General features: G+C 55.1%; 5 protein-coding genes, 2 long non-coding RNA genes and 2 pseudogenes across 29 annotated transcripts; 4 read left to right on the forward strand and 5 right to left on the reverse strand.

Annotated features, from left to right (window-relative positions):
• The first annotated feature begins 17873 nt into the window (after positions 1-17873).
• On the forward strand, positions 17874-19084 carry RNF186 (ring finger protein 186). The gene has a single exon (XM_008265780.5). The coding sequence runs from the start codon at positions 18061-18063 to the stop codon at positions 18733-18735; it is 675 nt and encodes a 224-aa protein (XP_008264002.3). The 5' UTR covers positions 17874-18060; the 3' UTR covers positions 18736-19084.
• Positions 19085-37643: 18559 nt separating this feature from the next.
• Positions 37644-144236, forward strand: TMCO4 (transmembrane and coiled-coil domains 4). 14 transcript variants are annotated; one of them, XM_089301407.1, is made up of 17 exons: positions 37644-37734; positions 46233-46380; positions 53261-53438; positions 67256-67430; positions 69222-69249; positions 82396-82528; positions 92488-92585; positions 92825-92968; positions 94364-94483; positions 98006-98170; positions 98918-99054; positions 105503-105587; positions 131546-131663; positions 134576-134759; positions 139841-139958; positions 141599-141773; positions 143156-144236. In XM_089301407.1, exons 3-17 carry the CDS (start codon positions 53269-53271, stop codon positions 143199-143201), a joined length of 1896 nt encoding a protein of 631 aa, XP_089157533.1. In that variant the 5' UTR covers positions 37644-37734; positions 46233-46380; positions 53261-53268; the 3' UTR covers positions 143202-144236. The 14 variants fall into 14 exon arrangements, 13 of the variants coding, with proteins under 13 accessions (XP_089157533.1, XP_089157539.1, XP_089157538.1 ...); XM_089301409.1 differs by lacking the exon at positions 37644-37734 and adding an exon at positions 43304-43605; XM_089301408.1 differs by lacking the exon at positions 37644-37734 and adding an exon at positions 44312-45948.
• LOC149125817 (large ribosomal subunit protein uL1 pseudogene) lies at positions 76389-82171 on the reverse strand (annotated as a pseudogene).
• Positions 135410-135559, forward strand: LOC127493766 (U2 spliceosomal RNA; annotated as a pseudogene).
• HTR6 (5-hydroxytryptamine receptor 6) lies at positions 143569-160663 on the reverse strand. Of its 3 annotated transcripts, none has more exons than XR_011390869.2 (4): positions 159061-159857; positions 146573-146731; positions 145818-146424; positions 143569-145004 (listed from the first exon to the last, which is right to left on the reverse strand). XR_011390869.2 is itself a non-coding variant. In XM_089301418.1 (4 exons), exons 2-4 carry the CDS (start codon positions 159553-159555, stop codon positions 145978-145980), a joined length of 1101 nt encoding a protein of 366 aa, XP_089157544.1. In that variant the 5' UTR covers positions 159556-159612; positions 160418-160663; the 3' UTR covers positions 143569-145977. The 3 variants fall into 3 exon arrangements, 2 of the variants coding, with proteins under 2 accessions (XP_089157544.1, XP_069935306.2); XM_089301418.1 differs by adding an exon at positions 160418-160663 and having other exon boundaries at positions 143569-146424; positions 159061-159612; XM_070079205.2 differs by having other exon boundaries at positions 143569-146424.
• Positions 160664-167505: 6842 nt separating this feature from the next.
• Positions 167506-178920, reverse strand: NBL1 (NBL1, DAN family BMP antagonist). 4 transcript variants are annotated; one of them, XM_070079208.2, is made up of 4 exons: positions 178683-178920; positions 170079-170266; positions 169875-169986; positions 167506-168849 (listed from the first exon to the last, which is right to left on the reverse strand). In XM_070079208.2, the coding sequence occupies exons 2-4, from the start codon at positions 170243-170245 to the stop codon at positions 168622-168624; spliced, it is 507 nt and encodes a 168-aa protein (XP_069935309.1). In that variant the 5' UTR covers positions 170246-170266; positions 178683-178920; the 3' UTR covers positions 167506-168621. The 4 variants fall into 4 exon arrangements, with proteins under 4 accessions (XP_069935309.1, XP_069935307.1, XP_069935310.1 ...); XM_070079206.2 differs by lacking the exon at positions 178683-178920 and adding an exon at positions 177694-177809; XM_070079209.2 differs by lacking the exon at positions 178683-178920 and adding an exon at positions 176228-176354.
• Positions 178921-202959: 24039 nt separating this feature from the next.
• On the reverse strand, positions 202960-241199 carry MICOS10 (mitochondrial contact site and cristae organizing system subunit 10). 2 transcript variants are annotated; one of them, XM_089301419.1, is made up of 5 exons: positions 241088-241199; positions 213963-214016; positions 206168-206215; positions 205112-205221; positions 202960-203187 (listed from the first exon to the last, which is right to left on the reverse strand). In XM_089301419.1, the coding sequence occupies exons 1-5, from the start codon at positions 241170-241172 to the stop codon at positions 203173-203175; spliced, it is 312 nt and encodes a 103-aa protein (XP_089157545.1). In that variant the 5' UTR covers positions 241173-241199; the 3' UTR covers positions 202960-203172. The 2 variants fall into 2 exon arrangements, with proteins under 2 accessions (XP_089157545.1, XP_002716052.1); XM_002716006.6 differs by lacking the exon at positions 213963-214016.
• Positions 241200-246796: 5597 nt separating this feature from the next.
• On the forward strand, positions 246797-249371 carry LOC149125818 (uncharacterized). The gene is made up of 3 exons (XR_016211254.1): positions 246797-248371; positions 248601-248741; positions 249103-249371. It is a non-coding gene; the product is annotated as an uncharacterized LOC149125818 (long non-coding RNA).
• Positions 248586-258203, reverse strand: LOC149125819 (uncharacterized). Of its 4 annotated transcripts, XR_016211253.1 has the most exons (4): positions 257652-258203; positions 255600-255700; positions 248840-248954; positions 248586-248721 (listed from the first exon to the last, which is right to left on the reverse strand). It is a non-coding gene; the product is annotated as an uncharacterized LOC149125819 (long non-coding RNA). The 4 variants fall into 4 exon arrangements; XR_016211250.1 differs by lacking the exon at positions 248586-248721 and having other exon boundaries at positions 248736-248954; positions 257652-258200; XR_016211251.1 differs by lacking the exons at positions 248586-248721; positions 248840-248954 and adding an exon at positions 250024-250188 and having other exon boundaries at positions 257652-258196.
• Positions 258204-279263: the final 21060 nt, after the last annotated feature.

Consider the following 279263-nt stretch of genomic DNA (forward strand, 5'->3'; position numbering starts at 1 on the left):
AGCAAGAGTCTTGGGTGATTGCTGATGTCATAAATAAGAGTGCCAATTGTTAAATCAACAATGGGAGTCACTGGGTACATGCTCCCCACATAGGAAATCTGTCCTTAATGTGTTTTACTATGAAACTTAAAAACAACACTACTAGTCGAACAATACCCTATACTTTGTGCGGTTGTGTGAGTGCAGCCTGTTGAAATCCTTGCTTAGTATATACTAAGTTGATCTTCAGTATATGAAGGTAATTGAAAATGAAACTCGATGAAGGGCGGGATGGGAGAGGTGGGAGAGGGAGTGGGAGAGGGGAGGGCCGCAGGAGGGAGGGAGGTTGGGGGGGGAGCCACAACAATACAAAAGTTGCACTTTGTAAATTCACATTTATTAAATTAAAAAACTATATAAGAAAAAAAGAACTTAATACTTTACCCTTTTAGTATTTTTTATGTTCTACTTAAAACTATTGGTTGAACTCTGTAATTAATACACAATTACTCTTAGGTGTTTAATTAATGCTATAACTAGTACTCAAATAGTATTTTACACTTTGTGTTTCTGTGTGGGTACAAACTGTTGAAATCTTTACTTAACATATGCTAAATTGATCTTCTGTATATAAAGATAATTGAAAATTAATCTTGATGTGAATGGAAGGGGAGAAGGAGTGGGAGAGGGGAGTGTTGTGGGTGGGAGGGAAGTTATGGGGGGGGGAAGCTATTGTAATCCATAAACTGTACTTTGGAAATTTATGTTCATAAAATAAAATAAAATAAAAAGGAAGTGAGGTTTTGACGTCTTCAGCCTTGTTGAATTGTCTATCTCTCCTTTCAGTTCTGACCAGTATTGCTTCCCGCATGTCGGAGCTGTGTTCGTGCACACGTGTTTATAATGATTGTGCTGTCTTGACGAATTGACCACTTTCTATTGCAGCCTCGAGTAACAATCGTTAAGGGATAGTTGGCACGATATTTGCACACCACTCCAGCTCTCTTTTAGCTGCTATGTCATCGTATATCTTTTCCTGTCCTTTTACTTTCAATCACGTATGTCCTTAAATCTAAATTGTTTCTCTTCTACACAACACGTAGTTGGATCATATTTTTAATCCAATCTTCCAATCTCTGCTTTTTAAAAAATTAGATTTATTCATTCATTTATTTATTTATTTGAGAGGCAGATTTATAAACAGAGAGAGGGAGAGACAGAAAGAAAGGTCTTTCATCTGCTGGTTCACTCCCCAAACGGCCACAATGACCAGGAGCCAGGAGCTTCTTCCAGGTCTCCCATGCGGGTGCAGGGGCCCAAGCACTTGGATCATCTTCTGCTTTCCCAGGCCATTAGCAGGGAGTTGGATCAGACGTGGAACAGCCGGGATTTGAACCAGCACCCATATGGATGCCAGCTCTGCAGATGGAGGCTTAACTAGCTACGCTTAACTCGCTATCTCTGCTTTTCTGCTGTTTTAATTACAGTGTTTAACCAACGACGTTTCAGGTAGTTCCTGACGGCGTAGGGTTTACATCTGCCGCCTTGCTGTGAGTTCTGCACAGGTCCCATGCGCAGAACTCTTCTGCTCTTTCCCTCCATCATCATCTTCTGTTCGTGATGCTACTTTAATTCCCTTGTCATTTCTTGCAGTGCTTTAAGCGAATCAATGGTTAATCTGTTGAAGATCCCTTATCCGTGATGAGCAGCTTTTCTCTTGCTGATTTCAAGATTTTATCTTTATCTTTGGCTTTGGGAGATTGATTGTGATATTATCTATATTGCTGTGCAGATATTGGGGACTATGGGAGGACTGCGGAGGGCCCAGGGTGAACCTTAGAGGCACCTTGGAGCTTGGGGACCACTCTGGTGGGGGATGGTCATGATGGGGGAAGCCTTGGGTGTCTGCAGCACAGCGGCATGATGGGGAAACTGAGGCTCAGAGAAAGGCTTGCAGAGCCAAGGATGGGGGCAGGGGGAAGAGTGAAGCTCCGCGGATGACCGAGAATGTCCTGGAGAGCCTTGAATGCCGAGCTGAGGGCCCAACCCGCAGCCCCACCTCGCGGCACAGGGCACACGTCGCTGCCCAGTCACTCACGGAGGCGTTACTCCTTCTCAGAGTTCAGGAGGTCCCTGGATCTGTGGATCACACCGAAGTGGGAAGTTTCCCGTCAGTTTCTTCAAGTACTTCTGCTTCCCTTGTCTCCTCCCCTTCTGGAACTCTCGTACATCTCTAGGCGTCCCTGCAAGTCTGCAGGGTGCTCGTCCCAGGCCCCCTCACCCCTCCAGATACCAAAACCAATGGTTATTTAGGTCCCTTATGTAAAATGTCACAGTGTGTTATTAATAATAAAAAAGGAATGAAATGTCATATTGCTGGCATATAACCTGCACACAGTCTCTTGCATATTTTAAATTGCCCCTAGATTACTTACAATACTTCATACAATGTAAATGCTATATAAATTGTTGTCTTGTTTAGGAAATGACCCAAAAAAGACTGTGCATGTGCAGTGTAGACACAGCCATCATAAGCCCTAACAACATAGTACACGAACGAGACGCAAGGCAATGATGTCAAACAACCAGTTCTGGAAGGAGATTGAGGATCAGTGTAACAGAGAAAAGGCTATAGCAAGGGGTGTCTTTCATTTATGCAGCTTCAGCATAGCACAACATTTTTTTACAATAATGTGTTTGGGGGCTGGTGCTGTGGTGTAGCAGGGAAAGCCCTTCCTTCGGTGCCAGCATCCCATATGAGCATCAGTTCGAGTCCCGGCTGCTCCTCTTCCAATCCAGCTCTCTGCTATGGCCTGGGAGAGCAGTAGAAGATGGCCCAAGTGCTTGGGCCCCTGCACCCACATTGGCTTCAGATCAGCGCAGCTCCAGCCATTGTGGCCAGTTGGGGAGTGAACCATGGAAGGAAGACCTCTCTCTCTGTCTCTTTCTCTCACTGTCTGTAACTCGACCTCTCAAATAAATAAATAAAATATTTTAAAAAAAATCAACCTCAAACACTGCATTCTTATTACATCAATTTATTGACATTAATATGTGCTTTCATTCGCAAATGCAACTACCTTTGAAACATGCTTATTATTCACTGCTGCATTTTATTTCAAGTTTATTTCTGTTAAGGCAATATACAACATTTTTATCTGGTTAGAGGAAGGGAAAAAACCACTGAAGTAGTCTCCTGCCATAATGATATACCTGATTTGCCACCATTTTAGTTAGTAGCTCTAAAGGTCTAACTCACTTCAATAATGTCCTGTGATGGGTACATGGGATGGGTAAACTCAATAATGGGAATTAGCATCAAATACATCATGTGAATCTAGTCAAGTGATTGTGTGTGCAGTTCATGAGTTGGCAATCTATAATAACTAATATCATTATATCTTGATAACTAGAATTTTCTTGCTTATATCTCCACGAAGTCAACATGGTTTTCTTAGCAGTATAGTTAGCTTTAATGTAATGATACCTATGCTTAAATAGATTGAAAATGTTGTTTTCTGTGATTACAAAGTGAAAAGAAATCATTAAAATGAATAATATAAAAAAAAATCAACCTCAAAATGTTCTGGTTGGATTTAAAAAAAAGAAGAAGAAGAAGAAGAAGAAGAAGAAGAAGAAGAAGAAGAAGAAGAAGAAGAAGAAGGTGGTACAGCACCTGGAGTGCACCCCACTGTGAGCTTGGGTGTAGACGGATGAGTCTCAGCATAGGTTCATCTGCAGTAACAAATGGACCCCTCTGGTGGGGGATGGTCATGATGGGGGAAGCCTTGGGTGTCTGCAGCACAGCGGCTGGATGGGAAGTGTCTGTTCCTTCCTCTTCATGTTGCTATGAGCCTGGATTTAAAAAAATTAAGGTTTTTGTTTTTGTTTTCTTTTTACAAAAGAGAGGGTACAAATAGACTGGGTTTTATGGAGATTGGAGGAGTTCAGCTGGGGACACCCTGAGTCTGAGATGAGGGCAGTCGGAAGCACAAAACTTGGGCACATCAGGACCAGAGACGTGAATGTGGGAGCTGCTGGCCTGCAGGTGACCCACGAACCACAGGACAGGTGAGATTCCCAAGGCAGGAGTGCAGCTGGACAGTGAAGGGAGCCAGTCCTGAGTCCTGGGCCCTCCAACCTCAGGGTCCGAGGCGCTGCAAGATCAGCAGAAGTGCCTGAAAGGGGAGGAGAAGACGTGTTCTGGAAGTCCCCGGAAGAAAGGAGACAGCCCTCGGGCAGGTCAAGTGCTGCTTCTGTTAACTAAGTAAATCAGGGACCAAAGACTGGGGCCCAGTGTTGTGGCACAGCAGGTTAAGCTGCCACACAAGAAGTGAGGGTCCCATATCAGAGTGCTGGTTCGAGTCCCAGCTGCTCCACTTCCAACCCGACTCCCTCTAATGCCCCTGGGAGAGCAGCAGAAGATGGCCCAAGTGCCTGGGCCCTTGCTACCCACGTGGGAGAACTGGGTGGAGTTCCTGGCTCCTGGCTTCGGCTTGGACCAACCCTGACTATTGTGGGAATTTGGGAGAGTGAACCAACAGATGGAAGATGGATCTCTTCCTCTCTCTTTCCTCCCCCTCCCTCCCTCTCTCTTTGTCACTCTGCCTTTCAATGAAATCAATAAATCATTTTTTAAAAGGACAAGGGGTTGTCCATTGGATTTGGTCACATGAAGTTCCTTGTAGGATGCTGAGGGAGAAAGCCTGGGTTGCCAGGTTTAAAAGACAAAGAAGGTGTCTATTAGAATGTGAACATTCCATTGCATGCAAATTTTGCCATGAAAGAAAACAAACTGCAGAAATATTATGGGGGCTGGTGCTGTGGCATAGCAGGTAAAGCCGCTGCCTGTAGTGCTGGTATCCCATATGGGCGCTGGTTCGAGTCCCGGCTGCTCCACTTCTGATCCAGCTCTCTGCTAGGGCCTGGGAAAGCAGTGGGAGATGGCCCAAGTCCTCGGGCCCCTGCACGCATGTGGGAGACCTGGAAGAAGCTCCTGGCTTCTGGCTTCGGATCAACACAGCTCCGGCCGTTGCAACCAATTGAGGAGCAAACCAGCAGATTGAAGACCTCTGTCTCTCTCTGCCTCTCCTCTCTCTGTGTAATTTTGACTTTCAAATAAATAAATAAATTTTTTAAAAAATGAAATATCATGGCCTAAGTAATAATGCTCATATTATTTAAAGGGATATGTACTGGTATCTGCAGTTTAATTTGAAATGCACAAAAATAAGATGAGTCAGTGGATGGACAGAAGGATGCACAGTGAGACGCACAACACCACAGGTGCAGTAGCATTTTGGTGGTAGACACTAAGTGGAGGACTTAGTGGTTCTGGTATTGGTATTGACAGCAAAGTACTTGCAACCTTGTGGCTTTTTCTCTCTTCTTTTATTGTGCGAGCAACGTAAACCCCTTTGGAGGGAACAGGTCGCCAATGCTGAGTGCTTCCTAATGTTGCAGTCATCGCATCATCCATCTCCATGAAACTCCACACCCAGTAGACAGTACCTCCCCATCCCCCACCCACAGTCCCTGTCAATCGACACCTCATTTCCTGTCTCTATACATCTGACCACTCCGAGTGTCTGTGTGACGGAGCTCACAGCATCTGCGTCTGCTTCACGTAGCACACTCTCCTCAGGGTTCATCCGTGCTGGCCGACTGCGAGTTTCCTTCTCTTTGAGGCCGAACAGCAGTCCGCTGTAGGGACACACCACGGGTGGCTTCCGCAGCCCTTCCTCGGCGGGCGCCTGTTGCCCCACATTTCAGCTGTTGTGAATGATGCTACGATAAGCTCATGGATGTACAACTATTTCTTCAAGATCCTGCTTTCAAGTCTTTTGAGTGTATTCTCAACATCGGAAGTGCAGGATCCTATGGTAATTGTTTTTTAAAAGATTTATTTATTTACTTACTTATTTGAAACGCAGAGAGAGAGAGAGAGAGAGAGAGATCTTCCGTCTGCTGGTTCACTCCCCAGATGGCTGCAACTGCCCAGGACTGGGCCAAACTGAAGCCAGGAACCAAGAGCTTCAGCCAGGTCTCCCATGTGGGTGCCAGGGGCCCAAACACTTGGGCCATCTTCTGCTGCTTTTCCTAGGCCATTAGCAGGGAGCTAGATCTGAAGCAGAGTAGCTGGGACTCGAACCAGCGGTTTGAGATGGGATGCAGGCATCATGAGCGGTGGCTTAACCCACTGCACCACAACATTGGTCTCCTAAATAGACATTTCTTCAAAGAAGATAAACAAATGGTCAGTAAGCACATGGAAAGAAACACAACATCACTAATCATTAGAGAAATGCAAATCAAAACTATAATGAGGGGCTCGTGCTGTGGCGTAGCGGATAAAGCCGCTGCCTGCAGCACCGGAATCCCATATGGGCGCGGGTTCGAGTCCCTGCTGCTCCACTTTCCATCCAGCTCCCTGATAATGCATCTGGGAAAGCAGTGGGAGATGGCCCAAGTGCTCAGCTCGGCCCAGCTCGGCCCAGCTCCGGCCATTGCAGGCGTTTGGGGAGTGAACCAGCAGATGGAAGCTCTCTCTCTCTCTCTCTCTCTAACTCTGTCTTTCAAACAAATAAATAAATCTTTAAAAGCAAAAAGACTATAATGAGATATCATTTCACATGGGAGACCTGCCATCCATATGAGAGACCAGATGGAGTTCCTGGTTCCTGTTTCAACCTGGCCCGTCCTGGCCATTGTGGCTATTTGGGGAGTGGGCCAAGGGATAGAAGAACTCTCTCTTTTTCTGTCTCTGTTTCTCTCTCCCCATTCCCTGCTCTCTCTCTCTCTCTCCTTCTGTCATTCTTCTTTTCAAATAAATAAAATAAAGCTTTAACCAAAAAAAAAAAAAAAGAAGAACCATTGAAGTTCTTTGCCCAATTTTAAATCAGGCTGTCCAGTTTATCTGTTGTTGCTGAGTTTCTGGAGTCTTCTTTATATTCTGGACGTTAATTCCGTGTCAGATATATGATCCGCAAGTCCTTTCTCCCATTCCGCGGATTGGTTTTTACTCTGTTGGTAGAAAGAGCCTTTCCTTATGTCACCTGTGGCTTTGGTATCTTACCCAAGAGTGCAATGCCAAATCCAGTGACATAAAACTTACCCCTAAGCTTCCTTCTAAGAATCTTACGGTTTTAGGTCGGACACTTAGGTCTCTGATCCATTTTAGGTTAATTCGCACAGGTGGCATTAGGTAAAAGCATCATTCTTTTTCATGCAGATAGCCCCCTTTCCCAGCTAAATCTGTTACAGTGTTTGTTTGTTTGTTTGTTTGTTTTTGTAATTTCATAAAACATATTGGAGGCAAAAGACCACAGGAAGAAGGGGCCAGAGGCTGTTTGTGATCAAAGGAGAATAAAAGAACAGCAGATGGCCGGGAGCAGGGTCTAGGTCAGTCTGTTTGTGGGGAGTTTAGGCTAAGATACGTAGAGAGTGGGCATTTAGCTGGCAGCGAGGACGCCCACACATCACATCAGAATGCCTGGGCTCAAGCCCCAGCTCCAGCGTCTGATTCCAGCTTCCCACGAGTGAAGACCAGGAAGCAGCCGTGATGGCTCAGGAAACTGAGTTCCCGCCTCCCATGTGGGAGACCTGGATTGCATTCCAGGCTCCTGACTTTGGCCTTGGCCCAGTCCCAGCACTGTAGGCTTTTAGGGAGTGAACCAGCGGATGGGACGCTCTCTGTGTATCTATCTTACTCTGACGCTGTCTCTCAAATAAAGATGAGATTTTAATGTTTTCATACCACTGGGAATGATCCAGAAAACAGCAAAAGAATTGGGTTATAGAAAAGAGATAAAATGACCTTCACAACGTCCTTGACCAGACTCAAGGGGAGGGGATCCAATTTAACTGGAAGCACAAATGCCCGTTTATGGGAACAGGAGGGAAGGGGGAGGTGTGGGAGCAGATGGGGGTGGGGATACTGGGCAAGCTCTCTTCTAAGTATCTCAATATCTCAGTGAAATGGACAGCAAAGTCAACAGTGAGAGTAAGCAACCAGGGAGTGTGGGGGTTTGAGGAGAGAACAGAGGAAAGGAAACAGACTTGTTCCATCTAGAGAAGGAAGAATGAATGACCCCGCAACAAAGAGGGCTTTGAAAGGCCCCTGGGGGCAGCGCCGTGGCTCACTAGGCTAATCCTCCACCTTGCCGCGCCGGCACACCGGGTTCTAGTCCTGGTCGGGGTGCCGGATTCTGTCCCGGTTGCCCCTCTTCCAGGCCAGCTCTCTGCTGTGGCCCGGGAGTGCAGTGGAGGATGGCCCAAGTCCTTGGGCCCTGCACCCCATGGGAGACCAGGAGAAGCACCTGGCTCCTGCCTTCGGATAGGCGCGGTGCGCCGGCCGCAGCACGCCAGCCGCAGCGGCCACTGGAGGGTGAACCAATGGCAAAAGGAAGACCTTTCTCTCTGTCTCTCTCTCTCACTGTCCACTCTGCCTGTCAAAAAAATTTTAAAAAAAAATTTTTTTAAGTCAAAATGAAAAAAGGCCCCTGGAAGATCAAGGTTGAGGTGAAGTCGGACTGCCCAGTATGGTTGTGTGTTCTCCTCAGCCTGGTACAGGCACGGAAAACCCACAGGACTGGATCCAGCTGCTTGCTGGTGATTGTGCTAACTGACCATGGACCCGTAGCTGGGGAGGAAGAGGAGGGAGGATATTAGGGACAAGAGCCCATGAACCCCCAATAGGAACACTGAGGTTCCAACGTCCAAGGATTGTCACCATTTGCATACCAAAAAGAATGAGCCAGAAAAACAGGAAGAGGTAGGTCAAGAGTTGGATGCATGACACTGACAGTGTGGCGTATGCTTATGGGTCACAACAAAACATGGGAACTGGCTTTGGGGCACAGCCAATGAAGCTGCAGCTTGCAACGCTGGCAGCCCGTGTTGGAGTGCCAGTTTAAGTCCTGGCCGTTCCACGTCCCATCCAGCTTCACGTGCCCAGGAGGGCAACAGAGGATGGTGTGGGTGCTTGAGCACCTGCTATCCACGTGGGCGACCTGGAGAGAGCTCCTGGCTCCTGGCTTCAGCCTGGCCCAGACCTGGCTATCACAGTGAAACAGGTTCCCTCTCTCTCTCTCTCTCTCCCGCTCTCTCAGGGGTGGGAGACCAGTGTGCACATGGCTATAAGGAGTAAAGGTGCCTCTTGGCCACCTCCAGGCCCCGTGGTACAGAAGCTGTGGGAGGCAGCTGGCCAAGCAGAGCCCTGGGGGGAGCCCAGTTTGTGTGAGCACCAGAGAGCAAGGGAACCCCAGGGAAGAGGGCGAGGCGTGGGGCTTCTGACTGATAATGGCCCGTGAACTGCAGAGGCCACCGTGGAAGGTCTGGGGCGTCAGGGAGAAGGGGGCGGAACAGAGTGCATTGCAGCCGGCTAGAGACCGGCAAGCCCAAGGTGGCCTGGAAGTCGGGAGTCCGAGTGGTCACCTCCCAGCGCTGTGACTAGGGGCCTAAAGAGATGCGTCCTGGGGGCTCCAGGCCGATGGTGGCAATGCTGGCAGTGCCGCGTGTCCGGGGCTCCCTCGTTACCCCGAGGGCATGTGATCACTAACACAGAGCGCTGGGCTCCATGCTGGATCCATGAGCAAACTGTTCCCGCAAGGCAGCGTTGCCTGCTGGCGCCCTCTGCACCCTAGGTAGCAGGGCGGCTGGGCAGCACAGAACTTGGCCGTGCCTGGGAAGGCGGCTGTGCCGAGCCTGGGGGCAGGTGCAGTTCTGTAAAGTACACAAAGAAATTGAGGTCAGAAGAGAAAGCTGCAGTGGGGGTGGGTGGGTGGAGGCTCATCAAGGAGGCAGTGAGGCCGAGTGGTTAGCGCGCCGGCTCGGGATCTGGACTCCCCAGGCGGCACCCTGGCTGCACAGCCTGGCCCTGCACGTCTCCTGTGTGACCCAGTTTCTTGATCTGTAAGGCAGTAATGGTGTTTACTTCTCGGGTGTGTGGTGCGGAGTAAATAAATGAGCAATCCAGGAAAGCACACGACAAATGGTAGCTTCCGTGAGAGCCCCCTGGTCTGAACGCACCAACGCCGGGCCAGCTCTGGACTTCTTGGTCACTTGAGCCAAAAACAAAAATTTTAAAAATTAAAAAACAAAACAAACAAAAAAAAAAAACAGCACCCTTGCTTGGTGGGTTACACCAGCTTGCATCGAATTTTCTGGATTCCTGAGACAAGCACCTTTGCATTCCCCATTAGGCGGCTGAGGGAACAGGAAATCAGAGAAGTCAAGGGGTCACCCCAAGATACCCAGCTGAGATTTAACGCAAACCCGCCGGCCTACTCAAACACAGCCCTCCCGGCCCCTACTCGGGGCCCCTTGCGCTCGGCACCCTCAGCTATTTCCAGCCCAGCGCCTTCCTTCCCGGGCCCTCTGCAAAGGCAAGGACGGACCACCTGGGGAGGAAAGGACCCCTCCGGACCTTGGGCTGATCTCCCTGGAGAGCAGTTTAATGGATCACCGGCCACTGGGAGGTGGGAGGATGAATTTCTGCATGGTTCAGTGGTGCAGAGCCCAACCCGGGGCCTGAGCTCCTGGAGGCGGGAGGGAGGCACATGTCGTCTCCAAGCCTGCGGTACCCAGAATAGCGAGTCCGAGGGGGTGGAAGCCCAGGGGGTTAATCCGAGGACGCCAGAGGGGACAGGTGCGTGCCCACACTCTCCCCACCACCGCCGTCTTCTGTCCCATGTTTGCCGACTCTTCCACTACTTCCCTTCATTTCTTTGCTCTTGCGTTTCTGCTTCTATGTGTTCCACAATCGGAAAAATGTTGGAATTATGTCCCGGAGATGCATATGAGCAGGGCAGGCTTTGGCGTAGCAGTTAAGGCGCCGCCTGGGACGCCCGCGTCCCCCATCGTAGTGGCTGCGTTTGGGTCCAGCTCTGCTTCCAGGTCCAGCTTCCTGCGCAGGTGCACCCTGGGAGGCACCCGGTGATGGTTCAAGCATGTGGTTCCCTGCCCCCAACAGGAGAGAGGCAGATTGATTTCAGGGCTGCTGGCTTCAGCCTGGCCCCGCAGCCATCTGGGGAGAAGACCAGCAAATGGAAGACTTCAGTCTGTCTGTCTGCCTGCCTCTCCTCTGTATATTTTTAAGATATATTTATTGCTTTGATAGGCAGAGTTGTGGAAAGGGAGAGGCAGAGAGAGAGAAAGAGAGAGAGAGAGGTCTTCCCTCCTTTGGTTCACTCCCCCAGATGGCTGCAATGGCCAGAGTTGTGCCAATCCAAAGCCAGGAGCCAGGAGCTTCTTCCAGGTCTCCCACGTGGGTGCAGGAGCCCAAGGACTTGGGCCATCTTCTACTGCTTTCCCAGGCCTCAGCAGAGAGCTGGATTGGATGTGGAGCAGCCGGGTCTTGAACCGGCGGCCATATGGGATGCCTGCACTACAGGCCAGGGCTTTACCCACTACACCACAGCGCTGGTCCCAATAAATAATTTTTTGAAAATGCATGTAAATGGGGCCAGCGCCGCGGCTCACTAGGCTAATCCTCCACCTTGCGGCGCCGGCACACCAGGTTCTAGTCCCAGTCAGGGCGCCAGATTCTGTCCCGGTTGCCCCTCTTCCAGGCCAGCTCTCTGCTGTGGCCAGGGAGTGCAGTGGAGGATGGCCCAAGTGCTTGGGCCCTGTACCCGCTTAGGAGACCAGGAGAAGCACCTGGCTCCTGCCATCGGATCAGCGCGGTGCGCTGGCCGCAGCACGCTGGCCACAGCGGCCATTGGAGGGTGAACCAACGGCAAAGGAAGACCTTTCTCTCTGTCTCTCTCTCTCACTGTCCACTCTGCCTGTCAAAAAAATTTTTTAAAAAAAAGAAAATGCATGTAAATGGAATATCAATGCCAACATCAACCACCAGACAGCAGGACTAGGTACTCCATAAACTAGAAAAGGGGCAGACTGAGAGGATGGGGATGGAATGTAGCACCACCTGTCCAACGTGATATTTCATTGTTTCTATGGTTGAGCTTCCTGGTGGTCAAAGCAAAAACGGAAAACAGTCAATTAGGCAGTTCAGAATCCTGAGCAGTGTGGATGATACAATCTGCCCTCAGAGGAAGCATAAAGCTTCTTCCAGGGCTTCTCCCCAAGACAGAATCTTCCCTGCTGCGTATACGTGACCCTGAGTACAGCCATGGCCGAGGTTCCCGGCCACACGCACGAATACACACAAACTGCATAACTCCGGAGCATCCTTTGAAGAAAGCCAACACAACAGCCTCGAAAGACACATCCGTGGGAGGCTCTAAGAAGCAGAGACAAACGCAGACATTCCCGGGGCTTCGCTTCCCGCTCTGTGCCGCTCAGCCCCTCGGAGCTTTGCTGAGCGTTCTTGCAGGCGTCCACAGGCAGGTGGGGCGGAGAGAGAGGGGACGCCGCGCAGTCACGCAGGCTGTGCGCGGGCGCAGGTCCTGAGGGGCACGGGGGCGTTTGGTGGGGACCCGGCTCTCTGCAGCCGCCTGAGTACTGGGGTTTGGGGGTGGGGGTTCCGACCAGCAACAGAGAGCAGGGGTGGATCAGACACTTGGGTCTCCTGGCATCACCTCCCACCTCCTTGCCCGCCTGTAGGACCTAAAGCTCAGCATCTTCCTCAGGGCCTGGCTCTGCGGTGACCTGCGCGGTGTCTCCTTCACGCCCATTCCCCTGGGCCGCCCCGGCTCCAGCTTCCCCACCTGCAGCTGCGTGTGAAATTCTACCCCCAGGCTGGCGCCTCGGCTCACTAGGCTAATCCTCCGCCTAGCGGCGCCGGCACACCGGGTTCTAGTCCTGGTCGGGGCGCCGGATTCTGTCGGGGTTGCCCCTCTTCCAGGCCAGCTCTCTGCTGTGGCCAGGGAGTGCAGTGCAGGATGGCCCAAATGCTTGGGCCCTGCACCCCATGGGGGACCAGGAGAAGCACCTGGCTCCTGCCATCGGATTAGCGCAGCGCGCCGGCCGCGGCGGCCATTGGAGGGTGAACCAACGGCAAAGGAAGACCTTTCTCTCTGTCTCTATCTCTCTCACTGTCCACTCTGCCTGTCAAAGAAAAAAAAAAGAAAGAAAAAGAAAGAAATTCTACCCCTACCTGGAGGCCCCGGGGCTTCTCCAACTTGAGCCTGGAGAAGCCAGAGATGGAAGACACGGCATTTCAAAGGAGAAAAAAATAATAATAAATAAAATAAAATCTTCCTTCTGAAAACGAGCAAGCTCGTATTTGTACAGCAATTGAAACACGAAACACGCAGAGGTGTTGTCGGGAGATCTGGAAGCACTCATTTCCGGCCGGGGTTCCAATATGAGCACGAGCACACGGAGACCAGGGAGCCCTGTGCGGGCGCCGCAGGAATGGGACATCTCCAATCTGCAGAGACGCGCCGTGCTGGCCCCAGAGATGGGCCCCGCCCAACTTCACTTCTCTTAGAAGTTCTGGCTGAACCGGCCACTTGAGTATCTTTACCAAGAGTCCCTGGGAGGGGATCAAGGACACCCAGGTCAGTTACACCCCAGGGTACATAAACAACCGAGCCTCCCTAACCCCCTCCCCTCCAGTTTTAATGGAGGGAAGAGGCTTAAGTCACCTTCGGTCATTTCCTACCGTCTCTGTTCCCTCAAACCAAAAAGCTAAGCAGCTTCAAGGAGGCTGAAATCCTTGCCAGAGCTCACACCGCTGGCAAAGTGACCGGAGGTGGAGTTCTAACCGTGAGGCCATTGATTGCAGGTGATCCTCAAGTCGAGACAGCTCTCGACACAAGTCCCTAAGGTGGCCACATGACCACGAAGCTGTCAACAGCAAGTCCTTCTCAGGGGTCACAGTGAAAGGATCATGCGCACTTGACTTCATGCATTTCTGTGACGTTTGGATTGTTCCAGACAACAGGTTTTCCAATGCTGGTTGCCCAACAACACCCAATGGCTATTCAGTAGATGTTCACCTCCCATAGCGAGCCTCACCCAGCAACCTGCTCTAACCTGGCTTCCCACTGAGCTGGCTCCTGGAGACGGGGCCACCGACCTAGCCGACCACGCCACTGCGCAAGCCACCTGATTTGTTCTTTCTCGTTATAAATGAATGTGGTTCGACAAGTTGCTTTTCATCGCCCTCCTTAGAATCTGGCAAACAGAAAGGAATGGGAGAGAATGTCAGCGAAAGCATGGCCTAGGAACACGTAGACATGAGGTCATTCTTGGTCACCGACAGTCTCAGTGTCGCATGAGGCTTGACCCTGTAGGAAAGCAAGGGGAGGCTTCTGTCTCTCTCCACACAGAAGGTCACTTGCAAGGCACAGAAATCCAACCCGAGCCAACTCAAGAATGAAAATCAGGGTAGATGTTTTTTAATTATTATTTTTAAATAAGTATTTTTAAAAATTTATTTATTTGAAAAGCAGAGTTACGGGGTAGGGGGTGTGAAGTTCACTCTCCAAATGGCTGCAATGGATGGAGCTGGGCTGATCCGAAGCCAGGAGCCAGGATGGACTTGGGCCGTCCTCCACTGCTCTCCCAGACAGACACATTAGCAGGGTGCTGGATGGAAAGTGGAGCAGCCAGGATACGAACCAGTGTCCATATGGGATCCTGGCACTGCAGATGGCAGCTTTACCCACTATACCACAGTGCGGCCTCATTTACTTATCTGAGAGGCCAAGAGAGAGACAGAGCTCATTTGCCAATTCACTCCCCCAGATGCCCAGAATGGCAGAGCCAGAATGGACCCAAACTAGCCTGGGCCTGGGAACTCCAGCCAGGTCTCCCCACGTGGCTGGCAGGAACCCTATTACTTGAGCCAGCACCACTGCCTTCCAGTCTGCATTAGCCGGAGGTTGGAGTCGGAAGTCAGAGGCATGCATCAAACCCACATACTCTGATAGGGGATGTTGGTGTCTTAACTACTAAATGCCCACCCTGGGGTATGTTTAAGAGGTTACTGTAGTTGAAAATCCCAAAGCTATATCTCTGGCTTCAGGCATAGCTGGATCCAGGTGTCCAATCAAGGTCGTCAGACTTTCTCAGCTCCTTTCTCATCTTCCTGGATGCTGCCCTCACTCTTGGGCAGGTTCTCTGCACACGGTGGTCCCGGCAGCCCCCAGGGCCCCATCCTTTAGCCTTCAAACTCCACAGAAAGAGAAACTTCTCAAGAGCTCTACCTGAAGTCTCAGAGTGGAATCTCCTCGGCTGGGCCTGGATCGCACACCTGTGCCTGAGCCTGCTGCTGCAGTCGGTCCCGAACCACATCGACACCCCCTCCCACAGGGCTGGAGCGACAGAGGGACCCCACAGGCCCGTGCGGAATGGCAGTGGGGTGTGGTGGCTGACTGTCGTGAACGCAGGCCTCTGTTACCCAGAAAGGAGGAAATGGGTTGGGGACATGGGGACAGATGCCCACTGCTCAGGCCAAAGCCCCTTCAGCCTCACCAGGAAGAAACAAGGATGGGCAGAAACAGCCCATAGCTGAGCTGCAGGTGGAGGAGAGTTTATGGGTGGGGGTGGGGGTGGGGGTGAAGAACCTTAAAAATCAAACCAAGATGGAGTGACTTAAGCTAACACTATTAAAAATAAGAAGTCACCTTTGCCCCAAATAAAATTAAGTTTAAAAATTACAGCCCTAAACTTTTTCCCCCAAAGCTAAAATTAGGTGCAGCTATAAAAATAAGGGACCCTATGCTTAGCTAGCTGCGACACTTGTGCCTGGCTGTGCTAAGACCTAACCCAGTTTGTATACCTCCTAATACTCAAATAACGGTGTGGGAAGCGGGACGCTGCTCTCCCTCCAGGGGAACGAGGGGAGCGAGACGTCGTCCCCCTCAGGGCGAACAAGGGAAAGGAACTGCTGAAGAAGTAAACAACAAAATGGCGACGAGGTGCATGCCTCCCATGTGATCCCGTAGCTGATTGGATAGAAGACGCATGCCCTTCACATGAACAGCTCACGGATTGGACTGCTGTGTGCATGGACTCTATAGTGCTTTTGATTGGTCGCTGCGGGTATATAAACCGTGTGGCTCTGTGCTGGGGGCGCTCTCTGGACTCCCGAGTTCAGGAGGCCCGTCTGCACAGATGCCAAATAAATCCTCTTGCTTTTCCATCAGCTGGTCTGGACTCTGAGTCTCTGGGGTGTGCCTCTCGACGTGTTAGCATCCTCACTCGGAGGGTCTAACAGGGGTGGAAGTCCTGGGGCCAGCACCGGCATCCCATATGGGCGTTGGTTCCGGTCCTCACTGCTCTGATCCAGCTCCCTGCTAATGCGCCTGGGAAAGCAGTGGAAGATGGCCCAAGTGCTTGGGCCCCTACACCCGTGTGGGCCTGGAAGAAGCTCCTGGTTCCTGGCTCCTGGTTGGCCCAGGCCCAGCCATTTGGGGAGTGAAGAGCAGATGGAAAAGCTCCCTCTCGGCCGGCGCCGCGGCTCACTAGGCTAATCCTCCGCCTTGCGGCACCGGCACACCGGGTTCTAGTCCTGGTCGGGGCGCCGGATTCTGTCCTGGTTGCCCCTCTTCCAGGCCAGCTCTTTGCTGTGGCCAGGGAGTGCAGTGGAGGATGGCCCAAGTACTTGGGCCCTGCACCCCATGGGAGACCAGGATAAGTACCTGGCTCCTGCCATCGGATCAGCGCGGTGCGCCGGCCACAGTGCGCTGGCCGCGGCGGCCATTGAAGGGTGAACCAACGGCAAAAGGAAGACCTTTCTCTCTGTCTCTCTCTCTCACTGTCCACTCTGCCTGTCAAAAAAAATTAAAAAAAAAAAAAAAAAGCTCCCTCTCTGTCTCTAACTCTGCCTCTCAAATAAATAAATCTTTAAAAAAAAAAAAAAAAAGGCAGAAGCCCTTCTACAAAGGGGAAAGCCTCCGTCAAGGGGTGATGCCAGCACACAGGGTTCGCCCCACAGTGCCTGCCCCTCGGGCTGAGGACAAGGGCTGGACACTGTGTGACCCTTAGCAGGTGCCACAAGCAGCAAAGGAGAGCCGAGCTGAGAGGGGCTTTGGAGGGGGTGAACGCGCCACACCCCTGCGGGCCGGATTTCAGGCACGGTAACAGGCTCACACATCTGTCAGTCGCACCTGGGGCCTGTGAGCATGAGTCAGCTGCCCGCAGGCTGACAGCCTGTGCAAGAGCGAGGAGTCCCGGGAGACCGCGAACCTGACCTTGGGCCCTGGGAGACTGCACAAGCTCCCGACCCTGTGGAAGGCCTCTGGGCAGGCAGCCAGTCGGCCTCCCGGATCACACTTTGCCCTCGTCTCCAGGCCTTCCGGTCAGGGCCAGGCCTCCAGGAGCTCACAGATGAGGACACAGCTTGGCTCAAAATAGGCCCAAATGAACAGTGGCAGCTGTTCCTCCTACTGCTGGGGATACGGTGGCGTCACTCACCCACCCACCCACCCAGACACACACAGACACACACACACACACACACAACAAATGGCACCTGTGACCCGGCACTTAGGCAGAGCAAAGCTCCGGGGAGATGCTCGCGAATCTGCTAACTGTTGGTACAATGCTGAGACCACAAGGGGCTGAAGGCACTAAATGCCCGTGGGCTGTGGGTGGTCTGGTTTGGATCTGGCTGGATGTCCTCCACCCCGGCCCAGTGGGAGAATTCTTTCCTTTCCCTGCTTCACCAGCCCACCTACCTGCAGGCCAGAAGCGACACGGTGTTTACTGTGTAGCTTTTTGCCATCCTATTCAGACCTTGTCTCGGTCTCTGGGGTTGAGGCCTAGGAATCTGCATTTGAGTAGGCTGAGTGGGTGCTGATGCATCCCAAAGCTCAGGGGCCACGTGTTCTGGACACTCATCTGGCATCTGGCCCCAACAGGAAAGTCCCGCCCCCTCAAGCCCGCCTATCTGGCAACTCAAAGTCTCCAGGCTTGCGAGTTACTGATTAACCCTAGGTCTGGAGAAGAGAAATAATAACAACAGATGCCAAGAAACAAGCCGGGCAGCCCTGGAGCGGAGGAGTGCCAGACAGCTGCTGTGAGCAGGCACCGGGGGAGAGCCGGAGGGGAGTTGGAACCTCCAGCGCCGGGTGGGACTTCCTCCAGGCCCCAGCGACACCAGCAGGCGCTCCCGGCGGATGCTCGGGCGCTGAGCAGCTGAGACCTGCCTGCTCCGTGCCCAGAATGGCCTGTGCCGAGGGCTTGCAGCAGCCCCAGGCAGTCTTGGCAGGCGCCACCACCACGGCCGTAGCAGCCGCAGGTCTCAGCCGCGGTCCCCCCGGCTCCGTGGAGTGCGAGCTGGAGTGCCTGGTGTGCCGGGAACCCTACAGCTTCGCCCGGTCGCCCAAGCTGCTGAGCTGCCAGCACACCTTCTGTGCCGTCTGCCTGAAGCTCCTGCTGTGCGTGCAGGAAGACGCCTGGTCCATCACCTGCCCGCTGTGCCGAAAGCTCACGGCCGTCCCTGGGGGCCTCATCGGTAGCCTGCGCAACCAGGAAGAGGTGGTGGGATGGCTGTCCCAGCCGTGCCGCGAGGTGCAGCTCTGTCCTCAGGAGCTGACAGGCCCAGCTGCCTCAGCCACGGCGCTCCCCAGCTCCGTGGGAGAGGACGGGCCGGGCACAGTGAGTGCCAACCGCGTGGCAGCCCGGCGCCTGGCTGCGCACCTGCTCCTACTGGCCCTGCTCATCTTCGTCATCCTGCCCTTCATCTACCCAGGCGTTATCCGGTGGGTGCTGGCACTCATCATCGCCCTGGCCTTGCTGATGTCCCTGCTCTTCTGCTGCCACCCCCACAGCCTGGGCACCCCCAGGACTCTCTTCTGCGGAGAGCAGAAGCACAGCGAGATCGCCTCCATCGCCTGAGTGCCCCGGGCCTGGGCAGCCCCTGCTGCCCGCTCTGGGTCTGTGACTTCCACTGGAACAGGGTAAGGGGCCGCGAGCTAAGACTGGATGCCTCGGGATCGCCCGCCAGCTGCACTTGCACATGGAAGCCCAGACGCCCAAATCAGGTCAACAAGGCCACCCTGGGCTGATGGGCTCGCACCTGCCCTGGGGACAGCGCAGCTAACCTGGCGGGGTGGGAAGGAGGCACCGACCACCGGCACGCTCCAAGGTGGCCTCCTGTTCCTCTTATTCCAATGCTCCTGGCTTTTCTTTATAGAACCTGATGCAAGTATGGAAAATATTGGTCCTGCTGCAGAGCAAAATAGAACCGGGACTCTTTTTATTATTATTTTTTTAACCGATGTGGCCCTTGTTATTTCCTTGCTTTAGTTTGATTTGGTTTGGTTTGATGGCACTTTGTTCCCATTGCTGGCTGTTACACATTTTCCCTCTTGGGAAGCGGGACGCCCACCGGGAGTCGGCTTCTGCTTCCTCCAGTGCTGGCCATTGTGCCCACCCCCTCTCCTCGCTTGAGGTCCTGGTTGTTTGGGTCTCCCACTGAGTCACCCACAGGGTGGGAAGGAGAGAAGCTGATGCCTCCGCTGCTGTGGAGTGGGGGTGGGGGGAGCCCCACCTGCGGCCAGCAAAGTGGGGAGGGCTGGAAGAGGAGGAGGCTCTGGGAATTACTCCCAGCATCCCTGCACCCCCAGATTTCCCCAGCGCTGCACCATGAGACCCTGACTTAACAGAGACCCTTGGGGTTCGGAGGACTGTGCCCAGCCCAGAGCAGGGCCAGCTGCCCATTTTACACACGGCCCACACTACCAATCTTAATCTCTACGGCTGGTGCTGTCTCGGTTACCGCATCCCATCTGAGCTTCGGCCATAAAGATAAGAGGTCCCATAAATGCAACCGTCCTCGTCCTCACCAGGAACCTCTGCCTCTCCCGCCACAGTCATCCGGAAGGTCTTGTGTCTTCTCCTCTTCACCCTTCTGGCTTCCTAACACACGGGAGGCGTCTGCCAGAAAGGTGACGATGTGCCACGGTCAACAGGCACAGGGCTCGGCCAGGGGGCAGAGGGTGAGAGACAATACATTCTTTCCATCCAAAGGCCCTGGATTTGGGACCAGGCCTGGAGGCTCAGAGGGGCCCATGGGGCACAGTGCATCTGCCCTCCCAGCAGGCTGGGCTCCATTCATGGTTACTGTGCCTTTGTCCCACAGGGGGACAGAACTCTGCCACCAGAGCCCTGGGGCCTTAGCCCTGCTCCATGGTTCCCTGTGCAGCAGGGTCTCCCTCTCCGAACTTCCTTTTCCCCAGATGAGCTGGTTGAACCGAATCACCCCCCTAACCCCAGAAGCCAAAGGAACTGAGGGCACGGCTAGGGCCCAGCACTGTGGACATGGCTCACACCCGCTGTGAACTCACACGGAGGAAAACAGAAACATTCGTGTGCACGCCACTGCTCTCAGAATCGGGGGGCTTTTGTCCTGCAAGTCACCCAGGGTGACTCGGACCCCATGCCATCGGCTTTATCCACTCCTGGTGCTGAGAAAGACAGAGAGACAGAGACAGAGACAGAGAGAGTGAGAGTGTGTGAGTCAGTGGGTGAGGAAGAGAGAGAGTGGGTGCATGAGTGAGAGAATGAGCGCGAGAGAGTGAGAGAGAGAGTGAGTGAGAGTGGGCCCATGTGTTTAAGGTGACAAGCGGGCCTGCAGAACACCCTGTCTCCCGAGGAGGGAGGAAAGAGGATGGTTCGCGACTTCCTGCTGGCCTTGGGAATGTGCAGTCTGGGATGCTGCCAGCAGGACGGGTCCCATTCTATTTCCGAAACCCTTCAACAAGAAGAAAAGCTACACGCGGGCGTCAGGTGCAAATGATGACATCACTTCAGCCCGCACAGCAGCAGGTGCACCGCCATCCGACCCCCCACTGCGCGCCACGCGGAGCCCCACTACTTTATGTGCCTGGCCTCAGGGAAGCTTCCTAACCACCCTGGAAAGCAGGGGCCATCACTGTCCTCTCACAGAGAGGAGGAGACCGAGGATCAGGGAGGTGAACCCACTGCCTAGACCTGCACAGCTGGTCAACGCTGGGAGTGAACCCAGGGCCTCTTCCTGCCCCTCATGCTGTCCCCTGTACAGCACCTCCATGACAACCAGGAAGCAGGTCACCACGGGGAACAGGAAATCAACTCCAGGAACCTCAACATTCCGAAGAGGGAGCCGATGTTGTGGTGTAGCGGGTAAAGCCCGTGACACTGGTGCTGGCTCATGTTCCAATGGCTCCATTTTTCTTGTTTTAAATATTGATTGATTGATTTGAAAGGCAGAGTTGCACAAAGAGAGATATCTTCCATCTGCTGGTTCACTCCCTAAATGGCTGCAACAGCCAGAGCCTGGCTGTCTGGGTCTCCCACATGGGTCCAGGGGCCCAAGCCCTTGGGCCACCCTCTGCTGCTTTCCCAGGTGCACTAGCAGGGCCGGCTGCTCCACTTCTGACCCAGCTGCCTGCTAATGGCCTGGGGAAAAGCAGTGGAAGATGGCCCAAGTGCTTGGGCCCCTGCAACCCACATGGAAGACCCAGATGAAACTCCTGGCTCCTGGCTTCAGCCTGGCCCAGCCCTGGCCATTGCAGCCATCTGGGGAGTGAAGGGAGTGAACTGGCTGATGGAGGATCATTCTCTCTCTCTCTCTCTCTCTCTCTCTCTCTCTCTCCATAATAACTTCCAAAATAAATAAATAAATCTTTAAAATTCCCAAGAGGCCAAGAGCCCCAGGACCTTCTCTGCTAAATAAAAGAGTGATAACGAGACGGCCGTCCCCGCCCACCCCCTCTGCTGTGGGAGCCAGAACATTGGAGTTCTGAGTTGGAGACCCCGCCTGGCCCATCCTTGCCCTTACATGGTCACCTTACTTCCCTGAACCTCATCTTGTGGAAATCAGAGAGGTCCTATAGCCATCAGTCTCCTGGCATCATCCCTAGCACGTGGCCTCTGTGCCCTGGGGACACTGCTCTGACCACCCCCCCACCCCCCCGTTGAAGCCCAGCCAGTCCCAACCATCTTCTGGCCCCCAGCAGCAGCGGGACAGAAAGCACCGAAAGCCGGATGGGGCCAGGCTGTACTGGGGGGGATCGGAGAGAACAGGCGGCCCCACCGGAGGATGTGAGGGGAAGAGTCCAGAAAGCCAGCCCAGGGCTGGAGGCCAACTCTGACCCAGCGACAGGAGGAAGCCGCAGGGCTTCTCGGAGCCTGAGTTGGCTCACCCGTGGGGCCGGGGAGGGTGGGGCTGCAGGGGGACTCCAGGGGCTGCGGGTGGGAATCCTGAGGCCTCACACAGGCTCTGCCTTTATCACCAGCTACTGGCCCTGGGGGAGGCACTGCTTGGGGCCTCTCCAGGGTGCTGACGCCATCAGAGAGGCAGCTCGCCAGGCAGGCCAACCTCAGGGAGAAGCCCGCGTTCAGCTCCTAAGGATGGAGAGGAACTGCAGGGGCAGGGGGCGGCCATGCGCCCCCCAGACCCATCTGCCCGGCCTGAAGTCCTGCCTCCCAAACACCGATGATTCGCCGCACCTCTCTGAGTCTCAGGTCCCTCACCCACAAGACAGCGGCTAGGGTCCCAGTCCCCTAGGGTCGCTGGGGGACTCCGAAAACCCCCGGTGGAGGAGCACTTTGGATCCTAAGGAAGTAGAGCAGAGAGGGAGGAGGCGGGAAGAGAGCCAGGGCTGAGGGCCTGCAGCACCAGCACTGCTGTGATAACAGACTGATTACAGCCCAGAGCCCGCTCCTCTGTCAACAGCTCTGCCACAACACTGTGTGCTGACTGCATCTGGCGGTGCTGTGCCAAGTGTGTCACCTCCGTTATCACGTGCGCTGTAGGTAAGGTAGGTGCTAGGGTGGCCCCAGATCTATCAGCGAGGACCCTGGGGCACAGAGAGGCCCAGGGCCGCGCCACAGGAAGACTGCAGGAGTCTGAGTCACTTTGCTGTACCTGATAGAACATTCTGGGCACACCATATATGCTCAAGGCATATGAACCCCTTCCCCTAAGGGTGGAGAATTAAGGGCGGGCATTCCCTCATTTGGTTACAGTTTCCTGGTGGGGCGGGTACCTGGGCCTAAGGCCACCGGAACCCACAGGTCTCCCAAGCCCTGGAGCCACGCCCGTCCCACCCCTTGCAGCCCTGATTCATTGCTGGGGGCCAGGAGATGCTGTTCAGCTCTGGCCAGATAATTCAATTTTTTTAAAGATTTATTTACTTATTTGAAAGGCAGAGTTACAGAGAGGCAGAGGCAGAGATAGGGGAGAGAGAGAGAGAGAGAGAGAGAGAGAGAGAGAGAGAAAGGGTCTTCCATCTCCTGGTTCACTCCCCAGCAGCCAGAGCTGGGCTGATCCGAAGCCAGGACCGGGGGCAGCTCTGGGATTCGTAGGGAATTCGCTGAAGAATTAAAAACACCACCAGGCTGCATCCCGTCACTGACTCCACAGATCTTCACGAGGCCTGCTCTGAGTCATCGTCTCAGCTGGTAGGGGGGGAGCACCTGCTGTGAGGTGGGAGCTGACTTCCCCTGCCCAGCCCCCAGGGAAGAGAAGCTGTAGTTCCTCCCCCCAGGGCCTCAGAACCTGGCCTGATTCAGAAACAGGGTTTTTACAGAATCACCAAATTAAAGTGAGTTCTTTCTGAGCGGGTCCTGACCCCGTACAACTGGTGACATAAAGAGGGGACATTTGGGGGCCGGGTTAAGCCACCACTTGCAATGCCAGCATCCCATATGAGCACCACTTGGAGTCCCAGCTGTTCCACTTCCGATCCAGCTCCCTGCTGTGGTCTGGGAAGGCAGCAGAAGATGGCCCGAGTCCTTGGGCCTCTGTGCTCACATGGGAGACCTGGCGGAAGCTCCAGGCTCCTGGCTGGATTGGAAGAGCGAAGTCGCTGGGACTTGAACTAGCACTCTAACATGGGATACGGGCACCCCCTTGGCAGTTTAACTCCGCTGTACCACAACATCCACCCTGCTGGGCTACTTTTAGTTCAGCTGAGTAACGGGGTCAGACTCTTACAGCAGATCACAGCAACATCAGGTCAAAGTCAAGTCTGACTCACATTGAGTCCGCCTTTCTTCTGTCGATGTAGACGGGAAATCAAGGATCAGAGAAGCCCTGTGCTTCCCCCAAAATGCCTGGTACGTTACAGATGGAACTGCAGTTGGAGTCTATGGTCCCTAAATTATCCTGAGTCGGTGCAACGTGGCCGAGTTGGGGCCAGGGCTGTGGTGTAACAGGTTAAGGCATCGCGTTGGATGCTGGCATCCCAAATGAGTCCCAGCTGCTCCACTTCCAACCCGGCTCCCTGCTAAGGCACCTGGGAAAGCAGCAGAAGATGGCCCAAGTGTTGGGGCCTCTGCACCCACGTGGGACACCTGGAAGAAGCTCCTGGTTCCTGGCTTCAGCCTGGCCCAGCCCTGGCCATCGCAGCCATTTGGGGAGTGAACAAGCAGATCAAAGTTCTCTCTCTCCATCTCTTCCTCTCTCCCTCTCTCTCTACAACTCTGCCTTTAAAATAAATAAAATATGGCCGGCACCGTGGCTCAATAGGCTAACCCTCTGCCTTGCGGTGCCGGCACACCGGGTTCTAGTCCCAGTTGGGGCGCCGGATTCTGTCCCGGTTGCCCCTCTTCCAGGCCAGCTCTTTGCTGTAGCCCAGGAGTGCAGTGGAGGATGGCCCAAGTACTTGGGCCCTGCACCCCATGGGAGACCAGGAGAAGCACCTGGCTCCTGCCTTCGGATCAGCGCGGTACGCTGACCGCGGCGGCCATTGGAGGATGAACCAACGGCAAAGGAAGACCTTTCTCTCTGTCTCTCTCACTGTCCACTCTGCCTGTCAAAAAAATAATTAAATAAAAAAAAAAAAAAAGACAAACCAGAATGGCTGACTTGTTATCCACGGTTCTCAGATGAGAAGGTCAACACCCAGGGGTCCAGGCACTGGCCCAAGGCCACAAAACGGGTGAGGAACTAAGATGTGAAGAGTCCGTTTGACTCCAAGCTCTGGGCACTTCCCACTGCCATCTGCTGAGAGGCAGGCAAGCTTGGCTTCCAGACCCTGGAGGTCCCCACGCCAGGGCTTGTCTGCTTAGAGAGGACGGGGCTGCGGGGTGTGCACGGCGCCCCTCCGTCCCGTGGCCTGCAGCCACACCCCCACCCTCATCTCCCTTTCCGAGGAAGCTGCCCTGTGTCCAGTCTCGCTGAAGGGTGAATTGCACTGGCAGCCGCTGGGGCCTCCTGGTCCTTCCTCTGCCCCCCGCCCCCCTCCCCCATCTCACCAGCACTGTCACGTGATCTGGGTCACCTGATCTAAGTGATGCCAGACACTCTTCCAGAACTTTGGGTCTGGAGCCAGTGACCCCTAGAATCCTCCGGTAGCCCCCCCCCCCCCCGGCCCTGACTCGGTAAAGCCTCAGGTTCCGTCCCAACAAGTAACACGGGTTCCGGTTACCTGCAATCAACACCTGTGACCATGGCGTTGCTGTCCCGGCCCCTGCTGCTGAAACCACTCCCACCCCCCACCCCCGGCCATGCACTGCAGGCCTTGCGTAGCCTAAGGAAGGCCACAGGCCAGGGAGCAGGGACCTCTGACCCCCGCTTCCACACGCTCCCGAGAACCAGCCTAAGCTGGTGCGGGGCCTAGGAGCGGGATGCCCAGGTCAGCTAGGATGTGTGGTCGGTGAAGGGTATTGGATGAGTTTTCTGTTGACAATACTTTCAGCTTGTAACAGTTTTATCAGGACGTACCCGTTGCCAGTCAAGGTGCACCTGTACTAGAAGCTAAGAGCCTGCAGCACCTGGTACTAATCCTGTGTTGGGATACCTGCCCCATCCACGCCAAGGGATTTAGCACTTGGCAGGTGGCTGTGTTTAGTTTGAATCCCACTACTTCCTAGCTGCATGACTAAGCCTCTTAACATCTCCGCACCTCAGTTCCCACATCTGTAAAATGGAGAAATAATCAGAAATTGTGAGCATCCCAGGAGATCCTCTGTGGAAGCCTGGCACATGGACACGTCCATGAAATCCTAGCTGCCTTAGCAGGCAGAGAGGAACAGATTGGCTGGTTCAGCCGAACAACGGCCCAAGGCAGCTTCCCACGGGACCTCGCAGCGCCGATGCGTCTTCGAGACGTTTCTCTCCACTTTGGGCTCCTTTCCCTGTGCCTTTGGGTGGTAGTCTTCTCTGAGCAGCTTTTTCCTCGGGATCAGAAATTGGGCCACTCCTACTCACGTCCTCTTGGCTTTACCTCCACCTCCAGAAGTAAAGCAGCAGGCTTTCTTCCTTTGGTTAAATGATGTAAGACCCCCAGAAAGGTCTCTGATGGGTCCCCTTCCGTCACTGGCCTTCCTTTGTCCCCACAGGGCTGGGACTGGTGGTTCCAACAGAATCTCATAGTTAGGGGAGGAGCAGGTCCTCCAGCGAGGGAGGGTGCTGGGGGCATCGGGAAGACACAGTAACCGATCACCCCACAGAGAGGCTGTGGGAGCGGCCTGAATGCGAGCCCTGTGGGGAGCAACCCGGACTGGACTGAGTTACTGGAATTAAGACTTATTCTATGCATCTGCTCTCCCACAATATGGCGCTGGGAGAGACGAAAACAGCTTCTACACAGCTGCCTCCAGTTCAGCCAATAAACAGCAGGACCTGCTCCTGATTGGAGGAGAGCAGCGTACTCGGCGTGTGGGCAGCCGAGTTGGGATTGGCAGAGGAGGACTATAAAGGAGGAGAGAGACGGCATGCACGAGGAACATCTAAGGGGAACATCTAAGGGAACACCTGTGCAGCCCCCGAGAGAGCCGGCCGGCGGTGTGCCGCTCCCCTACGGAAGTGGGGAATGTGGCAGGGGGAACTGCCCTTCCACGGAGGTGGAAGGGACAGTAGCCAACCCGGGAAGAACCAGCAGCAAACCCGGGGAGGGCCGAGCAGACGAAGGAACAGCGCAGGGTCCTGTGTCGCTCCTCCACGAAGAGGGGGAGCGACAGAGCCCCTCCCCGCCCCTACCACTGCCCATTGCAGGTGCACCTCCCACCTGATCGGGGCTCTCTCTGAGGGGCTGCACCCTCCCACTCAATCTCAGGGCAGGCGGGCTCTCGTGGCAACAATGCCATGTTTGTCTTCGGGGCATGTGTCCCAAGCCTGCCAATCAGAACGTCATGTCTCCCGGCCACAGTGTCTGGTTCAAGGCCGAGCTGGTGGCAGCTCTGCCCGACTCTTGCTGACACTTCCTGCAGGCAGGGCTCTCACCACCAGAGTTGCTGAGCAGGTAGAATGTTCCTCTGGTGACCATCTGCCACCCATCCCCCAGGAGGATTTTTCCTGTGCGTAAAGCCGACCCAGAAGAAAGCTGAGTCCGGTGACATCTCGAGAGGTTCTTCATCTCTTTCTGAACACCTAGATCTGGCCACGCCTGCAACCGACACTCCTCTGGACTTCTCCATAGTTGCAGGAGTCCATAAATTCCCTATCTTTGCTTAAAACCAACCACGGAGCTGGTTTGTCTCAATTGCAAGCAAAGGAGCCCTGACTCATTGTCAGGTGCCTGAGTTACAGGGTCGTGCAGAGTGAAAGTGAGAGCAGCCCCCATGGAGCCGTGTGCATGTCAGAGGGAGGAGGCTGGACATGGGAAAGAGAAACTAATGGCTTTGATAGAGAAGAAGACAGAGTGAGGCCTGAGCGGCACAGTGAGTGGCCCTGGGTCCTGACCTCCAAGTCGTGCGGCCCAGCTGTAGCCACGCACGTCTTCCCTGCCCACAACAATGCCGGTCCTACCCTTCAACATAAAGCTCTCTTTATTTTTGATCTGTGTTATTAGTATATGATGATAGCCCTCTCTTTAAATGAAGTAGCTGTCTCGGGAGTTCCAATAGACACCTGCCCTGCCCTTCCCGACCCTGGTGCACCGTGAGGCCCCCGGGCTCTGCCGAGCATCCAGTGGGAGAGCGCCCGGGGGCAGGCATGTGACTCCCAGGGAAGACAGGAGCAAGGGGTGTGGCAGCAGGGCAAGGCTCTCGAAGGAGCTGGGAACTGGCTTGGCCCTGCAGCTGGGGTTGGGTTTCAAGAGCTAGAAGACGGCCGGCGCCGCGGCTCACTAGGCTAATCCTCCGCCTAGCAGCGCCGGCACACCGGGTTCTAGTCCCGGTCGGGGAACCAGATTCTGTCCCGGTTGCCCCTCTTCCAGGCCAGCTCTCTGCTGTGGCCAGGGAGTGCAGTGGAGGATGGCCCAGGTGCTTGGGCCCTGCACCCCATGGGAGACCAGGAAAAGCACCTGGCTCCTGGCTCCTGCCATCGGATCAGCGCGGTGCGCCGGCCGCAGCGTGCTGGCCGCGGCGGCCATTGGAGGGTGAACCAACGGCAAAGGAAGACCTTTCTCTCTGTCTCTCTCTCTCACTGTCCACTCTGCCTGTCAAAAAATTAAAAAAAAAAAAAAAAAAAAAAAAGAGCCAGAAGACGGTCATGGTGTGAGGGAAGCATGAGCCCGCAAAGGAAGCAGAGGCATTAGGGCCAGAGTGGGTGTCAGCAGGGGTCTTGGGGGGAGAGGCGCAGTGGTGCAGGGTCCTGTGTGCCAGAGGCAGGGGGGCTCCACGGCACGTGTGGAAGGCTTGGTTCAGGTGGGCGCCGAGTTCTCTGGAAACTCCGATATTGCAGACCCTGTAGGGGGCAAGGGGTCTGCAGCAGGGCGCAGGGACGTGTGTCTATCGGGGTCACTTGAGCATAGAGGGGCGCATGGGTCCAACACAGAAAGAGCCTAGAACTTTCCGGGCCGCGGCTCTGCCTTGGACACTGGACTGACCCCCCTGCCCCGGGGTTTCTCGTGCAGACTGTGGTGCCCAGCAGAATCCAGTCCCTGGAGACAGGGGATGCAGGGCATCTACAAATGGCACTAAGAGTGAATTCACTCGCTCATCCATTCCTTCATTAACTAAACAGGCACTGAGTAGCACACACACCAGGCATTGGATCAAGTCCTACAGAGACAAGGATGAAAGTCTCTTGGCCCGACTGAGTCGACGCTGGGGCAGCACAGAGGGCCACCTGCTCAACAGCCATGCCATCTTCTGCCCAAAGAGAAAGCTGGTTTGGCCTTGCAGCCACGTCCCCAACCAATACCCACCAGTGGGCCCGCCTCTAGCCATACCCATCCCAGTGGAGACAGGAGTCCCCAAGGCCAAGAGGATGTCCCACCTACGTCTGCACTCTGCCTCCCTGGCACCCCAACCCCCCGCCCCCGGCCCCCAAGCTGATTCCCACCCTGCAGGAAAGAGCCTGTTCTCTAACCCCTTCTCCCAAGGGACGCACACTGCTGGGGTCAAGGAAGCGCCAAGAGGCAGCCGGTTGTCCATTTCCCGTTACTACAGCAAAATCCCTGAGGAAGGCTGATTTTTATACAGAAAAGAGGTTTATTTAGCTCACACTTCTGGAGATTCAAGGGCATGAGGTGTGCATCAGCTTGGCTTTGGTGAATGGCAGGAGCCCCCGTGGCAGGAAGGGATCACATCTCAAAATAGGAAGCCAATGAGAGGCTAGGATTCCACATCCCTTTTAGGCCACGCCCCCAATGGCCTAAGGACCTCCCACTAGGCTCCACCTCTTAAAGATTGCCACCTCCCAGTACTGACACCCTGGAGAGCAAGCTCTTAGCACACGAACCTTGGGGGGCACAACACCTCCAAACCCCAGCAGGTAGGCAGAGCCTGGATACGTGGCCTGAGTTACCACAGCCCGCATGTGAGATGGAGCCGAGGATGGGAAGAGAAGCAAGATGGGTGATAATCCAGGGGCCAGAACTTGGAAAAGCTGAAGGATTCTCAATTCCAACCTGGTCTTCCAGGTGGTCTGGAAGTCTACCTGTCGGGGCAGGACAAGGTTTCTGTGGTCATTCTGTCCCCCAGCCCCAAACTCCACAAACGTGAGGACTGGTCTCGTCCCTCCACGGGCGTCTGCACCCCTCTCCTCTGCCCAGTCTTTGTTTTCGCAGATCCTAGAGAGCTGGACTGGCTGTGTGATCCAGACCAGTGGGCTTCTGAGACTTCCCGCTGCCCACGAGGGAGAAGCCCACGAGGACGTGCAGGTGAGGAGCAGCCCCTTTTCCCTCTCCCGTCCTGCTCTCAAACACTACTGGACGGGATGACGCTCAGAACCACAGGAGATGCCCTTGGGCCACGTGATGAAGGACAACAGCCAACGTGCTGAGGATGACTAGAGATGTTCAGAGCTTAGGTGTGGGGCCCGTGCTGTGGTGTAGAAGGCTAAGCCTTACCTGCAGCATCGGCATCCCATATGGGAGCCCATTTGAGTCTCGGCTGCTCCACTTTTGATCCAGCTCTCTGCTAAGGTGCCTGGGAAAGCAGTGGAAGGTGGTCCGGGTTGTTGGGCCCCTGCACCCACGTGGGAGACCTGGAAGAAGCTCCTGGCTTCAACCTGGCCCAGCCCTGGTCATTGCAGCCATTTGGGGAGTGAACCAGTGGATGGAAGGTCGATCTCTCTCTCTCTCCTTCTCTCTCTCTCTCTCTCTCTCTCTCTTTCCTTCTTTCTCTGTATCTCTGCCTTTAAAATAAACAAATAAGTCTTAAAAAAAAAAAAAGAGCTTAGATGTTTGCTGGCATCCCTGAGAGACTGCACTGACCCTGGAGCCACTCATCTCCGTCCTGTGGGTCCCATCAGTCATTTGTGTCATTAGGACTTAGGCCTCTCTGTTGGTCAGCAGTTGGTATTTCTAGCAGTGACTGCACATCCTAATCAACTCTTAGCTTCTGATCACTGGTTTGAGACCCCAGACTGGCTGCTCACCCACTTCCGACTTCATGGGAGGATCTTCCTGTGGGTGAATCCAACCCAGAGGAGATGCAGGATTTGTCACTGTATCTGCACACTGCCATGACTGTTACTAACAAGTCCTGCCATTTCGCTTAATGTTTCAAGGGGAGATATATCGCAGGGCGGCGCTGCGTGCAGCGGGTCAAGCTGCCGCCTTGACGCTAGCATCCCGTATCAGAGCGCCAGTTCAAGTCCTGGCTGCTCCACTTCTGATCCAGTTCCCTGCGAATGCACCTTGGAGGCAGCAGATGAGGACCCAAGTACTTGGACCCGACCACCCACGTGGGAGATGAGGACGGAGCTCCTGGCTCCTGCATTCAGCCTGGCCCAGCCCTGGCTATTGTGGCCATTTCTCCATCTCTCCATCTCTCCTTCTCTCTCCATGGCTCTGCCTTTTAAATAAATAAATAGTGTTTATATGCTTAAACAGAGGACCAGGATCATTTGTCCTTACAGAAAGGAATTAAAAACATAATAAATGAAATCAATGCTGAAAATAAAGAATGAACAACACCAAATGCAATGGATTCTGGGACACTGATGACATTAGTGGGAAATCAGATGATGAAGTCTCTATTGTAGTTAACAGTAACATACCCTTACTGATTTCTTAGTCTTTTTTTTTTTTTTTTTTTTTGACAGGTAGAGTTATAGACAGTGAGAAAGAGAGACAGAGAGAAAGGTCTTCCTTCCATTGGTTCATTCCCCAGATGGCTGCTAAGGCCAGTGCTGCGCTGATCCGAAGCCAGGAGCCTTCTTCCTGGTCTCTCATGCAGGTGCAGGGGCCCAAGCACTTGGACCATCTTCCATTGCCCTCCCGGGCCACAGCAGAGAGCTGGACTGGAAGAGGAGCAACCGGGACCAGAACCCGGAGCCCACATGGGATGCTGGCGCCACAGGCAGAAGATTAAACAAGTGAGCCATGGTGCCGGCCCCTGATTTCTTAGTCTTGACAGATGTGTCACGGTTATATTAAGAGGCTAACATTGTGGGGAACTGAAAGAAGGGTTAGATAAGCACTCTGAACCATCTTGCAAAATTTTCCCAAGATAAAGTCCCAAGATTGCTAAATAAATAAATAGCATGCTTAGATCCAAATCAGTGTATGAAATAGCACAGGCTTGAGCTGAAGCCTGCTTTCCCTTCATTAAAAAGGAAGACTCGGGGCCAGCACTGTGGTGCAGTGGATTAAACCACCCCTTGCACCTATATGGGTGCCAGTTTGAGTCCCAGCTGCTCCACTTCCGATCCAGCTCCCTGCTAACACCCCTGGGAGACAGCAGACAGTGGCCCAAGTTCTTGGGCCCCTTGCCACTCACATGGGTGACCCAGGTGGAGTTCCTGGCTCCTGGCTTCTGCCTGACCTAGCCCTGGCTGTTGTAGGCGCTTGAGGAGTGAACCAGTGGATGGAAACTCTCCTCTCTTTCTTCCTCTCTCTGTCATCTGCCTTTCAAATAAATAAATAAGTACTTTAAAAAATAAAAAGGAAGCATTGCAAATGTTGGAGGAGTTTTAAAGAGTCGATAGCATCAAACTGTGTTGTCAGCAGAATAAGGACCGAGGGGAGTAAGGTTCTCACTGTGTGACGAGAGGTGGTGCAATGCACACTCACGTACCAGCTACAGGTATCCTGTGCTGCCCAGGAATACAGGCCTCACTCAGTAGCACTAACAGACCAGGGCCAAGTGCAAAGCTGAGATAAGAAGTAGGGAGAACCCATCCCCCAAGCTTCTGTGTAAGAGATAAGGTTGGGGACCTCAAAATTATTACTTAACATGAGGATGGGGGAAAGGTTAACTCATACGGCTTTGCCCAACCCTCGCCACTTAGCTCTGCCAGTTCCAGCTGATGATCCGATAATCAAAAAGTTGTTCAGTTCTTTGGGTCCAAGAGGCCTGGATACACACACAAGAGATTGCTCAGCAATGCAACACCCATAGTCAACACACACCATCTGCACGCCCTCCACCCCTGCCTTCCCTCGGCGGAGTGGCCAGGCTCTGCCCACGGAGCCCTGTCTGGATCTGAGTGTGGTTAGGAAAGCAATGCTAAGAGGCCTTTTGCATCAAGCTGTCCCAAGTTCAACAACGGCCTCGTGAGGATACGCTGCAGGAAAGGGTATGGGGCTGCCTCCAATGACATCACCCCCAGAATCCGTGTCCTTTCGGCAAGTGCCCGGGCTGGGCCTCGCCTGGGTCTCAGAAGAGCAGACCTCAACGGGACAGAGCAAAGTCGGCTTCTCCCACCGGAGACCCGTTATCTGCACTGATCTGATTATCTTTGACCCTGTGTGGCTATTCAGGCCGAGGAGAAGGCAGGGTAGCAGAACCAGCCTGACCTGGGTTTCAATCCTGCCTCTGCCACCTTGTAGCTCTGTGAGCCCAGCTAAGTTATTAAACATCTCTGAGCCTCAACTCTGTCCTCTGAGAAATGGGGCTAAAGACAGTATATGGCGCATAGGATCCAATGATATAAAAGTACATAGAGGGGCTGGCACTGTGGTATAGTAGACTAGGCCTCCGCCTGCAGTGCTGGCATCCCATATGGGCACTGGTTGAGTCCTGGCTGCTCCTCTTCCAATCCAGCTCTCTGCTATAGCCTGGGAAAGCAGTAGAAGATGGCCCAAGTGCTTGGGCCCCTGCACATGTGTGGAAGAAGCTCCTGGCTCCTGGCTTCAGATCAACTCAGCTCTGGCCATTGCGGCCATCTGGGGAGTGAACCAGTGGATGGAAGATCAATCTCTCTCTCTCCCCTCCCCCTCCCTCTGTCTGTCTGCAACTCTACCCCTCAAGTAAATAAATAAAATCTTACGTACTTACGGAAAGCTCATAGAGCCAGTCACCAGGACAACACTTCCTAAACAGTATTCCTGGTAGTTTCTACAATCTCTGGGAGAAGGGCATCCAATACTCAGTTGTTCCAAATCTGATTGGTCATCAGAATCCGGGGGGGGGGGGGTGTTGTGTAAAATATGAATCCCCCAGCTCCCACACCCCTAAGGAGCTCTAAACTGGGTAGGTCTGGGGCAGGACCCAACAATTCCGCCACCATAATTGTCCTTTTACTGTGCCTTGAAGTCTCGGTGCATTCTGTGTTGCTGTAACAAAATACCTGAGATGGGGTGCTTTATCAAGGAGAGGTTTATCTAACTCACAGCTCTGGCGGTGCAAGAGCATGGCACGGGCACAGATGCCGGCCACAGCCTCAGGGTGGACACATCTCCTGGTGGGAGTGAGCATGGGGGAGAGGCCAAGGTGAGCGAGGAGCAAGAGCAGGGAGCGGCTGGGCTTGCTCTTCCATAACAACTCCCTCTTGCAGAAGGCAGATCTACTCCCACAGGGCCTAGCCCAGCCCAAGGCCAGCATCAGCCCCTTCACAGGGGTAGCCGTGACCCAACACCTCCCACTAGGCCCACCTCCTGGAGCCCCCCACTTCCACTACCACACCCATGGGGACCAGACTTCCAGCACAAGAAACATAGGGTACAAACCATGTGCAAACCGCTGCGCCAGCCCACGGTAGGAACTCAACCAACACAGGGCCCTGCCCTGGGACCTCTGCTCTCGTCCCTTTGTCCTCTCCACGGCAGCCACAAGAATCCCGTCTGTTCACTGCCCTGAACCCTCTCCACCTCTCCACTCTTAGCCCTGACCAGACAGACAAGGCTCAACATCAGCAAATGCCAACTCGGGGCACACATTAGGAACACCTGATGGCCTTGTGACCAATACCCGTGCCTGGCCTGATCCCTGACCAATGGAATCAGAGTCTCTCAGTGCAGGGCCCAAGTAGGATCACCAGGTCAAACAGGAGTCTGCCAATTCCTCTTGCGTTTCACATACACAATGAATAATAGTTTAGTATAAGTAAGTACCATGCAGGACTGGGGCATAATACACTAAAAAAATGTATTCACTGAGTATCTGTAATTCAAATAAAACAATATATCTTTACTTGCTAACCCCAAAGCCCAAGCATCAGCATTTGTAAGTAGCTCGCTAAGATCCGCCCCTTGATGGTAACCCATCTGTTTCTCTCCATCACAGCCTCAGCTGGGTCAGCCTGGGATGCTCTGTCCCCATATCCCTGTGGCTTCCCCCTTGCCTCAGGTCACCAGTAGGTGTCCCCTGGCCCCTCATTGGCAACAGCACTTGTTGCTGTTGATTTCTTCTGAGAGGATTCGTTCTGAGAGGAGGAGTGTGGTGGGGGCAAGAGGCGTGGAGTCACCACACAGACACCAGGAGTCAGATGAAAGCAGGCCTGAGGCCAGCAGCCCGCAGACTCGTTTATTTCAATTGCTACAGCTGCTTATATAGCCAAGGCAGCCAATCCGGACAAGGGGCAGTCTATGCCCTAACCAAGCACAGCCTGCTGCCAGGCAGTTTCCAAAGCCATCCAATCACAGCCTGTTGTGAGTCAGGCTCTGTTGCCAGGCAGTTTCTGAAACCATCCAATCACAGCCTGCTGTCAGTCAGGCTCTGTTGTCCTGTGGTTTCCTCTATTGTCATGTGATTTCCGAAGCCATCCAATCACGGCCTGTTGCCAGGCAGTTTCTGTTGTTAGCGGCCATCTTGGCATGACCTTTTCACCTCAGCGGCCATCTTGATATGACCTTTTCACCTCATTCCACCACAAGCACTGCCCCCTGCTTTGCGTTTTCCTTATGGCTCTGCCTGCTGCTTGCTTATTACCCACCTCTCCTCTCCCGGGCCCCAGCTCGAACCACAGCGCCGTGATTCCGCTGCCAAAAGAACTCTGGCGCTTTCCCTCGATGGGTCTTCGAGGCCTAGAACCCACTCAGTAAATCCTGATGGACCAGTCAATGGCTACTTAAAAGGCTCCCCTTTCCAACACGGCCCCTAAACATTCCTCTGGGGAGAGCTGGTAAGAAAGCATTTTACTGGGAGTGGGTGGGTGTTGTGGCGCAGCTGGTTAAGCTGCCACTCGAGATGCCTGCAACCCATTCTGGAGTGCGTGGGATGGAGTCCCCACCTCCGCTTCCCATCCAGTTTCCCGCTAATGTGCTCTCTGGGATCATCTCGGGGGACATCACCTGGGACCACCCTGCATCGCCTCCGAGGCCTACGCCACAAGCAATAAGCATACTTTCTCCACCTTCCCTACCTGGAGCCTTGATTATCACTGTTATATCTTAATGTCAGCCGTCGCAAAGCACACCGGACACCGGAGTAAGGGAAAGGGTTTATTGGGGAACACCCTACAGACCGGAGTGAAGGGGTGGTGAAGGAAAAAGAGAGAAGGAGACTGTAAGAGAGAGAGACAGAGAGGAGGGAGAAGAGAGATGAGAGGAGGAGAGGAGCCAAGAGAGGCCAAGAGAGAAGGACCAAGAGAGCATGTGTTCAGGAACAGGCCCTTTTAAAACTTTGCCTGAGGGCGGGCAGGGAAGCAGGAGCAGAGAATCCCATTAGGATGGGGGTGGAGCCTGGCTCAGGTAGCTGGGCCATGCGGCCAGCTGGCTACAACTGCGCTGGTTTCCTAACAATCACACCAGCTCCGGTGGGCAGTGGGGGTGCCTGGGCTCAAGGGTAGGTGGTAGGCAACGGCCGTCACTGGGTCCAGTGTCCAGAGGCAGGTGTGTCCACAGGGTGGTGCCTGGTCCCACAACGTGCATGAGCCCCAGGTGCCAAGCCCTGCCCAGGACACCTGCCACTCACAGCGCTGGTGTGGCTTCAGCTCTTTGAGGGCCTCATGCCTCATTGTCCCCACGCTGACTCTGTGGCTTCAGACCCAAGCCTCTCCTTCCTCTCCTGGGTGATGAAAACTCACAGGGTTGCTGGGGGAACGAGACCCATCCTTCCTCCCACCGGGTGATCCTGAACGGAGATCCTGTGTTGGATCCAAGTGCCAGCCACGGGCTCTGGCCATTGCTGCGCAGGCGCACAGCACAAAGCAGCCATGGCCTTCACTCTGCAGGGGCCGGGGAGCGGAGCTGATCTTAAATTCTAGTGGGGGTGGCAGACCAGACCTGGAGAACAGGAAAATGCACAGGATCATTGCAGAGTGGAGAATGCTGCAATTAGATCAGGCCTGGAAGCCTGGTGTGCGAGTCCAAGGCCGTTAGCACGCACCCGGCACACAGCAGCAGGTGCACAGTGGATGTGGTGCAGTGACTGGACGCGCTGTCGCTTCCAGTGGGGACAGGAAGGAAAATCAGGAAACAGTGGTGGATTAAAAGGTGGTCAGGGGGTAGGGTCCCAGGCACGGGACCCTCCAGTCCAGTGAGGCTGGACAGAACACAGCAATAGAGAAATCAAAAAGAAGTCAGGGATAGAACTTCAAAGTGCTGTCTACACAGGCAGAGAGCGGCTTCCGCGGTGGTCCTTTAGCCTGACAAGATATATTTTCCAGGGTATTGTGGCTTAGCAGGTTAAGCAACCCGCAGGTGCTGGTTGGAGACCCACGGCTCCACTTCTGATCCAGCTCCCTGCTAATGCACCTGGGAAAGCAACAAGGATGGCCCGAGTGCTTGGGCCCCTGCACCCAAGTGGGACACCTGGAAGAAGCTCCTGGCTCCTGGCTTCAGCCTGGCCCAGCCCTGGCCATTGTGGTCATTTGTGGAGTGAACCAGCAATAAAGACCTCTTTATCTCTGTCTCTCTCTAACTCTGCCTTTCAAATAAATAACAATAAAAAAAAAAAAAAGATGTATTTTCGCAGATTTCCATCCAAGCTTTGGGGCCCTCCCCTCTCTGCCCGGCCCAGGCCCTGCGTGAGCGCCTCCCGCCGAGACAGAGGCCAGGGCCGAAGGGCGCCGCTCCCGGCCCCATGCAGGTTTCACGCCTTCCCTTCCCCGGCAGCCCTGTCGTGGCAGACGGCGGAGGACGGCGGCGGGCCGAGCCGGACGCTCCGCGGGGCAGCCAGGCCCGGAAGGCCCCGCGCCTCCGCGCCCCGGACGCACGCACACCCGTCCGGCGGCGACCCGGCGCGCTCGGGGCGGGCTGCGCAGGCGGCGGGCCGGGTCGGGCCGGAGCCTGAGCCGGGGCGGGCAGGGCAGCGGCGGGGCGGGGCGCGGCGGGGCGGGCAGGGCCGGGGCGGGCCGGGCGGGAGGAGCTCGCGCCGCCTGCGCTGCAGCCTGTGCGCCGCCGCCTGCAGGTAAGGGGGCCGGGAGCTGCCTGGCCGCGGTGGCCTCGCGCCGCCGGACCCCGGGCCCGTCCCCGCCCCCATGGGCAGCGGACCCACCAGGAAGCGGTGCGCGCTCTCCAGAGCTGCCCTGACTTGGGGCTGCCCCGGGGGTGGCGGGTTCTATTTCAAAGCCGGAAGTGCCCGCAGAGGTCCTGCGGGCAGGCGGCCGACGGGGAAACTGAGGCCGTGAGCCTGTAGAGGACGCCTCCTTGGTCAGTGAGGGCGTCGGACTGGGGAGGAAGAAGCCTTGGCCAAGGTCATGCAGGGTCATGAGGCACTGCACACGGCCTTCCCTGGAGAGGAGCCGGCCTGCGCGGTCCAGTCCTGCTGCCTGTGGCTGCAGCCGGGGAGGGTTGTGCTACTGGGTAAACTGAGGCTCGGAGAGACGTAGTGGTCTCCCCAGGAGCGCACCGGCAGGAAAGGGGCACGGGAACCTGGGTTGCTGCCTGCGGAGCGTGACCCAGTGTGGGGCACAGCGCCCTTGCCCTGCACGACCGTGCCCAGCCGTGCGGGTCAGACCCGGAGGGAGGACGGGGTACACCCCTCCTGCCTAACTCAGAGCAGGACCGCGCGGCTCCGGTCCCTAACTCAGCGTCATTTCGCTGCCGAAAACGGGCAGTCACCCCTTTCCGTTTGGGGGGCCCCATCCGTTCACCACATATGCACGTGCTCCTGTTCAGGCCCGGAGTTTGTCTCAGGTGACAAGGTGACTCTGAAGGTCCCCAGGCCCGCTGAGCGTGGGCGCTCTCGGGCCTCATCCGGATGCCTCAGCTGGCCTGTGCTCCCCCACAACCCCCAATCGTGTGGGGTGGGGGAGGGGCAGGGTAGGTGGGTAGAGTGTCCTTAGGTGGCCCTAATCTAACCTTGGAGCCAGCAGAGCTGGAAGCCTGGACCTGTCCTTTCCTAGCTGTGTGACCTTGAGTGTGTCCCTTCACCTCTCCGATTGTTGGTCATAGGACAGGGACCCCCAGAATGCTTTGCAGGTGGTGAGGTGCAGCCCAGAGCCGGGCCTCCGTGGGGGGCCTTGCCAGATCAGTCATAGGCAAGTGCCTGTTTATTTAGGGGCTGTAGGACTGTGGATAACCTGTTACTGCTCCCAGTGGAGAGAACCAAGAGGCGGGCACGGAGGCCAGGGTCCCCTGCCTGGTCCCCCTAGCGGGATGCTCACATCCCACACTCAGCGTTTCATCGATGTCACATAGAGGCGGGCTCATGTCCCAGCTTTGCAGCTGTGTCACTGACTGCCCTGGGCGAGCTACCTCACCCCCCTGTGCCTCGTTTGTAAAATACCTCTCTCCCAGGTTGTCACAGGATTATGGGACTCCCCCCCGCCCTGCTGAGCCCAGGGGTGGCTGGAAGGGCACAGTTGACTAATTAGTTGCCTGGGGGATTTCTTCTGAGGCTAAAGCTCTCCCTCCTCCTCCCCGGGACTGCAAGGTGGAGCAGCACCTTGGCTTGCAGATGTGGGGCCTGAGAAACCGGTCGGGTGGTTTGTGGTTTGTCACTGTGGTCGTCCTGCCAGTGTTTTTGTAGACACTGCTATTGTGAGTTGCAGCTGCAGGTGAGGGGGCGGCTTCACTTCCTTGAAGATGTTGCAGCCGTCAGAAGGGGGCCGGAGAGGGGCCTTGCAGCCCCCTTTCCACCTAACCGGCCGGTGCTGGGCCCTCTGAGGGTACCACGCTCTGCCTAAAGCGCTGCTGTGGCTTCTCATTTCTGAGGGTAAATAGCAGAGCTTCCGTGTGCCCCGGAAGGCCCTGCGTCTGTGCCTGGTGCTCCCCTCCAGCTCAGACCCTTTCTGAAGAACCCCAGTGCCCCAGGCAGCCCCCCACCCCCAGGGCCTTTGCACCTGCCCTCCTGGACTGCTCCTCCTCCTCCCTGTCTCTTTTCCCAGGTAGGCACCTCCTCATTCTTCAGCTTTTAGCTCAGCCTAGATCTGCATTCCAGATACGCCATGCCATGAATCCCGGGCATGCATCTCCCGGGTTAAACTCGCTGGGCTCGATGTCTGTGTGTACCCGGCACTGGCCTGTACCCGGCACTGCACCCATGACTTCCGGGGCCCGTGGCAGTGTGCTCAGCAGTGACATCTGCCTGCAGGGCGTCCCCCGTGAGCAGATGGGGGCCTTGCTCTCTCTAAAGCGAGTGAGCGCGAGCCTTTCCCAGTTGCCGAGGTGGGTGTTCATTCATTCATTCATGGAGCTCTAGGAATTGAGCGTCTCCTCTGCCAGGCTCTGTCCTGGGACGCGTCAGGGAATACGTCACCAAAGCCTCTGCCCTGCTGGAGCTTCCTCCAATGAGAGACTGAGCGTAGACCGGTAAACCTGCCGTGCATGGTCAGGGCAGGGCGGCTCCATCAGCAAAATCCAGCAGTGCAGGGAGCCGGGGGAGCGGCGGCCCCGCTGGTGTAGCCCTGAATGAATGAATGACCAGCCGGTGTTCTGACGGGGGAACGCCCATGCTTCACCCGCTGTCGCTTGGGCCCTCCTGATTCTCTCCAGCACAGAAGCACACTGGACGTTACGTCCTGGAGGAGGCCACGCCCCCCTTCAGCTGGACAGAGGCAGGAAGGCATGACCCCAAGGCCCCTTAGTAAGAGCACTTGGTGTGTGAGGTCATGCAGGCCTGGGGTGTGTCCTGGGCCTGCCAGTTGTCATCTGTGTGCTTCTGTTTTTTTTTTTTTTTTTTTTTTTTTTTTAATTTTTATTTTTTTTGACAGGCAGAGTGGACAGTGAGAGAGAGAGACAGAGAGAAAGGTCTTCCTTTGCCGTTGGTTCACCCTCCAATGGCCGCCGCGGCCGGCGCGCTGCGGCCGGCGCACCGCGCTGATCCGATGGCAGGAGCCAGGAGCCAGGTGCTTTTCCTGGTCTCCCATGGGGTGCAGGGCCCAAGCACCTGGGCCATCCTCCACTGCACTCCCTGGCCACAGCAGAGAGCTGGCCTGGAAGAGGGGCAACCGGGACAGAATCCGGCGCCCCGACCGGGACTAGAACCCGGTGTGCCGGCGCCGCTAGGCGGAGGATTAGCCTAGTGAGCCGCGGCGCCGGCCGTGTGCTTCTGTTTCTGTGAGCCTCAGTTTTCTCGTGTGTAAAATGGGTGCAGTGGCCGGCTCTTCCTCATGAGGTGGGATTTGAGGACAGGCCTCCAGGAAATCCTAGCAGATTCTAGTATCAAACTGTGCTTTGGGAAAAGGGCACCGCTGGGACATGGGGACCCAGGCCCACAGAGTAGCGTGGAATGAGGACGGGAGAGGGGAGGGGAATGGGGAAGGCAGCTGGGCCCATCCCAGAGGTTCCTGGAGCAGGCTAGGAAGAGGGGCCTGAGCCTGGGAACAGATGGGACCAGCAACCCCACTGGCCTCGTGGTCTTCAAACCCAGTCTGAAATCTTTTGGGCCACTCTGGAGTGTGAACTCCACCAAAGCAGCAAAACAGCGTCACAGCTACAGTGGCCGCCTCGGGCTGAGACCCAGGCACAGGGTTCCCGGGTTTTCCTAGTGTGGTGACCTTGATCTTCGTTTCCCATGGCCTCTCTGTTCCCGTCTATAAAATGGAACCAACAGTACCTGCCTTGAGTTTTGGGAAGAAGCAAGATGATGCATGGCTAACATTCACCAGGCATTACTGTGACAGGTTAAATGTTTAGAAGTTGGATGTTGTGATAAAACGCACATACCGTGGACTTTGCCATCGTAACGATGTTTAAAAAAATTTTAAGGTTTATTTATTTATTTGAAAGTCAGGGCTTTCAAATAAAGGAGAGGCAGAGAGAGAGAGAGAGAGAGAGAGAGAGAGCTCTTCCAATCTTTGGTTCACTCCCCAAATGACTTCAATGGCTAGGACTGGGCCAAGCCAAAGCCAGGAGCCTGGCGTTTCATTCAGGTCTCCCACGTGGGTGCAGAGGCCCAAACACTTGGGCATCTTCTGCTTTCCCAGGCATATTAGGAAGCTAGATCAGAAGTGGAGCATCCAGGACTTGAACCGGCGCCCATACAGGCTGCTGGTGCTTCAGGCTTAACCCACTGCACCACTGCGCCACAGTGCCGGCCCCTGTCTTACCCATTTTTAAGTGTGCAGTTCATTGGTGTTAGGATTTTCCAGTACATAGATCTGAAACTCCACACGCATTAAAGTACAGCTCCCCCAGCCTTGGTCCCTCATAGTCCTGCCTCCTGTCTCCCTAGGTTTGACCGCCATGGACGCCTCACGTTCTTGCGGTCATGCTGTGTTTATCTTTCTGTGGCTGCCTTGGTCCACCATGTCTTCAGGGTTCATTCACCTTATAGCACTCAGCAGAATTCCTTTTTCAAGGCTGCATAGTGTTCCCTCGCGGGCGTGTGCCACACCTGTTTATCCATTCACCCATGGATAGCAGCTGGACGTGAATAGGGCTGCTGGTATGAATGGGGCTGCCATGCACAGGGGTGTCCAGATGTCTCGGACGCTGCTGTCGGTCCCCTGGGCTGGAGCCAGAAGTGATATTGCTGCATCATTTGCTGTTGTGATTTGAAGGAAGGGTGCTAGGTTTGTTCACACCATGTGTTCACACTGTGTGTTCACACTGTGTCTCCCCTTGCCCACCAGGGTAAGAGCAGTGCCTGGAGCTGTGTCCAGCAGTGTGAAAACCTGGGGTCAAGTGCACTGATAGACTTCTCCATCTCCCCTTCTTCCTGTCCAGGCCAATTTGCCTCTTGAGTTATTTTCTCATTCTCCCAGGCAGGTGTTTTTTGATTATCTCCCAAATGTTTATGGGAGCCTGCTCTGTGCACTTGCGGGCAGAGGGAGCTGAGCATCACGGGCCAGTCACCTCACCTGCCAGACGTTGATGGGTGCTGTGGACAAAGCAGAGCCCTAGGGAGAAGGGGCTGGGGGAGGCCCAGGGCAGGGGTTTCTCCGAGGTGTGAGGCTTGTGCGAGGATGAGGAGGAGTGAGGGTGTTTGCCGTGTGTGCCGGCAGAGGGGACAGCCGGTGCAAAGGCCGTGTGGTGGGAGCATGCTGGAGTGGGCAGGGAGCAGCGTGGGGGCGGCAGAGCAGAAGGAGGGAGGGGGAGGGGCCGCCCCATCGCCGTGTCAGGACCTGGATGGCGGGTGGGAAGAGACTGGTCTGACAGTGCTGCCTGGTGAGTGCCCAAGGGTGAGGAGAAAGGGGCAGGAGACTGTGGGGAGACACCTGCCGAGACCCACGTGGAGGACGGGGCAGCAGCCAACGTGGCCCCAAAGTCCCAGAGCCCAGTGTCCACCCGGTGGCAGACTGTCACACCGCCCTCCCGCCCTCCCTCTGGGCTGCTCAAGTGGGTGGGATGGGAGCACCCTTCCGCACCAGCATCTCTCTCTCTCTCTCTCTCTCTCTGTCCTGTAACATGATTGTCCGAAACCTTCTGGGTTCCTCTGTGTTGGGACTGTTGCCATGGAGACCTCCCAAGATGCCTCGCTTAACCTCTGGCTTCCAATTAGACCTCCAGATAGAACAGGCTTCTCTCCTCGAGTATTGTGTGTGTGTGTGTGTGTGTGTGTGTGTGTGTGTGGTGGGGGCTGAACCAAGCCCCCCTAGAATCCTTCCTCCTCGGAGCCTCTCCAGAGTGTGTTACGTAGGGGAGTGTGTGTGTGTCTGTGTGTGTGTGTGTGTCTGTGTGTGTGTGTCTGTGTGTCTGTGTCAGATCATTCAGCCGCTGCCCTCAGTTTCAGGCCCAAGGATGGCACTGTGTGAAGGGTTTCTTCAGCTAAACGCTTCTCTCTGCTTAGCTCCAAGGCGATTAGGCTTCACCTCCCCGACACTGCCGCCGTCTTCCTGTTCATGGTGATTTCATTGCACTGCAGAGCCACTTGAAGCTCAGCTGCCAGGGCCAGGTGTGTGGCACGGGGTTAGGGTGCCCCTTGGGACTCCCACAGCCTACGTGGGAGCAGGATGCCCGAGTCAAGTCCCGGCTCTGGCCTTATTCTGATTCTAGCTTCTTGCTAACGTGTGCACTAGGAGGTCGCAGGTGGCTCAAGTATTTGGATCCTTGCCACGCACGTGGGAGACCTGGATTAAATTCCCAGCTCCTGGCTTCAGTGGGCCCAACCCCAACTGTTGCAGGCACTTGGGGAGTAAACCAGAATAAGAGAGATTCTCATTCTTCCTCCCTCTCTCTCTCTCCCCTCCTCCCCTCCCCCTCTCCTCCCTCCTCCTCCTCTCCCTCTTTCCCCTCCATTCCGTTCCCGCTCCCTCCCCTCCTCCCCCTCCCTCTCCATTCCCTCCTCCTCCCCCTCCCCTCCTGCCCCTCTCCCTCCCATCCTCCTCCTCCCCTCCTCCTCCCCTCCTCCTCCCCCTCCCCCCCTCCCCCCTTCTCTCTGCAGGGCTGTTGGGTATGGGCAACACTTTATGAGAAACGCTGGGTTGCTTCCAAGGCTGTTAGAGTCCTTTTTGAAGAAGCTGTAGTTTGCCTGGGGCCCCATGTGTAACCTCCCCCTCCCCCATCCTACGTGCCCAGCCCCACCCAGCCCCACCCAGCCCCACGGCCTCCCCCTCCCCTTGCTCTAGGCATTTAATCTTGCACAACTAGTGAGGAACTGCAGGAAGGGATCCTGTGTCTTAGGAATAAAAGGAGTTGAGTATCTGAGGGTGGGCCTGCTTCCACCTGCTGGTCACCTCGCTAAGACCTCGCTTTCTGCTTCCTGCATGTTTGAGTCCAGACTTTAGTGGGCAAGTGGTCTCAGGTGAGCTTATTTCCCACAAGATCAACAGACAGAATTGGTCTTAATTCAAGATTTTCTAATGATAAAGGTTCAGTAAGCTCATGATGGAAGTGCCAACAACAGAAAAAGCCAAGCCCAGTCACCTGCAGCCCCCAGCGCCAGCACCCAGCGTCAGCGATTGTTGCTGTCCTGGTGCCTTCCCTGTGCTCCGGAGCCTTTGTTTGCTTCTTTCCCAAAAGGAAGCGGGGGAGGGGAAACGGGAGGTGGGAGCTCTATAAAGCTTTACTTGTTTATTTGACAGTCAGAATTATATATAGAGAGGAAGAGACAGAGAAAGATCTTCCATCCGCTGGTTCACTCCCCAGAGGACCACAGTGGCCAGAGCTGGGCCAGGCCTAAGCCAAGAAGTTTGTCTGGGTCTCCCACATGGGTGGCAGGGCCCATGCCCTTGGGCCCTCTTCCGCTCCTTCCCAGTGCATCTGTAGGGAGCTGGATGGGAGTGGAGCAGCCGGGACACAAGCCAACACCCCTGTGGAATGCAGTGTCCCAGGCGGGGACTTTACCTGTGATGCCACACCGCAGGCCCCATCTGAGAACCATTGTTTAAAGGCAAAACTGGAATTACGTTGTAGTTGCAGTGGGATGCCAGCCCACCACCTCCCTAAGGAAAGAAAACATAAAAATCCCTGATTCGTAGCATTTGTCAATTCCTGCAGCCTAAGTATCCCCACTGTGCTAATTTCAGGAATTCACAGCACTGACGCAGAGCTGGGCAGAGAAACACAGAAATGTTTCTCACCAGCTCGTGTGCGCCAGTCCTAGCAAACCCTGCTGTCTTTTTAATGATGTCTTTTTTCCTGATCTTGATGTTAAAATGTTGAGAATTCCCATAACACAAAGGGAAAAATTTAAATCACCACCCTCCCCTCTGCCTAGCCGGATCCTACTGCACAACCTAACAGTCCTCTGTCTGGGGACAGAAGTACACAGATAGCTCTCTGCAGAGTTCCAGAGCCGTGCGCATTGACGGCCGAGAATTTGGAAGCCACAGAGAAGTCTCAGGCGCCTCATCATTCCCAGATAACGTCGGAGCACGCTCCATTTTCCTGCGTGTGTCTTTCTGACACGATTGGGCCTGTGGTTCGAATATTTCTGATTTTCAGTCATAGCACAAGCATATTCCATGCTCTGGAGAAGGTGACAACCCCGGGGAGAACATTACCACTGGTAACTTACCAACTACGCTGCCGGGGCATCAACAGGTGCAGCATAGGAGTCCTGCTCCCTGGCAGCGCAGGCCTGGCCTAGATGAAGCTCAGGTGGTCTGAAGTCTCGGTTGACCCTGGTCTGGGGCCCTGGGATATCTGTGGGTCTCTTTTCCACCTGCTTTCCCCTCCAGGTCTGCACTGGAAAATGAGCAGGGAGAGACACTGAGCTTGAGCTTAAGCCTGGAAACCAGTTCATTGCTTTGTGCGAACAGCCAGCATTCTCTGAGCACCCACCACCTCGTGGCAGGTGCCCGCCTGGGCACCAGGATACAGAAGTGGGAGAGATGCGGTGGCTGCTCTCTGCCCAGGCAAACCCAGGAGCTGCCTGCACCACAGCTCAGGGAACAAAGAGAGAGACCAGGGGGGTGAGGTGCCGCGGCTGTGCCTGCCAGTGGTGAGTGCCCTTGGCCCTGCTGAGACAGGCATCCCCGGCAGGGGAGCTGGCACAGTCAGGGCCAGGCGGCAGAGAGGGGCAGCCCAGAGCCAGGCGTCCCAGAGCCCCAGGCTAACTGCTCCCTCTTTCTCCTCCAGGTCCCACCCCTGTGGACCCATGGCTGGTTTTTCCAGTTTGCTCCCTAAGCACAATTTACATATTTCTCTGAAGAACCATCCAGAAGCTAAACACACCGTCTTTGGACATAGACGCAGGAGAGGCCCACGGCTGTGTCTCAAAACTCGGGTAAGTGTTATTTAAGTTCTCACTGGACTTCCTCTTTTACTGCCTCTCTCTCAGCAGGGGGCTGACATCTGTCAGCCTGCGTCCCCGCCGAGTCCCCGACAGGTGGCATGGTGCCAGTGCGTTTTGTCAGATTAATAACTGGTGAATTGGTAGTGGAGGTGAATATTTATTTATAATTTGCTTAGGCCTTAAAAAAATCTTTAACATTCTAGATACACCCTGTTGTGGTGGTGTTTTTTTCAACTGTTGTTTTAAAATGATTAGAGATACCCAGGAAGTTGCAGAACTAGTACTGAAAGGTCCCATGAGCCTTCACTCAGCTCCCCAGAAATCTGGGGGAAGGGGGTGGGGCAGCTGGCAGGTGTCACCCGTATTGAAGTTCCAGTTCAAATTCTAGCACCCTGGTGATCAGCTTCCTGCTACTGTGCCTGCAGCACGTGAGGGCCTGAGTACTTTGGTCCCTGCCACCACGTGGGAGGTCCAGATGGAGTTCTGGGCTCATGGCTTCCACCTAACTCACCCTGGGCTGTTGCACTCATTTGGGGAGTAAGCCAGTGTATGTAAGATTTCTCTCTCTCTGTCTCTGCCTTTCAAATAAATAAGTAAATAAATAAATGAAATCTCTTTTTAAAAATTTTATTTATTTGAAAGAGTTACACAGATAGAGAAGAGGCAGAGAGAGAGAGAGAGAGAGAGAGGTCTTCCATCCACTGGTTCACTCCCCAACTGGCCGCAATGGCTGGAGCTGTGCCGATCTGAAGCCAGGAGCCAGAAGCTTCCTCCAGGTCTCCCACGTGGGTGCAGGGGCCCAAGGACTTGGGCCATTTTCTATTGCTTTCCCAGGCCATAGCAGAGAGCTGGATTAGAAAAGGAGCAGCCAGGACTCGAACCGGCGCCCATATGGGATGCCAGCACTGCAGGCGATGGCTTCACCTGCTACACCACAGCACCAGCCCCTATAAATGAAATCTTACAAATCAATGTAGAGCTGGACGTTGGCTTAGCAATTAAGACACCAGTGAAGATGCCCACATCCCCCATCAGAGTGCCTGAGTTCAAGTCCCAACTCTGCTTCTGAGTCCAGCTTCCTGCTGATGCACACGCTGGGAGACAAGGGGTAATGGCTCAGGTACCTGGGTCTCTGCCTCTTGCCTTCAGCCTTGCCTAGCCCTGGCTGTTACAGGCATCTGGGGAGTGAACCAGTGGATGGAAGGTCTGTATGTGTGTGTGTGTGTGTGTGTACATGTTATGCCTTTCAAATAAAACGAAAATAAATTTAAAAACTAAGTCTTTACTCCTTCTCAGGTCAACCTGGCCCTTGGTGCTACAACCCTGGGCAACTTCCTCTGCGTGCACCCTCCACGCCTGCCCACTGCCCCAAGCCTGGCTGCACTGAACACCCTCTGGGTTTCAGAAGCAGCCCCCCTCTTCTGCCTCTGGGACTTGACACATGCTGTCCCCTGTGCCAGGGACGTGCCCCTCCCACCCCACCACACCCCTGCCTGAGCCACTCCCACATAGCATCCAGGCCTGAGCGTCACTGTCACTTCCAGGGAGCCAGTGCCAGTGCCGGGGCCTCAGTCTCCCTCCACCTCTGGTGTCCCCATCACAGTGCTCATTCCCGGGCTTGTCGTCATCTGTCTGCTTGCCAGCATCTGCCCCTGGGCCAGGGTTTCCTCTGCTGGACAGCCCTGTCCTGTCCACCCACAGGACCGTCCCCTGGCTTCCCTCAGCCTCTGCCAGGGCCACCTTTCATTGGCATACACAGTAGGCACCTCCTTCCCCCAACAAGGTCTGTGCTGGTGTAGGATTGCTAATCCCCCCCCCAACACACACTTTTCTTTTTTTTAAGTTTTATTTATTTGTTTGAAAGGTGGAGGTACAGAGACTGATCTTCCATCCGCTGGTTCACTCCCCAAAATGGCCGCAATGGCTGGAGCTGGGCCAGGCTGAAGCCAGGAGCCAGGAGCTTCATCCGGGTCTCTCACATGGAGCAGGGGCCATCTTCCGCTGCTTTCTCAGGCATGTTAGCAGGGAACTGGATTGGAAGTGGCGCAACCAGGACTCGAGCCAGCGCCCCTATGAGATGCTGGCGTTGCAGGCAGTGGCTTAACCCACTGCACCACAGCACCAGCCTTGCCATCCCCCTTCAGAGCAGGAATGGTCAGTTGGGTCCCCTGATCAGCCCCAAGGCCCAGAACATCAGCTGATTTAAGGCCTGAGCTGATTTAAGGGCATCCCATGGCTTGTGCTCTTCTCCATCCAACCAGCAAACGTCTGTTCGTGCCTGCGGTAGTCCAGGGCCTGCACAGCAAGCTAGGGAGACAGCAGTGATGAAGCTGCCTGGGGGGCGGCGCTGCAGCGCTGTGGGTAAAGCTGCCTCCTGCAGTGCCAGCGTCCCATATGGGCGCCTTTTGGAGTCCTGGCTACTCCACTTCTGGTCCAGCTCCCTGCTAATATGCCTGAGAAAGCAGTGGAAAATGGCCAAGTACCTGGGCCCCTGCACCTGCATGGGAGACCCGGAAGCAGTGCCTGGCTCCTGGCTTCATCATGGCCCAGCCCATGCAGCCATTTGGGTAGTGAACCAGTGGATGGAAGACCTCTCTCTCTCTCTCTCTCTCTAACTCTGCTTTTTAAATAAATAAAATAAACCTTAAATTTTTTTAAGTTTGTTTAAAAGAAAGAAACAACATGAGGGTGCCTCAAGATACCTATTGTTGTATCTGAATACTCAGGCAAGCTAACAAGTATTCTCAAAATAGAACAGGGGGCTGAGATAGTGGGCAGAGTTACTCCAGCCTGGGTGGTCAGGGAGGTCCTCTTGGAGGAGGTGACCCTCGGGGAAGGTTAGGGGAAGGATGTTCCAGGCAGGGGGAATGGCAGGTGCCAAAGCTGGTGGGGGCGGGGGGAGACCAGGTGTGTATTTAAGAGCAGAAAGACAGGCAGTGTGGCAGTGTGCATGCACGCAGGAGACAGGGCAGAGGCAGACATGGGCTGGACAGTGTGGGCCGTCATCCGGGGGTTGGGGTCTGTTACACGGGCAAGTGACATGCTGGGGGTATGTGACCGAGAGGCCCCTCGGGCTGCGGTGTAGCAGGTGCGGGACAGGCCCCCAAGAGTGAGTTGTGTGGAATGAGAGAGTGACCATGGCCTGAGCTGAGCTTTCTGGGAGCCAAGTGCACATCCCACCCCCACCCCCCTGGGGGCTAGAAACAGATCGGAGAAGCCTACTTTTTCTTGAGCTAAGAGCTGACGTGGGGCTCCCACGCACGGTGCGTGGAGTGGATGCAGTGTAGGGGGAAGTCACAGCAGGTGCCACCCGGCCTGCTCTCAGTTCTCCCCTTTTCCACCACCAGAGTCCGGGCAGAGCCTCTGAGCGGGGAAACCCACTGCAAACCACAGCCTTGGGTTCCTGGAGCAGCCGTTCTTGCGGGGTGACTTTGGGCCCTGTGTTTCTGCACGGGAGGCGAGGGGAGGAGGACGCCCACGATGGCATAGCCAGGGGACAGCACGGGCACGAGGGGACAGCACGGGCGCGAGCGTCCGGGGCTACCTTGGGTCTCATCCCGTACTGCGTCTCTGGAGACCGCTGGCCTGGCCGAGCTGTCCTCAGCCGCTCACCCTCACCTGGGACTTAGCAGAAGGGAATGGACTAGAAAGAGTTTTGCCAACTGTCACGCGCTGTGAAATCGTTGCTCTGTGGCTTTTAACTAACTCGGGGTTGTTTGCAAGGTTAATGAGTTACAGGGGGATTTTAGAAGGTTCAGGGAAACTAAAGATGAGTTGATTTGGGGGCAAAAATGAAGTTGTTTTGAAATCCATGCCTGAGAAGTATCTTCATGAAAATGTGTATTATATAAAAACTATACATGAATTTCAATTGTTTTTGCCAAAATAAGCTTATCTTTTCATTCCGTTTCCCACAAGTTTTTTGTTTTTGCTTTGTTTTTGTTTTTTTAGCACCCTCTTATTGGTTGTAGGCAGGCTTTCAAATACCCTCTCTAAAGAAGAAACATTTTCAGAACAAAAGACACATTTTTTTAAAGATTTATTTATATATTTGAAAGTCAGAGATACACAGAGATAGAAGGAGAGGCAGAGAGAGAGAGAGAGAGAGAGAGAGGTCTTCCATCCGCTGGTTCACTCCCCAATTGGCCGCAATGGCTGGAGCTTCACCGATCCAAAGCCAGGAGCTCTTTCTGGGTCTCCCATGCGGGTGCAGGGGCCCAAGGACTTGGGTCATCTTCTGCTGCTTTCCCAGGCCATAGCAGAGAGCTGGATTGGAAGTGGAGCAGCTGGGTTTCAAACCGGCGCCCATATGGGATGCCGGCACTGCAGGCAGTGGCTTAACCTGCTACACCACAGTGCCAGCCCCAAAAGACTTATTTTTTTTTTTAATTTATTTTATTTCTTTGAAAGGCAGAATGATCGAGAGAGAGAGAGAGATCATGCATGAACTGGCTCACTCCTCAAATGGCCACAATGGCTGGAGCCAGGCCATGTGGGTGCAGGGGCCCAAGCACCGGGCCATCTTCTGCCACTTTCCCAGGCCATTAGCAGAGAGCAGGATCAGAAGTGGAGCAGCTGGCATTGCAGGCAGCGGCTTAACCCACTGCACTGCAATGGCTTAACCCCCAGGGCAAAAATGTGTATTCCTTAGCTGGATGGGCACCAACTGTGGACCCAGAACAGCATGCCGCGTGGTTATTAGACTAGAAAGCTCTGGCCACCTGAGGAGAAGTAGAACAGAGGTGGTGGCCCGGCACTCTGGCCCCGGCTGTCTCAGTCCTGTGGTTGCCGGCTGTGGGACCTGGGCCCACATCCTCCACTGAGCCCATCTCCTCCCTCACACGCTGGACTCTGGACGTGAAGGGCTGACCCGCCCCAAGAGGCTTGTTGGCTCTCGTTCTTGTTTATTGCACCTGTGTGAGAGGCGGCTCCTGCTAAGCGCTGGTTGATGCTTTTATACGTTGATTTCTTTCACAAGCATTTACACAGCTGTGTCCCAGCGCTTCACAAATGCTGATGCTCATGGCCCGCTGGCTGACACCACACTTCCTGGGGGGGGGGGGGGGTGGTCAGGGAGAAAGCTCAGTGAACAGAGCTTGAGTTGCCCAGGGTCCCCCATCTGTTAAGTGGAGGTGCCCAGACTCCCTCCCAGGACCACCTGGTGCTGAGCCTGTGTTCCTAGCCGCACTGCTCTGCAGTCAAGGCTGGTACCCCTCCCTACACCTCCCCTCCCCTCCCCTCCACCCCTCCCCCCACTTCTCTCCCCTGCCTCCCTCCCTTCCTCCTCCCTTCCTTCCTTCCGTGCTGGGGGTGCAGCAGTCACAGAGCGCACGCATCTCCAGCAGACGGCTCTGAGAGCTGTGCCGTGCACCTGTGTAGCCACAGCCCGGGTGAAGATGAGACAGCCCCATGCCCAGCCTGCCCTGTCCCTCCTGAGTCGGTCCTCACTCCCACAGGTGACCTCTCTCCTGCCTTCCATCACCGCTTCAACTCCACTCAAGCAGGGTAGTGCAGGAGGCACCCTTTCTGTGTTTCCTGTTGTCTGAGACGCATGCGTGTGGTGGCGATTAGCCAAGGTCATTCTCTTTCTCTGCTGTGTGATAGTCCATGGTGTGACTGTGACGCAGCTTTGCACGCTGTGGTGGGTGCACGTGTGGATTGTGTCCCCTTTGGGACTGTGGTCATCCATCGGTATCCTCAGGGGCTTGGTCTCAGGATGCCACCCCCAATGGATATGGAAATCTGTAGGTGCTCAAGTCCCTTAACTAAAATGGTATAGTATTTGCATATAATATATGCGCACACTCCTGTGTACTTTTCTTAAAGATTTTGGGGCCAGCACTGTAGCGCAGTGGGTTAACGCCCTGGCCTGAAGCACCAGCATCCCATATGGGCACTGGTTCAAGACCTGGCTGCTCTGCTTCCTGTCCAGCTATCTGCTACGACCTGGGAAAGCAGTAGAAGATGGCCCAAGTCCTTGAGCCCCTGCACCCATGTGGGAGACCTGGAAGAAGCTCCTGGCTCCTGATCAGTGCAGCTCCGGCCGTTGCAGCCATCTGGGGAGTGAACCATCGGATGGAAGTCTCTCCCTCTCTCTCTCTCTCTCTCTCTCTCTCTCTCTCCATCTGCTGGATAACTCTCCAAGTAGCTGCAACAGTGAGGACTGCGCCAGCCAAAGCCAGGAGCCAGGAACTCCATTTGGGTCTCCCACATGGATGGCAGGAGTCCAGGGACTTGAGCCATCTTCCGCTGCTTTCCCAGGTGCATTAGCAGGGAGCCGGAAGGGAAACTCAACACCCAGGACTTGAACCAGTGCTCTGATATAGGATAGGGATGCACTGTTGCAGGCAGGGACTTAACCGGCTGCGCCACAGCGCCAGCCCCTTTCCTGGATACTATGTATCATCTCTACATTACTTACAAAGCCCAATACAATGTGAATGCCTTGACAGTCACTCCACTGTGTTGCTTAGGGAATAATGACAAGAAGAAAGGCAGCACGTGTTCAGCACAGATGCGGCGTTTGTTCCAAGGTGTTGGATCAGCGGTTGGGAGAACCTGTGGATGTGGAATCCACGGACACAGGGCTGATGTGTGTGATTGGCAGCGCTGTGAGCATCACAGACTCGGGGCTCGGGGGGGCTGTGAACGGTACCAAACACAAACCCTTTGTGGGTAAACGCATTGAAAACATCTCTCCCCACCCCGGTGTCTGAGGTGTGTTTTCACTTTCCTAAAGGTGGTGGTGAGAAGTTCTTTTGTCTTAATGAAGCCTAATTTTCAATCTTTTCTGGTTTCTGATTTTTATGTCTCATGTAAGTAGCATGCGCCCTCCCCTGGACGCATCTCTCACTGGGTTTTTTTCCTGCAGGGCTGGGGATGGCCACAGGGGACAGGCGAAGCCCGAGGCTGCCCCAGGTCACCGAGCCAGCCGCACAGGGGGAGCCCCACGTGCCCACGGGCCGGGAGCTGACCGAGGCCAACCGCTTCGCCTATGCCGCGCTCTGTGGCATCTCCCTGTCTCAGCTCTTTCCAGAACCCGAGCAAAGGTGAGTTCGTGGGTCTCCCGGAGAGAAGGTCATGCTCCTTGGGGGAGCCAAGCCAGGGACCGCGGGAGGCACAGAGGAGCAAGCCAGTGTCCTTGGCTGAAGCAGCTCGCAAGCTGGGAAGGGGAAAAGACAGCCCGCCACCCAGTTAGTCAGCATTTTTTGAGCACCTACTGTGTGCAGGCCTGCTTTGTGGTGCTTGGAGGGCGTCTGCGAATAAGACGAGTGAGACAGGCGCCTTCCCTTCTCAGACAGGACACAGTCCGGTAGGGGGTAAGAGATGGGTGAACGCGTGAAACATGCCCTTGTTGAGCACCTACTATGTGCTGGTGTCGTGCACAGCCCTGTGGAGGAGACAGCGGACAGCAGGACTTGGCTTCTGCCCTCAAAGTGCGCGCGCCCTGCGGGGTCCCCCTGGCTCATCGTAGTGGCAGACAGGGGCAGCTGTACTCACGCGGGTCACTGGACACCTGCACAGGTGTGCCGTGGGAGCAGATGAATGACAGGGTTAATCTCTGTGTCATATGTCATGTCTGTTGTTGGCAGTATCCATGGTAGATGTGTTTAAATCATACAAGGGTACTTCAGAAGGTTCATGGAAAACGGAACTGAAGGTGTCTATTTTAGTGCAGAAAAAATGGAAATCCACGGGCATCAGAGGCCTCCAAAATTTCATGGATACGGGAGGTATTTGACCTGTTGGTTACGATGCCAATTAAGACACCCACGTCGGGTAGGCAGCATCATGGCGTATCGGGTAGTCTCTGCCTGTGGCACTGGCATGCCACGTGGGTGCCAGTTTGAGTCCTGCCTGCTCCACTTCCCATCCAGCTCCCTGTTAATGCCCCGGGAAAAGCAGCAGCAGATGGCCCGAGTGTTTGGGTCCCTGCCATCCACGTGGGAGACCCAGATGGGATTCCAGGGTCCTGGCTTCAGCCTGGCCCGGCCCTGTGCATTGTGGCCATGTGGGGAGTGAACCAGTGAATGGAAGATAGCTCTGTGTGTGCGCATGTGTCCTTTTCTCTGTTACTCTGCTTTTCAAATAGATAAATAAAAAATTTTTTTTTAAATTGAGGGAGGTAAATTGGAGTTGACTTGGGAGCAGGTCAAATGTTGGGTAGGCAAAAGCAGGACCTAGGTGTGGCCCCAGTGGCTTGGGTGGTGGTGCACACAGGACAGAGGTGTCATTGCTAAGGCGGGGGGGAGGGGCAGGTTGGGGGCAGGAAATGAAGAGTTCTTGTACCTGCAGTGCTTCCAAGACCCTTACCCTACCCCCCACATGAATGCTCAGTGGCCCCCTCATGCCTTGGGTCCTAACTGGGGATTTTGCTTCTGATTTTTTTTTTTAAAGATTTATTAATATGGGGGCCAGTGCTGTGACATAGTAGGTTAAGCCTCTGCCTGTGTTGCTGGCATCCCATATGGGCGCTGGTTCTACTCCTGACTTCTTCACTTCCGATCCAGCCCCCTGCTGATGGCCTGGGTAAGCAGTGGAGGATGGCCCAAGTGTTTGGGCCCCTGCACCCACATGGGAGACCCGGAAGAAACTCCTGGCTGCCTTCAGATTGGCCCAGCTCTGGCCATTGCAGATATTTGGGGAGTGAACCAGTGGATGGAAACCTTCCCCTCTTCCTCTCTCTCTGTCTGTCAGTAACTCTGCCTCTCAAATAAATAAATAAATCTTTTAAAAAAGATTTATATGAAAGGCAGAGTTACAGAGAGAGAGAGAAAGAGAGTGAGAGAGATCCTCATCTGCTGATTCACTCCCCAAATGGCTGCAATGACCAGGGCTGACCCAGACTGAAACCAGGAGCCTGGACTCCATCCGGGTCTCCCACATGGGTGCAGGGGTCCAGGCACTTGGGCCATCCTCCACTGCTTCCCAGGCCATCAGCAGGGGGCTGGATCAGAAGTGGAGCAGCAGGGACTTAAAGCAGCACTCATGTGGGATGCCAGTGTCTCAGGCAGTGACTTAACCGTCATGGCCTTCACAATGACAGGCCTTTGCTTTGGCTTTTTATCTTTGTCTCTCCTGCTGGACTGCACGCAGGAACCTACTCATCTCCTTGGGGCAACCTGCACCCCAGGCCAGGGGGTTTCTCCAGCTGCCTCCCAGTCTGCCGCTCTCTGCGGTCGCCCCACTGCGCTGGGATTCATCCCACTCCCACTGCCTGTAGCAAGAGGACGGGAGCTGCCTTGTTGATGTCTGAGTCCCCTGTGCCTGACACACGGCCCCATGTAGCAAGGGCGCTCCGTAAAGGTTGGAGAGAAGAAGGGATGAGTTGGGGCAGGCATTTGTATTGGTTAAGATGCCACTCGCTTGGGACGCCCGCATCCCTTACCAGAGGGCCTGGTTTTAGTCTTGGCTCCTCTGCTTCTGATCCAGCTTCCTGCTCATGTGCACCCCTGGAGGCACATGGGTGGATCCTGCCACCCATGTGGGAGACCCAGTTCAAGTTCCGGCATTTAGAGAGGGAATCAGAGGATGAGAGATCTATCTCTCTCCCCCTCTCCCCCTCTCCCTTTCTCCCTCTCTCTCTCTCCCCATCTCCCTCTTTCCTCCTCTCCCCTCTCCCTTTCTCCCTCTCTCTCCCTCCCCATCTCCCTCTCCCTCTTTCCCCCATCCCTCTCCCTCTCCCCCCTCCCTCTCCCCCTCCCTCTCTCTCTCTCCCTCTTTCCTCCTCTCCCCCTTCCCCCTCTCCCCCTCCCCCTCTCCCTCTCTCCCTCTCTCGCTCTCTCCCTCTCTTGCTCTCTCCCCCATCCCTCTCCCCCCCTTCCTCTCCCTCTCCCCCTTTCCCTCTCTTCCCCTCTCCCTCTCCCTCTCTCTCCCTCTCCTGTTGCTGTGGATTCGTTTTGGGAGGGGAAGCATGGTGGGGGCAAGAGACGCAGAGTCACCACAGACACCGGGAGTCGGGTGAAAGCAGGCCTGAGGCGAGCAGGCTGCAGACTCGTTTATTTCAGTTGGTGCAGCAGCTTATATAGCCAAGGCAGCCAATCCAGCCAAGGGATGGTCTATGCCCTAACCAATCACACCCTGTTGCCAGGCAGTTTCCAAAGCCATCCAATCATAGCCTGTTATCAGTCAGGCTCTGTTGTCATGTGCTTTCTGAAACCATCCAATCACAGCCTGTTGCCAGGCAGTTTCTGTTGCCAGTGGCCATCTTGGCATGGCCTTCTCATTCCACCACATTTCCCCCTTTTTGTTTATTTTTGAGCAACGGGAGGCATGATTCTTGGCCATACCATTGTTGACCCCGTTTCCATGTGGTCTCTGTATGCAGCTGTGCCTGTCTTAGGTTGTCCCCCAGGGGATCTTACCCGTTGTTGACTAACCAGCACTCAAAATGGGAGACCACGGGATTGCTTGCTCAGATGGGGTAGGAATGAGGAACAGTGGTAATCAGGAATGGCATGACCACACACAGACTGTGGGCCATTCGAGTGGCTGACCAGAGCTAGTGGGGTATAAAACAGTAATGGATGTGGCTATGGGCAGTTCCTCAGGGTAGGATGATAGGGCAGGTGCGTCTGCTAACAAGGCAGACTCTCAGTCTTGTTCAGCTGGTTCTGGTTGACTGTCAGTTGCAAGCTTGATGTTTCTGGCTGGTACCCAAATGGGCTGTCCCGCATTCTCTGGAAAGACACAAGCATATCCTCAGCCCTTGGTCAGCAGAGGGTGTGGTCCCTTCCATTCTCCTGCCAGGGGGTCTTCCCACCTAACCATAGAGGCTGGGGTCTGGAATGGAAAGGATCCCCAGTGTATATAAGCTGGGCTGACCCCTTGGGAATCAAAACTAAGAAAATTGATAGTGAAACGGACTTCAGTCAAAGCAAGCTGTGGGTCTGGGGACATATGATTGTTTTTCTGTCTTTGTAAGAGATCTTTAATCATCCTATGAGTTCTTTCAATGATTGCCTGTCCCTGTGGGTTATATGGGATACCTGTGGCAGACCGTATGTTCCAGGATTTCCGGAAGGAATTAAATTCCTGTGATATATACACTGGCCCGTTATCAGTCTTTATGGTCCAGGAGACACCAAGGACCAGCATGGCTGACTTAACTGCCTTTATCACATTATTAGCCTTTTCTCCAGATTGGGCTGTTGCAAATACAGCCTTTGAACAAGTATCTACCACCACATGGACAAACTTGTTTACCAAAGGAGTTAATGTGGGTGATGGCCACTTGCCAGAGCTTATTAGGAGCAAGGCCTCACGGGTTCACTCCTGCTTGTTGCAGTGGGCCTAACAGGGCGAGGGGTGCACAATTCTTGCAGTAGTGAACTAGGTGTTTGCATTGGCTCGTTGTTAGCTCTGGGGAAAGCAATTGTATGTTGCTTGCTGACGTATGAAAATTTTGGTGTAGAATATGGGCTTGTTCTAGGTGTCCAATGGAAGCCGTGTTGCAGGAGATAAGACGGTCGACCTTTTTGTTGTCTTGGAAAATAAAGCCAGGTAACCCAGTATGTGATCTTACGTGTGAGATATACCATGGGTGTTTTCTGTACTCAGTTAGCTCCTTAAGTGTTGTGAACATTTGATCAATTAGATTATTGGTCAGGTTAAAGACTGCAAAAGGGATCGTCTTTGCTACCTGTACTGAGTATTTGCTGTCTGAAAATATATTTACCGGCCCATCCTGGCTAAGGAGTAGAACCTTGACTATTGCCTTTATTTCTCCCACCTGTACTGATCCCCCATGGGGTTCTACATGGATCTTATCTTTTTCTGTTAAAGATTTGATCACTATTCCAAACAGTGACTTGTTGGCGTCCATAAACACACATGGTGCCATGGGTATAGGTTGATTAACAGGGAAAGCATGTTTTGGATAGTCTATTTCTAAGATTTGTAGTGTCTAGAGTAGCCTGTCCGCTGGCAGGTGATTGTCAACCTGTCCTGGGAAATTTATTAGTTAAAGTTTGAAAGAGTGAGCTATTCTGCATCAATGTGGACAGTTCTAATTGTGATAGGGGTAGGACCACTATTTCTGGCTCTGTGTTAAATATCTTATTGGCATAATATCTTAATTTAAGTCCCATCATAAGGATGGCATCTACTTTGTTAACTATTTTACGACACTCGCTCCAGGCTATGTGCACCCAAAAAAGTGGTCCATGTTGTTGCCAAATAACTCCTAAGGGGGCCTTGAGGGTAGATATAGTTATGGCAAATAGAGGCACCTGAGGGTCATATCTAAAGGTTTTGAAATGTGACAACTGGGTGTTGATCTTGTCTATAGTGGATTTGGCTGCTGGTGTCCATGTGATTTTTGAAGAAGGGCTGTTCCCCTTGGTCAGTAAATCGAATGGTGGTCTAAGCTCTGCAGGTGTTAGGGAAGGAAGGGCTTCAGCCAATTGATTTGGCCACATAGTTGCTGAAGTTCATTAAGTGAGTATCTATGCTTGACTTTTAGGTTTGGGCCCATTGGAGATACATGGGAGGAGGTTTGATAACCCAAGAATTGAATGGGAGGAAAATGTTGTACCTTTTCTATGGCAATAGACAAACCCAGGAATTGTAAATTTCTTACTGTCTCACTTAGGCCTTCAGAGTTGCTGCATTCTTGTGAGCAAGTAAGATATCATCCACATAATGTATGACCAAGCACTGATCTTTAAGTGTGCTGGTCGCATGAGAAACGTATCTTTGGCAAATGACAGGGCTGTTTTTCATGCCTTGTGGGAGTACTGTCCGCTGAAATCTTTTTGCAGGGAGCTGAAAATTGGGCTTCCATACTGTAAAGGCGAGGTAGGCCTTGTCCTGCTCCGCGATGGGAATGGAAAAGAAGCAGTCTTTGATATCAGTGGTAACTATGTGGTATCCATTAGCAATGGCCCCTGGATGGGGAATGCCAGCCTGGAATGTTCCCATCTTTTTTATGATTTTGTTGATGGCTCTCAAATCCTGTAATAGCCTATATTTTCCCTGTTTCTTTGGTGTCACAAAAATGGGTGTGTTGTGAGGGCCCGTGGAGGGCTCTCTGTGTCCCTTTTCCAATTGTTCCTGCACCAGTTCTCTAAGGATGCCAAGTTTGGGTTGTACTATTGGCCACTGCTCTACCCAGATGTTTCCTGATTTTTCCCATTCAATGGGGATTGGGCGTGTCTTTTGTATGAGGTGAGCAGTGGCCCCTAGAATTGGGGATGAATCTTACTTGTAGGCTCTCCATTAAAGCTGCTGGCTCGTGGAGATCTGTGATCTGTAGTAAGGACCGCTTGCATGTGTGCGAGCACATCTCTCCCCCATAAGGTTGTGGAAACCTCAGCAATCAGCGGGAAGATGGTTCCCATATCTCCATTGTCATCTCTCCACGTTACAGGTGTGATGACCTGATCAGCCAATTTTAATCCTCCAACACCTTGGAGGTCGGGCCTGGGCGCTGTCTTCCAATGTTGCATTTTTCTTGCATCCCTAGCTTTTAAGACAGTGGCATCTGCCCCCATCTCAGTTAAACCCACAAAGGCAATGTCATCTAAGTATAGGGTCAATTTTGGCCTCAGATTGAAGATGGGCATCGACCAGTTAATGGTGGTGGGACTCCCTCTTACTTGCTGGGCTGAGGGCCGCCCCGCTGGGAGTTTAAAGGTGTGGTCTTTCAACCTTTTGCCCAATGAAAGCCTTTTTTACATCCGGGACACAGCGTTTTGGGCTGGCCCCATCTGTCAGCGTTTGGGCAGTTTTGCCGTAGGTGTCCCGTTTCCTGACATCCCCAACAGACTGGAGGGTCATTAGACTTCCTTGTGTTCAGTTTGTTAATGGCCGCAGTTGGGGCCTGTATGGGTGTATCGGCAGGGTTTACCTCCTTTGTGGCTGCTATCCATTTAGAAATGTCTTCATTACGGACTGGGGCCATTGCAGCTTTTACCTCTTTGGTAGCACCTTCCCAAGCTAATAGTTTGACCAAATTGTCTTGATCGGGGCCAGGCGGTAATCTTTTCTCTACTGCCTCCAAGACTCTGGCAAGGAAATCGGGGAACCATTCGCCGGGGCCTTGAACTAGGTTTCTAAAGAACTGACTATAATTAGGAGGATTTATATTTTTTAAGGCTCTAAGTGCCAAATCTCTGACCTGATCAAAATAGGTAACTATTCCAATGCAGGCCTGTTCATGAGGATATGTGTAGGTGCCACGGCTTGTAAGCGTATCAAAGGTCACTGCTATTCCACAGGCGGCATTATTCCTCGCCACAGTTTCAGCCTCTTCCTGATAGGAGGCTTTCCACTGTAGAACTGTGGTCTCCACAAACATGCTTCGAGCAGTGCAACCCAGTCAAAATGAGTTTGAAGGTTCGCTCCCATGGTGTGAGCACCTGTTCAAAGTAGGGCGAGTCGGGGCCTGACTCCTGAGAAGCCTTTTTCGGCATAGTGAGGTCACTTATGGGCGTTGGAATCCAGGGCCTGAATTCTGCGTCCGCTCCTACATTAACGGCAAACGTGCGGGTGGGATGGGGTCTAGCGGCTGCCCTGAGAGCCTGGGGTGCCTGGGGACTGCCGCAGATGTGGGGATCCTCACTGGGGTGCGGATGGGATGACCTCGCATGGGTTATCGCCTTGAGGTGGTCTAAGTTCATCCCACGGGTATGTGGGGGTTGGCTGACTAGGCATTGCTGCATTGTCTGCTGTCATGTCATTTTCACCGTCAGATCTCTCTCTCTCCCTAAGTCATCAACTGTTGTCTGTGAGGCAGAGGCCTGGAGTGACAGGCTCTTATCACTCACAGATTCATTGTGTTTGGTAATTAATCTGTGTGCGCTTCTGAGAGGGGGCATCTTTCTCGTGTTTGAGTGCTTAAGAGCAGCGCACCACGCCAACTTAGCCAAAGGAAAGACACGCACAGCACTGCTGCCATACAAAGCAAATTCCTAGCACCTCAGCGGCTGATGGCATTCTGCAGGGGGTTCCCTACCTTAGACAGACAGCCAGTGGTGTATCAGATTGTAGTATGTCCTGTGCTTAGTGGGGGACTTCCTGGATTCGTTAGGTCAAGGCCGTATGCCCACACTATGTCTCCGGAGCGTCACCTCTCTCAGTGAGGGAAGATGACTTGGTTCCGAATTCCGGGATGATCAGTCCCTTGTGTGAATTCGCCGGGTGAACCCAAAGTATAAGGAGGAGCTGAGAAGTGGCGTACGCTTCTGGGAGGTGTGTGCCTAACCTGGGGTCACTAAGACCGAGGACAAGGACAAGGAAAGGGGCGTAGGAAGGGGTTCTGTGCTCACCCTCACAGAACCAAACAGCACACAGAACACCGAGGGGCCTCCTTGGCCGAAATCAAGGGCGACCTCGCCGAGTCCGACACGCTCTCTCTCAGTCACGTTGGGTGCCACATGTTGCTGTGGATTCATTCTGAGAGGAGGAGCGTGGTGGGGGCAAGAGGCGCGGAGTCACCACACAGACCCCGGGAGTCGGGTGAAAGCAGGCCAGGGGCGAGCATCCCGCAGACTCGTTTATTTCAGTTGCTACTGCAGCTTATATAGCCAAGGCAGCCAATCCAGCCAAGGGGCGGTCTATGCCCTAACCAATCACACCCTGTTGCCAGGCAGTTTCCGAATCCATCCAATCACAGCCTGTTGCCAGGCAGGTTCTGTTGTCATGTGGTTTCCGAAACCATCCAATCACAGCCTGTTGTCAGGCAGTTTCTGTTGCCAGCAGCCATCTTGGCATGGCCTTCTCATTCCACCACACTCTCCCTTTCTCTCCCTCTCCCTCTCTCCCCCTCCCTCTCCCTCTCCCCCTTCTGCCCTCCCCTCACACACGCAGTCTCTCATTCTCTCTGCCTTTTACGCAGCCTCTCATTCTCTCTGCCTTTTAAATAAACAAGAAATTGTAACAAGACACGATGAATAACCACTGCCTTTATTAGAAAGAGATTCATGACCTCTGGATTCAGATCTGGGTTCAAATCCTAACCCCGCCACCTCAGGTTATTTAACTGCTCTGTGAGGTGGCGTAGGGAAGCCACAGCACGGCGCACGTGCCCACAGCGGTGGTGGCCTGCCAGCTCTGTCCTACTTCCTCTGCCCCAGCTCCCTCATCCAGAAAGTGAGGCTGGTACACAGGAGCTCACACGGTTAGTCAAGGTGTCCTCGGCTGCAAGTAGCAGCGCCCAGGTCTAAAAGGGATTTAAACAGCAGATTTGTTTTTCTCACTTAACAAAAAGCCCAAGGTCGGTAGTCACAGAGTTGATGTAGTGCGTCAGTAGGCCTTTCAGTTGGCTTCCCTACGCTTTGCTTGGCCCTCCCCTGCTGAGCACAGAAGAGCTGCTGCAGCTCCACACATCACACCTTCACAGGGCAGGGGTCCTCCTCCAGCCCCTCACTCATCTTTCCCAGAATACCCCGCGATGCCTTCCTTTTGTGTGCTTGGCTGGATCTGGTCACACGCCCAGGCCTCAGCAGCAAGGGAGCGGGGTGGAGCAGAGCTGGGGCGTGCCCGCTGCAGAGAGGCAGCGGCATTGTCCACGGTGCCCTCAGAGCAGCTGTGCGCAGGGCAGGTGTCGGGCCCTGCAGAGCCTCGCACACAGTCCTTCCCAGGCGGGTGTCCATGTTCTCGTAAGTAGCAAGGAGGCCTCACTCTGTCTGGAGAGAAGAAATACCTCAGATCTCCTTTCCCAAGCAAGCCAGGGCCCTGCTTCCTGCACAGCCCATACCTGTGCGTACCTGCGAAGCTTCGCCTGCCCTGATAAGCCTGTCTGGTTAACAGGTGCACACCCAGGGAAGAGCTCTGTGCACAAGCACTCCTGGAAGTGAGCTACTGCCCTTCGTCCTGCGGGCCCCGCCCCGTGTCAGGTGCAGAGTGTCCCCGCAGTTCCCTGTAGTGCAGTGGCGCAGAAGCCACCGCATCCAGTCGGCACCACACTGCAGGTTTTGAATGTTGGTGTTTTCCTGGGGAGCGCCATGTGACCCGTCCACTCTTGTGATGCCAGGGGGCAGCCGTGAGCACAGCTCCCAGTCGTCCGTGACTAAGTGGGGGCACCACGGATGTGCAGTGTGGGGTGTGGCTGAGCCATGAGGTGTGGTAGGGGCGGTGAGTTCAATGCATTTTTTTAAAAAAAAGATCTATTTATTTGCTTATTTGAAAGGCAGAGCAACTAAGAGAGAGGGAGAGACGGAGAGAGAGATTTCCCATCCACTGGTTCACTCCACAAATGACCACAGGCAGAAGCTGGGGCTGGGCCAGGCCGTAGCCAGGAGCCTGGAACTCCATCTGGGTGTCCCATGCGGGTGCAGGGGCCCACACACTTGGGCCATCTGCTGCTGCTCTCTGAGGGCACCAGCAGGGAGCTGGATCAGAAGCGGAGCAGCCAGGACGCAAACCACGCTTTCCTACGGGTTGCTGGTGCTGCAGGCGGCAGCCTCACCCGCTGTGCCCCAGTGCCGGCCCCACTCTGACCTTGACCTGGATAGACTTCCCTCTAGGAGGGGATAAAACGATACCTTCCCATCTGGTGGGCTGCATGGGGAAATGAACAAGCCAGTGCGTTTGAAGCACTCGGCACACAGGTAACGGGTGCCATCATGGCTTTTGATTTCCATGAATTTCCACCTGAGCGCCACCACGTGCGCAGCACTTCCGTGGCCGGGCTGCCCCCAGCTGCTACTCATTCTCTGACAAAGTGCTGCACGGGCACTCTGCGGGCCTGTTCATTCACTCACCTGGCCGCAGGAGAGACCGATGGTGCCTCGGATCTGCCACGTTTTGGTAAATGCACAGGACAAACATTAACTTGGATAATCCTTCCAACAACCCTGGCAAACAGATTTCGTCACCGTCATCATCCCTGCTTCACAGGGAAACAAACAGGTCCAGGGAGAGGTGCGAGAATCCGTCCAGGGTCACACGGCTACTGGAGGAGCTGCCATTTGAACCTGAGTCCATGCTCTGGACCCCTGTATGCTGTTGTGAGATGCCTCTCCACGGGCAAGCCTTTCCGATGGCCAGCAGGGCCAGCCCCGCTGCTGCCCTGGGCCCTGAGCCCTTGCCACATGTGAATTGGCCCCTTGTAATGTTGGACTCACCTGGCCATCCCCTGCCCCCGTGCACGCCCACTCGCCCACGTGCCGCCCCCGAGTCACCTCAGGGAGTCACCCTGGTGTGATTACACTGATCGTGCGGCAGTAGTTATTAACATTAGTGGCGGTTGCCGATGCCAGTCCCTGTGACCGTGCCGTTTAATCTCCGCACTAACCTGTGATCTGCATTTACAGCAGAGGGAGGTGGAGCTCCGAGAGGTGGGGTGAGGACACAGAGCAGCTTCCTGGGGAGCCAGGATGTAGCCAGGTGCTTGGACGTCGGTCTCACTCTGATTTTATTAATTTGAAGGACATAGTTACAGAGAGAGAGGGAGAGACACAGAGAGAGAGATCTTCCATCCACTGGTTCACTTCCCAGTTTGCTGCAATGGCTGGGGCTAGGCGAGGCTGAAGCCAGCAGCCAGGAGCTTCTTCCGGTCTCCCATGCGGGTGCAGGGGCCCAAGCACTTGGACCATTTTCAGCTGCTTTCCCAGGTATTAGCAGGGAGCTGGATCAGAAGTGGAGCAGCTGGGACATAAACCCGCACCCACATGGGATGCCAGTGTTGCAGGTGGGGGCTTTACCTGCCACACCACAGTGCCGGCCCCCAGTCTGACTCTTGACCCTGGTCCCCATGGCCCCCGGGTCACCTTGTACATGAAAATAGCAGTGCTGGCCTTCAGGCACCTGCTGCACGGCAAGGCCTGCTCTGGGCGCTTCTCTGCATGATCTTCTTCCGGCCCCGGAGTTGGTCTCCTTGGCTGGTTTTGCACATCGGGACGCCGAGGTGTAGAAAGCTCAGGGTACTTGCCCAGCGTGAAGGTGGGTGGCCAGCATGGCTCTGAGCTGTCTGGCCCACTGCGCATCTGCCTTGGCGACAGACAGCCGCCCAGCCTGAGGTTCTGTCCCCTTCCTGACTACCCACATCCAGTGAGCGGCTGATGATGGGAGTATAAAGAGCTGACCCAGGCCAGGTGTTGTGGCACAGTGGCTCAAGCCAACATCCTATATCAGGGCGCCACCGGTTCAAGTCCCAGCTGCTCCACTTTTTTTTTTTTTTTTTTTTGGTAAAGATTTTATTTATTTGAAAGGCAGAGTTATAAAAACAGAGTGGGAGAGACATACAGAGAGACATGCATATGCTGATTCATTCCCTAAATATACACAGCAGCCGGGGCTGGGCCAGGCTGAAGCCAGGAGCAAGAGTTTCATCCCAGTCTCCCATGTGGGTACCAGGAGCCTAAGCACTTGGGCCGCTTTTGCTGCTTTCCAAGGCACATTAGCAGGGAGCTGGATAGGAAGTGGAGCAGCCAGGATTGAACTGGCACTAATGTGGGGTGCTGGTGTTGCAGGTGGTGGCCTAACTTACTTTGCCGCCACACCAGCCCCTGCTCCGTTTCTAATACAGCTTCCTGCTAAGGACCTGGAAAGGCAGCTGAAGATGGCCCAAGAACTTAGGCTCCCACCACCCACGTGGGAGGCCCAGATGAAGCTTCTGGTTCCTGGCTTTGACCTGGCCCAGCCCTGGCTGTTGCAGACATCTGGGGAGCGAACCAGCAGAGGGACGATCTGTGTGTGTGTGTGTGTGTGTGTGTGTGTGTAACTCTGCCTTTCAAGTTAATACATAAATCTTTAAAAATAAGTCAATAGAGACCCGGCCCTCTTGCCATCTTCAGAACTCCCTGCTGGGCCAGCTGAGGCTTCCTTGAGTCCACACCACAGCTCGGCAGCTCCCGCCACCCGGCCTGCCAGCCCCCTTCCCTCCCGCAGGTATCGGTCTCTTGGGACAGCTCGCCAGGCACTGAGCATAAAGGGGTTTGGAGCCAGGAGCTCTTCAGCACTCCTGTCCACGGCTCTGGTCTCCACTCGGCAGGCAGGCGGCAGGTCTGGGGGATGGGATGGGTGGGCTGCATGGTGGGGGTTCCTGAGGTCACTCCTCCCTGCCCTGACCACCAAGTTCTGCTCGTCCCTGCGAGGCCTCAGTCTACCCCTGCTACTACCACAGTCCCCGCAGGGGGCAGAGCCTGGGTCCCAGGGCAGTGTGGCTCGAGGGGGCCCCACCCCAGCGCTGGAGCTGGGTGGGCCTTCCAGCTGCCAGCCTTCTCCCTGGCTGTGGTCCTCTCCCACTTTCCTCCCCTGTTCCACATTCCCTCTGCCCCCGCCCAGCTCCCGCCTGGCTCCGCAGCAGGAGCCTGAGTGGACTCTGCCCAGCCCGCAGGGGCCAGCGCTCCTGGCTGTGTCTCGGCTCCCCCAGAGCAGCCCTCCTCTCCCCCCGGGCTCCCGTGGGGCTCCACTCAAATGTGGCCCTGGGTGACGGAGACCCCTGTGGCAACACACATGGTTGGGGGGGACTCTCTCCACGGCTATCCCCCTGCACAGTGGGCCCTGTTTTTCTAGAAAGCACCTCCTAAGTGACTTCACAGAGCAGCCCTCTGCCTTGCTTGGGGCGCCTTTTTACATCGACAGGTGCCTTGGGCGGCTCCCTCTTTGTTCTGCTCACTGCACTAGATGGTACAGTCACGCCCGGCCGTGAACCTCCGGAGCCCCAGCAGAGCCTGAGCCGGGGCCGGTGGTCAGCACAGCTCCTTGCCCACCTCCCTGTGGCTCATCAGCCTCCTTGGGAAAAGTCATGGTAAGGGAAGGAGCCAAACAAACTTCTGTGTGTTCCAGGGGTCCCGGCCGCCAAGGGCCACGTGTGCCCTGGACTGCCCATGCCCAGGCCCAGGCGTGTCTGAGCCTCCCACGGCCTTGTCCTCAGCACAGTCCAGGCAGCTTCCGGATCTCAGCTGTATCTGTCTTTCAGCTCCTTCTGCACGGAGTTCGTAGCCAGCCTGGTGAAGTGGCTGGAGTTGTCCGAAGCCGTCCTGCCCACCATGACTGCCTTTGCCAGCGGCCTGGGAGGCGAAGGGGCAGACATGTTTGCCCAGACCTTGTCGAAGGACCCCGTCCTGAAGGGCGACCCGTCTCTGATCACCCAGGTACACCTGACACTTGAGTGGCAGCTGCTGGGGAAGTAGTACAAGCCGCTTCTGTTCAAAATTGGGCTGAAAAGCACTTCTCGCAGAGCGGGGACGTTGCAAGATAGCGTGTCGCCGTGGTGTCACGTGATCACAGCCGACGGTGATGATCACTGAGTGTTCACCCTGCACTGAGCACTCCTGTGGTGCTTACTGTGTGCTTGGACCTGCGCAGAGATGAGCTCGGGTCGTGTACAAAGCAGCCTTAAGAGCCAGGAGTAAGGGTTGAGCATTCCTTATCTGTCACTCCCCCTCTTCGTGGAGGAACGACACAGGACCCTGCGCTGTTCTTTTGTCTGCTCAGCCCTCCCCAGGTTTGCTGCTGGTTCTTCCCGGGTTGGCTACCGTCCCTTCCACCTCCGTGGAAGGGCGGTTCCCCCTGCCACATTCCCCACTTCCGCGGGGGAGCGGCACACCGCCGGCCGGCTCTCTCGGGGGCTGCACAGGTGTTCCTCTTAGCTGTTCCCTTAGATGTTCCTAGTGCATGCCGTCTCTCTCCTCCTTTATAGTCCTCTTCCACCAATCCCAACTCTGCTACCCACACGCCGAGTACGCTGCTCTCCTCCAATCAGGAGCAGGTCCTGCTGTTTATTGGTTGAACTGGAGGCAGCTGTGTAGAAGCTGTTTCCCTTCTCAGCGCCATATTGTGGGAAAGCAGATGCATAGAATAAGTCTTAATTCCAGTAACTTAGTCTAGTCCGAGTTGCTCCCCACACTTATCCAAGATGCTGGAGACCAGGAGAGTTAGTTTCAGATTTGGGTTTTTTTTGGATTTTGAAATATTTGCATTTGCATAGTGAGGTCTCTTGGAAATAGGAACCAAGTCTACACACAGAATTCATTTCTGTCTTGAATACATCTTACACTCATAGCCTGAAGATAGTATTTTTTAAAAGATTTATTTTATGTATTTGAAAGGCAGAACAACAGAGAGAGAGGTAGAAAAAGAGAGAGACCTTCACTCCCCAAAGGGCCACAATGGCCAGGACTGGGCCAGGCTGAAGCCTGGAACTCCATCTGGGTCTCCCACGTGGGTGCAGGGGCCCAAGCACTTGGGTCATCTGCTGGCTTCCTAGGCACATTAGCAAGGAGCTGGATCAGAAGTGGAACAGCCGTGACTCCAGCCAGCACGATATGATACTGGCATCTCAGGTTGAGACTTAGCCCACCGTGCCAGGACACCAGCCCCGGTGTGCAATGTTTGTCACCATTTGGTGCATGAAACTGTTTCACCGTCTGGAATTTCCACCTGGGGCATCTGGTTGGCTCTGAGAGTGTCAGGTTTGGGAGCGTTGCAGATTGCAGAGTCTCGGATCAGGGATGATCACCCTTGTGTTACAGTGGAGGCAGGGAGGCACAGAGAGGGTCAGTGACTTGCCCGCAGTCACACAGCTGGTAGGTGGCTGAGCCAGGCTCTGAACCTTGGCGCTCCGGTGCCGCAGCTTGGCTTGTTCCCTGGGACCTGTCACTCACCTGCTCTGTGTGCCATGAAAGCAGCAGAAGCTGTGGCCTGAGCTGTGGCTGGGAAAAAGGAAAACCAAGCAGCCCCTCACCTCCTTTATTCCACTGCCTGAAGCTCTCACGGGTTTGCTTGCTCATCCCCTGGCTCGCTCTTGGAGCGTGGGGGCAGGTGCTCTGCCATGGGGTGGGAGTGGGAGTGGGAGTGGGAGTGGGAGTGGGAGTGGGAGGACCGCCCCGTGAGTGGGCTGCTTGCCTGCCCCCGTCACTGACGCCTGTTTCTCCCGCCCCCAGGACCTCCTGAGCTTCTTCCTCCGGGATGGTAAGTCAATCTTCTGAGCTCTGGCAGTTGTGCGCGTTCCCTTTGACCCCGGGGCCAGGGGAGCTGTGGCCCAGTCCCCAATAGCCTTTTGGCCAAGGATGGAGAGGGAGCGCGCTGTTGCCAGGGAGCTGGGGAGCGCTTCATTCGCGCCAAGCGCCACGCCGGGCTTCCTCCTCCCAGTGGCCCTGGCGGCACGTGCCGTGGGGCTCTTCTCCGCCCCTCCTACACCTCCGCTCACCACCCTGTCCCAGCCACTGTCACCCACACCGCTCACGGGTCTTCCTGCCGCCACTCAGGCCAGTGCTTTGCCGTCCACCTGGCCACATGAACGATCTTTCCGGGGGCCATCTGACCACACTGCCGCCCTGCTCAGTACCCGCCAGTGGCTCCTGCACTGCTCAGGAGAAGGACCAGTGCCTCTGACGTGGCTCTCGAGGGCCCTGTCCCCTCCCGGGCTCATCTCTCAATACGGCCGTGCCCTTCACTATGGCTCCAGCCCCCGGCCCTTGTGGCGCCCTGGAGTGCACTGTGCCCTCTGCACCGTGGCATCTGCATGTGGCCTGTCCTGGCCACGCCCACTCACCTGCTCCCTTTCCCTGGCCCTCCTGGGAAGCCTTCCCAGCCCACTGCTCATGCCAACTGCGATGACAGCTGTGCACCTGCTGCCCGAGTCTTGGGTCAGCAGCCGACTTCCCTGCCAGCAGTGGGCTCTGGGTCTGACCGTGTTTGCTTCCAGAGCCTGACCCCTGGCACCTGATGCATAGCCAACTTGGTAAACAGTCTAGGAATTAATGTTGATCTTAGCACCCCAGTGGGCACAGAGAGGTTAGACACCTCCCCGAGATTGCTCCGTAAGCGGCTGTCAGTTTCCCGTGGCTGCACGGGTTACAGCAGCAGAAACAGTGGAGGCCACAAGTTGGAAACCAAGGTGCCTTAGGACCAGCTCCCTCTGAAGGCTCTAGGGTGGGGGCTGGGAGGTAAAGGGGGGTGGGGAGATGCTCTGTGCCCCTTCAGCCTCTGCCCGCTCCAGGCCTGTGGCTGCTTCTCCCCGCCCCCACTCTCCTCCTCCCATGGCAGTCTTCTTGTCCCTTTCCTGTCAGGACACGCTTTCCAGGGCAGTCTCCCCTCGATCCTTAGCTTGACGACATCTGCAATGACCCTTTTCCAATTAAAGTCACATCCGCAGCTTTGGGGACACAGGTGTATCTTTGAGGGAGGGGCGTCTCCCAGGGAGCCCCACACAGGCTGCCTCTGGAGCGCCTGCCCAGCCCCTCCGCTCTGCCTGGGTGCCCCCGTCCTCCATATGTGGCTTTGCAGAGGCCGGAGCTGGGGAGAGGCTTTGGCACAGAGATCTCTGAGGTTTGTCCGGATGGCCCGGAAGGGAGCAGGAACACTGAACTGGAAGTGAGGTCCCCAGCAGGCCCCACACCGTGCACAGGGCAACTTCGGCCGACTTGCAACTAGGAGGAGGAAGGGCGGGACAGAGGCGGCAAAGAGCCAGGCAGGAGGCCAGGGAGGGCTCTGGGCCCACGGAGGCACCTTGTAGTCCAGCAGGGCGGATTTCACCTGGACAGGCGTGAGAATCACAGGCTTGGTGAGGGCAGTGGGGAGAGGAGTGAGGGTTGGGCCCAGGAACATTCTGGAATGGACAACAGAGTGGCCAACAGACCGGGGACAGAGGAGAGGGGCTCAGAGGTGACATCTAGCTCTAGGACTGTGGTCGCCAGGTATCAGGGTCCCGTCTCAGGAATCCTGGAATTTGTGTCTCATGACCATCTGATGCAAGGCGGTGGCCAGAGACCATGGGGGAGTAGGGAGCCGGGGCTTCCTGCAGCCCACAGCAGTTAGTGCTGTGCAGGTTTGCTGGGAAAAATTGATTTAGCGCAGTCCCCGTCTGCAAGGGGTGCCAAGCACAAGGTTACCCTACCCTGGGACTTCTCCTTCAGAGGATAATGCATTTTCTTTTCTTTGTAAAAGAAAAAAGGGGGGGTGGGGGTGGTCTCTAAGCCCTTGCTACCCCCAGGGTGACTGGCGGCCAGCAGCTTCAGCAGCCCTGGGGCTTTGTTGGAAATGCAGATCCCCAGGCCCTGCCCCAGGATCTGTGCATGAGCAAGAATGCGAGCGATTCTGTGCGTGACAGCCTGGGCAGCGCCGCCGTGAGCGCAGCCCCAGAGCACACGGTCGGCACTGGCCATGGCCCGTGTGGAGCCTCCGTAACCGAGCACCTGGGACTGGGTCACTTGGGAAGCACGCTGATTCGGTTCAGACAGTTCTAGACGCTGGCGAGTCCGAGATTGAGGGACTGGCATCTGGCAAGTGCTGTGTCGTCTCACACTGGAAGGTGGCAGAGCAAGAGAGGAAGCTAGGGAGAGAGCATGAGGGGGCCAAACCCATCTCCCCTCCCCTCTAACCAACGCCTGCCCACCACAGCTACGTTAGCCCCTCATTGTCTGATCACCCCTTACAGCGCCCATCTCTTTTTGTTAATTATTTTATTTATTTTTAAAGATTTAGTTATTTGAAAGGCAGAATTAGAGAGAGGAAGAGACACACAGAGAGATCTTGCATCCTCTGGTTCACTCCCCAAATGGCCACAACAGCTAGGGCTAAGCAGGCTAAAACCAGGAGCTTGGAACTCCATCTGGGTCTCCCATGTGAGTGGCAGGTGCCCAAGCACTTGGGCCATCTCTGCTTTCCCAGGCGCATTATCGGGGAGCTGGATCAGAAGTAGAGCAGCTGGGACTTGAACTGGAGCTCATATGGAATACCAGTGTCACAGGTGGTGGCTTAACTGGCTGCACCACACCACGGGCCCTGTTATTTATTTGAAAGGCAGAGCACAGGAGAGAGAGAGAAACAGAAACACACACACAGAGGCACCCTGCCGCCCCCACAGAGAGAGAGAGAGAGAGAGAGAGAGAGAGAGAGAGCTTCCATCCTCTGCTTCAGTTCCCAAATGTCTGCAACAGCCAGGACTGAGCAAGGCAGAAGCCTGGAGCCTGGAACTCTGTTGTGGACTCACACATGGGGACAGGGACTTGAGCCATCGCCTGCTGCCTCCTGGGAGGTGTCACTGGACTCCCAGTTTGGGGGTGTTTCCTGCCTGTGTGCCCTCACAGCTCACGTGGTCAGGGGCTGTGCAACCTCAGGAGTCGTCACCACGTCAGGCCGGAGGACAGTGACACTTTCTAACTGGAAGAGGGGGAAGAACATCTGACTCCCGGGGACTTTCCTGGAGAGCTTGGGTTTGCCCTGGGGGCAAAGGCCCGGGTTGCTCTGGAGAGCTTTTGGGGGATGACAGAGCCCCCCCAGACCGTCACCTGGTGAGTGTCCGCTCTGCCGGGCCTGGTGCTGAGGCTCCTGCAGGCTTTGACTCTGCACTCCCCAGCGAGGTGGTGTAGGCTGCACTGCTGTGTCGCAGACCTGGGGCTCGCAACTGGAGAGCATCTTGGATGAGCCTCCCCTTTAGACAGGAGCAGGGACCGAGTCTGGGCCGGGCCAGGCAGTGGCGGAGGTGGACTGGGGGTCTGAAGCCTCTGGTCCCAGTGCAGCACCTCCTCCCAGTGCCCTTCACTGAGTAGGGAGCGCCGCCCTCGCCCCGAGCCTGCCCCCCTTCTCCTCAGCCCACTAACCTGAGGCTGTGCGGGCACCCGCGGGCCCTTGGCAGCACACCTCTCTCTGCTGTGAGTGACCGTGTGGCTGGCTCTTGAAGAGTGATTGAGCGGCCTTTATTTTCTTTTAAAGATTTGTTTATTCATTCTAAGAGAGAGAGAGAGAGAGAGAGAGAATGAACATGGATCTTCTATCCACTGGTCACTTCCCAAATGTCCACAACAGCCAGAGCTGGTCCAGGCTGAAGCCAGGAGCCTAGAGCTCCATGTGGGCCTCCCACGTGGGAGGGGCCCATGCACTTAGGCCACCCTTCACTGCTTTCCCAGGGAGCTGGATCGGAAGCAGAGCAGCTGAGACTCTAACCGGTGCCCTGATACGGGGTGGCAGCCCTGCAGGCGGCAGCTTAGCCTGCTGTGCACGACGGGCTTTAAACGGCCTGAGCAGCTGCCTGTGCTTCGTGCTCTCCTGGGGACATCCTTGTCGGCACCGGGCACCTGCAGCGGCACTGCCTCTTAAGTTCTACAGCGCTCCTGCCCCTTGTTAATCACCTGTGAGACACTAGTAACCTTGCCTGCTCCCATCAGTCATTGTTGGATTTCGTCCCCACAGCTCTCCTTTAGTGTAGGCATTCCTGCTTTACAGGTGGGTAAACTGAGGCTCGGAGAGGCGATTTGCCTAAGCTGATGAGTTGCAGAGCTGGACACTTTGAAACTGTTAACTGATTTTACCCACAAGGACAGAGACGTCCCCATAGGGCTATTGTAGCACTCTTGTGGGTTCAACCAATTGCAAATAGGAACTATTCAGGAAAGCGTTGTGTCTGTACTGAACATAGGCAGATTTTTCCATGTCACTGGTCCCTGAAGACTGCGATGTAACAGCTGTTTACATAGCATTGACATTGTAGGGCTGCCGTAAGTCGTCAGAGATGACTGAAAGTGTACAGGAGAGTATGTAGAGGTCATTGCCAGTGCCCTGCTATTTATTGTAAGGGACTCCAGCAGCTGAGGATTTTGCTCCTGGACCCAGGCCCCATACGTACCAGGAACAAAGCCCCACCTCCTACCTAAATTGCCCTAGTCTCTGATGGCAGCTTGGGAGGTGCCCTTGGTTTATCTGCTGCCCCCCCCCACCAGGTGCTGGCAGCTAAGAGCAGCAGCAGCAGCTTGCACAGTGCAGTGGGCACGCCATGGGAGCAGGTGCTGGCGTCTAAAGGTCCCCAGAGGTCATAGAGATGAGCAGACTGAGGCACAGAAGGGCAGTGGCTTGCTAACAGTTGCCCTGTCTGATTCCGCGACCACACCAACAAATAACCAAGGACCCAGAGAATGGGTCCTGGGGGTTAGAATTCAAAGTCACCCATGGTGAGGGACCGAGTGGTGTCTCCCGGCCTTGGTGTCCTCGCCCGTACCTTGTCGGTGGAGGTGTGGAAGTGGGACGATGCAGGTGGACTGCTCAGGACCCTGCGGGGGTGGGGAGCAGCCTGCAGGTGCCGCGCCCTGAGCATGGTCGGGGTGAGATGGCAAAGCCTGGAAATCGGGACATGTGGCTTCTCGCCTTGTCTCTGGGATGCTCGTGCTGTCGCGTCACTGTCCTGGGCTGCGGTCTCTGATACAAATGCAGGGCAGGGGCCACACGTGCCATTTAAAGAAGGTGGATTTTTAAACTGGCTTTGAGTCTAAGAACACGCCCAGGATCTCGGGGGAGCGGGTTGGCGTCTCCGATGTGCCAGTGGTCTCTGCCTCTTCCCTGAGCCGCACAGGGGCAAGACCCTATCTGCTTGTTGACTCCCAGCGTCTACAGCCCCGTGGTGGGCATTGAGCTTTTGCTGGCGAGGGGGAGGGGCCTCCCCCAGAGGACAGCTGGCCCCCGAGCAGGGGCCCGTGCATCTGACCGCCTTCCTCCTGGCTGGCTCTCTCCCAGTGGGGCTGGCGCTCTCTCTCTCTGCCCCCACCCCCACCTGGCTGGCTCTCTCCCAGTGGGGCTGGCGCTCACTCTCTCTGTCCCCCGCCACCTGGGTCAGCGTGGAGTCAGCATGGGAATCTCAGACCCGTGGGTGGCCAGCGGGCTGGAGTCTCCACACGCCTCTGTGTATCTGTGGCTGAGCGCCCGCAGGAAGAAGGTGCTTCTGTGATACGGCCGCACTGAGCCGGGGCCCACGCATCCCTCCAGGCAGCGCCTTCTCAGCCTTCAGCCCCTCCCCGACTCCTGCCCGCCAGGTGCCAGTCACGCATCTCTCGGTGTCCCCAGACCTCACCAGATGCCTTCCAGGCGACAGAACAAGCATCCGGCCGTCTCGGGTGGGGGCTCCGGTTCCTTTGCCTTTGGTGACACAGGGTCCCGCCAGCCGCAGTGCAGGGCCCCTCAGGTAGAGTGGGAATCAGTGCAGAGGGGCGGAGCCCACTTCAGAAGGTCCCTGCAAAATGTGTGTCCTGAAAGCTATGTGTGCTTTTTTTTTTGGCACTCACCTTTTAATTCTGTTCTCCATGAACTTTTTGAAGCACCCGCACCCGCATAGAACCCTCAGATCAGCTACTGGGACTGGTGATCAGGTACTGCTCACCCCACCTCCGGGGATAAGTTCAGGCTTCAGCCCGGACTCCAGCCCCTGGCCCCTGGACCCCAGCCCAGGGCTCCACTGCAAAGCTTCAGAATCCATTTAAGACAAAGTGCGGCCCGCCATGAACTCTGAGTTGGCGCCTGGTCAACTTGAACTGAACGGTGATTTCTGCACTCGGGGTCCTAAAGGGAGGGCCAGTTCCAGGCCACGGGGACACAGGCATGTGGGAGCCACGGCAGCCTTTTCCGCCTCCCCATGAGTCAGCCACCCTGGGGCTGTTTGTCTTGGCCCCGGGGAGATGCCAGTGGTATCACCTGGTTGCTGGCTTCTCTGCCAGCCTCCTTGGGGATCCTGTGCTTATCAGCACCTAGGCAGCCTGGCTCATCCACTCGGCAGATGGGAAATGTGCACCTGCTGTGTACACTCAGCTCTGTGCATAATTCTCTTTCTGTAATTTCTTTTATTTGTTTATTTGGAAGGCAGAGAGGGAGGGAAAGAAGGAGAAAGAGGGATCTTCCATCTGCTGGGTCACTCCTCAAATCCTCCAACAGCAAGGACTGGGCCAGGCTGAAGCCAGGAGCCAGGAACTCCATCTGGGTCATGGGTGGCAGGGACCCCAGTAAAATCCACCACCTGCTGCCTCCCCAGGGGCGGATCAGCAGGAGCTGGACCAGAAGCGAAGTAACCAGGCACTCTGACCACAGATGCAGGTGTCCCAAGTGGCATTTTTAAAATATTTTTCTTTATTTATTTGAAAGACTGAGTTACAGAGGAGAGAGAGATCTTCCATCTACTGGTTCACTCCCCAAATGACTACAATAGCTGGGGCTGGGCCAGGTAGGAGCCAGGAGCTTCTTCCAGGTCTTCCATGAGGGTGCAGAGGCCCAAGCACTTTGTCCATCTTCTGCTGCTTCCCCAGGTGCATTAGCAAGAAGCTGGATCGAAAGTAGAGCAGCTGAGACTTGAACCGGCGCCCATGTGGATGCTGGCGTCACATTACCCACGGCACCACAGCACTGGCCCCAAGAATGGCATCTTAGCATGACTTAGCAGAGAGGATGCAGGAAACACAGCATTTACCTTAAGAAGAGTAGCATCTACTACCCTTGTTGATCACTTCATGTCCCCAGTGCTGGACATATTACATCTCATCAGATTTAAAAGGCTCTGTTCCCATTTTACAGATTTTTTTTTTGGACGGTGGCACCAGGGTTTATTAGGGTGTGCTTTAGTACAGGCGCTGGGGCTTGCCCATGGTGCTCTTGGTGTACAAAGCCCGGACGTTCTGCCAGTTCTTCTTGAGCAGTGACACCAGGAAGTTGACAGCCGGTGGATGGTGTACACAAGCTCATCGTCTGTCGTCTTCACGTGGCCGACTGCCACGGCCAGACACAGCACCTTCTTCATCTGGAACTGGATTGTGGACTTCACCTCATCGACTTTGGCCACCACGTTCTCATTGTGTGTCAGCAGGGAGGGGAACTTGCCGGCTGGGCCCAGGATTCGTGGGATCTGCCTAATCAGAGACTCTGAGGCCAAAAAGGCGTCATGCTTCTTGGCCAGCTTCTTGTTCTTGTTGAGCTTCTGGAGCACCTTGATGTCCACGTGGGGGATGTCCACAGCCTTGGCCTCGTCGCAGTGCTGCTGGTCGCCCAGGACACACACGGAGAACTTGGGGCGGGGGCTGGACTTCAGCCTGACGGTGCCCGAGAAGCGTTTGTCTTCCTGGGGGTCATAACTCTTCAAGCTGATCTGCAGCTCCACCGTCTCCAGAAACTTCCGGCGCTTGCGCTAGTGCCCGTGCGGGACTTTCCGCACCGCCTCGTACAAGGTGTCGCAAGAGACTTTGTTGCTCATGGCTCCTCGCGCTGCGGTAACCGGAAAAAGAGGCTAAGACTTGCCCAAAGCCTTTCAGCTCGTAGACAGCGTCAGCTAGCAGATAGTCTGTGTGATAAAGGCTGACGTTTCTGCCCCTGGTTCCTTTCCTTCGGTCTAGAGGCCAGCCCCCAGTGGGAAGGGACGGGTCACGATGCCATCCCCAAGGGCATGGGCTCCAGCTGGGGCTCTCCTGGCAGGTGCAAGGTCGGCATCAGGCCCGCAGAGGTGGGACTGTTGCTGAGAGCAGAGGCCGGTTCAATGCCTTGCGACAGGAGGCTGTCCTGCCCCACTGAGGCCCACTTGGGAGAGTCGAGGGAGTCGCTGTTGGCAGCTGGCACTTAGTCCCCAGCTCCAGGGTGCAGCTCATCCTCCAGCACACAAGACGTTGCTGGATTAGGAGATAGAAAATGCAGTCGTGTCTGTACTGGGAGATGCTGATGGGGACAGAGCCCAGAGTTGTGGATTCGGGCCCCGGCTCCATGTGAGTGCACAGGCTGACTCCGGGAGTGCCCCCAGCGCTCCCTGAACCAGGGGACCAGCTGGGCTCCAAGGGCTCCTGTAGCGTGTATGTGTGTGGGGTGAATCCTCGGACCTTCCTGTAGTTCTAGGTAACTGGCACACCCCTGCCTCCTGATGGCAGAGCCCAGCTCCCTGGCTGCCGTCTCCCACCCTCGCCCCTACAGGAATTTCCAAAGAACTGCACGCCCAGGGCACAGATCATTTTTAGGTGGCCCTGTGGCTCACGGCCAAGGGCTGTCCCTGAGCTTGTGTATAAGCCCTGTGTGTGCTGAAGTTAAGAGTTCTGAACTGGCCATGTGAGATTGTCCAGGATTCCCCAGACTCACTCAGGAGTAGGACATTTGCCTGTAAAGGAGCCAGCACAGAGAGCAGAACCACTGGCATCATTATCTGGATTATAATCCAAGCTTCCCCCCTCTCCGCTGCGTGGCTTTGAGGACGTGTGTTAGCCTCTGTGTGCCTGTTCTTCCCTCGTCTGCAAAGTGGGGCAGCAGAACACCCACGCCTCGGGCCATGGGGAGGGCTAGCCGTCAGGAGTGGGAGCTCCTCCTGGGGTGCTGGCGCTCGGCCCTAGGATGCAGAGTGAGTTTGGAGCTCGTATTTTAGAGAGGAGACAGACAGTCATTTTGCGGTTTTCGGTGGTGGTAAGTGATTCCTGGTAAGGGACTAGAAAGCGGTGGAGCGAAGTCAGGGAGGGCTTCTCGGAGGTGACATTTGAGGAAGGAACTGTGCGATGGGCAAATCTAGGAGAGAGTTCAGACGTTACCCAGACTCTGACATTTAAGGATAACTCACCACTGTAAGAGGCATCCCCACTCGGAGAGGGAGAGAGGCGTGAACCAGTAATGCCTTCTCCCTTTACCCCTGGAGGGACTGGGACATGGAGGATGGTGGAAAAAGAGTGTCTCGGTAGAAGCAGCAGCAGGGGCAGCAGGCACAGCAGAGAACCCGGGCCAGCAGGGCAGTGCTGCAGTCAGTGAGTTCCCGAGCCAGCGCGTTGGAACCACGCACCTGCTGACTGCCAGCCAGTGTCCCAGGCGCTGGGAGACAGCAAGGAACAAGGCAAAGACCCCCGATGATCCGGCGGGGAGAGCCAGACATGACACAGAGAGAATGACGGTAGAATTCAGGTCCTAGGGACAGGGGACTCGGGGGTGGGCAGCTCTAAATGCAGAGCCACTGGCTTCTCCAGGGAGGTGAGGTGCAAGCTAAGACTCGGCCTGATGGGAAAGGCCAGCCAGGCAGAATTCCGGGGGCAGAGCTTCCCAAGTTGCAGGAGTGGCCAGTGCCAAGGCCCAGAGGCAGGCATGAGCTTGGCTTCTGGACAGGGAAGATGCTGGTGCATGATACAGGGGCGGGGAGAAGGCGCGGTGGGAGAGGGCGACCCGAAGGGGCCGTGCAAGCCCAGTCTTGCAGACCCTCGGAGGAAATGTGGGTTTGATTCGAAGAGCACTAGGGAGCCACTGGAGAGTTCTAAGCCAGCGTGGGAACACGACTGGTGACGTTACAGAACCCTCTGGTTGCTGTGCGGCCAGTGGCGTTCAAGGTCGAGAAGGAACGCTGAGAAGCCAGTGGGGGGCCGGAGAGTGTAGAGTGAGGCGGTCACCGGGGTCAGACCAGGATTTACCTCGGAGGCACCACTTGCCGTGCCAGCTGGTGGGCTGGGCGTCACAGGGGGAGAGAAGAGCCAGGAACAAGGCCCAGGCTTTCAGCCTAAGCTCCAAGGTGGATGGGGCACCTTTCACTGAGCCAGGACAGACAGGCCTTCACTGGGTAAGTTGGCCACCTGCAAATTGGCACAAGAACTGGGACCAGAGAACCCCAGGGTCCTGGGGGAGCCCAGGACTCGTGCCCCGCCCCGCCTCCTTAACGAGTCTCAGCGGCAAGACGAGGTCCTTGGAATGGCCCTTCCCCGAGGCCGGGGTACCAAGCCCGTGCCTGAGGTCACCTCGGGAATGTTAATCACCCGTGCACCTGGCGGCTATCGCCGCAGCCTTGACCGATGGGCGTGCGCTAGCCATGGATCGTGACTGCCCCCCATTAATCATCGCGCCCAGCCTTCGATTGCGCGGCCCCGTTATCACCTGGCCGCAGCAGGCTCTGCGCCTTTGTCTGTGGGTGCTTTAATTAACCTAGTGACTTCGAGACACACCACACGCTGGTCTGTTTCCCAGCACGTACACAGGCTCTGCTCCAGGAAGTCGGTCAGGAGCAGCTGGCAGAAGCCGACCCGCGCACCACAGGCCCTGCACTAAGCCCACGGCCTTTGCAGAAGCCGAGACCTCCGGCTTGAACATGTCAGGGGCCCTGTGACATTGCCCTGAGGTCACAGAAGGGAGGGTCCCACATCGAGGACCTGGGAGACCCAACCAAGGCCGACGGGCAGCTGGATCTGGGAATGGACCCTTGAGATGGCTCGTGTCTCCCAGGCCCCACCCCAACACGGGTGGTTAGTGCAGCCCAGCAGAAGGCCAAGGCCTGGGCGTGTCTCTCTGTGTCCCAGAGGTCCAGTTTAGAAGGCTGGCATGGGGCTTGGGTGGCAGAGACTCTGCCCTCAGAATCAGCAGGATTTGTTTGCTCACTGAATCAACATGTTTTGAGCTGTCGCAGCAAGCCGCATGGTGGGTGGGTGGGGAAGTGCTGGGTGTGAATGAACAGATGAGGAAGTTGAGATCGGGCATGATACAGAGGGCGGGGGGCCGGGAGAGGCCTGTAGGGAACCGCAGACCCCTCCCCCCACCCCAAGGGAAGACGTGATCAGAGAGGTTCAGGGTGGAGGTGACGGCTGAGCCACATCCTGGGAGGAGAGTAAAAGTTCAAGGCCCCTGGCCCCACAGATGTCCACAGATGTGTGTCATGTTCTGAGGTCACCTAGAGGGGACCCGGAAGGGTCCTTGATGCCACGTGGGGGCCCCTGCCAGGCACATGGGGTGGAGTTTGGCAGCCTGGGCTTGGAAATGCAATCAGAGTCTTGGTGGAAAAGAGACACTTCGCATGGGATCATGTTCATCGCTCTGCTACTCAAAGACAGAAACCACTCCACAGGGCAGGGTCTGTTCGTTCTTTCTTTCAAGATTTATTTAGTTATTTGAAAAGCAAAGTTAGAGAGAGAGGAAGAGAGAGAGAGAGAGATCTCCCTTCTGCTGATTCAGCCCTCAGATGGCCTCAATGGCCAGGGCTGGGCCAGGCTGAAGCCGGGAGTCTAGAACTCCATCCAGGTCTCCGACGTGGGTGCCAGGGGTCCAAGGACCTGGGCCATTTCTGCTGCCTCTTCAGGCGCATTAGTAGGGAGCTGGATTGGAAGCAGATTCGAATTGGTGCCCATACGGGATGCCGGCATCACAGAAGGCAGCTTAACCCACTGTGCCACAGCGCCTGCCCAGGGGTGCCTCATTCTGTCGCTTTGAATCCCCACCCCTAACGCGTATTGACTTTAAAAACTGCTGGGCTTTATAATTAGAATGGAGACAGATGCTTTTGGTTAACTTGGCATCGATTAATTTTTCCAATTATAAAAGTAGCCCTTTCATTATGGATGATTTTGAAAAGGAGACAAAATCCTGTGTGGGCCAGTGTGTGGCACAGTGAGCGAAGCTTGCCGCCAGCAATGCCGGCGTCCTCTGTCAGAGCTCTGATTCGGGCCCCGGCTGTTCCATTTCCCACCCAGCTCCTGCTGGTGCACCTGGGAAAGCAGCAGAGGATGGCCCAGCTACCTGGGCCCCTGCCACCTATGGGAGAGACCAGGTAGAGTTCCTGGCTCCTGGCTTTGGCCTGGCCCAGCCCTGGCCATTGCAGTCATTTGAGGAGTGAACCAGCAGATGGAAGATTCTCTCTCTCTCTTTTCCTCTAACTCTGACTTTCAAATTAATAAATAAATATTTTTTAAAAAAAGATTGGAATTCTCAAAGTTAAATTCCTGGGGCAAAAGCAGTACAAGCTTTTTCCATAACTTGGGGGCAGAGAGGTAGAGACAGAGAGTCAGAGACAGCTTCCAGCCATTGGTCCACTCCCTGAGTGTCTGCAATGGCTGGGGTTTGGCCCAGCCAAAGCCAAGAGCTCAGAAGGCAATTCAGGACTCCCATGTGGGTGCAGGGACCCAAGTTCTTCAGCCATCACCACGCATTGGCAGGAAGCAAGACTCAGGAGCCGGAGCTGGGAATCAAAGCCAGGTACTCTGATGTGGGCACGCAGGCATCTGAACCTTGCGCTGCAGGTGCCTCGCCCAGGATGCAGATTTGGTGGTGGTGTTTTTAAGTTTGTGACACTTCCTTGTGTTGTCAGTGACCCTCCAGAAAGTTGACCCCAGTGCACACTGCACACGCCCACCAGAGGCCCCTCTGTGCCCCCATTATTATTATCATCTCCTCTTTGTCACGTGGCTGGTGGAACGCACCGTCCTCATGTTGCCATGTGGCATGTTTGCAGCTGTGTCACGTTCCCCCTGGCCCCCAGACCCGCCCGCAGGCCCGGCCATGGTGGGCAATTCCAGGATGTGGGGTTTGCTGGTGTCTCTGCTGTGAAAGTCGCTGAGCCCAGAGCCTGACCTGACGCTCCGCCGTGTTCTCTCTCTCTTTGAGGGTGCTATGATGCCCGGGCCAGAGTCCTCGTCTGTCACCTGAGCTCCCTGCTGCAGGTGCCCTTGCAGGAGCTGGAGCTCCTTGAAGACACGTTCCTGGAGAGCCTGAAGGACACCGGAGAGGAGGAGTCTGAGTAAGAGAGCCCCAGACCCCGGCCCGGAGCCAGGGTTTCCGCTGGTGACAGGACTCTGCTCCTGCCGCCCAGAGATGAGGCTATGGGGTGGAAGGAGCACTGCACGAGGGGTCCCTGCTGCATCCTGACTTGCTGTGTGGCCTTGGGAAGTCACCTGCCCTCTCTGGGCCTCAGTCCTTACCTGCCAGGGCCCCAGATCTGTGGCTTGAATGCCCTATGACCCTGCTTGACCTCGGGCTCTTCCAACCCTTGTCCACAGTCCCGAGTGGCCTGGGTTCAAATCCCACTTCTGGCATTTATCCGCTGTCTGACCTTGGCCAGGTGGCCCTATCTGGAAAATAGGAATACGGATCACGCCCTTCCAGAGTGGCTGGGGAAGGGGATGCAGAAGCGTCACCGAGTGCTTGGCCTGGGGCTGGCGCACAGGGAGGCTCCCCTGCCTCTCTCCGCCCTGTACCCCCCAGCCGGACAGCAGCCTTGCTCTCTGTGGGTGTGCAGAGGAAGTCACTCTGCAGGAGCTAATCCCAGGGCAATAAATCAGCCCCAGGCACAGGCTGATTGCAGGCACTGGGCACCAGGCACGTCTCCCTGCCTCTGGGTTTTGTTTAGCCATGGTAACCGTTTAAACAGCCCCACTACACCGGATCGGCCCCGTGGGAAGTTCAATCCCAAAGCCGACTTCAGAGCCAGAGCCGCTCTCCGGCCAGAGTCTGTGGGGCAAAGGCAAGGGGTGTTTCCTTGAGAAAGGAGAGAACGTGGTGTGTCGAAATCATCTGAAAACATTTGCTGTGCCTCCCAGAGCTGTGTCAGCAAGAAACCCTGGCTCCGCGCCGTGAGCATCGTCTCGGGGGCTGTCCAGCTTCTTCCCGTGTGCCGGACACGCGTGGGGTCCCACAGGCCTTGAAGCTGCGGGGCCTCGTAGTTGCTGTCTGGAAATCTCAGTGTCAGAAAGAAGCGCGGTGCTCCGCTGAGTGTTCTAGAACGCCAGAAGTGCCAGAGGAGGACAGGCAGGCGGCCAGCGGGAGGTGCAGCACAGCCCAGCCCTGCCGCTGACCGGGGGAGGGGCTGGACTCCCCTCGCCTACGAAAGGGGGGCAGTCACAGCAGCCTCCTCTTAGGGCCCTCGCGGGCCCCATGAGCTCCTACCTGTGCTGGGCTTCGCGTGGGCCGGGACGGAGGGTGTGGCTGCGCCCACGTGCCGGGGGAAGCGAGCTGCCGCACTTGCGTTGTTACCGCCGTGCACAGGAAGGGCTTCCCACGTGTGTTTATTATTTCGGAGACCTCGTGGTGTCCGTCTGTGGTCTGGAAGGATCTGAGACCCGGAGAGGAATCGGAGCAGCCATCCAACCAGCAGAGCCGGTTCTCAGCTGGGCTGCGTGCCCAGCTCTCTGTGTGGCCTTGGGCATCAGCACCAGCTCTTTTTAAGCTATAATATTGGGGGTTTGAATTTTATGTAGATTTCTTGTAATTTGGAGGTTTTGGGTTTCCAGGGGGGGTGAGCGAACCCCTCTGAAGCCGGAGCCTGGGGTGTGCTGTGCTCCCCTCTGCCCCCGCCCACGTGCCCTGGGGCCGCCGACGACTTCACCACCATGGGCCTCACTTCCTTCATGTCTAGCCAGGGGGTGATGGTCGTATCCACGTCTCTTGTTGTTGGGAGGATTAAATCAGTTTTAAAAGATGTGCTAATTTATTTATTTGAAAGGCAGAGTTACAGAGAGAGAGAGAGAGAGAGAGAGAGAGAGAGAGAGAGATGGTCCCTCTGCTGCTTCGCTCCCCAGATGGCCGCAATGGGTCGGGGCTGGGCCAGGCCAAAGTCAAGGAGCCTGGAACTCCATCCAGGTCTCCCACGTGAGTGGCAGGGGCCCAAGCACCTGGGCCATCTTGCGCTGCCTTCTCAGGCTCGTGAGCGAGGAGCTGGATAGGAAGCGGACGGAAGCAGAGCAGCCAGGACTTGAACCGGCACTCACTTGGGATGCTGGCCCGGTGTTAAATTAATTACCTTGTACTGCTCGGCACGCTGCAGGAGGCCGCCGCTGTCCCCTCCCCGTGGCGCTGGCGTGTCTAACTTGCGGTGAGTGCTTGTGCCCCGTGGGTCTCGCAGATGAAGGAACAAACTCAGACAGGTGATACCACTCACCCCAGGTCCCACAGCGGGTGGACGCATCTGTCCAAGCCCTCTCCCCGTCCCAGCCGTCACCTACGGGATCCCTCGAGGCCTGGGTGCCGATCCCAGCTTCCCTGTCAACGCTGAAGAAAGCAGAGAATTCTTCCTGGGCCTCTCCCAGATGCGACCAGGAGGCCGCCAGCACGCCTCTCAGAGACAGCGCCCCCTGCCTGTTAATGCGAGAGGGGATTTCAGATTTGAAGGCCCTGCTGGGAACCGCTCAGACAGGGGAGACGCCATGGCAGCCGGGAGAATTTACTGGGACCCAGGAGATGAGCTGTGTGCCTTTATCACTCTTCTCAAGATGTCTTTAGGGGCCAGCATTGTGGCAAAGTGGGTTAAGCTGCTGCCTGTGATGCCAGCATCCCATATGGGCACCAGTTCAAGTCCCGGATGCTCCACTTACCATGCAGCTCCCTCCTGGTGGCCCCGGGAAAAGCAGTGGAAGATGGCCCAAGTGCTTGGGCTCCTGCACTCACATGGCTCCTGGATTCATGACCCTCACAAAGCTCCTGGCTTCAGCCTTGCCCAGCCCTGGCTAAGGCAGCCATTTGGGAAGTGAACCAGCAAATGGAAGACTCTCTCTCTCTCTCTCTCTCTAACTCTGACTTTCAAATAAATAAAGCTTTAAAACAAAAAAAGTGCTTCAGCCTGGGATCCGGCCTCTGCCTTTGGGAGGCCGGCGTGGAACGCCCAGCCAGGTCCCTCGCTGGGGCTTGAGGACGTGCACGTGGCCAACAGTGGCTCACGATGTGCTGGCTGCCTAACTAGCGGGCAAAGTCCGCACCGGGAGCAGATGCATCAGCTCTGTGAGTCTTCTCTTCCAAGGGAAAGGGAAGCGCATTCCAGACGTGACTCAGCCAGCGCACGTCACCCTGTGCTGGAGATGCTAAAATGCATCCAGTCAGATGAGGCTGAAGTAGTTGCAAGAGTAAAACGCCACGATAGTTCATGAGGACTGGCAAATGGAGTCGCTTTATATACAAAGTAAGTGTTAAGAATGTGCAGGGGCCAGTGCTGTGGCTCAGTAGGCTAAGCCTCCGCCTGTGGCACCAGCATCCCATATGGTTGCGGTTCGTATTCTGGCTGCCCCACTTCCGATCCAGCTCTCTGCTGTGGCCTGGGAAAGCATAGAAGATGGCCCAAGTGCTTGGGCCCCTGCACCCACGTGGGAGACCTGGAAGAAACTCCTGGCTCCTGGCTTTGGATCAGCTCAGTTCTGGTAGCCTAGCAGTTAAGACACTGATTAAATGCTCAGATCCGCGTTAGAGGAACTGGATTCCATTGGTGTCTCCAGCTTCCTGCTAACACAGGCCTTGGGAGGCGGCAGTGGTGACTCAAGTAATTAGGTGGCTGCTGCCCACTTGGGAGACCTGGATTCTGTTACCAGCTCCCAGCTCCTGCCTTTCACCCCAGCCCAGCCCTGGCCATTGCTGGCATTTGGGAAGATCTCCCTCCCTCCCTCCCTCCCTCCCTCCCTCCCTCCTTCTCCTTCTCCTTCTTCTTTTCTCTCTCTCTCTCTCTGCCTTTTAAATAAATTTTTTTTCAAAGAAAGGGTTATATCAGGAAGAAAAGCTTTTGAATCAATCAGTGTTTATAAATGTTCAATACCAAGCAGAATACTAGAGATTACAGCGCATCATCCACCTAATTTTTGTAAAAATGATTTGCTAAATGAACGCTGATGCATTTAAATAACACAGCCCTCAAAGACTGTATTTACATTTAGTTGTTTTATTCTGCTAGGCCACAAGTCTTCCCCTTCCACCAAACTCAACTAAAAGGGAGGACTCCCTGGGATCACAGGTGGGCAGGTGTCACTTTAGGAAGAATCTAGAAGCAGATGATGCCCACAAAGTCCAATGGCACTAACTCAAGTGTTGGACTCCTTTCTTAATAATGAATCTGTCGGCATCATGACAAGTGTCTGGCAACTCAGATTTGTTCTAATATCCACTTCCATTCAGGTGGTAATTGGTTTGTATTCTGGATAGATATGGCTTGGAGTTTTCTTGTTTGTTTGTTTTTAAAGATTTATTTATTTATTGAGAGTCAGAGTTACAGACAGAGAGGAGAGACAGAGAGAGAGGTCTTCCATCTGCTGGTTCACTCCCCAAATGGCCACAGTGGCCAGAGCTGAGACAGTCTGAAGCCAGGAGCCAGGGGTCTTGAGGGTGCAGGGACCCAGGCACTTGAACCATCTTCTGTAGCTTTCCCAGGCCATAGCAGAGATCTGGATTGGAAGTGGAGCAGCCGGGACTTGAACTGGTGCCCCTATGGGATGCCGGTGGTGCAGGTGGAAGCTTAGCCTGCTACAGCACTGCACCAGCCCCCTTTGTTTTTGTTTTTCGTTTTTTTTGTTGTTGTTGTTTGTTTTTTGAGAGGCAGAGAGAGAATTCCCATCTGCTGATTCCCTCCCCAAATGCCTGCATCAGCCAGGGTCTGGGACCACAACACAAATCTCCCACGTGATTGGCAGGGCCCCAGCCACCTGGGCTATCACCCTGCCCCCCGGGGGCGCCTTAGCAGGAAGCCGAAGTCAGCAGCCAGAGCCAGGGCTGGGACCCAGCACTGCAGTGCGGGGCATGGCATCCTAACCACCAGACTGAATGCTTCCCCCAGACTTCCCACTTCCACTGCGCTGGGATGTGCATTCTGTGCCCCGTGACGTTCAGAGATGTGGACAGTGAGCAGGGACACATCTCTGCCATGGGGCAGCACCCCACCACCCCGGCCTTGTTGGCGTAAATGAGATTTTTTTTTTTTTTGACAGGCAGAGTGGACAGTGAGAGAGAGAGACAGAGAAAGGTCTTCCTTTGCCGTTGGTTTGTCCTCCAATGGCTGCCACGGCCAGTGAGCTGCGGCCAGCGCAGCGCACTGATCTGAAGCCAGGAGCCAGGTGCTTCTCCTGGTCTCCCATGGACTTGGGCCATCCTCCACTGCAGTCCCGGGCCACAGCAGAGAGCTGGCCTGGAAGAGGGGCAACTGGGACAGAATCCAGCGCCCCGACCAGGACTAGAACCCGGTGTGGTGCTGGCATAAATGAATTCTACTCAAGAACTTTTCCCAGTGCCCCCAAGTTCCAGGCGCAGGGCAAGCTGCAGAGGGTGGGGAGCCAGAGCCGCGCCCTGGAGGCCTGGCCCAGCCATCTTGCAGCGTGAGCTAGAACAGGACCCTGGAGGAGCTTGTTTCAGATTCCTCCCCTCCTGGCAGAGATTCTGGCCTGGGAAATAGGTTTCTAACAGGTACCTTTGGTGATTCAGAGGCCTGCCATCTGAAAACCACTGATCTAGAATCCTGGAAGAACATGACACAGAGTCAGAGAGGCCAGAGGCAGGGTGGTGCTGGGGGCAGGCTTCCCGGAGGAGGTGTTACTCAGCGGCTCACACACGAAGAGTGAGTAATGTTGAGTCCACAGCAGAGGTGAGAAGATCCTGGCTGGCCAAGACTCCGAGGGAGCCCGGGCACGAGGGAGAGGCGGCATGGCGGCAGTTTTTGTGGTTCTGGAAGGCAACGGTCAAGTTGAGCAGCAATGAGGGATGAAGTTAGAGATGGAAGGGGCCAAGGCATGGCGGCCCTGAGGGTCAGGCTGGGGAGGGGACACGGCCCTGAGGCCCAAAGGTGGCAGGCAGGGAGGAAGAGAGGGAGGGCAGCCAGCCACCGGTAGCACCATCCTACTTGACCTGGCCACGGTGGTGGGGCCATCTCCTTCCTCCAAGGGGTCATTTGACATTTGCAATTCCTCTGTGAGAAAACAGAGCCTCAGAAAAACTGGGTGACCCGAGCAAGGTCACGGCAGAGCCGGGCCCAAGTGCATCTTCCCCGGCACCCAGCTCTTCCGGCCGGTGTTTGCTGCCGACTGACAGCCAAGTGCTTGTCCGGCACGTGTTCCTGGTCTGTGTTGACAGCCACTTGGACTTCTTTCTCAGGTCTTGAACTCTGTCAAAAGCCGGTAGTGTCCCTCTGTCCTCTTTGAACTAAATTAAGGATTATCAGTGGGCCGGCGCCGCGGCTCACTAGGCTAATCCTCCGCCTAGCGGCGCCGGCACACCGGGTTCTAGTCCCGGTCGGGGCGCCGGATTCTGTCCCGGTTGCCCCTCTTCCAGGCCAGCCCTCTGCTGTGGCCAGGGAGTGCAGTGGAGGATGGCCCAGGTGCTTGGGCCCTGCACCCCATGGGAGACCAGAAAAAGCACCTGGCTCCTGGCTCCTGCCATCGGGTCAGCGCGGTGCGCCGGCCGCAGCGCGCCAGCCGCGGCGGCCATTGGAGGGTGAACCAACGGCAAAAGGAAGACCTTTCTCTCTGTCTCTCTCTCTCACTGTCCACTCTGCCTGTCAAAAAAAAAAAAAAAAAAAAAAAAAAAAAAAAAAAAAAAGGATTATCAGTAAAGGCTCAAAGTCTCCCCCAGCCTCCACCAAGGAGGAGATTAGCGCAGTAATGAGAGAAATGATAGCAGCCATGTATTGAACGATCAAGCCTGCCGATCGCTGGCACCAGATGCTTGGAGACCAAGCTCTTATGACCCCTGTTTGTTGGGTGGGAAAAGTCAGACAAGGCAAGGACTTGTACGTAGTCACAGAGTGAGGAAGGGGCTCCTGCGTGGGAGGGTAGGCCAGGGTTTGCTGTTGTCACAGGTGGCTCCAGACCTCAGACCTCCACCCTCCAAGGCGTATTTCTCATTCATCCTGCAAGTGCGTTACGGATTGGCTGTGGCCATCACCCATGTCACCCACGCTGTCTGGGCTCTGGGTCCTGGGTTGATAGAGTGGCCCTCATTGAAAGGATGGTGGCCTTAGTGCAGAGCAGAAGAGACCAATCCAGCCCCCGCTCCTGCTCTTAGATCCGCCCAGAAATGATAGGCACCACTTCTGCTATGCTTCATTGGCTAAAGCTGGTCACATGACCACTGAGTTCATCAGCTCTCTGTAGCTTCCACTTCCTACAACCACAATTGAAAATATTTGGAAAAAATATCATGTCTGCACTAATAAGCACACGCGGACTTTTTGTTCTTGTTGCTCCCTAAATGATACAGTGTAACAAGTACTTTATTTATGTTCTGTTAGGTGGGATGGTTAATCTAGAGGTGATTTAGGGTATATGAGAAGGGGCAGGCAAGTGGTGCAGTCACCACTTGGGACACCCAGGTCACTCCTGCAGTACCTGTTTAAGTCCCAGTCCGTCCACTTCCGATCCAGCTGCCTGCTAACGCGCACCCTGGGAGACAGCAGTGATGGCTCAAGAACCTGGGTCCCCGCCATCCACGTGGGAGCCCCAGATTGAGTTGTGGGTTCCTGGCTTCAGCCTGGCCCAGCCCTACCTGTTGTGGGGATTTGGGGAGTGAACCAGCAGATGGAAGAGGTCTCTCTTTCTGTCTCTCTCTGCCTTTCAATAAACTAAAAATAAATAAGTATGTATTGAAGTATATGGGAGGCTGTGCGTAAGCTGTAGGCGGATACTGTGCTGCTTTGTCTAAGGGACGTGAGCGTCCTCGGATTGTGGTGTCCTGCAGGGTGCTGAGGGGGCCGCATCCGCCTCCCATGGGGAGGGCCAACTGAGTAGTGATGCAGCCTGCACCAGAGCAGGGTGGGAGCCAAGCCCACGTTTGCAGAGTTTGGGCCCCGGCATCAGAACCCGCACTGTCAGTCACCATCCCGCCTTGGTTAGCGAGAAGCACGCGGCTCTGCCTCATCCCACTCCGCTGCTGCCTTGAATTTTAGGTCGTGGAAAACCGGCACCTGTGGTGCACGGGGCTTGGTACCGGGGGTCCTGCCTCTCGCTCAGGAAGCTTCTGAGAAGTGCCGTGCTTTGCACACCCAGGAGGTGCCTAGGAGGACGTTGGTTTGTTGAGCTGAGCCAGCCAGGAGCCGAAAGGCAAAGCAGATGTTCGAATCCCAGCTCAAGTGCCCTTCCTTTTACCTGGCTGGGGAATGAGCTATTTCTCAACAAAAAGGTGCTGTGTGGGGGCGGGGGTGGGGGCGGGGAGGGATCTAGCCTGGCAGTGGAGACGCCGCCCTCCCATACCACAGTGCCTGGGTTCCATGCCCGCCCTTCGCCCTGGCTCCAGCTCTCTGCTGAAGAGGATCCTGGGATGTCTCCGTGCGGAGATAGTGGTGGGATTCCTGACACCCACGCGCCAGAGCTGCTCCCAGCTTCGTCCGCAGCCAGCTGGCACTTGGAGGGTGACCCCGTGGATAGAAGCCCTCTTGATTTCTAGATCTGTCTTACTCTCTCTGTTTTTCTCTGTCTCCCAACTTTTTTTTTTTTTTTTTTTTTTTAAAGAAGATGATGTGGTTTGGGAGTCTTGGCTGAGCCCATGCATTTTTCTGCACGCAGACATGGAGTCCATTCTCAACAAAAGTGCATTGATTGGGTTGGTGCTGGCGTTTGGCACAGCAGCTAAGTCGCAGCTTGGGATGCTCACACTCCATATAGGAGTGCATGGGTTCGAGTCCCGACTTCTCCACTTGCGATGCAGCTTCCTGCTACTGCAGGAGATGGTGGATGATGGTCCACGTACTGGGGTGGAGACCTGATGAAGTTCTGGGCTCCTGGCTTTGACCTGGCCCGGCCTTAGCTGATGCAGCCATTTAAGGAACGATCCAGTGGACAGCAGTGTCTGTCTGTCTGTCTGTCTGTCTCCCTCCCTCCCTCCCTCCCTGCCTCCCTCTCTCTCTCTGCCTTTCAAGTAAAAATTAAATGAATAAATACAGTATTTTTAAAGAGCTTACCGATTACTTAGATAAAGAAGGAGTGAATCTGGTCTCTACAAAACGACCATCTCAGTAGGTAGGTGTTGTTATCCCCATTTTACAAAAGAGCAAACTGAGACCCAGGTGATGCTGTGTCATGGTCACGAGGGCCACACTTCTGCTCCACACGTGCCGCGACCCAGCCCCTACTCTAAATGCTTCACCCATGGCCTTTAGGAACCCCGCCACAGCCATCAGGAAGGCGCTAGTGCGGTCCCTTACTCAGTCTGGGATGCAGGTCAGTAGCCAGGCGGCTCCTTAGGATAAGATAAAGCGGGAGATGTGTGCGCCAGTGGCTGGTGGAGAGGAAGCCCTCACTAAATATTAACCATTTTCTCCAGTTTTATTGTCCTCATTAGCTACCGTTCTGCATTCGTGTTGTCAAAACCCGAGCTGCAGTCCAGAGTTCCCTCTTAATGACCGTGCGTCCCGTCCCCGGCTCCTCTCACGCTCTGGCCCCCCTCCAAGGGGCGGGAGGCTGGGGCTCCATGACTCCTGACCCCAACTCCCTCCAAACGCTTCCCTTTCGCCTGATGTTCACAGTGCTTGCATTTCGAGTCTAGCTGTTGCTTCAAGGTCAAGGTGTCCCATGCAGACATTTCTCGAGCCCATCTTCACAATGATGATTCTGAAAGACACTGGTTGCCACGTGTCCTGGGGGGGGAGGTGGGATCAGGTGGGGGGGTAAGAAGGGAGGGAGGGAAGGAGAGAGGCCCTGGGTCTGGAATTCCGTGTTGTACTTGTTTGGGTTCCATCTGGGCTTTTTTGTCTCTTGCTATTACTATCTTTTTTTGTCTTTTCAATTATTCAAATTGCAACCCTATTAGGATGGACCCATTGGGTAAGTAGCACCACCCACATGCTGAGATCCCTGCCTGGGCTTCAGCCTTTGACAAACCATCCCTGGCCCAGGGTAGCTTTGGTGCCTGACTCTGCATGGCACAGCATCTGCCCGGCCCGGTGCCAGGTTGGGGACTGGTGAGGCGGGGCGGTCTCCAGGGATCCCGGGCGCAGCTGGCCCTAAAGGCCAACGTTTTCTCTCCCAGGACAGCCGAGGCGTCCCGGAAGAAGAAGGAGAACCGGAGGAAGTGGAAGCGCTATCTCCTGATAGGCCTGGCGACCGTCGGTGGCGGGACGGTGATCGGTGAGGCCAGCTGGAGAGGGCGGCCCCGGGCCGGGGCCTGTGGAGCCACGGGCGCTCCAGGCTTGAGGGAGGAGGGGACAGTGAGGGTGGAGCGCAGCTGCCAGGCCGGGAGGCGGCCCGGGCAGGGGCCAGGTGCCCCGTTGGTAGTGACTGTGCCCTCAGCCCGGTTAGGTGCTCCCACAGAAGGCGGTGGCAGTCCTCCTCTGACCCTTACCCGCTGCAAACTGCTCTCCCTGCAGGTGTGACCGGAGGTCTGGCCGCCCCACTTGTTGCTGCCGGAGCTGCGACGATCATCGGCAGTGCCGGGGCTGCGGCGCTGGGCTCGGCGGCTGGCATAGCCATCATGACCTCGCTTTTCGGTGCAGCTGGAGCCGGCCTGACAGGTCAGGGTCAAGGGGTATGGCGGGCTAGGAGGGACTCAGCCTGGGTGGTCCACCCCGAAGATTGTCAGCAGCGATGGCTCCCTGAGGAGCAGAGGACACGTGGCTCTCCCCGCCCCAGGTCCCAGCCCTGCCACAACCTGCAGCCGCTACATGGGGACCTGGGGTTGCCCGCCAGGGGCCTGGCTGAGGGCCGAGTCTGAAAAACCCGCTTCTCCCCGTGTGTACCTCATGCACACTTGCAGAGGAAGACTCCCTGCTGCCACCGTCCGGGAGGTGTCTGATGAGCCGCCTGTGTGCAGGGGACATGCTGCCTCCCTGTGCCCACCTCCCCTGCGTCCACAGTCCCCACACGCACACACTGAAGTCCCAGCTCCACTACCCTGGCGGAGCTCACTCCCCTGTGGAGTCTTGCTGGGTTCCGTCCCCTCTGACTTAGGTGCCCAGGGAAGGGAAGAGATGCAGGGTGGAGCAGCGGTGAAGAGCCTGGGCTCTGAGTTCTGAGTTCAAATCCCAGCTCTGCCCCCAGCGGCTGGCTGGCCTCAGTGGCCATTGCCCTCTCTGTAATCAGGACCCTACTGGCACCTCCTGCGATGAGTTCAGAAACAAAAGACATTTTTCCAGAGGTGGGGCACACCACTGGCACATGCTGCACAAGTGTGAGCACAGCCGTGGTGCAAGTGTGAACAGACAGCTGCTACGAGTGTGAGCACAGCCACTGTGCGAGTGTGAGCACAGACAGCTGCGGTGTGAGTGTGAACACAGTCACAGTGTGAGTGTGAGCACAGACAGCTGCGGTGTGAGTGTGAACACAGTCACAGTGCGAGTGTGAGCACAGACAGCTGCAGGGTGAGTGTGAGCAGACAGCCACAGTGCAAGTGTGAACACAGACAGCCACAGTGTGAGTGTGAGCACAGACAGCCGCAGGGTGTGAGCCCAGACAGCCATGGTGCGAGTGTGAGCACAGTCACAGTGTGAGTGTGAGCACAGACAGCCGTGGTGCGAGTGTGAGCACAGCCACGGTGCGAGTGTGAGCACAGACAGCTGCGGTGTGAGTGTGAGCACAGCTGCTGTGTGGGTGTGAGCAGACAGCCACAGTGCAAGTGTGAACACAGGTAGCTGCAGTGTGAGTGTGGACACAGCCACAGTGCAGATGTGAGCACAGACAGCCGCAGTGTGGGTGTGAAGAGACAGCGGCGGTGCGAGTGTGAACAGACAGCCGCAGTATGCGTGTGAGCAGCTATTGTATGAGTGTGAACAGACAGCTGCTGTGAGTGTGAACAGACAGCTGCAGTGCGGGTGTGAGCACAGCCACCGTGTGTGAGCAGACCGCATGGTGCGAGGGCGGACAGCATGGGCCGGGTCACTTCCGCGCTCACCCCTGCGTCTGGTCCGCAGGATACAAGATGAAGAAGCGTGTCGGGGCCATCGAGGAGTTCACGTTCCTGCCCCTGACAGAGGGCAGGCAGCTGCACATCACCATCGCCATCACCGGGTGGCTCGCGTCCGGCAAATACCGTGAGGACCGGAGCGGGGAGGGCCGGGGCCGGGGCCGGCTCTGCGCTGTGTGTCTCTGGGTGTGGGTGTGGGGCCACCATTTGCCAGAGGAGGCAGCTGAGTCTCAGAGAGGCGAGATGACTATAGCTCACATCCATCTACCCACCCACACGTCCGTGCGTCCACTCACCCCTCACCCGGACACCTGTTTACCCGTCCATACCACAGCCAGCCAGCCAGCAGAGCCGCCTCCCACCTACCCAGCCGTCCACCCGCCCACCCAGCCACAGACTCCCAGAGGGCTGCACTTGTCGTGTGCTGTCCACGGAGCCAGGCCCAGGAGTTCAGTGAGCAGCGCCGCCATGCTCTGTTCCCGATGACAACACAGCACAAGACAGAGGACAGACGACATTGTCATAGGGGCACTTGATGGACACCACAGCAGAGGGTGTTTCTGGGGAGGGTTCCCGGAGGAAGTGGCATTGAGGCTGAGGGCTGGCTGGAGTCAGCCTGAGGAACAAGAAGCAAAAAGTGTTTACTAAGCAAAGGGGAAGTGCAAAGGCCCAGTGGTGCGAAAGAATCCGCAGGAGCCTAGGGTGGCTGCCGCAGGGGAGCAGTGGGGGCAGGGCCGGACCGTGCGTGAGCCTGGGGCTGTGACGAGGGCTTTGAATCTGTCCACAGAGCCAGGGCAAGACTGCGTGTGGGCGAGTGCACTTGGCCAGGTGATCTCAAGCAAGTCACTTACCTTCCCTGTGCCTCAGCCACTTAATTTGTCAAGAACAAACGTGTCCCTGCCTTCGAGGGGCGCTGTGGAGTAGTCTATAATGCGTGGGAGGCACCTGCCACTCATCAGCACTGCGTAGCGTCTGTTCTCCTTGCTGCTGTACTTTGCATGTGCACCTTTGGGGAGACCCTAACCAGGGTGGCTTGGAGGACTCACACCACGGTCCCCAGTGTGAGGTTCACCACCGAGAGACGGAGCAGGCGGGCCACGGGCTCCCCACGGTCCCAGCAGGCACAGGTGCTGAGAGCCCCCTGGGGGCCTGAGCCTCAGATCTGAGAGCGGCGCCACAGCTCCACTAAACGGCGTGGAAGAGAGCAAGTGAGATGCCATGAGAAAGTCTGGGGGGCCAGGCGTGTTGGTGTGTGACCGCCAGGCCCGTCCCCACCCATAGGGTCTCAGCATTCACTGAGCACCCACATGCACGTTCGGGGCATGGCAGGCATCCACCCCTGAGGGCTGGAGCTGTTGTTACCCTGGTGTGCCGCGAGGCAGGGGCAGGATTTGCACCCAGGTCTGCTGACACAGTGCAGGGGTTCTTGTTTGTTTATCCTCACTGCCCCGTGCTCCAGGGAGGAGGGGATTAGAGTCAGGGTCCCAGGAAAGGCATTGCCGATTCTGCCCGGTACAGAAAGCAAATCCCTGGCTTTGCCCTACCTCGGCCTGCTCAGTTTGCCCCAGGACAAAGGTCAAGTTCATTTGGGGGAAGAAAATCGTGTTTATGGTCCTCCAGCAGTCTAACACCGTGGCGTACCCAGGAGAGGGTGGTTCCAAGAAACACAGGTCAGGCATCCTTAATCCAGAAATCTAAAATTCAAAATGCCCCAGAATCTGAGGCAGCCTAGCACCACAGCACTTGCGGATTCGGGAGCATTTCGGATTTGGGATTTCTGGATTAGGGGGCTCACGTGGTAAAATCTATGTAAATATTCCAAAATTTAAAACCGGAAACATTTCTGATTCCAAGCATTTTAGGATAAGGCATGTGCAACCTGTCTAACCAAGACAGAGAAAGTTCCAGAAGGAAAAAGAATCACCTGCTCCTGTGTCTTTAACAGCCAGTAAAGGACCCTGGTGGTCGTCATGGGCTCTCCTGTACAGGTGGTCGACGTACCTGCACTTCTGCGGCCACCTTTAGGATGACCGTGGTTATGTAGAAGAAGAACAGCCTGTGGGCCCTGCCAGGAGCTGGCACCGAGCCGAGCGCCTCGCCTGCGTGGGCTCACTCGCTCCTCACGTCAGGCCCAGGAGGTGGGTGTGATTAGCACCCATTGTGCAGATGCGGAGACTACAGTGCCGAGGCAGGCGTCACCCCCACCAGTCTGGCTCCACGGCCCCTGTTCTAGCCCCAGGGCAAGGCAGTGCCGTGCAGCACCTGACCTCGGTAGAACGCTCCTCGCTGTCTCCTGGCATCCTCAGTACATCGGGAGCCAGATGCTAGGAGCCCACTCGCACAGACGCAAGACCGACGGTCAGAAGGGCAGGGTGCCTCGCGGGTGTCAGACCCCAGCTGACATTACAACAAGCCGTGTCCCCTGCCTGCTGTGCACTGCCGCCTCCCCCAGGGCTGGCTGGCTGTCACCTTACCTTCGTTAGAGACAGGGGATCGCTGAGTTCCTGCTGAGACAGGGTCCCCGTGGGAGGGGCAGCAGGTGCCACAGAGCTGTCCTCGTGTCAGCTACGTGGCTCCGTGCTGGTGAGGATGAGGCCTTGGGGTCAGGCAGCACCAGGTCGCTGCTGCTCGGGACCTGAAGGCTCTGGGAAGCCGACTTCCCTTCGTTTCTCATCGTGCTTACGGGGGTCCCTCCGAGCGTCAGTCGGTCGCATCACAGGCTTGGGCAATACGGTGCTCGGCCAAGCAGGCCGGAGGAGAGGCACTTGTCAAACAGAGGATGCGACAATAAGCATGACCACAGCCTGAGCTGAGAGCCTATAGGGAACAGTGCAAGGCGCCCTGGCCCGCAGAGGGGCCGGGAAGGCTTCCCCTGGGACAGGAGATTGAACCAGAATGGATCCCAGGCAGGGGCGGAAGGAGATGCACGCTTTGAAAAGATCCCACGGGCCATGGGCAGAAAGGGGTCCGTGGGGGCCCTATTGGGAGCCACTCTGCTCCTGACCCGCAGGCAGCAGTGAGGGGAGGGAGGGGGAAGCAGCCACGACTCCTGCCTGACGCTGGCCACAATGGTTCCAAGGAGGCCATTTTCCATTTCCATGTCCTACCTGAGAAAATTGAGCCCCAGAAAAAGGGGTGACCCAGCAAGGTCATGGCAGAGCGGGCCTCAAGTGCATCCTCCCCAGCGTCCAGCTCTTCCCAGTCTGTGTTTGTCGAACCAAGATGCTGCTGACTCCCAGCCACGTGGCTTGTCCCATCACAGGTCCCCACTGCGTGGGCAGCTGCTTCGTGCCGGGGGTGAGAAAATAATTCTTCACCTATAGAATAGTTCAAATACTTAATTCTTACAGCTACCCTAGGAAGGGAGATAAGTGTTCATCTCCCCACTTCACAGATAAGCAAAGTGAGGCTCAAGGTCATATAGGGATGTGCTCAAGGTCACCCAGCTGCTAATGAAGGCAGGTGTTGGGATTCAGACCCCACTCCTGGCACTGGAGCTATAGGGCCGTGCTCCACGTGCTCTGCTAACAGCTGCAACTCACAGGCAGGGGGTGTGCGTTCCCCTGTCACCGCCTGTCTGGGATGGGGGTGGGGTGGGGCATCCTGTGCCACAGACAAGAGCGACGCCACCAACCTGTGTTCTCCCCAGGCACCTTCAGTGCCCCGTGGGCTGCCCTGGCCCACAGCCGCGAGCAGTACTGCCTGGCCTGGGAGGCCAAGTACCTGATGGAGCTTGGCAACGCCCTGGAGACCATCCTCAGTGGCCTCGCCAACGTGGTGGCCCAGGAGGCCCTCAAGTACACCGTGCTGTCTGGTGAGTCTCCCTCCACCACCAACCACGAGCCCCAGGGATACCACGCCTTTGCATACCAGAGCCCACCTCCACCCGGGCAAGACCCTAGGGACGTAGAGAGAGAGCAAGGCTGCCTTCCTGCCAGAGAGGAGTTGAGGGGTCTTTGCGGGGAGAGGCGGCCGGCGGACCATCCACCGAATGAAGTATCTGTTAGCTGTCGTGTTACAAAACACACCAAGTCTTATCCACTTAAAATGGCAATCCTTATTGTGACGGCTCTGGTGCAGTTGGCTGATCTCAGCCGGGCCTGCTCATCTTGCCTCTGTGGGTAGGCCGGCTTTGCCTGGGCTGGCCAGAGCAACTTGGCTCTGTTCTGTCTGCCCCTCCCCCTGCCCCGGGGTCAGCAGGCTAGCCCATACCCCTGGTAGAAATGCAAGAGAGGCTAGCCCCGAGCATGATGGGCTGTGGCAAGGGGCGCTGCAGAGCAGGCGGAACACCTGGGTGGTGACGGATAGGGGCCATCTTTGGATTCTCACACGTGACGAGTGCCTGAGCGGAAGGGGTTTGGTGCACATATCAGAAATGCATGCGTTCCGGTTTCCCCTCTGCTATTTAGTGGTCTGAGAGTACTTGGGAAACGTGCAGGTTCCGGGTTCAAGACGCTGCACAGTCCCTAGAGCATCCGTTAGCCAATCACTTCCCTAGATAGCTGGATAGGTAGTCCCGCCCATGCCCTCCATCACCCTCATTGGTCTCCTGTCTCCCCAGGCATCGTGGCCGCCCTGACCTGGCCAGCCTCACTCCTCAGTGTGGCCAACGTCATTGACAACCCCTGGGGGGTGTGTCTGCATCGGTCAGCGGAAGTTGGCAAGCACCTGGCTCACATCCTGCTCTCCCGACAGCAGGTACCTGGGCAGGGCTGTGAGCAGGGAAGTGAGGGGACGGGTGTGTGCCCAGACATCTGCCTCTTGGAGGTGGCCCAGTGGCGCTGGGGGGCAGGGCGGTGGCTGCCCTGCTCATCTGAGTCCTGACAGCTCCCTGGGGTGAATGCATATGGTATAGACTGTGTGTCTCAAGCAGGGAGTTGGGGGAGGACTGAGTAACAGGGACCCCTGGGCAGGGCAGGGGATGCAGGCGGAAGGGAAGTGGCTCCTGCATGTCGGCTTCCAAAGGCCCCAGTGGTGCTGACCGGGCCCCTCTGGGTCTCTCAACAGAGACCTCTGAGCCGGGTTGCAGCGAGGCCAATGAAGGGACTGAGGGCTCCGCGGGCTGCCAGCTGGACGCCAGGTGCCGGTGGCCCGTGCCATGTGCCTCCCCAGGCCGTGAGGCCACCGCCCAAGGGAGTCTGCCGTGGTCCAACCCCGAGTATGATGGTTAGGACGACAAATCACCGCAGAGCTTTTAAAATCTGAGTGCGAGAAAGATAACCTCCAGAGGAGACGAAGCTCCCTCTTTAATCGGCTTGAGCAGAGGGCAGGCATTTGGCCTGGCAGTTAGGACCCTCGCCTTCCGTATCTGAGAACCTGGGTTCAGGGCCCAGCTCTGTCTCCTGACTCAGCTTCCTGCTGGGGCAGACCTGGGAGGCAGGGGTTATGGCTCAAGTGATTTGAGTCCCTGCCACCCACCTGGGAGACTTGGTTTGAGTGCCCAAGTCCCAGCCATGGTGGGCATTTGGGGATGAACCAGCAGACGGGAGCTTGCTCTGCATCTCTCTCTCTCTCTCTCCCTCCCTCCCTCCCTCTCTCCCTCCCTCCCTCCCTCCCTCCATATACATGTGTATCTCTGCCTCTCAAATAAATAAAAATAAATTTTAAAAGGCTAAGCATGAAGGAAATAGTCCAGAAATTTAAAAATTAGTCACTTTGAGTAAATGGATTCCAACATTTTAGGAACAGCATCAGAGGCAGCTATGACTGGGATTTGTTTTGGCTGCAAGTGGGAGAACCCCCAGAACAGCAGTGGTCTCTTACCCAGGGTGGTTTCTTTGGCCTGCAGAGGCCGGGGAGCACCGTGCCGCTCCCAGATGCCGTGCACGGTATGGAGGCCCTGGCTCCTTTGGTCTCGCTGCTCTGCCTAGGGCGGCCACAGCAGCGTCTCAGCTCTGGGACGCAGGGAAGGAGGAGCCAAGCGTCTGTGCGTGTCAGCCGATGTCTGTCAGCCAGCGCCCAGTGGCCACGGAAGCCGGGGTGCAGTCTTTACTGCAAATGGCAATCAAACCAGCTGACATCCAATTGCTGTAGTCGCCCATTGCCCTCCGGTGGGTGCCCCGCAGCAGCCCCAGCTGGGTGCCTGACTGCAGATAGTGCCGAAGCCCCTGATGCGGGCCCTCCAGAGAGTGGAAGCATGGCATTAAAAGACAGGGTTAGGGAGTGGGTGTTCAACCTGGCAGGGAGGGTGCCTCCCCCCACCCCATGAGTGCCTGCGTTCACTTCCAGCCCTGGCTTCCCACCAGGGCAGACCTGGGAGGCCGTAGTGATGGCTCAGAGAACTGAGCCCTTGCCGCCCGCGCAGGAGGCCTGGATGGAGCTCCTGGCTCCCAGCTTCAGCCTGAACCCGGCCCCAGCTACTGTGGACACATAGGGGTGAACCGGCAGATGGCAGCTCTCTCCACCTGTCTCTCTGCTCTTGGGTAAATAAAAAAATTTTAAGATTTTTTCCATAATACACATTTTCCACGGACTTCTTGAAGACCCCTCATATGCTGGGTGTTTTTCCACGCGTATGGATGCACGTGGATTTCAAGATTTCTTACATCACAATAAACTTAACTTTTAGTTCCATTGTCTGTGAACCTTTTGAATCTCCCCCAATCGTACCCATGATAAAGCTTACATTATCAGTGGGGCACAGTAAGAGATTAACGATAACCAAGAACAAAATAGAACAGCTATAGCAATAGACTGTAATAAGAGGTGAGGTAGGTGCATGTGGTCTCCCTCTCGGAAAACCTTATTGTGCCGTAGTCACCATTCCTGCGGCGATGGGAGGTGACGCAGGTACCTGGGTGATGACCTGAAGTGAGACGATACAGTCCTGACACAGCGCAGGCTGCTACGGGGTGGCTTGACCACCAGCTCCGCAGTACCGCAGCCGTCGATCTGATAACCGAGACGGTTCCTGAGTGCCTAACGGGCGGGTGACATGCACAGTGTGGATACGGCGAGCGAGGCACTCCACGTCCTGGGCGGGATAGAGCGGCGTGACACGAGATGCCATCCTGCCACTCAGAACAGTGCATGATTTAAAACGTGTGCACTACTTCCTTCTGGAGTTTTCCACGGAATGTTTTTGGACTGCAGTTGGCCGTGGGTGACTCAAACCACAGAAAGTGAAAGTGTGGGTAAGAGGGACCCACTGCACTCTGGGAAAAAGGGAAGCCTGACACAAGGTTGACCAGCAACGTCTGCCACCCAACCCCCGTATCTGCTGGGGGGGAAAAAAAAAAAGAGATGGCCTTTGACAGCTTTGGCTGTAAGACAAGGACCAGAGCGGTGTTGGCTGATCAAGCAGGAAGCTCACTCCCTCCCATGTCACAGTGTGAGTGCCAGCGTCCAGGGCTAAGTGACGTGTGTCAGTGTCCTACATGAGCTTGGACGAATGACCCAAATGTGCTGCCTTTAAACAAATTCCAGGGGGGCCGACGCTGTGGCACAGCGAGTTAAAGCCCTGGCTTAAAGCACTAGCATCCCATATGGGCGCCGGTTCTAGTCCCAGCTGCTCCTCTTCTGATCCAGCCCTCTGCTATGGCCTGGGAAAGCAGTAGAAGATGGCCCAAGTCCTGGGGCCCCTGCACCCACATGGGAGACCTGGAAGAAGCTCCTGGCTCCTGGCTTCGGATGGACACAGCTCTGGCCCTTGCGGCCATCTGGGGAGGGAACCAGCAGCTAGAAGACTTCTCTCTCTCTCTCTCTGTCTCTGTCTCTGTCTCTACCTCTGTCTGTAACTCTGTCTTTCAAATAAATAAAATTTAAAAATAAATAAAAAATAAATTCCTGGGGCCAGCGTCTTCCTGCAATGCTGGCATCCCAAGTTGGAGTGCCAGTTTGTCTCCCAACTGCTCCACTTCTGATCCGTCTCCCTGCTCCTGTGTCTGGGAAGGCAGCAGAAGATGGTCCAAGTGCTTGGGCCCCTGCACCCACAAGGGAGACCCAAATGAAGCTCCAGGTTCCTGGCTTCAGCCTGGTCCAGGCCCAGCTGTTGAGGCCATTTGAGGAGTGAAGCAATAAAGGGAAGATTCTCTCTCTCTCTCTCTCTCTCTCTCTCTCTCCCCCCCTCTCCCCCTCTCTCTCTCCCCCTCTCTCTCTCCCCCTCTCCCCCTCTCCCCCTCTCCCTCTCTCTCCCCCTCTCCCCCTCTCCCTCTCTCTCCCCCTCTCCCCCTCTCCCTCTCTCTCCCCCTCTCCCCCTCTCCCTCTCTCTCCCCCTCTCCCTCTCTCTCTTCCTCTTCCTCTCCCTCTCCCCCTCTCTCTTCCTCTTCCTCTCCCTCTCCCCCTCTCTCCTTCTCTCTTCCTCTCTCCATATAACTCTGCCTTTCACATAAGTAATCTAAGTCCTTAAAAAGCAGATCACTTGTCTCACGGGTCTGAAGAAGACCAGATGCATCCGCAGGGCTAACGTTGCGCTTGGGGATTCCAGGAAGCATCCGTGTCCTTGCCTCTTCCAGCTCCCAAGGCCACCTGCGTCCTCTGGTTCATAGCTGCTTCCTTCCGTCTTCAAAACCAGCAGGGCAGCATCTTCACGCCTCTTCCTGTTCCTCTGACCCTGTCATCCTTGGTCTGGGTAACTGGTCCTCCTGCCTCCCTCTTACGAGGCCCCGTGTGATTGTTACCCAGAGAACCATTTCAAAATGATGCTCCCCATTTCAAAATGCTTAACCTGGGGTGGGGGTATTCACACCTCAGATGGCTACAACATCCAGGGCTAGGCCAGGCCAAAGCCCGGAGCCTAAAACTCTGTCCAGGTTTCCTACATGGCAGACAGAGACCCAACTAGTTAAGCCATCATCTGCTACCTCCCAGGGTGCACAGTGGCAGGAAACCAAGTCAGAAGCAGAGTAGCCAGGACTTGAACCAGGCACTGTGATGTGGAATGCAGGCATCCAAAACATCAACTTAATCACTGCACCAGACACCTGCCCCCGAATTCTATTTCTGGAGGATTTTTCCACTGTAGGAAACGGAGTGGGGAAGTGGTCGGACTACCTGTATTGATGAAAAATTAAGGAGACGGAGGCTGGTGTTATGGTGCAATGGGATAAGCCACCACTTGCAACACTGGCATCCCATATTGGAGTGCCAGTTTGCTTCCGATCCAGCTCCCTGCTAATGTGCCTGGGAAAGCAGCAAAAGATGGTCCCAAGTGCTTGGGCCCCTGCCACCCATATGGGAGACCAGGGTGGAGTTCCTGACTCCTGGCTTCCACTGGGGCAGTGGCCATTCGGGGAGTGAACCAGAGGATGAAAGCTCGCTCTCGCTCTCTCTGTCTCTGTCTCTCTCTCTCTCTCTCTTTCCCTCTGTCTGTCACTCTACCTTTCAAATAAACCAGAGTAGGCCTCCAGAGCTCATGTGCCCCTTCCTTCTTTGTCCGCGGAGACTTGTACCCACATACAGTCAGCATCTACATCCACAGGTTCCCATCTGCTGGATCCAACCAACTACAGATGAGAAACATCTGGGGGAAAACAGGTTCCACTGTTGCTGGCGTGTCCTGTGTGGACAGGCCTATGGTGTGGCATCTGTGCACATTTGTTTCCTTGTCACTGTTCCCCCAAGCGATACAATGTAGCAAGTATTTACATGGCGCTTACCTTGCAGTAGGTGTGATAAGTAATCTAGACAGGGTGTAAAGTACAGGGGAGGATTGCACAGGTTGTGTGCAAAATAGGAGGAACGGCACAGATTGGGGTGTCCCTGGGGGTGTGCATCCAGTTCCCCCCAAGGATACTGAGGAACGACTGCTGTGGGGAGCAATCCAGACTGGACTAAGTTACTGGAATTAAGACTTATTCTATGCATCTGCTCTCCCACAATATGGCGCTGGGAGAGAAGTAAACAGCTTCCGCACAGCTGCCTCCAGTTCAGCTAATAAACTGTAGGACTTGCTCCTGATTGGAGGAGAGCGGCGTACTCGGCGTGTGGGCAGCCGAGTTGGGATTGGCGGAGGAGGACTATAAAGGAGGAGAGAGACGGCATGCACCAGGAACATCTAAGGGGAACATCTAGCTGAAGGAACACCTGTGCAGCCCCCGAGAAAGCCGGCCGGCGGTGTGCCGCTCCCCTGCGGAAGTGGGGAATGTGGCAGGGGGAACTGCCCTTCCACGGAGGTGGAAGGGATAGTAGCCAACCCGGGAAGAACCAGCAGCAAACCCGGGGAGGGCCGAGTAGACGAAAGAACAGCGCAGGGTCCTGTGTCGTTCCTCCACGAAGAGGGGGAGCGACAGACTGCACCAGATTCCTTTCATTTATGTTGGAGACTTTCTGTAATAGTTGCCTTTTCTGGAAAATTTTTTATGTTTATTTGTTTATTTTCATCTCTTTGAAGGATAGGATGACAGAGAGAGAGACAGACAGACAGACAGACAGACATAGTCCATCTGCTGGTTCACTCCCCAGATGCCCACAATAGCCAGGGCTGGCCCAGGCTGGGCCAGGAGCCTGGAGCTCCATCCGGGTCTCGCACGGAGGTGACCAGAGCCCCGCACCTGAGCATTGTCTGCTGCCTCCCAGGATGTGTTAGCAGGAAGCTGGGTCAGAAGCAGGGGAGCCGGGACTCGAACCAGGCACTCTGATGTGGGGTGTGGGTGTCCCAGGTGGCTGCCTAACCCTCTGTGGCACAAGACCCACCCCATGCATTTGACGTTCTACCTTAACTTGGCATTTAAAGCCAGCTTCCTGTCTAGAAGCAGAACAGTTGTCTGTCTCGTGTCACCCTTTACCCTGCCACCGTCACACCTGAGGTGCCCCCTGCTAATCTGCCCACATCCAGTGCAGTCTCACAGCACTGCAGGCATGTGCCACCGGCTGGGGAGTCCTGAGAAAGGAGCTCTTGTAACTGCCTGACCCCGTCTCCTGGGGAAGAAGAGACAGTGGCTGTTGATGGCTTGAGATGAAAGGGAATTAACCCAGCCCAGGGCTGCCTGCTGGCCTTGAGAAAGCCCGTTCCGGCAGCAGGTGCACGCCTGCAGAAATGAGGGCGCTGACTCCCCAGTGAAGACTGCGTGGGCTAGGCCAGCGCAGACATGACTCACTGAGTGTGAGGAGGTCCTGGGGGGTGCAGAGGCCACACACATTGCGGCCCACGTCACTAGATCTGGCTGTATTCCTCAGATGCTGTGTCTGTCCCCCTCCCGCCCCCCAGGGCCGACGACCTGTCACCTTGATTGGCTTCAGCCTGGGAGCCAGGGTCATCTACTTCTGTCTGCAAGAGATGGCGCAGGAGAAAGGTAAGTCTGGTTCGTCGTCACAGACCAAAGCCTCTGCCTGCCCCCAGGCGTGTCCCCCCAGGCCAGAGGTTCTGGGCCAGGAGTCGTGAGCCTTGCGAAGTGTGTTCTGAGTTCCTAGAAATAAGAGGGGCAAGATACAAATAGCTTAAATATAGAAAAAAAATCAGTTAAAGCATTTGGAAATCGATTTGTCTGCACCCAGATTAGAGTGGTTGAGACACAGACAGGCCCATCGCCGTGGACCTGTCCCCGTGATCCGATGCACATTCTCCAGTGGGAGGGAGGGGCCTGAGGTGTTCTAACTCAGAGGTGGGCAGGGCCACGCTGCCTCTGGCTGTCCCTCCTGGCTCCCAGGGACTGCCAGCATCTGGCCTCCGTTGGGTCTCCTCACTCCAGTGTCCGCCCCGGTCATCACGGTCATCACGTGGCCTGGTCCTTCGTGTCATCTTCCTTAAGGGCAGTGCCATTGGATTTAGGGTCTGCCCTGATCCAGTAGGATCTCATCTCAAGATCCCTAATTACATCTGCAAAGACCCTTCGTCCAAACAACCTCATTCGCAGGTTCTGGGTGGACCTATATTTGGGGTGGGATGCGGGGGGCACCAACCCACTTTGGACAGCTTTGAGAGTGTGCTGTGCTGAGGCAGCAGAGGGCGTCGGTGGGGAGTGGGGGTCCCAGGGCTGGATGCTGGCTCTGACGCACCTGTCCGCGGAGGTGGCCCGTGGGAGGGGCTGGCTGGGAGAGTCAGATGCAGAGCTGGGGGCGTTTGGGGTGTCCCCTGGTTCCGGGGGTGGGAAACGCCCTCCCTCCTGGCAGAGCAGAGAGGCCACAGGCTGAGAAGCCCAGAGGAGCCCGTGAGCTGGGGCGCAGCAAGGGGAGAGAGTGAGGGGCTGGAGTGTCGGCCCCAGTCTCACTCAGGGCTCAGCGAGTGCCGCTCTGAGCCTCCGTTTCCCCACCTGCGAAGTAGAGCTGGTGCCCACCCCCCACTGCCACATGGGGTTGCTGAGGAGCAGGGGAGGCGGCCCAGTCTCTGTGTACAACTCCAGACCCCACTGAACCGCGCCAGCTGGCGGCTGTCACTTGACAGCTGTCTGTCCGAGGCAGCCTGTCCTCTGGCAGCCAGGCAGATGGTGCAGCAAAGGGGGTGGGGACAGGTGCCACTGATGGGTCCTGAACGCTGCAGTGACACCGCAGCTGGCTGCTCTCATCTCAGCCTGGTGGGCCAGAGGGCACAGACCCTGGAGCTCAGACCCTTGCTAAACTGTCTCCCCACCCTCACCATGGACCAAGGCCAAGGCCAAGGGTAGTTTCCCTGGTTACCAAGCAGGTGGACGTGCGTCCCTGGCACTGGCTGACTGCGGAAGGGCCGTGTTCCTGCCCCCACGCCCCCTGCCACCACCTCCCCACACTCCCTCTTGGCTTTCAGGAGCCTCCCTCTCCCCCTGGCTCTGTCCACATCAGTGAGGCAGTCAGAAAGCACCTCTGTCCCACTCATGGGGACAACCACGCACCAGGACGCGAGGAGCCAGCTCAGGGCCGAGTTCGTCAGGAAAATCCAGGCTGATGTCAGAGGTCAGACTAAAACCACCAGGGAGGTGGCTGTGATTTGGGGACAGGCAAGTTTCTGCCGTGGAGAATAAGGGACCTTCCCTTTGCTTAGACAGTCTCTCCCTTCCCTGTACCTTAGAGGTAGACCAAGTCAGGCAGAAACCCCCTCCTGCCCCAGAAAATCAGCTGGGACCCTCGGGCCCACCAGGGGAAGCCCACGGATGCCACAGGTCTCCTCGGCCCTGCAGGCTGTGGCTCTGCTGCGCACCACGTCCCGGACTCTGCCTGCTCAGTGCCGACGCCTGTGCCCCTGCTGCTCTGTGAGAACAGTACCCACAGCGTGAGGCTGTCTCTCGGGAAACAGCAGGACACGGCATCTCTGTTATAAACGCCTGGGGGCTGTGGAGAGGCGGGCTGGGTGTAGCAGTCAGCCCTGGCTGCAGGGATGCTGCCTAACAAAGTGCCCCAAACTCAGAGGGTCACAGCCACAGACATGCTCGTGGCAGGTGCTGTGGCTGGCTGCAGCCCAGATGACCTGAGCTGGGCTGTTTCTGGCTATACGGTGGGTGGGTGGATGTGGTCCCAGGCTGTGGGTTTCGCTCAGGTCCACTCTGTGTGTGTGTGTGTGTGTGTGTGTTCTGGTACAGTTGAAGGGGCACCAGGTCCTCTGGGGTGCATGCTTAGGTAGCAAACCCAACAGTGCATCTTTTAGAGTTTGGCTTGTGTCACGTTCGCTCACTTTTATCATCGTTATCTTTTTTTTAATATTTTATTTATTTATTTGAGAGATAGAGTTATAGACAGAGAGAGGTAGAGACAGAGAGAAAGATCTTCCATCCACTGGTTCACTCCCCAAATGGCCACAGTGGCCAGAGCTGGGCCTATCTGAACCCAGGAGCCAGGAGCTTCTTCCAGGTCTCCCAGGTGGGTGCAGGGACCCAAGCACTTGGGCCATCCTCTGCTGCTTTCCCAGGTGCATTAGCAGGGAGCTGGATCAGAATCGGAGCAGCTGCAACTCAAACCAGCACCCATATGGGATGTCGGCACCACAGGCGGGAGCTTAGCCTGCAATGCCACAGTACCGGCCCCATCTTCATCATTTATGGCTGCCAAACCACCTCTGCAAACATGGTTTTCTGAACACAACAATGCCCGATTATGTCTCCCAGTTCCGTGGGTTGAGAGGCCGTTCTGTCTCACCCAGGCTCGCTCATGCCACTGCGGCCAGGGCTGGGCCTCCTGGGAGGCCCAGGTTGACCTCACGCGTGTGTCTGGCCATCTGTGGAGCCGCGGCTGGTGCAGGCTCCTCCCTGCTGTCTGCTCTGCTCCTCCCAGGGAGGCCTTGGAAAGTCGCCGTCCCCCGTGCTGCGGCCGCTTTGCTCCCGCCCGGCCTATGCGCAAACCCTCTGCCCAGCTCATCACGTGGCATGACAGGGTCTTATGAAGGGAGAAGGCACGTCCCTCCCTGCCTCCAGGTAGCAGGAATTCAGGTCAACTTCAGATCACTAATGCAAGCCGAGCCGTCCCTTCCCCTCCAAGCAGACCAGATTCATTCGGCCGTGGGACAAGGCCAGCAGGGGTGCCTGCTCTGTGAGTGGAGTGACCTTGAAGTCTCTGGGCAGAAGCCCTGGCAGTGTGTGGGTCAGGATGGCTCGGCGATGCTGCCGTGACAAACATCCCCGAGTCTCAGAGCTGTAACAGCAAAGCTTAGCATCCCGCTCACACTGCCTGCCCACTGCGGGCAGGCACGGGCTCCGATCCCAGCGAAGCACTCAGACCCCAGGGGAGCCAGGCCCCCTCTAACATCTGGTTCCTCAGTAAGGGGTCAGAGAAAACGGTGGGCTATGCACTGGCTCGCACTCACTCACGCTCTCTTTTTAAATAAGAATTACTTGTTTATTTGACAGATACACAGAGAGAGCAAGTTCCATCTGCTAGTTGACACCCCATATGCCTGCAATAGCTGGAGCTGGCCCAGACCAAGAACTCAATCCAGTTTCCCACGTGGGTGGCAGGGACCCAGTCACTCGGGCCGTCACTGCTGCCTCCTGGGGTCTGCATGGGCAGGAAGCTGCAGCCAAGTATTTCTGTTGTTGTTCTTAGATTTATTTATTCATCTGAAAGACGGAGTTAGAGAGAGAGAGGGAGGGACGCATAGAGAAAGATTTTCCATCTGCTGGTTTACCCTCAAAATGGCCACAACAGCTGGGACTGGTCCAGGCCAAAACCAGGAGCCCAGAACTCCACCCAGGTCTCCCATGGGGGTGGCAGGGACCCAAATACTTGGACCATCCTCTGCTGCTTTCCCAGGCACATTAGCGGGGAGCTGGATCAGAGGCAGAGCAGCCAGGACTCTAAGTGGCACTCTGATACGGGGTGAACCCGGGCACTCCAGTGCAGAGCACAGGTGTTTTAACCAGGCCACGTGCCCACCCCGGGCTGGTGGTGTGTGTCTGCGGGAACACCACAGGTAGTGGGCCACCATGCCCACGTGCCACCCCAGGGACCCCTGAGGCTCTGCAGAGCCTTCTCGGTCTGGTGTTCAGGTTCCCCGAGCAGCCTGGGCGGGCTCCCAGTGAGCATTCCCTGCCTTCTGGATGAGTTTCATTTTGTTTTTAAGATTTATTTTATTTACTTGAAAGGCAGAATGTCAGAAAGAGAAAGAACGAGAGAAAGAGATCTTCCATCCGCTGGTTCACTCTCCAAATGGTTCCAATGATGGGGACTGGTCCAGGCCAAAGCCAGGAGCCTAGAACTTCATCCAGGTCTCCCTTGTGGGTGCAGGGGCCCAAGCACTTGGGCCATCTTCCACTGCTTCCCCAGCTGTCAGCAGGGAGCCGGATGGGAAGCAGAATAGCCGGGACTTGAACCGGCGCCGGTACGGGATGTGGGCGTCAGGAGCAGCAGCTTCCCTGCTGTGCCACCGCGCCGGCCCCTGCCTGAGTACTTTGAACACTGGAGGTCACTGAGGAATTCCTCAGACAGAAAGGGGCCTGCACGCCACTGGGGTTTCCTGAGACCCCTCGGCCTGGCTATCTGATTGCTTGATTCTTTCACATCATCAACCCCAGCAGTTACTGGGCACTGACTCTGTGCCAGGTGCCGCCGGACACCTTACTCGTCCTGTGTAACCTCGACCAGTCCTCTGAGGTTCTTACTGTCCCCATTTTCTGGATGAGGAAACTGAGGCAGAAGGGAAGTCACTAGTGCATGGTTTGGGGAGTAGGAGTGATGAGGCTGGAGTTTGTATCCACAGTGGCTGGCCCACGTGCGTACTCACGACTTGCTCGCTCATCCTCACTGCAGCCTAAGGTCACAATCATTATCTCATGCAGGAAGCAGAGGCTCAGGGTGAGACCAAACTGTTGCATTTGTGGGTCCGTTCAGGTTTTGTTGTGCAAGTCCCTGTGGTTTCCATCAATTGCCCTCTGTCAGCCATACCCCAAACTCTCCTTGGCACAAAGAGACCTCAGGGCAACCCATACCTGTCTCTGTCCAGACTGCCCCCGGCCACCCTTCACGCCAGGGCCCCACCCCTCCCTCATCTCCACATGGAAGGGAGCCCCCGACTCAGAAGCATTTGGGAAGGTTGCTTCTTGCAAACAGGGACAAAGTTGTCAGGCTGCCAACTGAAACACACACAGGAACTTGGAGGGGAGACGCACCCTTGTGATGGTCAAGGTCCCAGAGTTTGCCTGAGTTCTGGGGCAGAAGCAGGCCACATCCCCATGCGGTCACTGTAGGCGCGCAGGTCATGCAGTGCCTCCTCACGCGCTGTGGGAGCCGACTGGACGCGGCCCTGTTGCTGTGTCCCAGAGGGCCAAGTGTGGGTTGGTTTTGGTCTTGGTGTTCGCCACTGCGAGGTGGGGCATGCACGCCTGGGGCTAATGATGACGGTGATGCACCCCGCTCCTTGCGACCTCTTGTGAGATGTTATTCAGCCCATCTCACGGGCCTGCAGACAAGGAGACAAAGCCAAAGGGATTCGCCTAAAGTCAGAGCTGGGAGGTGGCAGAGCTGAGCTTCACCCCCTACACCTGGGTCACCTGCTGTGCCCGGCCGCCTCCCTGCTCCCTTGCCTGGCGCTTTCCCCATCTATCTCCACACTCCCCTGTACTGATTTTTTCTAAGATTTCTTTATTTACTTGAAAGTCAGAGTTACAGAGAGAGAGAGAGAGAGATTGAGAGAGGTCTTCCATTCACTGAATCACTCCCTAATCGGCTGCATCAGCTGGAGCTGAGCTGATCCGAAGCCAGGATCCAGGAGCCTCTTCCACATCTCCCACACGGGGGCCCCTTTCCACTGCTTTCCCAGGCCATAGCAGAGAGCTGGATGGGAAGTGGAGCAGCCGGGACTCGAACCTGCACCCATATGGGATGCCGGCACTGCAGGCAGCGGCTTTACCTGCTATGCCACAGCTCTGGCCCCTCCCCTGTATTGTTAAAACGGCCTCTGCTAACAGGTCCCTCTTCCCGCTTAGAGGGTGGTCGGGTGAGGCAGCTCCTGTCTGCTTTGTCACCTGTGTGCCACCAGCTCTTGGCACAGAGGAGGTGCCAAGTACACATTAGCCGCTAATCTGTTCATGGGGGCCATGGGCAGGGACGATGGCCAAGGCCTGTGGGCAGCCAGAGGCTTTTCTGCCTTGGCAGAGTGACACACAGCCCACGAGGCCAGGCCCGGCTGGCTGACACGTCGCCAAAGGCTCCCGGTGACCTGGCTGCACTCAGGCCACTTTGTCCCTGGCTGCCCTGCGGGCATGATCTGGCATAGACAGAGGTCCCGCCCACTCAAAACCGAGACAGAATGTGCACCTGCCAAAGGGCGGTGCCACGTGGGCAGAAGCTGAATGCAGCCAGGATCCCCAGGGATGACCAGCCCCCTCCAGTGACCGTCCGTCTCCCAGCCAAGGGCATGAGTTGGCCTTGGGAGTAACTGACCCTCTGGCCAAGGATATTTCTGGCCCCAACAGGTGGCAGGGGTAGGGGCGGGTCCAGGTGCCCGCTGCCAGGAAGAACCACTCTCTGGGTAAGCACTAGGAGACTCTGGACCCCAGATCATAATGGATCTTATGATAATGTTCACCCTGTCATTGCATTTGCCATAAGAGGGTTTCAAAAACTAAGTAGCTGGAAAACAAACTCGATTCAGTCTGGCTCCGAGTAGCTGGCTGCACCGGAAAACGGCCACCGAAGGCAGTTGCTGCTTCAGTTTAGTTATGCATTTCTTCTCCTCTTCGTCCCAAAAGGACCGGAAGGGAATTCATTCAGCGCAGTGGGTATCGTCTGCCGGTCTCCCTGCCGAGCAGCAGGTAAGGCGGCAGCAGCCGAGCCAGCTGGCCTCTGGCTGTGTTCATTCCACAAATTAAAGTCTGCATGGCCTCCATCCTCGGCACTGGGGTCCACTAATTAGATCAGCTCTGCTCCGCACCCTCTGCCGCCTGCCGTGTGGGCTCTCCCTTTGATCACTTGGCCAAGTGCCTTCAAGATGCAAGGGCTGACGGCAACCAGCTGAGACTGCTGTGCAAGAGGGAGCACTGGATGCCGAGTCCAGAAATCTGAGCTCAGATCCGGACTCTGCTCAGCGGTGTCTGGGCGCCTGTACCGGCCCGCGTTGTGTCACTGAGACGAGCTCCTTGGGAAGGAAGGGCTTCATTTCAGCTCAGAGTTTGGAGTCCGCAGTTCAAGGTCAGGTGGCCCCATTCGTCCAGAGTCTGCAGTGGTGCAGCAGGTGCAGAGAGACCACCACACGGTGAGACACACACAGGAAGCTCGCACAGGTGTATAATCAGCCCTCTCTCTCAGGACCGACCACCTGAGGCCAAGCCCTCAGTGACCCGAAGACCTCCACCAGGCCCACCCAGCCATAATCAGAGCAAGTCCCCACCCCTCTTTATTTATTTATTTTTTTTAAGATTATTTGAAAGGCAGAGTTAGAGAGAGGGGGAGAAAGCAGAGAGAGAGAGAGATCCTCCAATCTGCTGGTTCACTCCCCAAGTGGCCACGATGGCCAGGGCTGAGCCAGGCTGAAACCAGGAGCCCGGAATTCCACCTGGGCCTCCCACGTGGGTGCAGGGGCCCAAGCGCTTGGATCACCTTCTGCTGCTTTCTGCGCATTAGCAGGGAGCTGGACCAAGCAGGGCAGCTGGGCCTCGAATCTGCACTCATGGATGCTGGTTGTTGCTCCCCCATTCGCGGAGGAACAACACAGGACCCTGCGCTGTTCTTTCTGCCCGGCCCTTCCCGGGTTAGCTGCCGGTCCCTCACTCGTGGAGGAACGACGCCGTCCAAGGTTAGCTGCCGACCCCTCCACCTCCGTGGAGAGGCGGCACCCCCCGCTGCTTTCCCTGCTTCCGCGGAGGAGCGGCACACCGCCGGCCGGCTCTCTCGGGGCTGCTCAGATGTTCCTCAGGTGTCCCTCAGATGTTCCTGGTGCTCGCTGTCTCTCTCCTCCTTTGTAGTCCTCTTCCACCAATCCCAACTCTGCTACCCACACGCCGAGCATGCTGCTCTCCTCCAATCAGGAGCAGGATCAGCTCCTGCAGCTTATCAGTCAAATTGGTGAGAGGCAGCTGCATAGTTGTTTGCTCCTCCCCAGCGCCATATTGTGGGAGAGCAGATGCATAGAAAAGTCCTAGTTCCAGTAATTTAGTCTAGTCTCAGTTGCTCCCCACAGCCGGTGTCACAGGTGGTGGCTTAGCCCACTGCACCACTGCAAGTCTCCACCCTTACCTGTCAGCGTTAAGACTCCTGGGGTTCAACGTCTGCATGAGTCCTGTTCAGTCTGAATGGTGCCCCTGGGCTGACAAGCCACTTGACCTCTGTGAGATTCCGGCCATCTTGATGCCTTCGGGGGTTATTCTGGGATTGAAGAACCATCATTCATGACCACCTTGTGCCAGGCAAGGCGCCAAGGCCTCGACCTCATTTCTCTCATTTAATTCACAAACAACCCTACCACGGGGGAACGGATGGTCTGCTTTGCCTATAGGAGTTGAGGGTGGGGACTGTGTGCCTTTCATTCTCCCCTCTGCCAGCAGCCCCCAGCGTGGGACTTGGCACCCAGAAGAACCTGGGATTCAACTCCAGGCTGTCTGACCACTAAGCTGGCCGTCCACTAGGGCGCATGTGATAACACGGTGTGTGGCCCCTACTGGAGCTTCAGGAAAGAATTCCTTCCTCCCTGTCTCCATTACTTATCCAACTGGGCTTTTCCAAGGCTGCAGGACTCCGCGCCTCTGGGCGCACTAACCCAACAGGAACGTCTTTAGACCCGACAGCACCTCTCGGGACAGGCATGAGTCAGCAGGACAGGGACTGGTCTCACCTCTGCTCTAATGGGAACTAAAAGCTGATGGACCCCAGGGGTCTTGGGTAAAGGCCATGCCAACTCCTTTGAAAGGCATGTGCTTCCTCTGGGGGATGCAGATGGCCTTGACTTTAGCTGCTGCCAGTGCTGAGATGCACCTGATCACACCCTGCACACTCGCTCTGAGAGGCAGCCACCATTGGTGATGGCGTTGGACATGTGAGGCTGCTGTGGCTGGGGGAACCCAACAGTGCCCAAGTTGTAACCTTGGAAACCACTCCTCCTCCAGCCCCAGGGTTCCCAAGAGAGATGCACCCACAAGCTCCAGCTCCTTGGTGAGCAGGGTACCCGCCACTTGAGCGCCAACCTGGCTCGTGGCCAGCAGCACCAAAGGAGGGAGCTGTGCCAGAGTCGGAGCCCACTGCTGGCTCCATGCAAAAGCCCCCAGCCTCACATGGGAGCTCTGGCTTCAGCATGGGAGAAAGAAGTCAGGAGAGAGAGAGGGGGGCCAGCGCTGTGGTGTAGCAGGTAAAGCCACTGCCTTCGGTGCCGGCATCCCGAATGGGCGCCGGTTCGAGTCTCAGCTGTTCCACTTCCAATCCAGCTCTCTGCTATGGCCTGGGAAAGCAGTAGAAGATGGCCAAGATGGCCCAAGTCCTTAGGCCCCTGCACCCAGATGGGAAACCCAGAAGAATCTCCTGGCTCCTGGCTCCGGATCAGCACAGCTCTGGCCATTGCAGTCAACTAGGGAATGAACCAGCGGATGGAAGATCTTCATCTCTCTCTCTCTCTCTCTGCCTCTCCTCTCTCTGTGTAACTCCGACTTTCAAATAGATAAATAAATACTTTAGAGAGAGGGGGCCGGCGCCGCAGCTCAATAGGCTAATCCTCCGCCTAGCGGCGCCGGCACACCAGGTTCTAGTCCCGGTCGGGGCGCCGGATTCTGTCCCGGTTGCCCCTCTTCCAGGCCAGCTCTCTGCTGTGGCCCGGGAGTGCAATGGAGGATGGCCTGGGTCCTTGGGCCCTGCACCTCATGGGAGACCAGGAGAAGCACCTGGCTCCTGCCTTCGGGTCCACGCGGTGCGCTGGCCGCAGCACCCCAGCCACGGCGGCCATTGGAGGGTGAACCAACGGCAAGGGGATGACCTTTCTCTCTGTCTGTCTCTCTCACTATCCACTCTGCCTGTAAAAAAAAAAAAAAAGAGAGAGAGAGAGAGGTGGGGGGTAGGACCCTACCTCCCCAACAGGGGACGAAGATCGGGCCAGAGAGAGAGGAAGTGGCCGTCTCGAGACAGGGAACAGAGCCTGGGGTTTGGCCACTGCCCACTGGTGTGTGTGGTCCAGTGCACTTGGCTGATCAGAGCAGCACCCTCGCTCCCCTCCAGGGCAGTGGTGGGAGGCCGGGAAGAAGGTAGGCCGAGAGATGAGCTGGTGTGAAAGGAGGGAGCTGGGGAACACACTGTTCCCACAGCTGAGACTGGACGAAACCCAGGCGCCCTTGTTCCAGCGCCAGAGCTGGTGCCCACATTCAGCCACCCCCGGACCATCGGCGTGCCCATCGTCCCTGATACCTGGCCACGGGTGAACACACTTCCTCCTCCCAGCTCTACAGTGCGAGGGGTCTTTGAAGAGTGTGTCAAAATGTGCATGATGAAAAAAATGACGTACCTCTATTTCCCATGGTTTTTTCTGCCAGATAAAACTCACCTGTTTGTTGTAGGACCTGTTTGAAGTCCCCTCCTGTGTGCAGGATGAGGATGTGGCCAAGGCAGGAGCCTGCCAGTGACTAACCAGAAGGCCACGGTTCTCAGCACCGCATGGTTAAGATCATGGGCTCAGCATCAGGGTTTCCAGATGCTTCCAAAGCCTGGCCAACCACTTGTCAACTCCATGACCCCGTGCAAGCCACACAGAGTTCTTTGGTCAAGCAGAGGGAATGAGTCTCACCTTGAGAGATTAAATAAAATTATTTACACTCTGGGTGCCAGGCTAACTCCACTAGACAGCAGGTGGTTTGCAGCCTTAACAGCATCAAGGGCCACCCCATGTGCAGAGAAATCCCCTCCCCAGGGACCATTCTCTGGTCCCTCCCCTCCCGGCCCTTTGTTCACAGTCCTGTGGGAACATGTGTCCTGCTGGGGTCTGCGGGTGGCTAACCCCACTGACACCATCATCAGGGAAGAGCCCGCCCCTCTGCGGTGAAGGGACTTTCCCAGGTTCTCGGGGGAATGCTGGCCAGGGAAGAGGACACCTGAGCCCCCACCCCCACCTCACCCCACTGTCGCGTTCTGGAACAGAAGCCGGGTTCATGCCCTTGACTCTGACAGTTCTCGGTCATCACGCCTGCTTAGCCAGGATCCCCAAACCCATGGCCTTCTAGAAAATTCCCAAGGCCGCCTTGCAGAGTGGAGGATAACAGGGACCTGCCGCAGGTGGGCACGTGCCCCAGGCTTTGTGCCTCGGTGAGTCCCATGGCCTTCTGCTGTGCCCTTTGTTACCCTCTATGTCTCCCGTCTTTTACCCAGACGCCCGTTTATTTACTTATACAAAGCCCCATCTTCAAAGAATGTTTCAGGAAGTGCAGTCACCAACAACTTACTGAAAACCGTAAAACCTCAGGACCAGGAAAAGCATCCGTGGGAATAGGCAATGTGGAAACTGCACGGAGGAGCCAGGCCCGGGCCTGGATTCCAACCCAGCCCTTGACTCTGGCTGAGCAGACGCGCGGTGTACTTGGTCTCCTCGCCTGAGGGATGGGTCTAAAACACTTTCTTCATGGACGGTGAGAGGATTGAGTGCAGGGCTGGCGTGGTGCAGTGGGGTAAGCCCACTGGTGATGCCGGCTTCCCGTGTCTGAGCGCCTGCCGGAGTGCCGGCTGCTCCGCTTCCAACCCAGCTCCTTGCTCATGCACCTGGGAGGCAGCAGGCGATGGCCCAGTACCTGGACCCCTGCCACCCACATGGGAGACCCGGATGGAGCTCCTGGCCCCCGGCTCCTGGCTCCCTGGCTGTTGCAGCCATTTGGGGAGTGAAACATGGATGGAAGATCTCTCTCTCTCTCTCTCTCTCTCTGCCTCTCTGCCTCTCTGTAACTCTGCCTTTCAAATAAATAAATAAATATTTTTTAAAAAAGAAGAAAAAAGCTGGGTGGGGAGTGGACAATCTCAGATGTTCTGCTGTGGGCTCTGGGCTCCCCAAACAGCAGCTTAGCCCGCTGTGCCACAGCACGTGCCCGTCCTATCGCATTTTCACTTGTTATCCAGTGCCGCAGCCGAGCTGTGAGCCCAGCTCAAAGCTTGTCCGCCATCAGTGCAAAAACGAAGAGTCAGCTGCCAGTCTGTCAACTGCAGGAGGGGACGAGGGGACGCCAGCTCCACAGGCAGCGAGTCCTTGTATTTCAGCCTGACCTCTGCTGGCCAAGAGATGCACCCTCCTCAGGCTCACCCTAATTAGCCATCCGGGCCTCAGGTGTGCAGCCAAGGCTGGCTGCAAAGGTCGGGGCTGAGGGGGCCGGAGCTGGAGCCGTCAGGGAAAGCTCACGGGTGGGAAGATCTGTCCCAGGCCCCTGCCTGAGCGTGCAGGGGAGGTGGCAGCGGGAGGGCTGCTGCGGGCCTTCCTGGGTGGTCAGCTCCCCGACGCCGGTGCACAGCTGGGCACTCTGACGGCTTCATTAGGCGACAGCTCTCAGGCTGGGTTTTGCTTGGGGTGGCTTGGCGTTTTATGAGTGAGCAGGCGCTTCTGTTGTATCTATCTGTATTCTGTTGTATGTGTTGTATCAGTGGGAAGCGGGTGTGTGCTGGGTGCGTGCTGTGTGCCCGGCAAGAACAGAAGCCAGCTCCTGCTCCCTCCCAGCACCTTGCAAGGTGTGGCCAGCCTTAGACCCGGAAACAGGTGCTGCACTTGCCCTTTTCAAAGATGGAGACCCCACAGCCCGGGGAGGTTGGGTAACTTGCCCAAGGGATTCTAACCCAGCTGCTCTGACTCTAACCTTTCTCTTACGCTGTCTCTGTGGACACAAGCTTGCTGCCCTCCCTCAAAGGGCTGACCACCTCGTTAGAAAGGAACACGCCAGCCTCACCAGCAGTGATAACGGTCCCAGTGCACAGGGAGGGCTGCAGCGGGAGGACAGGAAGGCAAGGAAGGCTTCTGGAGGAGGGGCCAGGTGTAGAAGAACAGGTGAATCCCGAGAGGCTGCGAGGCAGGCAGGAGGCCTGAGCTCTGGGGCCTGCAGCACCCGTGATCCAGAGGCGCAGGGAGGTGACTGCCCAGGGAGGACCAGGGACCCGAGCCACGGTCTCTTTTATTTACTTCCCTCCTTGAGAGCACGGAGCTCTCATCCACTCCCTAGACGCCCACAGCGGCCAAGGCTGGGCCGGGGCCAAAGCCAGGAGCACCAGGAATGTGATGCAGATGTCCCAGGAGATCCTGGAGCCATGACCACTGCACCCGCGGGGAGCTGGAGTCAGGGGCAGCCCGACAGCGACTCAGGGGCACGGGCGTCTTAACCACAAGGCTCCACACCCACGCCCCGCCCCGCCCCGCCCTGCACCATAGTTTCCGCCAGGAGCTCTGGTGAGAGATGAACAGGAGAGCAGACACCTGGAGGCAGAGTTTGACCTGCTGTTCAGTGAGTTTCTGGAAAACACAGGTTACGGGAAAACCCACACGTGGTGTTCAAAACCTTCTTACCCTTGAATCCCACCCTCCCTCCAACTCCAGAGGCACCTTCATGTTTGCCCACGAGCCAGCAGACATCACCCGGGTACCCTGGCAGGGCACAGCCACAGGCAGACTCCGTCCCCACGAGGCCAGGAGACTGTGCACACAGCCCCTACATGTGGGCCCCGCCCTCCCTACAGCTGGACACCTCTTGCCCCTCGCACCCCTTCCCCAGCTTGGATGTGGGCAGGAGGGAGGCGCGTGGTCACTGTCTCCGTTGTTCCAGAGAACAGGCTCAGAGAGCTCAAGGGATCTGTTCGGGGTCACACAGCTCATAAGCAACAGTCGCAAGGGAGGGCCCTGCACCCGTCCCACACCCTGGGTTCTTTCTGCTGCCCCTTGGAGATCTGTATCTGTTCAGCCAGTTAGGGCCACGGCAGCAGGTGCCCTGGGGTATGGTCTGCCTGCCACTTGCAACGCTCCAAGCAGAAGGCATTTCTGGAAGTTTCGGGGGGAGGGCCCCAATCTAGAGACCACCCCCCACCCTCTGGAGACCCCCCGGAGCTCCCGTGGTTGCCACAGCGCCCCTTCGCGGCAGCCTCCAGAGGGCACGGGCTTCCCAGCCCAGCCCACAGTGAGTGTCCACAAGGGGAGGGGTCTGCCGTGCCTCTCCTTGGGGCTTCTGCAGCCGCTGCTACTTCCTGAGAAGCGTCCGTGCCACCGACTGCATTCTTGTTTTCATCTCCCTGGATCAGCACGTGTTAGGCTCCAGGGAGAAGGGCTGCTCCTCAGTGCCCGGGACGGGTGTTGGCAGGCGTCATCCTGGGGGAGGGGAGGGCCTCCCCCGCAGCCGGGTGCTTCCCAGCTCCAATGCTCCGGGAGGTGACCTCTCGCCTGCCCGAGCGCAGGTGCGCCCCCCAGCGGCCGTTGCCGGAAATAAGCCATGGTTTCCATGACAGCCTTCCCAGATCCAAGACGGGGAGAAACAGTCTACTCAAGGATTTTCTTACTTTAAAAAAGACAAAGAAGTAGAAAGCTGATTCCATTACTGTCGTGGGAAGCAGCCGATGGAGGCCGAGGAGAAAGAATTCACCAGAACACACAGAGAGCAGAGCTAGGCATTGGAACAGGCTGCAGGGAAGCCACGGGCAAGCCGGGCAGGCAGGGGCTGGCAGCTGCTGTGCCATGTTTGGAGCAGCACTGCCATTTTTTCCCCTAAAGATTTATTTATTTATTTGAAAGGCAGAGACACAGAGAGAGAAGGAGAGGCAGATCTTCCATCTGCTGGTTCACCCCACAATGGCTACAACAGCTGGGACTGGGCCAGGCCAAAGCCAAGAGCCAGCAGCTTCTTCCAGGTCTCCTATGTGGGTGCAGGGGCCTGAGCACTTGGGCCATCATCTTTTAAAAAAAATTTTTTTTTTATTTGAGAGGCAGAGTTACAGACAGAGAGAGGGAGAGGCAGAGAGGTCTCCCATCCACTGGTTCACTCCCCAGTTGACCACAACCACCAGAGGTGAGTGGATCCGGAGCCAGGAGTCAGGAGTTTCTTCCAGGTCTCTCACGCAGGTGCAGGGGCCCAAGCACTTGGGGCATCTTCCGTGGCTTTCCCAGGCCATAGCAGGGAGCTGGATCAGAAGTGGAGCAGCCCGGAACGAACCGGCACCCACATGGGATGCCAGTGCTGCAGGCAGAGGCTTAACCTTGTACACACAGCAGTCCCTCCTTAGTCGGGGTGACTTGCCATATGCCTGCAGGGGAGCAGGGCAGGAGCTGTCCACACCCCAAGACGCACACGTGGAACTGCACTGGTTCCTGGGGTGAGCTTTCTGCAGTCCATGGGGTCTCCCCAGGTGGGTGATTTGCATCTCCTTATCGTAGGGGACGAGGAAGAGCCGGGAGCAGACTCACGATGGGATTCTGTCCTCCCTGGGCTTCGAGGCAGTAGCCTATGCCAAGGCGTAACCTGGACACCCACGCAGGTCCACGGGGACGTTCAAAGGTGCCAGCTGCCGCCGGGTCTCAGCCGCTCCGCCATCTGGGGCTGTACAGCTCGCCGGGGCTGCTCATGCAGGAGCTGGCCATGAAGCCCCATCGCCCGCAGCCTTCTCCGGGAGCTCTGTGTCCTGGGGGCCCCTCCCCAGCCGCGGCTGTGCCGTTGGCTTCAGGAGTATGGTGCAGGGTGCTGCAGCTCCAGGCAGCGGCCGGGGAGCAGCCAGAAGTCACACTGCACCTGGAGTAGCTCCCAGCCTAAGTGGGTCCGTGACCGGTTTCACAACAGCTGGGCCACCAGGAAGCAATCCTGACGCTCTGGTCCTGAGACCACCAGGAGCCACGTGGACTCAGACACGCTGAGCCACGTGACCCGTAGCCGCGGACACCGGGAGGTGGGATCACTCACTGGGCTCCTGTAGTATCGTGGCTGACATCACTGCCCCTTACCAGAGAGGCCCCTCGTCCCTACTTCTGTATCGACTCCTGGTCTCGGCATACACGGATTATTCTAACGGGAAATTTTCCCTGAGATAGCACCTTGGTGCAGCTTGTCATAAGTAACAGGAATAGTACAAAGTAAACAGATTGGGGCTGGCACAGCGGCTGAAGCCGGCACTTGTGGCGCCAGTATCCCACATCGGAGCGCTGCTTCCAGTCCTGGCTGCTTCGTTTCCCATCCAGCTCCCTGCTAATGCACCTGGGAGGGCAGCAGACGACGACCCGAGTGCTCGGGCCCCTGCTGCCAGGTGGAGTTCTGGGCTCCTGACTTGGTCCTGGACCAGCCCTGGCCATTGCAGTCATTTAAGGAGTGAACCAGGGAATGGAAGATAATCGAGCGATCGATTGATCAATTAATCTATGTATCTCTTTCTCCCTCTCTATCACTCTGCCTTTCAAAAATTAATTAATAGGGCTGGCACTGTGGCATAGCAGGTAAAGCCTCTGTCTGTGGTGCCAGCATCCCACATGGGCGCCAATTCAAGTCCCGGCTGCTCCACTTCCAATCCAGCTCTCTGCTGTGGCCTGGGAAAGCAGTAGAAGATGGCCCAGGTCCTTGGGCCCCTGCACCCGCGTGGGAGACCTGGAAGAAGCTCCTGGCTTCGGATCAGCACAGCTCCAGCAGTTGCAGCCAGTTGGGGAGTGAACTAGCAGATAGAAGACCTCTCTTTCTCTCTGCCTCTTCTCTTCTCTTCTCTTCTCTTCTTTTCTCTTCTCTTCTCTTCTCTCTGTGTAACTTTGACTTTAAAACAAATAAATTAGGGCCGGCGCCGCGGCTCACTAGGCTAATCCTCTGCCTAGCGGCGCCGGCACACCGGGTTCTAGTCCCAGTCGGGGCGCCGGATTCTGTCCCGGTTGCCCCTCTTCCAGGCCAGCTCTCTGCTGTGGCCCGGGAGTGCAGTGGAGGATGGCCCAGGTGCTTGGGCCCTGCACCCCATGGGAGACCAGGAAAAGCACCTGGCTCCTGGCTCCTGCCATCGGATCAGCGCGGTGCGCCGGCCGCGGCAGCCATTGGAGGGTGAACCAACGGCAAAGGAAGACCTTTCTCTCTGTCTCTCTCTCTCACTGTCCACTCTGCCTGTCAAAAAAAAAATAAATAAATAAATAAATTAATTAATTAATCTTATAAAAATTAATTAACAACAAAAACAGTACAGGGCAAGCCTTTGGCACAGTGGTTAAGAAGTCGCTTGGGATGCCTCTGTCCCATATAAGAGTGCCCGGGTTCGAGTCCCAACTTCTGATTCCAGCGTCCTGCTAACATAGATCCTGGGAGCAGCAATGATGGCTCAAGTACTTGGGTCCCTACCACCCATGGGAGACCCGGACGAAGTTCCAGGCTCCTGGCCTCAGCCTGGCCCAGCCCTGGTCCATTGCAGTCATTTGGGTAGTGAACCAACAGATGCAAGATCTCTGTCTCTCCTTCTCTCTCTCTGTCTTTCTCTGTAACTGTGCCTTTTAAATAAATATATAAATCTTGAAATAAAAGAAGGGGGAGAATGGGAGGGAGGGAAAAGCATTGTAAGAATTGTATCTGAACTGTATTGAATCTGTTAAAGTTAAAAAAAATCTAAAAATTAAAAAAGTCATTGCGATGAAAGCCTTCCTGGGTGAGTTAGACAGCATACTGGACACAGAAGGAGAGAGAACCCAGATCGTGTGAAAGGGCTACTGTGACGCATGGCGGAGAGAGAAGTGAGGGACAAGCGGGAAGCAGAAGCCAGGGTTCGACAGCTGCCTGCTGTAGATCCCAACAGGAGATGACAGAGGAGAGATACGAAAAAATGGCTGAGAATTTTCCAGGTTGATTCCTGAGATTCAAGGAATGTAAGTCTTAAGGTAGATATGTTGTACCTTAAGGTACAAAGTATTACATTGCAGAACTACAACCATAAAAATCTTAAAAGGCAAAAAAGAGGATTGCTTACAAATAATGCTTTAGATTATTAATTTATTTAGATTTATTGATTTGAAAGGCAGAGTTGCGAAGAGAGAAGGGGAGAGACAGAGAGAGAGGTCTTCCATCTGCTGGCTCACTCCCCAGATGGTCTCAACCGCCGAAGCTGAGCTGATCCAAAACCAGGAGCCAGGAGCTTCCTCAGGGTCTCCCCCATGGGTGCAGGGGCCCAAGCACTTGGGCCATCTTCCACTGCTTTCCCAGGTGCATTAGCAGGGAGCTGGATCAGAAGTGGAGCAGCCGGGGCTGGAACTCGTGCTCATATGGGAAGCCAGCGTTGCAGGCGGCAGCTCTACCTGCTGTGCCACAGCACCGGCCCCATAAATAAATCTTTAAAAGGAAGAGAAGAGAGGGATGTTTAAAGGGAAGTGGAACCAGAGAATGGGAGGGAAGATGTAGGGATAAGCAAATCCCCTGCCACGTGCCGTGTGGCCCTGGACAGGCTGCTTACTGCCTCTGCGGCGAGGTCTCCCAGGGAAGGGAGCCGCTGTGACCCTCGGGCCTCCCTGCCAGAAGAGCAGGTGTGCAAAGCGCGGTGTCCTGAGCCTGTCCCGTGTGGGTTGCGATGATGAAGGGGCGGTTAGAGAAGAGGGCCAAGGAATGCAACCCCAGAACTACGTTTTAAAAACTGCGTCGCGGCAGAATCTCTCTCAGTGCCGCTCCCTGTCCCTCTGAAGTTAGCAGCCCTGCCGCCCATGCCGGCTGCAAGATGACTGAGGCGGGGTCTCTCGCACTCACACACCCCGGGCCCAGTCCCTTGGGCTGAAAATCATGCCGGTGCTTCCGCCTCCCTGTGATGCATTTCTCCTCCGCGGAGCTGCAGTGAGCCCCCAAGGCTTCATCCCCAGACCTCGGGCTGCGGTCAGAGCCCCCTTTCAACCCCCGCTGTCCCACTGCACTGTTGTGGCTTCCCTCTGTGCCGTCGCTGTGCGTGCATCTTCGCGCTGAGCCGCGGTGGCGCAGGTGCCATGCTCATCATTTCCACCAAAGTCGGTTTCCTGCGCCTGCGGTCGGGAGATAACTCCTCTCCTTAGCGTCCTGCCTTATCTCTCGCTGCACACACGAGCCCCTGCAGGAGGCAGGAGAGCCGCCCTCCTTCCTGTTGCTCCATCCCTGGAGGATCTCGTGACCGATGCCGACGACGTGAGGGGCATGGGGGAGTGCAAGCGGTCGCGGGGCCGGCCACGTGACTCCCACAGGAGGCTGCTCCCAGCCCTGCCTGGCTCTGCGGGGAAGGGCATGGTGACAGAGGTGGGGCTCCGCGTGGCTCTTCCCTGGGCCCTCCCTGCAGGATGTCTGTGAGATGCTTTTGAATCGCTGGGCCCCCTGGGCACATCTGAAGGGTGTACCGTTTTGCAAAAACTCAGCTCATCCACAGTTTTCAACACCAAGGCTGGCATGCAAGCTGAAGTTGGCTCTAGGGGTGGGCGTGGGGGGCTGTGCCCAGCTCACCACGTGTGGGGAAAAGCAGAGGAGACCCCAGGCTGCTGGGCGTGCCCGGTGGGATAGACCCGCCGTCCCAGGAGTCCCAGGTAAAGCATGGCAAGCCAGATTCATAGGAGCGGCTTTCCGACGAATGGATCTACCCACATTCCGGCGGATAAATGTTGCCAAGATGCCTGCACGAGAGAGATGCCTGTGCACTAAGAGAGGATGTAATTGTGTGTGTTTTACCACACTAGCGTTGGAAAGCCGACACAGGCATTTATCTTGGTGGTAAAGACACCAACTGAGACACCTGCGTCCCGCATTAGCACACTTGGGTTTGATTCCGGGCTGCAGCTCCTGCCTCCAGCTTCCTGCTCGGACAGCTCCTGGGAGGCAGCCGACACGGCTCCAGCGATTGGCTGCCTGCCACCCTTCTGGGAGAACTGGATTGCACCTCCGGCTCCTGCCTGTTGAAAGCATTTGGGGAGTCAGCCACAGATGGGACATTTCTGTCTCTCACATAAATTTTTGAAATGTTAAAGATTTATGTATCTGTTGAGAGAGAGGGAGAGGGAACTGTTCCATCCAGTGGTTCACCCCTAAATGGCTGCAATGGCCAGAGCTGGGCCAGGTCGAAGCCAGGAGCCTGGAACTCCATCAGGGTCTCCCACGTGGGTGCGGGGGCCCAGCATGTGGGCCATCTCCCGCTGCTCAGCCCAGGCACATTAGCAGAGAGCTGGATTGGAATTGGAGCACCTGGGACTGGAACCAGTGCCCACATGGGATACAGGCATTGCAGGCGGAGGCTTAACCCAGCGTGCCACAATGCTGGCTCCTAAATCAAATTGTTTTAAACCAAGCGAGTAGATGAGGAAGTGTTTAACCGTCGTTTGCAGCTCTTGGGCTGTTTCCTTGTGGAGGCTCTCCTCTCCGCTGTAACGGGGAAGGTGGCTGTGGTCACTGCCACCCCCTCTGGGCACCCCACCCCCACCCCGACCGCTGCTGGGCTCCCAGAGTAGTGTCTGCGTGAGCAGCTGCCTGCCCAGTGTTCTGCACACACCTCTTCCACGTGACTGCCGAGTGGGTGGTCTGGAGCAGCCCCCACTGGCCAGCACGCCTCACACAGCCCTGACCACACAACTGTGCCCTTGCCCTTGGCAGTCAACAGAGGAGGAAGCCGAGCCCCTCGTCAATGAAGAGCTGACCGCATCCGTTCATACTCTGGCAAAATGAGGGTGCAGGCCAGGTTTCTAGTGCCAAAGGTCAGACCATTTCCAGGTGACGGGTGGCTCCCAACCTCACTGAGTGTGTGACCCTTGCTTTTTTTTTCTTGTTTAAAGATTTATGGGGGGTGGGGTGTACAGCGCTGTGGCGTACCAGGCCAAGCCTCCGCCTATAGTGCCAGCATCCCATATGGGCACTAATTCAAGTCCCAGCTGCTCCACTTCCCATCCAGCTCTCTGCTGTGGCCTGGGAAGCAGTGGGAGATGGCCCAAGTCCTTGGGCCCCTGTACCCACATGGGAGATCTGGAAGAAGCTCCTGGCTCCTGGCTTCAGATCAGCACAGCTCCAGCCATTGTGGCCATCTGGGGAGTGAACCAGCAAATGAAAGACTCTCTCAATCTCTCTCTAACTCTAACTCTGCCTCTCCAATAAATCCTAAAATAAATAAGTAAAGACTTATGTATTTATTTGAAAGAGTTACAGAGAGAGAAAGATTTTCTGTCCACTGATTCACTCTCCAGATGGCTGTAATGACCAGGTCTGGGCGAGGCCAAAGCCAGGAACCAGGAGCGTCAGCTGGGTCTCCCATGTGGGTGGCAGGGGCCCAAGCACTTGGACCATCCTCTGCTGCTTTCCCAGGCCATTATCAGGGAGCTGGATCAGAGGTGGGGCAGCTGGGACACAAACCGGTGCCCATATGAGATGCAGATGCCACAGGTGGCGGCCCCACCCGCTTCTCCACAGAGCACACGCTGTAGGAGTCAGACTTCCAGCGTCTGCTAACAGGGAAACACGGGATGATCAAACGTCCCTGTGAATCCAGGAATTCTACGCATCTCGGCCGCATTGCGCACAGCCTGGAGACCCTGGCAGCAGATGGTGAGCCCAGGAGCGTCCACTGCACTGCACTGTGTGGCCGTAACTCGCCCTGTGTCTTTGCCCCTAGCGATGGGGGCCCTGAGCCACGCCGGGAGTCAGCCAAGAGGTCTGCTGGATACCCTGAGCCTTCTTCTGTGCCTTTCAGTGTTTTTGTTAGAGACACAGCGAGAGATAGACAGGTTCACTCCCGAACTGCCCTCAACAGCTGGGGCTGAACCAGGCCCAAGCCACAAGCCAAGAACTCGTCCAGCTCTCCCCCATGGGGGTGCAGGGACCCCACCACGTGAGCCATCACCCTGGCCTTCTCTCTGTAGGATTCAGTAAACAGCCAGCGTTGGGTGCTTCTTGGGAACCCCCCCACCCTGGGGGCCTTGGGATCACATTGTCCGAGGCTGGGGTGGGGAAGAGACTGGTACCGGAAGGCCCACTCATTATTCTAACCCTGAACGCTGCCATCACTCTCGGGGGTATCGGCCCCCCAGAACGGGACTGTAGGGGGCAGCGGTGGAGGAGCTGAGAAGGGCGGGGCAGTGCTTCTGTGCACCTGCTCGCCTTCGCTTTGCTCCGGGCTTCAGAGGCCCTGATTATCACTGCTGGGCAGAAGGGGCAGAAACCAGAAAAGGACAGACGTGAGGACCCTGCCCGTGGAGGCTTGTGCCGTCCTGGGCACTGGGGACCTGAGAGCACGCTCCAGGGACGGTCCAGCCCTGTGCGTCTTGCATTCCAGGGGGCACGGACTAGCAGTCTGTTTGGGAGCAGAGCAGGGGGTACATCCGCGACTGGCAAGTGCTCTGGAGAAAAGCAAGCAGGTAGGGGGCGGGGCCCTGGCAGGTGCAGGGAGGAGCAGCTGCAAGAGGGGGCAGCCAGGCCGGGCTGGCTGGAGCCCAGTGAGTGACGGGCTTTGACTTCCACTCCGTGCGAGGGGGCTCCCACGGGAGGGCTTTTGAGCTCGGGAGTGACACGACCCCACTGCCCCGCAGGGGATTTGCAGACCACAGATCCACCCGCTGGAAGTGCAGGCGTGGGGGACTCCTCCTGAGTGGACGGAGCTGGGCCAGCTCTCGCCGGGAGCCACCTCTGGAGCATATTTCCATCACCCTGGGGACACGCCGCGCGCCCCGGACTCAGACCGCTCTGGCTCTTGTGTTAGGAATAGATAAGGAGCCCAGGCTGCTGCCCCGGCGCCCCCGTCCCTTCCCGCGGCCCCACCCCCACCCCACACAGCTGTCCCAGGGTCTAGCGAAGCGGCTGGCCAGCCACAAAGCTCAGCTCCAGCCGGAGGAGGTCGCTTGTCCGGGAATGGAGACAGTGAAGGTTCGCTGAGTGGAAGGGAGGCTTACAAGAAGTCGCAGAGGTGACCGGAGACCCTCCGTCCCCTCAACCTTCGGAAACCTGCAGGTTCAGGCAGCTTTGCTTCTGCGCAGCCACTCGTCCCTGCAGAGTAGGTGACACAGGTGTGGCGGGCCGGGGTGAAGATGGACAGCGTCACGAGGCGGGCATTGAGGGGACAGGTGAAGAAGATGGCTCTGCTGCCATCACCTTGGCTGAGGGTGGCGATGCCAACAACGCCACTTTGAAACTCGAGCCTGTGGGAGAGAAGGGGGAAGACAGAGGAGGACTGTGGCAACAAACCCGTGTCACAGAAGAGAAATGGTTGCCCAGCATGAATAGAAAAAGAAAGCTTTACCAAAAACATGGAGGATAGGGACCGGAGTTCTGGTGTAGCCAGTAAAGCCGCCCCCTGCAACGCTGGTGGCATCCCATATGGGCGCCCATTTCAGTCCCGGCTGCTCCACTTCCAGTCCAGCTCCCCACTAATGGCCTGGGAAAGCAGCAGAAGATGGCCCACAGGCTTGGGCCCCTGCACCCACGTAGCCGAGACCCGATGAAGCTCCTGGCTCCTGGATTTGGCCTGGCCCAGCCCCAGCTGTTGTGGCCATTTGGGGAGTGAACCGGTGGATGGAAGCGCTCTCTCTCTCTCTCTCTCTCTCTAACTCTGCCTGTCAAATAAATAAATAAATATTTTTAAAAAGAATAAAGATAAGAAGCAGAGCAAAGACAGTGCTGGAAGGAACCGTTTTTACCCGCGTGTGTGAATGGCAGCTCCCAAGCAGAGGGTGCAAACCTGGCCGACACAGCTGTTCCTGTCTAGCCGCTGGCGACCTGGAGCCTGCTCAGGGAGCCGCCAGTTCTCACAGTGGAAGGAGGAAAGCCGGTGCATCTCCGACCCCTGAGCTTGAAGATGACCCCTGGCCTCTTCCACGTGAAAGCTCCAAGTCTGAGAAAAGCCAGAGGGCTATCTCAGTACCTTAAAAACCCGGGAGAAGAACCGCCGGTGGCGCCGGAGGTGTACACCCAACAAGTCCCAGCAAACTCAGCGCCCCCGAGCCGAGAGACCCTGAGGTCTTCCCCCATGGGTGGTTGTGAAGCCGTCACGCTCCAGCCTCTGCTGGTCGTGTGCACCAGGTCCTCGTGACGATCTGAAGGGGCCGCCTGGCGCTAAACGTGGTTCCAGCACGGGGACTTCCTGTCTTTGGCCTAGATGCTTGAAAGAGCCTGGTATTACAAGGCTTGGCACCAGCAGTGGATGTTGGCTTTTTTCCCTTTGCAGCAGCTGCTGCAGCAGCCAGCGTGTCCCATCCCAGACCATCCCATCTCCAGGAAGAGTCGGGTAGGGGGGCGGTGGGCTCCGCCCTCAAGCCCACTTGCCCATCCCACCATGGGCGGGCCTAGGTGATTCCCGCTGGCGTCCTGCAGCTAACACCCATACATTGCTAGGAGCCCACCGCGCAGCTTCTGTCCAGCCTTGCTGCCAGGCCGTGCAAACCCCCCTTAAAATACCCGAGTGCATCGCAAGGTGGCAGTGCTGGGAGGGAGCCGAGGGGGAGGCGTGCAGGGCAGCTTCAGAGAGCTCACTGCCCAACCAGACGCGGCTTGGTGCACTTGGGGCTATGGTGTGAGGGTCCACGCCTCACCTCAGGTCAAGGTCACAGGCAGCTACCATCCTGCTTCTGCTCACAGCTTTCACGGTTGCTCCGGAATGGCAGCTGTTACCACTGTTGGCCACAAGGGGTCCCCGCCCTCCAGGCTTGGGCTCTAAGGCTGCGCAGCTCCTGAGGGAGGCAGGCTTCTTGCTGGCCGGGGTTGGCCCTGGTCCACAGCCCTGGGGCACCCTGGGAGCAGCGAGGACCCTCCCCTGCTCGCCGTGCGTGGCGTTACAGCAGCAGAGAGAACGGCCCTGGAACCCTCGGCTCTCTGTATAGTCTGGGTTCTGCTCCCAGCTTCATTCTGCTGTGTGACCTTGGGCAGGTCCCAGCCCCTCTCTGAGCCTCGCTGCTCTCTGTGACGATCTCCCACTGGGACAGTCCTCACAGCAACCCCGCAAGGCTGCTGTCCTCGTCCTCCACTAGGTTTGGAGGGGTGAAGCCACTCGGCTCAAGTCCCCGAGAACGGAGGAGGCAAACAAGAAAGAAACATGCGTGACCAGGAGGAAAAGCCAAGGTGGGGGACGGTGCTGGGGCAGGAGGTGCGTGAGCCTCTCGTTCATTGATTTGAGCCAGAGACAACAGCTCTCAAAGCGCCGTCTGTAGGCCCAGGTGGGGCCCGTTTGGTTTCCACCGGGTGCCGCTTTCCCATCCCGCAAGGGCCCTGGTCCGCAGTCCGGCCGGAACTGTTCCTGACCCAGCAGGTCAGTGCGCTCTCGCCCCTGGGACCCACCTGTCCCCGCCGGGCTGCACAGAGCCGGGGAGGCTGTAGCAGAGGCCGGTGGCGGTGCCTCCGCTCCAATGAGCATGACGCCACCTGGTTCAGAAGTCTGTCTAAAGGAAGGCGTCTCGGCCACGGCCACAGCTCGTGTGAGCCGCGTGGCTGGCGGAGAGGCCTGGGTCCTGCCTCGGGCCGAGTCGCTTGTTAGCCGTGCGATCTTGCTCAGGAATTTGGTTTTCCCTCAGCTCTACAGCGGCAGCCGGGCTGCTGTAGGGGAACAGAACAGGCACACAGGGTCTGGGACTCGGTACTGTGCAGTGTGCGTGTGTGCCGTGTCCCTGTGTGCATGCATGCCTGTGTTCCCATGTGTGTGTGTATGCTCCATGTGTGTGTGTGTCCACGTGCTGTGTACATGTGTGTCTGTGTTCCTGTGTGCATGCATGTCCATGTTCTGTGTACGTGTGTGTTCTCATGTACATGTGTGTCTGTGTTCCCGGATGCATGTGTGTCTGTGTCCCATGTGCCTGTGTTCCTGTGTGCATGCTCTGTGTGCATGTATGTCCATGTTCTGTGTACATGTGTGTTCTCATGTACATGTGTGTCTGTGTTCCCGGATGCATGTGTGTGTCCCGTGTGCTTGTGTTCCTGTGTTCCGTGTGCATGTGTGTCCATGTTCTCATGTGTATGACGTTCACCTCCTCCTCTGTTGGAGCGTCTGTGGCCAGGTCACTGACAGACGTTTTGGGGTCTCTCACCAGATTGCCAGGGCATCGTCGAGGACGTGGTCCTGCTGGGGGCGCCGGTGGAGGGAGAGGCTCGGCACTGGGAGCCTTTCCGGAAGGTGGTGTCGGGGAGGATCGTCAATGGCTACTGCAGGTCTGTGCACAGCTGGCTGGGGGAGGGGGGCTACTGCAGGTCTGTGCACAGCTGCTTGGGGAGGGGGGCTACTGCAGGTCTGTGCACAGCTGGCTGGGGGAGGGGGCTACTGCAGTTCTGCACAGCTGGCTGGGGGGGCGGGGCTACTGCAGGTCTGTGCACAGCTGGCTGGGGGGCTACTTCAGGTCTGTGCACAGCTGGCTGGGGGGGCTATTGCAGGTCTGTGCACAGCTGGCTCAGGGAGGGGGGGCTACTGCAGGTCTGTGCACAGCTGGCTCAGGGAGGGGGGGCTACTGCAGGTCTGTGCACAGCTGGCTGGGGGGCTACTGCAGGTCTGTGCACAGCTGGCTGGGGGGCTACTGCAGGTCTGTGCACAGCTGGCTGGGGGGGCTATTGCAGGTCTGTGCACAGCTGGCTCAGGGAGGGGGGGCTACTGCAGGTCTGTGCACAGCTGGCAGGGGGGCTACTGCAGGTCTGCACAGCTGGCTGGGGGCTACTGCAGGTCTGCACAGCTGGCTGGGGGCTACTGCAGTTCTGTGACACCGCTGAGCACCTGGCGTTCCCGGGCCCTGTGCGCAGGCACATATGTGAGGCCTGGCCCCTGGCCCCGAAGATCCCAGGAACCACGAGGAGCAAGGTCCTATGGCCTAGGAAGCACCCATCCCCTGGGGATGCTTGACAGCAGGAGGAAGTCCTGGGATGGCGTCGCTGAGACGGGCCTCAGGCCAGCTCGCAGGGTGCCGGGTGGCAGGCTGGCTGGGCGAGGTGACACACTGAGACCTTTGAAAGACAGACCAGGCCCCAGAGCAGGCGTCTGTGAGCACAGACTCAGGAGCTCCTGTGCTCCTGGTCGGCAGGGGAAGGAGGGGCTGCAGGGGCCGAGGCCTGGCTTTCGGAGCCCTGTGCTGGAAGGGGAGGGGCCAAGGTGACAGACGAGCAGCTCAGAGCGACGGCAGGAGGTGGGGTCCACAGAGGCTGACAGCTGTGGGGGTGGAGAGGAAGCCCCTCGTGTGGGATTTGAGAAGGGGGATTTGTGGGGGTCTCAGCTAAGACCACAGCCCCAGTGCCACTGAGCAGCCTTCGGGCCTGATAAGACGCCCCTTGGTCAGCAACAGACAAGGCCACAGCCGGGGTCCAGAACCACACAGACCTGGGGCCTACTGCTGCCTCAGTTTCCCCTTCAACACAGAGGGATCACTGCCGTGGCACTGCCTGGGGCTGCCCGTGGAATGCACATTTCCTGTGGATGACAGGGGCTGATACCCACTGTTTATTTATCTTTAAAATTCATTTATCTATTTGATAAGGCAGAGTTACAGAGAAACAGAGGCAAAGGCAGGGCAGGGAGAGATCCTCCATCCACTGTGTCACTCCCCAATGGGCCAGGCGGAAGCTAGAAGCCAGGAGCTTCTTCTGGGCCTCCCACATGGATGCAGGGACCCAAGAAGCATCGGGCCATCTTCTGCTGCTTTCCCGGGCCATAGCAGAGAGCTGGATGGCAAGTGGAGCAGCCAGGACTCGAACCGGCGTCCATATGGGATGCCAGCACTGCAGGCGGCAGCTTTACCTGCTGTGCCACAGCGCCGGCTCATCAGTCACCTGGGATATTCATGACTTAGTGAGCACCGAGCTCGTGCCAGGCACTGTGGTGGGGCTCCACAGAGGGTGAGAGCCCACCCCAGCCTCCTGAGATCCAGCGTCCAGCAGAGCCGAGAGGCACGAAAACAGGTGACCGCAGGCAGGTGCACAAGTGCTTGTCAGTGACGGCAAAACCCCAGAGGCTCTGAAATCCCAAGGCTTCCTCCCCAGGCTGAGTGCAGGTGACCCAGTGGGCGGCGACAGTGAACCTGGCTTCACTGTGCTCATGGGCTCGGTGGCCAGGGCACCACCCCAGACCTCGCAGGAATATTTTATGAAACACACGCTGCATGCCAGACACCTTCTTCTTTTTTTTTTTTTCTTTTTTTTTTTTTTTTTTTTTGACAGGCAGAGTGGACAGTGTGAGAGAGAGAGAGACAGAGAGAAAGGTCTTCCTTTTGCTGTTGGTTCACCCTCCAAAGGCCGCCGCGGCCGGCGCACCACGCTGATCCAATGGCAGGAGCCAGGTGCTTCTCCTGGTCTCCCATGGGGTGCAGGGCCCAAGCACTTGGGCCATCCTCCACTGCACTCCCTGGCCACAGCAGAGAGCTGGCCTGGAAGAGGGGCAACCGGGACAGAATCCGGCGCCCCGACTGGGACTAGAACCCGGTGTGCCGGCGCCGCAAGGCGGAGGATTAGCCTAGTGAGCCATGGTGCCGGCCTTGATACCTTCCTAAGAATCCAAAACACCGTGGCTTCTGGAACACAGGAGAGCCCCGGAGATTGTGGACAAGGGGCCCGGGTTTGTGGACTGTGGCGCACACGCAGGATTCTGACCCCATCCCCCAGGAAAGGGGCTGTTCTAAGCCCAGGTCGGAAGATCAAGTCTGGAGCTTAAAAATAATGAGGTGGGGCAGTTCATTGTAGGAGGACAACAAAGAGAGAGCAGGAGATGACCGCACAGCTTCCCCGGAAGTTGGCTGCCAATCAAAATCCAAATACGGGGAAGGGTTTGCTGGGACGGCGGCAGGTGCTGCTGGGTTGTGGCGGCAGGAACGGCAGCACCAGAGCTCTGGGCGGACTCATGACTGGAGCAAGGTCCGGGGAGCCTGGTAGCTCCTGGGTTTCCGCTGAAGCCAGGGCGCCGGCAGGGAGACCACTGGAAGGGCCAAGTGCAGAGGAGACAAGTGCTGGAGTCCCAGTGCCAAGGAATTTCTTTTAGAATGGGAGCAGAGGGGTCGGCGCTGTGGCCTAGTGGGCTAAGCCTCTGCCTGCGGTACTGGCATCCCATATGGGCACTGGTTCAAGTCCCGGCTGCTCCTCTTCTGATCTAGCTCTCTGCTGTGGCCTAGGAAAGCAGTAGAAGATGGCCCAGATGCTTGGGCCTCTGCACCTGTGAGGGGACCCGGAAGAAGCTCCTGGCTCCTGGCTTCAGATCGGCTGAGCTCCTACCGTTGGGGCCATTTGGGGATTGAATCAGCAATTGGAAGACCTTTCTGTCTGTCCCTCACTCTGTCTGTAAGTCTGCCTCTCAAATAAATAAATAAATCTTAAAAAAAAAAAAGAAGGGGAGCAGGGGCTGAGGTTAGGAGCACCTGAAAGGTGTCCCACAGAGCGTGTGCCCGAGACCTTGTGCAGGGCCTGAGAATACTGAGGTAGACCAGATGCCAGGAGCTCACGTCTCCTGGAAGTGTGGCTTAGGAAACCTAAAGTGATAATAATGTGACAGTGAGGACTGGGGCACATGTAATAAGTGCACTACTCAGTTTTTGTTGCTATAAGCACATACGTGAGACAGAACAAGAAAAGCAAATTATTAGTTCAAAGTTTCAGAGGCTAAAAATTCAAACCACGCGGCACAGGCCCTGGCGAGGGCCCCGTGGCAGGTGACGGAGTGCAAGCAGCAGGAGGGGCTCACATCTCCATCCCAGGAGGCAGGAAGTGACCCAGGGGTCAGGCTCAGGCTTTTGTAGCCAGTGTGACCAGGGCCACGCCCCCAGTGATCTGAGGACTGACCCCCGGGCCACACTGCCTCCCAGCGTCACCACGCCGGGGCCCCACCCCCCAGCACGTGGACCTTTGGGAGACAAACCACGTCTGGACCATGGCAACAAGCATTGCACTCCTACCACCGGGGAGACCCCATTGTTGTAACCATCTACGGTGTCATCGCTTCTCGGCCTTTTGGCTAAGATCAAGTGTAGTACCATCTATGGTGTCAGTATTATTAATCCCATTTTATTATTTATTTGAGAGGAAGAATCACAGACAGAGGCAGAGAGAGAAACAGAAAGGTCTTATCTGCTGGTTCACTTCCCACGTGGCCACAACAGCCAGAGCTGAGCTGATCCGATGCCAGGAGCTTCTTCTGGGTCTCTCACGTGGGTGCAGGGGCCCAAGGACTTGGGCCATCTTCCACTGCTTTCTCAGGCCATAGCAGAGAGCTGGATCGGAAGTGGAGCAGCTGGGACTCGAACCGGTGCCCTTGTGGGATGCCAGCGCCACAGGTGGAGGCTTAGCCCACTGTGCCACAACGCCGGCCCCAGGAGGGAGTTTCTGAAAGATACTCAAGTTTTTACACTGCATTCGTTCAGCAGGTCTGCCCTGGGTGCCCACTGTGTGCTGGGTGCAGGGGGCCTTTCTAATCTTCTCACTGTGCCCACCTCCCTCCATTCTGCCGACACTGACCCAGACCAAAACCCCCACCTCCTGGACTTGACCTCTTGGGTCTCACTTGTCAGGAGTCCACAACAGGAGCGACACGCCAGGACCCGTGGATGAGTTAGTGACAGCTTTGCATCGGATGCAGCAAAATCATAGGCCAGATGCTGATCTGTTGGCTTCCCTCTCCTGCCAGCAATTAGTGGATGTCCAGATGAGGCTCATTAGCGTCCGTTTTTATCTCAGCGCAACCACCGAAGGCGAATGGGATTTTTTTGGAAGGTCTTTGTTGTTTGGATGATTAGCAGCAGTCTCATCACTAAGTAGTGCGAAGCTAAAGATGGGTTTCAGCCACGGATGCAGGGTAACCAGGACGCGGGAGTTCAGCCGGGACTGTGGCTCCATCACTCACGCTCTGAGCTGAGTTCTTAGAATCAGGATGTGGTGGGGAAAAACAAACAAAAAAGACAAAGAACGGGGTTGGTGCTGGAGCACAGCGGGCCATTGGTGCCGGCATCCCACATGGGCACCAGTTCAAGCAAGTCCTGGCTGCTCCACTTCTGATCCAGCTCCCTGCTAATGCGTCTGGGAGAGCAGCAGAGGTTGGCCCAAGTGCTTGGGCCCCTGCACCTGTGTGGGAGACCTAGAAGAAGCTCCTGGCTCCTGGCTTCAGACTGGCCCAGCCCTGACCATCTGGGGAGTGAATCAGTGGACAGAAGATCTTGCTCTCTCCCTGTCTCTCCTCTCCCTCTCTGTAACTCTGGCTTTCAAATAAATAAGTAAGTAAATCCTAAAAAAAAAAAAAAAAAGGGACAAAAGAGCCATATTATATAAACAGCCCATGCAAATCAATAAATCCAATCTAGAGGCTGGCATTGAGACTCAGGAAGTTATGCCACTGTTTGTAACACTGTGCCAATTCCAGTCCCGACTGCTCCACTTCCAGTCCAGCTCCCTGCTAATGCACCTGGGAAAGTGGCAGAAGATGGCCCAAGTGCTTGGGCCCTGCACCCACATGGGAGACCTGGCCCAGGCCCAGGCCATTTGGGGAGTAAACCAGCAGTGGGAAGATTCTCTCTCTCTCTCTCTCTCTCTCTCTCTCTCTCTCTCTCTCTTTCCATTGCTCTGCCTTTCAAATAAATAATAAATCTTTTTTAAAAAATCCAACCTGGCCGGCGCCGAGACTCAGTAGGCTAATCCTCCGCCTTGCGGCGCCGGCACACCAGGTTCTAGTTCCGGTCAGGGCGCCGGATTCTGTCCCGGTTGTCCCTCTTCCAGGCCAGCTCTTTGCTGTGGCCCAGGAGTGCAGTAGAGGATGGTCCAAGTCCTTGGGTCCTGCACCCACATGGGAAACCAGGAGAAGCACCTGGCTCCGGGCTTCGGATTAGCATGGTGCACCGGCTGCGGCGGCCATTGGAGGGTGAACCAAGACCTTTCTCTCTATCTCTCTCTCTCTCTGTCCACTCTGCCTGTCAAAAAAAAAAAAAAAAAATCCAACCTAATAAGGAGATGACCAAATGATAATTATGCACAAACTCATAGAGTACATATAAGATAACGAGCTTGCTTTTGGAAGATGTCCAGCCTCATCAGGTTTCATACTTAAATCTGTGAGTTCCTGTTTCCTACCAATCTGCTCGTCAGAGGTTTGAGACGTGAGTAGCATTTGGTGTTGGTGAAGATGTGGAAAACGAGCCGTGTCGCCCATTCTTGGTGGCAGCTGGGTTTAGTGACTGTTTGGTAAGATACTTGGCGATATCTATCAAAAATTGTGTTAAGATTTATTTATTGATTTTGGAAGAGTTAGAGAGAAAAAGAGAGAGGGAACTTGCATCCTCTGGTTCACTCCCCCAGATGGCTGCAATGGCCAGGACTGGGCCAGGCAGGAGCCAGGAGCTTCATCAGGGTCCCCCGCACAGGTGGCAGGGACCCAAGCACTTGGGCCACCTTCCCCTGCTTTCCCAGACACACTAGCAGGGAGCTGGATGGGAAGTGGAGTAGCAGGGGTGCAGGCGTCACAGGCGGCAGCTTCACCTGCTGCGCCACGGCGCCAGTCCCTCCATCAGAATCTTGAAGTGCCAATTTGCTGAGTCTACACATTTTGACTTCTAGGATCCTGCAATCCAAGATACTCAGACATGTGTACGAAGGGGATCATGGCCGCTTCGTTATCATTAAAAATGTTAAGCAACCAAAATGATCATAAATAGGGAACAGTTAAGGGGAAAAGCCAGTGCAATAATTTGTTAATAGTATGATCCCATTTAGGAGGGGAAAACGTTTGCATGGGTGTATCTGTTACCGGAGAAATTGCAGGGTTCTTGTCTTCGCACAAGAAAGAATTCAGGTGTGAGACAGAGAGTAGTGGGAGGTAAAATAGCAAGGTTTATTAGGGAAGGGACATCCGTAAGGATGGATGGGCACCTCTCCAGACAGAGCCTGAGAGGGTGCCCAGTCGCTCGGACTGGGGGGGAGGGGAGAGCGAGGTTACATGGTTGGATGGAGAGAGTACACCTGGCCAGACCAGGCGGGCGACTCAGCATAGAGGCAGAGGGCTGAGCGCGCAGTCCGGTTGAGGCCGGGGGTTTTTAAGGAGATGGGTCTTGCTTCCCCACCTCTGCTCCTCTTGGAGCAAAGGGCTTTTTGGATGTAAATAGAAAAACTTCTCACTAGAAAGTCTGAAACAAAGGACTTTATGGATGCAAATGTTATCAGACAGGAGGAAGGGTGGGCAGGACCCCCTAGAGAATTGGACATAGATGTCTTCTCTTTAGGCCTTTATGTCACACACACATAAGCTCATAACTGACTTTCCTACCTAACATATCCACCTACGTCCAGAGAGGCACAGAAAGCTCTAGAAGAACTGAAAGGGGCTGCTGACCATGTGCCCTGGGGCACGGGCGTTGCAGAGACATTGCTTGGGTGTTTTTAATGAAGAACAGCTTGACAAGAATAGAAAGGGATGAATGGACAGGGGCGTTGCTGTCAGCCAGTCTGGGCATAAAATCCTGCCTCAGGCGTTTACCTCTTAAGTGGCCTTGGACAAAGAACTTCCCTGGCACTCAGTCCCCCTGCCTATAAACTGGGAATCACGGTCCCTCCTTTCTGGGATCGTGATGGGAAAGGGTGGCACCTCGTAGGTGCCAGGCGTGGACTACTGGGCGTGTTCACAGAGCGCGAGGATTTTCAGTATTTGATGGGGGAAGGAACTAAAACTGCGTGTGTACCATACGAAAGCAGCCCGTCTTACTAACCCATCTGTTCTGCCGAGAACCTCGGGCTGATAAGCTTGGTCTTCCATTATCTTATGAGACCCTGAGCCAGGTCTCTGTAGAGCAGAGGTGCAGGCTCTCTCCGGTCCCCGCCCCGTGGGAGGGGCCGGGGCGGTGTTAAGACCACCAGTACCAAACTGTGTCCCTTCATGAAGCCGTCTTTGCATAGGCAGTCTCTTTCCTGAGCTTTTCGCACAGCCTCTGGGAGCCCCGTGGAGGAAGTAGCACTGTCCCCGTGTCCCTTACGGAAAGAAAACCCAGGGGCCAGGTGTGGTGGCACAGCAGACCCCCTCCCTGCCTTTCTTTTCCCAGGGAGCCCTAGCCAGCCCCCCTCCCTCACCAGAGCGGAGCTCACTTGTGCAGAGCTGCATTCATTCATCCCCCTCTCGCCCCAGTAGGCTTCCGTTGCAGGCCAGACTCCGCTCTGGGTTCTAGGGACCCAGCAGGGAGGGAAGCACACAGCCTCTTGGTGCTCCCAGGGAGCCTGGGCGAAGCCCTCGGCCCGGGCCCGCTGCAGGTGTCCCCTGCAGCTGCTTCCTCCCCGCGGGCAATCAGGGGCCCTGCAGAAGCTCCAGGCCCACCAGGCTCCCCACCCCCACCCCGGGGACAGGCAGGCCCGCGCTTTCCCGGAGCTGACCTCACACTCTGGCCTTCACGCCTCAGGGGGGACTGGCTGCTGAGCTTCGTGTACCGCACATCCTCCGTGCAGCTGCGCGTCGCCGGCCTGCAGCCCGTGCAGCTGCAGGACAGGCGGATGGAGAACGTGGACCTGACCTCGATGGTGAGCAGTGACCCGTCTTCCCCAGGGTGGCTTGCCCCGCCTGCCCTGGACACAGAGGTCCTGGCCCATCCTGGCCTGCAGGGGAGGGGAGGGGGGGGGTCATAGGGATTTCCCTGGCAGGGGCAGCCCCTATCCAGCTGTCCCCTGCGCCGTGTGGGGCTTTGTCCCGGCGCCTTTGCACCTGTCATCCCTGATCACATAACCTCCGGGGCAGGCGCTGTTGTCCCCATTTCACAGGTTAGGAAAGTTCCCCTCTCACAACTGTCAGGACTGGATTTGGACCTCTCGGCGCCACATGGACACCCCCACCTCAGTGCTCCCCCCAGGACTCTCCCCCCACCTTGTTCCTCCTGGAAGTAATCAGCATGAGCAGAGGATGCAGGCGGAGGGCCCAGGCTAGACCAATGGCAGGAGCACCTGGCAGGGAAAGGCCTGTGGTTTGTGTAAAAGGGGGGTCCCCCAGCCCAGCCCAGCCCCAGCCCAGACCTTCCACGGCCGTCCGAGGGCAGAGTCTGCAATCAGCGTGTTTTGTTGGTATTTATTTATTTGTTTGTTTAAATATTTATTTTTATTTATTTGAAAGAGTTACAGAGAGAAATAGAGACAGAGAGAGAGAGGTTGGTTCACTCTCCAGATGGCTGCAATGGCCGGAGCTGCACCGATCCGAAGCCAGGAGCCAGGAGCCAGGAGCTTCTTCCGGGTCTCCCACCTGGGTGCAGGGATCCAAGCACTTGGGCATCTTCCACTGCTTTCCCAGGCCACAGCAGAGAGCTGGATCGGAAGTGGAGGGACTTGAACCGGCACCCACATGGGATGTCAGCATTTCAGGCCAGGGCTTTAACCCACTGCGCCACTGCGCCACAGCGCTGGCCCCTGTGTTTGTTTGTTTGTTTGTTTGTTCACATTTTGCTTGAAAGGCAGAGAGGTGGAGAGAGATTTCCCATCCTCCTCTTCCCTCCCCTAAATGCCTGCACCAGCCCGGGGTTGGCCGCGCTGAAGCCAGGAGCTGGAGTTCAGCCTCGGTGTCCCTCCCGTGTGGGTGGGGGGCTGCGGCGGCACTGCTGCCCCCCGGGGTGTGCATTAGCAGGGAGCTGGAGTGGGGGCTCAAGCCAGGCACGCTGACGTGGAACAGGGCCTGGCCGCAGGCAGCGCCTGAACTGCCCAGCCGGTGCACGCCTGAGTCTGCATTTTATCTCTTCTTTGTTCAAAGATTTATTTACTTTATTTGAATGTCAGAGTTAAACAGAGAGAGGAGAGGCAGAGAGAGAGAGAGAGAGAAAAGTCTTACATCCGCTGGTTCACTCCCCAATTTGCCTCAACGGCTGGAGCTGCGCCGATCCAAAGCCAGGGCCAGGAGCTGCTTCTGGATCTCCCACAGTGGTGCAGCGGCCCAAGGACTTGGCCCATCCTCCACTGCTTTCCCAGGCCACAGCAGAGAGCTGGATCGGAAGTGGAGCAGCCAGGACTCGAACCAGCGCCCTTATGGGATGCCAGCACTGCAGGCCAGGGCGTCAACCCACTGCACCACAGCGCCAGCCCCTGCATTTTATTTCTTTAAAGTTTATTTTGTTTTATTTGAAAGAGTTAAAAAGAAAGGGAGAGACAGAGAGCGATCTTCCATCTGCTGGTCTACTCCTCAGATGGCCCCGTCCGAGTTTCCCATGTTGGTGCAGGGACCCAAGCACTGGGTCCGAATCAGAGCAGCGGGGGCTGGAACCGGAGCTCCAACAGGGGATGCCGGCATTGTAAGCAGTGGCTTAACCAGCTGCACCTGCCCCGACAAGCCTCCTCGATGACAGGAGGCAAGGCTAAAAGGCACGCACTTAAAAGGATTTTCACTGGGGATGGAGGGAAACGGGACCTACCTGGGCAGCCCCCACCAACCCCGTCTGAGTTTCTGGATCCCCTGTCAGGCCTAAAGATGCCTGTCCACCAGCCCCAGGCCTCTCACGGGGAGTTTGGGCGTGGAGTTGTCTGTGCCCAGCTCTGCCCTAAGCCTTTTACAGTCCCCCATATCCCCATTGTGCGGATGAGAAACCGAGGCTGCAGGATGCGGTGGGGCCTTGCCAGGATCACACCACACCCCTGGGATATGGCAGAGCCGGATCGAAGCTAGGTCTGAAGCCAAGGGACCTAGCCCCGGCTCCTGTAGATCCCCAAGTCGGGGAGGGCCACGGGCACACTGCAGCCGGGGAAACCCTGGCCGTGCCAGGGGCCTGGGACCACGCCCACTTTGGTGGCCAGTTGCTACCTTGTTGGCTGCCGTCTTTCAAGTACTGGCACCCGATTTCTGTGTGACACTTTGAGCGGCGCCATCCTGCGTGACAGCAGATAGACACTAGCCGTCCCCCCCGGGATGCCTGTTAAGACCCCTGCGCTCTGGGGGGCCCTGCCCCACCCCCACCCCGCATCAGTGCCCTGGATGGCAGATAAACCTGGGCCCCACGACCCGCCCCCAGCACCAGCACCAGCCCGGAGACCTGACTGATGGGCACACGGGGCAAGTCCAGCACAGATGAGCTGAGACCAGAACTCGAGCAGGTGCAGCTGTCCCTGAAGCCTGCCGGCCACCTCCCTGCCACCGCGGGGCGGCCTCCTGGGGGCTCTCCTGTCCTCCTTTACAATGAAACCTTCGCCTTCTGCCCTGCGCCTGCCTGCACCTGCCTGTGCTGGGGAGAGAGGCCGAGCTCTCCCGGGGCTGCGTGCTTGAGTTCCTCTTCTGAAAAGTGCTAGTGGTTTTCCATGTAGAGAACAGGCTTTAGGAGCAGCCCTGGATTCAGATCCGGCTCTGACGGGTTCTGCCTGTGTGGCCTTGTCCCAGTCACTTGACCTCTCGGTGGTTAGCAGCCCCCACCTGTCAGTGGAGTTTGGCCCCAAAGCCCCTTGGCTACTGTGTTCAGAGGACCTACTGTGTGCGGGGCATTGTCTCTTTTACAGTGAGGCCCGGGGCATCCCAGTCAGGCCCCTGCTGCTCGGGCACCTGCGCACCCCCACAAAAACATGGGGTGTGCTTGTCTTTGAGGATGGGTGGGTGCTTCTGAGCTCCTGGCACCTTGCAGCCTGCTCTGCCTGTGGGCCCCGGGGAGGGTTAAGCAATGGGACTGGTGGCTGTTGGCTGGGGCTGCGGAGAGGCAGGCGCCCCGGGGAGGGCTGGCTCCGCCCACGGGCCCTGGGCCTCACCCACTGTGCTCCTGCAGGTCAGCGGCCACCTGGACTACGCCAAGCAGATGGACGACATCCTGAAGGCCGTGGGCGTGCGCACCAGGCCGGGCTGGGGCGAGAAGGGGCTCTTGCTGGCCCCCGGCAGCCTGCCCTCCGCTGCTGCCGCCTCGGCCAGCAGGACCAGCCACCAGGATGGAAAATCACAGGGTCCTGAAGCTGGAGACACTCCGAGCGACCCCAGCCAAGCACCAGCGCCAGAGGGCCTGCACCAGTCTGACGGTGACTCCCTGCCCGCTGCCGCCAGCCCCTGTATCTGCAGCCACGGTGTGGAAAGCAACCCACTGGGCTGTCCCGACTGCACCCAGGAGACCCAGGGGCCCTGCCCAGGGCTGCACTGACCCCGGCGCACCTGAGCCGCCCCTGCGGATTGCTATAGCAGCTGTTTGTAACCACTTGTTCCCATCCCCCCCGCTCCACCGGGAGCTGTGACGGTGCAGATTCCTGTACGTACCTTCCCTAGGTTGAAGGAAGGAACTGGAATTGGGGGGACGGGAGCTTTGGGAGCCAACATTCCCTCCCGGGGGCAGCAAGGCCTGGGAGCTGCACGGTGAGCCCAGCGCAGTGCAGAGCTCCGGGCCTCCAACCCTGCCTGAGGCTCCCTGTCCAACAGGTCCCATCGAGCGGGCCTGAGGACCATCTGGGAGACGCCCACGCAGCCTGTCCCTGGCCTCGGGGAGCCAGCTGTCTGTGTATCCCACTCCCACTCCCTCCAGGGCTGCCACCAGCCCGGGGCCTGCTGATGGCACCTGCAGAGCAGGCACAGGTGCAAAAGGGACAGCTTCCCCTCTCTGCTCTTAGAAGATCCGATCTGATCTGCCACGCACAGCGCGTAGGCTGTGCACTGCACAACTACACGGACAGCAGTCACACAGATGCGAATGGTACCCTCCGAAGTTGTACAACACGGTGGCCCCAGCTATCAATGGAACAGAAATGCTGGGTCAGCATTCAGTGTGGCTGGGACCTGGGCCCAGGGTCAACAATGGGTTACACGGGAGACAGGGACAAGGATGATAACCACAGTGGGTCACAATAAAGCTGCCACTCGTGTATCTACCGGGGCCTGAGGACTTAGCCTTCCACTTGACCTTCACAACCTTGTTTGACCTTTTCTTCTACCTTGGAAGTTCTGGGAGCTCAGGGGAGCTGCCGCGTACAGGTCATAAGCCGGTCAGGGCAGAGTCGACAACCGCGGTCACTGGGGCTCCGGAGCCCGGGTTCTCAGCCACTGTAGGCGCAGGCACGGGAGCCTTCCTCCCACTGTCCCCAACACTTCTCCCCCATTGTGCAGATGGGGAAACCGAGGCCAGGCAGAAGTACGGACAGGGGTGGGGGGTGTGGGGGGCGCAGCAGCAGAGTCACAGAGGACAGGAGCTGGGCTGCTGTGTGTGTGTGTTCATTCAACATTTGCACAACTCCTGCTGCTGTTAGCCCCAGGCAGCTCACGTCATGTGGGGGAAAAGGGGCCCTGAGAAAGGAAGTGCTTTTGTGGGGCTCCCGAAAGCCGATTAGGGGCAGAGTCGGAACCAGGACGCCTGTGCCAGGGTCTCTTCCCCCACCAGCTGCTTGCTCGAGCCCCGAGTGGCCTTGGGTCGAATCCAGTGCACACCGCGCTCACTGCGTCAGCTCCTATTTATTGAGAGTGCCCTTGAGAAGGCCTGGGGGGCACAGAGGACCCCAGCGAGCACCGTGGCTCCAGTGCAGCCAGCGGCCGGAGCCGGGGTTGAATCTGATCAGCACCAAGGAGAGTGCCGGGCCAGGGCCGAGGAGCCCCAGGGCGGAGTCGGTAGGATCTGGTCGGGGAGCTTCCAGAAAAGGCTTGTGCTGAAAAGAAACATTGCGGGTAAACCATGGGGAGCAAGAGGGCCTCCGTCTCGCCCGAAAGGAACGAGGCCCGTGCCAGACTCCACTCTGCCTGCGGCCTGCTCCACACCAGGGGCTGCTCCTTTGCAGCCCCCGCCCCTTGTCCCACACTTGACTCCAGTGGAAGCCAGAAGGCAGGGGGGCCAGTTGGTTTGATCCCCGTCCAAGTCCAAGGGAGCCCTGGGTGGAGAACAACCTATCCCTGACCACTGAGCACTCAGCATGCGTGGTCCTAATCCCCGGTCAACCCGACGAGGTAGGCAGCATCACCCTGTTTTATACATGGGATAACTGAGACTCCGGCGACGGAACCTGAGCCAGGCCCCGGAGCTGGTAAGTGGCAATGCAGAGGCTCAGCCATGTGCCTGCCTGGCTCCCAGGCTGCCACACACATCCTGGGAGCTGGCAGATCTCACACCAAACTGCTGCAGGTCCGTCTTGGGGCTAAGGGGCCTCAGCCAGCACATCCCAGGCTGGACGTGTGCACGGCTCACCGGGGGCCTTGTGAACGTGCATGCTGGTCCAGCATGTCTGCGGGTTTTTAACAAACTCCCTGGAGGTGACAGTGATGCCAGCGGCCCGCGGGCTGAATAAGAACAGGCCTAGCACTGGCCCCTGTCCACATATGGAGGTGCCCCCCTCCCACGCAGCCTCCAAATGGGCAAAGGATGGGCATGTCATCCTATTTGGAGCCCAGAGGTCCTTCTGCCCAACCCCCAGAGCCTTCTCACAAACCTCAACACAAACCACAACAATCGAGCCCTCTGCAGATACCTCCATCCAAGCCAGCTCTCCTCCCTCTTGGCAGAGGGCCTGGAGCTCAGAGCACTCCCAGGAGACCTGGAGCCTCCTGGCCTTAGCCAAGAGCTGGTGCAAGGCCTCAAAGCTTGGTCCCGCCGGCTCCAGCTCCCTGCCGGCCAGCAGCAAGCCACAGTCAGTTCGTGGGGGTGCCAAGTGGATGCCGCCGCAGCTCTGGCTCCGTGCGATCAATATCGGAGACATTGACAGCAGTGGGCCTGGCAGGCGGTGGCACGTCCCTGGTGGCCTCTCCGGGTAGCAGCAGCTGTGCCCTGAGCCGCAGGCCCGCGGAGCCACCGGAACCCAAGTCGGAGTCTGAGTCCGAGTCTTGCGGCAGCGGCAGCGGTACCACGTGCTGCAGGCTCAGGCCCGGCCGCGCGCCGCTGTGGGAGGTGCGCATGGACGGGGAGGCGAGGCTGGCCTGTTGCTCCTGCGGACAGCGCGGGCAAGGCAGGAACCTGCCCAGGGCCCGCTTGAAGTCCTGCATGAAGAGCGGGTAGATGATGGGGTTCATGGTGCTGTTACAGTAACCCAGCCACGTGAGGATGTCGAAGAGGCCGGCAGAGATGCAGTCGCACACAGCCTGGGGGGAGGGGAGGAGGGACATGTCATGCCCAGGCCAGGCCAGGGCCAGGGATGCAGACTGCCCCCATGGAACAGATGCAAATCCGTGTCCCGTGAGAGCCAGCACAGCCGGCTCCCTCCCCCACCTGCCCCTGCTCTGGTGTTACCTGGACGATGTTGGCCACGAAGAAGGGCAGCCAGGTCACAAAGAACATGCCCAGCAGGATGCCCAGCGTCAGGCTGGCCTTCAGCGCCTTCCTGCTGTGCTTGGTGGCCAGACGCCTGCTGTCAGCTGACTCCACCCCTGGGCGTGGGGTCCTGGGTACCTGCAGAAGGAAAGCTGTGGGAGCCGGCTGAGGAGCCCCACTCGGACCCTGAGCCCGGCCACAGACTGTGCCTCGACCCTGATTCTGGGCTGAGCCCTCGTACCAGCAGTAAACTTATCCTGCATCCCTGACTGAGTCCAGCTGGAGTCCTAGACTGCGGCCTGGCCCTGACTCCAGACCCCGGCTGCAGACCAAGCCCTGACATCGGCAATAAACTAAGCCCTGACCGTGGTCCCAGACTGAACCCTGACATTTACCAGAGAGCCCTCCTCAACCAAGGTCTGGAACCCAGATGGAGCCCTGATCCTGGTCCATGCTAAGCCCTCACCCCAGAGAGACTGCGCCCTGATCCTGACCTCACCCAGAGGGTCACAAGACGCTCCAGGGGTACAGTGGAGCAGAGGAGCTCTACCCACACAAACAGGTGGTTCAGGAAAACCGCCATCCTTGGGGCACGGCATCACGTATTAGTGCTGGTTCATGTCCCAGCTGCTCCTCTTCCAATACAGCTCCCCGCTAATGCACCTAGGAAGGCAGTGGATAATGGCCCAGGTGCTTGGGCCCCTGCTACCCACGTGGGAGACCAGATAGAGCTCCAGAAGCTTGGCTTGGGCCTGGCCAGCCCTGGACATTGCAGCCATCTGGGAAGTGAACCAGCAGGTAGCAGATTCCCCCCCCCCCACCCCGTGCCTCTTAAATAAGTAAATCTCAAGAAATGACCTCCTTCCCTGGAAAAACAACCCCCAACACAAGCCAGCACACATCACAAGGAGCCCCCGCCCCTTCTGCCACCTGCAACACAGGAATCAGTTACCGCTGAATGGCACTCAAGATTGAGGGCTGCTGCTGTCCAGGGCTTAGCGACTTCTTTATGTATGAATTCTCTTCCCGTTTGGGGATAATGGTTTTTTGCCTGTTCAATTACCTCCTCCTCCACAAAACAGAAGTGCTTTTCTTGAGAATGTGTGAGCAAAGCAAATGTTTGCAATTAAAGCTCTTATGGATTACTAGGAGTGCAAGCGGCTTCCGCATTTTACAACTCTGTTACGCCGTGGCCTGGCAGGCACCTCCATTCTCAGCAAGTGGGTGCAAGAGGGGAGGGCGGAGGAGGGAGGAGGAGAGATTGCTCCCCAGCAGCCACCGAAGGTCATGGGCACAGCGAGCTAAGGCTTGACCTTGAAGCCAGCAACCCACAGGCTCAAATTTTCAAAGGCTCTCTGCATTGGACCATCCTGTAGCCCAGTGTTCTTTTATTGTTTTTCACTTTACGAGTCCTTTGAAAATGTAATGAAATGTACAAAAATTTCTTACCAGAAAATAGAAGCATGTAACACACAAAAGGAAAAATAAATTTTTTCATATATTTTCAGAGGGTTCCAAGACCCCTGGAAATGTCCAGGCTTCCACTCTGGAAGCTCGAGGGGTCCCTGATGGCTCCAAGCTGTGTGCTGTGATCAATCAGGTTTTCATAGGTCGGATTCACACAGAGGGAGACCCGCCTGCACTTAGAGTTTATGTATTGGCAGTGTGCAAGGGTGTGCATAGTTCTTCATGAACTAAGCAAAGGGTGTGAGTGCTGCCTGGGCACACGTCTGGGCTTTGGAGCCAGGGATCTGCCTTGTACCTGCTAAACTGCAAGACAGCCCAGCTTAGTTCCTGAAGCAGCCAGAGGTGGGCTGGGTACAAGGAGATGAAGTCAGAGGGAGGCAATCAGACTCCCAGGCAACCTGTCACAGATGGAAAGGGGGTGGAGGAGGCAAAAACAAGATGTGTCAGCCCCAGGGAGCACTGAAGCCAGCGGCCCCCACCCTCCTCTTGCACACGGGCCTCTTTCCAAGCCCACTTCTCCCTCCCTGCCTCCTCCCAGCGTCCAGAGCCAGTGTCTTGTCCATGGTGCTGAAACCCAGCTACCTGTTATCTGTCCACACAGGAGTGGGGGTGCTCGGAGTACGTGGTAACTCCTACCCCTCAATGTGTTCACCCAGATGAAATCTGAAGTATCAAGAACAGGGGCCAACTCTGCAGCACAGTGAGTTAGGCTGTTGCTTGGGATGCTGGCATCCCATAACCAGCTACTCCACTTTCCCATCCGACTCCCTGCTTATGCACCTGGGAAAGCTGCAGCAGATGACCCAAGTGCTCAGGTCACTGCCACCCACATGGCAGACCAGGAAGGAGTTCCTGGCTCCTGGCTTCAACTTGGCCCAGCTCTGGCATTGCAGCCATTTGGGGAGTGAAGCTGCAGATAGAAGATCTTTCTCTGTCTCCCCTCTCTGTCACTCTACTTGTCAAATAAATAGTTCTTTCCTTAAAAACCCCAAATATCAAGAAGAAATTCACACAAGAGAAACCTAAAAGAGGACCTTGCTGTCTCCCCATCTTGGTGGGGCAGCTTGGTATCAAGGCGAAAGCTGGGCTTTGAAGACAGGTGCTCTGGCTTCAGATCATGCTCTACCACCGGCCCATTCTGTAGTCTTAACAGAGCCTCTGTTTCCCTGTCTGTAAAATGGGAGGAATGAACACAGTGAGGCTGTGGGTAGACTGCAAGGTGCAGGGCCTGGAGCAGGTGCTGAACCCTTGGCAGCCGTAACACTGACTCCGTGATGTGTGTGTGCCGCTGTGGTGGCTGAGCACCCCAGGCCTTGTGCTCCTGCCAGCAGCTCCGGCCTCCCCAGAGTAGCACCGACTTCAGGACAGATGCCTGACCCTTCTGTAGCCCGGGTCTGCCCATGGGAGATGCTGTCTCCCTCTCCACGCCCACCAGACACAAGTCTGTGCTGAAGACTGGCCCAAGTCAGCAAGGGAGAAGGTGGGGACTCGCTCGCTTTTCTCTCTCCTCTTCTACATCTCTCTCCTCCAGAGTGGACTCTGTATGGCGTCTGCAGCCCCTGTGGGGGGCCTAGTGGACGAGGCTCCTGTGACCTGCAGGGCCTTAGACTGCTGCCATCCAATGGGACAGGCAGTGTGGGGAGGAGGAGACACCATTTCCAGAAGGTCCGCTCACAGCGACCCCCGACCCCTGTGACCTGGGTAGGGCAGTCCTGCCTTTGTCAGAGCTCTGGGACACGGGGGAGCTGAAGATCTCACGAGCAGAGATCTTGGGGACAGAGGAGGGGCGAAGCGGAGCTGAACCCCTCTAGCGTTCCCTGGTACAGCCCTGGGTCTCCTTTTCTCTTCTTCTCTTCCAAAGAGCTGAAGTCAGGAACACAGTCAAGAGGCTGGCGCTGTGGCGTCGTGGGCTGAGCCTCCACGGTGCCGGCATCCCATTTGGGCGCCAGTTCATGTCCCAGCTGCTCCTCTTCCGATCCAGCTCTCTGCTAATGCATCTGGGAAAGCAGTAGGAGATGGTCCAAGTCCTTGGGCCCCTGCACCTGCATGGGAGACCCAGAGGAAGCTCCTGGCTCCTGACTTCAGATCAGCCCAGTTTCAGCTGTTGTGTCTATTTGGGGAGTGAACCAGAGGATGGAAGACCTCTCTCTGCTCGGAGAGGGGTGGGACCTTCCCCCGTCCCAGCACAGGGTCCCTTACCGGAGCTGAGTGCCTCGGTCGGCACGATCACCCCCATTACTGAACTCCTACTACGCATCAGCACTTGGTCTTCACCAAGCCTCTCGAGCCCTCAGGGAGGTGGGTGTTATTAGCCCCATTTTACAGAGGAGGCGACCAAGGCTCGGAGAGGGACAATGAGCCACACAGTAGGGAAGCGCCGGACTGGAGATTCAGTCCTTTCTGGCCCCAGACACTGCATTTTCTCACTTCACCAAGCTGCTTTCATGTTCAGGGTCACAGTCAAGAGTGGGGGGAACAGTTACATGTAGAAAGTGCACCCCCTTCACCAAGGGGCCCTGGTGGTGCAGACAACAACGACAGCCTGAATGCCCATCCCCACCACAGAGAACCACACAGAGATTCTGAAAGAACATCGGGTTGGATGGAAAGAGTGCCAGGACCTATTACCAAGGGGCGGTGACGGCTGCAAAGCCAAAGACGCATCGTACCTGCGCTTGCTCCAGCAGAGGCACCGGCAAAGCCGTTCCCTTCCATATTGACACAAACATGTAAACACGTAGAAAAGAGGACTGGAGGGATGGAGTTTGTCCTAACAGTTTAAATGCCGCTTGGGACACTGCATCTAAGATCGGAGGGCCTGGGGGCCTGGGTTTGAGTCCCAGCTCTGTTCCAGCTTCCTGGTAACGCAGTCCCTGGGAGGCGGCAGGTGTTGGCTCAAGTACTCGGGCCCCTGTCACCCACACGGGAGACCCAGGTGGAGTTCCAGGCTCCTGGCTTCAGCCCAGCCCTGCAGCAGATAAACTCTCTCTCTCTCTCTCTCTCTCTCTCTCTCTCTCTCATCATTTTTTAAACCTAAAAAAAGAAAAAGAAAAAGGACTGAAGACATACTCCGACTTCATGCTTAGTCCTGGGAGCAGAAGGTGCCCAGACAGAATTCTTGGGGTCTTTTACCTTATTTGTGGATTTTTAATTTTTTTGACAGGCAGAGTTAGACAGTGAGAGAGAGAGAGAGACAGAGAGAAAGGTCCTCCTTCTGTTGGTTCACCTCCCAAATGGCCGCCATAGCCAGCATGCTGTGCCAATCCGAAGCCAGGAGCCAAGTGCTTCCTCCTGGTCTCCCATGCGGGTGCAGGGCCCAAGCACTTGGGCCATCCTCCACTGCCCTCCCGGGCCACAGCAGAGAGCTGGCCTGGAAGAGGGGCAACCGGGACAGAATCCGGCGCCCCGAGCAGGACTAGAACCCAGTGTGCCAGCGCTACAGGCAGAGGATTAGCCTAGTGAGCTGCGGCGCTGGCTGGATTCTTTATTTATTTTTAAAATTTTTCTATCCATTTGAAAGTCAGAGCCACAGAGAGACAGGAAGAAACAGAGAAGAGAGATCTTCTATCTGCTGATTCACTCCCCAATGGCTGCAATGGGCAGAGCTGGGCCAGGCTGAAGCCAGGAACCAGGAGCGTCACCTGGGTCCCCCACATGAGTAGCAGGGGCCCAAACACTTGGGGCCATCCTCTGCTGCCTTCCCCAGGCCACCAGCAGGGAACTGGATTGGAAGTGGAACAAACAGGACATGAACCAGCGCCCGTATGCGATGCTAGCATTGCAGGAGGCAGCATTACCCACTACACCACAGCGCTGGCCCCTGGATTTTGATGTTAAAGGGTGCACATGTATTCCCATGTGTAACTCACAATTTTTCAACCACTCAATCATAGCGTGAAAGTTATAAGACAAACCCTGGAACCAGACTGCCTGGTTTTGAGTCCTGGCTCTGTGCCTCAGTATTCCCTTCTGTAAAATGGCAATCAAAGTTAACATCTCCCTCACAGGATGGTACTGAGGATTAAATGAGATAATATGCAAGGAGCGAAGAGAACAGTGCCTAGAGCACGGGAAATACCGCTGCAGTCTTAGCCATCGGGGAGCTGCTTTGTGTTAGCAGTGTCTTCTGTTGTTTTTAATGTTTATTTTTATTTCCCCTAAAGGCAGAGTTAGAGAGTGAGAGCGAGAGCGAGAGAGACTCTTCTATGCACTGATGCACTCCTCCATGACCTCAAGACAGACAAGGATGAAGCACGCAGAAGCCAGGGGCCAGGCCCTCCATCCAGGTCTCCCAGGGAGTGGCAGAGGCCAAGCAGCTGAGCCGTCACCTGCTGCCTCCCAGGTGCACCAGCAGGAAGCCGGGTCAGAAGCGGAAGAGCCAGGACTCGAGCCCAGCACTCCAGCATGGGCTGTGGGCATCCCGAGGGGAAGCTCAGCCCCGCGGTGCCACAACACCAGCCGCTGGCTCTGCCTCTGATGGCGACGATGGTGCTGGCCACCGTGACGAGATTTTCCCCTGGAAAGGAAAGGTGCAAATGGATGAGTGCCCCAGAAGCACACGCTGACCACTGACAGGGAAAGCGACGACAAGCAGGACTTGTGTTGAGCACCTGCTATGTGCTAAACAAATATCACCCCAGGGCACAGGGAGGTGAAATGACTTGTACAGGTGGTCCAGCTGGGACAGAAAACAGGCAAGACCTGAACCACGGCCAGTGCACCCCCAAGGGCCCGCCCCAACCCTGGCTGCACCCCAGGGCGCCCTCTGGGAGCAGCAGCCCCAGTGCCTGCTCCACACGGCCCCCGCCAGCCCCTCCCGGCTCTGCCCCCTCCACCCCCTCGCAGGTATTTCTGGAATCACAGCCTGGGAGGGGGCAGAGATGGAGGGGAAGGTGGATGACAGATCAATGCATGCTTTGCTGGGGTGCGAGGGGGAAAGAGGTGAGGCGGGGGAGGGGGATTGCTGAAGCAGAGAACAGGCAGGGAGAGGAAGTGGAGGAGGGGAAAGAGGAGGGCGAGAGGAAGGCCAAGACTGCGGCCCACAGAGACACCGTGGTGCTGGGGAGCAGGGGAGAGGCCGAGAGGCAGGGGGCACCCAGCGGGGTCCCTCGTCCCTGAGTTAAGCTGAGCGCCCTGGGGCCCCAACATGGTCTCCAGTGCTGCCCAGCACGGCCTGGACCCTCCAGAATCACTCAGGGCTGAGCACCACTGCGGGCTGGGCACCTGCCTTCCACATGCACGCACATACACATGCACACATGGACACACACATGGACACACATGGACACATGTGTGCACGCACATGGACACACACACACACCGCCTGCCCCTGGTCCTCCCTGCAGCCCCTGCCAGCTCTCCAGGAACCCTTTCTCCCAGCCCCCGGGGGCTGCCGGGAGGGCCTGCTGGACACCAGGGAGCCAGCCAGAGGGCCAGTTTTCAAGCCCCGGAACGTGGAGGGGACAGCAGGGAGGTGGAAATGCTCACAGCTCACCAGCTCCCATGCGCTCAACGCCAGAGGAACAGTACTCCCCAGATCCCAGTGCCCCCTGGATCCCAGTGCCTCCCAGAACCCAGTGCCCCCAGATCCCAGTGCCCCCCAGATCCCAGTGCCTCCCGGATCCCAGTGCTTTCTGGAACCTAGTGCCCCCAGATCCCAGTGCCCCCTGGATCCCAATGCACCCCGGATCCCAGTGTCCCCGGATCCCAGTGCCTCCCAGATCCCAGTGCCCCCGGATCCCAGTGCCTCCCAGATCCCAGTGCTTCCCGGAACCTAGTGCCCCCCAGATCCCAGTGCTTCCCGGATCCCAGTGCCTCCCGGATCCCAGTGCCCCCCAGATCCCAGTGCTTCCCAGAACCTAGTGCCCCCCAGATCCCAGTGCCTCCCAGATCCCAGTGCCCCTGGATCCCAGTGACTCCCAGATCCCAGTGCTTCCCGGAACCTAGTGCCCCCAGATCCCAGTGCCTCCCGGATCCCAGTGCCCCCGGGTCCCAGTGACTCCCAGATCCCAGTGCGCCCGGAACCCAGTGCCTCCCAGATCCCAGTGCCCCCGGAACCCAGTGCCCCTGAAGCCCAGTGCTTCCCCGAACCTAGTGCCTCCCGGAACCCAGTGCCCCCCGAATCCTAGTGCCTCCCGGATCCCAGTGCCTCCTGGATCCCAGTGCCCCCTGGATCCCAGTGCTCCCAGATCCCAGTGCCTCCCAGAACCCAGTGCCTCCAGGAACCCAGAAGGGCCCTGTTCCCAGCCTGGGGAGACTGCACCGGAGCAAGGGGGCTGAGACCCCCTCTCTTGTGCTACTCATTCCCCTGCGGTTCTCCAGGTTCTGAGGGGAGCAGAGAGCGCCCCTGGCTGGGGTGGAGGATAGGGGTCCTGACCCGGGTGACAGGAGCAGAGGCAACATCCCAGAGGCCAATTCCCCAAATGCAGGGCACACTGCAGGCCCCAGGGCACAGGTGCGCAGAAGGGGGCCTTTGGGAGCTGGGCCTGGGGTGGGCCTGACACCGCCACATCCAACCCACAAAGCCGGACGATGCAAGCTGCACTGCTGGCTTGAGAGGCCCCAGGCCCTCCTGCCAAGCCCACTCCTGCCGCTTTTTAGGGCTCGCTGCGACTTCTCTGCTTTAGGCCTTAAACATAAGCACAGAGAACCGTAAATTCTGAACGTGCACTGGGCGAGGCCTCTCTCATTAGGCTCTGTAACCCTCATGACGACGGCGTCTTAGGCTCAGATCTGTACCCCTGACGACAACAGGTGCCGGGAGGACAGGACCTGGCCTGTCCAGTTCATCACCACGTCCACAGCTTCTGCGCACAGTAGGCACTCAGCACCAAACAGAGCAAATACATTTGTGCAATAGAAAACTCGGGACCCACCACTCACAAGCAGGAGCCCTGAAGGGGGGCGGCCATGTGAGTGGGGTCGGGGGGACCCCAGGCTCTCTGGAGCACTGTGTTCATTTCACTCCTCCCACAATGACGCAGGGAGCACCTGCCACCTGCCAGGCGCTACTTCAGATAGCAGTAAACAAAAAGACAAGTTTTGCCCATCACAGACCTTGTAACCTCTCACCAGCAGGAAGTAAGTGCTAATCAACAAATGCTTAAGTGGCTACACCTAACGTAAGTGTTGCTGAAAAAATAACTCAGGAGAGGAGGACTGGAGGCGCTGGGGAGGGGCGGGAGCTGCTACTCTGGGTGGAGAGAAGGAAGTGATGTGGGCAAGAGGGAGCAGGGGTGGAGATGTGAGGAAGACACTCCAGGGAGCGGGTGCAGCATGTGCAAAAGTCCTGAGGTTGCGGTGTGCCCGGTCTGTTCCAGGAGCAGCAGGGAAATGAAGAGCAAGGGAGGCAGGAAGCGACTGGACTCACATTTTACAGTGGTCGCCCCCCCACCTGCCGCTCGTGTGTGAAGTTGGGAGTCGGGGGGGTGACTGCAATACACGAGGCTCGGCTGCCTGCCGCAGGGCTCAGTCCTGAGGGTCACCGTGGAAAGATGAGAGGTTTTGAAGGTAGAGACCAGAAGGTGGATTGGGGAGCGTGGGAAAAAGAGAGGCCTCCAGGCTGCCTACAGGGGAGCCTGCAGGGGGCTGGGGCTGGGGCGCGTTCGGTGAGTGGCAGGCTGGAAGCCATCAGCTGGGTGTGGGCAGTGACCTCAGTCATGCGACAAGATGAGATCACGCAGGGAGCGCGTGTGGAAAACAAGAGGGGAGTTCCAAGGACAGCGGCTCAGAAGTACGGGGCCACGTGGTGTCGCCAAGCACAGGCAGCACCAGCTCAGACCAAGGCATTGAATGGAACCCTGGGCAAATCGCCACCCTTCCTGCTGCACCTCCGCTTCCCTGGCTGCCCAATGGGACGGTGGCCATGCTTGCCTTGACAGGTGTTTGCAAGAGTGAGCTTAGTGTGATGCCTGGTGCACAGGATGTGGGGCCCGGGAGACCCCTCCCCAGGTTCTGAGGCCACATCCCAGGCGGTAGGAGCTGACTAGACTCAGACCGTGGGGACCCTGCTCTGTCCCACTCTGACCTCACCCAGACCAGCCAACTCACATCCTAGTCCCTCGAGACTGTGGGAGCTAAACAGACAAACCACAAAAGAAGGGAGTCCCAGAGTGAGGACGGGGGTCTGGACAGTTCTCTTCTAGATCCGCTGATGTCAACAGGAAGTCTCCCGTGGATGCAACCGAGTCCTTGCCGTCCCCTACACCCCGCCCAGAGCAAGCAGACCCCAGGCTCCGGCACTGCGGCCACCCGGAGCGGCACTGCGGCTGCGCTGTCTCCACCTGCACCGAAGCTGGGTTTGTGGTGGCCTTTGTGCCAAGGACACGGATTTCCCAGTGACAGGATTTTTCACGAAGGCTAAGCGTGGGGATCTTCAACGAGTCCGTGGAAGCTGTGTATTATGAGAAACTGTGCACAGATTCCAAAATGCGTCGTGTGGGACGGGCATTGGGCACAGCAGCTGCCATCACCGCTTGAGACGCCTGCATCCCACATGGGCGGAGTGCGGGATTCGAGTCCTGGCTCTCCGCTTCCAACACAGCTCCCTGCTAATGTGAACCCCGGGAGGCAGCAAGTCTTAGCTCAAGAATGTCAGTCCCCGCCACCCACAAGGGAGACCTGGACTGAGTTCTGGGCTTCCGGTCTTGGCCCAGCCTGGCCCTGGCTGTTGCAGGCATATGGGCAGTGACCCAGAGGATGGAAGATCTCTGTCTCTCTTTCAAATAAAATGAAAATAATTTTTTTAAAAAGGTGAAATGTTTCTGGGGGGCTCGTATGTGGCAGAGCGGTTTAATCCACCGCCTGTGATGCCGGCGTCCCACCTTGGAGGACAGCTCCGAGTCCCGGCCGCTCCACTGCCCATCCAGCTCCCTGCTAACTGAGGCTGGGTACGTGGTGGCCTCTGATTGCGGGACGGACACACCTGCCACCATGTGAGGGACTCAGATGGAGCTCTTGCCTCCTGGCCTTGGCCTGGCCCAGCACCAGCCTTTGAGGCCATTTGGGGGTTGACTGAATCAGTAGATGAAGTTCTCCTTCCCTCTCTACCTGTCCTTCTCCATCACTGCCTTTTAAATAAATAAAATGTTTTTGCACCAAAACAACTTATCTTTAAATCACATGTTCCAGTAACTTTGGAAGTGCCTCCATACATCTGAGGGATGCATGGGCCTGGGGTGGGAGAGGTGGTACAGCAGGCATCCCCAGGGGTTCCAGACGACGTGAAGTCTCTTACAAGTCCCCCAGAGAGTGTGCAGACAGCCAGGGCAGCCATCCCACCCCTAGAGAAGCAAGTCAGGGACACAGCCACCCCCTGAGACTCCAGAATGTCTGGGGTGGGGGGAGCACAGACCGGGCAGAAGAGCCACCCGCACCCTCCTCGTTGGGGAACAGGTGCAGCTCTGGGCCTCCAGCCGGGCTGCCACTCTGAGGGGCTGCGAGAGGGCCATGAGCCTTTTTCCCCTCGGTCACCAGTCACCCCTTAGCCCCCAAGAGCCTTCCCCACTCAAACGAGCCTGGAGAGCCCAGCTGGGACCTTCCCCATGGCCTGTGACCCAAGCCTGCGGGGCCCAGTTGCCGTCTGTCCACACCCCCAGCCCTCGGGGTGGACAACAGGACACAAGCCCAGCTCGGCCTGGTGGCAAGGGCAGCCACTCCTCTTACAGACACACCAAGGCCTTGGGCCAAGAGCACCCGCCCATTCACGAGTAAGCACCAGGTACCTACTGCGCACAGTGGACATCAAAACTGGCCTGGATACACGCAGCCTTCCTAGAGTTTACGGTCAAGTCGGGGAGACAGAATGAACAAGGCAACAAATCAGATGGAGGGGCCGGCGCTGTGGCGCAGTGGGTTAAGCCTATGATGCCAGTATGCCTGTGGGCGCCAGTTTGAGTCCTGGCTGCTCCACCTCCAATCCAGCTTCTTGCTAATGCTCCTGGGAAAGCAGCAGAAGATGGCCCAGATGCCTAGGTCCCTGCACCCATGTGGGAGACCCAGAAGAAGCTCCTGGCTCCTGGCTTCAGCCTGGCCCAGCCCCAGCTATTGCTGCCATTTGGGGAATGAACCAGCAGATGAAAGATCTCTCTCTTTGCCTCTCCCTCTCTGTCTGTAACTCTGCCTTTCAGATAAACAAATAAAATCTTTTTAAAAACAAATTAGATGAAGAACAACAGGGAAGAGGGTACGCAGGGGTCTGCAGTGCTCAGGGACAGCCTCTGGGAAGAGGTGAGCCGGGAAGGAGTCAGGTGCTGCCCTGGGGCACAGCGCACCAGGCAGAGAGGAGAGCAGGTGCAAAGACCCCGGCACAGAAGCAAGCCGTGTGCCTTCCGGGAACTGTCTTAAGGGCCACGGGAAGAGGGAAGAGAAGAGAGATGAAGTGGAGGAGGTTGGAGGGCTGGACCCCACACAGGCCTGCTGCTCATCTCCAACCCCTGAAGGGTCTGAAGCTGGAACAACACAAACCCCACCACCACCACTTTTTCTTTTTTTCATAATTGCTCTGGCTCCCGTTCAGAAATCAGAGAGCAGTGGATCTGAAGCGGAAGCAGGGAGCCAGCAGAAGTCTATGCAAGACTCCCAGGTACGAAATGCACATGGCTTGAATGAGGAGGTGGTAGTGGGGACAGCACCCACTTAGGCGGCGGCACCAGCAGGCCTGGCTAATGAGCAGCACCGGCGTGAAGGAGAAAACTCAGCTGGGGTCCACGTCTCGGGAGCTCCTGCCAGTGCCATTGACCGTGAGGGGGATGCTAGGCGAGGAGCACACGGGGGAGAAGCCCGCTCTAAATTCCGCTGCACCTGTTTATGCTGGAGAAGCCGGGCCACCCCCACCCCGCCCTGATGGAGCTGTCCTGTGGGCAGAGAGGCAATGAGTCAGGATTTCAGTAGGGCGGGGCAGTGCCAGACACGACCAGAGTTTATTAAGTAGGGGATGCCCAGGGGGTCGCCGGGCGGCTGGCTGCTCATTCCTGTCCCGCCCACAAGCCCTCCCCGGGTACCTGCAGTGTTTCCAAGGCTTGGCCCGCGGCGCCGGTGGTGAGGCAGGCCACCTGCAGGGCCTGCCTGCGGGCAGCCAGCAGGATCCTGCAGTAGGTGAAGCAGATGGCACCAGAGGGCAGGAAGAAGGTGAGGCCCGACGCCACGAGGACGAAGGGCAGGCTGGCCAAGAAGCGGCACTGGCCCGGGGCAGGCGCGCGCACGTGGCCCAGCTCGTGCCAGCCCAGCAGCAGGGGCAGGAAGGAGGCGAGCGCGGCGAGGCTCCAGGCGCCCAGCACGAGGGCCAGGGCGCGCGCCTGCGTCATGCGCAGCTTGTAGCGCAGCGGCGACAGGATGAGCAGGTAGCGGTCCAGGCTGATGAGGCAGAGGTTGAGGATGGAGGCGCTGCAGCACATCACGTCGAAGGCGGCCCAGAGCAGGCAGAGGCTGCGCGCCAGCACCCAGCGCCCGTACAGCGCGTTCAGCATGGCGGGCGGCATCACCACCAGCCCCACCATCAGGTCCGACGTGAACAGCGACACCAGGAAGAAGTTGGACGTGTTGCGCAGCGCCGGCTGCGTGCAGATGAGCGCGATCAGCAGCGAATTGGCCGCCGCCGTCAGCGCGATGACCACGCACAGCGCGGCCGCCGCCCAGCCGCTGCCCGCCGCGGCCGCCGGCGGCCCCGACCCCCACACCGGGGTGCTGCTGTTGGCAGGGCCCGGCTCTGGGACCATGGGGACGCGGCTGAGGGGACGAGGACGGTCCGGGTGCAGAGCAGAGGCGGGATGGGCACAGACACTACCCCCTAACACAAGAGGTTAGCAGGTGGGATGGGTGGGGGTGGGGCGCTAGGTCAAAGGGCAGCGACCAGAGGAAGACTGAGAAGGATCACGGGGACGCCTTCGGGGTGGGGGCAGGAACACCTGGAGCAAAGGATGGGAAGTTTGGGGAGGGGCACCTGATAAGCCTCGTCCCCTCTAAGGGGAGAGGCGCAAAGTTAGGAGGTTGGAGGGGCTCCATCGGTTGGAGCAGGGACCCCCGGATGCCGTGGACGGTGAGATGGAGGAGGGGGCACCTGGCCTGGGGCAGAGCCCGGGCGGGTGGAAGCAGGAGGGAAACGCGGTGGGTGGGCGTGGGAGGCACCCGGTGGGGAGCTGGAGCGCTCGGGGCCGCTAGGTGATGGCCTGGGGGTGGAAGCGAGGTCCCCGGCGTGGAGGGCGCAGAGGCACCCCCGGATCGGGCGCACGCGGCCCCAGCAGCGCGCGGGAGGGCGCCGGGCCGGGCAGGCCCCGCGGGGCTAGAAGGGCAGCAGCTGCGCCTCGCCCCCTCCCGCCCGGCCGCCCGGTCGCCGGCGCGCCTCCCGCCCGGGCTCCGTACCTGGGCGCTCCGCACTGCTCCGCGGCCGGCGACTGCGGCAGGCGCCGCGGGGCTGCGAGAGGAAGAGGCGGTGTGGGCCGCCTGGCCGGGGGCAGCGGAGCCCGGGAGGCGCTGCGAGGGGCCGCCTCGCGCGGAGGAGCTGGCGGTGCTGCCAGGAGCGCGCGGTCCCCGGCGCGGAGCGTGCGCCCCGCCCCTCAGTGGGCGGAGAGAGCCGAACCCCAGCTTCGCCTGCTAGCGGGGTCCCAAACCCGGTCGCCTCCCCGGCGGTGACAGCTGCCACACCCCCGTACGCCCCTCCCCAAGCCCTACGTGGGAACCGCACAGGAGACCTAGTTCTCACCAAGACTGCTCCCCAGCAGGAGTCTTCCCACTCGCGCGGGGTCACGCGGAGCCAGTTGGGAAATACTGGGCAAATCACTTAACACCATCTGGGCCTCAGCTGCTGATCTACAAAATGGGTTAATAGTCCCTCACCCACCCCAGGTCTTGTGAGCAGAAACCGTCCGGGCACTCAAGAGGAGGTGCCTGACCTGTGGGCTCCCAACCGGGGGCCTGGGCGTCTCGTGGTCTGCTGGAAGTGGGATGTGCTCCCCTGGGTGTCACCACCATGTGTCTCTCTCCCTCTTGCTGAGAAGGGCGCCTACCCTCGCGGCCAGACCAATTCTATGCATTGCATCCCCTCCACAAAGCCGTACTGAGCACCTGCTGCGTGGCGGGCCCCGTAAGGACCCGGTGGCAACAAAGGCAAAAATTCGGGGTGGGTGCTGTGGCCCAGGAGGTTAAGCCGCCGCCTGCAGTGCTGGCACTGGTTGGCGTCCCAGCTGCTCCTCTTCCCATCCAGCTCTCTGCTGTGGCCTGGGAAAGCAGTAGAAGATGGTCCCAGTGCTTGGGCCCCTGCACGCATGGGAGACCTGGAAGAAGCTCCTGGCTCCTGGCTTCGGATTGGCCCAGCTCCGGCCGTTGCAGCCATTTGGGAAAGTGAACCAGTGGATGGAAGATTCTCTCTCTCTCTCTCTCTCTCTCTCTCTCTCTCTCTCTCTAACTCTGCCTCGCAAATAAATAATACATAAATCTTAAAAAAAAAAAAAAAGGCAAAGATTCCCCACTCCACAGAACGCACGTTCTAGTGGGAGAAGACGGAGCAAGCATACAGAGTAATCATGAAGTAGCGATGGCGACAGAAGGAAAAGCTGTAGAGCAGTGCGGACGGGTCCAGAGTGCTGGGCCTTTGCCCTCCCCGGAAACAGAAGTCACAACTCCCACATCCGAGTTTCCTGTGTGACTCCTGGTCCTGCGACACTCCTGCTTCAACGACACCTCGCCAAGATCACTCACAGCAAGCGAGCAAGGGTCTGCCAGCACCCAGGGCCGAGGAAGCCCGCTGCAGGTGCCAAGGTCCCTCTTGGCGGAAACCTAAGACCCTACAGGCCCCACCCCCACCCCGAGCTGCTGTGCGGCCCCCAGACACCAGACCGCACCCCAGGAGATTGCTGCAATGCCCCAGGCCCAAGCCCAGACTGAGAGCCAGAGAGCCCTGCCCCAGGATTCCCTGCTCCACTGCTTAGCACCCTGAGGACTTCAGGCCGGCAGCCCCGGGGAGCCAGTGCTGTGGCTCAGTGGGTAAAGCCACTGCCTGCGGCACGAGCATCCCATCTGATCGCTGGGATAAGTTCCAGCCACTCCACTCTGACCCAGCTCCCTGCTAAAGTGCCTGGGAAAGCAGCAGAAGACGGCCCACGTGCTTGGGCCCCTGCACCCGCGTGGGAGACCCGGATGGAGTTCCTGGCTCCTGGCTCCTGGCTTTGGCCCAGCCCAGCCCTGGCTGTTGCAGCCATTTGGGGAGTAAACCAGTGGGTGTGTGTGCGTGTGCATGTGTACATGTGTGCAGACACGCATGTGACATCTTTTCAAATAAAAAATATATTTTTTAAAAAACAATGCAAAACGAAGGCCAGCAGCCCCATCTCGGGGGGCGTGGTTTGCTCCGTAGGCAGCGGAACAGCACATTGAGACTCGCAGGGTTGTTATGAAACAACGCTGCTATCATCTGCGAACCCTGTGGTGCTGTCAGCACTAGCTGTCGGCCTTGGCGCTCCCATCTGCAAAATGGGGCTGTGTTCGGCTCTGTGGTAACTCCTGGAGCCCCGGCAGCCCGGATGTGGGCGACGGCCACAACCCCGACAGTGCTGCTCAGAATGGGTCCTGGGGGGACCACTGACCTGGACTCATAACCCTGATTCTTCTCCTTGCTCTGTGAGGTTGGTGACGCCTCGTCAGTTCTCCACTGGGGCCAGCGCTGGTTAAGCATCCACCTACAGAGCCGGCATCCCATATGGTCATTGGTTCGAGTCCCAGCTCCTCCACTTCCAATCCAGCTCTCTGCTGTGGCCTGGGAAAGCAGTGGAAGATGGCCCAGGTCCTTGGGCCTCTGCACCCATATGGGAGACCTGGATGGAGCTCCTGGCTCCTGGCTTGGGCCTGGCCCAGCCCCTGCTGTTGCAGCCATTTGGGGAATGAGCCAGCGGATGGGTAATTTCTCTCTCTCTCTCCTTCTCTCTCTATTTCTGCTTTTAAAATTAATTAATGAATAACATAAAATAAAGGTTCTCTGGGATTGGCGCTGTGGTGTAGTGGATAAAGCTGCGGCCTGCAGCCCCGGCATCCAGTTCAAGTCCCGGCTGCTCCACTTCTGATCCAGCTCTCTGCTGTGGCCTGGGAAAGCAGTGGAAGATGCCCAAGTCCTTGGGCCCTGCACCCATGTGAGAGACTCGGAAGAAGCTCCTGGCTCCTGGCTTCAGATCAGTCCAGCTCTGGCTGCTGCAGCCATTTAGGGAGTGAACAAGTGGACGGAAGACCTTTCTTTCTGTCTCTGCTCCTATCTGGAACTCTGCTTCTCAAATAAATAAATAAAAATAAATCTTTAAAAAAAAAGAAAAAAGAAAGAAAGACTAAGAATACAATTTTTAAAACAAAGTTTTCTGCTGTTCTGAAGTTTGGGTGGTGGAGACGTGAAGAGAATGAATGTTGAACACATTCCAGGGGCTCCCGCTGTGGCGTAGCGGGTAAAGCCACCACCTGCAGTGCCGGCATTCCATACGGGCGCCAGTTCAAGTCCCGACTGCTCCTCTTCCGATCCAGCTCTCTGCTGTGGCCTGGGAAAGCAGCAGAAGATGACCCAGGTCTTTGGGCTCCTGCACCCACATGGGAGACCCAGAGGAAGCTCCTGGCTCCTGGCTTCGGATCAGCGCAGCTCCAGCCATTGCGGCCACTTCCAGTGGATGGAAGACCTCTCTCTCTCTCTCTCTCTCTTTGCAAAGAAAACATGATGATGAACTTTAAAGATTTATGTATCTGTTTACTTCTTTGAAAGGTAGCACAACAGAGAGAGGGGAGAGAGGGAAGAGAAAGATCCTCCGTCTGTTGCTTCACTCCCCAAATGCCCGCGCAGCCAGGGCTGGGCCAGGCTGAGCCCAGGAGCCAGGGGCTCCCCATGCGTCTTACATGGGGGCGGCAGGGGCCGCAGCACTGGAGCCAGGCTGCACTGGACGGAGCTGCATTGCAGGAGGAGTTTCCAGGACTCCATCCCGGGCACTCCCACATACCACACGGGCTCCGAGCGGTGGCCTAACCCACTGCAGCACAGCCCTGCCCTGACAATCATGTTACCGCGTCTTCGTTCCGGGTAATCAAGTCACAGGTGCGACATTGTTAACAGTACTGTGCTAGAATTTTAATTAAAAAAAAAAAAAAAAAAATCGGGGTCAGGGTGGTGGTGCCACCTTGTGGCCGCACATGTTATCTTGAACTTGAGTCCTAAATGCCTCCACATTTCAGAGTTGGCTGGCCTCCGCCTGTGACTTCCAGCCTAGGTGAGCTCCCCTCTGGAGGAGACAGCTGATGCGCCAGGGGCAGCTGAGGCCTTGCACCCTGGCCCGCGCACCTGCCAGCAGGCTGAGGACAAGGAGAAGGCGGCGTGGCGTGCGGGGGTCTCTGTCTTGTTCACGGCTGTGTCTCTGGCATGTATTAGGTGCTCAATGAACAGCTGGTCAGCAGGTGAGGAGAAGCCCCCGCAGCTGTGGCTGCTGTTCCCCAGGGCTTTGCTAAACGCCAGGCTCCGGCCAGAGCTCGCTGTGCCTGGGCTCACCCCTTACTGCCCATTTCACACCTGGGCAAACTGAGCCTCATGAACCTGTGACTCGCTCAAGATTCCAGTTAGGCATGGCCCGGTCCAGCAGACTGGGGCACCCCGAGGTGTGGCGAGCTGGCTCCACGTAGGCAAACATGGCACATAGGCAAAGAAGGCAGGGAAGCTGGGGTGAAGTACCCAGCCACCCAGAGCATGGCTGCGTGCACCTTGCCGGTGTCAGTATCGATCCCTTGAGAACATCCCAAGGCCATCCACCCTCGTGGAAGGGGGCAGGGGGCTGCAACGCGTCCCTTAGGCTCTCAGGGTGGCTCGGTTTGAGTTCGGCCAAAACAAAAGTTCAGAAGTTACTCCCCACGCTTACATACACACATACACACACATCCATCACCACCACCAGCAACCTGGCACAGCTAACAATCTGTCATCTCTCAAATCCCTTAAAAAATTATTTATTTATTTGAAAGTCAGAGTTACACAAAGAGAGAAGGAAAGGCAGAGAGAGAGGTCATCCATCCGCTTGTTCACTCCCCAACTGGCCACCATGGCCCAAGCTGTGCCAAACCAAAGCCAGGAGCTAGGGCCTCCTCCAGGTTTTCCCACGCAGGTGCAGGGGCCCAAGGACCTGGGCCATCTTCCACCGCTTTCCCAGGCCACTGCAGAGAGCTGGATTGGAAGTGGAGCGGCCAGGACTCAAACCGGCACCCGTATGGGTTGCCAGCACTGAAGGCAGCGGCCTTACCTGCTCCTCCACAGCGCCGCTGGCCCTTCAGATCCCTTTCGCTGGGCTCCCTCGTCCAAGGACAGAACACCTCCCGCACGGCCCTGCCTCTGTGAAAGAGCCCTGCCTCTCTGACCGGGTCCAGCCTCTCCAACCCCATTGCTCTCACCCAACTCTGGCCCCCACCATCTCATGCCTGGACCATGGCTGTGACCCCTGATGGTCTCCAGCCTCCCCCTACCCCCACCCATCTTAGCATCTCTGAGACGCAGCTCTGCATGGCCTCGTGCGCTCCAGGGCTCCTTGCTGCACGGAGAATGACGTCAGAACTCTGGCAGCTCCCCGGGGCCTTCCAGCAGCCACGCTGACACTCCCACCTGCTTTTTATTTGTTTCTTAAGATTTTATTTATTCATTTGAGAGGTAGAGTTACAGACAGAGGGAGGGAGAGGGAGAGAGATTCCATCTGCTGGTTCACTCCCCAGATGGTCACTGTGAGCCAGGAGCTTCCTCCAGGTCTCCCACGTGGGTGCAGGGGCCCAAGGACCTGGGCCACCTTCTACTACTTTCCCAGGCCACAGCAGAGAGCTGGATCGGAAGAGGAGCAGCCGGGACTCGAACCGGCGTCCATATGGGATGCTTGCACCGAAGGTGGAGGCTCAGTCCATGTGCCACAGCGCCAGCCCCAGTCCCATGTGCTTCATTCCCAAACAGTCCCTCATTTTCTTCTCCATGCAGCTGTGACTTTACACCCTGCTTTGCTCCAGAGACAGCCCCTGACCATGACAGTGCTGGGCGCCGAATCCACTGGGACCACGGCCCAGTACCACACATCTACGCTGCTCTATCTATTTTAATATTTATTTGAAAGGCAAAGAGAGAGATAGACAGAGATCTCTCACCCACTGGGTAACTCTCCAAATGCCTGCAACAGCCAGGGTTGGGCCAGGCTGAAGCCAGGGATGGGGAACCCAGTGCAGGTCTCCCAAGAGGGTGCCAGGGACCAAAGGACCTGAGCCATCACCTGCTGCTTCCCCGGGGTGTGCACGAGCAGGAGGCTGGGATCAGAAGCAGGGCTGGGACAGGAACCCAGGCACTCCGATGTGGGATGCAGAAACCCTACGTGGTGCCTTAACCCCCGTGCCAAGCACCCATCCCTACTGCCGGGGTCCTGACTGCCAGGCTTCAGTGTCCAGTGTGACGTCAGGGGACATGGGGAGTCCCCTGTGCCAGAGCCTGGGCTTCCTGCTCGAAAGCCACATGGAAAGCGGGCCCCGCGCACTATCGGATGGCACCCTGGGCGTCGGGCTCCTCCAGCTCGCTGTGGGCTCTGGGCCAGACCGGTTCCAGTCTTCAGTCTTTTTATTTTCTAAATCTGAAAGTCAGAGGAGAGAGAGAGAGAGAGAGAGAGAGAGAGAGAGAGAGAGAGAGAGAGTTCTTCCATCCTCTGGCTCACTCCCCAAAGGGCTGCATCAACCAGGGCAGGACCCAGGAGCGTCTTCCCCCTGTAGGTGCTATTCCTCCAGTGCTGTCCCAGCCGCCTTCGTAGGGAGCTGCACCAGCCGGGGAGCAGCCGGGACTGCAGCTGGCACCCAGAGTCTGCAGGTGTCCCAGGCGGCAGCTTCACCTGCTATGCCACGCCACTGGCCCCTGAGTTGTCTTGTCGGTGACATTCCTCACCTGCACGACCCTGGGACAACTGCTAACCCCTCTAGTGCCGCATCCACAACTCCCCGTCTGGAGTGTGTGCCCTGGAAGTCGCGGTGGGGAGTGGCCTGTTCCGAATACCCTGGCCAGCAGCTGGCTGCAAGCAGAGGCGGCACCCGGCGGGCTGGCTGTATTCATTCGCCGCTGGTGGCCTGGGGTTCTGTCTGTTTCCCCTGTACCAAGGCCCAGGCCAAGGCTGGGGTCCAGCCAGGGCTGATGGGGGAGTCACCGTGAGGGCAAAAGGAGATGGCCAGAGGCCAGCCCAGGGCACCGAGGGTGGGACATCTGCCGGGCGTGGTTCTAGAAGCCCACCCTGGGTGCACCTGATGCCAAAGAGCAGCGGCCATGGGAGGAGGTGGCAACCATGGAGACGGTGGGTGGGGGCAGCAGGAGGGATGGCTTCCCCCCTGCCGTGGGAAAGTGGGCGGGTCACAGGAGGATGCAGGGAGCCCTCAGCACCTGCAGCTCCGCACGGCTCCCTCCCTCCCCCAGCGCAGCCGAGGACGAGAACGAGAAGGCAGGTGTGGAAGGGGTTTATTGCCAAGGAGGCGCAGGGCTGTCGGGTGGCGTCTATCTACTGGCTACAAGGTCCAGCACGGGGCGGGGGCGGCGACCAGCAGCGCCCTGGGCGCACGCAGTGCTGGGACAAAGGCACTTTCTTCCTGGCCCCGGGTCCCATCCCACTCCGGAGGTTAAAGTGCAGCTGGGAGCCAGGGGTGGCGGGATGGGGGTTACAGAGATGTCAGCCCCAGCACCCACACTGCAGTGCCTCAGGCTCAGCCAGGGCCGCCCTTCCCCCACCGGAGGCAGGCCACCCTCTGCCCCCCACCTGCCTCCGGGAGAGGATGGGGCTTCCTAAGGCCTTCGGACTTGGAGGGCAGTGGGCGGGGCCGGATCTCCAAGGTGAAGAGGGTGGGGTGCGCGTCTCAATGATGGTCCGAGGGCTGGCCCAGGGAGGGTCCATCTTTGCCTGCTCTCCCCAGCCCGAGCACCAGGCCAACCCAGGAAGCCGGAGAAAGGCCAGAAAGCCTGGTGCCCGGTTCTGGAGCTGTTGAGTCAGCTGGGCCCTGCCCGGGCCTGACTCCCAAACCCCCCAGCAAGGGAGGCTCCTGCGCTCAAGGGAGGGGCTTCCCCAGGCGGGGAGGGAGCCACAGGGCTCAGGGAACCCGGGGGCGGGGCTGGAGCTTCCAAAGTCAGGGTAGATGCGGGCACAGTGCCCACCCTCGTTCAGGGGCCCCTACCCCACCCCCGTTACACCATCTGCACCCCCAGGACCCTGCCCCACCGAGAGCTTGGGCCTTAGCCTGTGCTCCATCTTGGGGACCCCCCCTCCCCCTCCCAGGAGCACACCTCTAGAAGGCAGAAAGCAAGAGGACCCCCCCAAAGAAAGACCCCACAGGACCTTGCTTCCTCCCCCCACCCGTGAATATATTAAATTGTGCAGCCTGGCTCCGCCCCTCCCCTGCAGATCTCCACGGCAACCGGGCAGCAGTCCAAGTCCAAGTCCGAATCCAAGTCCATCCAGTGCCAAAGGGGGGCTTCAGCCTCTCCCCTCACTCTTCCCCGGGCGGTGGGGGTGAGACCCAGCATTCCACAGGGGGTCCCGGGGGGGAGGGGGGGAGAGTCGGGGGCCTCAGTCCTCCGCCCCCTCCTCCTCGGTGTGGGGGGCGCCTGGGGGCTCCTCGGGCTCGGGGGTCTGCCCGCCGGGCTGGGCGCCGGGCCCATCCTCGCCCTGCACGTAGACGCTCAGCCCCTCGGGACTGGGCTCCTTGCCACAGGCCTGGCAGCTGCAATGCAAGATCTTCTCCACCAGCTTGTCCACCCGGGGCACCTCCTCGTGGCCAGGACACTCCAAGGTCACCTGCGGAGAGCAGGGCAGGGGTGTGTACGAGGCCGGGCCACACCTCCGCGTGGGGCCAGACACCTGAGGCAGCTCGGGGCGGGGGGGGGGGGGCATCCGGGAGGGGTCTGAGCCCGCTGCAGGGACCACAGGACTTGTCTCCTCACTCCTGGCCCTGCTCCCTCCCTGTCCACCCCCCCACAGCAGCCACAGGGCCCCCAGGAAAGGGAGGGGCTCCGGGCTGAGCCGGCTGCTCGCTCCACCACCACCTCCGGCCCCGCCCTCCCAGCTCTGCCTACTGATTCTCTCAGCCTGGGCCCTGCCCAGACACCACTTCCTTCCTCAAAGGGGACCCAGGCCAAGGCCCCAGCCTACTGGGGTTCACCCCGCAGGAGACCCGTGGGCCTCCTGCCCTGGCCCTTCTGATGAGCCTGCTGTCTGTCTGGCCGCCTTTCCCCCTTCCTGCCCCAGAATACCTGCTCCACGCAGGCTCTGGGGACACGCAGACGCCCTCAGGGGATGCAGGGTCTGGTGGGGCACACAGAGCTGCAGAGCCCACCAGGTGCAGGTGCAAGCCTGGGGCTGCGCCACCTGCTCCAGGGAGGCCCTCGGGGCTCCGAGAGCCAACCGCACGCAGGGTCGGGGTGGGGGTGTCCAGGGAGGGGCCCCAGAGTGCAGTGCTTAAGCCAAGGGCAGAAGAATGAACAGAACTTGACCAGATTTGCCCAGTAGGGAAGGGCCCCGAGCAGAGCAGGTGACAGGCGAGCTGGTGCCGGGTGCCAGGCTCAGAGGGAGGGTGGGGGCAGCAGTAAAGACCACGCTGGACGGCGGGCAGCACCGGGCAAGGCCAAGGCTTGCTCCTGGCCTCTGACCATGGGGACACTGAGAACACAGGAGTGGCACTGGGGCAGAGCTCAGGCAGATCCTGTGTCCTGAGCAAGCTGGGGTGGGACCCAGGGCAACCCTGTCCGCCTCCCCAGGACAAGCCCTGTGCCCTGCTCGCGCGGGGGGGGGGGGGGGGCGCGGGGCGGGGCAGCAGTACTCACAATCTCCCACATGGACTGGGCAGGCATGCAGGAGTCGCAGTGCACCAGGGACTCTGTGGACTGCGGGAAGGTGTTGGGGACGCTGTAGCTGAAGCACTGTCCCAGGCAGGCCCTGCGGGAGGAGATGGCACGGCACCAGTGTCACAGAGAGGCAGGGCGCGCCCTGGTCCTCCTCCCCTCGCCCCCAGGGCCCCCAGCTCCCACCTGTTCTGGATAGACTTGGCCTCGCAGCCGCTGTGGCCCACAATCTGGGTGATGTTCTTGGCCTCGCACCAGGCGCTCTTGTCCGGGAACAGCGCCAGCTTGTTAATGGGCGGGGGGGCAGCCAGCAGCATGGCAGGGAGGACGGCCCCCACCAGGACCCTGAGCATCGTGCCCGTGGCCTCGGAGCCCTGGAGGCAAGCACAGGGGGCGGTGAGGGGCAGGCGAGGGGCGGCAGGCCCGGGGGCATGGTGGGGGGTGGGGACGTCAGAGCGTGGCTTCTGGCATCTGACGCCTGGGTTGGAAACCCAGCTCTGCCGCTCACTAACCCAACAGAACCCTGCTCGCTCCACTTCTCTCTGAAGCTCGCGGATGGGGCCGTTAATGGCACCTGCACCAGGCGGCCATCGGGAAGATGAAGTGAGGCGTTCGGTGAGCCTAGCACAGAAAGCACATTCCATTTCTACCATCCCAGGTAGCTTCTTTAATATAAAGCGTTATTGATGTGAAAGGCAGAATGAGACACAGAGAGATCTTTCTTCTGCTGGTTCACTCCCCAAATGGCCATAATGGCTCAGGCTGGTCCAGGCTGAAGCCAGAAGCTTGGAGCTCCATCCAGGTCTCCCACGTGGGTGGCAAGGGCCCAAGCACTTTGGCTGTCCTCTGTCGCCACCCCAGGCGCATTAGTAAGGAGCTGGGTTGGATGCAGAGAGCCAGGACTTGAACCCCATGTTCTGGCACAGGGGGCGACGCTGGCACGGCAGGCAGCCACTCAGCTCACTGCACCACAACGCCAACCCCCCATCCTACGTAGCTCTGAGCAAGTCACTTTAAAAAAATTAGGCAGAGTGACAGAAGGGGAAAGACTGGGCCACCATACACTGCCTCTCAGGAAGCTGGATCAGAAGTTCAAACAGCCGGGAGAACGGGCACTCTGACACAGGACACGGGCATCCTGAGCAGGGGCTTAACCTGCTGCAAGACCACACCAGCCAGGGCCAGCATGTGGCGTAGCAGTAAAGCTGCCGCCTGCAGTGCCGGAACCCCATATGGGCACCGGTTCGAGTCCTGGCTGCTCCACTTCTGATCCGGCTCTCTGCTGTGGCCTGGGAAAGTAGTAGAAGATGGCCCAAGTCCTTGGGCCCCTGCACCCATGTGGGAGACCCGGAAGAAGCTCCTGGCTCCTGGCTTCAGATCGGCTCAGCTCTGGATGGTTGCAGCCAACTGGGGAGTGAACCAGCGGATGGAAGACCTCTCTCTCTGCCTCTCCTTCTGTGTAACTGTTTCAAATAAATAATAAATAAATATTAAAAATAAAAACACCAGTTCCTGAGCAAGTTCCTTCTTATCTCTGCCTAGATTTTTTCATCTAAGAAAGAGAGACGAGGTGGGGCTGGCACTGTGGCGTGATGGCTTAAGCCGCTGCCCGCGACACTGGCATCCCATTCCCACGTGGGCTCCTGTTTGTGTCCCAGCTGCTCCACTTCCGATCCAACGCCCTGCCAGTGCTCCTGGGAAAACAGAAGAAGATGGCCCAAGTCCCTGGGCCCCTGTCACCTACTTGGGAGACCCTGAAGAAGCGCCCGGCTGCTGGCTTCAACCTGACCCAGCTGATGCAGCCATTTGGGGAGTGAACCAGCAGATGGAAGCCCACATGCTCGCTCTCCCCTCCCCACCTCTGTAACTCTGATTTTCAAATAAATAAATAAATATTAAAAAAATAAAAAACACAGCCTGGCAAAGCATCAGTGCCATGACTAAGTCCTCACGGGTGCCCCGCAGTCACCAGCTTCCATCTCACTTGACACCTTGTGTCCTCCAGGGAAATAAAAAAAAAAAAAACATCCACATGGTCCTCAAGGGGCTGGCCACCACCACGCCCCTGGAAGGCCACGGCGGTCAGGGTTCTGACCTGGCGAGAGCCAACCTCCACCTGCATGGCCTGGTGAACTCCTGTGCCACCGGGATGGCCAGACCTCAGGCAAAATAATGAACCTGGACACCTGGACCAGTCAGTTTTTCCTTTATAGGACGTCCCATCAATGCCCCCGGGGGCAGAAGAAGACAGTCGAAGCCAAGCACTTGACCCCCTGTAAGTTTCCAGGCATGGCAGGATAGGGCGAGACGCCACAACAGTACCAGAACCGGCCAGCAGATGGCGCTGCAGGACAGAGTGTGGGTGTGCCAGATTCGGCTCAGCGGGGACCTTGGCACAGTCCCCAACTTTATCTTCTGCAAGTTTCACCAACTCCCACACCTCAACTACACGGGGGAGGGAGGCTCCAGAAGGATCTGGAGAAGAGTGGACAGGATGCTGGGAGAAAGCACAGGCCCGCACGTGCTGTTCGGGCAACTCAGGCCTGTTTCCCCACTCGTGAAGGTGACCGAGATGGGTGGTCCCCAAACCTGAGATCCTCCAATTCTCAGTGGGGGCACTTGGTGGACAGCGTGTCCTGGGTGGGGTGTGAGCCCACATTTTTAACGAGCTGGGATTCTGGGTCTTGGGACTGTCCCCAGAGGGGCCTGGGGGGGCTGAGTCAGGAGGGGTCAGGCACAGCTCCCACTGCTCCCAGAAGCCTGGCGCCAGGGGTGGGAATGGCTGGGCCTGGGTCTCCCACCCAGACATCCCACCCAGGGCTGTCTGCAGAGGCGGCCCTTGTGTGCAGGGAGGGGCGGTGTTGGGGGGTCTGTGTGCAGGGATGGGCACTGCTGGGGGGGCTTTGTGTGCAGGGATGGCAGTGCTGGGGGGGTCTTCGGGTACAGGGATGGGCAGTGCTGGGGGGATCTGTGTGCAGAGAGGGGCAGTGCTGGGGGGGATTTGTGTGCAGAGAGGGGCAGTGCTGGGGGGGGCTTTGTGTGCAGGGATGGGCAGTGCTGGGGGGGTCTTTGGGTGCAGGGAGGGACGATGTTGGGGGGTTCTTTGTGTGCAGGGAGGGACAGTGCTGGGGAGGTCTTTGTGTGCAGGGAGGGGCAGCGCTGGGCGGGCTTTGTGTGCAGGGAGGGGCAGTGCTGGGGGGGTCTTTGGGTGCAGGGAGGGACAATGTTGGGGGGTCTTTGTGTGCAGGGAGGGACAATGCTGGGGAGGTCTTTGGGTGCAGGGGGGGACGATGTTGGGGGGCTCTTTGTGTGCAGGGAGGGACAATGCTGGGGAGGTCTTTGGGTGCAGGGGGGGACGATGTTGGGGGGCTCTGTGTGCAGGGAGGGGCAGTGCTGGGGGGGCTTTGCAGAGAGGGGCAGTGCTGGGGGGGTCTGTGTGCAGGGAGGGGGGTGCTGGGGAGGTCTTTGGGTGCAGGGAGGGACAGTGATGTGGGGGCTCTTTGTCAGCAAGGGGGGTCTTGCACGCTCCCGCAGTGAAAGGCTAGATGGGCTGGCTGGAGGGCCTGTGTGCGTGCTGGGGGGCGGTGACCAGTGGCCGCCCGCGGGGCTGTGGGAGCTTCCCCAGCTCCTGTCTTCCTCTCTGCAGCTCCCCAGCTCCTGGACCCCAGTGGGCTGCAGGGGCCCTGCTCCTGGCCCACGGGCAGGGGGAGTGGGCGGTCCAGGCCCTTACCCACCTGTTCCCAGCCCTGCCCGCGAGCTCCAGGGCACAGCCCATGCTTCCCGCAATCACCACATCCTACCAGAACAGCAACCTGACTAATTCCCCAACACGCTCAGCTTTCAGGAAGCCTCCTTGCGCCAGCAAGGCCTCTGCCCTCCCCCAGGGCCCCGGCCTGAGTCAGGGGCTGACCACTGTGCACCAGACAGGGCCGGGAGGCCCATTCACCGCCAGGGCCCTCAGGCTGCACCGGCTGCTGCCGCCCACACAGCAGGGACTCTCGTCCTATACCTGACCCTGCCGCCCTTGGACAGGCCAGCTGGAGTCAGGGAGGTAACCGCCGCAGGGCGTGGCACGGGGAGTGGGGGCACAGGATTCGGAAGCGGGAGCCTGCATGGGCACCTGAGAGCTGACACCAGCAGTCAGGACGGTGCAGGGCTGAGGTTCAGACCCTGGTCTACTGGGAGCCAGCGAAACAGGGAGGCCTGGGAGAAATGAGAGCAACTGAGGCAGAAGACCACCACCCTGTGCAGTGCCCACCACGCCCGGGGGGGGGGGGCGCTGTAGCCCAGCCCAGGTAGCCCGGGGAGCAGGGTGTGGGAGGCACACGGAGCTTCCCCGGGGGGGCTCCTGCACATTTCCCAGGCTCCCCCCAGAGAGGTGAGACCTCCAGAAGCAAAGCTCATCCCTCAGAACCTCCCTCCCACAACCCGAAAACAGGGAACCCGCGTCTCCCTGGGAGAGGTTCCGGAGGTCGGTGACGGCGCCCAGTACCCAGCAGGCGCCAGCCCGGCCCGGCTCTCGTCCACCAGGGGCTCATGGGAAAGGCTGGGCTGGAACTGGAGTCTCTCCCGCACCAGGACACACCCAGCCCGGCGGCCCTGATAACCCACGCTGCCCGCGGGTGGGCTCTCCGCCGGCAGGTGGCCTTTCTGCTCCCTTCCTGAGCCTTAGTGCCTCACCCAGATTCTTTGTTCTTCTTCCTCCCTGTCCTCGGGACTGCCCAGGGCTCCCAGAACACCAGGGCAAGGACGGGAGCTGCAGACCCCCTCTCCGCCAACAAGCCCCCTCTGCCGCCCCCCGCCTGTCAGGCCCAGCAGCACCCTTCGCTGGCCCCGCAGCAGCGGCACGTGGACATCACCGGCCCAGCGCCTTCGAGCAGGCCAGGGATCAGGGGCCCCAGACCCTACCCCTGCCACTCCAGAGCTCACAGCCCGGAGGGCGGGATCAGGGGCGCTTGGGGAGTGGAGGTTAACTCTGGACTGGACACTGGATGGCTAGGGGAAAGGCGGTCCCAGTGGGGGAGCTACAGGAGCCCCGGCCGGGAGTGCCCCATCTCCCGGGAACCAGACTGGCTTTCTCTCTCTCTCTCTCTCTCTCTCTCTCCCCGGAACTCACAACAACCCAGCAATGCAGATCCTGTCTGCTGTCCCACGTCACGGGTGAGAACACTGAGGCCCCAGAGGGATGAGATTTTGAGTATGCACAGCCCACAGGAGAACCCAGAACTTGCGCCTGGGCAGTGGCCGGGGAGCCACGGGGACACTTGCCGGTGAAAAAGGTCAAAGAAGAGAAAGAAGCAAGGAGTGGAGGGCGAGGCGCCCAGGGAAGCCAGGGGTGACACGTGGCGCTGGGGAGAGGCCTGCGCTGCCCCCGTGGACGGCGCCACTGGCTCTGGAGTCCCGCCCTCCCTGGGCAGGACCTGGGGTCCCTGCGGAGCAGAGCTGACGCCCCACTCAGCTCCTGTAGCCGAGCTCGTGGCCATGGCAGCCCAGCGAACGCTGCACCCGGTCCCTGGGCACAGGGTGGTGGAACACGGTGCCCTTTTACCACTCCCATCCACCGCCCACCCCCAAGTCCAAGCCTCGCTCCGCGGCGGCTCCGTGGCTCCCTCGGAGCTGCCACTCACACGGAGAAGGAATCTCCTCCGGCTCGTGGAGCATGAGGCCCAGGAAGCGACCGGCCCTGATCTCCCACGTAGGCAACAGGCCAGCCAGCTCACCTGCCCTGGAGGCTGGCTGGGGGGCCTGGCTCCAGAGGGTCCCTGGGGGAAGGCCAGGAAGGCTTCAGGGGTCAGGCCTTGGGGTCCTCCGCCCCCTACCAGAACCAGCACCCTCCCCGAGATGCCCAGTCCGACCCCCGGCTGCAGCCCTGGCTTCTGTATTACGTGCGCCTCCCACTCACAGGATACTGAGGCCAACTCAGAGGCTGAAGCACCCCAGGAAAGGGGACCCCACAACGGCCCAGCTGACAGGGGCTGCACAGGTCCCCTCCTGGACCCTGGTTGTCAGGCAGCACCGCCGCCATCCACCAGGAATCCTGACTAACAAGGGGACAATCGCTTCCCACATCCTCTTTTGGGGAAATCTGAACATTGGGGGCCACACCAGGATTTTCAAGGTACAGGGGAGACACCCTGCCCCGTCACATGCACACACATACACAGGCAACCCAAACCCACCTGTGCCCCTGGGAACACACAGTAACACACACACACACACACACACACACACACACAGAGCCAGGACCTCGTCCCCATTCTCTGCATCTATGATAGACCTGGGTTCAAATCCAGGTTCAGCCACTTGGCACCTTTCAGTGCCTCAGGGGCACCTACCTCCAGGGCAGCTGAAGCGGCACTGAGACCTCCGGAGAGCTGCCCGCCAGGGGTCGAGTCCCGAGTTTAAGAGCCCTGGACTCAGACCCTCCCTGCCCTCAGCCACGCCCCTCCGCTCCTCCCTCCCACCATGAGCTGGGCGGTCCCCAGCCCGCCTCCCGCCCTGATGACACTGGATTTAGGGGAAACCCAAGCAGAGACGATGGCTGGGAAAGGGTTTTAGCAACTGCTAAGTGCTGCCCGGCACGTGGGCTTGCCAGGGCAGGAGCCCAGAGGAGGTCCACGCCAACTCCAACCTGGCAGGGGGACACCAAGAAGGCAGGGTCCCGGGGAGACCAGCCCCACCTACACACAACCCACCATGAGCGGTCAGGCAGAGCCGGGCACCAGGCTGAGTGGCCGCAGGGCGCTGAGGGCGTGGCGTTTGTGGCCGCAGCCCTAGGTCTGCAGGTCAGCAGGGTGGGGGTGACCCTCTAGGTCTTGGAACGAGGACAGGGACTTCTCGACTGTGTGACTGACAGCAGGTCCCTCTGGGACTCGGCAAGGCGGGGTCAAGCTTGTGGATCCCCAGCCCCGCCAGCCCACTTCGGGCTCTGAGGATGAGGTCTGGGCAGAGCTCGACGTGTGTCCAGAGACAGGACAGTCTAATGGTCACAGCCCCCGCGTCTGCCACCTGTAGCATTGGCATCCTGCCTGGGACCGTCCATTCCAGCACATCCGCCCGGGGCAGAGTCTGGCTCCAGCGTTGCTCAAGGCTGTGGCGATTCCAGGACCCGAGCTCACTCACCCCAGGGCGCCTTCCCCCTGGCCCCGGGGAAGGCTCTGGGACAGACAGAGATGAGCAACTGTCCAGCGGGCGGACACGCAGGGCCAGGCCCATGCCACTCTGCCAGGCAGCTCCGGCTTCCGGCTGTGACTAACCGCGGTGCCAGGCCCCCAGCCCAGGGCCACAGCCCTCCTGCCACAGGCCAAAAACAGCCTCCGAAGAAACAGATGCATGCTAACGAGCTGCCGAGCTCCGCAGGGCCGGCCGGCACATCTGCTGGGCAGAAGCCCCTCGCACACCCCACCGCAGCCCTGCCCGCCGCAGGAGCCTCCAAGCCTTGGGGCTGCGGGCCGGACGGAGCAGGGGAAGAAGCCAAATTCAGTCTGAAACTTCCCTGTAAAACCATGAGGCCGTATCGCCGGCTAGCACGGGGCACCCACACCCCTGTCTTGGCCTGCAGCACACAGGCCCCCAGGGACAGCGGGAAGAGGCAGCAGCCTGCAGGGGTGGGTGAACAAGGGGCCGCTCAGGCCTCCCCTCGTCTTTGGCCCCCATTCTTGAGGCAAACCACACCCGAGCAGCCCCAGCCCTGGGGGAGGCTCAGGAGGTCACAGCTTAGACAGCCACAAAGGGTGAGGGGCTCCTCCACCCCCACCCAGCCAGGGCCTGGTCCCTCTTCCCCTGGGGCGCCCCCACTTACAGGCTGGGGGTGCACAGCTGGGCGAGGGTCTCCCAAAGCCTGCAAATGCGGCCTGGACCTCTGAGGTCCGCCAAGTCCCTGGCCACGCCGAGGCAGGCAGCTGCCCTCGACCGCGGCTGGGGCAGGCTCAGCGGCAGCCCCGCCCTGCGAGCGGGCGGGCAGGTGGCCGGCAGCAGGGCCCTGCTGTCCAGACAGCGTCGCGGGGGTGGAATTCATATAAAAAAAAAAAAAAAACAACGAGCCCCCGGAAAGGGCTCTCCCGGCCCCAGACTCAATTCCAGGTGGGGACGACCCAGGCCAGGCCCCGGGCGCGGGCAGAGGGTTTTGCACTTTGGCCCGGCCCCAGGAAACAATCTAGCAACCCAACTTGGGGGGGTGGGGGCGCCTCCAACACCGTGGGATGCCTGAACTGGAGGGCGGGGGCCCGGGAGCCGCACGGGGGGAGCGGCGCGGGGGGACGGGGAGGAGGAGACATAAAGGCAGAGCCACAAGCCCCGGGGAGCAGAAAACTGAGGTGGGGGGGGGCGCAGAAAGAGGGGCGGAAACGGGGCGACGGGAACCGCGGGAGGGGAGAGGGGCGCAGAGCGAGGCCGAGCCGTCCACGAGCCCGGAGGCCCGAGCAGCGCCGGGGGACGCGCGAGCCCAGCGGCCGAGCCCCGGGCGCTGCCCCGGCGCCCGCGCGGCCCGCCCGGCTCCGCATCTCCCTCCGTGTCCTCTCGGGCCGCGGGAACTCCGACCGAGAAACCGGACCCCGAGGCGAGTTTGGGGACGGGCTCCGGGCGCAGCGCTGCCCCCGGCCACCCCCGCGCCGCGCCCACGTCCCCGGCTCCCGCGCCCGGCGGGCCCTGGGCTCCCGAGCTCGGCGGCGGCGGCGCCTCCGCACGGTGCCCGCGGCCGCCCGACGCGCGGGGGTGCGCAGCTCGCGGCCGGGGGCGCGGCCGAAGCCTCTGGAAGCCGGGCGCCCGCGTGCCGGCCCGGGCGGGACTTACCGCGCGCGGCAGCGGCGGCGGAGGCGGCGGAGGAGCGCGGGCGCGCCCGCCGGGTCCTGCGCAGCTGGTGCGGGCCGCGGGGTCGCAGGCCCGGGCGCCCCCGGGAGGCTGGGCGAGGCGGCCGGCGGAGCTGGCGGCGGCCCCGCGAGGCTCGGCTGGGCTGCGCTGCGCGCCGTCTGCGGCCCGGGCGGGCGCGCGGTGCGGGGGAGCTGCGAGCCGAGCGGCTCCGACGTCAGGGAGTCTCGGCTCCAAATAGGGAGCGAGGGCGGGGGCAGCGAGGGGAGGGACGCGGAGGAGAAAGGGCGGGCGGGCCCCGCGCGCGGCCGCTCCCTCCGGGCTGCGGCGCAGGAGGGGCCCGCGGCCGCCGTGGCCCCGGCCCGGCTCCGGCGCGGTCCGACGGCGCGGAGGAGCGCCCCCGGGCCAGGGCAGCGAGCGGGGCACCGTGGCTGGTGCCGAGGCTCCCTCCCGAGTGTGTCTGCGCTGGGTCTTCCCTCCGCCTGGCTTCTCCCGAGTGCGTCGTGCCAGGCCTCGTGGTGACCAAGCTGTCCTTTAAGGGGCACTGGGCACTGCAGTCTTGGCCTGAGCTGCGGCCCTCCGAGTTCCGGGCGCCGGGAACGCGGCCTACCGGTGGGGGAGAGGGGGAGTCCTGCGGCGCGCCCGTCCTGCCCGCTCCCCGGCGCGCGACCCGTTGTACCCCAGGGCCGCCTGGCCTCCGCTGGAGTCTGTCACCGGGCTTCCGATGGGCTCCAGGCGCTGGCTTAACCGTGCCAAGACGAGAGAAGGATCTGGGAGCCCCTGGAGGAACGATGCTATTCAGAACGCCAGGAAACAGACTCACCTCCGGGGCTCGCAGAAGAGCGAAGGGGCCGTGTGTGCTGTGATCCCAACCCGGCGAGACACCAGCTCTGCCCTGTGACGGTGGCAGCTCAGGGACACCGTGTGGGCCCCGTCTGTGGGACCTGGGGGGGAGGGATTGTTTTCGTGGCACGGTTGAGCCGTGTCCATGTGTTTCACCTGGCTTGGTGGGCGCAGCCCTGCTCTGCCGGTGTCACGAGGTTGCTGAGCCCCGTGGTTGGCTCCTGGTGGCCCGCAGGTGACTCCCTCCGCTGGGCCCTCTCCAACTCAGCCGGCATCGCCAGGCATCCAGGCTGTTGCCTACCCGCTGTTCCCTGTGCCTGCACTTCCCTCCCGCCCGAGGAACCCCCTCTGCAAGCACCGGGTTGGGAAGTCTGGAGTGGTCCTGGAGCAGGGGTCCCTGCCCCCCGGAAGTGTGCCGCTCTCCTATCTGGCCTGGGCTCCCGGAGGGCATGGGTCGGGGGGCTTATTGCCCGGTGCTCGGGGCTCACGGTGGGACCAGGCAAGGTGCACAATGCATTAGGTTGAGTGAGGTAATGACCGTCCCCACCGTTGTAGCACAGGTCAATCTCTTCTTTCTATTGGTTGATTTCATTTATTTGAGGGGGGGGGGGGGAGAGCGAGCTTCCATCCACTGGTTCATTCCCCCAAATGCCTGCAACAGCTGGGGCTGGGCCAGGCCAAAGTCAGGAGCCCAGAACTCAATCCAAGTCTCTAAAGTGGATGGCAGAGGCCAAGAATTCAAGCCATCATCTGCTGCTCCCGGCATGCACCTCAGCAGGAAGCTGGACAGAAGAGCAGAGGTGGGACTCTGATGTGGCATGGGGCGTCTCCAGCACGCACCAAGGTCCCGCCCTCAAAGTCTTCCCACAAGCTGTTACACAGCGCACAGGCACGCAAGCACTTCCCGTGTGCCTCGTCCCCTCCGAGCACTTCCCACTCGTGATAAATCTGCGCGACAAACAGTAGTGCTGTCACCATTCCATGAGAAAGTTCACGCCCAGAAGGAGAGGCCACGTGGCCTGGCTGAAGTCACACAGGGGTGCGGCTGACGTCTGGCAGAGAACCACGTGCCACAGAAACCAGCCTCGTGGGCCAAAGTGGGCATGTGGGAAGTACTGATGGCTTTGGGGCAGGTGCTGTGGCGTAGTGGGTAAAGCCACCGCCTGCAGTGCCATATGGATGCCAGTTCGAGTCCCAGCTGCTCCACTTCTGATCCAGCTCTCTGCTGTAGCCTGGGAAAGCAATAGAAGATGGCCTAAGTCTACGGGCCTCTGCACCCACGTGGGAGACCTGGGAGAAGCTCCTGGCTCCTGGCGTCGGATCAGCACAGCTGCAGCCATGCGGCCAATTGAGGAGTGAACCAGCGGATGGAAGACCTCTCTCTCTGCCTCTCCTTCTCTCTCTGTGTAACTCTGTCTTTCAAATAAATAAACAAATCTTTTAAAAAAATAATAAATTGCTTAGACCAACATTTAAAAAAAATACTGATGTCTTTGCAGCGAAGGCTCACCACCCCCACTCTCAGCGCGGCCCCTGGACCCATTCCCACAGTCAGGAAGCCAGCTGCGGAGCCCAGTAAGCTTGTCAGATGGCACAGGGAGCCACCACTCACAGGAAGGTTCTAGAACAACCCAAAACTGCCTAGTCAAGAACTTGGGGTTAGGAGTTGAGTCACATCTACCTGGCGAGTGCCCCAGTGCAGGCAGGTGGCCTAGAAGGTGACTCTGACCATACCTAAGCCACAGCTACCTTTTTTTTTTTTTTTTTAGCAGGCAGAGTTAGACAGAGAGAGAGAGAGAGAGACAGAGAGAAAGGTCTTCCTTCCATTGGTTCACCCCCCAAATGGCCGCTATGGCCGACACGCTGTGCTGATCTGAAGCCAGGAGCCAGGTGCTTCCTCCTGGTCTCCCATGCACCTGGGCCATCCTTCATTGCCTTCCCGGGCCACAGCAGAGAGCTGGACTGGAAGAGGAGCAACGAGGACAGAATCCAGCGCCCCAACTGGGACTAGAACCCGGGGTACCGGCGCCACAGGCAGAGGATTAGCCAAGTGAGTCATGGCACCGGCCACAGCTACCATTTTGTGGCAGGAGTCACACTAAGCACCATGTCTGCTCTGTTCCTTTAACCTGTATCACAATCCCATCCTTGTTCCCATTTTACAGGCGAGAAAAATCAAGGCTCCAGAAAGTCCAGTGCCCTGCCCAGGATCACATAGGTCGTGACGGACAAAACCTGGACTTGAACTCTCAGACCTATCCACTCCCAAACCTGGGCTCCTGCACCCACGGCGCCCTCTTGGCTGCCTCATGCCCTGCCCATGGGGCTGCCGTGGGGATGGCACGCCAATGGGTCCAGGGTGGCGGGGCCCAGCGGGGAAGGCAGACCTGCTGTGTCAGAGTCTCCAGGCTCCAGGAGATGCACCTGGCTGGCAGCACGCTTCCAGCTGCCCCGACAGGCCTGGCTGGCACAGGGCACGGGCCTCAGGCCAGAGCCTGCTGGCCCTGGGCCAGCCTCTTGGGGCCAAGGTAATGTGGGGCCCAGAACTGGGGCTGAGGGCTGAAAGCCCCTCTCCCCAGCTCATTAGCGAACATCTGGGCTCGGGAAAATGACCGACCTGGAATGCGACGGGGCTGTGGGGAGCTGCCCCGCGCTGGAGGCCCTCCCGCAGGGCACAGGCTGCAGCCAGCTGCTTCCTCTAATCCTGTCAGTCTGGCCTCGACAGGGGTCCAGCCTCTGCACTCTCGCTGGAGAAAGAGTAAAAACAAGCAAAAGGCCTCCCTTCCCAGGCCAGCCCGGGAGCCCGCGGTGGGCCGGTCCCTCCGTCCAGCCAAGAGCATCCCCATGGCCAGGTCTGGAGCTGGGAGCGGCCCTCGGGGCTCGGCAGGCAGGGTTCTTGGGCTCGCGGCTCGGGGCTGACCCCTTGCTCCCTCACCTAGTGGCTCAGAACTCTGCATTTCGAATCTGAGCCTTGGTTTCCGTACCTGCGAAATGCGGTTGGTGAAGGTGTGTGGACCCGAGAGTTGATGCCAGGACTTGTTCATTCCTATAACAAATATTTATTGTGCCTACCTTGAGGGTATTTCCAAAAGCCCAAGGAAAATGTGATTAAAAATAAGTTTATTCTAATGCAAAAAAAAAAAAAAAAACTTTTAAATCCATGCATGCATAGCTTTTCCATTATATGAATTTTCCATGCATTTCTTTTTTTTTTTTTTTTTTTTTTTAAGATTTATTTGTTTGAGAGGCAGAGTTACAGACAGAAAGAGAGGTCTTGCATCTATTGGTTCACTCCCCAAATGGCTGCAATGCCCAGAGCTGGGTGGATCCGAAGCCAGGAACCAGGAGCTTCTTCCAGGTCTCCCACACAGGTGCAGGGGCCCAAGCAGTTGAGGCATCTGCTGCTGCTTTCCCAGGCACATTAGCAGGGAGCTGGATGGGAAGTGGAGCAGCCAGGACTCGAACCAGCTTTATAGACGGCAGCTTACCACATTAAGCCACAACACTGACCCCTGAGTTTATTTCTTCAGGTACCTTATCAGTCTCCTCTGGAATTAAATTGGAATTAGCAGCAAGATTGAAACAACTCCTTCCTGCTAGCTCCCAGCATCCCACCTTGTTTTTGAGCTCAGTTTTGTAAGACTCCTTGTGGGACCTGGCCTGACTCGCCATCTATCTATGATAAAGCCATAGTGGTGGCTTCGGTCGCCTTAGCATGTACACAGGTCGTGCATGGATCCCCTTAGAAGTCTGTGCTGTTCATCCAGGGCTGGGAAAAACAAGGGCCACCAAGGCTGCCGCTTTAGTTACACCCCACAGGGATGGATGGTGGTCCCAATTTGGGGAAGTGACAGTGAATGCCTGCTACACTGGGTTTGAGTACTGATGAGGGGCGAGCCTATGAGAGGAACAACCTGTCCCACTGAACACAGGCCAGAGTAAGATGAGGGGCACAGGGCTGGTGTTGTGACAAGGCGAGTTAGGCCACTCCCTGCAATGCCAGTGTCCCATATGAGCACCAACTTGAGTCCTGGCTGCTCCACTTCTGATCCAGCTCCCTGCTCATGCACCAGGAAAACCGGCTGAAGGTGGCCCAAGTGTTTAGACTCCTGTACCCACTCGGATGGAGTTCCTGGCTCCTGGTCTAGCCCTGGCCATTGCAGCCATTTGGGGAATGAACCAATAGATGGATGATATCCCCACCCCACCCCGTAACTCTGCCTTTCAAATAAATTAATAAATTTTACAGGGGAAAAAAAAAGATTTTGGGAGAACAGTATGTGAGATCCAAAGGAAGATCCAATCCTTAGGAATAATTTTTGACATTAGAGTAACTTACTGGTGTCATGGAAATACAGTTATCCTTTGGGTGTACATAAGTGCAGTCATCATATAGAATAAATACGATAGGCATAGAAAGCCCTAAGTGGTGTTTTGGAAGGCGACAGAGAGAAAATATTGTGCTGAGTGACAGCTGTGAAGTGACTAAGTGAGGCATCCAACCGTTCTCAAACACAGAGGGAGGTTTTATTTGTATTTTGTACAGTGGTGGCCAGATGAACCCATAGGTTTTCCGAGGAGGCTAAGAATTAACCCAGTATCTACGGCTACGGATGCACCGCCCACTGCCAGTGGCAGGCTTGCCCCTTCGTGCAGCGGTACGTTCAGGCATCTGTTACAGTGGCTTGTAATTTGCCAATGCTGAAATCTTTATTATGTTTTGAGTCCAATCAGTTAGATTTTACCAGGCAGATAAACGTTTGGTCTCTTGGTCTATCCTGTTTCATCTTGTATTTATTCTATTGGTCCCTCTGTCTCTGGGCAATGATAGTGTAACAGGTGAGAGACTGTCCAGTAATTACCATGACCGACTGAAGCACTTCAACTTCAACCCTTATCATGCGAATCAAGTGTTGGGAGTCAGGATGCAGGGGGTACCAAAGAGGGCATCCGCTGCGTCTGATACTGTGTTCAGCATCCTCAGGGATTTGCGTTAGCAAGGAGCAGGGATGGGGGCTGCTGAATGGACGGGAACCACTGCCTCATTTATGAGTCAGAGCTCTTGGACTAACCTCCGCTCCCCGTTAGGTTTCTGAGCTCTTAGAACAGGGGTTACATGGGCTGCTACAGGGCTTTCAAAGGCCCTGAGAGCTGAGATTGTGGCGTCCCTTACGTCTCAGGCCTTAAAGGGTATGATCGTTGGCACGGAAAAGAGGTAGGGTCTGTAAGGTAATCTTGACAGGAGCAGCAGTTGAAGCCTGACCTGTCTTCCCTTCTGTGGCCCGGACCTGGGCTCAATCTCAGTCTCGTGAAAGCAAGGACAGGAAATTGTCCTGGAGCTGAGGACAGTGGTACTCATTCAGGATAAAAGGAGGGGCCTGAGGCCTTCAGGCATAACCAAGAAAGCACAAGTAAAGAGGCAGGGTTGGGCTGGCGCTCTGGTGCAGCAGGTTAAAGCCCCAGCCTGCAGCACCAGCATCCCATATGGGCACCGGTTCAAGTCCCAGCCACTCCACTTCCTGTCCAGGTCTCTGCTATGGCCTGGGAAAGCAGTAGAAGATGGCCCAAGTCCTTGGGCCCCTGCACCTGCATGGCAGACCTTGAAGAAGCTCCTGGCTCCTGGCTTTGGATCAGCTCAGCTCTGGCAATTGCAGTCATTTGGGGAGTGAACCAGCAGATGGAGGACCTCTCTCTCTCTCTCTCTCTCTCTCTGTAACTCTCTTTCAAATAAATAAAATAAATCTTAAACAAATAAAATTAAAAGGGCAGGGTCCCCAGCTACAGCTCAGACTACTGGTGAAATGCAGGACCATGAGTTTCCCTAACATACCAGTCACAGTCGCACTTTGGGGGGGGGGGGGGCAGTGTTGGATTGCAGCGAAGGACAAAGAAAGAAGCTCCTGTGTCCAGGAGAAAATCCATCCACTTGCCCTCCACTGTCAGCTACCCGGGACTGCTGGAGGGTCATCGCACAGGCGCCGATGCCCAGGGCCCTTCAGTCCTGGTCTTCCGGGTTCTGTTGGGCCATGGTAGTAGGTGGGGCTGGTCCCTGGGGCCTTTGTTCCCGGGGGGCAATCTGCCTTCCAGTGTCTTCGAGTGTATTTCTTGCTGTGTAGGACAGGTTCCCCGGGATGGCCTCGTTAGGGCCCCTGTGCTCTCGGGAATAACAGTAGCCTAATGGAGTACCCTTGGGGTTCCTTGGTGGTGGTGGTAGGGGGCAGCTATGCCTTTTCCCTAGCTGCCTCCTGATCCCGATGGTACGGGGCTGAGGCTGCACCTTTAACAGTTCTGCAGGGTATTGTTAAGTCTCAGGCCTGCTTCTGCAGCTTCTACCGTATTATCTGGAACAGACTGATACATACATTTATCTTTCACAAGCAAGATCCCTTCCGCGGATGCTGGGTGGAGAGGAGCGTGCTTGGCCAGGGCTTCCCTAAGCCTCTCTAAAACAGCGGAGGGGCTCTCCTCCTTTGTTTGAGCCAGAGTGGAGAACTTCACGTGATCCAAGGGTCTTGCCCTCGTCCTCCTTAACCCTTTGAGTCTGCAAGTCTGCAGATGCCACACACTTCACGTTCCCTAGGGACTGTCACAGTCTCGCTTTGGATCCTCACGGGGAATTGCTTGCCGGCTGGCATAATGAGCGCTGCTGCCATCCAAATGAGTGCCCCCCTAGGAAGCACACAGGCTGTCCCCAAGCTCCACATCGGCCGCGAAGACCACCTCCCTTTCATTGTGAGTTGGAGTCTGATTTAAGAGCAAGAATGCACTGTTCCAGGTTAACTCAAATACCGGCGTCGAGTTTGAAAAGGCCCCAATGTATCTGTCCGGGTCATCAGAGAATTTACCTAGTTTTGCCTTAATTGGTTCTAAATCTTGATGGGAAAAAGGGACCCGCACTTGAATCGGTCCAAACTCCCCATTTGGCATTTCCTGTAAGGGACATCGTCTCGGGTCCACTCTCCCCTGCGGGGGAGGAGGCCGAGGAGGGATTGGAGCCCGAGGCAGCAGAGGGGAGAAGAGCCCCTCCCCTGAGAGGGCTCCTCCAAGCAGCAGCAGGAGGGCAAGCCTTCTCCTCTCCCTGGGCCTGTGGTCTTTCCAGGCCGGGTGGACGGGCAGGAGGACCCAGCCTCTGGAGCTGTGGTTGTTCCCTTTGATGCATTCCCAGTAGCTGGGGACCTATCCACCATCTCTGACACCTGTGAGGATTACCCTCAATGCAAAGGTCTGAACGTGGAGGATCTCACGCCGTTTGCCCTCCCTTCTACAAAACAGATCCGACTGTAAGATGCTGTCCTAGTTTCTACTTCCCTCTGGCAGCCACTCTTCCCAAACTTCTAATGGACGTTCCGGCCAGACCCACCAGCACAGAACGACCAGGGGCTTCTCCCGGAGGGCTTGCGGGAAGAGCTCCGATTCTTCACGGTGCATCCCAGTGGGGGTGCGACTGTGAAGACGGCCCAGGTGCTTGGGCCCCAGCTACCCACATGGGAGACCTGGATGGAGTTCTAGGCTCTAGCTTAGGCCTGGACCAGCCCCTGCTGTTACAGCCATTTTGGGAGTGAGCCAGGGGATGGAGACAGATCTCCCTCTCTCTGCTTTCAAATAAATGAATCTCTAAAAATAAAAGTGTTGGGGGCTGGTATTGGCACAGCACTTCAGATGCCACTTGGGATGCCTGGGTCCCATCTCAGAGTGCCTGAGTTCCAAATCCACTTCTGATGCCAGCTTCCTGCTAATGCACACCCCGAGAGGCAGCAGATGACAGCTCAAGTAACTGGGTCCCTGCCACCCACGTGGGAGACCAGCAAGGCGTTCTCAGCTGCGGGCTTCTGCTAGGACCAACCCAAGCCGTTGCAGACATTCAGGGCAAGAACCAGCAGGCGGTAGATCTCGGTCTCTATCTGCCACCATCTGTCTCTGATTCTCTGCCTTTCAAGTAAACAACAAAAAAAAATGTGTTAGGCATTAAAGCCCAAGTGGGTGATGTGACGGGGAAGGGACAGATTTATTGAGGAGCCTTGGGGACGTCTCAAAGAGGGAACTTGCAGGAGGAGCCAGGATTCAAGGAGATAAATGGGTGCAGGTGTTGCATCTGATGTGAACCCCGGGGACTTGTTCTCGCCACGAGTGAAGTGTGAGGCGGATGAACGAGCAGACGGGGCAATCTCAGCGAAGCTAACAGAGTGGGTTAAGCCAACCACAGGGGTGCCGGTTTATGTCCTGGTTGCTCCGCTTCCAATTCAGCTCCCTGCTAATATGCAGGGGAAGATGGCCCTGCCACCCGCCTGGGAGACCCTGAAGAAGCTCCCGGCTCCTAGCTTCAGCTTTGGCCCTGCCCTGGCCATCTGGGGGAGCAAGCCAGCAGATGGACGCGCTCTTTCTCTCTCTCTCTCTTCCTCTATGTGTAACTCTGCCTTTCAAATAAATAATCTTTAAAAAAAATTAAACAGCAAAGTTTACTGCAAGACCAGTAACTATCCATGTAGCTAAGTATCTATCTAGACAGGAACTCCTGCTAAGCAGGAGGGGGAAGGAGTCCAGTGGAGCCTGGCAGTGGGGCTCTCTGTAGGACAGAAAGTCCCTGGACAGAGAAGGCGCCTTATCTTAGGGCCTGGCTGGGGAGTTGCTTATCTGCACCGCAGTCCCAAAGCTGGTCACAGGCATTTGACCACCATAGAGTGGCCACCTGGCCGTCTGTGTCAACCTTGGCGTCAGAACCTGTCTTCCCATGAACGGATAAAGCCTTTGGCATGACAAGGCTTGCTTCCGGACTGGATCCATGCAGCCTTTTGCATTATTGGCAGAGCCCTCTATGCTCCCTGTCTCCCCAGGTGCTCTGCACACTTGCTGGGAGCAGCACGTGCTGCGTACACTGAAGGCTGCACGCCCAGCACGGGAGAGTCCCTGGGTCAAACCCAGGCCGCAGCACAAAGCGTGCTCACCTTGCTCGCGCATGCACTGGCTGCGCCTGGGTTTCCTCATCTGGAAGGCAGGAGTTTTAGTCGACACCCCCCCACACACACCCGCCAGGGTTGCTGTGAGAAGGCACAGAGATGCACTCGGAGCACAGAGCCTGGCGCGGGCTCTGGCTCTCGGAGATGGTAGCTACTATTGTTGAACTGTGTTCTTTCTCACAGAGGAAAAGGATTTGCCCAAGTTCACTCAGCAAGTTAGTAGCAGACCCGGAACCAAAACCAGATGTGCTGACTCGAAGCCCATCCACCTCCCCGAGGCCTCCTGCTTCTTCCTCCTGGTGGGCTCCGAGGAAGCAGGAGGAGAAAGCGGCCACCCCATCCTCCCAGCTCCAGGGCTGTGCAGGGCGCTGGGAGTGAGGACTTGGCCTGGACTGGAAGGCAGCAAGGAGGCCCTAAGGGCTAGGAGACCAACACTCAAGATGAAGGGTCAAGTGCTAAGAACAGGGCGGGTGGCGCTGTACACATTCGCTGCTTGGAATGGGGTCACCCACCCCCTTAATGGGGCGCCTGGGTCCTCAGCCCAGCTTCCAATCCAGCTTCCTGCAGGTGCACACCCGGAAGGGCAGCAGGTGATGGCTCAAGTACCTGGGTCCCTGCCGCCCTCGTGGCAGAACCGCACTGGATTCTCAGGTCCTGGTTTTGGTCTGGTCCCGTGCCGGCTGTTGCGAGCATTCTGGAGAGTGAACCAGCAGATGGGAGATCTCTGTCTCTGTCTCCCTGCCTTTCACATAAATAAAATCAATAAAGAAGATTCCCCTCTCTAGGAAGTGGGGAGCTAGAGCAAGAGCCAGGTGGACAGCTGACCAGCCCTTCTGCAAGAGGCAGTGTAAGGCGACAACTGCGGCAATTCCCTCTCCTGTAAAAATGACCACACACACACTGCCAAGGGCTGGAGAGGGCGGGGGCCTGTCCCCAACCACTCGCCCCACCTCCGCACTGGCCTGCTTCCCTCTCCCCCACTCCTCTCCCTGCCCCACGGGGCTGAAGTCTCTGCTTCTTTCCACTGGGGTCGGCCAGGTGACGCCCTCAGGGGCCCAGATCCCTCAGGAACCCATGGCCACCCTGTGGCCCCGGGGTGAAGCCCAGGAACCAGGCTGCCGTGGGCGGGATAGGAGCAAAAGCACTCCGGCTGGAAGTTGGGCCAATGCACCCTTCATGCTGCCTCCGGGGTTTAACTCGCTTTGTTTCTGCAGCGGCCCCCCACACACACACCACAGAGAGAAGAATTTGCCTTCTGTGCACGCTGAAGAGCCCATGAACAGCATCTTCTCCCGTTCCAGATACATTCATGGAAAAATTCCCCGTTAGGAACGTGGCAGTTGCAGGGAAAAGAGGGCATGAAGTCATTTCACGCGTGTGTGTCTGCCCGGTCCTCTTCCTAGACAACCAGCCACTGGCCAGGGTACAACCCCACAGCCATGTTTGTTCTCCACGAACCCGCCCTCCTGGCCAAAGGGGATTGGGCCCAGGTTGACACGTGACCCAGGTCGGGCCAATCAAACTGAGTGGCAGAGTGTCTGCCTCCCACGCAGGGCGGAATTATGGAGAGCTGGGGCTGGGGCCGGAGCTGCTGAGGGCCCCGCCTGCGTGTGAGTGTCCGCCTTTCCCCGCTGCTCTGCGGGAGCGGGTGTCCGGCGCAGGGCGAGCTGCCCTCCGAGGGGAAGCGGCCGGCGCACAGAGCCTGGGACATGTCGGGCAGAGGGAGAGCTCCCCGCGGCGGGTGATGCCAGCCCCGCAGGGCTCCCCGTTGGCCACCGACCTGAGGCTTTCCAGGCTAAGCAGTTTCACAGCTGGTGTTCGGGCCCAGGGAAGAGTCGAGAACTCATGACTGATGTGGCAGCTGATCAAAGTCTTCTGTGCTTTGTCTTCTAGCACTGTCTCCCAGACTAATGGTTTTTCAAAGATTTATTTATTAGGGCCAGCGCTATGGCATAGAAGGTTAAGCCTTCACCTGCAGTGCCGGCATCCCATATGGCCACCAGTTCGAGTCCTGGCTGCTCCACTTCCGATCCTGCTCCCTGTTAACGTGCCTGGGAAAGCAGTGGAAGATGGCCCACGTGCTCGAACCCCTGCTACCCACCTGGGAGACCCGGAAGAAGCTTTGGATTGGCCCAGCTCTGACCGTTGCAGCCATTTGAGGAGTGGACCAGCGGATGGAAGGTCTCTCTCTCTCTCTCTCTCTCTGCGCCTTTCAAATAAATAATCTAAAAGAAAATTTATTCATTTGAAAAGCAGAGAGACAGAGAGAAGGAGAGACATCTTCCATCCACTGATTCACTGCGAATGCCTGCAACAGCCAGTACAAGGGCCAAGCCGAAGCCAGGAGACTGGAACTCCATCCGGGTCCCCCACACGGTACAGGGAACCAAGCTCTTGGGCCATCTTCTGCTGCTTTGCCAGGCACATTCGCAGGGAGCTGGATCGGAAGTGGAGCAGCTAGGACTTGAACCAGTTTCGTATGGGATGCTGGTATTGCAAGTAACAGTTTAATCCCCTGCGCCATGACGCTGGCCCCTTTCTCCCAGTCTTCTAAGTGGGTTAAGGAAACATCTTCCTGGTAAACCAAGTCGAATCTGGGTTCCATCCATGAACTCCATGGGGGCAGAAGGAAGTCAAGTCTAGAGCGGCAGTGGGCCTCTCGTTTCTGCGATACAGACTCTGTCCCCTGATATCACAACTGGTAAACCTCCAGTTCCGATGGGGGAGGGTTCATTTGATCATGACTCCTTATGCCATTGGTTTTACTATAAGCGAGACACAGTTCACCTTCCTCAACACAGCATCTGACCTCACGTGTGCACTGCGTAACAGGAAGGGAGAGGGACCACTGCAATGGTGGTACAGCGAGACCCAGAGAGCCCCAGCGACAGTCTCATGATTACACGGTGACCCGGGGAAGCCTGCAGATCAGGGGCTGCTCATGGCAGGAATTGGGAGAGCCTTCCTCTGATTGCAAGTCACTGACCCATGGCACCACCGCTAGAAGAGCTAGTAAATTTAGGGGGCTTAAAAATATAGACAGCATTGAGCTCACCCTCTGCCCGGAAAAGTCGTAAGGCTGAAGCTATCGCACAAATACTGTAGTAACAATGTACTCTGGGTCTTGCTGGCCGTCAGAGCCACGGGGGGCAGAAAAGGCTGAGGATGGGGGGACAGATACCAGGGGGTGTGTGCAGAGAGACAGCGCCTGAGACCGGAGAACACGCACGTGGACGGAGCCTCCGTCACTCACGCCTGCAGCAATATGCATCCGCACAGGACCCAGCTGATCTAATTTATTTTTTAAACATTGTTTTTAAGATATTATTTATTTACTTGAAAGTCAGAGTTGCAGAGAGGCAGAGCAGAGAGAGAGAGAGAAAGAGAGAAAGAGAGAGAGAAAGGTAAGTCTTCCATCCACTGGTTCACTTCCCAAATGGCCACAACAGACATACCTGGGCCAATCTGAAGCCAGGAGCCAGGAGCTTCTTCCAGGCCTCCCATGCAAATGCAGGGGCCCAAGCACTTGGGCCATCTTGTGTTTTCCCAGACCATAGCAGAGAGCTAGATAGGAAGTGGAGCAGCCAGGTCTTGAACCTATGCCCATATGGGATGCTGGCCTGCAGACAGCAGCTTTACCCGCTACACCACAGCACCGGCCCCAACACAGTATTTTCAAGCTTCTTCTATGTTGTGACCTGTGTCAGAGCTGTTTCTAAGGCCCGGGCACAGCAAATAGAAGAGTCTGGAATGAAGTGGGTAAGTCGAAAAAGGTACAGGTGTAGCTCGAAACAGCTCCCACTGGACAAGCCTGGATGATGCGAGCAATCGATAACCAACAGTAAAACCAATGGACGGAAAGGATCTATGCATCGATACTGAGATCAGTGGGGGAGGAGGACAGTTCTTCCTCAGGGACACCAAGTGAAATACGGAGCAATGGACTTAGAAAGTCGTCAGGGCTGCGGAGTCGGGCGCTTGCAGTGCCGGAAGCAGCTCCCTGTAATTTTTTTTTTTTTTAATTTTTTGACAGGCAGAGTGGACAGTGAGAGAGAGAGACAGAGAGAAAGGTCTTCCTTTGCCGTTGGTTCATCCTCCAATGGCCACCGCGGCCAGCGCGCTGTGGCCGGTGCACCGTGCTGATCGGATGGCAGGAGCCAGGAGCCAGGTGCTTCTCCTGGTCTCCCCTGGGGTGCAGGGCCCAAGCACCTGGGCCATCCTCCACTGCACTCCCTGGCCACAGCAGAGGGCTGGCCTGGAAGAGGGGCAACCGGGACAGAATCCGGCGCCCCAACCGGGACTAGAACCCGGTGTGCCGGCGCCGCTAGGCGGAGGATTAGCCTAGTGAGCCGCGGCGCCGGCAGCTCCCTGTAATTTACTTATTAATCGCCAAGACAAAACCAGCACATTTACAACGGTGAAGCCAGGCCAACAGCACCTTCACCCAGAGGCCCAAGGTAACGTCACTGACACTGGGACAGATGGAGGTCAGGCACCTCCTGACAGGAGGCGCTGCCACGGACACGTCACCACCGCAGCCCGGATGGCAGAGACTGAATCACATCTCAGGAAACACCCGACCGGCCCAAGCGGAGCACCCGAGAGATGTTCTACAGATCAGCTCGCTTGGACTCTTCAGAAATGTCAAGGTGGGGAAGGAAGGGGCTCTTCTTTCACCTCTGTCTCTGCGCCTTTGGCAGAGGTGCCAGCAGCCCCACCCGTACTGAGGCTCCCAGCTGCTTCGGCCGGCAGGAGCCAGGCAAGACCTGGCCATCTTCGGTGGAAGACGAGGGGTGGTTACTCGTGGCAATGACTTGGCACTTTGCGTCTGGATGAGCCGCGCCTTTGTGCATCCCAAGACCCCCAAGGACGTCGTAGCCCACCCACTGCACAGACAGGAAGAGGTGCAGGATCAAACTTCTGAACTCACAGCATACTAGCTAGGTTTGCAAGTAAACTTAGAATATTTGAAAAAAGAAGAGAAAGGCCAGAGAGCTTTTCAAGAATAAAGAGGGGGCCAGTGTGAGGCACACGAGGTTGAGCTGCACCTGCAACACTGGCATCTCATTTGGGAGCACTGGTTCGAGTCCTGGCTGCTTTACTTCCGATCTAGCTCCCTGCTAAGGTACCTGGGGGCCGGCGCCGCGGCTCACTAGGCTAATCCTCCGCCTTGCGGTGCCGGCACACCGGGTTCTAGTCCCGGTCGGGGCGCCGGATTCTGTCCCGGTTGCCCCTCTTCCAGGCCAGCCCTCTGCTGTGGCCAGGGAGTGCAGTGGAGGATGGCCCAGGTGCTTGGGCCCTGCACCCCATGGGAGACCAGGAGAAGCACCTGGCTCCTGGCTCCTGCCATCGGATCAGCGCGGTGCGCCGGCCGCAGCGCGCCGGCCGCGGCGGCCATTGGAGGGTGAACCAACGGCAAAGGAAGACCTTTCTCTCTGTCTCTCTCTCTCACTGTCCACTCTGCCTGTCAAAAAAAAAAAAAAAAAAAAAAAAAAAAAAAAAAAAAAAAAAGGTACCTGGGAAAGCAGCAGCAGATGACCCAAGTCCTTGGGCCCTTGCCATCTACGTGGGAGACGCACTTCCTGGTTTTGGCCTGGCCCAGCCCTGGGTTGTTAAAGCCATTTGTAGATGGAAGATGGAAGATACCTCCCTTTCTCTCTCAGTCTGGATTTTCAAATACATAATTTTTTTTTTTTTTTTTTTTTTTTTTTTTTTTTTTTTTTTTGGACAGGCAGAGTTATACAGTGAGAGAGAGAGAGACAGAGAGAGAGGTCTTCCTTTTTCCATTGCGGCCAGCGCACCGCACCAATCCGAAGCCAGGAGCCAGATGCTTCTTCCTGGTCTCCCATGCTGGTGCAGGTCCCAAGGACCTGGGCCATCCCCCACTGTACTCCCAAGCCACAGCAGAGAGCTGGACTGGAAGAGGAGCAACCAGGACAGAATCCGGCGCCCCAACCGGGACTAGAACCCGGGGTGCTGGTGCCGCAGGCAGAGGATTAGCCTAGTGAGCCGCAACACCGGCCAAGATAAATCTCTTTTAAAGATTATTTATTTACTTGAGTAACAGAGGAGAGGCAGAGGGGGAGAAAGAGAGGGAGAGAGGGAGAGAGGGAGAGAGGGAGAGAGGGAGAGAGAGAGAGAGAGAGAGAGAGAGAATCGGTCTTCCATCTGCTGGGTCACTCCCCAAATGGCCACAGCAGACAGCTGAGCCGATCCGAAGCCAGGAGCCAGGAGCTTCTCCAGGTCTCCCACACGGGTGCAGGGGCCCAAGCACTCGGGCCGTCCTCTACTGCTTTCCCAGGCCGTTAGAAGGGAGCTGGATCAGAAGAGGAGCAGCCAGGACACGAGCCGGGGCCTGTATGGGATTCTGGCACCGCAGCAGCAGTGTTACCCGCTATGCTACTGCACCGGCCAAATAAAATAGATCTTAAAAAAAAAAAAGATTAAAGAGACTTAACAATTAAATACAATGCATAAGCCTGAACTGGAGGGAGAAAGAAAGGATAAAATTCTCCAACAGTGCACAACAGGCATTGTGTCAGTGTTCACTTCCTGATTTTGATCATTGTACTACAGGTAGACAAGAGAATGTCCTTATTCCTAGATAATAAATATCAGGGGACATGGGGTAAATGGGAGTGATGTCCTCATCTCTTATGTGATGTGCAAAAGGTACAGAAAACAGGAGGGGGTGTGAACAGCTGGAGAACACACACAGAAGGTACAAAGGAATTCAGCAACTTTTCTGCAAGTGTAAACTTATGTCAACATCAAAAGTACAACAGGGCCCAGCACCGTGGCGTAGTGGGCTAAACCTCCGCCCACAGGGCCAACATCACATGTGGGCACTGGTTGTGTTCCGGCTGCTCCTCTTCCAATCCAGCTCTCTGCTGTGGCCTGGGAAAGCAGTGGAAGATGGCCCAGGTCCTTGGGACCCTGCACCCACGCGGGAGACCCTGAAGAAGCTCCTGGCTCCTGGCTTCGGACCAGCCCAGCTCTGGCCATTGCGGTCATCTAGGGAGTGACCCAGCGGATGGAAGATCTCTCTGAGGCTCTACCTCTTTCCGTAACTCTATCTTTCAAATAAATACAATAAATCTTTAAAAAAAAAACTTACTACATATTTAACCCATTAAAATAAAATAAAAAGGTAGTAAGTATGAGGGGCCTTCAAAAAGTTCAAGGAAACTGCATACTATAACAACCATGCCTCAGCTTAAACAATTTGTTGCACCAAAATGAACTTGGCTTTTGATTTTCCATGAACTTTCTGAAGTACTCTCTCATACTACCAGTATGTATTATAAAAAAAGCATTTTATCAATTTTTTTTATTTTTATAATTTATTTTTTGTGAACTTTTTTTTAATTTTTTTTTTTTTTTTGATAGGCAGAGTGGACAGTGTGAGAGAGAGAGAGACAGAGAGAAAGGTCTTCCTTTTGCCATTGGTTCACCCTCCAATGGCCGCCACAGCTGGCGCACCGCGCTGATCCGATGGCAGGAGCCAGGTACTTCTCCTGGTCTCCCATGGGGTGCAGGGCCCAAGCACTTGGGCCATCCTCCACTGCACTCCCTGGCCACAGCAGAGAGCTGGCCTGGAAGAGGGGCAACTGGGACAGAATCCGGCGCCCCGACCGGGACTAGAACCTGGTGTGCCGGCGCCACAAGGCGGAGGATTAGCCTAGTGAGCCACGGCGGTGGCCGCATTTTCTCAATTTTTTAAGATTTATTCATTTGTTTATTTATTTGAAGGCAGAGCAACAGAGAGCAAGTGAGCGAAAGAGAGGTTTTTTGTTTTTGTTTTTGTTTTTTTTTGAATCTACAGGCTGTAACAGTCATGGCTGAGCCAGGCTGAGCTCCGTCCAGGTCTCCCATGTGGATGCAGGGACCCAAGCCCTTGGGCCACCTTCTGCTGCCTCCCCAGTGCACTAGCAGGAAGCTGGATCAGAAGTGGCGCAGCAGGGACTTGAACCATATGGGATGCCAGGGTCACAAGCCAGGGCCTAACCTGTTTCGCCACAACACCGGTCCCTGAAAAGGGTTTTCTAGTTGTCCCTAGTGAAGGGTAAATTTTACAGTTTATAAATATTGAATCAATTTATCAAATTGAACTCAGTGACACTGGTTCTGATCAATTCAGCTAGTTTAAGGGTGTCAAATCAGGTTTAAATCGAGTCAAACCACTGTGAAATAACCTCCCCGTTCAAACAGCTTTGGCCAGCACAGGGAGGAGGGCAGTCTGGGCCAGGTTGCAGGCCCCGTCCGCATCACTTCCTACCTGCCTGTCCAATCCATTTCTTCATCTATAAAATGAAGGTGTGGCAAAAGTTAGGTGTCATGACACACGTGAAGCCTGGAAGAGTAACTAGCACACAGTATGTGCCCAATAAATACGAACTGCTCTTACCGATTCAGCTGAAGTGATAAGGATCAGTTCTAAGGGTGGGCTAAGATGCTGATTAGAGGGGCTGAGCTGTGCTGCCGCGGGTTAAGCAGCCACCTGCAGCGCCAGCATCCCATGTGGACACAGCTTCAAGTCCTGGCTACTGCACTTCTGATCCAGCTCCCTGCTAATTTGCCTGGGAAAGCAGGGGATGGCCCAAGTGCTTGGGTTCCTGCACCCATGTGGGAGACCTGGATGGAGCTCTAGGCTCTTGGCTTCAGCCTGGCCCAGCCCCTGCAGTTGCAGCTATTTGGGGAGTGAACCAGCGGATAGAAGACCATCCCCCCCCCCCTCCAATCCTGTAACTGCCTTTCAAATAAATAAATCTTAAAAAAAAAAAAATGCTGCTTGGGACACCGGCATCCTGTATCAGAGCGAGCGCCTGGGTTCGAGTCCAGCATCCACTCCTGATTCCAGCTTCCTGCTAACGTTATCACTAGGAGGCAGTGGTGATGGCTCAAGTAGCTGGATTGAATTCCAAGCTCCCAGCATCGGCCTGGTCCTGGTCCAGCCCTGGCTCACTGAACCAATACACTGGAACCTATCTGTCTCCCTCTAACTCTCTGCCTCTTAGGGGGAAAAAAAACCCACATTGGTTCTGCCTGGCTCAAATTGGCCAGACCTATAGAGAAAGATGACTTGATTTATAGTTGATAGTGAGATCTTTTTCCTAGTCTTTATTTATTTATTTGAAAGGCAGAGTGACAGCCAGAGAGAGAGAGGGAGAGAGATCTTTCATCCCTGGTTCACTCCCCACAAACAGCCAGGGCTGGGCTAACATCAGGAGCCTGGAATCTCATTCGGCAGGGGCCCATGCACCTGGACCGCCAACCACCACTTTACCAGGCACATCAGCAGGAAGCCAGAGCAGAAGCAGAGCAGCCAGGATTTGAACCCACACTCAGACGTGAGATGCCAGCATCACAAGCGGCCGATTAACCCACAGCTCCACAACACCAGCTCCTTTCCTAGCCTCAGCATCTCCCCTCTTACCCCCTCACCGCCCCACTGCCCCGAGAACTCTGACACCTTCCCCACACCCAGCTTCTGGCCCTGCCTGCCTCGAGTGGGGAACAGAGGCAAGGCCAATTATGCCCAGTGCTTCCTACCAGGCCGGACGCACCCACCTCTCAGGTCCCCATTCTACATCTCCGGTGTTTTTTCCTCCTTCCCTTCAGGGCCTAGCACTGAGATCATGTGCTCAAAGAATAACCATGATTTTTTAAAAAAATACGTATCTGGGCCAGCGCTGCAGCTCACTTGACTAATCCTCCGCCTGCAGCGCCGGCACCCCAGGTTCTAGTCCCGGTTGGGATGCCGGATTCTGTCCCGGTTGCTCCTCTTCCAGTCCAGCCCTCTGCTGTGGCCCAGGAAGGCAGTGGAGGATGGCCCAGGTCCTTGGGCCCTGCACCCACATGGGAGACCAGGAGGAAGCATCTGGCTCCTGGCTTCGGATCGGCGCAGCACGCCAGCCACAACACGCCGGCCATAGTGGCCACTTGGGGGGTGAACCAACAGAAAAAGGAAGACCTTTCTCTCTGTCTGTCTCTCTCTCACTGTCTAACTCTGTCAAAAAATAAATAAATATGTATCTGTTTGAAAGAGAGGGGTAGGCAAAACTCCCCTAACTGCTCGCAACAGCCAGGCACTGAGCACTCAGTCCAGGTCTCCCAGGTGGGTGGCAGGAACCCAGTGACGAGCCGTCACTGCTGCATCCCAGGGTCCACAGCACGAGAAAGTGGAGTCAGGCGCTGGAGCCAGGTGTTTACCCCAGGTACTCCGATGTGGATGTAGACGTCTTAACCACGAGGCCACATGCCCACCTCAGTGGCTGAGTGTTTAAAGCACTAGTGTGGCGTAGTGGGTAAAGCTGCCGCCTGCAGTGCTGGCATCCCATGTAGGTGCTGGTTCGAGGCCTAGCTGCTCCACTTCCGATCCCGTTTTCTGCCATGGCCTAGGAAAGCAGAAGAAGATGGCCCAAGACCTTGGGCCCTTGCACCTGCATGGGAGACCCAGAAGAAGCTCCTGGCTTCGGATCAGGCAAGCTCCAGCCATTGCAGCCATTTGGGGAGTGAACCAGCAGATGGAAGACTTCTCTCTGCCTTTCTAATCAATAAGCAAATCTTAAAAACAAACAAACTGAAACACTAAGTGGTTTTCAGCGCAGAAGCCACTGTGGCCTTTCCCACAGGTCTCAGTGGAGTAGAGGGAAAATGAATGACACCATCTCTTATGAAGATGTAGTGTTTCCCAGAATGTGGAGGCTTTATCACCAGGAACGCGTTTGAGACACCCCTGCCTTCCCAGGTCTGGCTGGCCTCACCCCTAACAGCCGACTCCCCGAGCCCACGCTTACACCTTCTGTGCTCTGAAATGGTCCCCACCGCGACCATTAACACCACGCACCGTTTTCATTCCAGCAGCAAACTTTCTTTTTAAAGGTTTATTTATTTGGGGGCCGGTGCTGTGGCGCAGCGGGTTAAAGCCTTGGCCTGAAGCATCGGCATCCCATATGGGTGCTGGTTCGAGTCCCAGCTGCTCCACTTCTGATCTGGCTCTCTGCTATGGCCTGGGAAAGCAGCAGAAGATGGCCCAAGTCCTTGGGTCCCTGCACCCACGTGGGAAACCAAGAAGAAGCTCCTGGCTCCTGGCTTCAGATCAGCAAGCTCCGGCCGTTGTGGCCAACTGGGGAGTGACCCAATGGATGGAAGACCTCTCTCTCTCTGAGTAACTTTCAAATAAATAAATAAATCTTTAAAAAAAGATTTACTTATTTGAAATAGTGATAGAGAAGGAGAGACGATGAAGGAGAGATCTTCCATCTGCTGCTTCACTCCCCAAGTGGCTGCAATGGCCTGGCTGGTACAGGCTGACGGCAAGAGGCAGGAACTCCATTCAAGTCTCCCGCATGTGTGCAGTGACCCAAGGACTTGGGCCCTCTCCTGCTGCCTTCCCAGGTGTGCTAGCAAAGTTCATGGGGCTGGTGTTGTGGCGTAGTGGGTTAAGCATCCCATATGGGCACCAGTCTCTCCTCTCTCTGTAACTCTGATTTCAAAATAAATTAAAAAAAAGTTTTTAAAGATTTTATTTGAGAGGTAGAGTTACAGACAGAGAGAAAGGTCTTCTGCCTGATGGTTCACTCCCCAAATGGCCACAACAGTTGGAGCTGAGCCAATCTGAAGCCAGGAGCCAGGAGCTTCCTCCTTTGACCCAGAAGGGATGCCGGCATCACAGGCAGAGACTTAGCCCACTACTCCACAGCACTGGTCCCAATAATTTTTTTTTTTTTTTTTTTTTTTAAGAAAACAACAAAACCCGAGTGGTAGCACATATATTTGGACCTCAAAGTCTGTAGGGTAGAATTTTTGTCTTCCTTCTTTACAGGTAAGGAAACTGAAACTTGGGAGAGGTTGAGAAGGCTCCCCACGAGCACCGGGCAAGTCAGTGGTGGAGCAGGAACTTGACACCCACCTCCCCTGCCCCCTTGCCCCGTCCCCTCTCTTCAAGGCGCTTTGCTGCTCCAACAGTCACCCCTCTCCCGCTCCTTCCACACGGCGGCTGCTCCCTGCGCCTGTCCAGGTCCGCACGGACCCCAACCCCATCCTCCAGTGTCCTGAGTGAACTGGTGCTTGCAGCACGCGGAGTGGTGATCGCTTCCAGATGAGCTTATTATTCTAAATTTAACATTCCTTTTGGTACTTAGAATTTCCACTTTCTCCCTTCCACCCCTTTAGCGTTTATGTAAGCAGCAAGCACGCCACAGGAACCCGTTTGTGTCTCGGTGCCCTTCGGGACGAAGGCTGGCCCAGCCCCGTGCATCCTTGTGGAAGTACTTTGCAGAGTTTATTTGGACAGCTTCAAAAAATAGTTCTTCAACAATACAATCCGATTGAACCGTGACAAGTAAAATGCAATTATGGGCGGTTACATAAAAATAAAAAGCTGTAAACAGTGGTGTTTGGGAACACTCAGAGCAAGGCAACACGGCCATCTCCTTTGTCCCCATCGCAGCATTTCCCAGAGCATCCTTGGTCTTTAGAAACGGACGAGGGCATGACGCTCACGAGAGCTGACAGCCCAGCACTGAGCCCCGCGGCCATCTCAGAACACAGCGTGGTGCTGAACCAGGCACAGGCAGCCTGAGGAGGCTCCCCCCGCGCGCACTGGGAATGCCAAAGTCATTTGCCTAAATGAGTTCAAAATACATATTGTTCTGGGTCAACTCCCACAGCGTCCAGCTCAGACTGTCAGCATTTATGTACATTGGCAGAGCAGGCTGCTTTCGGGGCGCCACAGCCTTGCCCCAGGATCCTGTGCCCAGCTGGGTTCCCACCACTCTCTTCCCAGACCCGAGATTCCCTTGTATTTGGGTCCAGAAGGGCAGATAAGAGCGACGTTTCACAACCCCAAGGGAACGCGGCCCCGGAGGACTTGAATGAAACTTAAAGAACAGAAGGCGGGCAAGGCCAGCAAGCTGCGAGTCTGAAGGCCGGAGAGCGGCAGGGAGGTGGGGATGAGATCAAGCACCGTGCTCTGGGCAGTGCCTGCTAAGGGCTCCGAGGCAGGACCACGGAGAACTCTGGAATTAGCAGCGCTTCCCTTGGCCGGCCTTGGCCTGGAACTCTTCCCTGACAGAGCTGCCCCGCCTCTCAAAGGACCGCGGCCATGTTGGGGTTGCTCTGCAGGGCCCAGGATCCAGCCCCATAAACGCCCGAGACCGGACTGCTCATGAGACAGGCGCCTGACTTCCAGCTGCTCTCCACTCCACGTTTTTCTGTATCTAGAAAACCAGTGGGTTTTCTTCTCTATTTTGGAAGGGGCAAAGCCATGGACAGGCCTTGAGGTCCTGGCTTGGCCCATCCTGGGCCTCCAGAGGATCCAAAGGCACCAGGGAGCCCAGAGAGCAGAGCAGCCGGGACAGCTGCAGGGCAGGGCAGCACTGCGGCCTGCTCAGGTCCGGAGCCGGCACACCTGCCTGGGAAGAGGAGCGGGGAGAGGATGAGGGAGGGAGAATGGAGCGGGGAGGGAACTCGCAACTCTGAATCTACTCTTACAGTGCCTGCAGGAACGAAGGTCAGACACTGGCTCCGCCCTCGTGCCCACTCCCTCCCCGGCACACCCTGGGCCCACTGCACCACCAGGAGTTCCCAGCTGGGGCAGCACTCACACGGCTCCGGGCCTTCTCGGAAGCCACCTTCCTTCTCACCTCATCCTGACCGCCGCAGGCCTGGCTGCTCCTTCTCCTTGGTTCTCTCTGCGCTTCCTCCCTGGCCTAACAGTTCCCGTTTGCGTGTCTGTCTGCCCATCAGACGCTGAGCTCCTTCAAGGCAGGGCCTGATCTCAGCTGCCTACGACAGTGCCTGGCTCAGTGCAGACGCCGTTAGTGCTTACAGGATGGGGTGGGCACTAGCCTAGCAGTGAGGACGCCCACATCCCAGAGTCTGACGCCGATGTCCAGCTCTGGTTCCTGACACCAGCTTCCTGCTAACAGACTCTGGGGGACAGCAGTGATGGGTCAAGTGTGGGTTCCTACTCCCCTCCACCATGGAGACGTGGATGCTGTTTCCAGCTCCTAGCTTCAGCCCGGTGTGGCGGTCACACAGGGAGTGAACCAGTGGATGGGTGCTGTCACCCTGCCTCTCAAAACAGACACGAATGCTACGTTTCCAGGATGAAGGGGCACATGAGACAAGGCTCCCCATTTTCATTTTGCTGTGAGAGATAATCCCACGAGAAGCCCCCAGGGCCACGGCTGGACCGCACCAGGTTCCAGGAAGCTGTAGGCCCTGACACCAGTGCAGTGAGCCAGGCGCTCACTTAGTCAAGGTGCCCTCCCCACCACAGCGCAGCGCTGTGCAGGCGCAGCTGCGTCAGACCACGAGTGAGCTGGAGGGGCGTGTGGGGAGGCTGGCGCGCTGGCTCTGGCTGCAGAGGACACTGGGAGAGGGCGGAACGCGTGTGCCCAGCCATCCTCCTCATGCTTAGAGACCAAAGGTACAGAGATGATGGCCAAGCACCAGGCTTCCTATTTGTGTTTGATTTATTTCTCTTAAGACCATCTCCTCACAACTTCCAGAGAGAAAATACAAAACAAAAAACAGGCTGGTCTCGGACACAGCAGAGCGCTGGAGTTGGAAGCGCGGCGGCGGCACCGCTGCGAGCTGGGGCGCCACGGTGTTCCTGAGGAGCGAGCGGGGTTCCTCCCTTCCTCCCTCCGGAGCGTTCTCGGTGTGCGTCACTGCTCCTGCTCCTGCAAGGCAAGGACACGCGGCTCACCACAGTGCACGGCGGGACGCGTGCAGCCGGAACCTCACCGCACCATGTGCCGCGAAACCACCCCGCAGGAAGGAAGACTGGACACAGCCCACCCGGCCCAGAGCGGGCCCATCTCAGAGGCAGCAGCCCGGGGATGTGGGTCCCTGTCTCCCTGTTCACAGGCGAGTGAAAAGAGCACGCTGAACCTACAGCCTCCCAACAAAATGCCTGTGGCAAGTCTCCAACCCGCAGTGGGACGCTGCTCTCCCAGCGGCAGGAGGCCGATCAGCTCTCTGACATCCACAGAGAGGTCTGGGGAGATGGCCCATTAGCATCTAGCACGGTCCAAGGCACGCCTGGCCCTCGGCAAGCAGCTGCCTGCGGATTGCAGTGGACGAGGCCCAAGTGGGATTTTGCTCCTCTTTTCCGAGAGTGGAGGATGACAACACTGAGGCACAGGCTCAAGTTCAGATAAAGTTACAAGGCCATTTTGGAGCAGGACACACAAGGTTGTAAAAAATCTAACTATTTTCCACAGTACCTCCCAGCCATTAAACACATAATGCGCATACACAGAATCACCCCTGAGCCATTATCCACCACTCAGTTCCCAACAATGGAAGCACTTCAAACAATGAAAAGGCCTAGAGCTCTTCTCCTCCTGCTTTTGGATCCCCCCAAACTCTGGTTGTGGTGCCAGGAAAGTGGAGCGTCAGGGCACAGTGGAAACGGCCTGTGGTCAGCCCTGGTGCCTGCCTGCAGCTGTGCCTCCCCTCGCACTGCCCCTCTGCTGACCTCGCCCTCGCCTGCTTCTGAGATGGTTCTGAGCACCAGCCATCCACACTCCCCTCCCGTAGCTCGGCTGGGGAAAGGGCGGCTGACAGCCTGGGCAGCTCTAACTGCAGCCTGCTGAGCTGTGGTGGGACACGGGCATCTGAGGTCAGATGATTCTTGTGGCCACAGCTCCTGACCAGAATCAGGACACGCGGTTGTGCCACGTTTTCCACTCTACTTGTTTCTATGGCAGGACAATGGACAAGTCAATCACCCCTCTGGCTGGCCTCAGCTACAATAAGTGAAGTGTCTATTTACATAGCTTCAAAACATGTTCACACTCAACCCTTACATCACCCTCTAGGGAGAAATGATGGCCTGATGGCCCGCACTGTGGGAGTGGAAAGTGGCAGCCAACAACAGAAGATCACCCAGCACCCAGGGAAAGGCAGCTACACCAGAAAGCCATGGGATGCAGGCAACCTTCTTCCCTTGGCGGGTGCCTAACCACTTTCCAGCTTGCTTCCATCAGGAGAAATGCACCAAGGAGGAGGGGCCAGGCCTGGCAGTTCCAACTCCCATGTCCCATACTGGAGTGCCAGCTTCCTGCCCACGCAGACCCTGGGAGGCAGCAGTGATGGCTCAAGTGACTGGGTCCCTGGCACCCACAGGAGACCTAGAGTACATTCCTGGCTCCTGGCTCTGGCCTGGCCCCAACCAGCCCCAGCCACTGCAGGCACGTGGGGAGTGGATGGGAGCTCTCTCCTGAATAAATAAAACATAATTTAAAAATTAACGACCACAAAGCAGAATAATGGCTACATCCCAGAGGTCCCAGGTTTAGCCTGGGCATGCGTTAGAGGCTTACAGGGCCCTCTGAGTGACACGAATCCACCTGATGATAACCTTTCAGGCAGGTTCGTCGAGCACAGTTACCTAACACACGCCTGTCCACCTGGAGGCACAGTGAGCCCTCCGGCACCAGAGCAATGTCAACACCACGAAAGGCAGGAGCAACCAGGATCCCTGAGGCCCACAGTGACACAGCTTCCGGGTGGTAAATACTGTCCAGAGTGCCTCAGGGGGTCAGGAGAAACCTTTTCCTCTTCTGAGAGAGCTCTCAGTTCCTCGCCATACATACGTACTTTGACGTATTTCCCATGCAGAAGGTAGGGCGCCTGGAAGTCGTGCTGACAGTTGGAATAGGCCATGCCCAGGCCCATGCCAGAACCGAAGGCTAAAGGCCACGATTTTCCTATGAGCAAAAAGGAAAGTCCCAAAAGGGAATGAGTAAGGGAAGAGAAAGCCTCCAACCCCCTTAACCAGGCCCGCTCGGGGTTCAACCAGCACCCGACACACAGCACACCAATGACTGCGACGCAGCCGTTACTGTCAGTGTTTCATCACCAAGGGAGATAATCAGCAAATCCATTCACTTAGCAAATGTGCTAAGCACTTCTGCTGGTAGAAGACGAAACCAGCAGACACTGTCAACCTTTTTAACGTCTCTCTACAGCTGAGCTCTATACACACCATCTGCTCAGTTAACTAGCTTCGTAACCTTCCCACAAGGAAGAAAGCAGTACTACCTTTCAGCAAGGAGCTCCCCACATCCTCAGACCTACTACAGTCAGCCGCGGGGTTCCCGGAAGCCAGCCCACAGATGACCCCTCCCATCAGCAGCGCGGGTCGGTCCCGGCTCCCACGTGTCCCCTGCCAGCTCTCCAGGGAAAGTGGTCAAAGGGACCCTTCGGGCTTTACTCAACACCCAAACTGCAGAAGTCCTTCCCCTGACTGAAAAGGGATCTTGCCTGCCCTTTGCTGAGGAGAATTTTTGGCCAAGAAGCATGTGTATTTCTGGCCTGCTTGTTCTTATAACCAGCAGGAATCTCATTTTCAAGTTCCTTTAGAAAAAATTATAATTAATTAGAAATATGTGAGCATGATTTGGCTGAGTGGAGTCTCTGGCATGAAGTGCGGGCTTTGGAAATGATATCACAGTGACCATATCAGGCACCCTGACGCAATGCCCCAGGGGATTGCCGGAGGTGCCCAACCCATTTTGACCTCTTTCCAGGACACATTCTTTGTCTAGCTCATTTTCCGATGGCCTGCCTAGCCCCACAAACAGACGCATCTGCCAGTGTCCTGTGTGTGTGCATACTATGACACTGTGTTGAGAGGTAAGAAGGCACACTCACTTTTAAAGAAGGTAAGTGAGAAAACGACTCCTAATCCAAAACCAGTACCTGCAAAGGAGAAAAAAATAGGTTAACAGCAACCTAACAAAGATGATATCAACATTTCGCAAATGTGAATATCATAAAACAGACCTTCTCCCCACAGTTCGACCCAGAGTTGGTTTTCTCAACTCTAACCTTTTTTTTAATCACCAGAGATTTTCTAGATGCTGCTGGTCTCAGTGCCCACAACAGGACACCAACAGCAAGTCCCGCCTCATTTGTTCTTGGCAGGGGGCAGCCAGCGTGCAGGGGAACAGCCACAAGACTGCTGTAGAGCACACGCTCTTTGGGGCCCTGCCCATTTTACAGGAGGGAAAACAGTGGCAGCAGGAAGCGGTCACGTCAGCACCTGAGTGCCGAGAACTCTGAGCAAGACAGGAAGAAGGAATCCAGGATAATCGCAAGGCTGCGTCCTCCCAGGGCAGAGTCCAGACAGGAGACGCACACTGCCTGGAGCCTGAATGTGGCGCAGAATCCTGGCTTTCACTCAAACAGGGATGGCCCACCTTTCGGAATCAGAGAGAAACGCAAGCCTAATTGGTCTGGGAGGGAAAAACACGGAGATGCCCAGTTTTAAATCATACTTCACAGGAACCTAAGCAACCTATCTTGTAAAAATCAAGGTTCTAGGTTTAATTTAAAATTATTTTTTAAAAATCTAAGAGAAAGCAAGCACACAAGAGGGCTCCCACCAGATTAAAAAAAAAAAAAAATTTACTATATTTATTTGGAAGCCAAGAGTTACAGAGAGAAAGAAGGAGAGATATATAGATTGTCCATCCTTTGCTCACTCCCCAAATGGCCACAACAGCCACATCTGGGCCAAGTGGAAGCCAGGAGATTCTTCAGGGTCTCTGATGTGGGTGAAGGGGCCCAAGAATTTGAGCCATCTTTCGCTGCTTTCCCAGGAACATTAGCAGGGAGCTGGATCGGAAGTGGAGCAGACGGGACTCGAACCAGCGCCCGTATGGGATGCTGGCACTGCAGGCAGTGGCTTTACCCACTACGCCACAGAGCCAGTCCCTCCCACCACAGATTTCCCTCCCAAATGCCCTCAACAGGCCAGAGCCAGGAGCTGGGAACTCAATTCAGGACTCTCGTGTTGGCAACAGGAACCCAATTACTTGATCCCTCACTGCTGCCTCCCAGGGTCTACAACAGCAGGAAGCTGGAGTCAGGAACTAGAGCCAGTTACTGAACCCTGGCCCTCTGATACAGGATGCAGGAAGGTTCAGTTAAAAAAAAAAAAAAAAAAAAACAACGGGGCGGGGGGCAGTGCTGTGGCGTAGCACATGGGGCCACCGCCTGCGTGCTGGCATCCCATATGGGTGCCAGTTCGAGTCCCGGCTGCTCTACTTCCAATCCAGCTCTCTGCTGTGGCCTGGGAAAGTAGTAGAAGATGGCCCAAGTCCTTGGGTCCCTGCACCCACGTGGGAGACCTGGAAGAAGCTCCTGGGTCCTGGCTTTGGATTGGTGCAGCTCCGGCCGTTGCGGCCAATTGGGGAGTAAACCAGCGGATGGAAGACCTCTCTCTCTCTGGCCTCTCCTTCTCTATCTGTGTAACTCTGACTTTCAAATAAATAAATACATCTTTAAAAACAACAACAACAAAAACCCAGATCGTCATTTTTGTCAAGTATTTCTCAAACCTTGGTCATTCTGGTGCCACCTTTGGAGTATCATCTGCAAGTTTGTTTACATAATCACTTTTCCCCCTTATTTATTTACTTGTATTTACTTGAGAGGCAGATGACAGAGAGAGCTCCCAATTGCTGGCTCATTCCCCAACGTCTGCAATGACTGGAGCTGCGCCAGGCCAAAGCTAAGAGCCTGGAAGTCCATCCAGGTCTCTCACGTGGGTAGCAGGGACTCACTTAACTAAACAATCAAAGCATGAATTTAATACATTTTGCCCTGATGCCTTAACTTAAATAACACTGGTATAATCATAGATGTAAGTATAGGCTATTTTTCCCAAAGTTTATTGAAAATATCTTTAGTATCACTTCAAAAACTGTCATATACTTTAAGATAAACTTACTTTTCCATGATAAATAAACAAACCAACCAACCAGGGCAGGCACTGTGGTGCCATGAGTTAGCCACTGCTTGTGGTACTGGCATTCCATACTGGAGCACGGGTTTTGGATCGTCATCACTTCTGATCCAGCTCCTTGTTAATGTATCTGGGAGGCAGCAAATGATGGCCCAAGTGCTTGGGCCTCTGCCACCCAAGTGAGAGAACTAAATGGAGTTCTTGGCTCCCGGCTTAGGCCTGGCCCAGCCCTGGCTATTGCGGCTATCTGGGGAGTGAACCAGTAGATTGAAGATCTGTTTACCCCCCTTCATTTCTCTGTCATTCTTAAAAACAACAACAAACTAGGGGCCAGTGTTTGGTGTAACAGGTTGGGCCACTGCCTGTGATCCCATATGGGTACCAGTTTGAGTCTCAGTGGCTCTACTTCCAGTGCAGCTCCCTGCAATGCAGGAGTGCCCAGGAATGCAGTGGAAGATGGTCCAAGTACCAGGGCCCCTGCTACCCTCACAGAAGACCCAGATGAAGCTGCTGGCTTCCAGCTTCGGCCTGGCCCAGCCCTGGCTGTTGTGACCATTTGGTGAGTAAACCAGTGGGTGGAAGATCTCTATCTCTCCCCCTCTCTAAGTCTGCCTTTCAAATAAATAAATCTTTGAAAAAAAAATTATACATGTCAAAGAAGAGAGCCAAAATCTGATTTAAGCACCACACATAAAAGTTCTCATTTGCCTTAATAGTTTCAAAACTTGTGCTGTTGGAATTCCAAGAGTTTCTTCTTTGTCTAATCATGATTTCTGGCTAATGCAGTGTAAAAATTCAAAATACTGCTCAGTCAGCCAAGCTGAACTTTCCATTCCAAACACAGAAACCTGTGTCATGAGCAAGCAAGCTGTTCTTTATCTTTTTTCATCAAAGTAATTCTTGCACCTATGCACAATTCAGCCGATGTTGGCTTGAAAAAAGCTGCTTGTGTTTTTACAGAATGGTTTCTGGTCGTTCTCTCCTATCACATGCATGCAGACACATTCCGTTCATACACATCCACACAGCCACACACCACATGACAATGTTCCAGTCAACCATGGACCGCATATACGACTGTGGTACCCTCAGCTTACAATGGAACTAGAACAGGAGGCATGGCTAAAGCAGCAGCAGGAGGGGCAAGCGTGCGTGCAGCGGCCCCATCAGCAGACAGCCTGGGTTCCAGTCCCAGCTCCACTCTCCAGCCCCGCTTCCTGCTGATGCACACCCTGGGAGGCAGCAGGTGAGGGCTCAATTCACTGGGTCCTTGCCACTCATATGGGAGATGTGAATTCTCAGCTCCTGGCTTCAGCCTGGCCCAGCCCTGGCTGTTGTGTGCACACGCTCGCTTGTATGCTCTCTCTCTCTCTGCCTTTCGAAGAAATAAAGTAAAAGTTGTCATCGTTGTTGTTGTTTTCAAAGAAAGGAAACTGTCAAAGAAACAGAAGAGAACTCCCAAGAAAATCCACAGTGCAGGTTTAGCAGAAATTTTTGCAGACCTCAATGGGTTCTTTAGAAAGTTTGAAAACATGACTCCCAACAGCAAAAGGTTTTCATTAACAGAGAGGAATGTTCATGGTACATTATCTGCCTACAAGCAAATCTATGATGCTATAAAGAAACAAACCAAGCAAACCACCACGGACATGGTTTTGAAGGAGAGGCATCTCCTCAGGCAAAGCCCAAGGCAGGTCCTGCAGGAGGATTGCAGAGGACGGCACTGATTCCCAGGTGTCACCGGGCCTCACGTCCTTCCCATGGGACAAGGAGAGATAGAAGACAGTGATACTGATGATATTGACCCTGTGTGGCCCTACGCTAATGTGTGTGTTTGTGCCTTAGTTTTTAATAAAAAAGCTAAAAAAGTGAAGATAGTTTTTTAATATACAAAAAAAGCTTACAGATTAAAGGTTTAAAGAAAAACTTCTGTACAGCTATTTAATGTGTTTAAGCTAAGTGTTATAAGAGCCAAAAGTTTGGGACCGGCATTGTGGCACAGCAGGTAAGTACACTGCTACCTGCAATGGCCGGCATCCCATGAGTGCCGGTTCATGTCCCTGATGCTGCACTTCCAATCCAGCTCCCTGCTCATGGCCTGGAAAATGCAAAAGAGGATGGCCCAAGTGTTTGAGCCCGTGGGAGATCTGGATGAAGCTACTGGCTTCCAGATTTGGCCCAGCCCAGCACTGGGCATTGTGGCCATCTGGGGAATGAGCCAGAGGATGGAAGACATCTCTTTCTCTCCCTCTCTTTCAAAACAAATAAAATCTTGGAAAAAAAAAAAAAAAGAGCCAAAATTTTTCAAAAATTAAAAAGTTTATAAAGTAAAAATGTTACAGCAAGCTAAGGCCGATTATTACTGAAGAAAGAAACCAGGATTTAGAACTTCAGTGAGGCCCCAGTGCGCAGCGTCTCTGGAGCGTGCAGGGTGGACACTGGCATCCTAGGCCTTCACCTTCACTCACACTCCCTCCCTCACCTGGGGTGATGTCCAGTCCCGCCAGCTCCATTCAGGATAAGTCTCTAAACACAGGGACCAATTTTAAATCCCTTATGCTATCTTTTTACTGTACCTCTTCTACGTTCAGATATGTTCAGATGTTAGAACTGCCTACCGCAGTCGGCACAGTAACATGCAATACTACAGACCTGTAGCCCAGATCAGCTGGGTTTCCATCAGGGCAGCCTGTGGCATTTGCACAGTGACAAAACAGCCTAACGATGCACTTCTCAGAACTTAACTCTGTCACTAAGCAATGCATGGCTGTGCATATGACTATACCCTGTACAATTATGAATTTTAATTAAAAAATGATCCACTTTGCCCTATCCAATTTACCCTGTTAGGTATCGTGTTAGTGCCCAACTTAACCATTTATATCACCCCCTCTCAATGGCAAAAAAGTGGCCAGGTCCCAGATCACAACCAAGGCTGGCATAATGAAAACAGAAAAAGAACTAACCTTTGAGTATTTCCCCCGAGGAGCCAATATCCCCTCCAGCGGTCACATTTAAACTAAACATTGTGACCTGGTATCAGCCTCCACTTCCCAGGCACAGAAAGTAACTTGTCCAAGGAATCAGAGCAGTGGAGTCGGCTCAGCTCGGCCAGACTCCATCCGAGTGCCAAGATGCCAACGGCCAGTGGAGGAAGATACAGTCAGAAAACAAACCGTGCTCCCCATGCAACAGCTCAGAATGCTGGGCGACCAGGATAGGACAAGTCTACACAACGCCCAAAGGGCTTGTTCAGATTCATTCCCAGACTAATCCTTCCACACAGGTCACAGACAGACCCAAATCTACCTGGTGGGTGTGAGTCAAGAACTTCAGAGAACATGGCAACCGCTGATATTGATGATCTTTGGCCAAGAATCTGCTGTTTCCTGGTTTGTAAAATGGCACAGTGTTCAATTTCAAGGTCACTTGCCTCACCCTTTGCAGCTGGAAGATGAGTAAGACAGTAAATTGGTACTAGAAAATGAGGTACATGATTTGGACTGGCTCACAGATTCCAAACCAGGCAGCGGGGTGGGGAGGAGGCCAGTAAAAACATAATGGTGTACTATCAGAGCCTTCCCCTCTCCATCTGGAGGCAATTTTTTGGCAAAGAAATCAAAAGCCCAAAAGGAAAATATTTCAGCATTTTTCTGGTTCCTCTGACTCCATGCCTGTCTCTTCTATTTTTCCCCAAGGAAAGAAAGCTCTCTGATGCTAAACTTTTCCTAGCAAAGAGACCAAAAGTGATGTGAAGTCCACTACCACCAGTACTGGTCCATCAACATTCCAATATCAATACAGAGTAGAAAATTCTTAATCTCCAGAATTTATGCCAAACCCTACATGTGCTCCTGCTGAAGGCGTTTATCTGCACTTAGAAATATGAGCTCAAAATCACAGTTCTGGGTAACCAAAAGGAGTTACACCTAGGAGTGCGCACTAGGGTCTTAGTTAAGCTGGGCTGCCCTCAGTTGGCAAAGGCAATTTTCTTCCCACCATTTTGATATTTTTAAGACACAAGGCTATTCTCTTTAGAAAGGAAAGAATTCAGAAAATGATTTTTAACTGTAACATTTTACCTAAAGTTGGCTATCTTGGTTATTTAAGAGATAAACAATGGTGAGACTGCTGATGAGTTTTACAGATTCAAGTTCTCACAAGCTCAATTCTCTTTTAAAAGGAAACATGTTGCTTCAAAGAGAGTCCCACCTGATCAGGGGACACCAGCTCTGCAGCTGTTTCCACTAAAGACTGGCACCTCTAGGCTAGGTTTAAACTCTGCAACAATAAAACATGAAAGGTTTGTCTTACAATAAAAACAAACCAACATGGAAAAGAGAAGAGTTTTCTCTGCCTTTGGCCACTTTTTCTTGTTGCTGCATGACAAGCTCTTTGGAAAGAAAAAAAGCCAACGGGAGAAGTACAAAGCATTTTTCACCTTCCCTGGAAGCAAATATTTAACTATGAATACGGTTTACATAACTCAACCTCCCCCACCTCAAGCTCCTTCTCAAAAGTCTGTGTTGTCTGAAATGACAAATAACTCTAAAGTAAAGAAACGCCTGATTATAGGTACATATCTTCCTCATGGCAAAGTCCAGTGGGGTGGGGTGGGGGAGCAGAGGAAAGGAAACACACACACACACACACACACACACACACACACACACGAGGAGCCTGATGGAACTGACATTAGGCACAGAGCCCATGCTCTGAAACCAATTCTTTTGGAGAGGAAAAAGAATTGGCACAAATTCTTTAAAAAGAAATGATTCCAAATCAATCTAACCGTGCAATTTAATGCATGCTTAGTGCCCAAAACGACATTATAAAACTGGCTAGTAGATGAACACATATTTTTAATGTGTGAAGGCACAATTCCTTAACAGTTCAGGTGACACTATTTTAATAACAAAAAAACCCAGAGAACTCTGCTCCCCCAACTGCATATACAACATTGCCCTAATTTGAGGGCTTCATAATACATTTAATAAGATTACATTCAGCGAAAGTGTACACCTTAAGCCTCCTTTTGGTAAGAAAGGGGGACAAAATATATGTTGATGGCAGTTACAGTTATGGACAATTTCTAGTTAATACAACTTTATTTATTTATTTGTTTATTTATTTTTGACAGGCAGAGTTAGACAGTGAGAGAGAGAGAGACAGAGAGAAAGGTCTTCCTTCCGTTGGTTTACCCCCCAAATGGCTGCCACAGCCAGCGCGCTGCGCCGATCCAAAGCCAGGAGCCAAGTACTTCCTCCTGGTCTCCCATGCGGGTGCAGGTGCCCAAGCACTTGGGCCATCCTCCACTGCCTTCCCAGGCCACAGCAGAGAGCTGGACTGGAAAAGGGGCAACTGGGACTAGAACCTGGGGTGCCAGCGCTGCAGGCGGAGGATTAGCCTAGTGAGCCACGGCACCGGCCAATACACTTTATTTTACACTTAGAAAAATCTTTGCTTTCACCAGGCCACAGGTCATAAAACTTTACTTCACTGCAAATAATTAGAAGCAAACATAATCAGCAGGAATTAACAAGCAGGCTATATAATCTGATTGTGGTCTTAGGGTGGAAATGCATTTTGGATATTAGGCCCTAAACAGAACAAGTTGAAGCAATACACGCGCCTGCAGAATCAACTTGGCAAAAGCTGCAACTGCCAATGGCCTTTCAATCAGGAGGAACAACTCACTGTTTGGAGAGGAGCAGAAGACAAAATCATGCAGAAACTCATTCTGAGACATTTCTATAAAGGATCAGAGTGGGGGAAAAGACTACAGATCATTTCATGTATCACTAATCATTATATGACAGCTATGACTATCTCACTCCAGATTACATTTAACATTTTAAACAAGACTTATGTCATAAGCCTAAAGAAGGGTTATCAATGCTAAATTTTAATCCACATCTAAAGTTAACTATGCAAAAATCAACCCATTTCATTTTGCATTAAGTTACACATTTGGCACAGCAGTTAGGACACACTCAGTACGCTGGCACCCCGTATCAGAGCCTTGGCTCTGCTTGACTCCAGCTTCCTGCTGGCGCACACCTTTGGGGGTAGCAGGTGATGGTCCAAGTAGTTGGGTCCCTGACATATATGTGAGAGACTTGGATTGAGTTTCTGGCTCCAGGCTTCAGCCTGGCCTGGTATGTGCTATTGTGGACATTTAGGGAGTGGACTAGAGAATCAAAGATCTTTCTGCGTCTCCCTTTCTCTCTCCTGACTCTCAAATGAAATAATAAAAACAGTTTTTAAAAATGTAAGAGCAAAGCCCCAAGTTCCATACTTAATTAGCAGCTTACAAAAATGAGAAGCTACAGAATTTCCAGCAAATCCAGAAGATCCTAGGACTTCTTCATCCTTAAATGCCTGAAAGAAAGGGTATGGCTTCTGGAAAATGAGCCGTGTAGCTTCCTGCTTAGTGGACAAACAAGAGTACTGAGGTTAGGACCGTGGCTATCCTGCAGCAGGTTAAGCTATGGCCTGCGATGCAGAATCCCATATGGGCGCCGGTTTGAGTCCTGGCTGCTCCATTTCCAATCCAACCCCCTGCTAATGCACCTGAGAAAGTCACAGGATACAGCCTAAGTCCCTGGACCCCTGAACCCAGGCGGGACACCCAGAAGAAGCTCCTGGCTTCTGGTACAGTCCTGGCCATTGCAGCCATGGGGCGGGGGGGGCGGTGAACCAGCAGAGAGAAGATCGATTGATCTCTCTGTTTTCAAACAAGTAAGTCTTAAAAGGGGCAGGAGGGCCACTGAGGTTGCGGTAAGACCTTAGGCCTGATTCCCTATGCTTCCCAGCCAGCTCTCTGACCTCATGTCAATTACTTAACCTCATGCAGCTTCAACCTGCTCATCGTAGAGCAAAAACAATCTTATAGGGTCACGGTGTAACGAAAATGAAAATCTAACACTTCTATTAAAAAACAACTCACAGGGCTGGCATTGTAGCGTAAATGCAGCCACTGCCTGCAATGCCGGCATCCCACATGAGCTCCACTTCCTATCCAGTGCCCTGCTAACTTGCCTGGGTTATCAGCAGACGATGGTCCAAATGCTTGAGCCCCTGCCACCCAAGTGGGAGACCAGGATTGAGTTCCAGGCTCCAAGGTTTCAGCCTGGTGCAGCCCTGGCTGCTATGGGCATTTGGGGAGTAAAGCAGTAGACAGAAGATATTTCTCTCTCTGTCACTCTCTGCCTTTCAAATAAATAATTTTAAAAAATAAAATAAGGCCGGCACCGCGGCTCAATAGGCTAATCCTCCACCTAGTGGTGCTGGCACACCGGGTTCTAGTCCTGGTCGGGGCGCCAGATTCTGTCCCGGTTGCTCCTCTTCCAGGCCAGCTCTCTGCTGTGGCCAGGGAAGGCAGTGGAGGATGGCCCAAGTACTTGGGCCCTGCACCCCATGGGAGACCAGGAGAAGTACCTGGCTCCTGGCTTCGGATCAGCGCAATGCACCGGCCGTAGCGCGCCAGCAGCACCGGCCATTGGAGGGTGAACCAATGGCAAAAAGGAGACCGTTCTCTCTGTCTCTCTCTCTCTCACTGTCCACTCTGCCTGTCAAAAAAATAAAATAAAATACAGCTCACTAGCTAGGTGTAGGATCACACTGTGGGTGAGCCACAGCTGAAAATCAGAAACTTTTTAATTGTTCTTTGTAACTATATTTCACCAGCATTAGCAATTGTTTATATAAATATACCATAAATATATATATATTTTTAAATAGGGGATTCCTTTAGACTTATTGTTGAACCACTATTCTGCTTTAAAACGTCATAAAGATTTTCCTAGAGCTGTCTTATGTTTGACAAAGCTATATTTATGTCTCAAACATGGGTGAATATCAAACTGACCAATTTGTAACAGGCAAGCCTCCCTGTTCAATCACGCGTCTATCAATGCTGCTACAACCACCAAATGCATCATTATGACAGAAGAAATCAGACGCTTCTATGGAAGAGACACTTGGGACTGAGTTTAGTGGGAATTATGCTTCCAAGAAACATTCTTGATCTATGAAAGGTGCTCAGGGCCCAATTTATGAGGAAAAAAATCAGTTTTAAGTCAGCTCCAAACTGGGTTACTTAATCCTCTGAGGAAAGACAGAGCGTCCCAGGTGTCCGTGTGCAAATGCCAAGCCACGTGAACAGACCACGGCAGGGTGCCAGACCCAAGACCCAGAGACGGCACATTTAGTCTGTGCTAATCGGCTTCTCAAAAGTCAATATTGCTGCAGGGTGCACAGGAAATAGAGTAAGGAGGAGGCTATTTTACAAGACCTTAACCTTTCTGTGGCTACCCGCACAAGACAGAGGCTGGAACACCTGTAGGAATTTCTCGGGTAGACATCAACGACCAGGACTCCGGTGGGAACAAGCAAACCAGTCAGCAGAAGGAAGAAAGATACGGAAGGTAAATGTGGAAGTCATTATGTTGTGCTCTGCCTCCGGAAAAGCCAAGCTCACAAAAGGGTCCTTTTTAATGAGTACGTAACAGCACGTGATTCCACTTTCAGAATTCTGACAGCCGTACAACTTTCAAGAATGCATGAAACAAGAAACATGGCTGCAGACATTTTACTGAAATAGAATTAGTTAATTCACATGTGGGCATAGTGTGCAGGAAAATGAGAAGCTCTGAAGTTATGAAAGGGAGACTGGAAAAAAAGATGCCAAATTATTCAGTTTAGATAAACAATGAAAGATCCACATAACATTTATGGGGGGGGGGGTGCTTTAAGACACCAATAGTCACAGTGTTAGGCACTGGAGCACCTTTGAGGCTTTTTAGGATCCCATCTATTGAACAGGAAACAATTTAGAGAGTTAGGTGACTGACCGAGAATACACAACTACAACTGTGGAATTCCAACCCAGGCTGGCTGGCTCCAAAGCCAGGGCTCTTTGCCACACAAAGGACTTGAGATCTTACGGAGAGGCCAGCACAGCAGAAGGCTGCCTGGTAGGGCAGCCATCTGGTGCAGTGCTCACCATGCCTCTTGGGACTCCCGTATTCCATACTGGAGTGCCAGAGCTTGAGCTGGGAGGCAGCAGGGGATGGCTCCCTGTCACTCGTGTGGAAAACCTGGATTGAGTTCCCAGCTCCTGGCTTCTGCCTGGCTCAGCCCTGACTACTGAGGTATTTGTGGAGTGAACCAGCGGATGCAAGAGCACTCCCTCTCCCTCCCTCACCCTGTTGATTATTTAAATTAAAAGAATAATGACTACCATTACCTATCACAACAAAGCACTTTTCAGAATTGTAGCACTGCACACGGATACTTCAGGACTGTGCCACTCTTCAGTCCCTCAAGGAAAGGAATGAAACCACAGATGTTTGACTTATGAGGAATGACAACAAAAACCTGAAATTTCTTAGATTCGAAGAGAAGTCAGCAACAACTCAAGCCAGCAAGTGTTTCCCTTGGTGCCTTGGCTAGACATAAAATGAAGCCACCCGGTCAGGCACATGAACTGCAAAAAGCATCTTCCTGCTTCCCCAACATCTCCAGCTTCGCCCACGCCGCCTCACCTCTCCCCCAACTGGATTCTCACCCTTGTGAAAGCAGATGTAAGCATCACTACACTCGGGGGCCGGCGCTGTGGCACAGCAGGTAAAGCCACCGCCTGCAGTGCCAGCATCCCATATGGGTGCCGGTTCGAGTCCCAGCTGCTCTACTTCGGATCCAGCTCTCTGCTATGGCCTAGGAAAGCAACAGAAGGTGGCCCAAGTGCTTGGTCCCCTGCGCCCACATGGGAGACCTGGAGGAAGCTTCTGGCTCCTGGCATCAGATTGGTGCAGCTCTGGCCATTGTGGCCATCTGGGAGTGAACCAGCAGATGGAAGACCCCCCTCCTTCTCTGCCTCTGCTTGTCTATAACTCTGCCTTTCAAATAAAATAAATAAATCTTTAAAAAAAAAATCACTATTGTCGCTCCCCCTCTTCATGGAGGAACGACACTAAACCCTGCCTAGGCTTCATATCCGAGTCACGGCACCATTATGTCGCTCCCCCTCTTCGTGGAGGAATGACACAGGACCCTGCGCTGTTCTTTTGCCTGCTCGGCCCTTCCCGGGTTGGCTACCGACCCTTCCACCTCCGTGGAAGGGCGGTTCCCCCTGCCACTTTCCCCACTTCCGCAGGGGAGCGGCACACCGCCGGCCGGCTCTCTCGGGGGCTGCACAGGTGTTCCTTCAGATAGATGTTCCCTGGTGCATGTTGTCTCTCTCCTCCTTTATAGTCCTCTTCCACCAATCCCAACTCTGCTACCCACACGCCGAGTACGCTGCTCTCCTCCAATCAGGAGCAGGTCCTGCTGTTTATTGGTTGAACTGGAGGCGGCTGTGTAGAAGCTGTTTCCTCCTCTCCCAGCGCCATTTGTGGGAGAGCAGATGCATAGAATAAGTCTTAATTCCAGTAACAGTATAGTCCGAGTTGCTCCCCACAACTATACCCTATTCAAACATCATTATAGCTACTACAGTATAGTCTAGTCGTATGTTTCAAATATGCCAATCATTTTCTTTTCCTTACACACACTGACTTGATGAACACTTATTAGCATTGACTAAATGGAAGGCACTGGGGAGAGGCCAGCACTGTGGCCACAGTGGCTGCTCCACTTCCGATCCAGCTCTCTGCCATGGCCTGGGAAAGCAATGGAGGATGGCCAAGTCCTTGGGTCCCGCACTCGCGCAGGAGACCCAGAAGAAGTTCTTGGCTTCTGGTTCCTGATCGGCGCAGCTCTGGCCATTGTGGCCAATTGGGGAGTGAACCAGCAGATGGAAGACTTCTCTCTCTCTCTCTCTCTCTCTCTCTCTCTCTCTCTCTCCCCCCTTCTCTCTCTCTGTAACTCTTGACTTTCAAATAAATAAATAAATCTTTTTTAAAAATAGTCAGTGGTTAACTTTATAAAAAAAGAAAGGCAATGGGGAAAAATTTTTCTCTTAGAGCACTTCAGTCAAGTATATAGTGTTTATTCTTTGAAAAACGGTAAGTTTTGCAGCGTGGTTATATTCCAGTTATGAGGTTGTATGGATCCTGCAGAATGCTGGTGAGGTTACTTTTTGTGGTGTGTCTCAGCCCTTGGACAACTTGAGATAACTTTTCTAGGTACAGTTTCGTATATGGAAAGAAAGAATCCTCACAGTGTCCATCCTTGACTGGGGAACAGTGAGGATAAGATGTGTAGACCACAAGAAGACGGGCACTGCACAGTCACGATGACTGGCCTTCATCCTCACAAACAGCATCTCAAGAACAAACTGAGGGCCGGCGCCGTGGCTCACTTGATTAATCCTCTGCCTGCGGCACCAGCGTCCCATATGGGCACTGGGTTCTAGTCCCAGTTGCTCCTCTTCCAGTCCAGCTCTCTGCTGTGGCCTGGGAGGGCAGCTAAGGATGGCCCAAGTGCTTGGGTCCTGCACCCGCATGGGAGACCAGGATAAGTACCTGGCTCCTGGATTCGGATCGGCGCAGCGCCGGCTGTGGCGGCCATTTGGGGAGTGAACCAATGGAAAGGAAGACCTTTCTCTCTATGACTCTACCTGTCAAAAAAAAAAAAAAAAAAAAACTGAAAGTTACTGAGCACTGAAGGAGGGTGCTGGTGTCCACAAGGGTCAGGGGTGGGTAAGAGCTGGCAGGGAAGACAAGAAACGGGGCACCCAGAAAACCAAGCCACGCAGAGCCTCCGTGCCAGGAGAGGGATGGCGACGCTGCAGGCGTAGAGGAGCAGGACAGAAACACGTCTGGCTGTGTTGCCTGTTCACGGAGACAGCGCTGGGGTTGCTGAGAGGAAGGGCTGATTTTCACCAGCCACGGTGCGGCGAACATGCTGGCACAGTGGCCGAGGAACAGGGCTGTGCCGCGAAATGGGTCAGCCTGTCTGGCTGAAGCACTAGGCATGTCCAAGAGGACAGCAAGGGGTGAGGCTAGAAGCCACTGGGGCATTCTGCAAAAGGCACCAGAAACCGGGCCACGGGGTCCACGCAGTGTGTTACTTGGTCAGCAGTGGGCTTCCCGGAAGAGAATTTAGAAAGAAGTAACACTGAAGCCACGACTTGGGAAGAGACATTTTGCTGGCAGAACTTCAGGACAAGACCCTGACTGAGTGCGTGGATGAGCGGCTGGGTTTGGGTGGGGGAGCCTTGAAGGAAGGCTGTCAAGGAACCTGCGGAGAGGTTCTGCACGGTGACTATGGAAACGTGGGTGCTATTTACATGACACACATCAAAGACCTTTTAATGTGAAATTCTTTTAATCAACCTAAAATATAAGTTGATTTAAAAAAATCTACATTGTTTCAGAAAATACCATACAACAGTAAGTAAAGTGAAAAGCACTCACTGGCACTAAGGCTCCAGGATTAAATGTTCTCATCTGATCATTTATGTACACCCAGTTCTGCAGATGAAGAAACCAGGGCACAGAAAAGGCAAGTAACTTCCCTCGGGGCACACACCTGGGACTGGAACCCAGGCAGCCAGATTCCAGAGGCCTGGTCTGTCATGGCCACACTGCCCTGCTTCCAGTGTAGCTGCCCAGACCAAACACCTCTAAGGCTCATTCTGGAAAATGCTACATGTGGGCATCTCCTCAATCACACGCCCTTAGTTCCTGCTGTGTGCAGGCACTATGCTAAGCCCTGGAGAATTCTAAGTTCTGAATTAAGTCCCCTCTCTATTGCTGGAGCCAACATGTCTTGGGAACGACAGATAGAGGCTGTATTAGACAGCAGATCCCCATGGAGGGTAAGAGAAGCAATGGGGAGGGAAGGTGGCAGAGAAATGGGCTATAATTTCTCTTTGCTGGCTAAATGATTGTGAGATGGGAGACAGTGAAATACCTGGCCTTGATCCGATAAGCGACAGGAAAATAACAGAAAGGAGGGGAAGCCACACATCAGATGTGCACTCAGCACAGCTCACCGTGGCGCCGTGGGCATGGATTGAAGAGTCCTCTATCAGAGATGAAGACACCATGGAAGGAAGCCACTGCCGTAGCCCGCGTCAGGGCAAGGCCCAGCCAGGACGGGAAGTGCCGCCTCACATACTCCTCACAGCCCTCCCTCCACCTCTCCTGTATCCCAGGCTGGGCAGAAATAAAGAGACGGTATTAAACACGGGCAGTACAGGTTTCAACAAGGCTTTGACCAGGACTGACTGAAAACTTCCGAGGAGTGGAAGGAACCACCCTTAGTGACGGCTCCAGCCATGGGATCAATAGGTAAAGGTAGAAAAGGAAGTCTCGTAGACAAAGAGACATGGGGGTGGAAAAGGAGGCCAAATATTTTTCAAATCTGTCAAATTCCTTGAACTTAAGATAATGTAGATGCGAATGATGAGTATTTCCCAAGCCAGCTTCTGCAAACTGCCGGCCTGCTGTGAGACGCCACGTTTCCTTGCCGTAAATCTGCTCTGTGAGGGTGAACGCTAAGGCGGGCAACAGCACTGGGCTGACTATGCCAGCGTATCCTGCAGTTCTCCTTAGAGACCACCACTCCACCAAGCCCCGTAACAAACCTCTCCAAATCACCAGACTAGCATGCACTAAGAAACCAGGAATTTAATTTTTCATAAACTAAATGAAGGGGGAAAGGTGTCCTAAAGTAGAAATTATGGACTAAAATAAATTTCAGGTTGCAGGTGGAATAAAGAGAAAAATCGGTTGTGACTTTTCAATGGTCACAGAACACGTCTCCTGGGAGTATGTGAGATCAGCAGCATTTACTGTAGTGTTGAGACAAAATACATGACTGGAGCAGTGGTATATTTTTACTTCTAATCAGAATGGGGTATTTATGAGCTCACAAGCTCAGGGTTTGTCACAACAGGCCTATTCTGCAGTGGTTTAAAAAATTCTACAACTAATGGATTTCCGTGTAGTCATCTGAAATGATGCCAAGGAACCAGCAGCCTTCTCAGAACTACCTTCCTAGTGAAAGGTGAATTATGTAGCTTCAGTTAATCATCTGAAAATCTATCCAACAGGAATTCTGAGTGGTTTATATGTGCAGGTTCTGACAAACAATCAGAAACATTTGTTCTAACTCGCAAACATTTGTCAAGTACTAATCTGTCAACAATTATGTCAGAGTGGTACAATAATTATAAATTATCAGAGGCATTCCAATCATCCTGTGCACGGTTTAGGTGGATAAAGAGAACTGGAGTAAAAGCAATGGATTTTAATTCCTCCCAAATACACTGCTACTTATTTATCACTTGCTTTCACAGTCCACCTGCCGATACATAAGAGAAGCGTCTTGGAAAGTCTACACCATTCTCATCAAGCACCTCAGCCACCTGGGATCTGCCTGTTGCCTGCTCTGTCCCTCAGTCCAACCACTGTATTTCCACCATTACCTTTAGCTCTCACAAGACCACCTTCCCACCCGTCAAGAGTCTCACTTAACAACCGACAGACTCTTCCAACAGCCCTTCTGGTCTGTACTCGTTTATCCTTTATTTTGTTCCTTTCAGCCTATCTAAAGAGCATTTTAAATTAACTTTCTCTTCTTACTTCTAAAAATGACAAGTTTGGTTGTTAAGCGCTAACAGCATCTATATTCCAATAGACTGTCACTTTATGAATAACAGTTCTTTTTTGGTCTTTTTTTTTTTACAAGCATACATTTGTTTCGTTTTTTTTTTTTCTTTAAGAATTATGGGATCTGCATTCTTTAAAATTATTCTAATTATCATGGGCTCTTTTTTTTTTTTTGCCTTTTTCTTTTCTTCTTCATTTTGCTTTCCACTGCTGAGAGCATACGTGCCCCAGTGCTGTGTATTAGTCTGCGAGGGCTGTGTTTACTCTGAGATGTGGGAGCCCCATTTGTCCAGGGCAGGGTTGCCCAAGCGCAGCACAATTGATATTTGAGGTAAGATCATTCCTTGTGCGGGAGACACCGCCCTGTGCATCCCTGGTCTCCATCCACTAGATGTCCGTGGCACCCCCACAATGCCCCGATGCCCAGAACCAAACACATTCCCAAACCTGGTGGGAGGGAGGGGCGGCAGAGTGCAGATCAGCCCCAGCTGAGAATCACCAGTCTATGGTTTACAAAATGCTTTCATGTTCATTATCTCGTCCTGGGCCTCTTCAAAACTACAGAGATGAGGATCCCAAATTAACAGAAGAAACTGAGGCTCAAAGGCAAACAGCTGCCCTACGCTTCCTGGGCTCCAGGCCCTTTCTTGCACTGTCCCACAAGGCTTCTCCAGCTAAAGGACGTAAGGTTGGAATTCTAGGTTCCTTATCATTCAAGAGACAGGCTCAACTAAGTCAGCGGTTCACACTCCCTTCCTTCCTTTACCAACAGACATAACCTAAGCTGCTGTTGGAAGAGGCCAGGCAGGATCCCGGCCGTACCTCGGGAACCCATCCGTGCCCCACAGGGCCCTACCAGCTCTAGGATTCCACTGACTGGACACATGGGCTTGATGACCTCCCTCAAGTTACATGATTTCAAAGAGCCAACTCTTCAGCCGCACTGGGCCAGGCTGAAGCCAAGGGCCAGAACTCAGTCCAGGTTTCCTGCGTGGTTAGCAGGAACCCAGCCACTTGAGCCATCACCTACTGCCTCCCAGGGTGTGCATTAGCAGGAATCTGGGCCAGGACTCAAACCAGGGTCTCCACTCTGCCCAAGCAGTCTTAACTGCTATACCCAAAATCTGCCCCAGCAGCCATCTTTGTCAGAGATGGTCTCTGTTACAACCATAAGGACTAAAATGGAAACCAACCATACTCAGTAGAAATGGTATCTTAAACCAAGCTGCAAATGGGGGCAGGTAGGAACAGAGAGGGTGAGAGGGTGTATGTGTGTATGCGGAGAGTGTGGGACACCAGGGACTGGAGAAACTCAGGAGGAGTATCAGCTGGGACGGGAAGAGCAGCAGAGATGAAACCATCCACGACCTAGGACTCAAGAGACGGTCTCACACAGATAGCCCTGCATGGATCCCACCCTCAGGGATCAATTTTCTAATCTGTGAAATGAGAGGGAAACGGTGGTAATTATGTATTTGTTTGCTTCCCCAAAGCAGTGAAATGTTATTTTCCAAATAAAATCCTACACAGCAAACAGATACATGAGACCAAAGTGGGGCTGCTCTGCTGGGAGCAGGAGGAAAGAGGAACCCGTCTCCCTGCCACCTCTCACCCTCCTCTGCTACCTCCCCTAACCCAGCGCCAACCCCTCGGGTACTCTGAAGACATTATAAAACCACCAGACCAAATCAATCCCTAAGGTTCCTTCCAGCCCCGATACTCTATTATCCTGTGAGTCTGAATTTACGGAGGTCATTCATCAATAGAACATCATATTCCACCAAGGGCAAATTCCAATAACCTGTCAACCTGCAAGAAACTTCATTAATGGATGCCAATGTAATTCCACAGTTGGCAAAAAGCTTTTGCTTCACCAACTCACTAAATCACAAAACTAGACTTACTTATTTAGAATCATTCATAATCTTTAGCCAGAGGAACCGAATGAACTCAAGAAATAATTGTTTTTTGAACAGACTTAGTTCTCATTTGTGTATTTTCTTGAATTATAAAAATAGCAAAGCTAATAATCCTCCCCACCAAGCACTGTCATCATTCCCTGGGGATAATCTGGATAAGTTACTATTGATGACTGCATTTACGTCGCACTTGAATACCTTCCTGTGACAGCACATGCCCTCTGACAACTTTACTGGAAATATCACCTCCCCACACAAAGGTGCACAGTCAAGTATACAGCTCTGTGAATTTTCACAGACGAAACACAGCACCCAGCTCAAGCAGCAGCAGATTACCAATACCCCTGGAGGATGGCTTTGGGCTCCCTGGGCAAAGCCCTCCACCCAAGCATGATCATGTTCTGACTTCTGAAAACATAAAGCAGTCTCTCCTTATTTATTTATTTATTTATTTGACAGGCAGAGTGGACAGTGAGAGAGACAGAGAGAAAGGTCTTCCTTTGCCGTTGGTTCACCCTCCAATGGCTGCCGCGGCCGGCGCGCTGTGGCCGGCGCACCGCGCCTTTCCGAAGGCAGGAGCCAGGTACTTATCCTGGTCTCCCATGGGGTGCAGGGCCCAGGCACTTGGGCCATCCTCCACTGCACTCCCTGGCCACAGCAGAGAGCTGGCCTGGAAGAGGAGCAACCAGGACAGAATCCGGCGCCCCGACCGGGACTAGAACCCGGTGTGCCGGCGCCGCAGGCAGAGGATTAGCCTAGTGAGCCGCGGCGCTGGCCTCTCCTATTTTTAAAACTTTATTTGCTGCCGACTGCAGCACCAGCATCCCATATGGGTGCCAGCTTGCATCCCGGCTGCTGCACTTCCAATCCAGCTCTCTGCTATGGCCTGGGAAAGCAATAGAAAATGGCCCAAGTCCTTGGGCCCCTGCACCCGCATGGGAGACCAGGAAGAAGCACCTGGCTCCTGGCTTTGGATCGGCACAGCTCTGGCCACTGCAGCCATTTGGGGAGTGAACCAACAGAGGGAAGACCTTTCTCTCTGTCTCTCCCTCTCACTGTCTGTAACTCTGTCTCTCAAATAAATAAATAAAATCTTAAAAAAAAAAAAAAAAAAAGAAAAAAGATGGCCCAAATGTTTAGGCCCCCTGCACCCATGTGGGAGACCCGAAACAAGCACCTAGCTCCTGATCAGCATGGCTCCAGCCATTGTGGCCATCTGGGGAGTGAACCAATGGGTGGAAGACCTCTCTCTCTTTTTCTCTCTCTCTCTTCCTCTGCCTCTCTGTAACTCTGCCTTTCAAATAAATAAATAAATATTTAAATGTTCTAGTGTAAGCCATTTGGTGAGCAGGTGTATGCATTTCTCTTGGTTATATATTTAAGCATAGAGCCCTGGGTAATAGGGCACACATATGGTTGCTTTAGTAGATACTGCCAGTTTTCAAAAGTGGTTGTATTGGGGCTGGCACTGTGCTATAGCAGGTAAAGCCACCACCTTTGATGCCAGAATCCCATATGGATGCCGGTTTGAGTCCCAGCTGCTCCACTTCTGATCCAGCTCCTTGCTAATGCACCTGGGAAACTAGCAGAAGATGCTCCAAGTGCCTGGGCCCCTGCATCCACATGGGTGACCGGGAGGAAGTTCCTGGCTTTGGACTGATCCAGCTCTAGCAGTTACAGCCATCTGGGGAGTGAACCAGTGGGTGGAAGAATCTCTCCCTACTTCACCTTAACTCTGCCTTTTAAATAAATAAATCTTAAAAACAAAAGAGGTTGCACCAATTCATAGCCCCATAAGCAGTGTTTGAACTGCAGTTATTCTGTATCTTCACTAGTACTTCCTATTTTTCATCTTTTTTTTTATGATTTATTTATTTGAAAGTCAGAGTTACACAGAGAGAGGAGAGGCAGAGAGAAAGAGAGGTCTTCCATCCACTGGTTCACTCTCCAAATGGCCTCAACAGCCAGAGCTGTGACAATCTGAAGCCAGGAGCACCTTCTGGGTCTTCCCATGCAGGTGCAGGAGTCAAGAACTTGGGCCATCTTCCACTGCTTTCCCAGGCTATAGCATAGCAGAGAGCTGGATCAGAAGTGGAGCAGCCAGGTCTTGAACCGGCGCCCATATGGGATGCTGGCACTGCAGGCAGTGGCTTTACCCACTACGCAACAGTGCCAGCCCGTTTCCATGTCATTGTTCATTTTTATATATACTTTCTGGCAGATATTATATATACACATATAATATTTAAAGATTTACTTATTTATTTGAGAGAGAGAGAGAGAGAGGTTTTCCATCTGCTGGTTCACTTCCCAATTGGCCACAATGGCCAGGGCTGAGCCAGGCTGAAGCCAGCAGCCACGAGCTTCAGCTGGTCTCTTACATGGTTGGCAGGGGCCCAAGCACATCCCTCACTGCTCTCCCAGGCACATTAGCAAGGAGGTGGATTGGAAGTGGAACAGCCAGGACTTGAACCAGCACCCATATGGGATACCAGCATCACACGTGTCAGCTTTACCTGCAATGCCACAATGCTGGCCCCAGATGTACTGGTTTTGAGTAACTTCTAGAGGTACAATTCATGTAGAATGAACTCTATCCACTTAAATTATACAAATCAATGAATTCTGACACTTGTCCATACCTGTGAAACCACCAACAAAATCAAGAAACAGAATACTGCTATCACTCTCAAATCCCCCTGTGCCACTCTGCAGTCCATTCCACCCTCCACCCTTCGCTCCCAACAACCCCTTACCTCCTTTCTGTCGTTAGTGATTGGCTTGTATTTTCTAGCATGTTATACATAAATGAAATAATACAGTATGTACTCTTTTGTGTCTAGATTCTCTCATTCAACAAAATGATTCTGAAATGTACCCATGCTGTTGTATCTATCAGTACCAGTTCCTTTTTATTACTGATATTACATTCTAAGGACAGTCTACATCTTGTTTATCCATTTGCCAGTCAATGGACATTGGGGTTGTTTTCAGCGTGGGGGATATTGTGAATAAAGCTGCTACAAGCATTCACACACAAGTCTTTGTGTGGACCCATTTTCATTTCCTTTGGGTTTTTTCTTTAGGTATTTACCTAAAATTAGAATGGCTAGAATGTGTGTTTAACTTTATTGCTGCTCTTGTTTTAAAAAATATTTATTTATGGAGCTGGTGCTGTGGCGTAGCAGGTAAAGCCGCTGCCTGAAGTGCCTGCATCCCATATGAGCGCCGGTTCAAGTCCTGGCTGCTCCACTTCCAATCCAGCTCTCTGCTAAGGCCTGGAAAAGCAATAGTGGATGGCCCAAACCCTTGGGCCCCTGTACCTGCGAGGGAGACTCGGAAGACGCTCCTGACCCCTGGCTTCTGATCGGTGCAGCTCCAGTCATTATGGCCAATTAGGGAGAGAACCAGTGGATGGAAGACCTCTCTCTCTCTTTCTCTGCCTCTCCTCTCTGTGTAACTCTTTCAAATAAATCTTTATATATATATATTAAAAAAAAGATTTATTGATATATTTGAAAGGCCATGAGAGAAAAACAAACAGAGAGATCTTCCATCCACTGGTTCACTCACCTAACGACCACACCAAGCCAGGAGTCTGGAATCTCCCAAGTGGGTTGCAGGGCTTCCCAGCCACATCGACAGGGAGCCTGAAGTGGAGCAACCAGAACTGAAACCAGGGCTCCTATAGCATGCTGGCACCGCAGATGGCAGCTGTTAACCTGCCGTACCACAGTGCCAGCCCCTCTACGATTAACTCTGTAAGAAACTGCCAGTTTTCCCAAGTGGTTCTAACACTCTACATTCCTACCAGCCACTCCCATTGCTCTGCATTTTACTTAATGCTAAGAACTGTCTTTTAATTTTAACTATTTTTTCCAAGATTTAGGTTTTTTTTTTTTATTTGAAAGGCAGAGTTACAGAGAGGGAGAGACAGAGAGACAGACAGACACAGACACACACACACAGAGAGAGAAAGAGAGAGCGCGCGCGAGAGCAAGATCTGCCATTTGCTGATTCACTCCCCAAATGGCCGCAACAGCTAGGGCTGTTTCAGGCCAAAGCCAGGAGCCAGTAACTTTTTCCAGGTCTCCCACGTGGGTGCAGGAGCCCAAGCTCTTGGGCCAATCTGCTGCTGCTTTCCCAAGTGTGTTATCAGGGAGCCGGATGGGAAGCAGAGCAGCCAGGTCTCATCCTGGCACCCATATGGGCTGCCAGCCCCTGATTTAACGATTTGAATGGGTATGAGTGGGCATCATGGATCTGAGCTGCACTTCCCTCATGGCCGTCTTTTCACATTTTCTTCTGTTAAGTCATTTTAAACATGTTATCATGAATCATCTTCTTATTACATTTAAGAATTCTTTAATATATTTTTAATGCTTATTTTTTCTTTATTTTCATCTACTTGAAAGGCATAGCAAGAGCAAGAGACAAAGAGTCAGAGGGAGATCTTCCATCTGCTGGTTCACTCACAAAATGTCTGCCATTGTCCGATCTGGGCCAGGCCAAAGCCGGGAACCTAGAACTCCATTTGTCTCCCACATGGGTCGCAAGGGTCCAAGCACGTGAGCCAGCAACTGCTGCCTCCCAGGTGCGTTAGTAGGAATCTGGATTGGAAGCAGAGCAGCTGGGACTTGAAGTGGCGCTCTGATATGTGATGTGGTATTGCCAGCAGTGGCTTCATCTACTGTGCCACAATGCCCATTGCTCTTTCATATACTCTGGAAGCAAGTCCTTTCTCAGATATTTGTATCGTGAATACTTTCTCCCATCCATGGTTTGCTTTTATGTTCTCTTAATGGTGTTTTTTTTTTTTTCTTAAAGGTTTATTTATTTATTTATTTCAAAGGCAGAGACACAGAGAGGGTGAAGCAGAGAGAGAAGGAGAGAGAGAGGCAGAGACACAAACAGAAAGATTGATTCCCCATCCACTGGTTGACTCACCAAATGGCCACAGAGGCCAGGGCTGGGGGAAGCCAAAGCTTCCTCCCGGCCTCCCACATGGGTACAGATGCCCAAGGACCTGGGCCATCCTCAGCTCTCTCCCAGGTGCATCAGCAAGGAGCCAGATTGGAACTGCAGCAGCTGGGACTAAAACTGGCACCTGTAAGGGATGCCAGCACTGCAGGTGGCAGCTTAACCCTCTACGCCATGGCACTGGCCCCGTAATGGTGTCTTTTAAAAGAGCGATTTTTCTTTTTTTTTTTTTTTTTAATCAAATGGTGAATTAAATTTTTCCTTGTAATTTTACTTTTGGAATCTTAAAAAATCTTTTCTGACCCCAAAGTCACAAAGCTTTTTCTCCTATGCTTTCTGAGGTCTCATAGCACCTACCTTTTCCAACACTACACTTCCCTGCAGTAAGTCTTGAAACAGGTAATGTGTGTTTCCCAACTTTGTTCTTTAAAAAATCGCTTTGGCAACTCTTGGTTGTTTACATTTTCACTTAAAAATCAGTTTCTCAATTTGTATAAACTTGTTTGAGCATTTTTTTTCCTTGCTGGAAAAACAGAGATAATATAAACTTCCTAACTGACAGGCGAGGAAAATAAAAAAAGGATAACGTATTAGTGTGCCGAATACAGTGGCATATTAACAGCTAGTCAATCAATGTTTGCTTACTCTCTTTTCCTCTTTGCCTTTAAATAAACAGGAGCCAATCTAACGATGCCCTAATATTTCACTAGTGGGTCAATGGACATAGTAAAAATATTAGCACACCAGACAACTTTTATAAGTAAATATTTGTGTTTTTACTTGGAGTCAATACTAAAATACAGTTGCCAAAGAAAGCAATTCAGCATATTTACTAATAAACGGCTTCAGCCACATTTGAGGGAAGCATAAAACCACAGGCAGAACAAAAATTTAAACGCTTTCAACGTCCATATAGCGCCTAATGCTGTTCTTCTGTAACACCAGCAAAAAGCACTCCTCCAGCCAGATCCCAGCAGCCCATTATTCAAAGTGCCGCCACAGGTGGAAAAAACATTTTTGCTCACATTGTTAAAAACACATAAAACAAACACATCATGGCCACCAACTCAACAATTAATATGTACTAATCTAAAACCCAAACCAACACACAACCCAAAACCTCGGAAGTATTTCAGCTAAGCCAAGTGATATTGCTCCACAAAATAGAGACATCAGCCTGCAAACACAGGCCACCCAAAAGACAACCACTGGTGAGCCGCCCTTGCTTGTGGTAACCCACACTTATCAAATGAACTGATACTTAAAGAAACATAATAATTTGGTTTTTTTTCCTCATGACTTTACTCAATAGCTTCTTTCAGTAAAATATTTTTAATGTTAAAATGGCTTTAAACAACTTAGCTATACTTAATTCTTTAGATGAGCACATGACATCTGCTAGTTAAAACTTTTTTCTAAAAGATTTACTTTTTTTTTTTTTTTTAAAGATTGGCTTATTTACTTATTTGAAAGACAGAATTACAGAGAGAGAGAGAAATCAATCTTCCATCCACTGGTTCACTCCCCAAATGGCTACCATAGCTGGGGCTGGGCCAGGCCGAAGCCAGGAGCTTCTTCTGGGTCTCCCATGTGGATGCAGGGGCACAGGCACAGGCCTCCCATTTACGAGGGGCTGGCCTCACGCGACTGCTCCTGAGTCTGCACTCAGTTGTGTAAACACCACCTCTGCCCTGGCACCAGGACACCGGCCTCCCTTCTACCCCGTCTGCCCCGGCTGAGCTCTGGCTTCCCCTCATCTGATCATCTCATTTTGGACATGACTTTGTAAAACGCAATGAACTATCTCCCTGCTCTCACCCCAGTTCTCTGTGATTCATTCTTATCTACTCTAATGCTCTTGCTGAAATCAGAAATTCAACTATGTCACTCTTCAGCTTAATTAATACGCAAACAGTTTTCCTCCTATGCACACATTCCAGAAAACTGAAAATGGCTCTACATTAAAACTGGTACACTTGACCACAGTGGCACTATTCATAGTGGTCAAAAGTGTGAACAATTTTATATAGATTTGCATTGCTTAATACGGGAGCCACTAACTATATCGATAATTGAGAGCTTGGAATGTGGTCAGCACAAATTGAGATGTTCTATAAGTGCAAAATACACACCATATTCTGTAGACTTAGTATGGAAGTCATATGAAATAGCACATTAATAATTTTTTTTCCACAGGCAGAGTGGACAGTGAGAGAGAGAGAGACAGAGAGAAAGGTCTTCCTTTGCCGTTGGTTCACCCTCCAATGGCCACAGCCGGCGCAGTGCAGCGGGCGCATCGCGCTGATCTGAAGCCAGGAGCCAGGTGCTTCTCCTGGTCTCCCATGGGGTGCAGGGCCCAAGCACTTGGGCCATCCTCCACTGCACTCCCGGGCCACAGCAGAGAGCTGGCCTGGAAGAGGGGCAACCAGGACAGAATCCGGCACCCCGACCGGGACTAGAACCTGGTGTGCCAGCGCTGTAGGAGGAGGACTGGCCTAGTGAGCCGCAGCGCCGGCTGCACATTAATAATTTTTACCTTAGTTACCAACTGAAACAATATTTTGAGTACATTGAGATAAATAAAAAATATCATTAAAATCTTTAAAAAAAGTATGACAATCTATATGTCCACTGACCAACATAGGAATAAGCAAATGTGGGCCGGCCATACCACAGATTAGTATTTGTCAACAAAAAAGCACAAAGCACTGATACACACCACCGCATGGATGAGCCTACAAGCATTATGTGAGAGAAGCCTGACACACAGACAACCTAAACTCCCACCTGCGCGGAGCGTCCAGAATAGGAAATTCCGCAGAGACAGAAAGCAGATTAGTGGTTGTGCGGGGCTAGCGTAGGGGTGGGGTTCAGGAATGGAAAGATGGTGCCTGGCATTTCTTTGGAGGAACTGAATGTACTCTAAAATTAGAATACGATGATCGCTCACAGATCTGTCAACACACTAAAATTACACGCTTTAATAGGAGAATTTATGTATGTGAAATGTATCTCAATATAGCAGTTATTTTAAAAAGGTTGTGAGGAACTAGCATTGTGGGGCTTGCGACACCAGCATCCCATATCCAAGTGCAGGTTTGAGTTCCGGCTGCTCCACTTCTGTCCCAGCTCCCTGCTAAAGGCCCAAGTACTTGGGGTCTGCCACACACTTGGAAGACCCAGATGGAGTTCCAGGCTCCTGGTTTCGGCCTGGTCCAGCTCTCGCCCCACTGGGGAGTAAACCAGCGGATGTAAGATCACTCTCATTCTCTCTCTCTCTCTCTGTCCCCTTTTCTCCTTCTCTGTCACTCTCCCTTTCAAATAAATAAATCTTTAAGAAAAAATAAAAGAAGGACTTCAGAGGAACGGGCTGGGCTGCTGGTTGAGGCACCCACACCCCACAGAGGAGCACCCGGGCTCCATTCCAGGCTCAGCTCCTGATCCAGCTTCCTGCTTATGAGTCTGGGAGGCAACGGTAGTGGCACAGGTGATTGGGTCCCTGGTTCCTCATTTCAGTCCAACATGTGGGTTATTAAAACTAGGCATTTCTTACTCTGATCTCACAATGGGAACAAATGGAGGGAAAATGGACACAGCCAATTCTAAAGCCTCCCAAGTCATATTAGGGATTCCCAGGCCTCTGTCTCAGAACTGGAATCTCATGTTCCACAGAGTCCTCTGGCAAACCTGTCCTGGCACTGTCACACAGACAACTGTGGCGTAGTAGGCTAAGCCTCTGTGCCTGCAGCACTGGCATCCCATATGGGCACCGATCTGAGTCCTACCTGTTTCACTTTCGATCCAGTTCCCTGCTAATGAGCCTGGGAAAGCAGCAGAGGATGGACCAAGAGTTAGGCCCCTGCACCCATGTGGGAAACCTGGAAGAAGCTCCTGGCTTCAGCTCGGCCCAGCTCCAGCTGTTGCAGACATCTGGGTAATGAACCAACAGATGGAAGACCTCTCTCTCTGTCTCTCCCTCTCTCTATAACTCTACCTCTCAAATAAATAAATAATCCTAAAAAAAAAAAAAAAAAGTGAGTGGTGACCGGCCTCTAAGGGCAAGGACAGTGCTTCCCTGTCCATGACCGCAGGCAGGGCCCAGAAACTCTGGAACCACAGGGAAGCAGCTTCTGGAAGCCTCCCAACTGTGATTTTTCTCATCCTCTAAAATCTTATTTCCCATAGGAAACAGACAAAAAAGACATAAGCTTGGTCCAGTCCAGAGTGTTAAGCCCAAGTTAGGGGCATCAGCTCTGCAGAGACCAGAACTATTAAGCCTCCTGCGGTAACAAGATACTAGGCCTTCTATCCCCATTAACAGGAAATGTGTGACTTACTCATGCTCGCGGGTGCATACAAGACAAATTATTCAGTGCATGCAAGGGAAGTAAACGGCACAGCTCGTGAACTAAATGCAGAAAGAACCCCAGAGCAGTCAATAAATCCAGTAAAACTTAAAATTAGCAAAAAACATTATTGACGCATTCACATAAAACTACCGGAACATGCCATTCATAAAATGTAATATTCTTCACTCCTTTTTAATTTCCTGCAATGAGGTTTTGGCACTACCGCTTAAACCAACAACACCTCTGCTTGTTTAAATACAAAAGTACTCTCTGGTTTCTGTTACTTGGTTGACTACTCCCAAACATTTCTAATACTATTTTGTTATTAAGATTTACTGACATTAATTTACATCCCTGGATGAAATTAAAAAGTTGGTAAAAGTCCCAAGTGTACAGGACACAAGGTCAAACATGCGAGCTGGCAGGAATTCATGCGAGAGCTACTTTACTTGAGCTTTTTCTCTTAAATGCTAATTCTTTCAGCAAACAAACACACAGAGTAGCAAATATGGGCAGAGAGCAGCTACACAATCGGCAAAGCATGTCACTCACTGCACAATTTTCTACACCAGGGCTGAGATCAACAGTCAACAAAACGGTCTCTGGTTCTTGCAAAGTTTAAATTCTAGCTAGAAGGAAAAATTAAATAAAGAAACAAACTGCAAATTTCAGATGATGATATGTGTGATTAACAAAAATGAACGCTGAGGGGCTGGCATTGCGCCGTAGCGGGTAAAGCCACTGTCTATGACGCCACATCCCATATGGGTGCCAGTTCAAGTCCCGGTTGCTCCACTTCGATTCAGCTTCCTGCTAATGGTCTGGGAAAGCAGCGGAAGATGGCTCAAGTGCTTGGGCCCCTTCACCCATGTGGGAGATCCGGTAGAAGCTCCTGGCTCCTGACTTCGGCCTGATCCGGCCATGGTCATTGTGGCCATTTGGGGAGTGAACCATCAGAAGGAAGACCTCTCTAACTCTGCTTTCTTAAAAAAAAAAAAAAAAAAAAAAAAAAAAGAAAGAAAGAAAGAAAAGAAAGAAAAATGAACGATTTGACAGAGTAAAAAAGGACATCTGGGGATGTGTTAACTGCTAATAGAGTTTCAGGGAGGGGGAGGGGATAAAAACTATGTTAATCTCAAAACTTTGTCAACGACCTGGGCAGCGCACATGCTAGCAGTGGTAACACTAATAACAAGGCCAAAGGGAAGAGTAAAAAACTGTGAGGGCAGGGCCGGCGCTGTGGCGCACCGGGTAAAGCCGCCGCCTGCAGTGCCAGCATCCCATATGGGCTCTGGTTCAAGTCCAGGCTGCTCCACTTCCGATCCAGCTCTCTGCTATGGCCTGGGAAAGCAGTGGAAGATGGCCTGAGTGCTTGGGCCCTGCACCCATGTGGGAGACCCAGGGGAAACTCCTGGCTTCAGATTGGCGCAGCTTTGGCCGTTGCAGCCATTTGGGGAGTGAACCAGCAGATGGAAGACCTCTCTCTGCCTCTGCCTCTCTGTAACTCTGCCTTTCAAATAAAATAAATAAATCTTAAAAAAGAAAGAAAGAGAGAGAGAAAACTGTGAGGGGGAGAAGGCACAAGGGCTGCGGGAGAGAGAAAAGCAGACAGGAACCGACAGAGGCCCATGTGCAGAACACCCAGCAGCTCCCTGAGATCAAGCAGAACCACCGCGGGTTTTTTTGTGGGTTGTTTTTTTTGTTTGTTTGTTTGTTTGTTTGTTTTTTGAGGCACAGGCTTGATTTATCAGATCAAACCACATCAGAAATCATGTATCCTATCACAGTATTTGACACAAAATAAATAGATGTTTCAAGGGGTGCATGTGTGGCCCAGCAGTTAAAGTTGTCCTTTAAGAGGTCCTCATGCACATCGGGCTACATGGTCTGACCGGCAACTTCAGCTCCAGCTTCCTGCTAACGCAGACCCTGAGAGGCAGCAGTGAGGGCTCAGACAGTGGCCACCTGACACCGCAGGGAGACCTGAACTGATTGCCCAGCTGCCGCCGTTGGTCTTTTTAAAAAATGATTCAATTTATTTATTTGAAAGTCAGAATTTCAGAAAGGGGAGAGATACAGTTAGAGAGATTGTCCATCCACTGGTTCACTCCCTAGATGGCTGCAATGGCCAGGGCTGGGCCAGGCAGTAGACTGGAGCTTTATCCAGGTCTCCTACGTGGGTGGTGGGGGCCCAAACATTGGGCCATCTTCTGCTGCTTTTCCCAGGGCATTAACTGGGACCTGGATAGGAAATGGAGCAGCCAGAACACCAAGCAGCACCATATGGGATGCCAGCATTACAGGTGGCAGCTTTATCTGCTGCACCACAATGCCAGCCCCAGCAGAGACTTTCTGTCTGCTGGTTCACTCCCTAAATATCTGCAACAGCTAGGACTGGGCCAGGCCAAAGCTAGGAGCCCAGACTCACTCTGGGACTCCCACATGGGTGGCAGGGACCCACGTACGCCAGTCATTACCTACTGCCTTCCCTGCACATTAGCAGGGAGCTGGGTCTGAGGCTGAGCCCAGACTTGAGCCATGTACTCTGACGTGGGATGGGGCATCCCAATTGGTAATCCAGCCACTGGTTGAATGACCATCCCAAGAACTGTTTTTCTTAATATAGCAGTGGGGGAAAAGATATTTCATAAATGCATCTCTTCCTATAGAACAAATCATATGAGAACTTTCTATTAAGATATTACCCAGAGTAAGAAGATCCATGATGAACAAACAAATCGCTGCCTTAACCACATGCTTATGGCAGGTATTTAACTCAGCGGTACAACGTCTACGCTAAACGTGAGCAGTTACAACAGCCATCCTGGGGCAGGCATCCTGGCGGAGCAGGTTAAGCTGCTGCTTGGGACGCCTGCTCCCTACATTGGATGTGCCTGGTCCAGCCTCAGCTACTCCATTTCCAGCCCAGCTTCCTGGTAATGCGCGCCCTGGAAGGCTGCACTGACAGCTCAGGTACCTGGTCCCTGCCACCCACGCAGGAGACCTGGATTGAGTTCTGATCCTCCTGGCTTTGGCCTGGCCCAGTCTTGGCTGTTGCAGGCATTTAAGGAGTGAACAAGCAGATGGAAGATTTTTCTGCCTTTCAAATAAATAAGATAAAAATTAAGTCATCTTTCAGCAAACCAGTGGGAAAAAGACAAAAGCACTTCAGGTGTAAGACAGGCAAGCAGAGCCGGCTGCTGTCCGCTGTCCATGGCTCCTGTGTCTCTGCAGAGGCAGAGGCCGAAACTATCAAGATGGAGCTGGGAGCTCGCGAGGGCCCTTCCTCCCCTGCCTTCAGCATCACATCTGTCTCATGAAATACCAGAGAAGCAAACAGCCACAGAGCTAGAGTGCCAGGTGTTCACTGCGGATGGCAACAGGAAGCAACACACTACCAAAGGGTGTCACACACCACTCAGACTAATGCAGCAGCCCCCTCAACATCTGAACTCACCTCCCTCAAAACCGACACCTCCCTGCAACTTCTCCGTTATCATTCTCAAACTCAACATGCGAAGAAGAGCGACCAGACGTGCCCCCTTTTCCCCACTATAATGTCCCTCCCTCCCACCTAACACAGACAGTGCAAGGCAGTCTTGCACGCTGGCTGGCATGAATGAGGTTCACAACAGCCCCTTCTGCTTCCCATCCAAACGCTGAGCAACAGCATCAGCACGACCACCTTCTAACCTCGGGGTCGGCTTTGTGAGAAATAAGGAGGTGGGAGAAGATAAAGAAAATGGCAGCTGCTGAGTTCTGACCGCGGACCTGGCGCTGTGCTGGCCTAGGAGACGGGCATTACTATAAATGCGGGAAATGTTTGAAGCTTCTCAAATGTAAACACTGCTTTCCAGCCTAACAGTTGAGACTTTTATCTCTTTATATTCATAGTGCTGTTAGCTTCCTCTCCTACCCAGCCATTCTGTATAAAACATTGCCAGAATAATCAAACCAAGAAGGCATTCACCTCCTATCAGTTCCCTGTTGGGCAATGAAACACCTGTGCTTCTCTATTTGCCCACTGACTGGCTCACAGCTCAGTAAACATTCGATCCCCCCCCCCCCCCAGCCCAGGCACAGTGAGCCCTGGAAGCAATAGATTAGACAGAGGTGTTGAGTATGCAGAACGAATGTGAAAAAGTCCAAGGCAACTCAACCACCTTCGAGATAAAAAGGAACCTCTCTAAAGACATCTCACAAGTCTGACTCCACCCTACTCCCTGTTCTGTAGCATCAGTCAGTTCTAACCCCAGGCCCCATTTCTGGTTACTTAACCTCTCTGTGCTGCAATTTCTTCCTCCTAAAACTTCAACTTGGGGGTTGGCAGCTGTGGTACAACAGGTTAAGCCCCCACCTCTGATGCCAGACGCTGGCATCCCATATCAGAGGGTTAGTTCAAGTCCCAGCTGCTCTGCTTCCAAGTACTCTGGTCCCTGCCTCCCATGCATTAGGCCCAGATGGAGTTCCAGGCTCCTGGCTTTGGCCTGGTCCAGCTGGGACCGCTGCAGTCACTTGGGGAGTGAACTAGTGGCTGGAAGATCCGTGTGTATTGTTCTGCTTTTCAAATAAAATCAAACTTTAAAAAAAAAAAAGTTTTATTTTATTTATCTGAAAGTCAGAGTTACACAGAGAGAGAAGGAAAGGCAGAGAGAGAGATCTTCCATCCGCTGGATCACTCCCCAATTGGCCGCCACGGCCAGAGCTGTGCCAATCCAAAACCAGGAGCCAGGAGCTTCCTCTGGGTCTTCCCATGCAGGTGCAGGGGCCCAAGGTCTTGGGCCATCTTCCACTGCTTTCCCAGGCCGTAGCAGAGAGCTGGATTGGAAGTGGAGCTGCCAGGACTAGAACCGGCACCCATATGGGATGCCGGCACTGCAGGTGGCAGCTTTACCTGCTACGCCACAGCACTGGCCCCCATAAAATCAATCTTTAAAAAAATAAAAAAATTTTTAAAAAAGCTCTTGGGGCCATTGTAGTATAGCGGGTAAAACTGTGGCCTGTGACACCAACATCCCATCTAGCTGGTGGTTCATGGCCTGGCTGCTCCATTTCCAATCCTGCTAATGGCCTGGGGAAAGCAGCACAAAATGGGCTGTTTGGGCCCCTGCACCCACATGGAACACCCAGATGCAGCTCCGGGCTTCAGCCTGGCCCAGAATTGACTGCTGCAATCACCTGGGAAATGAACCAGTGAATGAAGATCTCTCTCTAACTCTTTCAAGTAAAATAAAATAAATCTTAAAAAAAGAGAAAGATGTTCTACAGCAAAGAGTATGAAATGTTTTCACTTTTACCTGTGATCATACATGAACTTGCTTCATTTAATTATTCCACTCGTGTAGGCCCACTCATGAGTGGAAGGCAGTCATCCACGGCACAACACCGACATCAACAACCACAACCACCATCTCCTGACTACACACCAAAGGCCCGGCAGCACCATGCTAAGCAGCTTGCGTGTCTCTCTGTCCTTCAGTTTTCTTAATCCCTGTAGGGGATCTCTTTATCCCCACTTCATCACCGAGAGAGACGTCACCCAGAGCTACAAAACCAGTGAAGACAGGGTAAAGACCCAGCCGGGGTAACTCCAACTCGGCTCTGTCCACCCCTGAAACACTGGCCATATCACATCTACGCCTTAGAACTTTCTCTCTTAAACACAAGCTGTTAACAGTAACAAACTCTGTAGTGGGGGGAGGGGAGAGGTCACGTGTAGAACAGCCCATTTCCAAAGACTGGCCCGGACTCATCCAAGCCTCCCGGCGACCCTGTGAGGTAGTATTGCTACTGTCTTACAAACGAACACAGGCAGAGGCTCGTCCACCCCCCACAGGGTAAGTACTGGATTCGGGGATGCTGTGGCACCTGCGATAACCCACTTCATGGACTCGCTCATTCTCAGCAGTTTTTATTAAACATTCTTCCGCAGGGCTGGGGACCGTGCATCCCGCCAAGGCAAACACGGGCAGGGCTCTAAATTCAACAAATCTAGAGCAGGCTACTTTTTAGGTTGATAATTCTGTACGGCCCACACATGACACTGAAAGTTTCCAAATGGCCCTTGGCAGAGCCCTGCGGGGCAGCGAGGACAAGGCAGTGCATAAGCCAGAAAACACCTCTGCTCTCGATCTTATTTCCCAACATTTTCATACAAGGACACGACCCTCAATCCTCCCGCATACCCCAGGAAAGTCCAGACAGAAACGCCAAATCTGCATAATAAAGACTAGTATGAAAAAGAAGAGCACGGGCCTGGACCGAAGCGGGGTTAAATTCCCCACCTTGCCGCGCATTTCATAACCTGTAAGAAGACCGTTCGTGGAGGAGGCATCAGGCTGGGCGCCCGGCACGGAGCGCTTCCCCGCCGCCAAGCGCGCTCCCCCTGCCTCCGCGCCCCGTCCCACGCGGCGAGGTCCCCAGTTGGTGTCGTCACTGGCTGAGCACGTGTGAAAAGGCTACTCGGGGTGCAGTCGGAGCTGCACGGCGACCGAGCTCGCTCGCTCGCTCTCTCCAGGGCAATTCGCATTTCAGATCCCCGCCGGCCCCGGGCCCCGCTGAGCGCACCGGGCTGGCGAGTCGGGAAACACCGCGAGCCGTACCGGGGCCCCGCGCGGTCTCCAAGGCGAGGGCCTCCTCCAAAGGGCACTTCTGCACCAGCGGGCCAGCAGGGTCACCCCCGGGACCCAGCCGCGCCCCGAACCCCGGGGAGAATTCCCAGTCGCGCGCCGGAAAGCGCCAGCCATGTTTCCCCCTGGAGACCTCGGCGACCCCTCCTCCGGGTGCAACCCCAGGTCTACACCTGCAACAGCTGCCCTGGGTCGTCCGGCCCGCGCCGCCCCGCCGCCGCCCAAGTGACCTCCGGTCGTGCGGGTTCAGGTAGGTCGCCCTGGCCGGAGGGGCTGGGCCAGGCCGGGCGGCCCGACTTCCCGCGCTCCTGCCACCAGGCCTGGAGCTGGCTGCCCCGCTCCGTTCCGGCCCGGGCCTGCCAGGGGCGAGAAGCCCCTTACCTATCTTCACGACCGTATCCGCCATGCACCGGTCCCACTTCCTGCCGATGTCTGACTCGGACATGTTCCCCACCCGCGGCTCCATCTTCCCTTACGGCCGGCCCCCAGACTCTCCGACTCCGGCAAGTCTCGCGAGAGTCGGCCGCGGCTCCCGGCCTGGCAGGCCGGCGCCGCCGCTCCAGATATCGCGAGATGATCCGACGGCTTCCGTCGCTTCCGGTTTTCGTCGTTGGTCGTCAAGGTGACGGTTTGCTTGGAGGCCGGAGGTGACCCTGACCTTGGAGCTCCGCCTAAAGGTTGCGAGGTCTCCCGGGTGGCCGCCCGAACCCTGTCTGGACGGCGTCGTGCCCGGAAGTCCCTGGACGCGCGATAGAGGCGTTCGCTCACCTTCGCCGTGTCTACGCGCTAGGATTAATTCCCTGCCGCCCCCGACCGACACACCGCTCTGGCAAAGGCCGTTGCCAAGCCAAACGGACGCGGTTTTGACCCCTGAGCAGCATTGGACGCAGCTGTTCCTCCACCTGGCCGCCCCCCAGCTCCCTTCCTCCTCTGGCTCCTCCGGGCCTGCGTTTCCTCCTGCAGCTGTTGGAGGAATGTGGGTTCCTAAGGCTGCCTGCGCTCTGCCGTGTGCGTGTGTGTGTGTGTGTGTGGAGAGAGAGAGTGCAGGGTGTGTGTGTGTGTGTGTGTGGAGAGAGAAACTCCAGCCAGTGCCTTCGTGTGTGTGTGTGCGTGTGTGTGTGTGTGGAGAGAGAATTCAGGGTGTGTGTGTGTGTGTGTGTGTGTGTGGAGAGAGAGTGCAGGGTGTGTGTGTGTGTGGAGAGAGAAACTCCAGTCAGTGCCTTCGTGTGTGTGTGGAGAGAGTGCAGGGTGTGTGTGGAGAGAGAATTCAGGGTGTGTGTGTGTGGAGAGAGTGTGCAGGGTGTGTGTGTGTGTGTGTATGGAGAGAGAGTGCAGGGTGTGTGTGTGTGTGTGTGTGTGTGGAGAGAGAAACTCCAGCCAGTGCCTTCGTGTGTGTGTGTGCGTGTGTGTGTGTGTGTGTGTGGAGAGAGAATTCAGGGTGTGTGTGTGTGTGTGGAGAGAGTGCAGGGTGTGTGTGTGTGTGTGTGTGGAGAGAGAGAGAAACTCCAGCCAGTGCCTTCGTGTGTGTGTGGAGAGAGTGCAGGGTGTGTGTGTGTGTGTGTGTGGAGAGAGAGAGAAACTCCAGCCAGTGCCTTCGTGTGTGTGTGGAGAGAGTGCGGGGTGTGTGTGTGTGTGTGTGTGGAGAGAGAGTGCGGGGTGTGTGTGTGTGTGTGTGTGTGGAGAGAGAAACTCCAGCCAGTGCCTGCGTGTGTGTGTACGTGTGTGTGTAGAGAGAGTGCAGGGTGTGTGTGTGTGTGTGTGTGTGTGTGGAGAGAGAGAGAAACTCCAGCCAGTGCCTTCGTGTGTGTGTGGAGAGAGTGCAGGGTGTGTGTGTGTGTGTGTGTGTGTGTGTGGAGAGAGAATTCAGGGGGTGTGTGTGTGTGGAGAGAGAGTGCGGGGTGTGTGTGTGTGTGTGTGTGTGTGTGGAGAGAGAGAGAAACTCCAGCCAGTGCCTTCGTGTGTGTGTGGAGAGAGTGCAGGGTGTGTGTGTGTGTGTGTGTGTGTGTGTGGAGAGAGAATTCAGGGGGTGTGTGTGTGTGGAGAGAGAGTGCGGGGTGTGTGTGTGTGGAGAGAGAATTCAGGGTGTGTGTGGGGGGGGGGAGAGAAACTCCAGCCAGTGCCTTCGTGTGTGTGTGTGTGGAGAGAGAGTGTGGGGGGTGTGTGTGTGTGTGTGGAGAGAGAATTCAGGGTGTGTGTGTGTGTGGAGAGAGAGAGTGCGGGGTGTGTGTGTGTGTGTGGAGAGAGTGTGCAGGGTGTGTGTGTGTGTGGAGAGAGAGTGCGGGGTGTGTGTGTGTGTGTGTGGGGAGAGAGAGAAACTCCAGCCAGTGCCTTCGTGTGTGTGTGTGGAGAGAGAATTCAGGGTGTGTGTGTGTGTGTGTGTGGAGAGAGAGTTCGGGGTGTGTGTGTGTGTGTGTGTGTGTGTATATACAGCCCCACCAAGAAGCAGCTCTGACCGTGTTACTCCAGGCTAGGGACTGTGGGTGACTGGCGGTGACCCCTCCGTGCACTGGATCATCCAAACTCCAGCCGGCGCTCGCTGCAGGAAGCTTGCTCTGATGGCGTGGAGCTGCACCCCGGGCATTTGTACCACAGATCAGCACGTGCCTGTTTTCTTGCCTACACAGAAAGTGATAGAAAAGTAACGCAGGTTAGCTTTAGAAGTTTGTTTTATCTGTAGCCAGTATGTTGTGACTAGCACGAAAATTGACAAAGCATTCTCAAAAATTGAGAAAATGGTTGAAAGCTATTTTCTGATTGAATAAGTCACTCGTTAACAAGTGAAGTTGTGACGTATCTGTTCCTCGTATTATTTTTGTCTGACTGGTTAATGTAAGTGACATCAGCCAACATTCACATCAGCGCTACACTTGCTCTTCAATTGTAACATTAGGGCCGGCGCCGCGGCTCACTAGGCTAATCCTCCACCTAGCGGCGCCGGCACACCGGGTTCTAGTCCCAGTCGGGGCGCCGGATTCTGTCCCGGTTGCCCCTCTTCCAGGCCAGCCCTCTGCTGTGGCCAGGGAGTGCAGTGGAGGATGGCCCGGGTGCTTGGGCCCTGCACCCCATGGGAGACCAGGAAAAGCACCTGGCTCCTGGCTCCTGCCATCGGATCGGCACGGTGCGCCGGCCGCAGCGCGCTGGCCGCGGCGGCCATTGGAGGGTGAACCAACGGCAAAGGAAGACCTTTCTCTCTGTGTCTCTCTCTCACTGTCCACTCTGCCTGTCAAAAAAAATAAATAAATAAAATAAAAAAATAAAAAAAAAATCAATTGTAACATTAGGCTGGCCACAAATATATTTGAATTTGGTGAAATCAAGGAAAGCATTTTGGGGCCCGCGCTGTGGCTCACTTGGCTAATCCTCTGCCTGCGGCGCCGGCATCCCATATGGGCGCCGGGTTCTAGTCCTGGTTGCTCCTCTTCCAGTCCAGCTCTCTGCTGTGGCCCGGGAGGGCAGTGGAGGATGGCCCAAGTGCTTGGGCCCTACACCCCATGGGAGACCAGGAGAAGCACCTGGCTCCTGGCTTTGGATCGGCCCAGTGCACCGGCTGTGGCAGCCATTTGGGGAGTGAACCAACGGAAGGAAGACCTTTCTCGCTGTCTCTCTCTCTCTCTCACTAACTCTACCTGTCAAATAAAAAATAAAAAAAATAAAAAAAAGGAAAGCATTTTGTGAGAACCAATTGACTACATGGAATTTGCCCCAAACAGTATGTATTATAATTATTAGTAAGGTGTGTGCTATATATCCTTTACATCAGTAAGTCTTTAAAGATTTACTTATTTGAGAGGCAGAGAGACAGAAAAGGAGAGGAACAAAGAAAAAAATCTTCAATCTGTTGTTTCACTCCCCAAATGGCCACAACGGCCAGGGTTGGGTCAGGCCAAAGCCAAGAGCCTGGAACTCCATCCCGGTCTCCTACGTGGGTAGCAGGGACCTGCTGCCTTCCCAGGAACATTAGCAGGAAGCTACATAAGAAGCGGAGCTGCCCGGACTCCTATATGGGATGCTGGCTTTGCCAGCAAGGGCTTAAGCCACTGTGCCACAATGCCGCCCACAGTCAGTAGAAGTCTTAAAATAATTTTTACTTATTTTATTTAAAAGGCAGAGAAAAATCCTCTGTCTGCTGGCCCACTCTCCAAACGCCTGCAAGCGCCTGGCCTGGGGCGGGCCAGAGGGAAGAGTGGGGAACTCAGCTCAGGTTCTCCGACACAGGCAGCAGGAACCCAGGGACTTGGGCCATCACCTGGCACCTCCCAGGTTGTGCATTAGCAGAACGTTGGATGGAGGACACAGCACAAAGGGAGAGGGAGGGTAATTGGGAGGGCAGGCACCGCCCTAGGGAGGCGCTGTGGACTCGGCTCCTTCCTTGTTGGCTGCCTCCTTGCCTACCTCACTACCACAGTGTCCCTTCCTTCAGGACGCCTCCTGCGGCCACCCGTCTAGTTCTCACCTGAGCTATTAGGTTGTACTGGATTATTTGTGTGTCCTTGGGTTTGATTTGATAAACAGCAAATGGAGGCTGTGCCGTTTCTGTGTCCCCAGTGCTTAGCAGAGGGCCTGGTGTACACTGGATAATATGTTCATTGAATGGGTGCAGGATAAATGCTTGTCAAATGGGTGGAAAAATTAATAAATGAACGATTGAAATAATCGGGGGAAAAACGTCTGTTCTGGGGAAACCACGTTGTAGTCTGAGTTGGAAAAGAACAGAGAAGTTGACGTCTCTGGAGACCTGTGATGTGTCAGGAGGCACCAGGCCCCTCATGTGATTTCATTTATCCTCAGCGCAGGTTGAGGTTGGTGTCTTCACCAATTCACAGATTTGGAAATAGAATTTCAGAGAACTTGACGTGGAAGATGCAGAAAGCCCTGCGTTGTGCAGATCTGGAAACCGACAGAGGCAGTTTTATTGGATTCACGAGAGTCGTAAACTCTTGTAGAAGGTGGAGAGCAGATTACAAAAGCAATCGGAGGCAGATGATGCCGCATGAACTCTGGAGCCAGGCTGTCTGGCCGCAGAGCCCAGCCTTACCGTTCCTAGCTACGCGTCTTTCGTGCTTCCCGCCGTTCCTTCCCCGGTGTGGCGTTTCGCTGACTGCTGCACCCCCAGCCCTAGAACATTATCTCACACATCAGGTGTGCCTCAAAAATATTTATTGGTTTACTGAATAAAATGAACACACACTCAGGAGTTTTTATAGTTCTTGGAGAACAAAGATCAACACAGGCCGGCGCCGCAGCTCACTAGGCTAATCCTCCGCCTTGCAGCGCCGGCACACCGGGTTCTAGTCCTGGTCGGGGTGCCGGATTCTGTCCCGGTTGCCCCTCTTCCAGGCCAGCTCTCTGCTGTGGCCAGGGAGTGCAGTGGAGGATGGCCCAAGTGCCATGGGAGACCAGGAGAAACACCTGGCTCCTGCCTTCGGATCAGTGCGGTGCGCCGGCCACAGCGCGCCGGCCGCGCCGGCCATTGGAGGGTGAACCAACGGCAAAGGAAGACCTTTCTCTCTGTCTCTCTCTCTCACTGTCCACTCTGCCTGTCAAAAAAAAAAATAAAAAAATTTTAAAAAATCAATACAAGTGGAGAAAAATGTGTGTGTGTTTAAAAAAAAAACCGGCAATACATCCATTATAAAATTAGTTACAGTCAATATTATTATTATTTTTTATTTATTTATTTATTTTGACAGGCAGAGTGGACAGTGAGAGAGAGACACAGAGAGAAAGGTCTTCCTTTGCTGTTGGTTCACCCTCCAATGGCCGCCGCGGCCGGCGCGCTGCGGCCGGCGCACTGCGCTGATCCGATGGCAGGAGCCAGGAGCCAGGTGCTTTTCCTGGTCTCCCATGGGGTGCAGGGCCCAAGCACCTGGGCCATCCTCCACTGCACTCCCTGGCCAACAGTCAATATTATTAAAAAAATAGATTCCTCAGGGTGGATGTTTGACCTACTGGTTCCTAGCTCCCAGCATCAGCCGCCCCCCTCCCAGCAGCCAGGCCCCGGAGGGCCTAGCAAATGGGCCAGTTGCTGGGAGCTCTGTTTGCCTTAAATAAATAGGCTTCTCAAGCTTGAAGCTGTTACCACAGGGAGGAGGAAACTTGAAAGGGCTCTGTGCTGTAGACGTGGAATTGAAGGAGTTAGAATGACCTCATGGTGTTTAATAAACTTATAACAATAGATACAGAGGCCAGCACTGTGGCACAGCAGGTTAAACCTCCACCTGCGACACTGACATCCCACATAGGCACTGGTTCCAGACCTGAGTTCAAGTCTCAGGTTGGCTCTCCATTCCAGCTTCCTGCTTATGCAAATCCTGGGAGACAGTAGGTGACGGCTCAGAGAGGTGGGTCTCTGCCACCCACATGGGAGACTCCAGTTGAGTCCCAGGCTCCTGGCTTCAGCCTGTCCCAGCCAAGGCTGCTGCAGGCATTTGGGGAGTGAACTAACCGATGGGAGATCTCTGCCTTGCTGTCTTTCTCCCTATGTCTCTGTGTGTCTATGTTTACGTTTCAAATAGAGGGGCCGGTGTTGTGGTGCAGTGGGTAAAGCTAACACCTCTGATTCCAGCATCCCATATGGGTGCCGGTTCAAGTCCCAGCTGCTCCATTTCCAATCCAGCTCTCTGCTAATGGCCTAGGAAAGCAGTAGAAGACAACCCAAGTCCTTGGGCCCCTGCCACCCTTGTGGGAGACCTGGAAGAAGCTCCTGGCTCCTGGCTTCAGCCTGGCCCAGCCCCTGCCTTTGTAGCTATCTGGGGAGTGAACCAGGGGATGGAAGATAGTGCTCGCTCACTCTCTCTCTCCCTGTGTAACTCTGACTTTCAAATAAATGAATAAAGAAATCTTTTTAAAAATTCTTAGAAAAAACAATAGATACAGGTGCACACAGGTGTGCATGCATGTGTTTGAGTGTAGACATTTCCTGATCCTGGCTGCTATGATGGCCTGAAAGTAATGACACACCATTAGCAATAAGCAAGTCTAGATCTTAGATCTTAGCTTCTAAGAACCATTCTCTTTTAAAGGACCAGGGCTGGGGCAGAGAAAATACAAGATGAGCCTGGAAGATCTAAGTCACAAAGTAAGGACGTCCCGAAGGGTGACAGTAATGTTGAAATGTTTTAATAACTACACACTGCCTAAAATAGTGCTTGGCTCCTGTCGCTCCCCGTCTTCGTGGAGGAACGACACAGGAGCCTGCGCTGTTCTTTCGTCTGCTCGGCCCTTCCCGGGTTTGCTGCTGGTTCTTCCCGGGTTGGCTACCAACCCTTCCACCTCCGTGGAAGGGCGGTTCCCCCTGCCACATTCCCCACTTCCGCGGGGGAGCGGCACACCGCCGGCCGGCTCTCTCGGGGGCTGCACAGGTGTTCCTCTTAGATGTTCCCCTTAGATGTTCCTGGTGCATGTTGTCTCTCTCCTCCTTTATAGTCCTCTTCCGCCAATCCCAACTCGGCTGCCCACACGCCGAGTACGCTGCTCTCCTCCAATCAGGAGCAGGATCAGCTCCTGGAGGTCATCACTCAAGTTGGCAAGAGGCAGCTGCGTAGAAGCTGTTTTCTCCTCTCCCAGCGCCATATTGTGGGAGAGCAGATGCATAGAATAAGTCTTAATTCCCAGTAACTCAGTCCAGTCCGGGTTGCTCCCCACAGCTCCTAACTAGAATTTGGTGTAAGTAGTTATCTTTTTTTATTTTAAGATTTATTTATTTATTTGAAAGAGCTACAGAGAGAGAGAGAGAGAGAGACAGAGACAGAGAGAAAGATCTTCTATCGGCTGGTTCACTCTCGCGATGGCCAGAACTGGGCTGATCCAAAGCCAAGAGCCAAGAGCTTCTTCAGGGCCTCCCAAGTGGGTGCAGGGGCCCAAGCACTTGGGCTGTCTTCTGCTGCTTTCTCAGGAGCGTTAGCGGGGAGCTGGATCCGATGCAGAGCAGCCGGGACTTGAACTGGTGCCGTATGGGATGCCGGAGCCAGGGCCACAGGTGTGGCTTTACCTGCTGTGCCACTCCTCTCAGAAGTCTGGACCAAGTTGCATGAAGGTAGAAGTTTTCGTTTCAAAAGGGGAAAACCAAGAACAATATAGCAGGAGGGCCTGCCTCTTTACACTGGAGTGAAAAGAAAGAAAGCTGCCGCTTACCACTGGCTTTGGCCTCAACTGGTTCATCAGCCCAGCCTGAGCCTCTGTTCGGTTTGCCGGGTTGTAAACTGAGCCTCGCTGCCAGCACAGAGCAGAACGTTTTATAGCTCAGCACCTGCGAGAACAAAGCTCTTTCAGATGCAGGCGATTTTTTTCATACTTTCCCCTCAATTAAAAATCAATTCCTTTCTTAATAGCTGAGTCACATTTGTTGTTTCATCTGTTTGGTTCTCATGCCCAGGGGCCACTCCCCTCTTTTACAGGGATGGAAGTGTGAAATAGAGCAGGCACATGGACAGGTGCTGACAACGCAAGTGTGGCTCGGACAGCCTGCTGTCAGGTGGAGATGTCCCAGTGCCTGAGCAGCTCTCTCCCTGTCTGTCGCCAGATCGCAGCGACTCCCTCCCTGCCGGCATCACGCTTTTTTAGGGCTGAGTAAACATCCTTACACGGTATGGTGTGATTGTGATTAAATTGTGTGGCTTTGAACTTTATAGAAACAGAATCACACGACCTACAGTCTAGGGCATTCGACTTCTTTTTGGTTATAATAATAAATGTTTTCAGAATCATTCGTGATGTGTGTGGCTCTAGTTTATTCCATTGTTGTATTGTACTCCACTATATTCTATCCACAGTATGTTTATTCTTCTGACCTGACCTTGTGGCCCACAGTACGTGTATCCTGGCGCACACTGTCACATACTTTCATAGGACATATGACTGTAACCAAGGGGACAATAGTGGTGCTCTTTGCTCAGGATTGCCCGACTATCCCCAAATGATGGCACCAGCTTAACTCCTCATCGGTGGTGTAAGGCCATTTCTCTTACTACACATCTTCGCCAACAGTTAGGGGTTTATTCTTGTTTTTCATAAAGAAGCTTTTTAAATTTTTAAAGGTATTTCCATTTTATTTGAAAGGCAGAAAGAGAGAGAGAGAGAGATTGTCCACCCACTGGTTCACTCCCCAAATGCCCACAGCAGTCAGGGCTGGACCAAGTTAAAGCTAGGAGCCCAGAAACTCAACCCAGGTCTACCACATGGGTGGCAGGGACCCAAGTGCTTGGGCCATCACTGCTGCCTCTCAGGGTGCACTTTGGCAAGAAACTGAAATTGGAAGCAGAGCCTGGCTTTGAACCTGGGCACCCGGATGAAGGGATGCAACCCTAGAGGCATCTTACCTGAGTCAAATGCCTTTTAATTACACTTGAATATTGTCACCAGTCTGATAGGTGTGTCGTAGTATCTCACAGAGGTAGTCCTTGCTCTCCTGTGGGGTTAAGTTACCAGCCCTGAACTGCAAATACGTGATGTAGCAGGAGTGGGGATCCCCGCTGACTCAGAGTCTGAAAGAGGAGAGGAGACGCCGACAGAGACTTCACTGTCTCCATGCCCTACTCACTTGAAGCAGGTGTACAGGGTTGAAAATTGTCCTCCACAATGTGTGTCGCTTCCAGAACTTCAGAATGTGACCTCACTGGGCATTAGGGTGGCTGCAGACTAGTTACAACCAGATCACACTGATAAACAAGAAGACCCATGTCCCCGTGTGAAGAGCAGAGACACGGACACAGAGGGAAAATGGCCAAGGCGAGAGAGGGAGGTGGACTTGACTGTCACAGCTGCAAGCCAAGGTCCACCAAGGATGGCCAGCCATCCCCAGAGGCCAGGGAGAGGTGTGCAACTGATGCCGCCCACCAGCCCCTGGAGAGGAGCCAACCCTGCTGACACCTGGGTTTTGGGTTTCCAACCTTCACACCTGAGACAGACCACATTCCTCTGGTTGTAAACCCACTGGCCGGGTACTTGGTTATGACCACCTAGGGAATGCCCCCTGGAGCGTCCTGGGCTGGAAACTCACCGCGGGACCCCGGCCCTCCCCTGCCACTAACTGGTGGCTCGAGCAGTGCTTGCCTCCTCCTCTTGTGCCTTCGGGCTTCAGCCCGCTGGCAGCAGCTGCAGGGGAACCGGCCGTTCTTTCCTCTTGCTTCGTGAACAGCCCTCCCGTCAAACTCTCCTCCATGTCCCAGGTTGAGTGTGCCGCTGCCACTGCCAGGACCCTGGCTGCTGAAGCCTGGAGAGGCCTTTGCCCCAACCCCGTCCTCTCCAGCCACACGCCCCGGTGTCCTTCATGCTTCATAGGCAGGCACCTTCTCTGCTTGCTTCTTCCTCGTCCTGTTTCTCCCACCAGTCTGGAGGCCCCATGAAGACAGGGACCTCTCCCTTCCCAGTGTCTCCCACAGTGTCCAGTACAGTGGAGACAACATTTCTTAATGAATGAATGGATGGATGGATGAGACACAGCAATGATACCATTTTCCTCTTTTAGGTCTGCAGCACTGGGCGTGCCAGGTACTCAGGGGTGCCCAGTTGATGTTCCGTGTTCTCACACAGCCCTACCTCTAAAGCCAGAGGGGTGCAGTGTGGGACACACTTGTAAGAGCAAGAACCAGGGGCTGGCACTGTGGTGCAGCAGGTTAAGCTGACGCGCACTGTGCCAGTATCTTATATCACAGTGCCCATTGGAATCCTGGCTACTGGGCTTCCCACCGGCTCCCTGCTAATGAATCTGGGAAGGCAACAGAAGAAGTCCCAGGTACTTGGGCCCCGTCCACCATTGTAGGAAACATAGATGGAGTTTCTGGATCCTAGATTCGGCCTGTTCCAAATCTGGCTGTTGTGGAATGAGCCAGCAGATAGAAGACCTCTCTCTCCCTCTCTCTCTCTCTCTGTGTGTGTGTGTGTGTGTGTGTGTGTGGTGCTCTATCTTTCAAATAAATAAATAAATCATTCTTTTTAAAGCATAAGATCCAGAGGGGTTTAACTGTGGCTTTGTGGTCAGTGAATGTCCTCATTTGATCATGGAGCTTGAAAATGAGGAAAGGTTTTGAAAAGCACGTGTGAAGGTGGAATTTCTGCATTTCCTTCCAGCTAAAGCACTCAAGCTGCATAAAAATACATTTGGAAGATGGCATGAGATTGAAACACATAGCAGCCCTGAATTACTTGGGCATTAGAACGAGTCAATGTGAGTTTAAATATCATAGCTTGCATGTTCTGTATCTCAAAGGCCAACCCAAATCATAGAGTTGTCCACAACAGAGCTCCCCAGGCTCAGTTAATGGCAAGTTAGCTTTTTTTTTTTTTTAAAGCTTTATTTATTTTACTTGAAAGGCACAGCAAGAGCTTTCATCCACTAGTTCACTCCAGAAACGTCTATAACAGCTGGGGCTGGGCCAGGCTGATGCCTGGAGCCAGAAACTCCATCCGGGTCTCCCGTAAGGATGGCAGCCATTATTTGCTGCCTTCCGGGGAGTGCAGCAGCAGGAAGTTGGGTCAGAAGTGGAGCGGGACTCCAACTCCAGCACTCCAGGTATGGGATGTGGGCACCCCAAGTGGCGGCTTAACCTGCTGTGCCACAACACCCACCCCTCAAGTAGGCTTTGTTTTTTGCCTGTGTTGTATGAATTCAGCCATGATAGGGTAACTGGCTATCACTTACCTGCTGTATCTGGTTAATGAAAAAAAATTAGGATACACCCAATTGCTTTCTTAGCTAATGTAATCTGTTTGGTAGAGGAGATAATTATAAAACATAGACCCCAAGGAGGGAAAAGCCACTCCTGGCAGGAAGCAGCTTGGGTCGCCTCTTGCTTTCTCTTCTGTCTCACACCTAGCAAGGTGGATATTGCGCTCCTCAAAGGGCAGTGAGCCTTGTCTATCTCCAAAGTCAAATCTTGACTTGGGAAGATGATCATCTTTCAGAGAGCCTGTCCATACATCCCTGGATCTCTCTCTCTCTCTCTTTCTCTCTCTAAGATATATTTATTTATTTTAAAATTAAAGTTACCAAAAGAGAGCTTTCATCTGCTTGTTAGCTCCCCAAATGGTTGCTGGGCCAGGCTGAAGCCAGGAGCCAGGAGCCAGGAGCTTCATCCAGGTCTCCCACGTAGCAGCAGGGGCCCAAACACTTGGGTCATCTTCTGCTGCTTTTCCCAGGCCATCAGCAGGGAGCTGGATTGGAAGTGGAGCAGCCAGGACTCAAACCGGCGCCCTTATGGGACGCTTTACCCACCACACCACAATGCCAGCCCCCCTGGAACTCTTAATATACAAGTCCACAGCCTTCTTCCGATTCTCAAAGGGGCCCAGGAGGTTAAGAAGGTTAAGACCTATTGACCCGGGACCAAGTGCGAGTCTTGGGGAGCATGCCAGTCCCTCCAGCAGAGGGCAGTGGTGCCCATGGTCACTGACCTCCTTGACCTCAAGGCACTGGTTACCGAGCACTCAGGGGGTAGAGCCAGGGGTAGCCCTGACTCCAGGGGCACCAAAGGACCACCGCGACCTTCCCCTGCTCTTCCGGTTGGGCCTCCAGCCCCTGGGGTCACACCGGGGGCTGCAGAAGCTCTCAAGCAGTGGCTGCATCAGCTTCGTGCGAGGCCTGGAAGAGGCTCCGAGGAGCACGTGCTTTTCCAAGCTGTGTTTGCTCCCTTGTCAGTGCTGGCCTCTCTTGCTTCCTTCATGGACATTGTGAGGTTGCCAGAATAAACATTCATTCAGATGTCCTGGCCAGAAGATGTTTTTCTTTTCTTTTCTTTCTTCTTCTTCTTTTTTTTTTTTTTTAAGATATATTTATTTATTTGAAAGAATGACAGAGAGGGGGAGAGACAGGGGAAGAGATCTTCCATTCACTGGTACAGTTCTCAAACGGCTAGTACAGCCAGTGCTGGGCCAGGCCAATGTCAGTGGTAGCTCAGGGCTCCGTCCAGGTCTCCCACATGGGTGGCAGGGGCCCAAGTATCCGGGCTGTCCTCTGCTGCCTTTCCAGGTACCTTAGCAGGGAGCTGGGTTGGAAACAGAGCAGCTGGGACTCGAACCAGTGCTCCAACATGGGATGCTGGCATCACAGACAGCAGCTTAACCCACTGTGCCACACCACGGGCCCTAGGAAGACATTTTTCCATGAAAACTTGAATGGACTTTAATTCCAAGTTAGAAACCCTTGCCTGTGGAGTAAATATCTGGCTCCCTAACTGAGGATGGTTCTAGCCTCCCTTCAACAATTTTGCTATTCCACACACAAGCTCTCCTTGGCTAAACTATTCCTGGAGAGAGAGAGAGAGAGAGAGAGAGAGAGAGAGAGAGAGAAAGGTGTCCCATCCATTGGCCAACTCCTCCGATGTGCCAGGAATTCAATCCAGGTCTCCCACGTGGGTGGCAGGGACCCCACTGCTTGAGCTACACTGCTGCCTCCCAGAGTCTGCATTAGCAGAAAACTGGAGTCAGGAGGCAGAGTGGGCGTCTAACCCAGGTACCCAATGTGGAACACGGGTATCCTGACTGATGGCCTAACCGTTAGGCCAAACGCCTGCCCAGGCCCTGGGACCTGTTACTGGTCCTGTAGCAGTGGGCATGAAGGGACCCTGATGGAGCCTGGCACATATCCTGGCAGAGCGGGAAACCACCTATGGTGACCAGGACTCTTCTTTGAGTGAGCGGTCATTGAGTTAGGGCAAGGAGAAGAGGATTGAGCAAATGTAGAATAGGACATAGGGGCTGGTGCTGTGGCCACCACCTGCAGTGCAGGCATCCCATATGGATGCCGGTTTAAGTCCCAGCTCTGCTTGAGATCCAGCTCATGCTGTGGCCTGGGAAAGCAGTAGAAGATGGTCCAAGTGCTTGGGCCCCTGCATCCACATGGGAGACCTGGAAGAAGCTCTTGGCTCCTGGCTTCGGGCTGGCCTAGCCCCAGCCATTGCTGCCACTTTGGGAGTGAAACAGCCGATGAGAGATCACACTCTCTCTCCTTCTCTCTGTGTAATTTTGCCTTTCAAATAAATCTTAAAAAAAAATGGGGCGGGACATAAAGTAAGTCCAGCAGACATCTCCAAACTTAACCTCACCAAAATGGAATTCATGGGTCTGCAAGCCACCCCCTCCACTGAACTTCTTTCTCCCGGCTTTTCCCATGTCAGTGTCAATTTTATGTTTCCATTTGTTCCCAGCAGAAATCTTAGGGCCATTTTTAACTCCTTTCTCCTCCCACCCCATCTCTACATCTATGAGCAAATCCCCACAGCTCTGCCTTGCAAGGATACCCAGACTCTAGTCGCTTCTTGGTGCTAACTTTTCCGTCATTCTTGGCTGACTAACAGGCTGGCTCTCTGCTTCCGCCCTTGCCCCAGGCAGTCTCTGCTCGAGGCTGAGGGGTCCCTGTCAAACATAAGCAGCGGCAGGTGCTCTGCTCAGCAGGTGAGATGCTATTTGGAACACTTGTAGCCCATATCAGAGCGCCTGCCTTGTTTGAGTCCTGGCTCCTCTGCTTCTGACCCAGCTTTCTGCTAATGCGCACTCTGGGAGGCACCAGATGATGGCTCGGGTACTTGGGTTCTGCCGCCTCTGTAGGAGACCTAGATGGAGTTCAGGGCTCCTGGCTTCGATCTGGCCTTGCCCTGGCTGTTGTGGGCATTTGGAGAGCAAACCAGCAGATGGAAGATCTCTGTCTCTGTGCCTTTCAAAAACGTGAAATAAGTGAGATGGTATCACTCATCCCCTCCAAATCCTCTAATGTCTTCCCATCGTACTCGGAGGCAAAGCAAACTCTTTCCCAGGGTCTGTAAAGCCCTGTGCCACGTGTTTCTACTGTCTCTCTGGTCCTCTCTGCTCCAGCCACCCTGGGCCTCTAGCAGCCAAGCCAACTCCCGCCCCAGGGTCTTTGTCCTGCACCTCCCTGTGCCTGCGGGACCCTCTTAGTTACCTGCATGGCTCTCGTCCTTGGTCCTTCCAAGCCCTCAGCCTCCACGCCCACTGCTCATTCTCAGCCAGAGAAGGCTCCATGGAGGAAGAAGGGACTGAAGGCTGGGAAAGATAAGGAAAACAGGAAGGATCAATGACTTCTTCAAGAACTGATTGGAAAGTCCGTTAGGCCCCCTCTGCCTGCCAAATAAATAAAAGTAATAATTTAAAAACATTGGTCCCAAGGCCAGGCCCAAATGACTGGGTCATGAGGCTATGATTCCTCCCACCACTTCTAAACCCAGATTAACTCCTTTTCTCTTTTTAACGGTCTATTTGATTTATTTGAAAGGCAGAGTTACAGAGAGGGAGAGGTCTTCCATTCATTGGTTTACTCCCCAAGTGGCCGCAATGGCTGGAGCTGGGCCAGGTCAAAGCCAGGAGCCAGGAACTTCTTCCAGGTCTCCCATGTGGGTGCAGGGGCCCAGGCACTTGGGGTATTCTCCGCTGCTTTCTCAGGTGCATTAGCAAGGAGCTGGATTGGAAGTGGAGCAGCTGGGACTCGACCTAGCATCCACCTGGCATTCAGACGCCGGCTTTCCCCACTGCACCGCAGCGCCGGCCCCTTCAGTTTAAGTTATGAGTTGGGGCTGGGGAAGCTGGCATCCCCAGTGGAACCCAAAGAGCCCAGGAACACAACTCAGAAGTGCAGAGATCCGTTTCTATCACCCCAGGGGTCAACAGATAAATTCCATTTCCTTCTGCAGGCCAGAAATAAAACTCGTGTTTCCCGAGAGGCCCTGGGTCTCTGGAGATGCTCCCATGTGACCAAGCACCCAGCAATGTTTTCTTGCGAACACAGGGCTATGTCAAAGAGTTTGTGGAAAAATGGAATCCAAGGATATGTTTATTTTGGTGCAAAAAATGTAGTGAAATCCAAGCATAGTTTTCTCATAACAGGGATTTTTCAAGAACTTTTCAAAGGCTCCTCATATGCATGGATCTAAAATTTTGTTGGCATCAAGATAAACTTATCTTTTAATTCCATTTTCCGTGAACTTTTGGAAGAGCCCCATCTGAGGCTCGCTCCCTAATGCGCCTCCTTATGTTTGCTTTCCCTCCCTCCCTGCCTCATTTCCTCTCCCCCTCCCTCTTCTTCAACAGAGCCTGAGTGTGTGAGCTTGGCCTCAGGCTCTGATTTCTAAGGAACCCAGGCTAAGTCAACATCCAAGTGGAAATGCCGAGTAAGCAGGGAAGGTCAAGGCTGGATATGAAAGCAGAAGAGTTAAAAGCACAGGTCTGCTTGGCTGGGATCGCATGAGGGGTGAACCTAGGCAGAGGGGGAGGGAACACAGGGGGTGGGGTGGGCGGCTTTGCCATGGGGGCCTCCAGTATGTAGGGGCTGGGGACCTAGGGAGAATCAGTGAAGGGGGAATGAGAGGGGATGACTTTGGGTGGGGAAAGAATGAAGAAAACATTTCAAGAAAGAGGACAAGATTAACTAGAGGAAATAAAAAAGAGGCGGCCACTGGAGTTGAAATCCAGGAGGCGGTGTCGGTGACACCGACGAGGATGGTTTCTCTGGAGTGGTGGCATGAAGCCTGAACACACTCAGGGTGGCAGAGACTGTCAACAGCAAGTGCACCATCTCTCTCCATCTCTCTCTCTCTCCCTCTCTCTCTCTCCATCTCTCTCTGTCCCCCCCTCCATCAAGATTTATTTATTTATTCCATTGAAAAGCATCGTGGCAGAGGGAGAGACAGAAGGAGAAATCTCCTATTCATCATTTCACTCCAGGCCTGGCCAGAGCCAGGAGCCAGGAACTCCCCCGGGCCTCCCACATCTTCTGCTGTCTTCCCAAGCTCGTTAACAGGAAGCTGGATCAGAAGCGGTGCAGCCGGGCCTGGAACCGGCGCTGCAATACGGGACGCCGGCCTGGCGAGTGACAGCTCACCCCAGGCCGCCCCTGCACTGTGGTTTTCAGGCATTTTTCACAGGGACAGCAAAGAGGAACAATAGCTTGAGGAGAGGTGGGGTCGACAGCAGGTTTTTTAGGACGGGAGAAATTACTCACGTTTGCATGTGGACGGGAAGGCAATGATTCAGTCGAGAGGGCACAGCGGATGATTCAAGAGGGAGCCGATGACTGCAGCCTGGACGTTCCAGAAGGGCCAAGGTTTTAGATTCCGGGGACCTAGGCGTAGGAGGCTTATTTCTGAGGAGAGGAGACTGCTCGACATCTGGCATTTCCTCTCCATGGATGCCTGGGCTCTAGGGCCCGACTTTTTGATGTGGTTAGAATCCCTGAGCCCACAGTGTGCTCCCAAGAGTATTGAATTAAACAGGAATCTGGTGTGCATCTGTGACTAATTAATGCCGATCCAAACCAATTAAATAGTGGATGCTGGTGCTGTTACCTGGTGCCTCACTGAGAATTACCGAAGGCTGACTGTAATTATCATGTCCCGAACGCCCAAGGAACCAAGTTCACTTTACACTAATGAAATACTAAACCTGACCTAGTGAAAGAACAGATTCTGTGAATTTACAAAACTGCACATTTCTGCAGCAATGACATTGCTGGGCACTGGGGCAAAGGTGCGGCTCACAGCTCCCTTCCTCAGCCCGTGGGTTCGAGAGCCCTCTCCCCAGCAGAAAGAACGGAAGACAAAGTGATGTCATTCATCCAACTGCTGACCGAGGGCTCGGTTTGGCCAAGTCTCGTGCAAAACAGCGAGGATGAACTGACTTCAAGTTCCAGTCCGGAGTCTTTGGGCAAGGACCCTAAAGCCCACGGCCACTAGAACCACACAGAGTCGATGGCCCTCCTCTTGTCCACTGACTGTTCTCTCAGGGGCCACGGCTGTCTCCTGGTCTCCTAAGTCATGCTTCTGTTTCCATTTTTTAAAGATTTATTTATTTATTTATTTGAGAGGCAGAGTTATAGACAGAGAGGTCTTTCCGCTGGTTTCACTCCCCAAATGGCCACAACGATCATGGCTGGGCCAGGCCAAAGCCAGGAGCCAGGAGCTTCTTCCGGGTCTCCCATGTGGGTGCAGAGGCCCAAGCATTTGGGCCATCCTCCGCTGCTTTCCCAGGCCACCGGCAGGGAGCTGGATCGGAAGTAGAGCACCCAGGGCTCCAACCGGCACCCGTATGGGGATGCTGGTGCCACAGCGGAGGCTTTACCTACTACACCACAGCGCTGGTCCCTTGCGGGTGATTTCAAAAGATGGGGCAGAAGTGGCTTCATTCTGCCATCTTGAAATCGGAAAGCCACCACCACTACCCACATGGTCCTGGCGAGAGATGGGCCACGTCCTGCGGCTCCCCCACACGGGCAGCCTCCTCCCCTCGGGAGCCCTGTGGGAGACCGGACAAACCCTGAATCAATGGTTCAGCTCCGTCCACGTGTGGAGAGCCAGAAGTGTGAGTCAAGCCGGGAGGACCGTCCAGCAAGGCGGCGGGCGGAGGAGAGAAACCATCGTATGAAGCCAAGACAAAGAGAACCGAGAACCAAGACATTGACGAACAAGGAGTAGGAGGGTGGAAAAACAGGAGGTGGTCTGGAAGGATTCCAGAGACAAACTGGGGCTGCTGTGTTGACTTAACTCTCATCCCTGCACCGGCCTGGATATGCCGCCCTGGGCCTTCAAGGGGATCATGGTGGACGGAGAGCTGGCACTATCTCCCCCACTGCCCACCCCAAAAGTTAAGCGTAAGCTCCCTTCGTGAGGGCCTGAGCTCGCCTGCCTTTATAAACCGGAAAGTTGGAGCTGGTGCTGAGGTGTCACAGGTAAAGCCGCTCCATTACTGGGGGAGGGGTGACGATCTCTCAGCCCATGACAGCCCCAAGAGCTGGGCAGAAGCTCCGGGGCTGCAGAGCCCAAGGTAGATAAGACCCTGGAGCCTTGAGTAAGACCCTGTGCTGTGGCTGCAGCACTGGCATCCATATGGGCACCAGTTCAAGTCCCGGCTGCTCCACTTCCAATCCAACTCCCTGCTAACGCGCCTGGGAAAGCAGCAGAAGACGGCTCCAGTGCTTGGGCCCCTGCACAGGCGTGGGAAACCCAGAAGAAACTCTTGGCTTCTGGCTTTGGATTGGGCCCAGCCATTTTAGTCATTTGGGGAGTGAACCAGCAGATGGAAGATCCTCTCTCTCTCTCTCTCTCTCTCTCTCTAACTCTATCTTAAGAAAAAAAAAAACAACTGGGAAGTTACAGGGGCCCAATGTCACGGCAAGGCAGGTTGAGCCACTGCTTGCAACATCCATATCCCGTATCTGGATGCTGGTTTGAGTCCTGGCTGCTCTGCTTCCACTCCAGTTGCCTGTTAATGTGCCTGGGGGACAGCAGATGACAGACTGCAAACCTGGGTCCCTGCCGCCCAAAGGGGAGACCCGGATGGAGATCCTGGCTCACACCCAGCTGTTGTGGCCAATTAGGCAGCGAAATAGCAGATGGAAGATCTCTCTCTCTCTCTCTCTCTCTCTCTCTCTCTGTTTCTTCATCAGTCTCTGTAACTGTGCCTTGCAAATAAATAAACCAAGAGCCTGAGCGGAGCATCAAACCCAGGTACCCCAATGGGGACGTGGGCATCCAAACTGTAGGCTAAACGCCCACCCTGAGGATTCTTTCAGAGCTATAGAGAAATATCAAGCAGTCAGTGACTCCACAAAGGTGGCATCCCAGGGCCAGTGGTGCAGGCAGCAGCCAGAGGGAGAAGAACACGGGGTTGGGTGGGGGACTGGCTCCGTATGCAGAGGAGCGAGGGAGAAGGCTGGGTGCCTACACAGCACCCATATTCCAAGCAGGCACCAGAAGGAGAAAAGGCCGAGCCACGAAGAGAGAAGACACACTCAGCAGAAGAACAAAATGCAGGAGGTCGCCCAGGTGACCTGGGGGGTGGCGGTGAGGATCACGGAGGAGGGGGTGGTCTTCCTTCCACTGGTTCTCTCCCCAAATGGCCGATCTGAAGCCAGGAGCCAGGGGTTCTTCCGGGTCTCCCATGTGGGTGCAGGGGCCCAAGGACTTGGGCCATCTTCGGCTGCTTTCCCAGGCCACAGCAGAGAGCGGGATCGGAAGAGGAGCAGCGGGATTAGAACTGGCGCCCATCTGGGATGCTGGGGCTACAAACCAGGCTTTAACCTGCTGCGCCATAGTGCCGGCCCCAAAACACAAAATCTTAAGGACGGAGCTTCATGAATTTGTTTACATCAAACTTAAGGAATTCTGCCTGACTAATGACACTGCAAGTTAACCAGTAATGCCTAAAATTGAGTCCTGGTTAACGTTGAGGGGCTGGTGCTGTGGGGCAGTAGGTTAATTCTCTGCCTGCAGTGCTGGCATCCCATGTGGATGCTGGTTCTAGTCCCAGCTGCTCCTCTTCCAATTCAGCTCTCTGCTGTGGCCTGGAAAAGCAGTGGAAGATGACCCAAATGCCTGGTCCCCTGCATCCACATGGGAGACCCAGAAGAGGTTCCTGGCTCCTGGCTTCAGATCAGCTCACCTCAAGCCCTTGCAGCCATCTGGGGAGTGAGCCTGCAGATAGAAGACCTCTCTCTCTGTCTCTCCCTCTCCCTGTAACTCTACCTCTCAAACAAATAAATAAAACCTTAAAAAGAAGAGGTTAATGTTGCAAATGTATGAGAAGGGGCAGGCATTTGGCACAACGGTTAGGACGCCACATGGGAAGTCCTCAACCTGTGTCAGAGGCTAGGGTTCAAGTCCAAGCTCTACTTCCAAGTCCCGCTTCCTGCTGTTTTGCACCCTGGGAGGCAGCAGGTGACGGCTCAAGTGCTTGGGTGCTTGGGTCCCTGCTACCCACAACTGACCTCCAAGTTCCGGCTTCAGCTTGGTCCATCCCTGGCTTGCTGTGGGCAGCTGGGGCTTGAACCATTGGATGGAAGCTCGCTCGCTCGCTCTCTCTCTCTAGCTCTGACTTTCAAATAAATAAGTCTTTTTTAAAAAAGAATTTACAGAGAGGGAAAGACAGAGACAGAGATTTTCCATCCTCTGGTTTACCCGGTACATCACGACGCTTGCCCCAATAAATAAATCTTTAAAAACAAAAACAAAAACAAAAACAAACAAAAAAACAGACAGCCCCGAGTTTGAGCACCTGCTTTTCCAGGGGCCGGTCAGGCAACTTTCACCCGTCTGGGGCTCGATGGCTCAGCCGTCAAATGAGAATAATGTCTACCTTGCAACACGGGGAGTGAGTGAGGCGCGAAACATTCCTGGCCGAGTTCCTGGCGCGGACTAAGACGTTTTAGCAACGCTCTTCTTCCCTCCTATCTTGCCGAGGATTTTTAGCTTAGCTCAAGGGTGCTATGGACCCCTCCTTTTAAATGTTTTAAAAATATTTGTTTGCGGGCCGGCGCCGCGGCTCACTAGGCTAATCCTCCGCCTGCGGCGCCGGCACACTGGGTTCTAGTCCCGGTCGGGGCGCCGGATTCTGTCCTGGTTGCCCCTCTTCCAGGCCAGCTCTCTGCTGTGGCCAGGGAGTGCAGTGGAGGATGGCCCAAGTGCTTGGGCCCTGCACCCCATGGGAGACCAGGAGAAGCACCTGGCTCCTGCCATCGGATCAGCTCAATGTGCTGGCCGCGGCGGCCATTGGAGGGTGAACCAACGGCAAAAGGAAGACCCTTCTCTCTGTCTCTCTCTCACTGTCCACTCTGCCTGTCCAAAAAAAAAAAAAAATACTTGTTTGCTTTAAAATCAGAGTTACACAGAGAGAGGGAGAGACAGAGAGATCTTTATCCTCTGCCTCACTCCTCAGGTGGCCACCATGGGCAGGACTAAGCCAAGACGAAGCCAGGAGATAGGAGCTTCTTCCAGGTCTCCCTGTGAGGGCAGGGGCCCAAGGGCGTGGGCCATCTTCTACTGTTTTCCCAGGCCCTAGCAGGGAGCTGGAAAGGAAGTGGAACAGCTGGGACTCGAACTGGTGCCCATATGGAACGCTGGTGACACAGGAAGCGGCTTTACCGGCTACACCACAACACCAGCCCCTATGAACCCCCTTTTGAAAGTCTGTGGAAGCTGAGAAATCCTTTCTCAGAATACTGATTTTAGATACACACAATAAAATACATAGCATGACAAAAGAAGCCAAATATAGTGACGCACTTTTTCAGAATTTTTTTAAAGATTAATTTTTTTAATTACTTGAAGGGTAGAAGAGGGGGAGAGAGAGAGAGAGAGAGATCTTCTATCCACTGGTTCATTCCAAAGGCCACAACAGCCAGGGCTGGGCCAATCCGAAGCCAGAACTCCAGAACTCCGTCCGTGTCTCCCTCACAGGTAGTGGGGGCCATCTTCTGCGGCTCTCCCAGGCTCGTTAGCAGGGAGCTGTGTCAGAAGTGGGGCAGCTGGGCCTTGAGTCAGCGCTCCAGTATGGGATGCCAGCGCTGCTAGCAGCAGCTTAACCTGTGCGCCCTCACGCCAGCCCCTTTCAGGAGGGCTTTAAACTCCAGTTTCTGCTGCGGCAATAGACGTGCTGTGAACGCACGAGACCAGAAGACTGACAGCAGGTCCAATAGCTCCCCTGCATTTAAAGACTCGGCGAGGGTGAAAGACAACGTGGGTGCCCCGCAGCCTCAGTGGCACCAAGTGACGCCGCCGGAGGTGCCCTCGGTGGCGAGGCCGGTGCTGTCGGGTCGCTGGGGTTTGTTGCTCTCGCTTGCAATGAAAGGAAGCACTAAGCTCCAGCTCAAGGCCAATGAAGACGCAACGTGGAATTTTTTTTCTACCCACGTCCACCGACCCCTTGGCGGGTGGGAGGCTGTGGAGAGGAAGCTCCCGGCCTGCCCAGGTGCCTTGGGGGCTGCTCGTCCTTCGTTCATCTCTCCAGCTGGCTGTCCGGATGCTACTTCTCCGACCCTGCGTGGAGAGCAGTCACCCATCTCGGATTTGCCCCAAGCCAAATTCCAGGTCTTTCCTGCCCCTTCCCCAAGGCCTCCCTCCTCCCCGCGGCCCAGCAAAAACCTCTGAGTTACCCAGAAGTTCCCCACGCTGATGGACTCTGCTGCTGCTTCCAAAGTCAGCCGGACCCTGATGCCCCCGCCCCTCCCCTGCTCCCGGCCGGCTCTCAGCCACGACAGAGGTCCCCTGGCTGCTCCTCGGCTTCTTCCTGGCTTCACCCTGGCCCCCTCCCCCACACACGCCCCACCCCCTGTGAACCTGTGCAGTTCATTCTCAATGCAGCAGACAGGCAGCCCTGTCCGTGCACGGACTCCGTGCCAGCTCTGCTCCCAGCACGCCTGCCTACTTGCTCTTGCTCATGCACACCAGGCAGGTTCCCTCCCACCTTGGCGCCTTTGCACTGACCGCACTGTCCCTTTGACCAGTAATCTTCACTCACACCTCTTCCAAGTCGTCTTTGCGCAAATGTCACCTCCTCCGTGAGGCCAACCGTGATTACCAATTTAAATGTGCAATCACTGTCTCTAGCCCTCCCAATACCCTTGCTCTGTTCTGCTTTTTCTTTTGTCCTTGGGGCATAAGACCTTCCGGAATGTGGTATCATTTAGTTATCAACGCATTGTGTTTGTATTCCGACTTCCCCCCACCTCCACTTAGAACATGAAACGCATAAAGAAAGGAATCTTTGGCTCGTGTACGGTAGGTGCTCAAGTAAACTAAGTGATCAGTGAAGAGTGTGGTTGTCAGATTGCACATGCTGTAGGAGACAGCTCACACCCGGCGACCAGAGCGGGGCTGCTCCCAGCTCTGCCCCTCACAAGCCAGGCTGCCTGGGACCACTCACGCATGTCTGAGTTTTGGTTTCTCGCCTGCGATGTGGAAGCCAAGAAACCTGTCTCCCACGGTGGTGAGGATTACGGGAACCGGCTGGTGGGGAAGCGGCTGGCCCTTCACAGGTGCTGAGTGAATGCTTGCCCCAGCCCCACCTTCTTCTGATCTGCAAGGAGCGGCTTCTTCCTGGCGTCCCTGTGACTCCCGTCAAAGCTCTGGGCTCGGGTAGCCTCTCTCTCATCCTGTGCTCAGAGCAGCTCAGAATAGACACAAAGTCTCCCGGCTCTGCTGGGAGCTGTTGCCAGCAGACCGCACGGCCGGGCCGCGTTCTTCCTGTGCGCGGCTCTCGCCGGGGTGGAAAGTCGTCCGTTGGAATAACTTACCCAGGGCAGGGAAAGGGAAAAAACAGCAGGACTGTTTGAAAAGGGAGGTAGACGGGCATATGCAGGAAAACCCCACTCAGGGGCCTACACGGTGCTTCAAAGGAGGAACTAGGAGGCTTGAGTGTCTTCCAGGCCAGCCCGGCCCCAACCTTTCTCTCTTCCAACATGCATTTTTCTCACCCACAAAATGGGCCTTCAAAGAGACAACAGGTTAACAAATAGAGCCTCCAAAGAAGCGGGTGCCATAGGAGTTTCTTGTCCGGCAAGAGTAGAAATCGCTACTCCCCGTGCCACGCCGGCTGTTCCCTCGCTCGTGCTGGGGAGAGGCAGGCTCCAGTGGCGCTGATGGCTCCCGGGGGAGGCGGAATGAATTCTGGATTACTAATGGAAGCCATTTTCCAGGGCGGCTTTGATCTGCTGCCCGGCGCAGGGCTGGAGACCGGCTCGCTGGACTGCGAGGAGAGGCGCGCTTTGCAAGGGGCTCCGCCAGCTGCCTTCCCGCGAGGGCGTGTGCCCAGGGCTCCGTGTCCTTGTCATTCAGCCCCCAGGACTGAGTCCCGGCTGCCTCCCCACCCCAAACTGAGCTGCGTTGGCAGCCCAAAAAGGAGGAAGTGTGAAGTGAGGCTTCACACCAGTCTTTGTTGAGGGTTTGTTTTTGCCAAGCGCTTGGTGGGGAAGATTGCATTGCTGGGTTATTTTTAAACCTGGATTTCTGGAATTTGATTTGGGGGGTGGGGGAGGCAGAAACTCAAGTCCGGAGAAGCAAGTGGCTCTGGGCACCCTCGGGAGGAGGCTCCAAACTTCCAAGAGCTGCCCTGAAGCCCAGGGACCGCAGGGCAGGAAGGAAGAAGACGAAGGGGGGTGTCCCAAGGGGAGACATCGCTGTGCCCCCACATGGCCCCACTCTGGCTCCGGGACCTGTCACAGGCCAGGGCTCTGGACTGGGTGCCCAACGAGCCGGTGCTGAGGGGGCTTTGAGGGGTGGGGACGAAGAGACGAATGGCGGCTGCATTTATAACATGCATGTGACAGCGGGAGACCCAGAGGCTGGGGCTCAGGGCTGCTAACATGGCCTGGAAGGGTTCAGAACCTGCCATCGGTGGAGCCAGAAGGAGAGGGTGAGCCGAGCACAGCCAGAGAGGACTATGGGTAGGAAGGGGGTGGGGACAAGAGAGCAGGCTTGGAGGACAGGCAGACCCGACTTCCGGCGCCTGCTGCTTCTCTGAGCAGCAGAGCTGCTGTGCAGGTGGGCTGACCTCGTCTGCACCCGCCTCCATCTACACATGGAGAGTCGTTTTAGCCCTCTACTTCCGAAGGCAAGATTTGCAGAGCCTTTCCCGGGTGCCACAGAGAGTTCCAAGCATGTTTCTAAGAAGCAGTCATGGGACCAGCGCTGTGGCATAGTAGGCTAAGCCTTGGCCTGCGGCACTGGCATCCCAGTGGAAGATTCTCTCTCTCTCTCTGTCTCTCTCTCTCTCTCCTCTGTCATGTAACCTTTCAAGTAAATGAATACATCTTTTAAAAAAGAATTTCAGCACCATCATGTAGGAGAAAGAACTTTGGTATTTGGACCAGTGAGTTTTTTATGGTTTTGGTTTTTGATTACGCTTATAGATCTGAAGCTGTAGGCTCCACACATCTTGAGAAAGCCCTTATTGTGTGAATGTCTAAACTATTCCTGTTTTCATAGAATATTAACAAACTCAATTAAAAGTTTCTTAAAGAGGGGCTGGCACTGTGGCGTGGTGGGTAGAGCCGCTGCCTGCAGGGCCGGTTCGAGTCCCGGCTGCCTTGCTTCCAATCCAGCTACCTGCTATGGCCTGGGAAAGCAGTAGAAGATGGGCCAAGTCTTTGAGCCCCTGCACCCATGTGGGAGACCTGGAAGAAGCACCTGGCTCCTGGCTTTGGATCAGTCAGTTCTGGTCGTTGTGACCATCTGGGAAGTGAACCAGCGGATGGAAGAACTTTCTCTCTCTCTGCCTCTGCCTCTCTGTAACTCGACTTTTCAAATAAATAAATAAATAAATCTTTTAAAAAAGTTTCTTAAAGGCTGGCGCTGCGGCTCAATAGGTTTATCCTCTGCCTGCGGCGCCGGCACACCAGGTTCTAGTCCCGGTCGGGGCGCCGGATTCTGTCCCGGTTGCCCCTCTTCCAGGCCAACTCTCTGCTGTGGCCAAGGAGTGCAGTGGAGGATGGCCCAGGTACTTGGGCCCTGCACCTTATGGGAGTCCAGGAGAAGCACCTGGCTCCTGGCTTCGGATCAGCACAGTGCACCGGCCGCGGCGGCCATTGGAGGGTGAACCAACGGCAAAGGAAGACCTTTCTCTCTGTCTCTCTCTCTCACTGTCCACTCTGCCTGTAAAAAAAAAAAAAAAAAAAAAAAAAGATTTATTTATTTGAAAGAGTAACAGAGAGAGAGAGAGGAGAGACAGAGAGAGGGCTTTTATTTGTTGATTCCCCTCCCCAAATGTCCACAAAAGTCTGGACTGGGCCAGGCAGAAGCCAGGAGCCAGAAGCTTCATCCAGGCCTCCCACGCGGGTGCAGGGGCCCAAGCACTCGGGCCATAATCTTCCACTGCTTTCCCAGGCGCATCAGCAGGAAGCTTGATCCGAAGTGGAGCAGCTCGCACACAAATCGGCGCCCAGTGGGATGCTGGCATTGCAGGCAGAGGCTTTACCTGCTAGACCAACTTTTACCAAAGCTGCCCCAGTTTTGTCTTAATAAGAACGTTCGTGTCTTTCGTGACTTGTGACTGTTGAACGCGAGGGCACTTGGAGAAGTTTGTGGAACGAGCATGTGTTTGGCGGCATTGTGAAGATGCTTTCCCGGGCTCCGTGACTGGCTCTGCCTGCCGACTCCAGCTTCCTGCTAATGCAGCCCGGGAGGCAGCGGTGACAGCTCAAGGCTTGGGTTCCTGTCAGCCACACAAGGAGGCCTGGATTGGAGTTCCTGGATTGGCTTTGGCTCAGCCTAGTTCCAGCCGTTGCATCGGTTGCATTGGGGGTGTGAATCAGTGGATGGGAACTCTGTCTACCTCTATTTCCAAGTCTCTCAAATTATGGACAGTGTGTATTATGAAAACTGTGCATGGATTTCAGAAATCTTTGCACCAAAATGAACTTATCTTTGAATTCAATTTTCCACATTTTGACTTAAAAAAAAAAAAAAGAGTGATAGAGACATAGAGACCTTCCATCTGCCGGTTCACTCCCCAAATGGCCACAACAGCCAGGGCAGGGCCAGCCCAAAGGGTCTCCTGTAGGGCTTGCAGGGACCCAGGTACTTGAGGTTTCATTGGCCACTTCCAAGGCACGTTAGCAGGAAGCTGGATTAGAACTGGAGCAGCCGGGACTCGAACCAGCGCTTTGATATGGGTTGGGGCATCCTAAGAAGCAGCTTAACCTGTTGCACCACAGCACCTGCCACAAACACACCCTTGAAATACCCTTGAAATACCCTTGAAACACCCTTGAAATACCCCTGAAATACCCTTGCATAATGCCAGAGTGACTTTTATTCTACTTGAGTTCATTTTTCTTGTACTTACTCAGGTTTGCTGATCAAACAAGATAACATTATTCCCAGCTAACATTTACAGTAAGGAACAGATGCAAATTTGTATTGAACTAAATTGGGTCACCACCCTAATGAACCTTAGCATTGATTACACCTTGAATGATGGCAGCTTAAAGATAAGTCTCAGATCCCTGGATGACTTAAAACCTTGCTCTGATATTAAATTATCAATAATACTTAAGTGATTTCTGATGAGGCCGGTGCTGTGGGTTAACGTCCTGACCTGAAGCGCTGGCATCCTATATGGGCACCGGTTTGAGACCCAGCTGCTCCACTTCCTATCCAGCTCTCTGCTATGGCCTGGGAAAGCAGGAGAAGATGGCCCAGGTCCTTGGGCCCCTGCCACCCGCATGGGAGACCTGGAAGAAGTGTCTTGCTCCTGGCTTCGGATGGGCACAGCTCCGGTTGTTGTGGCCAACTGGGGAGTGAACCATTGGATGGAAGACCTCTCTCTCTCTCTCTCTCTCTCTCTCTCTCTCTGCATCTCCTTCTCTCTATGTGTAACTCTGACTTTCAAATAAATAAGTAAACTTTAAAAATAATTTCTGATGCATCATAATTTCTAACTTACTTTTTAGGTAAGGACACTGAAACATTGTTTACTAAACACAAGTTTAAGTTTTTGTACTTCTGCTTATATGCTGTATAAAGACTGTACTTTGGGTTATGCTAACAAACATTTTAAAAGGTTTAAAAGAGATGTTTGAAGCATTGCTGGTCAGCTACCATACTTAGGTAACACAGACAGGTCTTAATTAACTACCGCCTCGTGCCCCAGTTTGATCTGCAAAATAGAATTTAGTTGCTTTGGTAAAAAGTAAACTTTAGTTAAAACCAGAAATCAGTGTGAGAAGCTGAGATGGTGCTACAAGCGACAGCGACTGGGAAACAGGAGCGTCTCGTTTCGCTTGGGTCTGGATCCCTTTATACTCCAGGGAATTGTTTGTTTCTGCGGATTATAACTGTCCAATATTCACCACATTGGAATTTGAAATTGGGAAACTTTTTAGTTATTGACTGATTAACTCCTCTAAAGGTAAAAATTCTGCACCCATTTCGTGTTGAACCAGCGGATGGAAGACCTCTCTCTCTCTCTCTCTGTCCTCTCTCTCTGTAACTTTGCCTTTCAAATAAAGAAAATGTCTCTCTCTTTCTCTCTGTCTCTCTCTGACCCCCCCTCCATCCCTTTCTATCTCTCTCTCTCTCTCTCTCTCTGTGACACTCTGGTTCTCGACTAAATCAATCAAATTTTTTTAGAAAGAGAGAAAGGATGTGTACTCACTGCAGTCTTCCTTCTTTAATTTGAATCTGGGGCGGCCCAGGCCCAGGATCAGGAGGGGGATGTCCACCAGACTGTAGACCTGACACCTACAGACAGCTCCAGGTTCTAGGCCCTTCCCTTGGCTTCCTGAATCCCTTTGCTTGATATTCTTGGTGCCAAAAAAAAAAAAAAAAAAAAAAAGTCTCAGTATTTGTGTATGTTCTAGCTCAACATTCCTCTCCACTTCTACAAAATCTGTTTCTTTGTTTTTATGAACCAGGGGTAGCATCCACTGATTTCTCTGCAGATAGACTCGACCATGATCTTCAGAGGTATTTGGTCTAAGCTCTGTTCCTTTTGGAGTGGTTTTGTGAGCTTTGTTTTGAGGCCCCGGGGAACAACCAGATTTCCTCGTCCGTTTCCTGACTCTGGTTAGGCGGGCTCCTCAGACCGCTCCCACGGCACACTGATCAGTGAGGAGGCGACCACGGCCACATTGAGGAGCTGTCATCGCGCTGTCTCTGAGGCTTGCTGATGGAAGCCACAGGCCGCGGTGGCTGTTTGCTCTGGGGAGGCGGCGTCAGCTCTGCCGCTGGTGGAGGGCTGCATCCAGCGCCTCCAAGCTGAGCGGCGGCGCCGAGACAGCGCGCAGACTGTACCAGGACCAGGTAGGGAGCTGGTGGCTCCACGACACATCAGCTCAGAGCCAGCAGAGCTAAAGTTAATGAACGAGGGCTGCAGGCACTGATGAGAGCCCCGTGATGGTAGCCATGTGTTTGGAAGACTCTTGCTGCTTTATTGTTGTTTTCCAAATTTATGAGATAATTCTTTCTCTCATCTTGAGCCATCTGAAATTCATAACTGCTTAATGGACTTTGTTTTTGTGATCCGATATAAACCTTTTTTAAAAAAATTTTTTAAAGCTTTATTTATTTGAAAAGCAGAGTTACAGAGACAGAGAGTGAGAGAGAATCTTCTATCTGCTGGTTCACTCCCTAAATGACAGCAAAGGCCGGAGCTGGGCCAGTCCAAAGCCAGGAGCTTCCGGGTCTCCCATGTGGGTGCAGGGGTTCAAGCACTTGGGCCATCTTCTGCGGCTTTCCCAGGCACATTAGCAGGGAGCTGGATTGGAAACGGGGCAGCTGAACTGGCACCTGTAGGGGATGCCGACACTGCAGGCCAGGGCTTTAACCCGCTGCACCACAGCGCCAGCCCCCCTGCACTGGTCAGTTCTCAAAGAACCTCCATACTCTAGCTGTGCACAGCGGCTGCTCCACTTCACATTTCTGCCCAGGGCACAAGCACTCCAGGTTCTCCACCGCCTCCAGTGTTGGCGCTGCCTGTAAGCCCATTAGCTTTTGAAGCCCAGGGGACGGAGGTCCATGAATTTACACTTCTGTGTCTTGGGACAGAGCCCCTTAGCAGCTTTCCAGGTGCCCTTCCGTGGTATCTCCCAGTTTTCATCATTGAGCATTTTAGGCAGAGGATAAAACTACTGGACAAGGCACAGAGATTGGGAAGGAACGGGAAAACTCCCTCTGTTCTCGGCGGTCTGGTTGCTATAAAGAAAATCCCAGTCGACATCAACAGCATCGCTGGAAGCAACAAGCAACAGTAGCAAGGTTGCAGCACGCAAGGCTGATATAGAAGGTGAGTTTTTCCTCTCTGTGCCAACGATTGGAATTTCAAGTTAGAAATGTAACAGCAGGCCGGCGCCGCGGCTCACTAGGCTAATCCTCCGCCTTGTGGTGCCGGCACACCGGGTTCTAGTCCCGGTCAGGGCACCGGATTCTGTCCCGGTTGCCCCTCTTCCAGGCCAGCTCTCTGCTGTGGCCAGGGAGTGCAGTGGAGGATGGCCCAAGTGCTTGGGCCCTGCACCCCATGGGAGACCAGGAGAAGTACCTGGCTCCTGCCTTCGGATCAGTGCGGTGCGCCGGCCGCGGCGGCCATTGGAGGGTGAACCAACGGCAAAGGAAGACCTTTCTCTCTGTCTCTCTCTCACTGTCCACTCTGCCTGTCAAAAAAAATAAATAAAAAACAAAAATAAAAAAAGAAAGTTTAAAAAAAAAGAAATGTAATAGCAAACTAAAAAAATAAAAAAGCAAACACAATAACATTCTCAAAGAACAGCCAAAAAAGCCCACTACAAACCACAAAATTCTGATGAAAGAAATCAAAGAAACGTTAAACCAGTGGAGAGACACTTCATGTTCACAGAGAGGAAGAATCCATGTTAAAATGGTCAGGTCTGGGACCGGCGCTGTGGCGCAGCAGGTTAATCCTCCGCCTGTGGCACCCGCATCCTCCACTTGTGGTGCCGTCATCCTAGATCCGGTTCAAGTCCTAGCGACCCCACTTCCAATCCAGCTCCCTGTTAATGCACCTAGAAAAGCAGTGGAAAATGGCCCAAGATGGCCACTGCCACCCATGTGGGAGACCTGGTTGAAGCTCCTGGCTCCTGGCTTCAGCCGGGCCTAGCCTTGGCTGTGGCATGCATTTGGTGCTCAAACCAGCAGATGGAAGATCTCACTTTTTCTCTGTCTCTTCTTCTCTCTGGAACTCTGCTTTTTAAATAAAATAAATAAGTCTTTTATTAAAAAAAAAAAAGAACAGAGAGGGTACTGGCAAAAGAACAGACAATGAGATCAGTGGAACAAGATAGAGAACCCGAGCCGGCGCCGCGGCTCAATAGGCTAATCCTCCACCTTGCGGCGCCGGCACACCGGGTTCTAGTCCCGTTCGGGGCACCGGATTCTGTCCCGGTAGCCCCTCTTCCAGGCCAGCTCTCTGCTGTGGCCAGGGAGTGCAGTGGAGGATGGCCCAGGTGCTTGGGCCCTGCACCACATGGGAGACCAGGAAAAGCACCTGGATCCTGGCTCCTGCCATCGGATCAGCGCGGTGCGCCGGCTGCAGCGGCGGCCATTGGAGGGTGAACCAACGGCAAAGGAAGACCTTTCTCTCTCTGTCTCTCTCTCACTGTCCACTCTGCCTGTCAAAAAAAAAAAAAAAAAAAAAGATAGAGAACCCAGAAACAGACCCCCATAAGCATAGTTAAACCATATTTGAGAAAGACAATTCAATGGAGAAAGAATAGTCTGTAAAAGTATTTATTTATTTATTTCAAAGAGAGAGGGAGAGATACATAGACCGAGAGGGAGCTCTTCCATCCACTGTTCACTTTCCAAATGCCCACAACAGCCAAGGCCCGGCCAGGTTGAAGCCAGGAGTTCAGGACTCAATCTGTTCTCCCATGTGGGTGGCAGGGACCCAGGTGTTTGAGCCACCATCTGCTGCCTCCCAGGGCGTTAGCAGGAAGCTGGATCAGAAGCAGAGCTGGGACTCGCACGCAGGCACTCGGACATGGATGCTGGTGCCCCAAGCCCTCTAACGGCTGTGCTGGAAGCTCATTCCAAGAACAGCCTTGTGAACAACCAGTGCTGGAACAACTCAGCATCCACACACAATACAAATGTATCCAGAAAACGACCTCACGCGGGCCAGAATGGGACCCTGAGGGCTAAGCTGCTGTTTGTGACGCTGGTTCAAGTCCCTACTACACTGCTTTCAATTCAGCTTCCTGCAAGTGTGCCTGGGAAGGAAGCAGAAAATGGCTAAAGTGCGTGGGCCCTGCCACCCACATGGGAGACCTCCTGGCTTCCACCTGGCCCAGCTCTGTCGGCTGCGGCCATTTGGAGGGTAAACTAACAGATGGAAGATCCCTCTCTCCTTCTCCATCTCCCTCTCTCCCTCCCCTCCCCTTCCTCCCCCACTCCCTCTCCCTCTGATGCTCTGTTTTTTCAAATAAATAAATCTTACCAAAAAATTGAAAAACTACTTACTTTTTGGTGAAAGGCAGTATTAGGAAAAAGAAAAAAACAGGTTGAATATCTTCTTAGCAGAAATGCTTGGAACCAGAAGTATTTTGGATTTCAATGTTTTGTGGCTTTGGAATGTTTTCATATACATAAGGAGATACCTTGAGAATAAGAGCCAAGTCTAAGCTTGAAATTCATTTGTATCTCAGATGCACCTTATAGATGCAGCCCAGAGGTGATCTTTCACAGGCCTCTTAGCGTGCCTGTGTTTTGGCTGTGACCCATTACATCAAGCTGTTGATGACGTCATGTCAACTTTCAAAAACTCTCAGACTTTTGGAGCATTTCAAACTTTGAATTCTTGGGTTAGGGATGCTCACCCTGTACAAGCCACAGGCTGGGGGAAACAATTATAAAATATGTATCTGATAGCCGGCGCCGTGGCTCAATAGGCTAATCCTCCACCTTGCGGCGCCGGCACACCGGGTTCTAGTCCCGGTTGGGGCGCCGGATTCTGTCCCGGTTGCCCCTCTTCCAGGCCAGCTCTCTGCTATGGCCAGGGAGTGCAGTGGAGGATGGCCCAGGTGCTTGGGCCCTGCACCCCATGGGAGACCAGGAAAAGCACCTGGCTCCTGGCTCCTGCCAGGATCAGCGCGGTGCGCCGGCTGCAGCGGCGGCCATTGGAGGGTGAACCAACGGCAAAAGGAAGACCTTTCTCTCTCTGTCTCTCTCTCTCACTGTCCACTCTGCCTGTCAAAAAAATAAAAAAAAAAAAAATATGTATCTGATAAAGGACTTGCATCCAAAACATGTAGAAGAACTCTTAAACCCCAGCAACAAGAAAATAACCCAGCAAACAAAAAAGTGGGCAAAAAGATCTGACTAGACACCTCACCAAAGAGGAAGCTAGATGGGGGCCGGCCGTGTGGCACACAAGCGTCCCATAGCGGAATCCCAGTGCGAGTCCAGCTGCTCTACTTCAGGTCCAGCTCCCTGCTAATGCACCTGGAACAGCAGCAGAAGACGGCCCAACTGCCTGAGCCCCTGCCAGCTACATGGGAGACCTGGATGGAGTTCCTGGTCTTGACTTTGGCCTGGCTCAGCCCTGGTCACTGGGGCCATTTGGAGAGTGAATCAGCAGACGAAAGTTTCTCTCTCTCTCTCTCTCTCTTATTCTGCCCTTCAAATAAAAAATAAATCTTTAAAAAAGAAGACAGGTGACAAATAAGTGCATCCAAAACACTGGTGATGCAGGCTAGGATGTGGATCAGCGGGAACTCTCCCTCGTTGCTGGTGGTAATGCAAAATGGTACAGCCAACTGGGACAAAATTTGGCAGTTTCTTACAAGGTGAAGCGTAGCCTTACCATACCACCCAGCAATCACTCCTGAGTTGTTACTCAAAGAGTTGAAAACATGTCCATCCAGAAACCTGCACGTGGGGGTGTTTATAGCAGCTTACTCATGACCACCCGTACCTGAAGGCAGCTGAGATGTGCTTCAATTGGTGAGCAGATGGACACACAGGGGGCCAGCTGTACAATGGAACAGGAGTTCAGAGATGGCAAAGAAATGAGCTGCTGAGCCAAGAGAAGACATGGAGGATGCGTAAGCACCAAGTGAGGAAGCCATTCTGAAAGGGCTGCTTTCTGGATGATCCCAAGTGGATGGCATTCTGGAAAAGGCAAAACCGTGAACACAACAGTGAGACCTGTGCTTACCAGGGGACCAGGGAGCCTGGTAGAGATAGGGGGAGGGAGGAATGGGTCAGACACTGTGGTACTGAGGACAGTGAAGTCGTCAAGTCCAACACTGTAGTGGCAAATACCCAGCATTGGCACTTGTTAAAACACATAGAACCATTCAACACAGGCTTCAAGCTCACCATTATGCAACATCAGTTCAAAAATTGTAACAACCGGACTCACCAAGACAAGGTTTTAAAAATAGAGGATTATTATTAAAGTGATACTATAAATAGGATAGAGTGCCTGGTAATAATAATAGATAGAATTAGAAAGGAGAGGATGTTCCAACATGGGAAGCAGTCCACACAGCAGACTCATAGAATGACAATCACTTTAAGTAACACTCTGACCACAGAATCAACCCTTAAGGCTTCCTGGTCTGGCTGAAAAGCCCATGAGAGCATTTCAGGCATGGAAAGCCAAGACACTGAGGCAAAAAATGTTCTACATGAAGGATCTCTGTGAGTGAGCCCCTAGTGGAAAGAAGTGGCCATCAAAGAAGGATGTACTTTTCTCTGAAGGGAGGAGAGCAGTTCTACTTTGCTTATGGCCTTGTCGAAATACTGACGGAGTTTGTAGACTCAAAAGGCTTCCATAGTCTAAGCATCTCATTTCAAGAGTATCTCATTTTGGGTGGACACTGACAGCATACATAAGAGGGCTGTTAAATGAACAACAGGAGTCACTGTGCACTAACTGCCCATGCAGGACCTCTGTCCTCATGAGTTGTACTATGAGAGTTAACTGTAAAACTAGTTCTCAGACAGTTTGGGGTGTGTGTGTGTGTGTGTGTGTGTGCAAATTGTTGACATCTTTACTTAGTATAGAGTTGGTCTTCTGTGTACAAAATTAATTGAAAATGAATCTTAATGGAGAATGGGTCTGGCAAGGTGAGAGGGAGGAGGAGGAAGGGTGGGAGGGCAGGTGTGGTGGGAAGAATCACTATGTTCCTAAAGTTGTATTTATGAAATTTGTATTCCTTAAAAATAAAAATTTCAAAAAGGAAAAAATAAATCATTATTGGGCCAGCATTGTGTCACAGTAGGTTAAGACCCTGCGGGCAATGCTGGCATCCCATCTGAGCACTGGTAAAAGTGGCAGCTGTTCCACTTCTGATTCAGCTCCTGGATAATGTTTACGGGAAAGCAGCAGAAGACGACCCAAGTGCTTGGGCCCCTGCCACCCATGTGGGGGACCCAGAGGGAGTTTCTGGCTCCTGGCTTCAGCCTGGCCCAGCCCAGACCATTGCTGCCATCTCGGGAGTGAACCAACAGATGGAAGATTTTCTCCCTCTCTCTCTGTCTCTGTCTCTCTCTCTGTGTGTGTGTGTGTGTGTGTGTGTGTGTGTGTTTCTTCCTCTCTGGAACTTTGCCTTGCAAATAAATGAAATAATAAATCTTGAAAAAAATAAGTTATTGCATTGGGAATAAAGGGAGCAGGGATATTTAAAAACTCTCTACTTTCTGCCCAATTTTTCCACACCTCTGAAACAGCTCAGAATAATTAAGTCTATTAATGTTCTAAGGAGCAAATGGTACTGTGACAAGACCACACTCCCCAGAGCTCAGTTATGTGAGTGAGTTCTGGGCAGGTGGCATGTGGGAGCGAGCGAGCCACATCCAGGCCCAGCCCCTCAGGACATCCTCCTTCTGCAAAGAACTTGCCCCCCACAACAGGACTGCAGGATGAAGAGGGCTGTGCCACCCACCCTGGACTCTGAGAGGGAGAACTGGCTACTGTCTTGAGCCACTGAGAGTCCCAGGATTCACGTGTTAGTGCGACATGGAATAATGGCCTGACCCAAACAAGCCCTGAAAGCTTAGAACAAAAACAGCAGCTCCCCTGCCCCTCTCTCCTCACTCCCCAGAGAACACACTGGCGCTTCCATGGCTGCTTTCGACATTGATGGCCAAGTTTCTAAATATGAATTTTTTAAAAAAGATTTGGTTATTTATTTACTTGAAAGAGTTACAGAGAGGGAGAGAGAGAGCGAGCGAGAGAGAGGGAGGTCTTCCATCTGCTGGTCCACTCCCCAGATGGTCACAATGGCCAAAGCTAGGCAAGGCCGAAGGCAAGAGCCAGGAGCTTTATCCGGGTCTCCCACGTGGGTGCAGGGGCCCAAGGACTTGGACCATCTTCTGCTGCATTTCTCAGGCCACAGCAGGGAGCTGGATGGGAAGTGGAGCAGCCGGAACATGAACCAGCGCCCACATGGGTTGCTGATGTCACAGGCTGGGGCTTTACCTGCTATGCCACATGCTGGTCCCTGTAAGTATAATTTCACCTCTAATTTTTATTTATCTGTTTTAGGTGTCAACACTAGCTTCCTGTTATGTCAGATGAGGCTTCAGCACCCCTGACTCCCCCGTTCCGTCTTCACAATACGAACAACGTCCAAGTTTCGGTTACATCCCGATTCAGTGTTCACGTGCTTCTGAGTTCGCAAGTGAAGAACACCGATGAGCCAGCCAGGGCGCCATCACCATGCCCTGGTCTTGAAGAATCTTTTATTTTCTTTTTCCCGCATTTACATTTATCTCATCTTTTTTCATTTGTATAGTGTATTGTAAAATAATTAAAGTATGTATCATGTATCTCCGGTTCTCGGATGTGTGTAGTGAACACTTGTCATTCTTCCTGTGTTTGGGGAACTCCCTCCCGTGGAGCTTGTGGGAAGGAGAGCTCCCCAGGAGGAGTAGAAGGTTCTAGATGCTCGCTTTTCCAGCCCCTCGCAGCCAGTGCATGGGTGCCTGGCTGAACTCCATCCCTCAGAGACACATGACCCAGACTGCACCTGTAACTAAGGACCAGAGAAGTAGTACATGGGAGGAACCTTGTTGGTAGAAGCTTCAGTGGGGCAGGGGCACAAGTCAGGGGCAACATCCAGGGCCCAGAGCCCTGGCAACATCAGCGCGCAAGCCGCAGAGTGGGGCACACAATAGGGCAGCCCATCACTTTCACCAGACAAGTTAGGAGCCTGATTTGGGGAGGTGTTTCTCACTGGATAACCATGAACAGCGATCTCCTATTCTTCTAGATTTTTTTTAAGATTTATTTATTTATTGTTTGAAATGCAGAGTCACAGAGAGGCAGGGAGAGAAAGAGAGGTCTTCCATCCGCTGGTTCACTCCCCAGATGGCCACAATGGCCGGAGCTGCACCAATCCAAAGCCAGGAGCTTCCTCTGGGCCTCCCACACGAGTGCAGGGGCCCAAGGACTTGGCCATCTTCTTCTGCTTTCGCAGGCCATAGAAGAGAGCTGGATTGGAAGTGGAGCAGCCAGGACTTGAACCGGCATTCATATGGGATGCTGGCACTGCAGGCGGCAGTTTTATCAGGCATGCCACAGCGCCGGCCCCTACTCTTCTGGATTTTATGAACCACCTAATATCCTTTTAATAAATTACTTTTCTCAAGTCAATTAGAGTTATTTTCTCTTAGTTTGAAGATAAGAACAACTATCATAGAGCCGGCATTATGGCTCAATGGGTTAAGCCATCACCCATATAAAAGCACCAGTAAGAGTCCAGTCTACTCCTCTTCTGATCCAGCTCCCTGCTAATGTGCCTGGGAAGGCAGCCAAGGTACTTGGGCTCCTGCACCCGCGTGGGAGCCCCAGATGGAGTTCCAGGCTCCTGGCCTTACTCTGGCCCAGCTGTTGTGGCCATTTGCAAAGTGAACCAGCAGATGGACGATCTCTCTCTCTCTCTCTCTCTCTCTCTTTTTCTCTCCTCCCAGTTGGGTGAACTGGGCAGTCTTGCTGAGTCCCACTCTAAGAAGAATCCCTATTTGGTTTAATGGCCTGCATTCACCAATATACAATTCTTTTTTAAGCAGCTAACTAGTTAATTGGAGGGGAACAGAGTTGGAGAGAGCTCCCATTTCCTGGTACACTCCCCAAATGTTCACAATGGCCAGAGCTGGGCCAAGTTGAAACCAGGATTCAGGAACTCAGTCCAGGTCTCCCTTGTGGGTGGCAGGGCCCCAACTACTTGAGCCATCACCTGCTGCCCCCCAGGGTGTACATTAGCAGGAAGCTGGAATCAGGAGCAGAACCAGGATTTGAACCCAGGCCCCTCCTATATGGGATGTAGGTGTCCCAACTGGTGCCTTACCCGCTAAGCCACTCACCCACATCATGCAATTTCAGA

Source organism: Oryctolagus cuniculus, chromosome 7 (genome assembly GCF_051225735.1).
Source record: "Oryctolagus cuniculus isolate XC-2025 breed Fujian yellow rabbit chromosome 7, ASM5122573v1, whole genome shotgun sequence".
Lineage (NCBI taxonomy): Eukaryota > Metazoa > Chordata > Mammalia > Lagomorpha > Leporidae > Oryctolagus > Oryctolagus cuniculus.

What these genes read in the sequence shown, in the direction of transcription:
- RNF186 (XM_008265780.5), top strand. Translation starts at nt 18,061, where the DNA reads ATGGCCTGTGCCGAGGGCTTGCAGCAGCCCCAGGCAGTCTTGGCAGGC.
- TMCO4 (XM_089301407.1), top strand. Translation starts at nt 53,269, where the DNA reads ATGGCCACAGGGGACAGGCGAAGCCCGAGGCTGCCCCAGGTCACCGAG. An exon ending in ACCCGTCTCTGATCACCCAG is followed by an intron (nt 67,431 to 69,221) that starts GTACACCTGACA and finishes TCCCGCCCCCAG; the next exon opens with GACCTCCTGAGCTTCTTCCT. An exon ending in TCCTGCTCTCCCGACAGCAG is followed by an intron (nt 99,055 to 105,502) that starts GTACCTGGGCAG and finishes CCCGCCCCCCAG; the next exon opens with GGCCGACGACCTGTCACCTT.
- HTR6 (XM_070079205.2), bottom strand. Translation starts at nt 159,774, where the DNA reads ATGGTCCCAGAGCCGGGCCCTGCCAACAGCAGCACCCCGGTGTGGGGG. An exon ending in AAGCCTTGGAAACACTGCAG is followed by an intron (nt 146,732 to 159,060) that starts GTACCCGGGGAG and finishes TTCCTTCTGCAG; the next exon opens with GTACCCAGGACCCCACGCCC. An exon ending in TCGTGGCCAACATCGTCCAG is followed by an intron (nt 146,425 to 146,572) that starts GTAACACCAGAG and finishes CCCTCCCCCCAG; the next exon opens with GCTGTGTGCGACTGCATCTC.
- NBL1 (XM_070079208.2), bottom strand. Translation starts at nt 170,245, where the DNA reads ATGCTCAGGGTCCTGGTGGGGGCCGTCCTCCCTGCCATGCTGCTGGCT. An exon ending in GCCAAGTCTATCCAGAACAG is followed by an intron (nt 169,987 to 170,078) that starts GTGGGAGCTGGG and finishes CTCCTCCCGCAG; the next exon opens with GGCCTGCCTGGGACAGTGCT. An exon ending in CCCAGTCCATGTGGGAGATT is followed by an intron (nt 168,850 to 169,874) that starts GTGAGTACTGCT and finishes TGCTCTCCGCAG; the next exon opens with GTGACCTTGGAGTGTCCTGG.
- MICOS10 (XM_089301419.1), bottom strand. Translation starts at nt 241,172, where the DNA reads ATGGAGCCGCGGGTGGGGAACATGTCCGAGTCAGACATCGGCAGGAAG. An exon ending in CTTCTGCTCCTCTCCAAACA is followed by an intron (nt 206,216 to 213,962) that starts GTGAGTTGTTCC and finishes TCTCCTTTGCAG; the next exon opens with GTACTGGTTTTGGATTAGGA. An exon ending in CTCACTTACCTTCTTTAAAA is followed by an intron (nt 205,222 to 206,167) that starts GTGAGTGTGCCT and finishes TTTTGCTCATAG; the next exon opens with GAAAATCGTGGCCTTTAGCC.